A 222,826-nucleotide genomic window follows, 5' to 3' on the forward strand; every position below is an offset into this window, starting at 1 on the left:
AGATTTGTCGGCTGGACATCCATGATGTGAATCTCCGCTCCAGCACATCCCAAAAGTGCTCAATTGGATTAAGATCTGGTGACTGTGGAGACCATTTTAGTACAGTGAACTCATTGTCATGTTCAAGAAACCAGTTTGAGATGATTTGAGCTTTGTGACATGGTGCGTTATCAATCAGAAGATGGGTACACTGTGGTCATAAAGGGATGGACATGGTCATTGGTCAGCAACAATACTCAGGTAGATTGTGGCGTTTAAACGATGCTCAATTGGTACTGTGAACTGTAGCCTCAGATTCCTGTTCTGAGCGGAGTTCTTCTGCTGTTCTTCTCCTTTCAGAGACACTCTTTTGCTGACCTCTGTCGTAACGAGTGGTTATCTGAGTTACTGTTGCCTTTCTATCAGCTCGAACCAGTCTGGCCATTCTCCTCTGATCTCTGGCATCAACAAGGCATTTTCGCCAACAGAACTCCTCCTCACTGGATATTTTCTCTTTTTCTGACCATTCCCTGTAAACTCTTTAGATGGTTGTGCTTGAAAATCTCAGGAGATCAGCAGTTTCTGAAATACTCAGACCAGCCTGTCTGGCACCAACATCCATTCTACATTCAAAGTCACTTGAAGGGTTAGTTCACCCCAAAATGAAAATATTGTCATTAATTACTCACCCTCAAGTCGTTCCCCGTAAGACTTTCATTCATCTTCACAAATGAAGATCTTTTTGATGAAATCTGAGAGCTTTCTGTCCCTCCATTGACAGCTACGCTGTCCACTTTAATGTTTCAAAAAGTTCATAAAGAGATTTCAATTTTTCTGAAGAGACTCCATTGCTTTATGATGAACAGACTCCATTGCTTTATATGATGAACAGATTTAATTTAGGCTTATATTTAAACATTGTTTAGTGAACATAAAAGAAGCTCAACTGAATCTGCTTGACATGGGAAAGCAAACCTCATTGGTTCTTGCAGAAGCTCAAACGTGCTGCTTAACACGAGAATGAACCACATAGGTTCTCGCACGTCAAGAGAGCATGCGTTTACCACAACTGATGTGTGAGTTGATGAATGTTTATTTGTGAATAAAAGCCGAAATTCAATCCTTTCATCATATAAAGCGATAGTTTCTCTTCAGAAAATATGGACCAAACCGCTCAATATGGTAGCCTAGTTTTACGATCTCTATAAACTTTTTGAAACACCAAAGTGCGTAGCTGTCAATGGAGGGACAGAAATCGCTCAGATTTCATTAAAAATATCTTGTGTTCCGAAAATGAACGAAAGTGTTAAGCGTTTGGAAAATGAGGGCGAGTGACAGAATTTTTATTTTTGGGTGAACTGTCCCTTTAAATCAACCCATTCTGATTGCTTCAGCAAATCGTATTTACCATGTTGCTGCCATGCGATTGGCTGATTAGATATTTGCGTTAACAAGTAGTCCGCAGCATAAAGTGGCCGGTGAGTGTATAATTTTTCCTCCCATCTCATATTCACCATGTTACCGTTGGGGCTCGAGGGGTGATTTCTAGCCATTGAAATATATGCTTTGCATTACTAGAAAAATGTATATTATAGAAATATCCATGATGTTTGTGCTCTGTCTGATGCTGAAAACTATGTATGCATTCAATATGTGTCCATTCTCATATTCCAAGGGAAAAGTCCATGGCATGGTAAATCACCACCAGAGGGCAGTGTAAGACGCTACGCTTTCACACTTTTTGGAAATGGGCTAGAATCCTAATACGATAGCTCAAATATGAATCGGTCTGTTTTTATTATTGTTTATATTCCTGGATTATACTTTTGTCATCTTATATTTAATAATTTGCCTTTATTGGTGCGAGTATATTGAAGTTAGGCTGGCGAAACGCAGGCAGGAAAACTATTATGATGGCATCATACACTTCAGGTTTTAACAAAAAAAGGTATTGGATTCAGGTCTTCATGAATCAAAAACTCGTCTGAACACCTTCGCAGTGGCGGTGACGCCCACATCCATGTGACTGTGACAGGCTTGCAGCGCAGTAAGTTTGAGCTCTCACTCCTGCAGCGCACGAGCTGCGACTCAGTGTCGAGAGGAAGATGATGATGATGATGATGATGATGGTTATATGTGGGCTGTGATTAATTCAAGCGGATAGGATTCAGATCTACATAGTGATCGAGCACCTGCTGTGGCTGCTCAGAGTGCTTGAGCTCTGGGTGTGACTGTTGTCTTTTGTCCTCCACCTGCCTCCTCTCAGTCAGATGAATTAACTGGAATATCTTCTGTATTAAACTGGATCGTGCTGGAATTACATTTAGCCGAAAAGTTGTGTATGCTCACTAGTTCACTGGTGCATCTGATTTGTCTCTCAGTGGCACTCTCAACGTATCGGTAACTCATGTGTTTGTTTATGTGATTATCGGTGCTCATCTGATGTCACACAGTCAGTGAGCGCGCTCCAGATGCACGCGCTGTTTGATCGGAATTGGAAAGGGCTGGAAATCGATCTGTCTCCGGTCTCGTTACCCCACGGTGCCGTGAGGATGTTCAGCTGTGTCGGGTGTTTTTGGGTGCTCCTGTCCTCCTCCCTGGTCGCGATTTGCAGTTTCAGTTTCATCTCTCCCGCATGGATAGTGAAGGACCTCCTGAAAAACAAGGACTCCGTGAGTTTCGGGCTCCTGTGGCACTGCTCCGAGTCTCAGGATCATATGTACAGATGTTACACCTTCGGCGGGCTGGGGAAATTTCAAGAGATTCCTTCAAGTTCTTGGCAGGTAGGCTGGATATGGATATATGGTTAACATATGAGAAAAATACTAACCTAAAACGGTATTTGCTATAAATGTTGAGGATACTGCAACTTTTGAATCAAACGCAGCCTGATATGCAGAACTACTTCAACATCAGTTTGTATTGCTCGTGCACAAGAAGCAACAATCATGGGGAACTTTTCTGTGCTGATTTCAACGAAATTATGCTTCTATTAAGACATTTTTAGTTTTAAAGAATAGGTTAAAACATAAAAAGTTTTTTAAAAAAGCATAAAAAAACAGTGTCCTTGTTACACGTTACATGTAGTTACTATAGTAATAAATTACCGGTATGCATAATTAAATGCAACTAACCCTACAAAAAACCCTAATCCTAACCATAGTAAGTACATAGCACGTAGTTAATTAATATTAGACAGCTAATATAGTACTTAATTAATTACACTGTAACAAGGAGTCAAGGACACCTTAAAATAAAGCATAACCAAAGTTTTTATTACTTTAATGTCTTCCCTATTTTTTAAAGTGTTGAAAGGGTATACATTAATCTTTTTTCTAATTCATAAAAAGTGTTAAAAAAATGGGCGAATTTCAACTTTCCACTTTTTTTCAACCTTGATATTATGTACCCCTATATTGGTATTGTGACAGTTTAAACATCAGAAATGTCATTTTGAGCTTTTTTTGGTAACACTTTATTTTAAGGTGACGTAGTTACATGTTGCTAAATGTACTTACAATAACAGTAAATTATGCATAATTACAACTACCCTAAACCAAACCCTAACTCAGTAAGTACGTGTAGTTAATTAATATTACTCAGTACTTATTTGAGTAAGTACAATGTAACAATGTCACCTTAAATAAAGTGTAAACTTTTTTTAAATCATGTGTCATAACTATAGTGTCATTATTCCAAAAGTCCAAGTTTTTCTCCAAAAAGTGATAAAATTGTCATCACAGTATATCAAGTATCCACATCATCCCACATTACTCCAAGCTATATTATACCTATAAATTGGTTGTTCAAGTCTATGATCAGATATTGTAGGACATTTAATGAATGTTTTAAAGAGAAAAAACACGAGTGTGAAGAAGTTTCATTTTAAAAGATTTCAGAAGTGCAAGTATAGTCAAAAGTGCCTTAATTGAATAATCACCATTATATTGCTTTATTATGTTTCTTTGAAACAACATGGATTGTGAAAGGTGCTATACTAACAACATATTAAAATATATAATCACATGGCATAGATGACTTCTGGCACAATCCCTCTTCATGATGGGAAATAAAAGGGCAAATGTTGCTTATCTCAGTGCAGGACCATGGTAGTTTTCACTCATTTGACATATACAGATCTATTCTTAGCAGCAAAGTGCAGCAGTCATTTTCAATAATTCAAAGCCCATAAAGCAAGAGTAGAAATGGGACCAGCCCAGTAAATGCTGATCAGTCCTACTGGCAAGAATAAAAACATAGTTTTACACAGCCTGTTGAAATTTCCTTTTGCAGTTTACAACCTTGTAACCTTTACAAATTATCCAGTGTCTAAAATGGGGTCACTTGAAAAAAGCCATGACTTAAGCAATGGGATTGTGCCAATAGAGGCTCATGATTTCCTGAAAGGTTAGTCAGACATGAGTATGTGTTTATCAGACTTCATCGGACTGTCCTCAATAACTCATAGCTGATTTGTCCTTGGGGAACATCTGTCTTTTCACCTCACCCAGTGCTGCAGTGCACCTAATGTGACCATTATAATAGCAAACATATCATATTACTCTCTGGATTATATAAAATGCTTAAAAGTTGCATCTTTTGTTTCACACGGTTAACTTTTCTATTACCTTTGGTTCATTTTGACCCATTTTCAGTCAAAATACACTATAAATACATTGTTTTTTGATATTGGAAAAAGGCTTTGTCACACTGTCAGAATGCTGAAACGAACACATTTCATAAAACTTTTTTTTTAAAACAACTCTTCAGAAAGAAAGTGTTAAAGTCCCCCTGTGGTGAAAATCAAGCTTTTAGTGTTGTTTTTATGTCTGACGTCACAAACTACCCTGTAACCAATCATGTCAATGAGTGGATATTTGAGCTGGTGTGAGTGAGTGGAGGTGGGGCTAATTTGTATATTCATAGAAAACAAATTTTTAAAGGTGACCTATAATTCAAAATTGAATTTACCTTGGTATAGTCAAATAACAAGAGTTCAGTACATGGACATGACATAGAGTGAATCTCAAACTGGACTGTTTTCGCGTTCTCATTTAATTTACGTTTATGAAAAACACCCCTGAAAAACGGTCGGTTCTCCACACAATACCGACTGTGACGCAATAGTCGGGATCATTAATATGTACGCCTCCAAATATTTGCATAATGCCAGCCCATGTTCAATGCCAGGCGGAACTGCGCAGCCGAAGCATGGCAGTTGCTCAGTGTGGATGTACACATGAACACAAAAGTATTTTTTAGTTCCTTCATCTGAGCCTCTGAAGAAACAATGGGTTAATTTTATTTTCTCTGGAAATTTCCAAACATTTCATCGACGACTGTTTCCTCAACTTGGGCCAATACAGAGCTGGCCTCGGATCGAGCTACCAAGCAACACTTTCTGATTGTTCAAGTTCAGACAGGTAATCTTTCTCTCAAAATCGTTCAATACTGTTTATGCATCAGTAAGTCAAGCCAGTGACTAAAATATCAGCTTCACATCGTTTCTTTTAGTAGGATGAAAATAATCGTATTTAAATTGTGAACAAATTATATACAGAAAGCGATCAAAGAACAATCTTTCCACACAGCGCGAGTTTATCTGGACACTTGCCAAACTCGTTATGAAATCAATGACGCACGTTACTGCACAACGAAGCTCTTACTGTATTTACATCATCGTGTTTGCATTGGTGAAAGCAGAGAGAGTGCAGAAACTGCTTTGCAATGATAAGATCTTCATTCTCGCGATCAACACACTGTCATCTGCTCAATGCTCATCACGGCAACATTTTATGTGATGGGAATAGATCTAAATACTTTAAAAACATCTCACGATTCGTTTATCTCGATAGCTGTTATAGTAAAAACGTATAGCAGTAGGCTAGGAAAAATGCCATTTATTTCTAAATTATGATTATTTTTTATCTAAAAAACATACTAACATTATAAGGGTAACCCAGGAAACATTATAAAAAAAAAAAAAAAAACATTCTAGGGCACCTTTAAGGAAAAAAAACTTTTAAATATTTCATTTTGGTGATCAAATATAAGTTTTAAAGGGATACTCCACTTTTTTTGGAAATAGACTCATTTTACAACTCCCCCAGAGTTAAACTGTTGAGTTTTACCGTTTTTGAATCCATTCAGCCGATCTCCGGTTCTGGCGGTACCACTTTTAGCATAGCTTAGCATACATCATTGGAGTGGACAAGACCATTAGCATTTCTAAAAAAAAATGACCAAAGAGTTTCGATATTTTTCCAGCAGGCGTAATGATATGACGCAGCGCCTGAAAATAGTTCCTTTGTGTTGACGGAAGGTAGCCTATTTTCAGGCGCTGCGTCATATCATTACGCCTGCTGCTCTCATGGTACGGCAGTGAAGTTTCTTGATTATTACGCAGGAATGAGAGTATAGTTCCTAGCCATATCAGCCTAGAAAATCGCAACTTTACATTTTCCGTCGGTCTTAGTGCACGATGTAACTAAAGAAGAGTCAAGTTTTAAATAGCATAGAAATGCTAATGGTCTTGTCCACTTCAATGATGTATGCTAAGCTATGCTAAAAGTGGTACCGCCAGAACTGGAGATCGGCTGAATGGATTCAAAAACGGTAAAACTCAACAGTTTAACTCTGGGGGAGTTGTAAAATGAGCCTATTTCCAAAAAAAGTGGAGTATCCCTTTAAGGGATAAAATTATTGACTACAGGGGGACTTTAAACTTGACCCATATTTGACCTTTCACCACTGGCATTTCGGCATTTAAGCAGCGTTGAATTCTTAATGAATCAGATAGAATTCTCCTTAATTTTCTAATTGTAATTTTCTCTTTAAACACTACCTGACAACAAAAACTGCCACTCTTTCATAAACACCAGTATAGTAGAATAGTTTGTTTTGCATTAGTGGGAAATGTGGGATTTATTGTGATGGATGTGGAAAGTGGGCTCATATTGACAGCTCCTGACATAATGGAGATTTATGTGTGAAATGCATCTGAACTAAAATGGCAGCTCTGTGTGCATTTTGTTAATTGAACAGAATAATACATAAGTTGTTATGAAATGTGTCAGATATTATGAACTGCTAAAAGGGATGGCAAAAAGAGGACACCCTTTCATTGAGGTTGTGTCTTGATGTACTTCTTTTTACATTTCTTTTTACTCCAGTAAAATAATGTGTTGCTCAATATTCAATTATATGAGGGGGTCTTTAGACCTGTTGTATTCTAGTCAATAATTCATACATTTTTAATGATTTTCAGAGAGGATCAAATTTCTTAGGACATTAAAGCTATGTTCAGACTGCAGGCAAAACAGATTTTTCTCAAAAAAGCGCCCTGTCGAGTTGCGGTGCAGAACTCAGAATGGTATGTCCTTTCCTTGGACATACCATTTGAACACTGTATTAATACTTCCGGCATTTTCGTCACTAGTTTTGACGTTCTCTACACATACGACAGTTTGAAATCCGATTTGAGCAGCCAGAGCGTCCAGACTGAGACGCATCTGTAAAAATCTGATTGGAATCACATTTCAAACCACTTCCATATGTGGTTTGAATCAGATTTGAAAAAAAAATAATCTGATTTTACGTTTTTTTTTTTTTTTTTTTTTGCTGTGCGGACTTTCAAAACCCATTTCGATAAAATCTGGATATGCAAAAAATCTGATTTTTGCTGGAAGTCTGACCATGGCCTAAGACAAAAGTTGCGTTGTTTAGAAGAAAAAAATCACATATGATATCTCTATAATTTCTCAGTAGATGCTCCTGAACAGCTAAAAATACTGCAGAGCCGTAGACGTTCAACAGAGATCGCAACAAACTGTGCTCAGATTTACAGAAATCCTAAGTAAAAAGTCAGATATTTTCAAATAAACTCATCTGTTTCTTTCAAAAGCAAATTGATTTTATATCTTTATACAATATATATTTTTAAATGCATTCCATTGAATGTTTTTAAACTAAAGTTTACAGTTTTTCAACCTGCTTCGTATTGTTACAGTGTTAGTAGTCAGTATAAATGAGCAATGTTTACTCTTTCTCCGTGTTACCTGGACTGAGAAATTCACGTTTATTTGTCAGCAAAGCAGCCACAAACAGATGGTTCAACAGAACAGTTATTGTAAGAGTAGGTTTATCACTAAAATTGGTGGAACAAACAGAATGGCAGTTTTTTTCGCTCCTCTGTTTGGCCTAAAACAAACATAGTTGACTACAAACAGAGTTTTTTCAGATTTTCCGTGGCATTCTCTCTGAGTTTACGATTCTTTGTATCCTAAAAGTTTGCTAAGAGTATTTCCTACTAAAACAAGGCGGTATTTGACTGATGAAGCGTATCCTGAGTAGACTGGTGGGAGTGGCCTTGGATGGCAACATGCCCAGTGCATTATGGGTGTTGAAGTTTTCCTACCTATTTGACTATTTGGCATCCTTTTGTCTCCGTTTACTCGTCAGGTAGCACTGATTATTATTTTTTTGTCTTTCTACAATATAGGCAGCCAAGTTTTTTTGTTTTTTTTAAGCCCATTTTGCCAGCGGTGAAGTATCCCTTTAATCTAATGCACTACATCCCACCCTAGCCTTAAAAATACATTTTCAAAGTATTAAATTTTAATTAATACATGAATAAATTAATAAATTAATAATTTTATTTCAGTTTTCTCAGACAGACATATATATAGTCCATAGAAAAGTAGTTCAGGTTCTGTGTTGCTTTGTTTAGACCTTTTCCATTTCAGGTCATACAGAACACAGAAGTCTTCCTCTTGTTCCCTTAATACCCTAAAGCTCTCTCTCTCTCTCTCTCTCTCTCTCTCTCTCTCTCTCTCTCTCTCTCTCTCTCTCTCTCTCTCTCTCTCTCTCTCTCTCTCTCTCTCTCTCTCTCTCTCTCTCTCTCTCTCTCTCTCTCTCTCTCTCTCTGTTTTCTCTGGAGCACAAGCCATCTTGTGTCTTATGATTTATGTATGGATGAAACATTAGCATTTGAAAGGAGATATTAATAAATTGCATTTCTTTGATTTTTCTAGTGGAATTTGAAGGGTGGAGGATAAAGATTGTTCTGCCCATATGCAAGGTATTACAGAGGGAAAGAAAGGAATGGATTTGGGAGTATTGTTTGGCAGTGATGTGTGCGTGGCTTCTGCTAAATGCTTCAGTACATGCATAACTGAGTGTACACAACTGCTGCTGAATCATTTATTTATGAGCATTGTTAGCCTTGCCATCTTTGTTGTTTTGGAGATGAAGAGTTTGATTGTTTCTGAGTAAGCTATAAAATGCTCGTCTTTAAAGTTCATTTGCATAATAATGTTTTCAGTGTTAAAATACTTTCTCTTCTCCCAGTTTAAAGTGCTGAGACAACTGTAAATAAACCATTGGTAGACTGACTCCCCAAGAGCGTTAACTGTGGCTCTGTTCTGCTTCCAGCATTGACTTTTGAGTGTTTGATCGGCTTCTGAATCTGAAGTTTGGGGTTTGGGGAAGGGCTGTTTGTCTGACCAGTGGCAGGAGGGTGTTTTGAAAACCTTTTGTCATTATTGACACTGCACATTTAATTGTCTCTGCACATTTAATTTTTTTTTAATCAAAAAAAGCTCTGTTAATGAGGATTATGAAATACATTATTATTATATTATTGGGTCTAAGCACCAACAGCTCATGTAGGCAATAGAGTAATACAACTGCCATGTATTTGTCTAATATAATGTGAGATTTTATGGATAATATATACATTTTATTCTATGTATTAAAAGAGACAACTCGCAATATACGCCTTGAAAACTCACCATGCAGGGCCCCTAACATGGATGTACCTGCGGAGGTGATCAGCTGATGGTGTGACTTCTTTCAGTGTTGGCATGTGGTTAAGAACAACGCATTCTCATCCTTTGGCGTCATATAGGTGACGCCATATGACATTTCGTCGAAATCTTACGCACATGGCATCCTTTAGCGTCAATATAACACGCACTGTTATGGGTAGGTTTAGGTCTGGGGTAGGGTACGGTTATGACGCCTTGGGATCTGCGTCTCATATTCACGCTAAACGATGCCATGTGCGTTGGATTTAGACGAGCGTCACCTGTATGACGTCTTGGGTTCTGCGTCTCATATTGATGCTAAAGGATGCCATGTGCGTAAGATTTCAACGAAATGTCCTAAGCGTCAGATGTATGACGCCAAAGGATGAGAACGGGCTGGTAAGAACGTTGCCCTCCAATTGGCTTGAAAGAAACTTAAACTTTCTCATGAAAGCCGTCACTAAGCTGTACATTTTATGTACAAAGAGGCCCTTACCTTGCAGCTTAGTATTTAGTTCATTCATTAATGCAGTCACATCAACAGCAAAAGCCAGATCTGCCATCCAGTCTGCATCTGAGAGCTCTGGGGTGTCCCTGCATTTCATCTCACAAAACTCCTGAATTTCTGCTCTCAAGTCCCATACTCTTTTAAGCACCTTGCCCAGGCTGAGCCATCTGACAGTTGTGTGGTAGCCTATGTTCACTTTCATACTCCTCCAAACGTGCAACAACCTGTCTATGATTCAGTGCTCTTGCCCTGATGAAGTTAACTATTTTAGTTACAACATCAATAACATGGTTGACTTGCACAACACCTCCTGATGAATAATGCAATGCAAAAATATCAATTTCTGTTCTGGGTTTATTTCAGTCACTTTATCTTGCATCTGCTTCAAAAGTCTGACATTTTTCGTTGTCAGTTTTGGACAACCATCGGTTGTAACACCTGTCAGTTTGTGCCATTTTAGTCCCAGTTTGTCCATGGATAAATTAGTCCCTTTCATTGACCGCATAGCTGCCAGCTCCTCCGTCATCTCCAAGTCTTTCGTTATCCCACGTACAAAGATAAGTAACTGGGCTGTGTCGTGGTCATCACAGCTCTCGTCCAGAGCCAAGGAGAAAAAGTCAAAATTGTCCGCTTTGTTTTGCAGCTGAAGCTCCAGATTTCCCGCGATGTCCAGAATAGTTGACAAAACAGTAAAAATTCAATAGGGTTCCTGCACCTTCTGTGCTTAAGACCCCTAAAAATAAGCAATCAAGCTTGCAGATTTGCTGGTACATTGGTAGGAAATGTCCTTTATGTCAAGTTATTTTCTATACTGAGATGCTTTACTGGCTCAATCACATTCGTTTTTCATGCAATTAGCACTGGATTATCTCTCAAAGAAGAGATCTATCTCTCTTTCTCTCTCCTTCACACAGATTTGCTGACAGAGGCTGTTGTCATGCATGGGTGGCTGCCTCTCTCAGGTTTGGGTGGTCCCATGTTAAGTGTTGTGCCCACTCGGCCATCAAGACATGAATACAGTACTTTTTCATCATGTCCTGCCTCGACTCATTGGTGTGCAGATTATTCCATTTATTTTAAGACTCCCGTCACATATTTCCCATATACGGACGCACACACATGTTTCTCAGCGTGCCCAGTGTCCCCTTTCTCTGTAGATGGCTAAGGCTCATGTGGCTTGTGTTTAGGTTCACAACATGAAATTTTGATGGAGTTTTGTAACTAATGGTACTGCAGTTTTCCAAAGAGGTGATGTGAATGTTAAATGGTTAAACCAACTACTGTAACTGATAATGATTCGATTTACGTATGAACTGGTTTGTTCTCGTCATTCTTTGTTTGATAAGTGTAGTAGCTCTAGCTGTCCTAAAGCACAAAACATACTTGATGTCACAAGAACTCTGTGCTACATGAATGCTTAAAAATGTCAATGTTTCTGGTCTTAGGTCTCAGACATTCTAGCTACGCAAACTTGATTTCATGCATCATTGAAATCAATGCAAATGTCATAATGCAGTGCAAGTATGTGCTGTATTCTCAGCATTACCACAAGGGGTGTTCTTCTTCTACAGTCGTTATTCTCATTCGGGTCAGCTATCTGTCAACTTTCGGTTACACTTTATTGTAAGGTGTCCTTGTTACAGTGTAATTAAGTACTGCGTAATATTAACTGCATGTACTTACTAAAGGGTTAGGAACAGTATCATTTACTGTTATTACTACAGCAAGTATGTAATACTTGTAACAAGGACACTGTATAATAAAGTACCAAACTTTCTTACACATGTTTATAGCTAGCTAACTGAACAACTTAGTGCTACAGACATGAGTCCTAAAGCCCAGTTTTGGGCTTTAGGACTCTTGAATGCTAACATTTCTTTAGCGGTGCAAACACTTTTTTTTTTTTTTCAAAATCAATTTTTTGTAGGTGACCTGAACAATTAGTCAGCTAATTGCTCTTAAAGAATCCCTGTAGAGTTTGACTGGTTTTCGGTTCACCTTATTTAAGAGTAAGACACATTCAAGCATTTTAAAACAAATAGAAAAATTGAACTAAACTGAAAGGGGTCTTGATGTATATGTTGTATTGTTGGAATATTTTATCACATGTCATCTTAGAAATGCAACACTTATGGTGGGACACTCGAAAAAACACAATGAGACAATGAGCCTCAATTGGACTGATCGTTTATTAGCCAACGAGTTAAACACTGTGACCCATCCCTAACTGTAAAACAAGTTGGCTTGATAAGCGTTCCCCATCAAGTGTATGTCTGATTTTACATGAGGATAAAAGTAGTGTTTCTGTCACTCAAATAATAGAGCATGTTAGCAATATCAAGGTCATTGGTTCAGTTCCCAAGGAATGCATGAACTGATTAAAATTTATACCTTGAATGAAATATAGCTTTGTCTTAAAGCGTCTAGCTTTAAGCATGAAAATGTCAATGTTTATAAGTTCTAAAAAAGTCAGTGTTTTGATGTCAGATGTTAAACATGCTGTCTGTGTTCCTTGATAAATTTGACATTCAATACATTCCTCACTATTGAATCAGCAAAACCTGATCTTCTTGGTTACTGCCCGCATAGTTCTTTTGAAAATACTCTCTCATGTTTTCTGTGCTGCATTATAGAGTTCTTAGGTCCCTATCATGGTCTCTGTATTTGTCTCCCTGCTTCAGATCCTGTTGTTTTATGGTGAAACTTGTGTTATTCTCTAAAAACAGGATGTGATGTCACAAGAAAAAGGACAGAATGCTCAAGCATACTTCAATCAATCACATTTTATTTGTAAGGGTTTTATTAAACATAAGGGTCACATGTGTCATCATGACTGAAGGTGATCATGTTCTATTTTCTTTGTTCAGCTAAAATTTGCTCTTTGATTATCATGTTTTCATGGTAGGCTTTATCCATCCACACTTTTTCATCATCACTTTAGGATTCCTTGATGCCTTAAAATAAAAAAGACTCATAATCACTAATATAGCTTCTCTCTGTCCTAGTTCCCCATGGGCACGAGTGTGCTGTTGACAGGCTGAGTTATTAGTTCTTGTTGAGGAAGTCATTCTACCCTGGGCTACAGTGGTTGGACAGCGACAAATGTACTGGAAGAGCACGGTGTACAGGAAGTGATGCTCACTCAAGTTGTTAAAAGCTTAAGTGATCACAAAGAGACGTGACAGAGCGGTAATGAAGTAAAGGTTGAATGTTGGACTGATATTAAAGCTATACTGTATGCACTAGGATAGTTAGGGTTTTTCAAATCATCTAACCCTAAGTGTTCAAATTTGTTGGGTAACTCATCCTGCACTGCTTGTGCTATGGACATTTTTTATACTTTAAACTGTATAGTGGTAGCCTGGCTCCGCCCTCCTACATACTTCCGCTCAATTTTCATTTTCCTTCAGTACTACGTCTGGGATTGTGGTGTATTCTTTGGTTTTCTCTGGTCAATTTTTTACACCGGTCCAATCAGCGTACAGAGGGAGTGGCTGAGAACGATGACGTTGATGTCGTGTGCTAGTTTGAGTCGTCATACGTCACAACCAAACGTTAGTGATTGGTTATGGCAGAACCAGAGTGGCTCTGGGCAGATCCAATAGTTTTAAACTTCAACAGAGGACCCGCCTACAAGGAAGTTACCGCTTGTCAATGGAGCGAGGCCAGACTCCCTGTACAAATTAAATGTACGAGAGTCTGGTGGGACCAGGCTAGTATAGTTGTCCTTTTTAGACAATTTTCTCCTGGTAGGCAATAAAATGTGCTAAAACCCCCAAGGACGATAACTATAACCATAACTATAAAGTTCTAATCGTTCTAATTCTATGAGAATAGAGGAAGCCTACACCACAGCTATAATAATAATGACACAGGCAGTATCACATATTTCTAACTATAGGAGTTAATTAAACCATATGTGAAATAAAATAGAGACTTTATAGGCTCTTTACATGTAATCTACAAGCAATCTCACAATTATGACACAAGCTAATTGGCCACAAGCTGATTCTGCCTCCAATGAGATTGCTTGCTCAACATTTAAATAATCTGTTTCGGTGTTTGCTGTAAGCTGGTCTTGCAACGAACTCCAAATAAATATGGTCTTGAAACGACAAAAATAAATATGATTTCACACAAAAAGTGCCCAAAATGCACAGAATAACAGTAGTAGTTAAATAAAGTAGTTAAATATAATAATAGTAGGCAAATAAAAGAAAATCAAGATTCAAAAATATTTATAGAAGATTTAGGCTACCCAGTAAAAACTTGTTTTTAATTATTCAGTTTGGGTGAAAGTTATATAATTATTATATAAAATATAATATTATATAAAAAAATTATTATATATAAACGTTCTTTTAGTGTAACACACAGACAGCTACATAGGCACAACCCAAATCAAACCCGAGTGTGTGTTTTTTTTTTTTTTTTTTTTGAGTTTGCAGTCTTGTAAACATATCGAAAGTATGACTGAATCTAATAGATTGGAGACATTTTCTGGGTTGTTTTGTTGTTTAACATTTATATGCGAATGTTGTACATCTCCCCATAACAAACTATCAAGACTATCAATGTTATAAATGACCATTGTTCTAAAAACAAATGTATAGTTGTCTTTGTAAAGAATTGCTCGCTTGGAGCCGCTGCTGTGACACTGGACAAACGCTTCCAGTGTGAATACTCTCGCGCGTCTGCAGCTGCAGTGATGATGTAGTTACGCTGACGTGCTGCTCACGCTTGCGGTGTGAAACGGCCGTAAGGCTGCATCGAAAGGTAACTTCGCGTCTGCTGCCATGTTGGATTCTTAGGTATAAATAGGGTTGCAAAGGGGCGGAAAATTTCCGGTAAATTTCCATGGGAAGTTAAGCTGGGGAATGTTGGAAAGTATAATAACTTTCCATGGGAATAATGGGAATTAATGGGAATTTAGGGTAACTAACTGGGAATTCATTGTAATGTAATCGATCATTGTATCATATCCAAGCATAAATATAAACAGAAGTCATAAGAAAACATCCATGCAAAATGTTTTCAACAGATATTTCCACATAATGTTTATTTTAGGTTTCAGACATTTAAATACATATAATTTATAGCAAAACAATACATTTATAGTTTGTAAAATACACAATGGTGTCTATGGAAGCAGCAATAACAACCCATTCAAATGATATTTGACGACGTTTTTTATTCATATCAGAGACAGTGTAAATAACTATAAAGTCAACTCTATTTTCAGTTCACCGGCCACTTACTTTCATGTATTTCAGGAGAAATTCGCGATGTCGGCTAAACATCGATGATATCGTCCATCGGCCCAACCCTAGTAAGAATACTAATGCAATGACATAAATAGTAAGGCTAGCTAAACAACTGGAATGATCTTGAAAACATGTTGCAGGAGGCAGAGAAAAACAGCCACATGAGGTAGCTAGCATCTGCCTTATGTGATAAATAAAGTTATGCTAGCTTATTTAGCATCTAACTTATCAGCATTGCTACTAGATGAATACATTTGTATGTGATATTTGCAATTTAAACATTTAATAAATATATTTCCCCATAATATCATCAAAACTTACTTCACTTTGTTTAGTCCACAGGCTCAAATGTGTGCCTTCAATAGTCTTGTGCTTTGGGCTTCTGTACATGTGATGGAGGCATGCACAGTGCCAGTAGGGGGTGTGGTCTCAATAGCCATGCAGTAAGCGGTGTTCTATGTGCATGTGATTGAGGAATGGCATGGATATCCAAGAGTATTTGAATGGCATCTGTTTGTTTTAGTCAAGATTATGCTAAAATATACTTTCCTCAACTATATTTAAGTTCCCTATGAACAGCCAACCCTCAACTTTGAAAATTCCCACTTTATTCCCGTTTATTCCCATAAATTCCTGTTAATTCCCTTAAATTGCCATTAATTCCCATGGAAAGTTTCCATCTTTGAAAATTCCCAGAATTTTGCAACCCTAGGTATAAACAAAAACTGCTAGACGTCGTCATCGTCTTGCTGCTCCCTCCCCGTTCTGTGATTGGTTCCCTAGATGAGGTGAAAATCTGGACCATGGAATCCAGACTGCCTAGCAGCGTAAATAAAATTGCGCTGCGGCAAGGTAGCATGGGGAAACCCAGGCTAATATCTTACATGTTTACAGCAGAACATCTGTGCCTCTAATGGCAGTAACAAATCCACACTTGCTCTGCAACAGCAGCAGCATGCGTAGCAGATCTAGTCGATCTAAACCAAATACATTAACATTGCCATATTCATTAACGCACCCCCTAGCCCTGGACCCTAGTTTCGAAACCCTCTGGTCTAGAATGCTATATAAATGTAATGCACTAGTGGAAGGGCTCACAGTTCACAGAACAGCTCCTCGCAGCTTCCATTCGCTCTCTCACAAGCACATATGCTGCGTCTCTCTTTTTTCTTGAGTTCCTTGTAGTCTGTATCTTGAGAAGGCAGCAGTAATTTCCTGCATCTGAACCTGTTAAGGGTTCTCAGCCCTTGGAACCAAACCACCGAAGCTGCGAGTTTTATCATGGCCACCACATTGCTGTCTAATGAAATGATGGATGAGGCCTAGTTTCTCTCTCTCCCTCTTTCAATCTGCCTCTCTCTTCTCTCTCAGTACAGGAATGAGAGCGAGAGAGAGATTGCGCACAGAGCAGAGCAGAAGCATGGCGGTCCCAGCAGAGAGAACCCACATATTAAACTGACACAGGGGCCAGCGGATCAGCTGTCAGGCTGAGAGATATGCAACACCCCGGCTCCATGCATTTATACAGAGAGCAGAGCAGCATAAGGGGAGAAAGCCTTCAGATCGAAGCCAGTCACTCAGTACACACGACCCATGGTTTTTCTCATTGCAGATTTACAGGGTCATAGTTAAGATATTTCCTTCTTTCTCTGTACAGTTCTGCTCATACATTTACATATGCCTGTAATGTGTTTTCCATTAAAATAAAAAGTGATATCATAATATTTTTTCAGTTTTTGTACTAATTAAAAATATAATACAAAATCAAACTGCAATTGCAGATTCCTCAAGGCATATGTAAACTTATGAGCAGAACTGCACAGCTCTCATGTTCATGTCAAGACATCCAGTGCATCAACAAAGCCTCTGGCTAATGGAAATATCCTCCCATGTAGGTTGTAGTGATAAGGTAGAGATATATAAGGGTTGTGTTTGTGGAACAAGGCTCTGGAGAGGAGTTACTCCCTATCAGATCAGCCCCAGAGAGGATGGGGAAGCAAATTAGTGTCATTCTCATTTATTCACTTTTTTTTCCTTTAGCCCTGTTTACAACTGGTATTAACATCCATCTCGGGTGATTCATTCAACAGAGCTCAGCTAAGAGAGGTCACTGTTCTCCACTTGTGAGAAAATAAAGTGTCACATTAAAATATATATGCATAATTTTTTTTAAAGAAGGCTCTTCTGCTTACCAAATTTTTTGTGCAAATTAAACACACCCTGAACTCCTCAGAAAATGGTCTAAGTGAAAATATCTCAATGCATTTGGACTATTTACTCTTACATAAACCCTGTCCACCAATAGGTTAATACAAGGTGTAAACTGCCTTCTTTAGTAGTCTTATGAGAATGATTTTTGTAGAGAAAAGTAGAGCAGTATTGAGCTGACTTGAGTTTCACTTACACAAGTGTGACAAGTTGACAACCTTAAATAAATGTCAATAATGAGAATCAGGGCCTTTGACCAGCTTTATCAGGTCAGACAGTTTTGTCCGTGAGCGGCCTTCTCACTGACCTCACCATCTCAAGGCTTTGTTCCCTCAGGAACTTGAATGCAATAAAGAGCAACAGAACGAATGACATTGTGAGTTCAGCTTTTGATGGGATTTAATCTGGCTATGGTTTATTCACTGATAATACACGGCACATATTAAAATGGTTTTGGACTCCTTTGGGAACAGCAGAGAGAGGATTGTGGATGAGGGAGAGTTCAGTGTCAGCATCTGTGGCAGAGATATGGCGACTGTTTGGATTGGATGGCATTCTGGCATGACAGATAACAGTAAATAATAGAGAGTGTTACCACAATAGAGTTGAGGAACTGTGATCAGAGTCCTGGTTGGCGCTTAAAAACATCACAAACAGGAACTCTTTTTGAGTACAAAGCATTGGCAGTTCAATCTCACACTGCAGAAACTATCGGCCCTTAAAGGACAAGTTCGGTATTTTACACTTAAAGCCCTGTTTCAAGATCGTTTCTGGTTAAATAGAACGGTTAAGATTAAAATTTGGACACATGCTGCTGTCCCGAGAAATTTCGGTTTCTGTGGTTGAACCCCCCCCACCTCCACAATGGTTGCATAGGTGCACAGAAACAATCCTTCCTAAAATGCATTAAACTTTAGTTTACAAAGACGTTAAACTCACCGAGTGGTCAGGGGTGTTCACTGATATGCTCACATAAAAATCGCTGAAAAAGATGCCTACCAACAGGTTTTATCGTAGTTTTTGTCCAACTCCATTTGACTTGACTTGGACAAAAACTACGATAAAAGTCTTTTTACGATAAAAGAACTTGTCCTTTAAAGTCGGCATGAAATGGAAGTTGTGAGCTTTTCTTCACTGTTGTGATGCATATCCAAGTGAAACGGCTTCTCGAACAAGAAAAAATGTAGGCCAGGACTTTATTTTGTCTATCAGGAATTAGAGCTGCACGATTAATCGTTAAAAGATCGCAATCTGGAACACCCATGCAACCTATCTTTAAATGACATTGATTCGTCTTGTCTACGTCTGTGTATTACAGTTATTAATATTAATGCTGGGATTAAAACGTTATAGTTTGGAAATAAACACTGATGTCTACAGTAGTGATCAAAATAGAGCAAATCACCTTTTGAAAGTAACTTGACACTTCAAATAAAGATTGTATCAATTGCACCATTACAACAAGTGACTGTTAAAAATGTATTTGTCATTGAATCATCCATTCAAGAGATTTGTTCGAAAATGCTGATTCATCCAGTATTGAACGTCCAGTAGTGAAGTCTTTATGAGTGAGTCACTGAACTATTCATTCAAACCGATTTTAAAAAAATAATTAAAATAGTTTTTAATTGACTGCAACAATTAACATTTTGTCAGAACCTCTAGCAAATTACATGTTGTTTTGTGTAGTTGTCTATACAGAATCGTGGGATAATCATGATCATCTCAATTTTAAAGGAATAGTTCACTTAAAAAGGAGAATTCTGTCATCATTTACTCACCCTCAAGTTGTTTCAAACCTATGGGGTATGGGGTACATCAACTGTTTGGTTTCCGACATTCTTCAAAATATCTTCTTTTGTGTTCAGCAGAAGAAAGAAATTCATACAGGTTTGAAACAACTTGAGGACAACAACTTGTTTCGTGTACGTGAAACTTTTTTTTTAACAAAAAATGTTTGGATGGTTGTGTTTTGCTATGGTCGATCTCATGTGAGTGACAGGTTGTCCTGGCTTCGCGCCGAAAAACACATCATCAGAGAAGAGAAGAGATGTTGTTTCAAACTTTTACAAGCTAACATTCAAAGTCTTGACATACTTTGTTTTTGTACATAAATTTCTTTCAGTTTAAATGAAATTCAATTAATTAAAAATGTGCTCCTTATATTCAAATCAAATTGCAATTCTGAATCATTTTCAGTTAAATTCTGTTAAAAACCTTTCTATGAGGTATCATTCATGTCCAGTCCTAACCTCAAACTTTATGTGAGAAACCAGAACAGTTATAAACTGGTTTAAATTCAGACATTTTTGATCAGAGCTCGTCTGTCTGGGTCCTTCGCGGCTCAAGGCTAATCACAGTCGTGCCTGTCTTGATTTACAGTCTACCAGGCAGACCAGCCTGAAAGCAATTTGGCTTTTGCGATATACAGAAGCTTCAATATTTGTCACAGGAGCTGAATTGCCGCATTGGGTCTGGGATTTTAGATTTGTCTTTCTGTTTTTAGGCAAATGTTATAGAATAATGTTTGTTGCCAAGACTCCAATACATTGGAACAAACAGCTGCTCGGACAGTAAAGTGTGCTGTGATGGATTGAGTTGCCAGTCTGGGATTGGATTAAGGGAGATTAACAACGTTAGCAGTGCATGGACTAAGAGGGAATTGTGAGTGATGTGATGCATTCATAATGAAACAACATTCACAATCCATTGTTCTTCCATAGAAAAAGGATATTCAATGAAAAACAAAAGTTGAGCAGATCTTTTCCATACAATGGCAGTTAATAGTAGGCAGACCAGAGATTCAAATACTCCAAAAAAGTATTATAAAAAATAGTTATTATGACTTTTGGTATTGAAAACTCAAAACATGTATTTTATTGTTCCACAAAAGTCAGTGACCTTTAAATTTTAAAGCTGGTCTTTCATATTCTGGTGAGAAATCAGCTTTACAAATGAACCAGGGATCAGGACTAAAGTGTCAAAAATGTCCAAAATATTTCAATATAATTTTTTTATATACATTTTTTAACTATTTCCCTGTAATTTACATACGTTATATGTATCCTTGTGCTTGTTTAACTAATCAGGCTAACAAATATTTGACCTATTATTCGGTAGAATTTGTTATTTATTTAGAAGTCATTATTCATGCCTTTCTAAAGAAAGCATTTGGCTTTGGCCGCATCCCTAAGTTGACATGAAATGATTCATAAAACTATTTTAAACAGAATTTTGCTTGTCCTTTATATCAATTAAAATACTGTATGGTATGTAATAAATTCCTTTATTTGCACTGCGTGGGAATATGGTGTTCCCTGATGGCATTGGCCTCTTTCAGCAGGATAATGCACCCTGCTACACTGCACACATTGCTCAGGAAGTTTGAAATTTTCAAAGATCAAAGTGCACAAGTTATTGTTTGACAAAAGAAAGAACCGATTCTGAACTGCCCGAGTCATCAGTAATTCCAGTCTTACTGTCTATGTAGGTTTGTAACAAATTTGCATAATGCCAGTCTATGGTCTACCCCAGACAGCAACATAGTGTCGGGCCAGATCCGGCCCACATCTGGTACGTGTTGAATCCACATGTACCAGATGTGGCCCGGATCTGAACCGACACTGTGTTGCTGTCTGAGACATTGGCTGCCCGCAAACAATGTCTACTTTGACCCTCAAACACTGTAGTTGTAGCTGAGGCCTGGAAGAGTTTGGTTTGTCGAATTGTCGAGAAGACCAAATCCAAAACCAAATCTTCTTTACATGCATTCCCAAAAGATGAGGACTCGTGCTGGAATTGATACAGTGAAACAGACACCATCTTTACTGTTTGTATCACTGTGTATACAAGTGATGAGGAAGAGCTGAAATTCAGATATGGTAATGGCCGTTTAGTTTCTGACATGCATTGTAAGCGGTAGACCAATCACAACAGACTGAGCCATATGACCATCAAACCGTTTCAGACACAGCGAGAAAAGACGTGATGAGGTATATATTTTGAGAAAATGTAAGGGTTTTTGGCCTTGGATGCATGTAAACCTATTGTAGGAGACCTTTAAAACAAAATTAGGAACCTTTAAAATAGCATAATATGGGTATTTTAAAGGATGTCTTGGACTCCACAATACTTCTGAATGCTCTGTAAAAAATAATCCTGTAAAAAAACGGTAAACTACTGGCAGCTGTGGTTGCCAGCATCATACCGTAACTATACGGTGTGTTACTGTTTTTGTGTTAGAGCATATAGCTGTTAAATTAAAGTTTTATACTGTAGCTGACAATACGGTATTTAGATGTTAATTTCAAAAACAGTAACACACCGTATTTTTACAGCATGATGCTGGAAATCACAGCTGCCAGTAGTTTACCGTTTTTTTACAGGATTATTTTTTACAGTGTGTGTTCTGTGGGATCTGGCACCATGTCATGATGCATCAGAGCTGTTTTGGCAGCATGAAGGGGACCGGTGGTTTTAATGTTGTGAATGATCAGTCCAAATGCAATTGGGTAGCAAACTGATCAATCAAGAGTGTAACAGGCAAATTCTGTTCTCGGCCTGTCTAGTTAGGTCTATGTTGCTGTGTTAGATTACACATGGATTCTAGCAGAGCTTGATTTGCTCTGCGAATTTATTTTTTACAATTCAATTAATTGATTCAACTAAAGTAATTATAAATGGACAAATCATTGAATTTAGAGATGGTTCATAAAAAAAAAAAAAAAGTCGGTCATAAAGGTAAAAAAGGCCCCGGAAAATCAATTACAGTGAATCAAATATTTTTTATAATAATAAAAAATATTTTTATTAATATATTAATAAAAAAAGTTCATTTCTGACCGTAAGAGATGTGCATTTATCGTGTCGTGGCTCACAGTGTTGAACAGTATCTGCTCTTGATTGATTTTTCCCTGCCATTGTGACATTCAAGATCCTGTTAGCAGCGCAGCCTGCCTGTTTGCAGGGAAGATGAGTTCTGACTTATTAAAAATAGATTGTGAGGCATGGAAAAAAAGGGAAGGAGGAAAGAGAGAAAATGAAAACGGATGGACAGAACTGAGTAGTCAGAGTGAAAGTGAAGGCTAAAAATGGAACAAAGTAATGACGAATCAAATCTGAGCAAAATAGGTAGGAGATGAAATGATGAGGGCGAAAAGAGCAGGCGCTTTCTTCCTCTAGGTGGAGGACAGAACGCTGAGTCAGAGCTTTCACCTCACATGATGTCCATTACTTAAACAGCCTGTCCGCTTCAGCAGCTCCACAGGAGACCCTCTGGGTAGTTTATGTATTGATTTAACCGTGAGCCCAGGACCATTTTTTCAGCGTAAATGATTGTTCACTTGGCTTGATGCGTAGGGTACATGCTCTGCTGTGGGCTTGTTTCCATCAGCGGGTCTCGCGCAAGCCATTTGTAACATGCACGAGCAGATGGATCGCTGACCGCACAACAGCCTGCAGAGCAGATGTGTTAAATCTTTTCAAATAAAGAGCTGAGCTGTTGATGTTGGGTCAAAAACCTTTATGAAGCCAGCTTCTCATAAATGTTTGTTTTCACACAAACAATACACCAAGTTCTCATTTCCCCCCACCCTGGGGACACTTTAAAAGAGCCATATCGTGGAAAACTGGATTTTCTTGGTCATTTGAAATAAGAGTTTGTACTCTGTAGACGCACAGTCAAAACTCAAAGGTCCGTTCACAGAAACTGAGCTGGGTAAACTGATCGTTCAAAATAGTCAACAGTTGTTGGTCCACTCAGTGGTGAAGGAGGAATTAGAGAAGAAGATAATTTTTCAGTCAGCAGTCATTTTTATAAGAGTAAGATCTGCGAACGCAGCTGAAAGACCTTCAGATCGATCCTAAAAAAGCAGTCATTTACCTAGAAGTACACAACAACAATGTACTAAAAGGAGAAACATTTTTCCTTCGCGTTTTTTGTGTACAGACGACAACGGTCAAAACGATTAAAAACGCTGTATTATGCTGCCAGGCCAGTAGTTGGCGACTTCACTTTGTGAAGAAACACTACGTGCCTATAGACTGAACACGTAATACGCATGCGCATGACGTCACCGTTTTCACATTTGAAACCCGTTTTCAAAAGTTTGCAGTTTCAGGCCACCATAACTAGGGCTGTCACTTTTGTGAAAAAATCCTGATCGATTTTTGAGACATAAATGTTCATTGAATCGATTGTAAAATCGATTTTCCATGTCTAAAGACGTTTACATTTTCAGCGCCAAATATAGGCAAATCCACGGACAACTAACAGGCATTAGGACGAGCGTAAAGAGTGCGCTTGAGACGCGCACAACTCAGCAATATTTCTGATGATTTATTGGCATGAAGTTTCGTGCACAATGACAAACAGGAGTGCAAGATTCTCGAAAAACAATAAGTAGAGTGGACTGCCATAACATCAATGAAAAACATTACTGCAGGCTTCAACATGGCTGTGTTTACGATTAGAAATGTCAAACAAATTTCGCCTACGTCGGCGATTGTAGGCCGAATCTGTATCTGTATGCATGAGACTGTCTGAATACCGGCAGAATTCACATTTTTGTTGTAAAAAGAGACACATTATGCAGAAGTGAAGTATAGTATAGTTTGTAAGTGTGTTTGTCAAAGCCTGCAGTTGTTGTGTGACGCGCGTTCGCTGCGGGCGTGTCATGACGAGCTGGACGCGCTCCGAGAGAAGGCCTTTAAAATCGATTCCCTATTTTCGTTTTCGATACTTGTGTTGGTTGGTCCGATCGATTGTGCAATCGATTTTCGAACGTAAAGTGACAGCCCTACCCATAACGCAGTTGTCGTGTAAATGTACGGCAAAAACACGTAAAAAGTTTTCCGTTTTTAGTTGAAAACAGTGTCATGTAAACGGCCCCTTAAAGGTACTTTGGAAATTAGGTATGTACTGATATTAAAAATAGAAAAAAATCTGTAATAATGTAACGGTTGGTTACTGTAGAGGAGCACACAACAAGGAAGTAAACAAAATAGTCTTTTAATTGCCAATGCAAAACAGAAACACGCAGGAGATTATTAGGAGACACGGAATAGAGCAACCACAATAACATAAACATTAAACCATACAGGACAAGGAAAAGACTGAAACTGAGGGGAAACAAAGGAGTTAACGAGTTAATTAATTGAGGAACACATGGGAAAACTGGGTCAAAGAAAGTGAACACAATGAAAACCAAAACAGAACATAAACATTGACAAATAACGCCCGATAACTGATATGTCACCAATATAGTGTGCAACATAGTTTCGATGAGCCTGGGTTGAATATATGGATTCCTAGTAGATATTACTGTAAACCATGAAACTGGATTACCAAGCAGTTTTAAGTTTTGACATTCAAAATTAGCATTAATCAATAATTGAGCAAAAGCCAATCCATTCCAAAGCTTTAATTGTACTGATTTTATATTGAGTGCTGATAGCACTTTTGTTTGGGCGCTGCCTATCGTTAAATACACCCCTGTAAAAAAGTTAAATATATTTAAGAACTGTATGTTTTTTTTTCAGTTGCAGACAAACTATCGGAAAGTCCATGGGTAAAAAATTGATGCAGCCGACGCTTGGTTTCAGCACACGCCACTCTCATGCACAGTAAAAAATACTGTTGGCTGTAAAGAAGGGTCTTATACACAACTTTCATCATGCTCATCCAATGATCTTTTTATCCTATAACAAGCTCAGCCTATTATTTGCGCTTCTCGTTCGACTGTCAGAGTGAATTTCCGTCTCATAGCCCACGTGCCCACATCTCGAGTGGAACTGAGCCTTTTTAATTAACGGTTGCTCGCATTTTGACAAATGCTTTTGATGATTTGAGATGCTGAATTTGTTATTTGTGTATTGTTGCCTCACTTTAACAAACAGCTGACTGCATAGAGCTTAGCACTGGTCAGGGTGCAGGAGATGCATTTTTAAGTGAGTCCTTTTGAGGGAGTAAATTATTTTGCAATCAGGCTGATGCAACCTCTGCTTCTGGGTTTGTAATTCACTCCTTTACATCATTTGAAAACGGCTGCAGACAAACCTAAAGTTTATTTGTCTTCAAGCCTTCGAAACCAATTTCCCTTTTATTTTAGGCATGTTTTATGAAGTATATTAAGGGTTACTGTTTTTCCAAGGCCACATGAAGTTTTTTTCCATATTATGTGCAAGACAACATTTTTTTTTTTTTGGTGTTTGAGGCTGAAGACAATTATTTGGTGTTAGTGGTTGGTTAGAAATGTGTTGAATCTTGAGATGACGACATCCTCACAATCAGTCTCCATCCCGGCCTGTATAGTGAGAACTTCAGTTACTGTAGTATTTTTCAGGCAGCATAGGGGAGCGCTGACAGGCTGAAGCGCTCATGCATAAATGCAGGAGAAAGTGCACAGAGTGGCTTTATGGAGACTGGAGAGCGGGTAGGGTGTACTCAAGGACAACTTCCACACTCTAGTCTATACCTTTACAGCTCTTTTAGATGAGTGCCAAATACCCTCGCTCGCTAACAAACATGTTCTAAGAATGTTTTGCTGATGCTCCCATTAAAGGGATAGTTCACCCAAAAATGAAAATTCTGTCAGTAATTACACACCCTCATGTTGTTCCAACCCTGTAAGACTTTTGTTCATCTTCGGAACACAAATTTAGATTTTTTTTAGGGCTGTCAGTTAAACGCGTTATTAACGGCGTTCATTTTTTTATCGCGATTAAAGGTCTTTTTGGCCTAGCAAACTTTGTAGTTTTTTTCACATGCTTTTGCAACAGGATGTGGCATGCGCGGCGCTGCGCTATGAAACCCATTCATTTCAATGGCTTGCGCCGCGCGAGGACGTTTTGTTGCTTCATCGAACAAAGCGCAAGCGGATCTAGCTAGACCGGAAACAAAACAACAGGCACGCCGCACACACTTGTTTGGGCTTGCGAGCCGACCAAATAGTTGGTTAACGTTACGTTTTGAGTGGATGACGAACGCGAGACGCCGAAATGGATGCCAATAAGATTCTGAATGGAAAGTTTACTTTTAAAAAGTTGCAAATGGTTCCATTGACAAGACCAAAGTGATCTGTGTGTTTTGTCGTTGTGAACTGAGCTATCATTATCGCAGCACGACCAGTCTGAAATACCACTTGATGATGGCCAAGCACACACACACACACACACACACACACAGCTGATGCGAATTTTACGCCCCCTCGTCAATATCAGGACCTCGTCAGTATTTCTTTCACCCTTTTATTGATGGACAGTGTTACATTGTGTGTTACATTGGCACAGTATATGCCAATGTTGTTTTCAATAAAAAACATTTGCACAAAGCAAGCCGATCCACTTTTCCACGTTGATAAGAGCATTAAAATTAGAAAAAATAATGGGACAAAAAGAAATCAAGAGACATTTAGAATAGATAAAAATGTGCGATTAATGTGCGAGTTAACTATGACATTAATATGATTAATCGCGATTAAATATTTTCATCGTTTGACAGCACTAATTTTTTTAATAAATCTGAGAGCTGTCTCACTCCTCCATAGGCTTCTATGTTATTGAAACTTGCCGGCCCAGAAAGTAAATAAAAACATCGTTAAAATAGTCCAAGTGACTACAGTGGCTCAACCATAAGTTTAAGCGACGAGAATACTTTAGTGCGCAAAACCCCCCAAAAATAACGACTTTATTCAACTATTCGTTTTCTTCGATGTGGGCCTCAGAGTGAGTTCACGTAGTGTAACAGCGCATCGCTACGTCAGAACCAAGCGGTAACCTCCCTCTCTCTCTCTCTCTCTCTCTCGAAACCAAGACGGAAGTGAATTAAACTGCAGTTCATCGACTGACCACTTGAGGCTGGCAGCAGAAGTGAGTCAAATCTGCATCTCCCCCATGTTAAAATGCCCAACTTTAAAGCAGAAAAAAAACATGTTTACAGCCTGGAGCAAAAAGTGGTTTTGGTCTATATAGCTAATTTTGCCCTTCATGACAACTGTGAGGGGGGTGCATTTTTTTTACAACTCATCCGTTTAAATTATATTAAGCCTGCATAATTAAGGGCGTGGCCACTGCGGTGACAGGCGGATTGCGGCCGTTTGTCTGCTATCTGTTAACGTCACCTCAGCTAATTCCAGCAGCTGCTGTACTTGCCATCTCTGCCGTGTTTGTGCTTTTTTCGGGATTATTTCATACAATTTAATGCACGCATTAGGCATTATACCTTCGCCCACGCCGTTGGATTCCGTCGTTGTCGAGTATGGAGAGAATAACCAGCGCTGTATTTCCAGTTGTTTTCCTCGCATGCACTAATAATGGATGTCTGATAATTTCGTTGCTAAAACTGTCTATAGATATAGAGACCACACTCGTTATGCGCTACTGTTGCTCTCACAGAACAGATATGCTTATTTAACTTTTTAGTGTTAAATAAAAAGTACCGTCAGATGAAATCCTGCAAGTGACAGTGCTTTCTCTCCGTCCATGATGCACACCCTTGAATGAGCGCGGATTTCTAGTGCATTTACTTGAACTTCTGAGGTAATATCTTTGGTTTAACCCATTTGAGAAATTGAGAGGCGGCCAAAATCAAATTTTAAAATAGACTGAATAAAGCTCTTTACAAAATTAATGTGCGATGCCATGCTGACTGACATGTATGTGCATGAATCACTGTCACGCACAAGCTCAGAGCAATATTGTAAGTTACTCCATGATAATAATTAATTTTTATAGCAGAATAATAATACATCACGATACACAGTCTCACTTTTAGTTATGTCTTTTAACTATTATAATATTTCGAAGGGCAAAAACATGAACTTTAACTATTGGCTTTTATTCTTTAATCAGCTGTCACTTTAGCGCGAGGCCAGTAGCATATAGCATTAGCACCTCAGCTCCACCCACGTCCCGCCTCTTTGCCCATTTTATTTTATCCGGGAGTGATGAGAGGTGACGCGCTGCCAAGATGGCGACGGCCGGCCCCGCCCACTTTAGGCTTTAAAAACGCTCCTCAGAAACCTACGGGTGACGTCACGGACACTACGTCCATATTTTTTTACAGTCTATGGTCAGAACGTAGGCTCACTATTGGCCAGCATCACACTCATGACCAGCGTCGCCCAATAGTTAGCCTACTTTTGCAAACATTATGGTAACATTACTTTTGAATTTTCTCTGAAACAAATAACATTTAAAAAATGTTAGATGAACGTCTAACTAAAACATTTCAGAAAAAAACAAACAGTTTATGAACCATGTTTTATAATGTTTTTGTGCTAACATTTTGAGAACATTATTAACATAACTGGAAGAACTTTTGTTCATAACTTTGTTCATAACTTTGAGAGAACCTTGCAAGAACATTATCCAAAGTTCTGAGAACGGTCTGATATACAGCCATATTGCACTCCTACTCGTGTGATATTGCTTATTCTAAGAACATTAGATAACGTTCTGGCAAGGTTCTCTTAAAGTTATGAAATACTGACTTGCCTACTTTTGCACATTATTATATAGTGTATATATATACATACACATTTTTTTTTTTTTTTAGACCACTTTAATTATTGATTGCTCTCAGGATGTAAAGAGACTTTCAACCAGTATAACAAAAAAAATGTTTATGAAAAACATGCCCCACCCTAGCTTTAATTTATCCCTAAAATCTACTTGGTTAAATCACATTAAATTTGGCATGAAACGGAAGTTTGGATAGTCCTTTCTTCCCTATTGTGACGTATATCTGAGTGAAACGGCTTCTCCTGTAAAAAAAGGTAGGGTGGGACTAGATTTTGTCCATCAGGAATTGATTAAATGGTTGGATGGTTGTGCTTTGCAATTGGTCGATCACATGTGAGTGACAGGTTGTTCTGTCCTCGCGCCAGTAAACACATCATCAGAGAAGAGGGAGGCGAAGTTATTTTGATTAAAGATTACGAGGGCACATGTATTAAAAAAAATGTGCATGGATACATTTTTTATAATACATTCGGCAATATTCCATAAAAAACATGAATTGTCCATTTTGATTTCATGGGGATTTTAATCCTCAGACTATTGTCTCTACACAGAAGAGATTTGAAGCATTTCCTTCTTTCACTATCAGCCCTATCATAACCTTGCATCATTATAGATGTGCAATTGCAAGTGCTGATTCTCACACAGTGATGTGTTGTTTGTTTACTCTCACGGATGGATCTCATGATCGTTAAGCAAATTCTTTTTCGCTCATATTTATTTGTAATTTTGTTCATTCATAGTTCTCTGCCATCCCTGGCAATATATTTGGTCCAGCAGAGAAAATGAGAAAGTGGACGTGTTTATTTGTGCATCTCTATTTTAGCCAGTGCTTCTGTCTGGATTTCTGCTTGAAGGCCCATATTCTTTGTTTTTAACAAGATGAAAAGGTGAAAACCCTTTTTCTCAGCTCTGCCATACCATCATTAGTACACCTAGAAAATGCCTCCACATCCTCAAACCCTCTCATTTACGCTCAGACCATCTACCATTTTGATGTATTATTTACGGCCCTGCCGATGGGGAGGAGGGCTGCAAAAGAGGAGGACTGAAAAGAAAGAGACTGAAAGTGGTGAAAGCGTAATAAGCAGGGGATTCTGTTTTCTCTTTTCTCTTCTGTTTTTGCCCCACGCTCTGCGCAAACCCCCATGAGACATTAACGTCCATTGAGCAGACATGGCTTTTGTGTCCAGTGAGCTGAAATTGTGGACTAATGGGGTAGTTACTCAGGGGCTTTGTGTCTTCATTACAAAACACCAGATCCAGGCCCTGCGCAGCATTCCTTAACTGGGTCCCATTGATCGATAGTTAGTTTTGTTACTCATTGTAGCATCTGTTTTACAATACGCTCTGAGCTAAAGGCAACATTCTAGCACAGAGGTATTCAATTAAAGTTCCAAGAGGTCCGGTCTCTATATTTCCTTCCCAGGTCCGGACAATACTTTTTTGGAACGGGGCAGCCATAGTACTTTGTAAAAAATGTAAAAAAAAATTAAATACTAAAAACTAGGGGTGGAACGGTACACAGAAGTCACGGTTCGGTTCATACCTCGGTTCAGACATCACGGTTCGGTACGATTTCGGTACAATGGAGGGAAAAGCAAAACAAAAATGCAGAAGGCATTGTATTTTTTAAATAAGTTTTATTATTAAAGGCATAGAACCAGTTTATTTGTAGTGCACTGACAATAGTTTTATACAATTAGTTTATTAATTAAATTAATAGTAAGACAAAAAGACCTTGCGATATGTTTGGTAATTGTACCTGAATTAATTTAAAATTATTTTGCTATATTTCAGATCAATATATTTGTTTTCCTTAATTTTAATTAACATCATGAATTAACAATGTAACATTTTTCTCATCTGAATTATAAATAATTGATTCCTGTATAAAATAATACTACCATTAAAAACACATTCGATTTTCTTTTTTAATCAATGTAGAATGTGTAAGATTAGTGCTCCGAGGACAAGAAATGAAAACCAATGCAATATGATGAATGTCCAAAAGATGGGACCCACAGACTGTTTTGAAATGGAGTTGGATAAATATGCTTTGCTTTTAAAACAGTGTGTGTGTGTGTGTGTGTGTGTGTGTGATTTTGGATGGGTGACAGTTGTAGGTTACAGTTTGACAAGAGTTTACAGTGTGACAAAAGCAAAATGTTGTGTTTAAGGTTTAATGATCTGAACAAAATGACGGAGTATGTTTTTTTTATGTTTCCACTGTTCGATTGCGCCCGCGCCTCTCTCTCTCTCTCTCTCTCTCTCTCTCTCTCTCTCTCTCTCTCTCTCTCTCTCTCTCTCTCTCTCTCTCTCTCTCTCTCTCTCTCTCTCTCTCTCTCTCACACACACACACACACTCCAGCATTGCAATCTTGACATCGCAGCCTGTTCATTATGCGGTCACACCAAACGCGAATAGAGCGTCAAATTCGCGTCTATCTCGTCTAGTTCGACGCTAGTCCAAAGCGAATAGGACGCGAATAGGACTTCAACGTTTGAAGTGAACGCGCGTTAAGAGCTAGCCGATGGTACAGATTATGTGTCCCTAAAGAACCCGCGGATCTAACAGTAGTTCCGCATTACATTAATTCATTTGCACTCGAGTTTTATTTATTTTTATACCGTGTATTCTCCGTGTAAATTCGTGCACCGAATCGTGACGCCCGTACCGTTTCGGTTCAATACGAATACATGTACCGTTCCACCCCTACTAAAAACTCAAAATAGTCATCAAAGTTGAGAATCTTGGCCCCAGAAAGCCAAAGCAGTGATGTCTAAGATTTTTTTTACCAATATTTACTAAAATAAGTAAATATTTCTCCCAACTGGATATGAATAAAAAAAGGTTAGATCAGATTTTTTAACCGGCTATTTTTTTTTCTTTTAGGAAAATCATGACCACAAAACAAAGTTAACAAGTAATTACATAGTTTTTTGTCTTCCCATGGCATCTCTATATAATTTTCCAAATTATAACGTTTATTATGAAATGCTAAATGTATGGAAAAAAACAAAACGTTTAAAGGCGCCATGCGTTACCTTGTCACAAACCTGGTTTAGTTCAACGGTCAGAGTCATCTGTATGACAGATACAAATAATTAGGCCTATTTGCGGCATTCTCGTTTTCTGCAGTGTTTTAGCAAAAGTATCTATTTTTCTGCTCACCGTGTTTTTGCTACTGTTTTTAAAATAACCGCATCATCTGTAGCTTAATGTGGTGCTAAACATTAAGAGAGAAGCAAAAGGTTGTACCGTGAAAGATCATTACCATGAACGGCCCTGAGCGCCTGTGGTGTCAACCGCACCGTTGTTTTGACTTGCTGCTCACTTTAAACTGTAGAAACGGTAAAATTACCCTATTATGTCCTGCGGTCCGGAAGGAACCGAGCCGGGGTCCAGAACCGGACTGCGGTCCGTATATCACTGCTCTAGCACAATACTGGAGAGAATATCCAGTAGTGTTTAACTGCTTCGGGATTGTTTTCTTATTTTATAGGGAACAAAAGAGAACTCAGAGGCTTTTCACCAGACAGTGAGGAAATCTACCTAGATTTGTGAACAATTCAAAGAATACCTGCTGTAGAAATACATAAAGGCTACATTCAGAATGGAATACTCATTTCAAGTTTTTCAAGTTAACATATGGTGTATACATCGAAAAAAACCTTTTGTTATCTATATCTAAACAACAATCTATATTATGTGATGTTATAATGTGAGTGAATCTTCAAAAATATCAGGGGCTCAAACCCACAAAGTAGCTATACTCAACAATAGAAATTACAAGACGACAATATGTCTCTGAACTATTCTGAGATGCCTCTAAAGTTCACGGTACCTGAACATGGGCTAATTGACTCCTCCCATCAACACAATTGTTTATGACGGCACATTAAAACATATACACACTGCCGATTTCTGCTGGGGCTATAGAGCGCAGCATCAAATCTCCATTCACTTTCTCCATAAGAGATTTGGTTTTTAACGATAACTTATAAACCTTTAAAGACAGACCTCCTGTGAGTCCCGAGGTTGTTAATCAATGGTATATGATTTTGTTGAAGCCAAATGTTTTCATTATTTCAACTTATTATTTAAATGATCATTTTTAACATCTGAATTCTTTCTGAAAACTTCAGCACACACGATGCTGTACAGAGAATTCCCTCAATCAGAGAGTTGCGGCAAGCAAATCCGGCCAATGAAACGCCGCAAATGATGTGATCGAGTCGGACCCGCTATGCTGTCAAAATACTTGATATTTATCTGTTTGTATTTCTACATATATATATATATATATGCATATTTTGCAATACACTTAAAATATATTGTTTCTATAGAAATAATCAACTACTTTAAATGAAAAGTTTTGTAATTCTCCATCGTTTCTAATTCAGTTAAGTGATTCGTAATGCTTCATGGGATTGTGGTTCTTTCCCCCACTAAAGCCGTTAAGTCTTGTACCTTTGTCTTTTTTGTTTTTCAAATACTTTTTCGCTTCAAATCAAAGTCTGTGATGTTACGATACACCCTGGTTGGTTTGGTTCATGGCGTATATACTTTAACAAAGACTTTTTTTTGGTAACACTTTATTTTGATGGTCCCTTTTGAACATCCTGTTGACTATAAGTAACTTTGCAACTACATGTCAACTAACTCTCATTAGAGTATTAGTAGAATGTGTGTTTAATATCTGCCAACTCTTTATTATGATGCTCTTCCAACAGACATTCTGCTGACTAAAAGTAACTTTGCAACTACATGTCAACTTATTCTAACCCTACCAGTCTACTAATACTCTACTAACACTTTAGTGAGAGTTAGTAGAGATGTAGGTGCAACGTTACTTATAGTCCACTGAATGTGTTAAAGGGACCATCCAAATAAAGTGAAACCTTTTTTTTTTATCCTTATGGGAAAAATGAATGTTAAAAATACTTCTGAAACCAATGCCGCTGAAAATGCGGGCACAAATGCTCTCTAAACCCCTAACAAGCCCCACCACCACTGTGCCACCACTGACTGAAATAGAAAGTCAGTAATAGTGTTTAGTTTTTCATGTTAACATGTTACTTAAAATAAAAGTGCTAAGATATAATAATTATGCTTGGCTCCCTTCGTTGTGATACGTCTAATTTAAAGCAATGATGAGTCATTCAGATGACCTAATTTACTGTGATATGTTTTATTAAACTGTACATTTCCAGTTCTGGCTCATGTATTTGTCACACAGGTGTTGTGGCTGTGTTCGGGAATGTTATTCCAGCTGATTTCCTCACTGGTCACTTTCTGTAAACATGTTTATTTTCTCACAAATGCTCAGATGCCAGGAATGGCTCTTTAAAACAGTCATGCTGCTTCTGCAGGCTGCGCTGACTCTCCTCTCTTAAGAGACTTACATAACAGCTTCCTTGAGTCCACCTCCATTGGTAGAGTGGGAATAAATCCCACACACACCCACATACCCAGCATACATTGGGCCTAAAGTGCTCTACAAACCTGGCTGAAGTGTCCTGGATGAGGCCCTCGCACAGGTAAAGATTTTTCTTGTTGAAACACAATACTAAGATGAGTGCTTTTTCTATAAATAACTGCAGCCTTTTATTTTGAGTAGCTAGCAGGAAAGACAGAGTTGTGTTTGCTCACTGAAGCATTGTATTGCTCTGTGTAACACTTTCTGTGAGGAAACTGATGGGCAGAATTAATTGGAGAACAGAAGTGTTTTGATCAGTTCAATGAAGCGTTGGACACACCTTGAAACTTTATATGCTGAATCATTTTGCCAGTGTTGTGTGGCAAAGAAATAGTTCTCCCCAAAATTACAATTCTGTCATGGTTTACTCTCCCTCATGTTGTTCCAAAGCCGCATGACTTGTTTTCATCTGCGGAACACAAATACAGAGAGCTTAATGAATATCTGGTCGGGCAAATTTAATACAGTACAACGGCAGTATATTGTGACTTACTTTAACACATAGTGTAAAGCACTACAGTTTTAGCAAAAAAGCATGCGTCTCATTGATTCCTTTTCAAGCACTCCAACAGGTTGTGGTGAACAACAACCCAATACTTAAAGGTGCTCTATGTAACTTTTCTACTAAAATGAATCCTTTTTTTATTGCCTGTGTGTGAAGGGGTTGTAATCACACATTAAAATGATCCACTTGTCGAGTTTTGCTATTACCTCTGAAGGCCAGTATTCCTATTTCTATGTGAAGTCTCCGGGTCGGATTTACCGCGAAATCCAACGGATGTGACGTGCATGCGCGCTCCCGAGCCTCTCTCCTTATATACAGTCTATTGTAGACGGTCAGGGAGTTACGTCTGGTTAAAGGCGCACGTTTTTCGGCTTATATCTCAGTCAATCTTTGATCAATATTCCCAAGACTCTAATCGTTCGTAGTGCTGGACGGGGCCTTTCGAACGAGGTCCAACTCGCCCGGCTCCCCGAGTTATAGCCGTTCGAAATCGGGGGTCCCAGCGAACGGCAATCCGGTAGGGGGAATCCCCGAGGCCCGCCACTCTAGCGTTCGGGCAAGGGTTCCCCTGGGACCTCCTCCCCCGAATTTGAGCTCTCTGGGTCTTTGCGTTTCAGAGATACGAGCGATTTTCTTCTGAGATCGTGACGTCACCGGCATCCGCAATTTTGCAGCGCGCCCGATGGTTTTCTGCTAATATCTCCGCGAAAACACCACCAAAAACTATGGAACTTATATGGTTCTTTTCAGCTCGACTAGATGGTCCCAACGAGCTCGGTGCTCGCCGAATCCGTCTAGTATTCGCCGAGATATTTGCGTAATAGACGGTATTGTCTATGAGTTCGAGCACGAGCGCTCTTGTAAAATTTGGTTGCAATCTGAAACATCACCACTAGAGGCCGCTAAAAGTTACATAGAGCACCTTTAAGCAATTTTATGTGCAAGACGTCATCGTCTTCAGAGATTCACGTTTTTGTTGTTTACATGGGAGACCGTTTTCAAAAAACGAACGGCCAAAATGCATACATGTTTTTAACGTTTTTTTTTTTTAAATTGAAAACGGTGTCGTTTAAACAGCCCCTCAAAGTCTCTGTTTCTCTTGTGTTCTATACAATGAGAAGAGATTTTGTGTTAAACAAGCATTTCAGTGTTAAACAAGTTGTTTTTGAAATAAGTAGTAAGCTAATCTAACATCTTTTATTATCCTCGAAGCTCGTCAGTTATGCGATGATGTGCTAGGAAATTATTGACGGGCAAATTCATTTAGTAATAAAAGTTGCCCCCCGCAGTGCATGCCCGTCCACTTACGCCACTGTTACTGCCAAAGTCACATTATGAAAACAAAATGAGTTCTGAATGCCATTTCATGTTAACTAAAGCTCAGGGCTAGTAATAAGAAAGTACTGTAACTGGTTCGATCCCCACTAGCAGTACGTAGTGAACCATCACCATTGTGCCCTTCACTTAACCTCAGGTTTCTGCAGACAGATTGTTCCTGTAATAAGTGTATTGTAAATCACTTTGGATAAAAGCAGCTGCTAAATTAAGGATGGACTAATTAAGTACTTATTAAGGATTACTTATGGCGTCGGAGGGGGGGATACAAGCCGAGTGGAAGAGCAAAAAGGTTAAATGAGACAGCAAAAAAAGATTTAGCTCTGCGTGGCACCTCTACATGGCCAAAAATGTTCTCCTTTCAGTCAGTTCAAAGGACACATGGCGGGCTCCATGCTGCGGGAGACAGGTGGGCTGATATGCTGGTGAGTCGCCCAGACAACAATGCATTTGGGCTAGAGTTTATATGAGAGATGGGTGCACCAGAGCTTGGCTGTTAGCTTTCGGCTGGAGCTGACTCAAATCCATTTAACACCATGTCCATGGGAAGCAGGGTTTTCCTGTGGCGCTCAGATGGCTGTTTATACCCGTATGAGAAGACAGGGTGGGGAAAGTCATGGGGAAGTCATGCTCTGCACTGCCCTTGAGTTTTCTCTTTAGTTGCAAATGTACTCACAACAAGGATGTTAACGTGCACTAACAATGCGTGAACACAATACTAACCGCTTGTACATCACATTCTGACCCGGACAACCATAAAGCAAATCAGCCGAGACTTCCTCTAGCAGCGGTTCTGTTAAGTGGAGCTATTTCATGCTGAGAGGCACAACAATAGCCTCTCGACTGCTGCCATCTCTTGTCGCCATGACATTTCCTTTGTGCTGGGGTTGTGTTTTTGAACTTGACCCTTAACCCTTCCTCCTTTGTCTGTAATCTCCCAATTCCCAAAGCATCTGTACACACAGCCATGCTGGATGAGAGGCAGGGTCAAACATGGGTGAAAGCAAACTGCTGAACGAAGAGAGGGAGAATAGACCCTTACTCATTCTCTGTGCCTTGCTCATTTGTTTTGTTAAATATTTTGGCTAATTTTATTATGCTTTCAGCCATATTGGTGACATTGGCTGATTTTTAGTTTTTTTAAATGCATGACAATTTTTATCACTATTTTATGTAACACTTTATTTTACAGTGTCGTTGTTACACATTACTGTACATGCAATTACTAAAACGATTGCTATAAATCATTCATAATTACATGCAACTAATACTAAACCTAATCCTAAAAAAATTAACCCTATAGTAAGTACATGTAGTTTATTATTATTACTCAGTACATAAATGTGTAATTACACTGTAACAAAGATGCCTTAATATAAAGTGTAACCCTATTTTATCTCTACTGCAATTATGTTCTGTAGTTAAGACTTGTTTCACAAGTAAACCTTTGACTCGCCATGAATTATAATGCAAAATCCTTATTTTAACATTGGCATAAATTGATCAATTATGGCGGGTCAAATTCTTCATTGTTTTTAACTTGTGTGTTTATATATATTTATATGTATTAAAACTAAAATAACACATTAAAAAATAACACATTTAAATCCAGAATTGCAGATTTTTCTTTTAAGATTAGTGCAAAAATACAAAACTGATCGCATCTGGGCCTGGCAGTGAGATGGAGAATGAAGCTCTCTTTTTTTGTAGTTTGGATCAAATGTGTCACCTTATATTTTCACTCGCATTAAAAGTAAATGGAGTTTTCCAGCAAATCCTCTTAGCATGACAAAACACTGGGATTTTTCTTTCCCAACAAAAGGTCAGTGTAGTATTACCTTTTGACTTTCACTGAATGAGAAGAGTCTCCCTAATCTGGAATGTTATGGGAGATTTCAGGCTACTGTGCTGCCAAACAAAAACATTGAAACCCAATTCCCTGATTTGCATTCCAGTCTGAAACAGGAATCAAAGTTCAAGAGGAAAAAAAAGTAAATTATTTAGTCACACAATCGGTTATGGGAGAAAGGGATTAATTAATTATGGATCACAATTCTTTTCCACTCCCTTCCTTCAATTTTTAATTGCAAAAGCATTTGGACTTTGCCAGTAATTATGTGGTAATTATCACGGATAGATTGCAAACATTTGGTGGATCCCATCAGGCTAAATTGAATAGATGCCTTCTTTTGCTTTTTAAAACGTTTCAATTATTTAATGTCAGCACTTTGCCATAGTGCTAACTACTACTACATTGCTTACAGGCCGGTGCTGCAAGCCTCCCATTATCTCTAACTTGTTTGTGTCATACATATCGTAGTCTCTCAGTCTAAATTTCGCATGACTAGAATTTATTTTAGGAAATTTTCATTACAGAAATGAGAGATGGTTGTGTTAAAATGCTTTTGTATCATAGCCTGGGAAAACCCAGACAACTCCCGGCAAATTTAGATTTGCTCTGAAAGTTAGTCTGGCAAAGAGCTCATTCAAGCCCATTTCCAATCCGTCGAAATCGAGGCACCAATCAGAAACGTTGGGGTGGGCTTTACACGATGATGACAGCGCTGGGATTTTGAAGCAGATTTTGTAGCCTACATTACAAAGATGGATGCCGCCGTCGAACATCACTCGTTCGAATCAGCTATCGCGTCTGTTTTAAGCGATTTGAACATTTCCTTTTTGTTAAAAACCGAGCAAAGAGCAACACTCGGAGATGTTTCTCCGCCGCTCTGCATACGTCATCTCCTTCATCTCCTCTGATTGGTTTTAGGTCTATCCACGACGTCCGTTGGTGACGCCCCTCTGGAAATTATTTGTCTATGACGCTTTGCCAGACCATAACTCAGTTACAACTGAGAATGGTCTGGTTTTAACCAGGCTATGTGTATCATACAGTCCCAGTGCAAAAAAGCAGCACAGTGGAATGCAATACCGTTTCTCCTGTTTTGTTGTTGCCGGAGTATCTGAGGTATTAGCTGTAAAGGCACAGCCCTCTTCTGGAAAGGGGGCGGGGAGGAACAGGTCATTTGCATTTAAAGATACATACACAAAAACGAAAACAGCTTGTTTTTGCTTCCACCAAAAAGGGGCATTTTGGGCATGGCCTTTGGGTATTTAGAGTTGAAACTTCACTGACACATTCTGAGGACTATTAAGACTTTTATTACATCTTGTAAAAGGGGCCATAATAGGTCACATTTAAAGGTATAGTGCGTAATCTCTGCTCCACAAGCATCACCAAAGAGAGTTGCAAAAATGGTGTTCATTTGTGTGGGAAAAAAATAAGCCAAATATGGTCACATTTTTTCATAAATGTCATTAAATATGAAACATTTAAAAAGCAATTTCGTTTCACTGCATAAGCTGTATAACTGTTGAGTTGTCATCTTTTTTTGCACTTTTTATCACTCACATACACATGTACACATTGCTTTTACTGTTGCCTATATGTTTGTACATTCATGTTCTTGCTTATTAATAAAAATGTTCACCTTTTGATAATTACTGTTGCCTGTGTTGTTATTCTGTGTGATTTTAATTCCCTGGGATTTTGACCCAGTGCTGGGTTGCCAAAAATGGCTGTTTTCAAACAGGTTTCCATAACACTTCCCCTTTTGCCTGGTCGGGATCATTACACTTTTATATTTGACTCACCATATTATGGGATAAAAAAAAAACTATTCTGTTATTCAAAAAGTCACTCATTTAAAATTTTGCTCTCTTGATGTAGAAAAAAGAATGTTATTGATCAATTAATCAATGCTAATTGCATAGTTCACCCAAAAATGAATGAATGAAAGTTAAGAAAAGTACAAATCCCATGTATTGAACACAAAACATTTCTTTCAGTAAATCAGTCAGAATGCATGGATAGGATGAAAATATTTTGGAGAACAAGAAGAGGGGGGAGCGAATGTTTTGGAGCACAGTCTCACATGAGAAGTGATGTTTATGAAGGTCTGTTACGGCACTAATGGGGGCTGTCTTTGATGAGACACTACAGGGGGAGAAAGTGAGAGAGCTGTCATGCCAGGGACAGACACTTATAGTGATTGGTGTTGCCATTACCCCTCAGAACAGGAGATGAGCGAGAGGTAAAACACAGTGGAGGGCTGCTAAGAACAGATGCTCATATGTTACTCTGCATGCATGAGGTAATGACTAACCCATGCTGGTCAGGACACTTTAGTACAGCGTGAAGTAGTTTACTAATGTGATGTTTTTTAGTGGCCTACTTGAGATGCACCCTGTTACAGCTAATTTCTATCATTTGCCATGTGTTTAAAGGGGTTATATCGTTTTGAATCAAATCATCCTTGATCTGAAGAGAGGAGTTGCATAATTTTCCCCTGAACCCACAGAGCATCTGTGTTTTCTCTAGCTCCAAGATACCATTCCAAACCATTGTCATTCTTTGGAGTTTCTAAAGCAAGACACCTTAATAGGGTAAAACTTCTAACTAATAGATATAACCATAATTTCCAAGTTGATTAATCACAATACGGTAAGACAGACGGTTGTTTTCTGAAATGTTATGTCTAAATATGCAACTGAGGCATTATATATTCTAATATGCACAATTAGCATACGTCTTGTGATGAATTTGACAGAATGTGTAGTTTCTTATAATTATTTTCTCTAGTTACACAGAAATTGGTTTCCATCATAGCGTGACCTTTCTCCTTCGCAATGCACGTCATTAACATTAGCAAATCTGAACATTGGATAAAGCCATGTTTAGAATTTTTGTTTAATTTTGTTAGAGGTAGGCTAAAGGTTTTTACAAAGGGTATTTATCTCTCTATAAATACTGTCAATAGCCATCAATTTTCATGTTTTTTTTAAAGTGATACATATATGATAGATGAATAAACCCCTCAGTGAAAACCTTCCGAATATAGATAGGAATAAAACTAAAGTTTGGTGTACAGTATGTAAGTGCTACTGAAATGTATGTATGGCTCTGCGGATAAGAGAAAACTTATTTTAAAAATAAGCTTTGCAATTGAAATGTACAGAAGCAAATAGATCAAAAGTAATAAAACACATATTTAAAATGTGTTTTTTGGATGTTTTCTTTCCATTAGTCCGAAGAAGACATGTTATGGAAGCAAAATATCCCCAAATATCAAAATTGATCAGTGCATGAAAAGTAAGTTCCCCAGTAAATCTGCCTTTTTTCCTAGATGTTCTCTTCCACTAGTGTGATCATCTGAACCCCAAATAGCGCATCAGTATTTTTCTCCATTTGTACATTGGATCCTGAACTATAAAAAAATACTAAAACTCCAAACACTTTTTTTTTTTTTTACTTTGAAGATTGCTCTGTGCCTCAAGGAAGAGGTGCATGCAATAGTTGTCTGAATTCTTACAGGAAGGACAATAGGGAAAACGGGATTTATAGAGTTCCAACATGGGCAAAATCACTAAATGTTGGTTTTGATTTTTCACTCTGCCAAGACTTGGTCAATTCTTGCAAATCTTTATAAGAGGATGTTTTCTATAGTTTTAATTTAATAGATTAAACAAATAATTTGAGTGAGTTTATGTGGGTTTGAGCTTGATTGTGAGAAAATGAAAGTATATTGGAGCTTAATGTTCTTGAGGGCTGAAGGACTTTATCATTAAGTGAGAGTCTGAGCTCTAACACACCTCCCTCTTAATTGGCACTTCCCGCTTCGTCTCTTAACTTCAGCTAAGCCAGATTTGGATCTGATCCACACACACACACACACACAGTTCACATATATGAGAAAATACTTCACCATGGTAACAAGACAGCTTCAACCTTGATCTTGATTTTCAGTCTGTATGTCTAGTAAATCAAGTGCAAATTCCGTCGAATATAAAACCCTCACAGAATAATAAGCCTTATCTTTTTGTTACTGCTGCAGTCCTCATTCATTGACAAGTGAGGGTGATGTTGGTGACATTTGGGTCTTTGAAATGAATTTGATTGTTGGATGAACCATTCCAGTTATTTCACATAATTTTCCACCCCTTAAAGAAATAGCTCACCCACATGAAGTTTCTGTCATCATTTACACAGCCTTATGCCATTTCAAATTCAATGACAAAGTAAGGAGAGGTTTTCCAGGTTTTTCGACCTGTACTTTTGTAAAAATGAAAAAGGCAATGCAGTGATCAATGGCTGTCAAGCACTATAAATTTAGTATATACGGTATAACTTGTGCACAAAATTCTTCGGTACTTTCCTGTTAATCGGACCCCACGATGGCCTACCCCTAACCCCGCCCCTAAACCTACCCATCACTGGGGTTAAGACCAATCAGGGACGATGGCCTACCCCTAACCCCGCCCCTAAACCTGCCCGTCACTGGGGTTAAGACCAATCAGGGACGATGGCCTACCCCTAACCCCGCCCCTAAACCTACCCGTCACTAGGGTTCAGACCAATCAGGGATGACTATAGTTCCGAAATGGTATATGGTGGGGTCCGGATATAAAGGTGTGTTCAACCCTGGTGCGATTGCTCTGTTAGTGCGGTTCATTTGAATAAGTGTGAACACTGCCATCTGAACCCTGGTGTGCGCCAAACAACCAAACTGAACCCTGGTGAACACCTTTTCAGGGGGTCACAGTCCACTTCCAAACAAACTCTGGTGCGGTTCGACTGCAAAATGAAAGCAACATGGACCAAAGACATATAAATGAACCCAAAACATTCACAAAGGAACAACAAAACAAAACAACAAAGGACTGAATGCTCAAGCATACCTACATTGCCCAATTACACCGTCTCTTTATAGCAGATCTTCATTTGTGTTCGCAACAGAGGAATTCCTGCCGCTGTTTTGCTCAACACATTTTAGGCTTTTTGTAAGTTCTCAGCTGGTAAAAAATACCATCATATGGAGTCGGACGCACATACAACAAGCACATTTAGCACACGGCATTGCTTTGAATGTTTCGGTAAGTTATCCATTATACATCGTAAAAGATGTCCAATCAGGTTTTGACCTTATCTATATGCGTTTAATATCTTTAGGTTTGTTGTTAAAAATGACATTGTGAACGCCAAGCAAACCAGGACTAAATGTATCAATTTCTTTTTTGATCAAGACCAAACGAACTAAGAGAACCAAACAGAAGGTCTTCTGAAGACACACATTAGCATTTGCCTGCTTTAAGAACGCAGGTTTACAGCGAATAATGACATATTTTGAATATATGAATTTGTAGAATATTTGTTTTAATTTGAAAAGTAGTATATTATAATACTTATTGATAAATGTCTAAGATTGATTGATTATTAACCATGACAATTATCAATATCAGTTCATCCCCTTAAAGGTACAATATGCAGGATTTTTCGCCACCAGGGGTCGCTAACCTCTTACAATAACAAAGGTGTATATTAATGACGTATATTCCGCATTAAGCGGAATTATGGATCTTGTCGTCAAGCTGATGGATCTTTTTATGGATGAGTGAATACATTGATGTTTTAACATGACTGTGGTATGAAGCAGGGGACGATTGCTAGACGTATACCAGTGCCACACGCAACGCGAGTCCCACGGATATAAAGGAATATATAAAGAAATACCGAACAACCCGCAAGTGCTGAATTACTACTCACACAGGTCAGTTTGGTTGGTTAAAATTGCAATTTTCTCACGATTTACAAATAGTTGGAAACATTTGGGATATTGTAAGTAATAAACTTAACAAAATATATAACATTGGCCTAGTGGTTTTTGGATATTTCACTGCAAAAATCCTGCATATTGTACCTTTAACTGACAAAATCCTGGCAAAAAACTTCACTACCCATAATCTTGGAAAGAGATCTGATCTGATATGGAAATGGCAATCAAGCCACAGAAAATGAGAAGTAACCGCCCATTCCCATAAAGCATTGCAAGTTATGTTGTCAAATTGTAATCAAATGTTTCCCTGCATTCTCAAACATCTTGTATGTTTGTATATACATTAAAACATTTTACAATAAACGCCAAATATATTGTATTTTATACTGTTCTTAGTGAGATGAGTAATTCATTCACTCTTAAAAGAACGTACGCATTTTTCCTTTTGTTCATTGCTTTGAAAAAAAGGTTGTAATCTTTGGTTCAAGGCATTGAATATTATTTTATTTTTGGATGAAATTGGAATTGGAAGTTTCTGCAGTTGTGCAAGTTCAGAGTCTTGTCACGTTATTTTTTTTCTCTGTGCCCTACAGAATTCACAGAGGACAACATCCATTTTTCCTCGACTTGAATCAAATTAGCATGCAAATGAATGTTTTGTGAGGTGCATCATGTGATGAATTTGACAGAATGTGTAGTTTCTTATAATCATTTTCTCTAGTTACACAGAAATTGGTTTCCATCATAGCGTGACCTCTCTCCTTCACAATGCACTTCCTCTGCAGTGCTGTTTGCAGTGTGTAGAGGCAAATAATTAGCATTTATTTAGGGAACTGGTTGGGGTTGCACCAGCCATTCATAAATTCTTACTTAAATTGGAACATTAAGTCCACACTAGAGGGTTAGTAACTACTAGCTACTGTCCTTTATTTGTTCTCAGGGGAGAACGTAGCTAGTAGGTCGTAAGCTCTCTGTAAAGTAATGCGTAGTCGCATCATATGACGTTTACCCTCAATATTCCAATATCAGCCTTCAAATGCATTAGCAGAAGTTGTTGAAATGCTGTGAATTTCAGGTGGTTCTTCATAGTGCAACCGGCCCCTGCTCTCTGAGAAAGGTTGCGCTGTAAGGAGCCATTTTTCTTGTAAATGAACAGCAGCTGGAGTTTGGAAAGTTTTGTGTATGTATTGTGTGCATATGCTGTATATGATGAAGTTTCAGAAGTACAATGAAGGACACTTTGTAATCATGGATTTTAAATTGTAGTGTCTGAACAGAAGCATAATCTTTAATTAGTTGTGGCAAAAGCCAGAGCAGAAATGTCAAACTAATTAAGGAGAATTGAATTCTGGGCAGTGTGTTGATACAGTAAGGTCTTTGAGGAATGCATGAAATTAGTCATATTTACCAAAGCTGATTGTTCATGCGTGCACATGAAATTGTTTGCACTAAATATTGTACAAATTACATTGGCATGATTGGTGCATTACAAATGCAAAGCTGTTCCGCTAAAACAAAACGAGTAAGAATGCAAATGGTTAAGCTGTGTATTAACATTACAATAGGTGAGGCTCACTCTTTACATTATCAGCTCTTTTTTATTTTCTTCTTTTTTTGTCTATTATATCTTTGGGGGCTTTGAACTTTATTTTTATACGGTAAATGAAAATATTACAAGAAGTTATGGAGAGATACAACGAGCACATTTACATGCACATCAATAAGCTGATATCTCACTAATATAAGCTCATTGAAATAACCCATTGTCCCGGTGTACCTTCTAACCAATAACCGGTAGCGGAAGTTGTTCACAAGATTAATAAATCAGGTTATGTCGCGGATGGGTAGTGACGTCAAAACATAATCATTCGTGTATCTGACTGAGTATTCAATTTGATATGTCAGTTGTGAAGCATTAATAACAAAAGAGTGTTCCAACGTGTAAACGAGACTCATGTATTATCCATATTATCCTCTCATGCACTTAAAGATGGGGTATTTTGACTGTACCACTTTTACTGCGGCTGCACGAGATGAGAACACATTTTTATCATTTCTTGGGTCAAGAATGTGTCAGAGTTTGCGATATACTTCCTCCTCCTTTACTGCGAAACGCTCGCTTTGTCTGGAAGCGCTAAAATCTGCTGGAAGGAGGACACTTTCCTGTCACATATCACACATGCGCACTTCAAGAAGCTGACAGAACAAGTTCATGTGTTTGTATGCGAAATCAGGTTAAGGGGCAGAAATCTAGCTGTGTCGATCGGTTTATGCTTAAGCTGTTCATGACCTCACTCCGATAAAGGTTAAAACACTGTGACTACATGCATTCTCGGCTTATTAAGCATAATCGGGTTAAAGGGATAGTTCACACAAAAATTTCAATTTTGTCATCATTTAATCTCCCTCATGTTGTTCCAAACCGGTATGAGTTTCATTGTTCTGTTAAACATAAAAGAAGATCTTTTGAAGAATGTTGGTAACCAGACAGTTGACGTTAACCATTGACTTCCATAGGAAAAAAAAAATACTATGGAAGTCAGTGGCTACTGTCAACTGTTTGGTTACCCACATTTTTCACTCTTATCTTCTTTTGTGTTCAACAGAAGAAAGAAACTCACACAGGCTTGGAACAACATGAGGGAGATTATGTGAAATGAACTATCCCTTTAAGAACGTGCATGTAAACGCATATGAAGTGGGATATACCTGAATCTGCCTCTCCTACAGGATAATAATCTCCCTCCACCTGTATGACTCCCTCTCTTCTGTGGAACATAAAAGAAGATAATGTGAGTGTTTTTGTGTCCAAACAATGGAAGTCAATGGTAACCAAAACTGAACATTCTTCAAAGTAAGGCATACAGGTTTCCAATAATATGAGGGTAATTACAGTTTTTTTTTGAATTGCTAAAACACATTTCTTGAAACCATCACACACTTTCTCAAAACCTTAAACACAAAACCAACTTTTCAAACCACATTCACAGAACCTCTGACTCTTCTGGCAAAATCAAACAATTGCCTCAAAACCATTTTATCTGTGCTCAAAATCAAACATTGCTCTCAGATCACACACACAGCGAGTCAAAATTATAAACACTACAGATCATTCATTAGACACTACATCAAAAAAAGAAGAACACAGAATCCAAAGCATGTAGTTACAGAAAAAAGTTATATTGTTATATATCTGTTATATTGTAACAAAGTAAACAAATTTTGCAATTATGTACAAAAGTGTAGTAATCACAACTTACAGTAGTAAGGTGAATGAATTGTATACTGTATCCACTGATAGAATATTGAATGTCTGTAAATTCACCACTTGCATAATGTGAAAATACAGTGACCCAACTGCAAAAGCCAAAAAGGTTACAGTAAAAAAACTCTCAATGAAAAGCATGTTACGGTAAAGTACACCCAGAAGAGTAGAGCAACTGCAAAATTAAGGTCAGTGAGAGAGATTGATTCTGCTTCAGCATCACGTCTTCATGTTGGTCCGGCCGGAGGAGTTTCTCCACATCTCAGACTCTAGCTATGTTTCCATCCACACGTTTTTATCCGCATTAAGTGATATCGAATGAAAAATGCCTTATGGAAACAGTAAAATTAGATTGAATTTCATGAATATCGACTCAAAGGAAATACGATCGGTCTCATCGGATTTTATCTTGATCGATATACGGCTTATGCGATAAACGCGGATGGAAACGTTATTATGGTGCGATCCATTTTGCCTAGTAAAACTTTGTTCGCAAATGTTGGCTTGAATGTTGTGCAATTCGGTGAGAAAATGAATGGAAACACCTTAACATGTCTCAGATCAATTCAATATACCAATTTGATCGCAAAACAGCATGTGACGTCATTACGCACAGGTTTTTATCTGCTTTAAAGCCGTTTGATGGAAACACACTTTCACCAGCTTTATTCGCATGAGGTTTTTTTACCGAACTTCAGATAATTCGCTTGACAAGTGAATGCAAACATGGCTAATGTCAATCAACATTCAGTGCAATATTTAGAGTAAATTGTGGGACTCTGAACTGACTTGTATAATGTACAGTTGGTTTGGTCACATCATTAGAAATAAGTGTAAACAATTTTGAGTCGTTGTGTGCAAACGACGACAACTGTGTTGCAGTTGTATTTAACTTTCGCCTACCTGTGTTTAGCATTTTGAATCAGAAGTGCATCACAGTGCAAAATGTGTTTTAGTGAGTGAGAATGTGTTTAGAGTTTTGAAAAAAGAGTGCATGAGATTTGCAAACAGTGTTTTAACTACCGGTACCTGAACTTGTTTAATGTTTTACAGAAAGAGTGATTTATTCGACAAATCGGTTTAGACTATTGAGAATTTGGTTCAGAGAATGGGGTTTAGTGTTTTAGCAATTCAGAAAAACTGTAAATGATGATGACCCCTCTTTCAACATTAGAGAATGAAATATTTTGGCCATATTATCATCCATTAGATGAAAAATCGAAAGTTTGATCGCTTTGAAAAGTAACAGTGCACTTGGCAAGCACCACTAATTAGTATTGACCTCAGGAAGTACATTTCTGTTTCCTAGCCATACGTGCACTATATACATTAGAGATGAAATATGCATACTGCTTGTTTAACTTATGAGCATCATCAACATTCCTGTCATAGACTGCCTATTTATGATTTTCCAGGGTACCATTTAGTTCTGGATCTGATCTGTTGCAGCCCTAATATGTCTCTATTAGTTGTAATGAAACACGGTAATGTTTGACAGCACAGTGGGCAAGAGCTCATTTCATCTAAAGGCTTCAAAGATGGCAAGATCAAGAGATGGCGCTGAGAAAACTAGACGTTTCTATGAATATATGAATACCATTTAAAGGGGAATGAGTTCAGTTTGAAGGAAATATGTTTCCGCCGAGTGTCTGGCGTTTCACTTCTGCGTTATTAGATTTTTTTCCCCCTTTCTAGTGCAGGCGTTTCATTATTGTAAAGGATGTTGTAATGTTGTCATCAACACAAACCAGTCATAATTACTACAAATGTTATCATTACCATTAGAAAAACTGCGATGCTTCAGATATCACCTATGAATCTGCCATCTCGTCTCCATTTGCGTTCCGTTCTTCGCCAAGGAAAATGAAGTCGCTATAGTTGGTGCATTTGTATTAATATATACATTTTGTGTATGTATATGTGTATTGCTCTTGCAAGAGATCAGCTGATAGCTTTTTAACAGATTTTTTTGATACTGCAGTTCTGTGTGTGGAAATAATATGGGGTATTTGAAAGCCCAAGCTGATCTAATGAAGAGGCATCACACTGTCAGAATGAAAACCTCAGTTTGAAATCTTGAATGCTTCTCACTGAAAAGCATCCACCTGTGACCCACCTCTACAGAAAGACTGCTTTTGTTTTCTGCAGGAGACCGTCATGGTCATTCCTTTGAAGCCACCATAAAAAATAAAATTGACAATACACATTTTTTAATGGAATATTGCAGTATCTATTGTAAATGATTTATCCATGCACATTTTTTATTTATTTTTGTGCCCTCGTGAGTTTTAATCAAAATAACTTCCCCTCCTTCTTGTAGCAACATCTCTTCTCTTCTCTTTTCAATTCCTAATTGAAAAAATCAAGTCCTGCCCTACATTTTCTCTTGTTCAAGACGACACTTTACATAGCTTTACATTGTGTGTACAAAAGACTATGACAACTTCTGTTTCATGTCGATAAAAAAAAAAAAAAACTTTCTATGATAACCATAGTTTACGCAATGGAATTTTAAAAAATGTATTAATACTAGAATACTTTTTATTTAATGCATGACTTCGAGCCATAGGGTGGTACTACAACTACATAACCCTACAACTTTGATGAAACCATCAGAATATGAGAAAATTATTTTATGTTTTTTAAATATTTTAAAAATGAGGGAAGAACAAAACACTTAACTTGGTTAACATTTTTATCTGACAAAATGATTTGGCATTAAAAGGAAAACTACAGTTACAGTACAAAACAAAATGCATACAAAAACAAAAAGCTCACAGTAAAAAGCATACATTGACTACACAGTTATTAATATTTCGTTGGTCCTCTCTCTTTTTTTTTTTTTTTTGCATGTGCTTATAATTTCTTTGTATGACAGCCTGGCCAAAAATGATGTCCACACATGTTTCATTGCGTTATCACAAATAAACACTTGACTCCAAGCACAACTACGCAATATGCCTACAAAAATCATTAACACATTATTAATAATATTTGAATAAAGGGTGAAGATGCCAATTTTCCTTGGCCGGACATCACTTTTGGCCACTACTGTATGTGTATTATTTTTGTATATTTATATTTTATGTGCATGCGTACATTTTATATGTGTATATTATACATTCAGCCTATTTTTTTTAACGTTGTTTGCACCAGAATTTCCCCACCTCCAAAACTGCAATGATAACACTTTGTTGAATGATGTATGATCTTTTGAAATGATTTAGATTTTCAGATGTAAGGTAAATGGTAAAAGTCTGGTTCAACAGAAACATCTAAGCTTTAAGTTACAGTTATTACCCAAATCTATATGTGCACAGATCAATAATGCATGATGTCAGAGTGTGTTGCCTCATATGCTTATACGGATTACATTAGAGTTAGATCAATTGCCTGATTTTGATATGCACCCTCCATGTTTTTGTTTTAGGGATTGTGCAGCAAGCTCTTTAAGTACTGAGTCTTGTGCCATAGTCTTATAAATGCATGGCATCACCTGCTGCCTGCACTAACAAATAGTATATGCACAAATGTTAAATAAAAAACGGACTATTATACTGACTAAAAGCTTGATGCTGGTCGCTATTCACTGCCATTACTGTATATGGAGTGCCAGCTGGACATTTAAAAAAAAGAAGCTCCTTTTGTGGTCCATAAAAGAAAGGAAAAAGTTCTAATATGTACCATTTAGGCACTAATGTACACTTCTGGTACAAATACGTACAGTACCTTTAAGGTACTAATATGCGCACCTTTGGTACAAATGTGTACCTTTTGAAAGGGTACAGCGTCAGTGACATCTTTTCTACCTTTTGTATCTCTTTAAAACCGTTCTCTGCAAAAATTAACTCATTTATTGGGAACAGAATCAAATCAAGTCTGAACTCCTCTAAAAGCAGCAGTATCTGTAAGTGTTGTGCATTGTGTGTGTTCCAGACGAGTGCAGTGCTGTGTTCAGGTGGATGTGCTCTGCTGGCGGTCAGCTCCCTGCTGGCCATCATCACCATCTTCCTGCCCGGTGGAGCCTGGGAGAGGAGGATCTGCACATTGGCAGGATACATGCAGATGGCTGCAGGTTAGTGTCCAGCTTACTATCTGACCTCTGATCAGCTCTTAAACGCCAACCCTTAGAGGAACCATGCTGAGTAGCATTACATGACTGATCCTATAGTCAGTTAAACCCTAATCCGAGCTTGAGACGGGACCCCCATAGACCATCTGAGGTAGGCCTATACTGCACACAGAAACGGCAAGAGCTTACCAAAATCTATGCAAGACTTGTAAAACCCCAACATATCTCTTTCCCACACTTTGAAGAATGGCTTGACTTTTCCCTTTGGATACACACACACACAACAGCAGGGATCTTCAGAAAGGAGCAGAGACCTTCCTTCTCTCACCTCCCGCTCTAATACCATGTGATACACTCTGGAGCTCTGCTAACTGCTTTGGGCGTAACATCTGAATTCTGTTGTGTTCACATTTGAAGTGTATTGTTCATTTTTTGGCAGAGCAGGGGAGGAATGATACAATTTGATATGCCGTGATATGAAGCACTTTAAGCTGAATTTGGGTGCTGTTTCATATTAGAAATGCAAAGATTCATGTTTCACCTTCATTAAATTGCATGAAGGAGTTTATTCAAACACTATTTGCAATCCAGATCCCTTCTGGGGGAAATAACAGGTTAAGCTGGTTTCTGCAATATGGTTGCTGGTCCAAGGTGGTCTGCCAGTTCAAATCAACCTATCTAAAGGCTGTGACACATCAAGCCAAAGTTAGGCCAGTGTTCTACAGTTCTACACGGTCAGCACAATAGGCACCCTGTTGGCATGTCCAATTGAGCCTGTTGAATCGTTATTGCACTCTAAAAAATGCTGGGTTGTTTGGGTCAACTTTGGGTCAAATATGGACAAACCCAAATGTTGGTTTAAAAATGTAATTTAAAAATGTAACCCAACGGTTAGGCTAGTCCATATTTGACCCAAAGTTGGGTTGAAACAACCCAGCATTTTTTTAGAGTGTGGGCAGTAAATGAGAGAAATCTTTCTGGTGTGCGTTTTCCATACAACAACGTCACTCGCTGCTTAACTACCATAGTACGATGCATCGTTGAAGAAATCAACTAGCTAGTCATTACTGTTTCCCGAAACCTTATTGTCGCAAATTTGTCGTTCAACCACATTGGTTAATGTTGTTACGCAGGTGGTGGAGTAATAACTTCTTTTAATTAATCTGTTTGAGATCGAATTAATGCTAGATGACTTGCTGTAAATTACGGACATGGTATTTGAGGGCTAATTCTCTTTTTTTATCAGTTATTTTGCTTTACTTCCAGATTCAATCATAGGGTCGTTTTTACGTACTAGAGCATGTACGCACATGCACACTCTTCAAAAACGGTGCTTTAAATCTCTTGACTATCTAAAAGACAGAAATGACATCTGTATGTATTCGTAATAAAAGATATAGATTGTACTAAATGTTAGCTTGCTTATTTTGCTCATGATAAGGATGTATTAAGTCCATGTCATTCAAACAAGAAACTATGCTTCCTACCACCACACCTCGAGAGTTCAACATAGTGAACCAGTGCACGAGAAAAAAAAGAGAAAATGATGAAAGCAAGCAAACAATGAAGTCAAGATTGCACACAATGTTGAGCATTCCAAGATGCAAATATTTACGTAACAACATGGCCGCCTGGAATGAAGAAAGTAAAGACCAACTGACCAACATGATTTATATTTAAAATGGTATGCAAGCTTTTTGTTTAGTTCAATATCCACAATCCGAGTTTCGGTTTCCCTTTTTGAATGACTAATACAGACAGCTGAGCTGCCACCTGCTGATATAGACAGTTATCTCCTCTCATGCAGGCACACAATGTCTGTGCTAGTTGGCCATTGGCTGTTGTCTTTGTGGTGTGTTCAAGTGCAACCTTTTGACCGCTAACGCAGGCGACGTGAGACGACAACAAAGTCAACTTTCGTCTGCAATAGTTCTTTGATGTCGGTTTGGTGTGTCATGGGCTTAAAATAATCTACCTGGTTGACTTCGACCCTACCAGCTGGTAGTCCAGCCAGTCAACTAATCTGGACCAGCTTGGACCAACTATTGACTATAAATAATTCGTTTGGATCAGCTAGAAACCATCAGAAGCAAGATTTTGCAGGGTTGGCTTGCAAAAATGTGAATGTAATTAATGATTTTGGTTGCTATTTCCGAGACATTTCCTTTAAGGTCAATTCACACTGGACAGACAAATGCAAACAAACACGTTTGTTGGGTTTTGTTGGATCAGTGTGTTACCTCTGTCGGTGTCTGTTGACTTGGGTCAGGTTTTGTTTTCACCCGACATGTTCAATCAGTGTTTGTTGGTGTCTGTTGGGGCAGTGTGTATATGACAGTAATTTTTCATAAAATTCTAAATGCCGTTTGTCTGTGCGGTGTGAATTGGCCTTTATACACACACCCTCCATCATGATTATGCAGATATTTTCTGAACATGGAGAATTTTCAGACAAAACAGCCCATCCGTCTAAACGCACTTTGTTGCAGTGCACATCAGTGACAAAAGCTAAATTATTAAATAAAGAAAGAAGTGTTTGCTCTCAACGCAGGTTGCTAGGCAACAACCATCGGCTGAATGTTGTGATGGCACGATGAGGGCACTCAAAGATTTACTGGCCACAGTAAAAAGACAATTACAGCCCTTTAACACAGGTCAGCGGTTCAGGGGTGGCCACATGCCTCGTGCAGCGCTGGCCTTCATTCAACAGGCGAATACAGTGACAGTGACATGACGGGAAGGCCAAGTATGGTAACCCATACTCCTAATCTGTCCTCTGTATTTAACCCATTCAAGTTAGTACACACACACATAGGAGTAGTGAGTAGTAAACACACACACACCCAGAGCAGTGGGTAGCCATTTTGCTGTGGCGCCCGGGGAGTGATTGGGGTTTAGGTGTCTTGCTCAAGGGCACCTCAGCCATTTCCTGCAGGTATTGAGAATCGAACCCGCAACCTTCTGGTTAACAGTCTGACTTTTATAGATATACTTCTTAAAAAAACACCATACTGTATCTACTTGCAGAAAAGCAATGACAAGCACTTATGCTAAATAAATATGTTTATATGCAAGATACATGTATATTGGGAGCGCTGATTTCCAATTTGTCCTTGATATTTTTGAGGCCTTGGAAGGTTTTATTGGATGTGGGAATACTGTATATTTAAATGCTTGTTTTAATTAAGCCTTTGGGCTCTACATTGATCATTACAGAGAAACCTTAAATAATTTTAAACTAAGTAGCTCGCACTGATTTATATCCCTGTTCTAATTAGAAAGTAATGATATTTCCATAAAACTACTGTAATAATGGAGAATGTAAAAGGGCACAGGCTATAATGGACTGCATTGGTATTCTCTATGCATTGACTGAAGCATCTTTTCAAGGGGAAGACACTAGAAATCAACCTCATCTCAGATAGATGCCTTCATCCAAACAAACATGCTGTGTTCTTAAGAGGCTTTCAGCAAGTTTTCGTTCTAAACTGTTCGCCAAATAACCTTTTTGAAGAATGTTTTCTGCTGTAGTGGGAGAAAGTTTAGAAATTAATAAGCCTCTAAAGTTTGTGCATGTTTGCTTGAGGTCGAAAGACATTTAGTTGATGATTTTTAATATTTCATGTGCTGTTTTGCTCAATGAAAAGCGTTCTCTCATCATTGCTTTTAAAGTAGCAGTTATTTTCCATTAGTCAGACTGTCAAACTGAAATAAACTACAGTATAAAACAGATATAATTTGACTATAATGCTCCAGCTCAGTGATTCCCATCCAGGGGTCTGTGTACCTCAGGAGGGGGTTTTGAATTCACTGTTAGGTCTTTTTCAGGAAACGTTTCTCTACAACGGCCCCCTTAAAGGGTTTATTCACCCAAAAATGAAAATTATGTCATTAATGACTCACCCTCATGTCGTCCCAAGCCCGTAAGACCTCCGTTCATCTTCGGAACACAGTTTACGATATTTTAGATTTAGTCCGAGAGCTTTCTGTCTCTCCATTGTAAATGTATGTACGGTATACTGTCCTTGTCCAGAAAGGAAATAAAGACATCATCAAGTAGTCCATGTGACATCAGTGGGTTAGTTAGAATGTTTTGAAGCATCGAAAATACATTTTGGTCCAATAATAACAAAAACTACGACTTTATTCAGCATTGTATTCTCTTCCGGTTCTGTTGTGGATTCACGTTCACGAGTCCGCAGTGACGCCGCTGACGTAAGACGCTGCTGACGTGTGTCTGGTGCGTCCGTGTATTCGGGTTCAAATAAACATGGCTGGGCAAAAAATTGCAAGTCTTCCTCTGTGTCGAAATCCTTAGACATGTTTGCGAAGATGGTTTTGTTTACAGCGTGCGTCTCCCTCAGACTGTAAACGAAGCTCGGGCGCACCAGACACACGTCAGCAGCGTCTTACGTCAGCAGCGGCACTGAACGCGGATCCACAACAGAACCGGAAGACAATACAATGCTGAATAAAGTCGTAGTTTTTGTTATTTTTGGACCAAAATGTATTTTCGATGCTTCAAAACATTCTAACTAACCCACTGATGTCACATGGACTACTTTAATGAAGTCTCTATTTCCTTTCTGGACAAGTACAGTATACCGATACATTTTCAATGGAGGGACAGAAAACTGAATCTAAAATATCTTAAACTGTGTTCCGAAGATAAACGGAGGTCTTACGGGCTTGGGACGACATGAGGGCGAGTCATTAATGACATAATTTTAATTTTTGGGTGAACTAACCCTTTAACTGTTAAAACTTGTGAAAGACAAACAAGCTCAGCTGTCTTATTATAGGGAGCTACTTCATGAATCTTTTTTCATGGACAGTATCGGTTATTTTGTGTGAGTCATTAATGTCTGCTCTCGCATTAACATGCATACGTCATGGTACTCTCGCAAATGCAGTTTGGAGATTAATATTTTGTATATAAAGTGGTTATGTTTTTGTTTTTTTGCGCAAACAAAGCACTTGCATCGCATCATTAAAATTGAGGTTAATCCACTGGAGTCACATGGATTACTTTAATGATGTCTTCACTACCTTTCTGGGGCTTGAAAGTGGTAGTTGTGTAGCTGTTAGTGGAGGGACAGAAAGCTCTCAGATTTCATCAAAAAGATCTTCATTTGTGTTCCGAAGATGAACAAAAGTCTCACAGGTTTGGAATGACATGAGGGTGAGTAATTAATGACCTAATTTTCACTTTTGGGTGAATTAACCCTTTAATGAACCATATAGTGTTTAGAAATAATACATTTTTAAAGATAGATAATTTTTTTTTTTTACTTCAGACATGACTTGGCCTTCATAGACTTGAAACTTAACTTGGACTCTTTATAAATAACTTATAAACATGTCCTCTCTGTTGATCAAGATTTATTATTGGTTAGCTACTGATGTATCAGGTTGTCTTTCCTCTGTGCCCGTGTTTCCTGAATCCTCGTATGAAATCCTTCTTGCACTGATGCAATATAAACCATCTCATAAACATTGGAGAGTCTGCGGCTTTATCTACATTATGCCCCGCACAAGGGTAAGAAAAACATCTCAGTCTGGTTTGCAAACTCAATGTAATTTTAGAGCAGTGCACACAATAAGAAATTTTACATTCTGGTGTGTTCACTCCCCCCCCCTCTGTGTCTTTATAAACAGGTTATTTTATAGCTAAAATATGGATGCGAAGATCACAGGAGAGAGCGTTTGTTTGCTGATGTGAAATGAGGGAACTAAAGCATAATGGCCCTGTGAAAACAATGAAGGTATTATGCAGAGGAAATGATAGCAGACCTGCATTTAATTTGATGATGGCAACTTCACAGTTATTCACAACAAACAAGAGCCTCTTATGGCACTTGATGACTCATCTGTGTGTGTGTGTGTGTGTGTTAGCATTATTATGATATATGATGCACATGAAGTTTGAAAAAGTAATTTGCTTTGAAACAAACTGGAGTCCCTGATAAATTTATGCCCTTCTTCAATGCCGAACTTGTAAGACATCTGAGAGAATTTGCCTCGACTCAAAACTGAAAGGGTAAAAAGAAACAATAAATGATGTAAGATGTTTAGAGAGATGTCTTGATGGAAATATTGAGTTGCGTGATCTGCTTTCGGATGTTATTATTGGTTGAGCCATTTAATGGATGTCCGTCTGCACTCCTGTGTGAAATGAAATAGACGGTCACAAAACACAGTGTCTAGTGTGTCAAGCAGGGATGGTTGGTCTGTGTGTGTGTGTTCCTACTTAACCAAATTTTGACAAACTTTTACCCAAAAGTGAGCTAAACCCGACAAAATGTCAAAATATGTTAGGTTATAGTGTTTATACCCAGCTGTATGAAACAATAGAAGTCAATGGAATATTTGCCATTTAGCTAGCCAAGTAAATGTGTGTGTGTGTGTGTGTGTGTACTTAACTATATTTTGGGGACAAATTTGTACCCAGAAGTGACCAAAACCTGACAAAATCTCCAAAAATCTCACTTCAGGGACTTCCTCATTTGGAAATATGGTATAAAATAAAGTAATTAAAGTTTTTTTTTTTTATGTAAAAATGCAGAAAGTTTTCTGTGATGGGGTTAGTGTAAGGGCATAGAATATACAGTTTGTACAGAATAAAAACCATTATGTAATGTCCCCATTTAGATTGCTAAGTAAACGCGCGTGTGTGTGTGTGTGTGTGTGTGTGTGTGTGTGTGTCACTCTTCTGGGTGAGGGTGCGTGATCCGGTCCGGACATACAGCTTAGACCTATTTGAAGCTTCTCCAAGAGACTGAGAGAAAGAGACTAGATATAGAGATAGAGACTTCCAGCTCACTTTGAAAGATTCATTGTAATGGAAAAGTGTGGCAATCTCTCTCCCTCGTTCATTTGAAAGGGTTTTTGTTTCTGTGCTGCACTAAAGCTCCAGTCGAGTCTTGTACTCAAGCACTCAGTCATGGATGCCAATATTTCTACCTCCATCTCAAGAATTAAACATGTGAACTTTAACAATTTCACACTTAGCCTAACCCTACCGAAGTCATTTTTTTGGTCGTTACATTGTTTGTATACAGTATTTCGCCTTATTTTGTGGGTTTAATGAACTAACTATAATTCAAAATTGTGCAAAAAAAAAGTAGGGATGCACCAATATTTCAAGTTTGGACGATAATGATAATTAAGCTAATAATCATTTTAATTTTGTCTAAATAATAATAAAAAACTAAAATATATTATTTTCACATGCTCCAAGTGAATTTAGTCATCACAACACTATAAATATATATATATTTTTTTAGGATATTCTTAAGATTTAACAGTGTTGTTAAATTATTATTATTATTATTATTTAAAATCAGTTGATGGCATGCAATCTAAATGAAAAAAAAAAATAGAAATTAGTACAATTACAGTGCCTTGAGAAAGTATTCAAACTCCTTCATTTTTTTTTTACATTTTTTATTTTGCTGCCTTATGTTAAACTACTTTAAAGCTGCAGTCCGTAACTTTTTTGGGTTAAAAATGATCCAGAAAGGTTAAAACGACAATCAACAGTGACAACTGGAAATTCACCCGTTGTAAAATGCAAAAGACTTCGGACTTCGGAGTGGCTACGGAAAAAATATTGTGCCGTACCGAGGCACAACACATGTAAAGTTGATAATTCCGCGAATAACTGCAATTGCAGATTTCGAACAGAGATGGCGACAAATCCCTCAATACACCGTAATGACAAAGCAAAAAACAGATCTGTGACAATTTTGCAAATTTATTCAAAAGGAAAAAACTGGTGACATGGTTAAAGCACCTTTAAAGCCTCAAGTCTTTTAGGGCATGATGTGATTGTCATGACTTTACTAATGACAGGAAGCAAAAGCAGGTAAAGAACACTTTAATATAAGTGAAAGTCCAAACAGAAAGACACAGGCGTGGAGGGTGACACAGGGACGTCGATGGTCAGCGTGGTGAATCCCAAGTGGTACCGTGAAGACAGACGAGGAACGATCCACAAACGGTGATAATCCACAACCGACGATAATCCACGAACAAGACGAAATCCACAGGAACACACGACGAGAGACTCAGGAACACAAGACTGGAACACCGACACATCCAACAACGATCTGACAACGGAGATGAGAACACTGTGAGCATAAATAGTGAATGAGATCGGCTGCAGCTGGTGATGAGATGATGATCAGCTGGAGCGGATCAAGGAATGACACTCACTCACTCACGCCCACCACTCACGTGCTTTCATGCAACAACAATAACACGAGACGAGAAGGAAGCAAATGGATTTGTATAACGTGACAGTGATAAGCTTTTCACAGCTGCTTTTGGCGATTTTGGACATCCTCTCAAGCTCTCTCAGGTTGGATCGGGACTGTCGGTGGACAGCCATTTTCAGGTTTCTCCAGAGATGTTTGACTGAGTTCAAGCCCAGGCTCTGGCTGGGCCACTCAAGGACATTCACAGAGTTGTCCATAAGCCACTCTTGCATTGTCTTAGCTGTGTGCTTTGGGTCATTGTCCTGTTGGAAGGCGAACCTTCTGCCTAGTCCAAGGTTCTGAATGCTCTGGACTAGGTTTTCATTAAGGCTAACGCTATATTTTACTCTTACTCTGACAAGTCCCCCCGTCCCTGCCACTGGAAAACACCCCCCGGCATGAGGCTGCTACACCTACACTTTACTGTTGGGATGGTATTGTGCAGGTGATGAGCAGTGCCTGGTTTCCTCCATACATGATGCTTGGAACTGAGGTTCATCAGACCAGAGGATATTGTTTCTCACAGTCTGAGAGAGTCCTTTAGGTGCTTTTTTTGCAAATTCCAAGTGGGTTTTCATGCGTCTTCACTGAGGAGAGGCTCGAGTCTGGCCACTTTGCCGTAAATCCAAGATTGGTGGAGTGTTGCAGTGATGTTTGTCCTTCTGTAAGTGTCTCCCATCTTTATATATGATCATGGAGCTCAACCAGAGTGACCATAAGCTTCTTGGTCACAACTCTAACCTAACCTCTAAGTCCCTTCTCCATTGATTGCTCAGTTTGACTCTAGGAAGAGTCCTGGCTGTTCCAAACTTCTTCCATTAAGGACTATGGAGGCTACATGCTTCTGTGAACCTTCAATACAGCAGAATGTTTTTTTGTAGCAAAAACCTAGCTATGCGGTCAAAGGAACTGTAGCGTTCAGAGGTATTGTGTGAAGACACAGATCTGGTTAAGACTCTGATTTACATTTTCAGATTTTATTGAGAGGTGTGTGCCTTTCCAAATCATACCCATTCAATTGAATTTGCCACAGGTTAACTCCACTCAAAGTGTAAGCGAAATCTCAAGTGTTTCAGAAAAGGGTATGAATACTTATGCAATGTATTAATTTCAGTTTTTTATTTTTAATACATTTACAAAGTTATCACAAATATGTTTTTTTTTGCTTTGTCATTATACGAGTATGGAGTTTAGATTAATGCGAAAAAAATATTAATTTAAAGTAGATGAACATAAGGCAGCAACATAAGATCTGAAAAAAATGAAGGGGTTTGAATACTTTCTCAAAGCACTGTATCTGATATAGACCAATACCGATATCTGATATGGTACTGATATGGTATTGTGCTTCCCTATAAAATAGTAATAATAAAGAATGTTTTGACTGCTAGTGTAACCGTTTATTCATCTGAACTAGACATATCCTCAGACAACAGAGAAATGAAAAGGAAAACATTTAATGGACAGGTTGTTTAGCACTGTAAATGATATGTATCTATGATACTATTCGGTCACGTCCTCTCCGTCGAGTGTACAGGTGTGCTGTGATCTGTAGAGTCTCCTGGGATGTACTTAGCTGGAGATGGAAGTGCATTGATGTCAGGCAAAATGTTCAAAATCTCTTTTCAGATTGGGCTGGTTGCCCTGACAATCTGCTGGTGGCACCAAGGAAAACCTTTCCATCCGCTCCCTCTTTAGCAGCTGACAGCTGCAGTAAAGCTCATGTGTTTTCAACGTTAAAACACTTTCTCCTGCCCAAAGAAACACTTCACTCAAAAATAAAACTGTACTCATCTCATATCGTGGTACTCAACATGAAGGAGAGGCTTTTAAAAAAAACAGCTGCATTGTTTTTATTCATAATCATAAACATCACAGTGGATCATCACACCTCTTTGCTATAACTGTGGACATTAACTGTAATCCTGTTCTATTAACATGAGTGAACCACAGTTTGCACATGTCTGTTATGGGAGACGGTGGACTGATATAATTTGGCATATTAGTGGAGGATATTTCTCTCTCACAGTGTGAGTTGCTCTTCCCACTCTTTTACCCCACTTCAGTTGGCCTTTCTCTTTTGATTCATCTCTCTTGGAAAAAAGTAAAAAGAGACTGATCTTTCTGCCTCTGATCCACCCCATTGCTCTGAAAAGAGTGTGGTTATTCTGAGGAGACTGTGGCCCGCGGTGTCAGCTCTCCCAGGGCCAACAGAAACGCACAGATACATGAACATATGACCAGTTCAGACTTTCATCAACATCACTGCTGGACTGAAGTTGGTGCTTGAGGACTGGTTTGATCTTGTTCTACGTACAGAAGTTGTGTTCACGCAAACACACCAGTTAAATGCCAGTTTATATCAATCAAACCTTCCTACTGTAAGTGTCATCCAATCAGACATCAGTGACCTCACAATCGATAGACTCCAGGCTGATTGGCGGAGATGAAGCTTCTTTGAATATCTCAGACAAAGGTAATGAGGGCCATGGGATATTCGTAATGAGACGGACGCATGTGCTTTTCATGAGTCTGGGTTGAAAAATTAGCATATTGTGCATTATATTAGGCTTGTCGAGATTATTAATTAATCGTCTGATCGTGGTTATTTGATCTAATCACAATAATCATTATATTGAAATAATTCAGTACGTAAACATTATGAATTAATTGTCACAGCATTGAAGTAAATCATATGGAACTGTTTTATTATAGTTATTATATTATGTACGATTCCATGTTAAACATAAAAAATAACGTTTTAGTGTTTACTGTTAGTGGCCAATTAAATTGTTAATATTTTTGGACAGTTAATCATCAGTACAAAACTCATGATTGTGACAGGCCTACAGTATACATAGTTACATACTACATGCTGGAGTGTCTTTGAGAGGGGGAGAGAGAGAATGAGTGTGTGACATGCGTGCATGTGTGTGATAGCTGGCTTTCTCTCTTTTCTCTCTTTTTGAGAGAGCCTTGAGTTATGGTTGTCACTGGTTTCTTGTTTGCGGTTCAGGTTGTTGCAGGTTTATTTCGTCATGCATGCAGCTGGAGCCACAGTCCATACAGCATAACACACTCTGAGGAATACGACGAGCGCTGTCCTATGCGTTTGTTAAAGCGTGTGTGAATTAAGGCTGCTTGCATCCATTTGTTTGGCTAGGCTTGCTCATGTTTCATTCTATGGATGACTAATTGGCCTGTGCGAATGTGTGCAGGGAAAGACTGAGAGGCAGATGAGAGCGCTGTGTGAATTATGATATGCATTCCTCTTATTTGACTGTAATGTATTCAGTCACATCTCACTTCTGGTGCCTGGAGCTCACTGCACTGGGAGTCTAGAGACCATCTCTACCTCTCCCTGTCTATCCTTTGCTTCACCCTGTCTGAATATAATTCTTCTCGTCTCTCTTTTCAATCCTCTCTACTTTCGTCTTATTGTTTAAAAATCATATTTTTTCACAATCTGCCCAACACTTTTTTTTTCTTGTTTCTCTGGAATTATTCTTACATTTTATTTTCACTCCATCTCAAATCATCAATCATTGTTGTCTGTCTTTTGTATCGTCCTTTTCGCCTTTCATCCGTTTCAGTTCGTTTTTGTGTCTGTATGCATGACGTCTCTTTCAGTTTGAGATGTGTCCTCCTCTCCTTTCCCAAAAATCCCTGTCATCTTTGGGGAAGACAGCTGACGCTCTATAAGCGTGTGCATAAGCTGTGTGTTGTTTATTCTGTTTGTAGATGAGAATATGGCAGTGATAAAAGGATAATTCGTGATGCTTGAGAAAGCACAATGTTAATAAACCCTCCAGCCAGTTAAAACCAAAAAGTAATGAAATAGCAGCTGATTGTTCATGTTTATGTCAGTTTTCCGAGGTCTCTCTCCAGACTTTATTAGATTTAAGCTGGTGTTTGTGATGTATGAAATCACAAAAAAAGATAAATCATATCAGAACGTTTGTACCTTTAACCTATGCAATGCTACTGAAAACCAAAGTGACAGAGAAAAAATAAAAATAAAAAATGAATTGGAATGGAATGGAATAACTAACTGCATAAGTGTACACACCCCTGAATTAATACTTAATTTATTTATATCACACACACACACACACACACACACACAGCTTGCTTCTCTCTGACAGCACATGTTTGCGTGTACATGTGGGTTACTGCTGATCAAGGGATTTCCAGACATGATGAAAGAATGGTTAAAATGGTTGTGAAAACATTTCACAGACTCACAAACAGGATTTGAGCTTGCTGGAATGGGTGAGTGTAGGATGAAAATGTGTTGTCAATGTGTTGAGTATGTTTTTTTGTTAACAGCTGTGTGTGTGTGCGTGGGACGTGTTTATGAGAGCCCTGTATGAAGTGGGGCGATTCCAGGTGATATTTGGATGGCGGTGCTTAACCATTGAGCCATGATGGCTGATGACAGGAGAGGGTCGACTGAATATATACACTACCGTTCAAAAGTTTGGGGTCGGTACGATTTTAAATACTTTAAAAAGAATTCTCTTCTGCTAACCATGGCTGCGCTTATTTGATTAAAAATACAACAAAAATCAGTTATAGTATTAAATATTATTCCAGTGTAAATCAGCTGTTTTCTGTGTGAATATATAGTAAAGTGTAATTTATTCCTGTGATCAAAGCTGAATTTTCAGCATCACCAGTGTCAGTGTCTTCAGTGTCAAATGATCCTTCACAAATCAGTATAATATGAGGATTTGATGCTCAAGAAACATTTATTATTATTATAATGTTGAAACAGTTGTTGGTCTGTCAGTTGTACAGTTTTTTTTTTAGGATTCTTTGATGAATAGGAAGTTCAAAAGAACAGCATTTGTTTGAAATAGAATCTTTTGTAACATTATAAATGTCTTTACTGTCCTTGATAAATAAAAGTATTGATTTCTTTCCTCCAAAAAATAAAAATAAAATTCTCACTGACCCCAAACTTTTGAACGGTATGTATGTGAGGTGATGTACAGGTATATATGAGTAATATGTGTCGTTTGCACACAAGCTTTAAACATGCAATACTGTAGTGTGGCCATGTGACAATAATGTGGCATACACTATACTGTTGCATACTGCATACTATTTCACATACTATATTTTAAGTAGTATTTTTTGCAGCATAAGTCTACAATGGGGTCTGAATACAAATGTGTGCATATATTGTTACGGTCTGATATGATAAGGAGAGCGCACAATGAAGAAGAATGCCTTGGAACAAATATTTAATGATTTACTTGAAGAATAACAAAGAACAACACAACCAAAACCAAATCCAAACGAGAACCGACAATGACAGAGGGAGAACACAGGGTATGGTATATATACATGTATGTATGTATATATATGTATTTTACACTTATGCTGTACATAAATAATATAGGGTAAGGTAAATTGGGATACATTTGCAATTGAGATGACTGTAAAATGTACCAGCTATCCTGAGTTATTATAATAAGTTAATGTATTTGAATATTTATTTTCTACTTGAAAATAATGATTTAATTTATTACTTTGATAACAAAGCTGAATATTCTGATCTGAATGAATCAGTCTAATATGCCGAATTGGTGCTCAAGAAAATGTTGAAAACAGTTGTGCTGTTTATTTTTTAAATGGAAAGCATGACCAATCAAAAGAACAGCATTTACTTGAAATAGAAATTTCTATAACCAATGTAAAAGTCTTTGCTGTCACTTTGATCAGTTTAATACATCCTTGCTGAATAAAAGTATTCATTTATATATATATATATATATAAATATATATATAAACCTGACCCAAAACTGCAGTGTTTTTATTTTGAAAAAATGAATTCTATTAGATAAAGAAAAGTCCAAAGCAGAAGCATTTTAATTAGTGGTCTCAGGACTATTGGTAAGTGAAATAGTTAAAAAAAATTCCTTGCACTCTTAAAAAACCTCTTCTACATCTTACTGGCCTTGTTAGACCTCATATTCAGATATTTCATATTCCTTACTGCAATAATAATCCTCATAGAGTTCCACGTCTAGCTCAGTTCATGTGTATTTGTGAATATGTGAATTTGTGTCCTTACCTGAACTCTTTGAACTGTCTAAATCTGTGCACATTTTAGGGAAAGGGAAAGCATGGTAAGATGCTGTTGCCAAGGCATCACTGTCAATCACAGCAGTCCCAACAGTGGCCACACATTGACCCTTGCTGATCCTTTCTCTTGAAACTGACAGAATGTATGAGAGAAGAGGGAATGAGGCCAAAGGCAAGGATGGTGTATATAAAGTACCTTTTATTTCAATCACTTTCATTGAATAGATCTCACTCTCCCTCACTCTGTTTTTGGGTCCTTCAGCGGTGAAGTTAATAAAAACTGGCATGTAGAGGATGTGTCCTTCAAACATTTCTAACAAATCAGGTAAAAATGCATAGGGGTGTCACCCAGTATAGATGAGGGGTGTTATACTGTATGTGTGCGGTATGTAGGTCAGCTGTATTGTGGATGTATGTTCAATATTTCACAGCGAGGAGCAGTGCTCTTTGTTCACAGCCAGGCGGGTTTGATCAGATCGGTGGGGTAGATCAAACAGTGTGTGGCTCAAACACACGACTACTGACCACATATCAAAAGAAACTGGTAGAAAAAAAAATCAAATGGGTTTGGAACAACACCGTTTAGTAAATGGGTCAGCGATATATCCAGTGATGGGAATAACGGCGTTATTTATAACGCCGTTACTAACGGCATTACTTTTTCCAGTAACGAGTAATCTAATTGATTACTCTTCTCATCTTAATAACGCCGTTCCCGTTACTGCCAAAAAATGTGGCGCGTTACTATAACTGATGAAGCTGGTTTTTTTTTTTTTTTTTTAGACCAACTAGATCTCTGAGCGAGAGGCAAATACTTTTTTTTACTGTTCTTCCTTGGTTAGTGGGTAGAGCACGAGACAAGCGCATAAATGCTGACGACTGAGGTAGAGTAAAATGTCATTGTAAGCCAATCAGAGGTAGAGTTGGGCGGGGGTTCGAAAGCACGCATAGTAGTAGGCATTCGGCACTTTTGACTCAGCTCACTGAAAAGAGCCGGCTCTTTTGGCTCACAAACGGCTCTTTAAATGACTTTGACTATAATATTTAAATTTTTATTACATAATTATTTAATTTCTATAGGCTAAATTTGTAAAAATAGAGTCGGCTCTTCAGATATGCGAGCCAGCTCCCGACGTTCACCTAAAAGAGCCGGCTCTTAGAGTCGGCTCATTCGCGAATCGCGAACGACCCATCAAAAGCTCATTCGCGAACGAGTCGATCCATCATCACTAACGGCTAACGCTCATGAATTGCGAACGACCCATCATAACGCATCGTCGGACAGGACAGGACACACAATGAACAACACAAGCAAGCCAGTCAGTCAACGAGAGACAGATATGGCGACGAGCTTAACAAGCTTAATTTAATTTTGCCCAGTTGTGGCCTGTTGAGGGGCAATAAATATCAAAAGTTCCAAAACATCTATTGTGTTATTTGCATTGATCCACTATATAAACGTAATATCTACATGGCATTTGATTGGAGGCTAGTCCCACAGCAATTTTTTTTTTTTTAGATGTGTGTACAATGTTTCATGTTTCTGTTAATAATGTATTGTATTAAGTGTCCATTTCATTATAATATTCAGATTTATCATAAATAATTATGATTATTATTTATTACTAGAGGGGTAGAGGTGGGGTCACACTTGAGCAGTTAAAATTAAATTTTACTTGAAAGTAACGCAATAGTTACTTTCTTAAGTAACTAGTTACTTTTAAAATTTGTAACTGAGTAACTAATTTAGTTACTTTTTGGAAGTAGTAACTAGTAACTGTAACTAATTACTTTTTAAAAGTAACTTGCCCAACACTGGATATATCATAGGTGACCCTGGATCACAACCAGTCACAAGTCGCACGGGTATATTTGTGGCAATAGCCAACAGTATAGGTCAAAATGATTGATTTTTCTTTTATGCCAAAAATCATTAGGCTATTAAGGAAAGATCATGTTCAATGAAGATATTTTGTAAATTTCCTACCGTAAATATATAAAACATTTATTTTTGTGAGTGAATGCTGCACAATCGCGAACATAAATGGACAACTTTAAAGGCGATTTTCTCAATGTTTCGATTTTTTTGCACCCTCAGATTCCAGATTTTCAAATAGTTGTATCTCGGCCAAATATTGTCCTATCCTAACAAACCATATACCAATGGAAAGCTTATTTATTAGCTCTCATGTGATGTATAAATCTCAATTTCAAAAAATTGTCCCATGTGATTTTGTTTTGTGGTCCAGTGTCACATATACTGTATATCATTATGTGTTTCATATATATATATATATATATATATATATATATAGATATATAGTTTAGCATAAAAGTATATATGTATTATGTATTTTGGCCCACAGTCATGCAGCGGTCCTCTTTATGACATAATTTCCTGTTTAATTTTTTTTTGTCCTGAAAAACAAAAACATTTGTTCTGTGCCACATGTTTTTTTTGCCAAATTTTTTTGTCAACAGTTTTTCAAATATATATATATAAAATGTTTGACTTGGACGGAGCCCCTAAAATGACCTTTGCAAAAATAAAAATATGCATACGTTTCAGCACGTGAAAGTCTTTATATTTTTGCAACGGTCACTTTAGGGGCTCCGTAAACTTGTACTAAAAAATCTAAATGTACTTTAATTTATAATTTAAAGACATGTTCTAAGTTTGAACTACATTTTAAATGACTTTTTAGAAATTTCTGTCATTAGTGAGAAAACGCTTCCCCGCCATTGACCGAATTTTCCATCAGTGAACTTTCTGTTTTCACTGTTATAATAGATGGAGTTATCGATCTACTCCATCTGTGTTTTGATCATCTTTCTGAATCTGATCCAGACGTAGTCTTTGACAAAAACATGATTTTCTCAACGTTTTGCTTAAAATGTTGCTTTTTTTTAAAAAAACTTGCGCACATTCAATTGTTGATAATAAAATAATGCATGAAGCTAGAATACAATGGGTTTTTTTTCTTTTAAAGCAGAGGGTCTGTTCTTTTTTTGTGATATATTGCATGTTCAAATATTCATACAACAAAATATTCTGGGGGTCACAAAACTTTTGTGATAATAGTCAAAAACGCTGGCGGGGAAAGAGTTAATGTCCCTTCAGGAAATTACCGGTACCATTTTCATTAGGTTTACAGAAATTTCGTTCAACCCTAAAACACAACATACCTTTTGTTCCTGTGAAAAAACCAATACAGAAAATTCCCTCATATTACCACGGTAAATTGGGCCATATTTTTACAGACTGAGTGTAGACAAAAAAAGTAAGTAAAGTAAGATTTTTACTAAATCCCTGCATTCTGGACTCCGATTCAATTCTGACACTTTCCTTCAAGCAGCAGCAAAAAGAACTAAAAAATATCGATCTCTGCTTTTACACAATATCTCAGACTAAACAATCCCTTTATCCCAAGGCCAGACAAGATTAAATAGCAAGAAGTCCAGAAGATCCAGCCATACACACTTTTCAATTTAACCATGGGTGAAAGGAAAGTGCCATCAAAATCGGTCCACAAAGAGAGGATGTAACACGTGTCAGTCGATTAAGACTTCTCTTCCTTCCCGTGTGTGTGTGTGTGTGTGTGTGTGTGTGTGTCTGAGAGAATCTCTTCACGCCTTGTTGCACCATCTAATAAAATCATCTCTCCTGTTTACAAATCACCTGCTAGTCCATCTCACACCTGGCTCCAGACACACACACACACACTCACCCGCTTCACCTGTGTGTGTTGTGTACAGACTTTTAAATATCAGACATTAGAGATACACGGTTCAACGGTGGCTCCACGCTGTGTTAGTGCACCGAGAGCTGAAAATACAAATGAGGAGCAGTAGCAGAGCTTTTAACACCAATAATAACAAAATATAGACACACACACACAAACACAAATGCTCTTATCATCTCAGTAAGCTCCATTAGCCACCTCTCAGACTTCCCTCTGAAGCGTATACAGCCTCCAGAGAGTCTGTCTTTCCTTTCAGATGCTAAAAACTAAATTAATGTTGTTTCTCCTTCTCAGAGGAGACTCTTTTTATCTATTCCTGTTCCAAACTGTCTAAATCTACCAACTATCATGACGCACATCTTCAGACGGTTTGATCAAAGGCAACAGTAAGTTCAGCAGAAGAGCACCGAGTTTAGAAGTTCACTGTCGTCCTCCAGGTGAAGATGAGTATCTGCTGTATATTCCTGCTGAAAACTACATGCATGATTCAGGCTATTTATCGATTTAAGGGCAATCAATTGAATTACATGACATGTCAGTTAATTAATACACAATTAAAAGCCCCTTGAAAATAATACATTACAGAGACATTACATGACAAATGATTAAATAATTAAATAGTGGCTTTATACATCAATATCTTGTTTATTTCTGTAATGATGAGGTGGAAGCAAGGAGGAAGCAGGATCCAATTGCAGCACACTTTATTCAATAAACTCAAACTACATAAAGACTCAGGCTAGGGCACAAGACTCAGGAACAGAACCACCAACATCAAGGTTACAACAACAAGAACTCACAAGGACTGGACTGAAACACAGGGCTTAAATACAGAGCCAAACAAGCTAAACAAGATAACAAGGGGGCGTGGTATACATGAACACAAACGAGGAGCGGGAAAACTGAACAGGACTGAACCAAAAGCACAAAGACAGGGGGAACACAGACAGACATTACAACAATTTCCATACCTACAAGCTCATTTATTACACTAAATTAACACTTCAAACTGGGAAAAAAATATTGTTAAGGTGGTTTGCTGGTCTAACTACCGTTCTAACATACACCTTCTGGTGCTACTTGGACACGTCATCAGTGATGAACCCGGGGTCAAAAGGTGTTTCGGGTCTTTAATCAACAGACACCCTCGCCCGGGCGACCCAGCCGGGGGTGATCAGTCCCCGGCCTGTGTCCAAGTGGCGTGCTACTCCACGGATCCCCCCTCCTGATCCACAGCCATCGTGAGGCTTTTTCGGCAGCCTCAGAGATGTTCTTTATGGCTCGCCTGCACAGTTGTCCTTTAACTCCAAGGAGTTTGAGTGTTCGGGGTAACGACTGTCCTGCAAAGCCCCGGCAACCGACCTCCACTGGCTCACTGCGTGTTTTCCAGCCGCCGCTCCTGCACTCCTCCACCAGCTCTGCATATTTGGCTCTCTTGCGCTCATTTGCCTCCTCCATTCTGTCTTCCCAGGGGACAGTAAGCTCCACTATGACCACCTGCCTGGTCGACTCCGATGTAATCACCACATCTGGGCGGAGTGAAGTGGCCGTGATGTGAGTCGGGAACTTGAGCTGCCTTCCAAGGTCCACTTGAAGGTGCCAGTCTCTTGCATTGGTGAGGAGCCCGCCTGGGGAGCGTGGCTGCTGATGTGCCTTCTCAGAAGGCACATGCTGAAGGAAGATTACAGTGGGCAATGATAAAAAAAGGAACATATTTCTTTGATCGGTCTACATCTGTTTCAACCACCATCCTTAAAGTCAGCCTTGTTTTTTATGAAATATTGCAGTGGTTATTATAAGGATTTATCCATGCACATAATTATGTGAAAAAACAAACAAACATGTGCCTCCATACCGGTAATCTTTACTTCAAAAACATGCTTGAGTTTCCATTTACCAAATTTAAGTGCTCTATTTGCATTCGCTTATCAATGTTTATGTGTGAATAAAAGCCTAAATGAATTCTGTTTATCATATAAAGCAATCATGTCTCTTCAGAAGACTTGGAATAAACTGCTTGATTGATTGATTGATTAATTTTACGATCTATTTATGAACGTTTTGAACCGTCATAAATTTGGGTTAAAAGACTTTCAATGAGGGGACAGAAATCTCGTATTAAAAATATCTTCATTTGTGTTCAGAAGATGAGTGAAAGTCTTAGTGGTTTGGAGCGACATGAGGGCGAGTCATTTTTGGGTGAACTAAGTTATCTGTACTCAAATATTTAAGTTAATTCAAAGGGAAGGCCACATTATGCTATTAATTTTATGTGACTCAACTTAGGAATCCCATTGTAGTTTAGTAATAGTAAATGCTAGTAAGATGCGGGTTATGTGCTGCCTTTGCTTTGTTATAACATATCGAACATCTAACCAGAATATTATTGGCTGTGGGGTGTACCTTACGGCAGTCCTGCAAACAGTGGCACTGGAAAACCTCACTGTCACTCAAAATTCAAGGATGAGTTGTTCAGACCTCCTCTCTGGTGTATCGCATCTGTGAGCCCACACTGTCAGTCTTCATGTTTGGTACTAGTGCTGTCATCTCATCTCATCTGTGCACTGGAGACCAGATGTTATTCTGCTGTCATAATGACCAGAGCTGTCAAAGAGGAACAGAAATCTATTAGGGACACAGACAACTTATAAACATAATTTACTATTGTTACCTTAAATGGTTGTATTCATAGTTGATGAGTTAGTTAATGGGATGCAATCATAGTGATTCCTAGACACGTGTTGGGTGATAATCTTCCCTCCTCTGTCACTGGATCACTGCATCAGTGAATTGATGGGTCAGTACACAAACATTATTTTGAGTTGGTTCTTTTCAATGAACTAATAGGACTGAATGATTGGTTCACAAATCAGACTGGTTCATTCTTGAATCAAAGCTCAAGTCACTGACTCAATGAACTTGTTTTTACACACTTAATTAAATTGTAATTGCAATTAAATTAAAATGTTTTAACGCTCAGATCCACAGAAGACGAAGAAGATTATAAAAATGACATAAGATTTATCACGATCTCAGAATAACAAGCCAACATGCGAGATATGAGCTATGCACAAACAACCGACAATGAACAGCACAAAGGGAGGAACTTTAAAATACACAGTGATGATTAACTAAAAGACGAACAGCTGTGACGATTAGTGTCAGTGTCCATGGTGACTGATCAGTGGCGGGAAAACAAAGACAAAGAAACACATGTGATGGATGAAAAGTCAAGTCAAGTCAAGTCACATTTATTTATATAGTGCTTTTTACAATACAGCTTGTTTCAAAGCAGCTTTACAGAGATAACAGGAAAATAATGACTATTAAAACAAACTAGAAGTCAATGAACTGAACTAGAACATAACGGTGACAATTGTAGTTTAGATTTAAATTAAACACAATTAACTGAACTTTTTATCCACTTAAGAAGTAGCCTACATCCAGTGCTGTGTAGATTACTTACAAATTGTAGTCTGTTACTAGAAAACACAGACAACTTCTGGCAAATTTAGATTTGCTCTGAAAGTTAGTCTGGCAAAGAGCTCATTCAAGCCCATTTCCAATCCGTCGAAATCGAGGCACCAATCAGAAACGTTGGGGCGGGCTTTACACGATGCCGACAGCGCTGGGATTTTGAAGCAGATTTTGTAGCCTACATTACAAAGATGGATGCCGCCGTCGAACATCACTCGTTTGAATCAGCTATCGCGTCTGTTTTAAGCGATTTGAACGTTTCCTTTTTGTTAAAAACCGAGCAAAGAACAACACATCTCCGGAAGATATTTCTCTGCCGCTCTGCATAGGCCTACGTCATCTCCTTCATCGCTCTGATTGGGTTTAGGTCTATCCGCGACGTCCGTTGGTGACGCCCCTCTGGAAATGATTTGTCTATGACGCTTTGCCAGACCATAACTCAGTTACAACTGAGAATGGTCTGGTTTTAACCAGGCTAGTCTGTTACTGATTCCAAATTATATGACAAAAATTGTTGATAGTAATGTAATCCATTACAGAGGAATGCACTTACTTACATCTTACAACTGAAGCGTCACGCTGGTATTCGTGCTCAGCAGCTTCTACATAAAGCCCGGCTACTTTAATTTGATTGGTTATCATCTCAGACATTTTGACATTGATGAGCGGATGTTAGGCCACTGAGGCAGCTCAGATGAGAAGGTCGGTTATCTTGGCATTTTGCAGCACCAAAGTAGAGTTAATATTAGGAAATTATTTCACAACCTTTATTATATACATCTCAGATACGGCCCTGCTTTGCGATACATTGGACTAGTCAGGATATTTGGTCATTTCTGGAGCTCAATAGCTGTGTAGTTCTGAAATTTTTTTTTAGTTAAAAGAGCAACATGAAGACTCGTTAAAAAAAAAAAATATATATATTTTTTGTTGCACAGAAGAAAAAGTCACATAATTTTGTAACAACATGAGAATTACAATTCTGGACTAAACTTTTGGGGTGCGCGATTATCTTTTGACAATGGCAAAGAGAGCAGCAGAAGAGCATGACCACTGAAAATGGCTTCCCTCCAAAACCTTCCCCATCACGTGGCAGCCATAAAATAACCGGTGCAGAAACGAGAAAAAAAGACAAGGTGCATCATCCGAGGTGCAGAATTTTTTGCTGAGTCCCTCTGAGCATGAAAGATTTAGAGGCACGCAATGGTGGAGGACTGACAGTCTGTTATTTATAGAGCTTTGTACTGATACAACACGGTCAGCCCCGGTGTCCTCACATCACTCCCAGCACTGCCATCAAGAGTTAACACTGCTAACACAGCTGCTGAAGTAAAGAAACCAGTGCTGGGTCTGATGCCTGAGATCTCGGCAATCCTATAAGACAAATCACACTGTACAACATGGATCTAATAAACTTAGACATGTGTGTAGACTGTACGATGATGTCATCTATTGAATCGTAGGCTGTGACGCAAGTTAGTATAGAAGAATAAAACGTCATCAGCAAGAGCTAGTGGTCAACAAATCGAGCAAGATCAATCGCACTTTGACAATTGTGGTTTTTATGTGCGCTGAGAAAAAGAGGAGTAAGGAGAATATAGATGTGGTCATGGCTTGGGAAAAGAAGCCAACTTGGCATTTCAATTTTGCAAATGAGGCTTGAGGGAAGTAGTTTTAAGTTTTAGCCCCATGTTGCGTTGATCAATACGTCATTTCATGTTGCATTTGTATTGGCTAGTCAGTAGATGTAGGTCGTAGCAGCAAACACACTGTAGATGATCAAGCTAAATTTGTGACACTCTTTGAAAATCATCGCAGGCTGTCTTTCTTCGCAAGACCGTGACAACGGCCGTCATTGAACCTCTCTCACTGTACGACGTAGGACTAAAGTTTAGGAGCCACGACCACAGAAATCACCATTGGTCATCTTTCGTATGGGACAGCCCAAAATCATACACTTTGTACTGGGTAAATAACTGTGATAGATCTAATAATACATTGAATGTAAAATACCGTTAAATTTACAGTTTTTGAAAGTGAAAAAGAGCAACTCATTGTATAATTTACAGTGAAAAACTGTAAATTGACATTCCCACAATTCCCTGCATGACACTTCACATTTGATGTATTTTTATTAAAATAACTTTCTTCATAGTTTTCTTTTTCTAATCAGTTATGTACATTAGGGTTTCATGTTATATTTAATGTTGTTAAATTAATGTTTACTGCATTTTTAAAATTTCAACATGTTACCATGATGGTGTTTAGTGTTAGTGTGAATTACACTGTGCAGCTTCTATAATAGTATTAATTCTATTGTGGAAGAGCTGCTTGTGATGAGCTTTTATTGATCATGTGACTCATCACCGCTGAGATTGCTGGTTGTCAGTGTATTACAATGGTATAAAGCAGATATTAATACTTCAATAGGACGGTAAATTAACATTATATCAGATAATAAAATACTGTTTATTACTGTACAATTTAAGTTAAGTCTGTAAAACCAATAACGTTGCTACCGTATTTTTGACGGTAAAGTTCTGGCAACCACAGTTGCCAGTTTTTTACCGTAAGAATTACGGTTTATTTTTTACAGTGTAGCTAAATTCACTCATTTAAAAGAACCGATATAACAGCTTTGCCCTTGCATTTGTTCCTAGCGTTAATCAACTAAAAATGTGAAACGAGAACAGTCACAAACAGCTTTTCCACTCTTATGAATAGGGTTATGGGCAATATTAGCCAATACACAAATGCATGTCAAAAATCCAAAGGAGATAGTCTGCCATCTGGCCACCTTTCACATACTATTTTCAACGTACTTTGATTTGGGATGGGCTGATTCTAATTTTGTGCGCTATTTAGAACGAATAGCATGGGAATTGGGATGTAACCCATGTTACACTAAAACAACTGTAGATGAACACACTGCTGTTATTTTATTTAAAGAGCTTGAGCATTTAAAGCGGCAGTCGACAAAACTGCAGCACTTATAATAAACAGAACGATATTGTCCGTTGGTGTGGACACAAATATAGTTATTGTTATACTATATAGTTATCATTCTTAATGTGAGAAGGCATGAAGAAATAACATTTTAGTGGCTAATTAAATTATTTGAGAATAACAAAATCATCTGAAACCACTAAATTATCATCATATGACTCCCGTTTTTCTCCCACTCTCTATATATTGCGATATTTTGTCTTCTCCTGATTTCATGTGTAGCTTAATTCAGCTCTACACTTTGTGAAAACCTCTTTACTTTTTTTGATGTGCTGTGAGATGAAAGCATAACGGTACATCCATTGTGTATGTGTGATATTTTTAAACTCCTCTCTTGTCTACTCTATCTGGTTGCCTGTGGCTGTTCTCACTGGTGTGCTTTGATGATGAAATCAATCCTCCCACTCAGCCAACGGACAGCAAGAAGGTCCAAAGCGGAATATGTCACAACAGACTTATTGGAGGAAACACATCTGTAGGCACTCTTAAGCTGTACACACACACACACACACACACACACACACACACACACACTGTGTCATTGTGTACTCTCACACCCTTAAAATCCACATGACACAGTACGGAAAATGTTAATTAGCAGAATGAATGGATTTTGGCCTCTAAGTACTTGGGATATAAATGAATATCTGACCCTGCAATCTCTGTAAAGTGTTTTAATTGTGTAATAATTGATACATTTTGCAACAACAACACTACTGAACTGAACTGAATCCACATGAATAATAACTCAGAGTTGCTTATTGATGTAAACATCCTCACATTCCCATTAGTTTCCATTGTAAAATTATGTCTAAACTGGTGCTTATAGCTGAACTGGACTCATTTCATAACCGATTAACTTACTTTATTGAACTAAACTGAATCGAAATCTAAACTGAATTGATATGAATAATGCCACTATTGCCTGTAGATCTGCTTTACAGATTGGTCTTATACTTGATGAAATTTGGATCATTGATTATTTTCCTTTAGAGAAAACATCTGAATGACTCACTAATCAAATGAACTAATTCAAATAATAGCTAAAATATATTTGACCCTTTTGTTGTGCATCTAACTACATTTTTAAAAGGGTGCTTTAGCTACTGACTAGCTTGACAAGCCACAGTTTCAGAAAAAGCTTCCTTAATACAGTAGTTGAATACTGCACAATATCACACACGTGTTCAAGTAACACTAAACTCCTCGTATGTTAGTCTTCACTATTACTAACCAACGAGGGGATTTAATTCTTCTGGCTCTGGCAGAACAACTGAAATCTGCTGTGCTAATCTTGACAAATCCTTGTTAGCCTGATCTGTGTTTGTAGCGGCAGGATGCTGGGTAATCCTCGGCTGTACTGAGACTCATTTAACTTCTGTCACTCACCACTTAAACTTGTCTGCCAATTAGTGGAAGGTTAAAAGTAAGACATTCTCCAGTGAGACATTGTTAGCTCTAAATTAGGAATTTATGATGACACTTTACAATAAGGTCCCATTTATTAATCCATTCACTATTACTAACAATGAGCAATACATTTGTTACAGTATTTATTTTAACGAATTAAACCTTATTGTAAAGTGTTACAGATTTTTCTTCCTGATATTAAAATGCCAATGTTGTTGTATTATAGCTGAAAACTTATATGATGACCAATATTAAAAATCTAAACTTGTCTTTTGACAATATTCCATTTATATATCTCAATATTTATGTTAATGCTCTGAAATGGCTTATAAATAGGGATTTTTAAAAACATTTTTCTTAAATATCAGAGGAACTGGTTACTGTAGTCAAGCAGATTAAAAAACAGTAAATAAAGAAACTAGTTAAAATGAAATGTATCCATGTTAATCAGAGTTCCCTTTCGAGGGAACTAGCGATGTGTCATCGATGCTTTGGGAACGGCCCCAGCGTGAATGCGTCTGAGCATCAATAGCCGCGTTTCCACTGTCACTTCCGGGGCTTGATCGGGGCTTACTCGGGGCCAACGGCCAGGATTTCTGGCCTGTCGAATACCTTGGGCCAAAGCGAGCCAGCTCGGGCTAGAGGCGTGCTCAAGGTAAAAGGCGGAGTTTATCAGTGTTATGGAACATTATGATCTGAAGCAAGATGCACATTTCACTTTTTTTATATCGCGCAAAATAATCGCTGCTCGAAAGGGAGAATCGCCTGTAAGTTACTGGTCAAAGGGTACAACGTCAGTTTGACGGCGTGTGAAGAAACGAGGACGTTATAAAATACATCGATGCTAAATTTTCTAAGCTAAGCATTCAGCGAGCAACGCTTCAAGTTCAGGAAAGAATAAAAAAAAGTTGCGGGCGCAGTTTGTACAAGGCGATTAAAACGCACAATGAACAAAGCGGAGCTCAGAGAAGGGATTTTCCATGGATCGACTTGATGGACGGTGTGCTGCGTCCCTCTGTTAGTGGCGACTCGCGAGACAATCGGGACACTATTGCAGCCACGGTCGGTGAGTTAATATACATGCTATCTTCCTAACTTAAAAAATAAATAAATTCATAATACCCGCTGAAATGGGTTGGGTAGTATGACGTTTGATCCAGAAAGGCGTGTTAGGGGCGGGGTTTAGGGCAGCGCTGTGCTACTGGCCCGACAGTGGAAACGCAAGCCCGGTGCTTGAGGCCCGAGGCCACTGGCTCGGCTCGGCTCGCTGTTAGCCCTGGCCCAGCCCTGGCCCGGCCCTAGCCCGGCAGTGGAAACGCGGCTAATGTCAACTAGTCCAATGGAAAGAATGAGCGTCACGGGCGGGTGACGTCATGACCAGGAAGGGATAAAGCACATCCGGTGCAAACCGGCATTAGCTTCTGTGTCTCAGCAAGCGATCTGTGTTACTCTGTCTCTGTCTATTTATTGTTGTCTGTTCGATATTATTGGGAAGAGTTATGGCGAAACAACTTTACAAACTCTGTGCTTCTCCCTGCCCGCGTTATTTAACGGGTGGGGACACACACGAGCTTTGTGTAGTTTGTTTGGGTGTGGAGCATGCGGTGTCAGCCTTCGAGGGGGCTGATTGCGGCATTGCGAGATGCTTCCGCTCCGCATGCTCCGCTCTCGCCTGGCGCTTTTCGAGGAAAGTGGCCAGGCTCGCGATCCTCAGGGTGCAGGACCCGCGTCTGCCGAGGCAGCGCGGAGAATGCATTCCTGTGGATCGCGAATAGGATCTCTTACGGGGTTGGAGACGGGTCCGCAGATCTTATCTCCTCCCTTTCCACGAGGGATCCAGTGCTCTCTCGCCGGTCTCGGAAGCCCGCGCTGCGGTCTCTTCTGCCCGGGGAGAGAAATCAATGCTTCAGTGCTCTACCTCCGAGGAGGTAGATGTGCTGGGCATTGAAAGTGACACAATCATGGGGGAAGTGGATTTAACATCTCTTCCCCAGCGTATGAGAAATATATATAGCCTATATATATATATATATATGATAGTTTATATATTATATATAAAATAAAGTGTATATATATAAAGAATGTATATATAAAATAATAAGCTGGTGGAGGTGTTTACTAAGGCTGTAGATAAATTAAATATTTAATGGCCAGCAGAAATAAGGGGGCACTCGTCCTTAAAATAAATTGAACGAGTTTCCTTCCTCTATTTTTCCACCTCCATCACGGGGCCTTCCATGTTTCCCGATCTGCACAGCGAGCTGTCTAGATCATGGAAAAAGCCTTACTAATTTTTTAGCCCCACATTCATTAATATTCAGATATTTGGGGGTTAAGAGAGTATGGCTATGGGGCAATACCCTGGGTAGAACAGACACTTGCGAGCTATCTGTCTCCCGGTTCAGTATCGTCCCTGAAGGCTTCGGCTTCTCTCACTAAACCATTAAAGAAAACTATTTTTTAATCTAGTGGGAAAAGCATATATGGCAGTGGGTCTAGCATGAGCCTGCTTGCACACTATAGCAGTGCTGCAAGCATATCAGGCTGACCTGCTGTGGTATTGGACAGAAGTGAGGGAGTTTGGCCCGATGGGGTTTGAGAACTCCGTCAGGCCTCAGATTTATCTCTCAGGGATGGCAGCCCTTGTGGTCACTGAGAGACACCTCTGGCTCAATTTGATGGGAATCATGGAGAAAGATACAAGATAATCTCTCCCTCGCTATGTCCAACCCCCTGGGGCTGCTGGGCGTGAGCAGCTCCAGCCGGCTAGTTTCTCATACACAACACAGCAGCCAAAGCCTTCAAAGCAGAAGCCGGATCCGAGGACCGTTCTTCATGCTGAGAAGGCTGCGGCTCAAAAGAAAAGGTCTGGCGCCACCGGCGTCAGACCGGTGAGGGCAGCCCCAACCGGGGTGGAATGGTGTACACCTCATTATACGGTGCCCTTTCCATCTCGGTGCCCTCAGGGGACCGTTCTGCCAACCCCGCCACCCTTGGTACTTCCGGGCGCAGCGTTCTCCAGCGAGCTTCTGGCGCAGCGTCAACTCGACATTGCGTCGGACTCGCGCCCTCTTAGGGGGGTTCGAAAACAGTCAGTTCGGGTGGTTTCTTGCCAGTATGCTTCAGGTCCCCGAACTGGCTGTCTTTATTACACCAGAGGCCAGCCTCGAGGGGCTGGTTCCCTTGGTAGATTTTCTGGCAGCGCGGAAGCTACTGCCAAATATATCTCTATGGGTAATGGTAATCTCTCTGGTAATGGAGCAAGAGGTAAAGGCCCTGTTAGCAAAGAAATCTATAGAGCAGGTGTACTCACCCGACATTGCGTCGGGTCTTTACAGTCGTTATCTCATTGTTCCAAAAAAGGATGGAGAGCTGCGTCACATACTAGATCTTCATCTGTTGGAGTGTTTGGTGCTGGAACTCAAGTCCAAGATGCTGACACTCAAACAGATCGTGACTCAAATCAGATCCGAGGACTGGTTTGTCACAATAGATCTGAAAGACGTATACTTCCATATCTCCATCCTCCCTCAGCACAGGAGGTTCCTGAGGTTTTCTTTGGGGCAAAGAACACCAGTATCAGGCACTTCCTTTCGGTCTAGCTCTATCACCCCGCACATTCACGAAGTGTGTAGACGCAGCTCTGGCCCCGCCAGGCTGCAGTGTATACGCATTCTGAATTGCATAGATGACTAGCTGATTCTAGCGGAATCAGAACAGTTAGCGGTTCGGCACCGAGGTGTCGTTCTCGCTCATATGCAGATGTTGGGGTTGAGGCTCAATGCCAAGAAGAGTGTGCTTTCTCCAGTACAGAGAACCACTTTCCTTGGTGTGGTATGGGATTCAGTGACGATGCGGGCCACTCTGTCGCCCGTTCGTGTAGCTGCTATCCTAACAGCCACAAAAGAGCTGAGGCTAGGCCAGTCACGCACTGTAAAACAGTTCGAGAGACTGTTGGGTCTTGTGGCAGCAGCGTCCAACGGGATACCTTTTGGCCTGCTGTACATGAGACCTTTACAGTGGTGGCTCAGGACCAGAGGGTTCTCCCCGAGGGGAAACCCACTTCGTATGATCAAGATCACGCGGCGGTGTCTCCGCGCCTTGGTTATATGGAGGAAACACTGGTTCTTAGCCCAGGGTCCGGTGTTGGGAGCTCTTTGCCATCGAGTTGTGATCTCGACAGATGCTTCCCTCACCGGCTGGGGAGCGGTATTGGAAGGCCGCTCAGCTCAGGGCTTGGGAGGAGTCATCATCTCGCTTGGCACATGAATTGCCTAGAGATGATGGTCGTCTTCAATGCGTTGAGACATCTCCTCCCAGACCTGAGGGGCCATCATGTGTTGTTCTGAAACAGTGACTGTTAGGCCTCAGGGCAGCAGCGTTCAATGTGATACCCTTTGACCTGCTGTACGTGAGACCTTTACAGTGGTGGCTCAGGACCAGAGGGTTCTCCCTGAGGGGAAACCCACTCCGTACGATCAAGATCACGCGGCAGTATCCCCGCGCCTTGGTTATATTGAGGAAACTCTGGTTCTTGACCCACAGACAACACGTTGGTGGCCTATTATTTTGGTCCCTCAGGAAATTACGCTGTCTGAGGGCAGTGTATATTCCAGGGGGGCCAGAATATTGGAGCAGACACCCTGTCGAGGCAGGGGCTGAGGCCAGGGGACTCCACCCCGAGGCGGTGGAGCAAATATGGGAGTTTTATGGCCAGGCAGAAGTGGATTTGTTCTCGTCTCAGCATACGACGCACTGTTCACTCTGGTTATCCCTCACTCAACCAGTCCCCTCGGGGCTGGTTGCTATGGTGCAGACGTGGCTGAGGCTACGTCTGTACGCATTTCCCCCTGTTGCTCTGCTCCCAGGAGTTCTGGAGTGATTCCGCCAGGATGGAATAAGCCTATTTAGTAGCACCACCCTGGCCGAGCTGAATTTGGTTTGCGGACCTAATTTTTCTCCTCGACGGACCTCCCTTGGAGGTCCCGATCAGGAGAGACCTTCTGTCTCAGGCAGGGGATGCAATATTGCACCCCCGGCAGGGGATTTGGAAACTGTGGGTTTGGCCTCTGAGGGGGCCCAACTCATAGAGAGTGGTCTCTCAACCGGGGTTGTTGAGACCATTCTAAGCTCCAGAGCTCCCGCTACGAGGAAACTATGTTCACTATTTCGAGAGTTTTTCAGTTCTTGGTGTTACCAGCGTCAGTGGGATCCGGTTAACTGTTCAGTAAACACAGTATTCGAGTTTCTGCAAGAACGCTTTGTATCAGGTCTATGTCCTTCCACGCTTAAGGTATACGTGGCGGCCATTGCGGCTTTCCACACCCTGGTGGGTAGTACATTTTTGGGTCGAGACCCCCTGAACACTCGTTTCCTTCGTGGCACTTTGAGGCTGAGGCCTGCAACTTGCACTAGGGTGCTGGCTGGGGACCTTGCAATAGTTCTAAAAGGCCTTTCTTGGGCTCCCTTTGAGCCCTTAGATTTGGTCTCAGAGAAGTTCCTTTCTTTTAAGACTATTTTCTGCTAGCTATTTCGTCCCTATTAGAGTCAGACCTTCAGGCCCTTTCGGTCCCCACCTGCCTTGAGTGCACCGGGGATGGCCAAGGCAATCTTACCCGAAACATGGATATGTTCCAAAGGTGCCTACCATTATTCCGAGGCCTATTGTGCTGCAGGTTTCTGTCCTCCTCCTTTTACATCTGCGGACCAGGAAAGGCTGAACCTCTTGTGTCCAGTGCGAGCACTGGATACTTATGTTCATCGGACATCTTCAATGAGGAAGTCCGACCAGTTATTTATTTGCTTTGGATCACCTAAGAAGGGTCTTCCTGCTTTTAAACAGACGGTTAGTAAGTGGATAGTTGAGGCTATTTCACTTGCATACGAGTACTCTGACCAGCCGTGTCCTTTGGCGGTCAGAGCTCACTCTACTAGGGGTATGGCGGCCTCTAAAGCCTTACTATTTGGAGTTTCTCTTCAAGACGTTTGTGATGCGGCAGGCTGGTCCTCACCGCTCACATTCGTTAGGTTTTACAGCTTGGACCTGGATGCTGTCCCAGGTTCTCAGGTGCTTAGTGCTTAGTTTCAACAGACTGACACTCAGGTACTTGGAATTCTGGCGTTTTGGGTATTCTCGTTCCCAAAGCGTCGATGACGCATCGCGAGTTCCCTCGAAAGGGAACGTCTCAGGTAACGACTGTAACCATAGTTCCCTGAGAAAGGGAACGAGACGATGCATCACCCTGCCATACTTCCTGCATCCCTGTGATCGGCTTGCTTCGACATTTTTGAAGCTAATGCCGGTTTGCACCGGATGTGCTTTATCCCTTCCTGGTCATGACGTCACCCGCCCGTGACGCTCATTCTTTCCATTGGACTAGTTGACATTGATGCTCAGACGCATTCACACTGGGGGCGTTCCCAAAGCGTCGATGACGCATCGTCTCGTTCCCTTTCTCAGGGAACTATGGTTACAGTCGTAACCTGAGACGTTTTTGTCCAAACCGGCTACACAACATACACAACGAGTGACAGGAAAAAAAATTGTGACGTTGCTGCTGGAAAAAAAGGTATGACAATGACAATCTCAGGTACTCATTTTGGGATTTATTATAATTGAATGCAAGTTTGAATATCATTTTGCATGACCTTCATACTCAAAAAGACAATGGAAAATTCACCTCAGATCTTGAAAATAAATGAAAGGAAACAAGAACATTCAAACTGTGAATTCATTGTAAACAAACTTGTATTATATGACATTGTTATATTGTATGTATTTGTTATAATGTTAAAATGTTGGTTGGGATTCTTGATTGATTTTGTTGCGTCTCGTTGTCGCTGGAATCTTGTAGCATTGTCTCTGGTTAGGACATCGTGTTAGAAGGATATTTAATAACTGCCATTTATATGCACTCATATTACATTAAATACATTTATTATGAACATTCCATACATTTTATAGTAATTCAGATATGGTTATAGGTAAATTGTGAATTCCTAAACTTAAAGGGATACTCCACTTTTTTTGGAAATAGGCTCATTTTACAACTCCCCCAGAGTTAAACTGTTGAGGTACGGCAGTAAAGTTTCTTGATTATTACGCAGGAATGAGAGTATAGTTCCTAGCCATATCAGCCTAGAAAATCGCAACTTTACATTTTCCGTTGGTCTTAGTGTACGATGTAACTACAGAAGAGTCAAGTTTTAAATAGGAAAAATATCGAAACTCTTTGGTCATTTTTTTTTTTTAGAAATGCTAATGGTCTTGTCCACTTCAATGATGTATGCTAAGCTATGCTAAAAGTGTTACCGCCAGAACCGGAGATCGGCTGAATGGATTCAAAAACGGTAAAACTCAACAGTTTAACTCTGGGGGAGTTGTAAAATAAGCCTATTTTCAAAAAAAGTGGAGTATCCCTTTAAAGCTGCTGTCCGTAGCTTTTTTTGGGTTAAAAATTATCCAAAATACATATTTGATAAAATACATAACCAGCCAGTGTTCAAAACTATCTGCTTGCCTTAGCTCGATGCAAAACGGTAAGCTTGTAATAATGTTTTTAATTTTAGTGGTACTGGTGGATTTCCGCGGGAGATTCGAGCATGTCTTTGCGTCATTACGTCACACCCGTACACATAAAGGAGGAGTCTCGGCTAGTATAAGCTATATTGCGTGTGAGGATGTTGGAGGTAGAGATTTATAGCCTTTTCTCACAGCACTTGATATAATTAAACTTATCAATTTGATGGCGGATCCAGAAAGGTTCAAACGACGATCATCATCAGTGACAACTAGAGACTCACCCGCTGTAACATGCAAAAGACTTCGTTCGGACTTCGGAGTGGCTACAGAAAAAAAGAGACTGCAACCGGACCCATGCGAAAAACAAGGATAATATCGGAAGGACATTACATGATGTAGTCACGCAATGCTTGCTGACGTTGTTAACATTAACAATTTGAGAACATAGTATAGCTACTTTGCACGGTTTTGCGTGAAATGATAATTTATAAGCAATTGTTAGATTTAATCAGCGCGATTTACTGCAATGTCAGATCCAGAACAAAAGTGAATGTTTCTTACTAGTTCAGATGACATTTCCCGGTGAAAATTGTTATGTTGGTCATACTTCCAAAAAGAATAATCTGTGATTCTGAATGACAATATCAACATCGGCGCGGTGACTGACAGCTGCACACTCTCCTCAAACATTGTGTTCATCCGCGCTGTGCCGTGTCGAGGGTGTTGAACTACAACCCACGTAAAGTTGATAATTCCGCGAATGACTGCAATTGCAGATTTTGAACAGAGATGGCGACAAAGAGGAAAAATGCCGGATTGCAGCTTTAAAAAGAGACCATTTAATTTAGTACCATTATATTTGGCTAAATATTGAATAATCCATATTTCAAGTGGATGGAATCTGCAAAGGCTATATCAGAGATTTTAGTTGCCTAAAGCTGTCAAAGATTTCAAGTTGGACTGTAAACAGCCTAGAAGTTGCATTTTTATTTTTCAAGAGTTGCCTGAGCAACAGAAACTAAAGTCTCAGTGAAGATTGTGCTGTTGGCGGGATGTGTTTACAACATGTCGCTTCCTTGTATGTGAGTGACAAGCTCTCATTTACTAGATGTAGCCAGTGCTGGATGAAGTAAATAAAAAGTCTTACAGAATAATGACCTGACAAGGACAAAAATATGCCAGTCTGTGTAATGAAAAAAGTCATTTTGAAGGGAAAATGATGAATCATAATGCAAGGAAACATTCAGATCATCAGATCATAAAGATTTTTCTCGGTAGCATGCTGATCACTCATCTTTTCAAGACTCCTGGTAGATTTAACCGGAAAATCACGTGTTTCACGCCAGTGAATCGATGTAACCCAACTGGGCAAGTCCTTTTCCTGAAGTATTTCACCTGTTTCAGTTTTGCCACACGCACCGCCACTTTTAGAGTTGTCAGCACTGTGGGAGATTCTCTCACAATGGTGGTTTCAAGAGCAAGAGCTGTCACACCGGCCGTGTGTGTGTAAGTGGGAGGCCAGGAGGAGACGTTCTGTCTGAAAGCTCTATAGCAGGCGTTCCTCTTCCTGCACTGTCATGTCTGAGGAGAAACTGCAATTACCAACACAATCACATGTGTACGGCTGCCGAGGAGAGAGGTCAGTGGGGAAATTGCCACAAAGAGTTTCATTTTTGTCCGTCAGACTACTCTAATTCCCCCTTTATTTTCTGTCTGTCTGGATTCTACACGCCAAACCCACCAAGTGTTAGTAGCAGCATTCAGAGGCCTTCTTGGAGGAAAAAAAATATGAAACGTGATCTGCAGCGTTCCCCAACATGACATTTTTTTATTCCTCTTTTTAGTCAACTTTAGCATGGGTGTGTTCACTTATTTTAAGCACTGTACTCTTGCCTGAATGTGAAACTCGAAAAATTTGAATATTGTGCAAAAGTTAATTTATTGTTAATTTATTTCAGTAATTCAACTTAAAAGGTGAAACTAATATATATTATATAGACTCATTACATGCAAAGTGAGAAATTTCAAGCCTTTATTTGTTATAATTTTGATGATTATGTCTTACAGACATAAAACCTTTTCACAATAGTCTAATTTTGAATTTGGGGTTTTCATAAGCTGTAAGACATAATCATCAACATTATAACAAATAAAGGCTTGAAATTTCTCACTTTACATGTAAGTCTATATAATATATTAGTTTCACCTTTTAAGTTGAATTGCTGAAATAAACAAACTTTTGCACGATATTCTAATTTTTCGAGTTTCACCTAGTTTTATTGTTCTCACTTGTTTAACCAACAGCTAGAGCTAGAGCAAATTAGGACATTCGATTCTGGTTTGTGAATTTTGTCCTCCAAACTAAGATTCCCAATGTTTGAAACCAACATACACTTTTCAACATACACCCACATATGCCACGTGCAAATTTCTTTTTTACATTGTTGATAAGCTCAAAATTTGATTGGCTGAAGACTACAATGGATCCACATGTGAATTTAAACCCAACACAAATCCAAGGTGATTCAAACACGTGACGATTTACAAAAGCACCTTTAATGAGCAATTTATACATTTAAAACATTAAAAACTTTGTGAATAGAGTTTTAGTGTCTTTTTTATGCATGTGAATTACTTTTTGTGAATGTAAAATTTCGGTTAGGCCTGTACATCCTATTTTGTGCAATTTTCATAGTATTCTGACTGCATAACCATGATATTTTAGTATTATTTGCATAGTATTTTTCTGTTTTCTTTTTAATTTTAGTATTTGTTTTGTAATTTTTAGTAGCTTTTCTGTTTAGATTTTTTTTTATTTCAGTTTTAGTGCAATTTTTTAATACTTGAGCTTAAACTTGTTTTATATCAGTTAGTTGCCACGGTCTAATTTCAATTTTTTTTTTGTTTTTTAAGTTGAAGTTTTTCATGTAATATTTCGATTTTTCTAAATGCCTCAACAATCCCTGTCTAGACCAGGCACGGCGCCAGGATTCCAGGTTTGGATGGGCCAGACCAATTGTGGGTGGGCCTTAAATTAAAAACGTTATCCAATCACTGTTTAACCTAATAAAAATTACTGACTAATATATCTGTACGTAGGCTAGATTTTAATAGCTTGATGCTCTTTAAATATTTTGTTGCATTGTTACAAAGTTTCGGTGCATATGGAGTCAGGACGGACCTATCTGCGATCGCTCTCCTTGGTCCTGACCAAAGAAGAGCGCTTTGGAATCTCCATTACGCATCATACCTGGGCTGCGTTTCCCGATAAAAGAAAAAGCGGTGTTCTTTATAAAAGAAGCACTTCAGAAATAGTTGGAATTGCATTTATTAGGACTCATGGTATAGGCAGAGGCGCTGGCGCCCTCCTAGCAACGGCGCTGGTCGCTCTAGCAGCGATAGTCGTACTATAGCGGGTGGCAGAGACGAAGATGTGCTAGGTGATGTGGATCTCAGCTTTCCTTCATCTCCTGGTTTCAGCGATGACTCAGAGACTGTAAGTGCGCGTTTAAGGTACCTAAACAACGACTGTTGCAACATTGTCCTTTACTGGAAATTATTTTCACACTTTCACAAGCTAATGATAAGCGCTGACGCTGCTATATTTCTGGAGACATGGAGTGGGTAAACATTTTTTTGACCACTTGAGTTTTGTTTTGTAGAAAGACTCTTTTTTTTAAAGATTTTCGTTTCGGATAAATTGTATCTTAATTTTAATCAAAGTTTTATCAACCAATTGCCCGTATTTAATAAATAAGAAGCAATATATAGCAGACAATGTAATAAGGCGCCGGCACGATCACTTGCATTGCACGACAACTGGAGCATGTTTCCGCCACAGAGTAAAAAATAAAAAATGTAATTGCGATTTTTTAATCTCACAATTCTGACTTTTTATCTCAGAATTACATGATAAAGTGGCAATTGCAGGTTAGCTATAAAGTCAGAATTGCGTAATATAGGCCTAAAATCGCAACTGTATGTTATTAAGTCAAAATTGCGTGATATAAAGTGCGAGAAATATAGCTTGAAATTCAGACTTTTTTTTCACAGTTGCATGTTTATATCTCGCCATTCTGACTTTATAATACGCAATTGAGAGATATAAAGGCAGAATTGCATGATATAAAGTCGCAATTGCGTGTTACAAAGTCAGAATTGAATTGTGAGATATAAACTATTCTGGGGTAAAAAAAGCAAAAAAAAAAAAAGCAATTGCGACTTTATTTCACGCAATTCTGACTTTATAACACGCAATCGCGGCTTTATTTCACGCAATTCTGAGTAATAAAGTCAGAATTGTGAGATGTAAACTCGCAATTGTGAGATAAAAAGTCGCAATTATCTTTTAAAATGTTTTATTCTATGGCGGAAACAAGCTTCCATAGTATACTATAGCCTATCCTGTCCTATTTAAGTAGCCTAATTAAATTAATATAAAGGGGCGATTTGCCCACTAATGGCTTAAATGAACAACTAGGGGAAAAAAATAGTCGGAGGCCTTATTCCACATATCTTGGAAGTTCGAGCCAGCAGGCCATTCTGGGTTGAGCGCGCGACCCTGCGGAAAGAGTGAGCAGAGCGGAATATTCAGAAATGCGCTCTCTGCTCACATGCTCTGATCGGAACAAACCCGAACACTGTCTGCTGAACTTGCGCAGAAACATCAAAATAGACATAACCAGCTTTTTAAAATTGTTTTTAAAACTAAACATTTAGACTATTTTAGCACAAATGATGTGCTTATTGGCGATTTTGTTTTATAATTATTGACAAAACATTTTTGAAGAAAAGTTTTGGGTGGGCCTGTTGAAAAGTGGGTGGGCCTAGGCCCGTCAGGCCCACCCATAACGCCGTGCCTGGTCTAGACTCTGTTCTGAGTAGTATGTAGCTCATTAACGGTTAAATCCCCCTGAGAGAGAATCCTCATGTTATTTGCACTGTTAACATCTAATTGTGCCAATTCATATCCCACTTTATCTCTCGTTATTTATCTCTTTGATATGGTGCTGTTTTACAATAATGAGCTTTGTAAAACCTCACAGATGTGTGGAACTGTCTTTAATTAGAGCACTAGAGCATCAGGGACCGAGAGCGCCTGTGCAAAATAACCATTTAGACCTTCATTTCCTAACAAGTGACTATATCCTAGCTAATGCCGCAGCACTTCTTCTAATGAGGAAATTAAAAAAAGTGTTAATTGAGTCCAGAAAGTAAAGCCAATCCTGTTAGTGAAACAATTGTTTTAATAAGACATCTGATATTATCAGGTTTTACAGTACTGTATGAGGATGGTTTAGAAATCAAGGAATGCTTATGACATAACTGATGTTAATTATCATAATTAAGTCATAATTACAGACATAATTGTCACTATCCTCAGTCTCTGCCTTTCTCTCTGTGATGAATTGGCTTTTATATCAGATATCCCACGTTGCTGCTGGGCAGACGGTGTACTGACGGCTCCATAGAGGCCGGTCTCTCAAGGTCTCTCTCTCTCTCTCTGTGTGTGTGTGTGTGTGTGTGTGTGTCTCCACAAAAGCATATATCATTACCTCTCCATCGTCATCTGCTACAGTAAACCCACTGATATCATCATATTTCTGAAACTTAGACTGAGCCCAGGAGGGACAGAGACGGGCACTGCCACCCCCTCCACAGAGACAGAAAGGGACATTGTGTACGAGATACTTTATATATATTTACATTAAGTTTGGGGTTGGTAAGATTGTTTTGAGTTTGTGAGCAAAGTCTCTTGTGCTCACCAAGAATTTATTTTGATTAAAAAAAATACAGTAAAAACTGTAACTATAATGTTTCCATTTAAAATAACTCTTTTCTATTTTAATATATTTGAAATTGTAATTTATTCCTGTGATGCAAAGCTGAGTGTTCAGCATCATTACTAGTCTTAAGTGTCACATGATCTTTCCCAAAGCATTCTAATATTCTGATTGTTATCTTTTGAAAACAGTTGTGCTGTTTAATATTTTTGTGAAAACTGTGATACATTTCTAAATCAGAATTTATTAAATATATATTTTTTTAACATTTTAAATGTCTTCACTGTCACTTTTGCTCTATTTAATGTATCCTTACTGAATAAGTTTTCATTTCTTTAATTTTTTTTTACTAACTCCAAACTTGTGAAAGGTAATACTGTATATACACTCACCGGCCACTTTATTAGGTACCCCATGCTAGTAACGGGTTGGACCCCCTTTTGCCTTCAGAACTGCCTCAATTCTTCGTGGCATAGATTCAACAAGGTGCTGGAAGCATTCCTCAGGGAGTTTGGTCCATATTGACATGATGGCATCACACAGTTGCCGCAGATTTGTCGGCTGCACATCCATGATGCGAATCTCCCGTTCCACCACATCCCAAAGATGCTCTATTGGATTGAGATCTGGTGACTGTGGAGGCCATTTTAATACAGTGAACTCATTGTCATGTTCAAGAAAACCAATTTGAAATGATTCGAGCTTTGTGCCATGGTGCATTATCCTGCTGGAAGTAGCCATCAGAGGATGGGTACATGGTGGCCATAAAGGGATGGACATGGTCAGAAACAATGCTCAGGTAGGCCGTGGCATTTAAACGATGCCCAATTGGCACTAAGGGGCCTAAAGTGTGCCAAGAAAACATCCCCCACACCATTACACCACCACCACCAGCCTGCTCAGTGGTAACAAGGCATGATGGATCCATGTTCTCATTCTGTTTACGCCAAATTCTGACTCTACCATCTGAATGTCTCAACAGAAATCGAGACTCATCAGACCAGGCAACATTTTTCCAGTCTTCAACTGTCCAATTTTGGTGAGCTCTTGCAAATTGTAGCCTCTTTTTCCTATTTGTAGTGGAGATGAGTGGTACCCGGTGGGGTCTTCTGCTGTTGTAGCCCATCCGCCTCAAGGTTGTGCGTGTTGTGGCTTCACAAATGCTTTGCTGCATACCTCGGTTGTAACGAGTGGTTATTTCAGTCACTGTTGCCCTTCTATCAGCTCGAACCAGGCTGGCCATTCTCCTCTGACCTCTGGCATCAACAAGGCATTTCCGCCCACAGAACTGCCGCTCACTGGATGTTTTTTCTTTTTCGGACCATTCTCTGTAAACCCTAGAGATGGTTGTGCGTGAAAATCCCAGTAGATTAGCAGTTTCTGAAATACTCAGACCAGCCCTTCTGGCACCAACAATCATGCCACGTTCAAAGTCACTCAAATCAACTTTCTTCCCCATACTGATGCTCGGTTTGAACTGCAGGAGATTGTCTTGACCATGTCTACATGCCTAAATGCACTGAGTTGCCGCCATGTGATTGGCTGCTTAGAAATTAAGTGTTAACGAGCAGTTGGACAGGTGTACCTAATAAAGTGGCCGGTGAGTGTATATATCTTAATTTTTACCTTTAATTTTTATTTAAATAGCTTAGACTGCTTGAAAGTTCTGTAATTGCGTGTGTTTGTGTTTGTGTCATTACATGGGCTTGAATAGAAATACATAGATTTTGGAGGTGGAACAACAGTGTAATATTTACCTATTTGTTTACATTCAGAGTATACATTTTACCAACCAAATATGTTGATTTCCTGGGAAATAAACCAATGAATAGTCAATCTGTAAAGAGTTAGACATTCCTTTTTTCTTGTACATAATTAGATTTAACATGCCCAGTGTTGCTTGGCAAATATTGATTTTTGTGCTTAATTTCAGATGTTTATTCATCGTGACAATGGCTACGTTCACACTGTCAGCTTTTGAGACTGACAACTACATTTACTTACAGGTGTGAGGCAATAGCGTCTTGAATACTGTCTGTATAAACGTGAAACCGGAGTCAGTTTCCAGTGGAGAACAGTGACTTAATCTAGAACCTTCAGATGACACAGCTCATATCTCAGAGTTACCGAAAGCGAAACCACAAACAAAACCCCTTAGCAGAGCGACTCTCTCTCGTACTGTATGACCCCCAGACAGCAACATAGTGTCGGCCCAGATCCGGGCCACATCTGGTACACGTGGATTCCACACGTACCAGATGTGGGCCGGATCTGGGACGACACTATGTTGCAGTCAGACAAGTTGTCCATGTAGTTCCGTTTAAGGTAACCGTATCAAGGACTCAAATACAGGACTGACAACTGTATTCTATTGCTGTGTGAATGTGGCCTTTATATCAAATTTAACTGATAAGCTTATTAAAGTGGTTAAGATTTACATAAAAATTGATGCAGTTTTTCCTTTCGCTGGATTTTCTTGCATCTCATGTCCTATTTTCTGAACAACAATATATATTTTCTTTTCACAATTCATGTGATTTTAGCATTGTCTGACAAGACCTGGAAGTTTAGACGGCCTCGATGGACCTCCTCTGTCTTTCTGCGGTTGTTTACAGTCGTTGTAAAGTCCTCCACGTCTCCTTTCTCTCTCGCTGTCCATTAGGACTGTATCTGAGGCTCTCATTGATCTCCACACATCCTCTGAGCTTACAGTGATGGCGAGTGTAGTGTAAGAAACGCTCTTAACAGCCCCTTCAGTCTGGCAGTAGAGTGTGTATCAGTCTGAACTCGAGTAAACAAACCTATCTCATCCCCTCTCACTACATAGAAAAAGAGCAAGATTGTTATTCTTTTGTGGATATACTACTCCTCTCCATCATTGTCTTTCTAATGACACTCCATCTATTTGTATCGCCCTCTGCATGGCGCGTCCTAACTTCAGAGTTCATTCTGAAATGACAAAGATGAGAGGGACTCAGGTGTGATATCGAGTAGAAGGGAGCCCGGGGCAAACGAATAGGTAAGAAAAGAGTAAAGCGATTGGGGAAAGGTGAGAAAGATGAGAACAAAGGCAGGAAGAACTTTTAAGAAAACAAGACCGAAACTAACAATGTCGCCATGCATTGAGTGCTGACGTGCAATAAATCAATTCAAATGCATCCTTTCCCCCGCACACATGCACAACTAACCCTGCAGTAAATCACACCATCCACTGCTGCTTCACCAATTATAATGTGTGTTGCCTTGTGGGTTCGGTTTTGTGATATCAATAATTCATCAAGGAGAAGCCTTTCAGAATGACTCAAACGGAAAAGCATGTGCACTCGACATGCGCATACAAACACACACGCACTGTCAAATACATTGCATTTCACACGTGTCTTTATGTCTCACACCGTTGCTCTGTAATTGTGCATCTGATTACAGAGGGACAGAACTAAAACACATAGAGCATAAAACACACAGGGCCTTTGTTTAGACGAGCAGTTCTCTGTGGATTTCCTCGGAGACATGGGATCAACTGGCATTTGCACTCCTTTTGTTCCATTGAATGATTCTTCGTTTTGTTTGGATAGAGATTCAAATGGAAATTCATAACACTCTTACAATGAAATATCCCAATACCAATATTTTGTTTGTGCATCATCAAAGCGTTTTTTTTTTTTTTTTTACTCTATGGATTATATGTCCTTGGTAGTTGGGATTTCTCAGGTTGTTTTGTGATGAATTATGTTGCTATTTGTTTTAGGGTTTTTTTGTGTTGTGTTTTATTACTCTAAAATAAAAAAAAACATGCAAAAGTTCAGTCACATTTTAGTTTGGGGTATCACTATTTACTAACTATTACCTAACTTTTGCCTAAATAAACTCCTAATTACTGCGTATTAATAGGTAGTAAGTTAGTTGTTAAGTTTAGGTATTGGGTAAGATCAATTGAGGGATGTAGAATATGGTCATGCAGAATAAACAGCCAAAATCCTTGTAATATGCATGCTAATAAGCAACTAACTAAGTTTTTTTTTAAATAGCACATTTCATGCACAAAGGTAATTAAAAGTGCTTTACATATAGACATAATACAAATATAATCAACTGGCAGGTTATACCTTTGACACTATTTTGATTTTTCTTAATAATGAAAGTTAAATTAATTGTAAAAGTATTCAATTAAATTTAAAGTCTTTCTACATACTTTAGTTTAGGGTCCAATTTTCACTATTAACTAATTGCTTATTAGCATGCGTATTACTAGGATATTGGCTGTTTATTAGTACTTATAAAGCACATATTAATGCCTTATTCTGCGTGACCATATTCTACATCCATTAATCCTAATAACTAAACTTAACAACTACCTTACTAACTATTAATAAACAGTAATTAGGAGTTTATTGAGGCAATAGTCGTAGTTAATAGTGAGAATTGGACCCTAAACTAAAGTGTGACCATATAATCCACCAATGCACTCTTCTTTTCTCAGAGTTCATTTGTACCCGTTGAAAACTTGTTATAACCAGTTAACCGGGTGCTCTTTTTCCTCTGTAAACATATGATTGCTGATCTACCTGATAACTACACAGCCTGGGCCTTTTTCAGCACAATTACCCCAAACAAGGGTGAAATAACCCTTCCAAAGAAAAATGGCTTTAGTGTTAGTGTGTCTGTCCAGGAATGGTTTTAATACAGCAGTGTGTACAAGATATTTGATCACAGTTACAGTAAGTAATGGGTTGATGTGGTACTGGGAGGCACTGGTGTCCCATTCTGACTGATCTAATAATTCACACTGGCTAACTACTGTGCTGCAGGCTTTATGGGATACTAAATCTATGTCTGTACCCCCTGACCCTCCTTTTCTTCCTGCTTGACCATAAAATGGACACATGTGATTAGAGTATTCTGAACCATGCATCCACTGTACTCTTACTCCATTTTCTCTATGGTTAGTGATCGCAAGAGAGCATTTACTGTAGAAATATAGAAGGAATGAGTGGTATTTTAAAGGGATCCAAAGGTTAGAATGATCTGATTATAAAGGAACAGATGCAGAAAGGCTTATTGGCTATGGCTCTTTGGGAAACCAGAGAAAGGCAAATTGTGCAATATAAATATAATAATATAAAAAGACATTCTTGGAAGTCCCTTTGTGACATTTTATGTAAATCATTTTTTGTTTCTTCTAATTTTTGTACTTTAGTTTTGTTACATTTTATGTGATTTAGTTGATGTTTATTGCATTATTTACATACTGCTTACAGCTACACATATTTTAAATAGCACATTTAATTCACAATGGTAATTCAATATGACGTAATGAATAAGAAATAAATACATGTAAAAAGGCCTCTCGTGCATGAAATACGATTCATCATGTGACTCTGTTTAACAACCTGCATTATCATGGTTTTCGGTACATTTGAAGGTAAAAGTAGATTTTGGTAGTGCAATATTTCAGGTATATATACGTTATGTCACTTATATGAAATATTTGGTTATAAGTTATAATAACACAGTCTCATCCCAAGAAGTCATATAACTGACGTCTTGGGACGTCTTTTGACCATACGTCAATATCCGCCTTTTTAGGGTACCCTTAAACGTCGGTTTATGACGATCCTGGGACGTCATACAACTGACGCTTTACCTTTAACGTCAGTTAGGTGACGGGGTAGGTTTAGGTCTGGGGTAGAGTTAGGATCCGATAACGTCATCTAACCGACGTTTAAGGGTACCCTAAAAAGGTGGATATTGATGTATGGTCAAAAGACGTCCCAAGACGTCAGTTATATGACGTCTTGGGATGAGACTGCGCTGGTTATAAGGTTATAAATATACAGGCACAAATATGCCAACCCGTATACCTGAAACAATAGCTTTGTTTCCATTGAAAGTTGTGAATTTTACTTAAGCGCAAAATTGGAATATTGAATAAAACATTTGTGAACAGTGGCGGTTCTAGAGGGGGGGCCAGGGGGGCCAGTGCCCCTGTGACAAAAAGCTTGGCCCCCCTTGTGGCCCCCCTAAATGTGGAGTTTGAAATAATTTTTACAAAACTGTTTTTTTGTTATCGTTGTATGCGTATTATTTTTTTTATTTTTCTATCTTTGTGGATTTGCATTTTCACGTGACAATTCGCATCACATTCGCGGGAATCGCGGCAGAATAACGCCTGTCTCCTGCACGCGAGAGAGGAGAGAAGAAGAAAGTTGGTAAATTAGTGATGTGCGATACTGCAAATTTCTGTATCGATCCGATACCAAGTAAATACAGGGCCAGTATCGCCGATATCGATACCGATACCGATACTTTTTAAAAGCATGCATTTGAACTTGTATGCACTTTCCTGTGCTAGAGCAGTGTGTCATGATTTATGAGGTGAATGCATCATTAATATGCTAAATCTGAACACTTTTTCATGACTACTAGGCCTAAATATTTTGTGATTTGTGCTCTCAACTCCCCTTTAATTAGTCAGTGACTTTTATAAAACTACCCTAATTATAGTACAAGCCTACTAGTACTAGCCTACTGTTCAAAAGTTTGGGGTCTGTAAGATTTTTATTTCTCTTAGTAAAAACTGTAATATTACAATTTAACAATTTAACATAGGCTATCTGTTTTCTATGCCATAGTAAACTGTAATTTATTCATGTGATCAAAGCTGAATTTTCGGCATCATTACTCATGATGATAATTCATTTTAATATGCTGATTTGCTGCTCAGGAAACATTTCTTATTATTATCAATGTTGAAAACAGTTTCATATTTTGTTGGAAACCATGATACATTTTATGCAGAATTATTTGATGAACAAAGTTGAAAGAACAGCATTTATATGAAGTAGATTTTTTTTTAACAGTGTAAAACCCTTGACTGTCACTTTTGATCAATTTAATGCATCGATCCTTGTTGAATAAAAATATTAATTTCATAAAAAAGATCTTACTGACGTCAACATTTTAAACCGTTATGTACAGTTTTGGTTTGTTTATTGCGAAATAACTCCCGATTGTTTCTCTGTCATCTAAGCAAGGCTTCGTTTCCCAACCGCACTGGGCCTGTGAGCTCAGCGAAGCACCAGCATCGAACGCTCTCTGTGATTGATTGGTTTCGTCTTGTATACAGATGACTAGGAGAAAAGGTTCTATCCTACACAATTACCCGCTAACATTCGCTTATTTTTCCACTTAGAAGCTTATTTTACGCACTGAATTGCGTGCTAAATTATTTAAAAAATACTGGAAAAAAAAAAAACACATTTGGATCGATATTTTTATGTGAGGATCGATCCTTTTCGATACCACGTCAGTATCGAAATATCGATACTTCAGGATCGATCCGCCCATCACTATGGTAAATGTCAGTTCAGTTGTAAGTTCATTCTTTATGTGCGTAATCTGCGTATGGGGTGTGCGATGTGTATTGTCTATTATGATATTGTAATCATTGTTTTAACTATGTACGAGGCACTGTGAGCTAACATAGCATTTGTCTATCGTCCTTTCACTGCTGTGTGCAGTTCATAGGTAGGCTCAGGCTATGTCCCCAAATTAGTTTTTGTCTTATATTTATATCATATTATGTTCTTATATTAGAATATCACATCAGCAAGAGTGCCGTTTTCCCGTGCACAATTGCAACTGTGATATTTATGTTATACAACAGTTAAATTAACAATAAGTTAACATTGGGAGTTAGTTTTTAGACACAATATTGTCAATATTGTTTGTTTTCCCCTTATTTCGCCGACTAGAATTTCATAATGAAACCGTAGTGAGTCTCAATGCAACACAGCGATGATTTCTTGACTGAAATCCGCGTTTTGAACGAATCACTTGCTTCTTTCCCGAATAAATCCGCCGTTTGAACAAATCGGTTGAATGAATGAATCCCTCTTACAGGGACTTGCCGCCGCCTACTGGCGGTTTTAGTTTCATATTTAAAGTATCCTTTAATTAAAACGTTAAAATTAGAAATAATTTCATTTTTAAATATTGATTTAAAAAAAATCTCATAGCTTTATTTATGCAATTGTAAATGGAGTGTAAATATATTAATGCCACTTCTGTGTCACCTCTGCACTGCAAAGATGGATTTTGATTGAATTAATTAATTTGACTGGTAACAGTGGTACTGTATAATTATTGCATAATTAAGTATTATTGTATAAATAAGTATAATTACTGTATAATTTGAATGTTAGTATTTGACATAAAAGGTGATGCATAACTCTAAATAAGTTTAGAAAAAATGTCCATATATAGGTGAAAATGCCCCTGGAAATCAATTTAAGGTGGCAAATATTGCGTCTTAATTAAAAAATGTATTTCTGTCACTGCTGTGAACTGACCACTGCATAGAATATGAAAAATATTAATATCTTCGTGAGTCAGCTGTCAACAACAGGCCTAAACCAGCCATGGCACCAGCACAAAAACACAATCAGTAAAATATTATCTAATTATTAACAAAATGTTGAAAATAATGAAATATATTTTTGTCAATATTGCACACCCCTAATGTACGGTATTAATTTTGATTTCTTTAGGTCTTAAAAAGCCTTAAATTTGACTTTAAAAAGTGTGCAGGAACCCTGTAAACGGTTAGACATATCAAGTCAGTTATTTTCAGTAAATTAATTAATAAGCTTCTTGGTCCCCATTGCTTTTGCTCTATAGTTCTCAAAATCAAGAGAAAGAAGGACATCATGTCTATTACAGTTACTGTGACTAATACTGAATATGTAATGCAAATGTAAAAATATAATGGAAATGCAAATACATTGTTGAATGATTATAAACACGGTATTTTGCCTGTTAATGCCTGCAGCAGTGCAGAAAATGATATGACAACAATAAGGTCTAAATGTAACTGGCCCCTCTAACAGTACAACTGGCCCCAGCTTGGCCCCCCCAGTTGAAATGGGCTAGAACCGCCACTGTTTGTGAATAAAGCACTTTTTCCATCCCATGTGTTCAAGAGAACAAAATCACCACTTCCTGGGAAATTGGTGCAGAATATCTGTAATTAAAATGGAAGTTGCTGGAATAGGGGAAGCCACTGTGGCTCTATTATTGTACCTCATAAATGACTTGTGCCTCAGAGCGCGCAGACAGCCTCATGTTATCTTGTGTTCGGAGGCGGATGCCTGGTGTTTGGGAAAGCAATCGTGTGAGACACTTCTGGGAGGTCATTATACCCAAACATTTTGATGACAGACTTTGGCTCAGGTATTTCAGAATGACCAAACCAGCGTTTGAGATTCCGTGCAGTAAAATCGGTCCGCTGGTTAGTTCAGTTATCCAATCACATCCACTGCTGAGGCAATGCCATGTGAGTTTTTTTGTTGAGCATCAAGGGATTTATTTGGTAAATGTTATTTTCGGATAAAATCAAATTTTCGGTAAAAAAAAAATCTTATCAATTGAGCACTTGAAAATGCCTTGTTGATGCTAGAGATCAGAGGAGAATGGGCCGACTGATTCAAGCTGATAGAAGAGCAACTTTGACTGAAATAACCACTCGTTACAACCGAGGTATGCAGCAAAGCATTTGTGAAGCCACAACACGCACAACCTTGAGGCGGATGGGCTACAACAGCAGAAGACCCCACCGGGTACCACTCATCTCCACTACAAATAGGAAAAAAAGGCTACAATTGGCAAGAGCTCACCAAAATTGGACAGTTGAAGACTGGAAAAATGTTGCCTGGTCTGATGAGTCTCGATTTCTGTTGAGACATTCAGATGTTAGAGTCAGAATTTGGCGTAAACAGAATGAGAACATGGATCCATCATGCCTTGTTACCACTGTGCAGGCTGGTGGTGGTGGTGTAATGGTGTGGGGAATGTTTTCTTGGCACACTTTAGGCCCCTTAGTGCCAATTGGGCATCGTTTAAATGCCACGGCCTACCTGAGCATCTTTGGGATGTGGTGGAACGGGAGCTTCGTGCCCTGGATGTGCATCCCACAAATCTCCATCAACTGCAAGATGCTATCCTATCAATATGGGCCAACATTTCTAAAGAATGCTTTCAGCACCTTGTTGAATCAATGCCACGTAGAATTAAGGCAGTTCTGAAGGCGAAAGGGGGTCAAACACAGTATTAGTATGGTGTTCCTAATAATCCTTTAGGTGAGTGTACGTTTTTAATGCATTTCCCAAAACTTGCATAAAAATAGATGGAAACATATCAATTGTCACCATATTTTTGTCGATTAAATACTGGCAATTCATTTTAATTCATTAGATTCTATGATGCTTTGGATGGTAGTTTTCTTTATTGTGACCTATTTTAGTTGTCTTTTATGTGTATGTAATGTTTATGAATGTTTTGGCATGGCAAAACGTGTTTATCATGCCAGTAAAGCTGCTTTGAACACTGAATATTGAAAAAAAAAGAGATGTAATTGATTTCAGTGTAACCACACCAACACCTAGTGATCTGTTAGTATCACACCCGTGTGTGTGTGTGTGCGTGTGTGTGTGTGTGTGTGTGTGTGCGTGTGGGTGTGTAGCTTTCCTCTGATGTTCACCTCACTGACTCTGATGTTATCTTTGTGTCTGGGATTGGTACATCAGCTTTCTTTATATCACAGCGATAGTCTCAGAGAGGAGAGTGCAAGAAAAAGATAAAGGGTTGAAAAACAGCATCCTTTAATTTTTAATAACGGCATCATTCCGTGAATTGATGGAAGCAGGTGTTGTTGTATGTATGTCGTATGTGTGCGACGGGCAAAACAAAGGTTCTGTGGAACATCTGGACTGCAGTGATAGCCCCGCTCACACATGTTTCAAGCTGAATTAATCAAGCACAGGTTGTCTGTGTGTGTCTGTGAGATAGAGACTGTTAGAATAATACTGCACAGAAGATTGAGAAATGCAACATGTATTTCCTCTTATAAGCAGCCAACCCAGAGAGAGAGAGAGAGAGAGAGGAGAGAAATGAGGGGGAGTACATCAATGTCTCATATGTCGATATTAATACTTTTCTGTCAGGTCCATTAAGTCAAGAACACACAGACAAAATAATTAAGAATTATTTGAATAGATTGCAAACAGGTTGATGTTCCTGAATTGAAATTTGGCGGTATGGCTCTGTTCAGGGAGTCCTCTGACCTTTCATGAGCACCATGAAATAGCAGAGAGTCAGAGGACAGCAGCAGCAGCATTAGGGAACGCTCACACAGTTTTAGACTGTGAGAGCTAGAATATCCCCCTGTGAACAGAGCAGCAACATGACATAGCAAATGCCACGTTATGCATAAGGAGGAGCTGGGGAGGTGGCGGGCAGCAGAAGCGAGCAGCGAGCCAGCAGAGCGAGCAGCGAGCCAGCAGAAGCGAGCAGCGAGCCAGCAGAGCATGTATGAGCAAGGTGAATGAGCTTTAAATAGGGCGCCTTGTTTGAGCTTGGCCATTGAGCAGCGAGGGGAGTTAACCAGCTAATGCAGCTCAGCTGGAGCAGATCAGCTGACGGGACAGTGTTGATAGCAAATAGCATAAGCAGCTGCTTGACTACCTGGCCTGCCAGAACTGACGCTGACGCTCAATTTCTGTCAGGTCCATTAAGTCAAGAACACACAGACAAAATAATTAAGAATTATTTGAATAGATTGCAAACAGGTTGATGTTCCTGAATTGAAATTTGGCGGTATGGCTCTGTTCAGGGAGTCCTCTGACCTTTCATGAGCACCATGAAATAGCAGAGAGTCAGAGGACAGCAGCAGCAGCATTAGGGAACGCTCACACAGTTTTAGACTGTGAGAGCTAGAATATCCCCCCAAACAAAACCACACCTGGCAATCCTCTGTGATACAGAGGATGATTTATTTGACCACACGAGCTATTCCCCCCAAAACAAAATTGAGTGTCTCGAACGGTGTCGACTGAGCCGCCCTAATTTAGCGATTTATAATAGTAAAATATTAATTAATTACTGAAATGACTAATCAAGACCGCAATAGCTAAAACATGCTGTTACCTAGATTATCTGTATTTACTGTTTGACAGTCTACAGTGTAAGCTCTATGGATAGATGACTAATCCACCTCTGAGAACGAGCTAGATGAATAAATTAACAGCTGATAGCGCATTCAGGGGCGTTAACTGAGCAGAGCGCGAGCAAAATAATGATCAAATGTGTTTTATTAACGAAACAAATCAGAGACTTGAGCTCATGGCTTCTGGTCGTCAAGAATATCCCGAACATCGAGACGGAGGTATCGTTCGTAAGCAGCAGAAACCACCGCCCCATAGCTTAAAGGGTTAAACCGGAGCGAGTACGTGTCGCCGCCGTAGTTGTTGCACAATGCGTAAGAATGAGCTGTATACGGTCCGAAAAGGCAGTCCGCAGAAGTGAATTCCTATCACAGCAAGCTGTTTGAATCTGCGCTGCATAGTGGTAAAAGCCAGCGTGAGCAACGCGATCAGTTGCCAATGACAACAGATAGCCCAACGCACGTAGCCAATATGATTGCATAAGCATTTTTATGAAAACGACTAGTTAGATAAGCCCAAATGCCACACGGATAGCATTAACAAGAAGGATGTTGCCAACACACTGATAGCTTTTAGCAATGAATATTAAAAAGGAACTTAGCTTCGTGAAGATTTTCAGAGATGAATGGAGAATGAATCACGTCGAGTCCTGTGTCAATATTGCAGCAGAAGCGAGCAGCGAGCCAGCAGAGCGAGCAGCGAGCCAGCAGAAGCGAGCAGCGAGCCAGCAGAGCATGTATGAGCAAGGTGAATGAGCTTTAAATAGGGCGCCTTGTTTGAGCTTGGCCATTGAGCAGCGAGGGGAGTTAACCAGCTAATGCAGCTCAGCTGGAGCAGATCAGCTGACGGGACAGTGTTGATAGCAAATAGCATAAGCAGCTGCTTGACTACCTGGCCTGCCAGAACTGACGCTGACGCTCAATTTGTGGCCATAAGAGAGATGAGAATGAAGCCATCAGTCATAAAGACCAGCATCGTAATAGTATGTATATTTTGACTCATAATTGATCTGTATTATTTTTGTTACGATTTTTTTTACATGAAAGTAAAAAAAAAATACTGCTTACATCTGACATAGGCCTATTATTTTTCTTTTAAATAACAGGACATTTTTGGAATAATGGCAAGTTTTTTTAAATAGCACATTTCATGCACAATGGTAATTCAAAGTGCTTTAGATTGACATAATAAAAAAATGATAACAAATATTTTTTATTTTACTACTCTAGGCCCCACCTCCTTTGATTTGATTGGCCTATGGCAAGTTTTAAAAGTTATAGTTTGTTAAAGGGTTAGTTCACCCAAAAATGAAAATTATGTCATTAATGACTCGCCCTCATGACGTTCCAAGCCCGTAAGACCTCCGTTCATCTTCGTAACACAGTTTAAGATATTTTAGATTTAGTCCAAGAGTTTTCTTAGCCTGGTAATACCAGACTCTGCTACTTCACTTTGCTTCGTAGACAGAGTCTGGAATGGCATAATAGAGAAGTGTTTTCTCTCTCGCTAGGGGGCGCTTGTCTGAAGTTTAAAATCATTGGTTACCCGTAAGCCAATCAGATAAGTTTATATATGACGTATGTTATGTGCCAACACAGCCGCATCGAACCACAGACTTCATGCATCGAACTCAAATGATCGAACTTCCACTGTAAACCTGCTGTAAACACTTGATGATGCGAGCGAAATACCGGAGTGAACATGGCTGTAAACGACTTTTGCAGATTATGTGAAGTTAATCTACGCATCCACGGTACAATCAGGGCCTCTAAACTGATATTTGACAGTAGAGAGAAACAAAAAAATATTTGCAGCCAACTGTCAAAGTTAGGATTAGTTCTGTTAAACACAGCTCTTTGTTCATCTCGAGTCTGTCGGAAATGCTGCAACTTAATTGCAAGATTACAGCATGTCATGGCAATATTTAAGACCTGGAAAGAAAGGAGACACTGACCTGTCAACCCCAGTTTCTCGCTGACGATCGGTAATAGTTGATAAATTAAACTTTTCCTAAAGGGAGTAGTACCACAACAGCACCTCCATTCAAAATGTTTAATACACACTCTTCTTGTTCGGGCTTCAGTTTGCTAATGCCGGTAATATTCTCCGCAACAGAGTGAATTGCATCCGCGTCTCCATATCCGCGGTCGTTTTCGATTTCCCTGACCTTATCTTAAACTCGGCGCTTAGTGACTACGTCACGGCTTTCAGCCCGCCCTCTGTTCGTTGATTGGCCCGGCTGTTTTCAGGCCGGAGGAAAACGGATAGATAGGCCGCTGTCTCAGACTGAGTACAGAAGCGAAATGAAATTGAGCGGAAGTACGAAGTCTGACGTAGTCAGGCTAGAGTTTTCTGTCCCTCCATTGAAAATGTATGTACGGTAGGGTTGCCACCTGTCCCGGTTTTACCGGGATTGTCCTTCTTTTTAATAACCTGTCCCGGGAAATTTACGCACTCTCCCGGGACACTGAATGTCCCGATTTTCGAAAGGCTACGTGAATATGTATGTTCAAACTGTGTAGCGCGCGCAACGGCAGAGAGCGAGAGACCTTGCGTGTGTGTGCTAGTGTGAGTCGAGTCTGCCTCAAGAAGCGCATAAGAAGCGCATGTAATCTGAGTGTGGAGCGCGCTTGCTGCACGAGGCGCGGGCGCGAGCACTTCCGTTTTTCTATCAACAGTGGAAACAACTTAAAATAGGCCTGCCTACTACTCTATCATTTCTGGTCATAGAAAATAAACATCATTCGCAACAATACATCATTCGCAACTACTTTTATTTGTGTAAACTCACAATAACAAGAAAACGTTGTGCTTTTGTAAAATAAAATAAAACAATCAGTCGCGCTCTTTTATGGTCTCCGTGAACTGGATCGCGTCTCAAAATAAACAAGCCCATAGGCTAAAGCTTGAAATGTCCACTTTTAAACGAACAAATTCGAATCAAAAGAAAATACAGTCTGATTATGTAATCCATATGAATTTCTTCTCTAAAGGCGCATCTGCTTTACAGCGGAGATGGAGATATGTTGCAGCCGATTTAGAAAATACTAGTTTATTAATAAACAATTAAAATGCCTCGTTACTTTTTCAGAAACATTTATAATAGCCTATAAATCATCTATAGCCTTAGAAATATAGTGTTTGGCCTTAGAAAACCATTTTATCCATATAATTTGTGAATATTTTAAATGCTTATTAAAGGGGCAAAAAAAAAATCATGAACAAAAATCTGAAAATACGCGAATATAGGATATATTTTTGCGCAGCATTTGGTGTATAGGCGGGCCTACAGTTAAAATTTAAATTTTGGTGTTCAACCGTTCATTTTTGGTCTTCAAACACCCCTCTCTCCCCCCCCCCCCCCCCCCCCCCCAGTTGGGCGGGTAATATGTCCCGGTTTTTTATCAGACATAGGTGGCAACCCTAATGTACGGTATACTGTCCTTGTCCAGAAAGGAAATAGAGACATCATTAAAGTAGTCCATGTGATATCAGTGGGTTAGTTACAATGTTTTGAAGCATCGAAAATACATTTTGGTCCAAAAATAACAAAAACTATTACTTTATTCAGCATTGTATTGTCTTCCGGTTCTGTTGTGGATCCGCGTTCAGTGCCGCTGCTGACGTAAGACGCTGCTGACGTGTGTCTGGTGCGCCCGAGCTTCGTTCACGGTCTGAGGGAGACGCACGCTGTAAACAAAACAATCTTCACAAAACATGTCTAAGGATTTCGACACAGAGGAAGACTTGCATTTTTTTGCCCAGCCATATTTATTTGAACCCGAATACACAGACGCACCAGATACACATCAGCAGCGTCACTGCGGACTCATGAACGTGAATCCACAACACAACCGGAAGAGAATACAATGCTGAATAAAGTCGTAGTTTTTGTTATTTTTGGACCAAAATGTATTTTCGATGCTTCAAAACATTCTAACTAACCCACTGATGTCACATGGACTACTTTGATGATGTCTGTATTTCCTTTCTGGACAAGGACAGTATACCGTACATACATTTTCAATGGAGGGACAGAAAACTCTCGGACTAAATCTAAATGGAGGGGGATGTCTTCTGGTGTGTAACAATAAACATTTCAAACAGTAGTATGTTGACATGCCTCATCACATTGCAGCACTTTTGCATGTTAAATGCATTGTTGTGCTAAACGTGTCTGAACTTGCCAGTACAACTAAAGACGCAGGAAAAACATTGTGGTTGAAATTGCTTTCGTCACATTTATCACACTGGAATGTTGAATGCATTGCATTGAGGTAGTAGTATCCACACTCTCTGGTAGTACACTGCACATTTGCAGTAGGCCATCTGCATATTCAATGGATACAGAAAGTTATCATACCGTAGACAGTATCCATACTGCAACAGTGTGAGAATGATAGTATGCCATTCTAGTTTCTTTGGCACAAGACTGCAGTAGTGCTTTGGAATGATGAATAATGAGTTAAAATAAAACTACCATTAGTAAATGAACTATACTTCAGCACACACACACTGTCATACACATGCACATTCATTCATGTTATATCTGGGTATTGAGTATTGATTTCACGCATCCTGTGAGACAGACAGAGATGATTTAAAACATTATGTAAAGTGTTGAGGCGAGACCGCTCATTGATTCCTGAGGAGGCCAAGGCAGAGGTCGCAGTCATTGTCTTGAGTAGAGGTCTGCTCATATCCATCTCTCCGCAGCACTGACATTAATGAATCATTTCATTTGATCAATTTAGAGGCTGAACGCTTTAATGCAGATGTTCTGTCATGTATGATGACAGGTATTATCAAGCTTGAAAAGAAGAGCAGCCACACACACACACACACTATTGATAGTAGATGTGGAAGGTTATTATGTGAAGGCAGCTAGCACAGCAGAATTTGATCGTTTAGTACAAGGAGCTTTCATAACTTAGTCAGGAGACATAAAGTGATAGTTCATCTAACACAAAATATGGTATTTTGAACATTTCTAAGTGTTATGTTTTGCTTTGTTTTTGTTCGTGAGTGTGTTCAGATTTTTTTTCCGTCAAAACAGCAAAAAATTTTAAGTAAAATCAGTTCATCTAGAAAAAGAACCATGTGAGATCACTAGAGTTTCTTTCTCTGGATACAATTCAGAGAAAAGCAAATGTGTTGTTTCTTCTTTTAATCTCATTGCTGTCTTAAGGAAACTTATGATTTTTCTGTTGGATATGTTTTTTTTCCCGCTTTCTTAACTCTACACTATTTCTGACTTTTGTCAACTAGATTATTTTGTGTGTGAATAGTGTGCTTGTTTTGGTCTCTTTATGATTGTCTCCCCCTCAAAGATGATAAATTATAGTATATCCATTCAGTAATAATGAGACAAAATTACCTCCCCTCCCATGGCCATGAACTTGGCAGCCATCCAGATGGAGAGAGTGCATAATAAAGAAGAATACATGGATGGATAGAGCTTCATTCATCTACCGGAGGAAAGGATTGGTAGCATGAGAAGATGAAGGAGAGAGATGTTTAACTCCTTCATCAGCTGTCATTCCCTCTCTTTGCCTGCAGGGTGTAAAATGCTTTAGGTGACAAAGCATCCAAGCAAAAGTGTAATTTAATTGACTCTCAAATTGGTGGACATTGTACAGTCCTGCCCTTGAGACATGAAGATTGACTGCCATTAGCTTGCTGTTAACCGTCAAGCTAATGGAGATCCTTCAGTGCACTTACAGATGCATCCAAATATTCTTCAGAGGTTCTGCAGAGGTTCTATCAGTCAGGGAAGTTGCAGTGATTGGACATAATTGGGATGGCCACATTGCTCAGAGTGTGATTATGTTAATGAAGACCTTGTTAGAGCTGACAGGGCTATTATGGATGAGCAACTATGAGGAACATTGATCACTGAACATCTTGTTGTCCAACAAAGACCTATTTTCTCAGACCGTTTGAGACACTTTGCATTAAAAACAAATTATCTCATTGGCAAATCAATGTTTCTATAAGGAAATATTTTCACACAGAGCTATAGTATGTGTAAATTGGTGCTGAAGTCAATGTGGATTGTCGTTTGCATCCCATTTTACTTCCCTAATGTGACATATTTTCGAGTGAAACAGAAATCTAAGCCCTGAGGGACATCAGTAGAAAAGGAAAGTTGTTACAGAGGAAGAGCAAGTTGCTACATGATTAAAGTGTGATTGGGAAATGTCAAGCCCCTTACCATAAACATGAGATTCAATACACTACTAACACTACTCAATCAGGCCTCACAATCGAGGCATTTCAGGGAGTTCAGAAACAGTGCTTACTGATATAGTGAATATATACAGTATCTCTATAAATTTCCAAAATCATGCAGATCAGTTTTATTCCATAAAACTGATGAAACATAAAGAGCAGTGACATGCCCTCTCCAAAAAAACTCAAATCAACTCCTGCAAGTCCCAATAAGCAGTTAACTAAGCCAATTGAACAGCTGGTTTCTCCATAGCGTGCCGCTCTCCATCAGGCTTTTCAGTCTGGGTTCGTGTCCCAATCTCAGACACAGCTCATAACTCATCCACATAGGAATTTTAAAGTGTTTTCTGTCAGATTGTGTGACATTTGCAAATTGCTGCTTCAATCACTGCAAAGCAAATCATGTAACGTTTTTTTGTACTGAGTGCTGTACATGAATTGATTGCTTGCTAATGCACTTGCTCATACTTTGTGTTAATAATTTAAACAATCCTGCAGTATGTTTATTGATCATCTGATGAATATTGCCTACTAAACAGGAAAGTAATTAAACTAAACAAGACAAGATCGTGACATTACATACCTCCTTCCCTAGTCTTTCCTCACTCCTCCTCACTCCTACCACGTATCCAGAGCCAGTGCCTTTGCCCGCCAAGGACCCAAAGCCAGAGCCCACTGCAGACCCAGAGCCAAAGCAAGCCAAGTCTGACCAGGTGTGTGAGCTGGCCCTAATGTCTGTCCAGGGTTCGTCCCTGAGCCCGAACCTACATTCTCTACATTCATGGACAATGAACCAGATTCCACTGCAGACCCAGAGACAGAGCCTGCCAAGTCTGACCAGGTGAATCTATAGGCATCCCTGAGAAAGTGCTGATGGAGTTGGACATCATAGAGCGGAGTTCCACTCATCCTCATGCCCTTAAAGTCTGTTGCTCTGCCGTGATCTTCTTGATTCCCTGATTCCCTCCTACTTTCAAGCCTTGTCTCCACCGCTGGTCTTATCCAGTCACAAGTCGTCTTCATCACTGCTGGTTCAGCCTAGTCCCAAATTGTCTTCATCATCGCTGGTTCAACCTAGCTCCAAGTTGCCTTCATCGCCATTGAATCAGCCCAATCCCAAGTCATCTTTGTTGCTGCTGGTTCTGCCCAGCGGTGTGGATGGTCCCGCCCAGCCTACCTCTCTCTCCTCCTCTGCCAAGGCCATTCAGTTTCTCATCTCCGCCCAGCTGTTCGGATCCGTCTTGTGCCTTCAGGTCTCCAGCTCCGCCTTGGTGAGTCGATCCCCTAGCTCCACCACGGCCTGTTGACCCATCGGCTTTACCTTGGCTCCATGCTCTCTCGGCTCCACCGTGGTTTGTCATCCCTCAGGCTCTGCCAGGCTCCCTTGTCCCTTGCCAGGCTCTCCTTTCCTCCACCCCTTGGGCTTCATCATTGTTCCCACTCCCACCGGATTCGCCCTGGTCTGCCGAGCACCCGTCCTGCAAGCCTGTGGTTCCGCCTCTGCCATCCAGTCCATCAGTGTCACCCTGGGTCTTCGTCTCCAGGGCTCTGCCTGAGTCTCTACCTCTTCCAACTCCACCACAGTTGATCAGGCTCCTGGCTCCACCCTGGCTCCTCCTATCTATTCTACCAACATAGATACAATTATTAATATTCATCATTAATTTCTAGATCTATCCATTCAACTTACCACTCACCTACCTACATGTTTCTGTTCCTGCTGCCTCAACAATTAAACCTGTGTTGATTTTTACATCTGTCTTCATCATTGAGTCTGTGCCATATCGTGACAAAACACTAAGTTAAAATTATAATCAAGTACTTAACATGTGCTTTAGTATACATTTTTTTTTTAAATAAACGTTGACATTATTACAAAGTGCACTTTTTAAAAGTGCACTGAAGTGTGTTAAGAAACATAGTCATGGATATGTAATTTCTTTAAGTACACTTAAGTGGCCTTTAATTTAATCAACATTATATTATTTCATCAATATTAACCCGTTTAATCCCAAATTTTTTCTTGCAACTTGAGTACATGCATTTTACTCCTTAGACCTCCCTAACACTCAAACATTATGCCTTTTTTGATTTTATGTTGGTTAAGTTAGTGAAATATTAGGTTTTATACTCGGTCACAATAGTGACCGGTGGGAAACAACATAGACAGAATTCATTCAAATTCTTCAATTAGACCTATTGACACAATTCATTCCAAGACATCCAATATCTCGTTTTGTCATTTCGTGAAGAAGGCTTAGTGAGGTGAAAAGGTTGTCATGTACAAAGTTACACCCTGGAGGAACTTCTGCTTGTTCGGCTAGACCCGTATGGGCTAGACCATGACTACACTTGGGCCCTGTCCTAGGCCAGTTTCAGGGAGATGTGTGTTCACTCATTCAGTGCACTGAAGATGGGCCGTGCGTTGTAGAAAGGGTTGATTGTGGTCATGTGTGGGGCACACCAATTGGTTCTCATGAACATCTGCCCAATCCTCCAGATAATTCACCTCTGCATCGCCATTCAATAGTCTACTTGGCAAATGGTACCCATGGTACTCCCTATCTGAGCCATCACTATCACAGTCACTTTCAATTTGGGGTGGGGGTGGGGGGGAAGGGGGTCACGTACGTCAAGAAGGTCCAACACATTGACCGTTTCTGGGACACTCATCACTACACTGAACAAAATTATAAATGCAATACTTTTGTTTTTGCCCCCATTTTTCATGAGCTGAACTCAAAGATCGAAGACCTTTTCTATGTACACAAAATTCTCTCAAATATTCTTCACAAATCTGTCTAAATCTGTGTTAGTGAGCACTTCTCTTTTGCCAAGATCATCCATCCCCCTCACAGGTGTGGCATGTTCAGTGTAGGATTGCCAAAACCTGCCAATACCAGCCAATACCTCTGTTTTCTATTGAAGCACTGTGTTATACTACCGGTCACAATTGTGACCGTAAACAAATTTACAAGTCTTACGAGCAAAATATATATGCAGGAGTATAATTCTCAAAATATATCAGTAGTAGACCCTTTAAAGAATATATGTACAAAATATGATAGTTCTATATGTAAATTAAGATATTTTATATACTACTTTTTGTAGTAGTCTGAGGAAGACATCTTCTTCTAGATGTGCAAGCAGGAAGTGAACTGATCTGGTCATGTGACCTTTCACACTAGTCACATGACATTAATTGATTTTAATCAAGACAATCTATTTTGTCATTTAAAAGTTGAATTTCTTGCCCAAAGTCAATAAAAACATTTTTAGAGCTTCCAGAAATAAGAAAAAAGCTGCGGTCACAATTGTGACCGGTGGGATTAAACGGGTTAAGATTTGAAGTACACTACAAGTGCGCATTCAACACAATTAAGCAGACTTCTGTCAGGAACACTATCGTGAAATACGATTGACAATTAGCATACAGTTTGGATTGGCGGTATGGTTCTGTTCTGGGCAATAACTCCCTGCAGGGAGCAGGGAGAGCAGCAATAACCCCCATTGGGGTAAACAGAACCAATATGAATGTATTGCAGATATCATTAATTAATAAAGATTTTAATGTACAACATAATTGAGAATTTAGTCTGATTCAAAGGGGAATCAGAATGCCAAATCGAGAGGAGGAGCTGGGGATGGAGGAGGGTAAAAAGCTCCTGAGAAACACGATAGCTGTTGATAATACTGAAGGAGATTATATTTGTATACAGTGATAGGCGTCGTATTCCTATAGGTAGACGTGGATCAGCTGAGAGTCAGCTGATGCGAGCTTGTCTAACGTGACCTGCCAGAACTGACGCTACGTTTGATTTCTTTTTCAAAAGGGCTTAGTGGCAAGTAAACTACATATCCAACTAAAAAAGAATATTCTGTATTTTGAATTTATGTGAAATAATCAGTACTTTTTACTCTGGATGGACCCAAATTCTGATGATCTATATACCTTTTACTCATTCTCGAGTTTTGTCTGTACAACCGTTCACATAATTGTTTTTCACGTCGGCCTACTATTGTAATATATTTCAGGTATGCCGGACAATGAACACCACACACAATAACAAAACAATCTGTGATTGGTAGCTTTACATGTCATTCAGATGGTCTGTTCCTGTCTAAGTGGGGATTTTCATGTAAAATTAAAGAGTTTTGCATGGGCAAGTACCATTTATGTTTTCTTCAGAAAATGAAAAAATGTAGTGTATTATGCTCTCTCTCTCTGCAGTTGGCCTATCCTCTTTATGAAAGGTTTTTGAGTGCTGTTGCTGTGTTTATTGTTAGGATCTGTCAACATGAGGGTCCTGCAGCTGAAGAAATGAAGCCCCATGATATATCTGTGGGGGAGCAGCCGATCAAGAGTTCACACAGTTCATCCTCTTTAGAGAGAGAGAGAAACTGAGAGAGAGACTGCTTCCTGCATTCATCTTTCATTGAGGATGGAAACTGTAGTTCGATATTTTCTGTTCTCTTTCTCTCTGGAGCGAATTCACTAAATGGAATTCCCAAAATGGAATTCACGCGAATTCCATTTTGTGAAAAGGATATCGTGCTTTACCTGCAGTCCACTTAAAGAAGGAGACATTGTTGTTCCAGAAAACATTTGACTGGACAAAGTTGCTGACATCATGATTTTTCCTGGGTCTGTTTAGCTAGAAGTGTGAGACTGTAGATTTTAAATTCATATGTAATAAATACATTAAGAATTATTATAAGATAGAAATATTTGACTATTGTAATAAAACTGCACTGAAAAACTAATTCATTTATTTGATATAAACTCTTAAGCATTTATTTTGATGAAAAACTGCAGGAAGGCTTTAATTTTCTATGACAACAGGTTTACAGACACTTCTAATCTGGTTTAAATGCTGTAATCATCTGTCCACAAAACATGTTGGAGATTATGCAAATGTGATTTTTTTTTTTTTACTGCCAAATGTTGTCACTCTCTAACAGACTCATACGTATGTGTCAACTCTATATATATTTATGACAACACTACTGTCCTAGTAAAATACATCAGATTATTGTAGTCTGCTGCATCTTTCACAACTGAGCACTCAGAACCGATGTGAAATGTTCAGTGAAAATAACTTTTGACACAATGTTTGCACCTATATCTGATTTGCACAGTTCCTTCAGTGAAACAGAAAAGTAAGCATATGCAAATAAACAGCCACATGCAGTTTTATCACTGGCCACATGCCGTCTTAGTGAATTCTCCTTCCTTTTTGTATTATTTGCTCTCTTTCCATCTCTATGGTGTCCCTTTCTTTGTCCTTTTAGATATGCAACATTAATTCCACAGCTGCTCCTCAATTTATGTTCACCGTCACAGTGTGTACACACACTTTCTCTGACAGCCACGGGCGCGTGTTCATGTGCATATGGAGATGAGTTTGGTGGTTTCTATACCTCTTGTTCATTGCATGTGTAATACACACGTGTTCTTGTTGTTTAAGCATCTGTCTGTGGGTGAAAACATGTCTTGTGTCTTTGCACACACTGACAGTCCAGATGTTCTTCCAGTGCTAAAGGTGATGAGCTGTCAGGGCTCTCTCATACCTGATGTTGTCATCAGTATTGTTTGATAGGATCTTATTTTTTTCATTCTTCTATCATTCCTCTGTTAACTTGTCACACAACATAAACCTAAAACCACTGTCATATTCACATCACATATTTAAAAAACATATACTGTATTTGATTAATTTGTCCATTGCAATGACATTTGTGCATTTTTAATTAAATCCAAATATTTTAGGGGCCACTGTGATGAAGTTTAAAAAATAATAATATGCAGTATAGGCTATACATTGTACACTTAGTAGTATGCAGTGTACAGTACATTAGTGAACAATTGTAGAGTGCACATATAAACACTAATAGTGTGTCTCTTTGTGTTGGTCCAAGAAAAACATCATCAACTTTCATCTGCACTGTCATACACACACTTTCATTTTTAAAGTGTATTTTTCAGTTGCTATTCCAGTGTGAAGTGAAGTGTAAAGAATTATGTTTTTTTAATCCGTGGTGGCAGTTTATCTTGAAAAAGATTTTCTCTTTGCTAACAGCAGTGCATGATTTTACTGATATTTTTTAAACAAACATTTAAGTGAAATTGTATTAATAACCATGATTGTATATGGGAATCTTAACAAAGTCTCATGCATAAATAGGCTTCATTATTTATCACTTTAGTTCCGCTGCTTGTATTGACACAGTTCCATTTAATATATCTGACCATGTAAATGATATTTATGCACTTCTCATTAACAAGCTGTTGAATATTTATATCCACTTTCCATAATGCCATTTGTGATTTGGGTGGGAGCGGTATATCATTGTAAAAGCTCTCTCTCTTCCTCTCTTTGGTTTCTCTGATGAAGTGTGTGTGAAGGTCGTACTTCTGCGCTCAATGCTTAACTTAATGAAAACTGAGAAACAATCTGGCACAGGAGGTAAACTGCCTCACATGTGACTGTGTGTGTGTGTGTTCGTTTGATGAACTGAATTACCGCTGGCACTGCTTTCTGGGATGTTGTACAGGCCTGCTGGTGTATTAAGATGAATGAGGGAAAAGCGCCACATTGTAGCCCATATCAATGGCATGCATGTTTCAATAATTAATTTCTCTATTAGAGAGATTAAGTCTCATCCCAAGACGTCATATGACTGACGCTTTTGACCATACGTCAACATCCAACGTTTTAGGGTACCCTTTAACGTCAGTTAGATGACGCTATCTAATCCTAACCCTACCCTAGACCTCAACCTACCCGCGTCATCTAACTGACGCTAAAGGTAAAGCATCAGTTAGATGACGCCCTTGGATCGTCATCTAACTGACGTTAAAGGGTACCCTAAAACGTTGGATGTTGACGTATGGTCAAAAGCGTCAGTCATATGACGTCTTGGGATGAGACTGTGTTACTATTCCGTATCAATTAGAGTAATCTAATTGTAATCAGCGTCTATGGCGTCGTGTGAGCTGTTTGCTTTTATTGTGGCCAGCCTAAGGCACACCTGTGCAATAATCATACTGTCTAATCAGCATCTTGATATTCCACACCTGTGAGGTGGATGGATTATCTCGGCAAAGGAGAAGTGCTCACTAACACAGATTTGTGAACAATATTTAAGAGAAATAGGCCTTTTGTGTACATAGAAAAAGTCTTAGATCTTTGAGTTCAGCTCATGAACAATGGGGGCAAAAACAAAAGTGTTGCGTTTATAATTTTGTACAAGAAAAAAATGAGATGAGATGACTTTTACAGCCATTTGAATAAGGAAATTTGCTTGTAAACGGGAGTGAAACGGTTTGTTCGTTTCATGTAAACATCTTACAGTGATTAAGTATGATTATTGGAAATAATCGCATTAATGGTGCACATGTAAATGTAGTCAATGTTCTCACGCAGTGAAAAATACATCACAGAGGACACTGACAATGTGCCGACAGACAAGACAGAGCACGTTACTTTTGGTATGAAAAAGTCTCAGCTTTTCAAATTTTCCATTCAAACAATAAAAACCATTTCGTTGCTCTTTAATGTGCCATGACAGGTCGCTGTAGTTCAAGCAACATGTGAACTGATCATCTCTTCCTCTTATCCTCTTATACAATATAGCATGAAATAAACATGAATGACCATGAGGAGGTATGTTGTTTCAACCGCGGAAAGACGTCAATACACACTATTTATCAAGTTCAAGTCCACCAACATTAATCTAATAACTTTACTGTCTGGTTTGTTTGTCTGACAAAATGGCAGATAGCAATGGAGGCACCGCAAGCACATAAAATCTGCGTTATGATTAGACAGATTGCCTGTCAATCAAACTCCAGGCGAAGGGTGAATTATCCAGTTGTCAATATGAGTATTATATGTTTATATCTATATATATTCAAGGAGGGAATAACACAAAGAAGAAGAGTGCATGTTTAGTAACAAGTCAAGGCAAAATGTCAAATAACAAGCCATCCCTGCATAAAACATGTAGTTAAAGGTCAAATAATGGTGGTTGAAATTTTGTATTGACACACAAATATGAGTCACTGCATCAACCAACAGTGATGGTTCTATAATGCACCTCATATAAGTGTTCCTGTGTGTGTGTGTGTGTGTGTGTGGTCATGCTTCTTTGTCTAACAGTTTAATAGCTCACTTCTCTTTGTGTCTCTGGTTTTACCTCCATCAGCCACCCACCGTGACCTTTTGCGCACTCACACCCTCGTGACCTCTGACTCTATGGCAACACGTTGGTGTTTACCAGCCAAGGTTATGAGTATTTGCCTTTTCCCTTTGCAGCTTGTTCCCGAACCCATATTACAGGTATATTTACATGCACTATTTTTTAGGGTATTTACATGACAATGATGTACTAAAAATCGGCACCCCAGTAAAGTCACGTCACGTTTATATTATAGCACTTTATACAATAGATTGCTTAAAATCAAGCAGATTTACCATATTAAACATGAAAAACAGTGTCTGTGTCTCATTTCTCTTTGTGTGTCTGGTTTTACCTCCATCAGCCACCATTTACATCTCACGTCTGATCTGGTAGACAAATATTTGCTAAAATAAGACACCGTTTTCAACTAAAAATGTAAAACTTTTTATGCGCTTTGGTTTCATCAGAAGTACAACTTTGTTTTCTACTATAAAGCAGCTCTCCAATGTTCATGTTTTCACTCGCGGACGTCTGACTTCCACAAACTTGTGAGGATAAATGAACTGGAAAAGATTTTCCACGTGAAAGAAGGCAGAGCCTCAGTGCACACCTACCATTACGTAACCACCACGGACCAATGGTAGGACGAAGGTTTTTACCAGCCGAAGTGAACTTTTCCGAAAAAGTTCGCTTTGGCAAGCTGTTTTGAACTCCCACAACGAACCAAACGACAAAAAAAAATGTATATATGGATTTGATTGAGCCATCAATCTGATTATAAATGGGTAATTTTAGGTGCATGTAGCTAAACATAGCTATTTAATGGCCTTCTGTTCACTGTAATAGTTTAAAATGAACCTTATTTTCCCCCCAACAACAGCAAAATAATGAAAGCAACAACTCTTTCTTTAACTCTTTCCCCGCCATTGACGGAAATTTCCGGCTTTCCGTGTTTTCACTGTTATAAAGTAGGGGGCGCTATTACACATCTTCTGAAAGAGTTCTGAATCTCCTGATCAAAACATATGCAAAGAAGAAGCAAATGCATATCCAGATCCATGTGTAAGCAGATGCATATGTAAAATAACTCAATCATCAACATTAAACAGCATATAAATCAAAACTGCCTAACGTTACTGAATGAAATGTGGACCCAGGACGAGCTATAGGACTGTGAAGCTTTGAGGGTGTTGATGAACTCGATCTACTCCATCTGTGTTTTGATCATCTTTCTGAATCTGATCCGGACGTAGTCTTTGACAAAAACGTGATTTTCTCAGCTTTTTGCTCAAAAGGTAGCTTTTTTTTATGAAGCCCACATTAAAGTGTTGATAAAAAATCATGAAGCTAGAATACGTTTTTTGTTGTTGTTGTTGTTGTTGTTTAAAAGCAGAGCATCTGTTCTTTCGTTTGATAGATTGCATATTCAGATATTCAAACGACAGAAGATTCTGGGGGCCATGAAACTTTTGTGAAAATGATGCAAAAATGTTGGCGGTGGCTGGCAACTTTTTTCCAAAAACGCTGGCGGGGAAAAAGTTGATTATGTGCTCTTTTAAACACTCATCTCAGAGACATTTTTGTCTACTCTTTTTGACTCTTTGTGCGTGGATTGTCAAGACTTGTAAATCTGCCCAGATACCAAGCGTAGCGTCAGTTCTGGCAGGTCACGTTAGTCAAGCTCGCATCAGCTGACTCTCAGCTGATCCACGTCTACCTATAGGAATACGACGCCTATCACTGTATACATATACAATCTCCTTCAGTATTATCAACAGCTATCGCGTTTCTCAGGAGCTAATTACCCTCCTCCATCCCCAGCTCCTCCTCTCGTCCAGTCAGGATGGCATTCTGATTCCCCTTGAATCAGAATAAATTCTCGAATGATGTTGTACTTTAAAATCTTGAATTAATGATATCTGCAATACATTCATGTTGGTTCTGTTCTGTTTACCCTAAGGGGGGTTATCGCTGTTCTCCATGCAGGGCTGCATGGATGCGCAGGGAGTTATTGCCCAGAACAGAACCATACCGCCAATCCTAACTGTATGCTAATTGTCAATTGTATTTGACGATAGTGTTCCTGACAGAAGTCTGGTTTAATTCTTCTTCCACCTGCATCTGTTGAACTCTCATTGTCTGCTCTATTCTTTCTCCACCCTTTGTTCTCATCCCACATTTGATTGGAGAGTCACTGTCTCATTCTCTCCCTGCTGTTATTGTCATCTGCTCTCCTATTTTATAACAGTGCTAAATATTTATTTATTCACCAGTTCTATATCAGATGTGTCTGCAAGAAGCATTGTAATTGGTGCTGAAGTAAACCCACACACACACTTGCATGCACATATATTGGCAAGGCAAGTTTCTATTTTACTGCGTCTCATTTACCAATGCAGCCTCCCATGGGAGCCCTCAGTGCTTTGTTATAGTGAGGTGTAGATGCTTCGGCTCCATGTAGTCAATGTTAATCATATAACTGTCAGCTCCTCTTTGTGTCCCACTGTATTTTATATATCTTTCTGCCTCTCGTTTTTATTGATCTGTGCCCTTCTGAACTATTTTGAGACCAGGTTTGTGTCTTATGGGTATTTGATTTGTAATACATTTGGGAGGTTGACATGTCCTGGGGTGTGACATGCTATACTCGATCTAAAACTATTTTAAACAGCATCTTGCTTGTTGTTGTTGTTGTAATTATTACTGTATACATGCTGTTTTTTCCTAACCTCTTTCTCTAATTAAAGGGCTACTTCTCCTGAAAATGAGAATCCTGTTATCGTTTACTCATCCTGTATGACTTTCTTTAAAGGAGTTAAAGAATTAAAGTTCTCCTCACTTCAGAATGAAAATTTCCTGATAATTTTCTCACCCCCATGTCATCCAAGATGTTCGTGTCTTTCCTTCTTGAGTCGAAAAGAAATTAAGGTTTTTGAGGAAAACATTCCAGGATTTTTCTCCATAATGGACTTCAACAGGAACCAACGGGTTGAAGGTCCAAATTGCAGTTTCAATGCAGCTCCAAAGGCTCTACACGATCCCAGCCGAGGAACTTTTGTTTAAAAGCAGAGGCCCTGTTCTTTCTTTTGACATTGATTGTTTAAATTAATTATACAACAAAATATTCTGGGGGCCATGAAAGTTTTAGGTTACAAGCTGTTGGTTTCGTCGCATGTTCTGCTGGTTGATTTTTGAGGCAGATGCAGATCTCAACCTCGAAACCTGTATTTTATTTCAACGGTCAATTCTTTACTCTTTTACGCCTTTCCTTGTGCACCTCATAAAGATTCCACCAGCTTTCCCACCATCATATGGACCATTCAGAAATTCCCAAAGAATTCTAAATCTGGCCTGCACAAAATATACACATTATTTGCCTTCACACAATGATGGTGTGGTTAAAGGCTGCGGTACACTGTTTCTTCCCCCCTCCGGATTTGGCAATGGAGGCAGTTTGCGAGAGGCATCTCCTGTTTTGCATTGCAATAGCAACTAGCGGTAACCAGGCTGGATGAAGTCATAGGTCTGGCGACCCATCAAACACAGTCTAAATGTAGGGAGGACAGACTCAAGCCCTCCATAGCTAATTGTGTTTGAAGGAGAATGCAGAAGCTGGGCTATTCTCTGCTATTCAAATCCAAAGACTGAACTCACAAGCCATTCACTGCTGGGTAGAGCGCTGTCTGAATGGAGGATTCAAAGACCCGGAGCGAGATGAAGAAAGAATGAAAGGAGGAGGGCCTTTTCCCCCTTTTTCCTTCTTAGAAGGGTGCTTTGCATTGCCAAACATTTGGCGAAAACACTTCCATTGAGTCTTTTGTTTTGTGACCCTGTACAAATTAGGGTTCCCACAACGCTTCTTTATGCGCCATCAGCCTCGCCAACAGGGGATGTTTGTAAACGTGGCAGTGTTGTTGTAAAAGTGTTAATAGACAATTATTTAGTTAATTAATACTCTCAGAATCACTTTCTCTGTTATTTACGTATACAGTAGCACACTCAATCACACTGTCAGAACAAAATACACTATCAAACTAAAGTTTGGGGACGGTAAGATTTTTCAAATAAGTCTCTTCTACTCACCAAGGCTGCATTTATTTGATCAAAATACAGTAAAAACAACAATATTGTGAAATAGCCTTACAAATCAAAATATAAGTTTTCTGTTTATTTTTATTTATTTATTTCTGTGATCAAAGCTGAATTTTCAGCATCATTACTCCATGCAGTCGTCAGTGTCACATGATCCTTCAGAAATCATTCTAATATGCTGATTTGCTGCTTACGAAACATTTCTTCTTATTATTTATCAATGATGAAAACAGTTGTGCTGGATTTTTGTGGAAACTGTGATACATCAGGATTCTTTGACAAATAAAAAGTTCAAAATATCTGCATTTATTTTAAATATATATTTTTTTGGTAACATTTTAAATGGCTTTACTGTCAATTTTGATCAATTTAATGTGTCCGTGCTGCTGAATACAAGTATTCATTTCTTAAACAACAACAACAACACCAAAAAACTTACAAACTCTTGGAATGATGAAGTTTTATAGCTTAATGTCTTTTTAACCTCTAAATACTGAAAATGCATATACAGCAAGTCACACTACCTTCAGGAAAGGTCTAAATTAAATGAAAATGTCACCTGGTTTAACCATCAAGTAAAAGGGGGAAAAAAATCCCTTTTTAAATATTTTTTCCCAGGTAAATTCTTTTGATAATTAATTAATACATATTTCAAATATAATGCAGTGAAGGATATTTGTTTCCAAGAAATAATACAAATTTACAACCTACTTCATAAGTTTTCTTTCCAAGCATTTCATCCTTTTAACTATTTCAACATGAAATCAGGACAGTTGTATCACCCTGACAGGGCTCTATGCCCTCAAAAATATCAAAATGAATTTTAATTCAGAAATTTAAAGCATGCCCTTCAAAAGGCATATTCAAATCATTGTATGTATCAATTTAAATTTCTTTTAATAAATTAATAGATCTGGAAAAAAATGTCATGCATCCACATGATTTACAAATAAGATTTGAATGCTACAGAATTTTCACTGAATCATAATTTGTTTCATTATAAAAGAACTACTTTTATAACTTTGTTAGAAACTGTTGCAGAATGAATGATAGAATGCTTTGGGTGTATATATGTTTCGTTCTCAACACTGATGCTTGACTGATCTGAGGGATCATAGGTTAGAGAGATTATGAGACTCTTGGTTTGACTCTTGCAAAATTCCCTGCATGCATTTCTCACTCTCTCATCTCTGACTTCGTGACCTTTGGTGTCAGTGTTCTTTATGTTCGGACTGCTTTTAAACACGTTTTGTTCTCGACTAGAGTCTACTGCTGCCATCCATCTCTGCCGCTCCCAGAATGCAGCAATAAAGGAATAATTGTATTTCAGAGGTATTAAACAGCCAAAAGCCCCCATCATTGAGTAACAAGGTGAAGAATGCAGCCACACATTTATCAGCTGTCAGACAGGACACTGGATATGTATCTGGGGATGAGGTGGATCTCGCTCTTCCGTATATCAGAGAGGTGGACAGAATAATGTAGGTGATTTAGTTCTTTATGGATTCCTTTGATTGTTTTGTTTTTTTCAGGTGAAATTCGCTGATACAGAACAACCTCACAAGAGAAACGATGCTCCAGCAGCCTTTATCTACGCACCACCAAAACTTGGCTCTGGGAACTTTGTTTCGGAGGAATCTGTAAATCCTTGATTATATTAAGTCCCTGGGGGTCGCCAGGGCTGAGAACCACTGGCTTAGTCTTAGCTGCTTTTGCTTCTGGTTTTACACTGATTTTTATACGACGTGGGGATGCAACACAGTATCAAAATTGGTCATACAAAAGTTCATTCAAATGTCCTTTAAAATCAAAATCAGGAGTACTTAATTATCCATGTTGGCTCCCACATGATTTGATTGGTTTCTACCAAGTATGAATTTGCCTCTGTAATACTCTACTGTTTGATTAGACAATAGGTATAAGCATTAAGCAGCATTTTTTCCTCTCCTTTAATAGTTAAAACCCCTTTGTTTGGCCTTCCAAAAATGGATGAAATTAGGAATCACTGGTTAAGATTTATTTATAACTCTGTTCCTGAGCAGTACAACCCAAAAGTTAGCTTGTGTACAGCTCATTTTTGGGAGGACAGCTTCCTGAACCTGAGAGAGTACAATGCCTGCTATACACACCTAATTTAATAAGAAATATACACTTCAGTATGTTTTTTAAACTATATTTTATGTATGCATTTTCAGAATTTGAATGTTGTGTTTTCATATTTTATGGGGACTTTCCATAGACAAAATGATTTTTATACTGTACAAACTGTATATGTTATGTCCTAACCTAAACCTACCCATCACAGAAAACTTTCTGCATTTTTATATTTTCAAAAAACATCACTTAGTATGATTTATAAGCTGTTTTCCTCATGGGTACTAAAATTGTCCCCACAAGGTAAAATTGACTGACAATTTTTGACCTTGTGTACTTTTGGTCCCCATTAGGGGTTTACCAGGTACACACACACACACACACACACATAAAAACTCATATTCCTTTCAGATTGGATGCATTTTTTTTTTTGTCCTCAGAACTGGAAGTCAAGACATGTATCACATAGCAGATGTGAGTGCATTCATCACTGTCATTATCAGGCAAAAGCGCCTCTCAGCTGAAGACAGATAAATCGGCCCCTACCATTGTCCCCCTCTGATTGTACCATCAGAACGCATGTCTTGTTCATCCCCCAGATAAAAGCTCAGCTCTGTAAATGAGTGCCCTCCACTTGAGACACAAGTATCTGATGTTGAAGTGATGACAATATTCCAAAATGTACCCCCCCCCCCTCCCTTCCTTTCCGTGCCTGTAGTTTTGACACCAAATTCAGTCAGGCAAATTGGAGACCCAGAGAGTGGAGAGGTGCTAGCCTCAGATTGTGATCGGTAATCACTTCATACGGGAAAATGAGTCTCCTCATCAATCAAACATTGTTCGCCAAAGGTTACGTCTCTCCCCGAACACCAGGCGTGCATTTTTGTCCGAGCGAGAGAATAAAAAAGTAATTATCCTATATCATCAGGCAAAGGAGATGTGCCATAATTACTTTTCTATTTCAAGATGATTGTCAGCTTCCTGTCCCGAAGGATTAAAAGTACAGAGAAATCGCTAAAGATGTCAGCGGAAAAAATACCCCCCATTTCATTTATAAACATCTTAGGACAAAGACAAATGGGCAGGGGAGAGAAAAACAGAGTGAGAGAGACCACCGTAAGCCTCCATACATTTATAAATGTGTTGAACATGGACACATCTACCCAAGCTGTGTTAAAAAACGTTGTTTTGATAGCAGACTGCTCATGAATTGAAATGGCGGGTCTGTACTTCATCAGTATTCAGCAGTGCGTTTGAGTGCCATCACGATCAAATACTCCAAACCTCCGTTAGACTGCTAAATACATCAAGCCTCACTCCATTTAACTCCAAACACAATAAACCTCTGTCATACTACCAAACACATCAAGTGTAATTCACTCAGATGACTGAACACGCCGAGCCTTGCTCTATCAGACTTCTAGATCCACTAAAATCTTCCTCTGTTTGACTACCAAGAAGGAATATGCATCAATAAACCAGCGTCAATAAGCATATATAAGCGTTACTGGTCAACAGTTTTGATGCAAACACTTAGCGAATACACACAGCCCAATACATAACCTTTTTAAATCATACTCCATTTAATAGCGTGTGTGAGCACAGGCAATCGACACATGCACTCTAGAAAGTTTCATCTTTATCAAGTTTCTGCACTATTTCTCTCCAGAAGTTATGATAAAAATGTCTGTGTACTCCCAAATGCGGGTTTAACACAAATGCGGGCATCTGTTGTTATGTATCCAGTAGTTTTGTTGTTGTTCCATCTCTTCTTTTTCTTTTTCAACTGTGAAACAATGGGCAAGTTTTACCAACTTAGAAAAACTAGTTAGCACATGTGCGAGCTGATCATGCAGAATGCACACGGTTACCTGCTGTACCTATACATACAATTCACTGCAGTTTCTGGCTGAAATTAACACTAGTGGCTGTAAAACAACAACAACTTTTATTCCTTTTCACATTGATTAATAGACATTTATTTTCACGTGGTTCTTTGCACAATATATGACCTCAAAAACTTTAACCAAAGTGCATGGTTTGTAAACTATACATTTTGACGTTTAAATGACATAACCAGCCAACGCTATCTCACGACCAATTCGTCCGAATTTGACGAGTGATTAAAAGATGGCTAATTCGTACGAATTTGTACGATTTGTCTAAACCCACGTGATGGGTAGGTTTAGGGGCGGGGTCAGGGGTAGGTCATTCGTACGAATTCATACGAATTGGGAAACTCGTCAAATATGTACGATTTAGCAAAAATCGTACTAATTCGTACGAGTGAGGTCGTACGAATTGTTACGAATTAGCCATCTTTTAACAAACATTAGTCAAATTCGGACGAATTGGTCGTGAGATCGGGTTGAACCAGCTCCATATGTAGGCTATGGATTGTGTGATGTAGTAAAATTGCTCGGGAACCCACCTCGTACAACATTGCAAGTCACGATAAAAGAGAAAGACTTTTAGAAACAAGATAAAATAGTATGGTTTCAAATGGGTTAAATTTGCATGTTTGCCTTAACACTATTGGTTAGGTTTACAGTAGGGTTTAGCATAGTTGATACGTTATTTTTCAGCTTGATAGAGCATTAACATTTTAGCAGCACTCACTAGACACTATTCTACACAAGACGCAACATTGTTATCTTGCAGCAGTGTCGCCACAAGCACATTTTCCCTGTGAGACTCGGTTGTTATACTGTAATATCAAATACGTCATTTAAAGGTAACAGTATTAAGGCCTTTTAGTCCTATTATACAGAGTTTTCCCTCACTCTGAGGCCATGTCCACACGGACACGGGTATTTTTATAACCGGAGTTTTTCCTACAGCGTTTTTAAAAAAAAATCCCATCCACACATGCTCGGTCTCCGTCTACATAAAAACGCAAAAACACGCTATCAAGCGCGGTCAAGAGCATGCCACGCCAGCAGGCGGCGATATAAACCTTGACCGCAAAGCCACGTTGGCCAATCAGAAGCGCAAATCTGACGTCAAACACAGCGGATAACGGCGCACACTCTGACGTCGCAAGGCAAAAACCCCGGTTTCACTGTCTATACGACAACACTGTAACCGGCGTTTCTGAAAATCCTCACCCTGGCAGGGGTTTTCAAAAATGTTCGGTTTCAGTGCGTTTTCGTGTGGACGAACGGCCGAACCACGTAAAAAAAGTCACGGTTATAAAAATACCCGTGTCCATGTGGACAGGGCCTAAAATAGCTGTACCTAATCTTTTGTCACAGGTTAACTTTTTTTTTGTATGTACAACCTTAAAGTTCTTTATAAAATGGTTAGTTACCGTCCTTGATTCTGATTACAATAGCTGTGTTTTATTCGGAATAAAACACGGCTATGGCCGCTTCACCCAACAATTCTATGTAGCCCATGTGTCAGTCCTATATTCGTAATAAAAAAATCTGTTTGAATGTCCGCTGCCATATCTTGTCCTTTTAAGAGTTTGGGGTTTCCCGTGCCCTGACACGCTAGTCATTTGTCAGTTGTGTCTTGATTTGTGTTAACAACAAGTGTCAGTCCTTTCAATATAAAAAGACTCGGAATGACTCACTCATAAATACAGTCTTTGCCGCCACCTAATGGCGAAATAAGGTATGTAACTTCTGTTGTTGTTCACAGTCAGGGACTAGAGATGCGCGGTTTGCGGTTATAGCCGCGGACTCCGCGGAGAAACCGCGGATCGGGCGGATGACGTGACGAAAAAAAATATTTGAATTAAATTCGGGCGGTTGGCGGGCGGTTTCTAGTCTCGCGGCTGTCATCAGCAGCACCTTGTATCAGCGGATGGCGGGCGGGTGCGGTTTTGAAAATTGGTCAAAAACGTTGGTGCGGATGGACGGCGGACGGATGATGAGTTTTGTGATGCGGTTGCGGATGAAATAATAGCCCATCCGCGCATCTCTATCAGGGACTATTTTTTCCAGCGGAAGGAAGGCTTTTAGTGATTTTACTTCATGAAAGATGCATTGATACATTTTTTTTGGGGCTTTAATATTTGTTTTGTGTGGTAACCGCTTTATAAAACAATAAGGTACTCGAGGCTAGTGCTTTATCGTGAATAAGTCACGGCTGAAGGGTGTTTTTACATAATTCTCACCCCTTTTCCGTTCAGACATGTTACAACATGTGTTTCTATGTGTGCATGCATAAAAGAGCGCACAATCATTCTACATGATATTAGCATCTACATGTACAGCTTGACAGATTTATTCTTATTTACGACAACTGTAACTATGAAGAGCTCAGTGCTGAGCTGAATTTCTTAGCTTGCTGAATGATGAACAGCAATTGTGATTGTGTGTGCGTGTGTGTGTGTGTGTGTGTGTTGAGGTTGGAGAGTCAGTGCATTCAAATGTATTCTTCAAATGAAGTACAAGGCCACGTCTTTATCACCACAGCATTTGGCTCAGACGTGTGGTGTGTGTGTGTGTGTGTGTGTGTTTCTCTCTCGGGTAGAAAACCAGAGAATATATCAAGCAGAATGTCCATCCTGCTCTTTTCCATACAATGATTGTCCCTCTGTGTCACCCATCGACCCTCATGCATATTTTTGTGATTTTTTTAATAGATATTATAGGACTGGTTTTGAAAAGTATGCTTAGTGAAACTTTTTTGGAGCATTCCAAGGGGACAAATCTGTGGAGAAAGGAAAAAAGCTGATTGGATTAAGGCTTCTGGGGTGAACTCACATGGGAGAAGAAGGTCAACCGGTGACCGGGTCACAGAAGCCCTAGAGCTCAGAGCTGAAGATGCGTGTCAGATTGAAGCACAGCGCTCAAGTCTGAATTTAACCTTCAGGAGTTTAAGCTTAATCTGAGAGACTTCTGAAAGTGTTGGCGGATTTCTGGCGTCATATAACCTGGAGTATGTTATCTCCACTTCTCTGTAATTACTTTCAGGCTGTTATAGTATGACTTATAAGCGCTGTCTCTCTCTCTCTCTTATTCTCTCAGTATAATAGAGTCTGTTCTAGTATCTCTTGCCCTTTTTCTTCAACAATCTTTCTTGGCTTCAGAATGTCTATTTTCTTTATCTTGAGATTTTCTTTAGTAGTTTTTTCTCTTTTAATTCACCTTTTTTTATGCTCAGTCTTTTGGGTTTGAGTTTTTCTCTAAGCTCTGGAGCCGGAGTGTGAATCTCATGAAAACCTGCCAAGAACATGTTCCAGTCATATTTCACCCCACAATCAGAAGCGAGAAATGAGAAATGATATTTTACTTCAAGAAAGTGAATCCTGTTTTAGGACCATTAAAATTGGTTGCATTGAGGCATTACTTTGAATGCTAGTTCTTATTAATGCTAAATAAATTAATATTATTATCTTTACTGTTATGTGAAAAAAGGGATATGTCATTTAAATTGTACTTAAAAATTAGTTTGAGTCCTAGTTTAAGATCCTTTCCCAATCCTGTTCCCCTCTCATCTCTCCACTGTACTATCCAATAAAGGCAAAAAATAAATAATTTAATTTAATAATTTTAAGATATTTACAGATCATGGTTGTATCTGTAGTTGTTGTGCAACCATTAATTTATGCTGATTTAAAAAAAAAAAAACTATTGCATACATTACAGTAAAAAATATTATGTAAAAAAAAAAATACTTTAATGCATTAAATTGATCAAAAGTGACCAAAAATATTTGCCCGAAGGAATTCTGCTGTTATTTTAAACTTTCTATTTTCAAAGAATCACTCAAAAATATTAAGCCGCACTACTGTTTCCAATACTGATAATAATAAAAAATGTTTCTTGAGCACCAAATCATTATATTCGAATGATTTCTGAAGGATCATGTGACACTGAAGAGTAATGATCACAGGAATAAATTACATTTTAAAATATATTACTATAGAAAACAGTTAATAACAATTTGCAATAATATTTCACAATATGACTGTTTTACTGTATTTTTGATAAAATAAATAGTGAGTATTAGAGACTTCTTTCAAAAACATAAAAAAATCTTACTTCCCCCAAACCTTGTGATGTTCACCCTAGGCTGTGAATTATGTGAGTGTTTGTTTAGATGACATCGAAATAATGAGTGGAAAACAACCTCTGCTCGTTCCTCTGTGCTAAACAGCCAAATGATGTCTTTTCAGCTGTGTCTCAGTGAGATGTTAACCAGTACCAGTGTGATTATCTCTGACCTTTAGCAGGAGTGATGACGATGAGCCGGTGGGGCTTTTACATCTGATTTATGGATGTCAGACCTCGTATGACAAAAAAATGCTGATTGAATCTATTGCGTGATGCTCTATTATACAATGAATACAAATGATCTATGCTTATTACACTGCTCTGTAAATCTGACTGGTCAGTTGCAGAATTCCTCCTGGCAAATATATTTGCATAAAGACTGAGAAAGGTTGACATGAAGCATGTTAAATCTCGAACATCCGGAGAATCACGCAGAACGAGAGAGTCTGCTGGCAAAAAGAGCTCGTAATAAAACAAGAATCAACATTGGCTTGGCTTTTCGGAGATGATGAGAATTGCGAGATTTGAAATGTTGTAAAAGCGTTTTTAGTACTCAAGAGGAGAGCAAGGTCTTTTATTGAACAGATAAATTCTCTAACAGAGTTCATTGTAAAGCATGATCTATAGTGAATGTTTTATGAGCAATAGGATAATCTCTCTCTTTTTTTAGTTACAGTATGAGTAAGAACCATATTCATCCGCCAAAGCACAACCAAAACAATGTTCTCCTGCAAAATGCATGCAGTTTTGTTTCGTGTACCCTTAAGTGCACTTAAAGAGACTAAACATTCATGACTGTTTCTTAACCCACTTAAAGGATTAGTTCACTTTTAAAAAAACTTTTGCTGATAATTTACTCACCCCCATGTCATCCAAGATGTCCATGTCTTTCTTTCTTCAGTCGAAAAGAAATTAAGGTTTTTGATGAAAACATTCCAGGATTTTTCTCCATAATGCACTTTGCTGGGCACCAAACGGTTCAAGGTCCAAAAGACAGTTTCAGTGCAAACTGCAAACTGTTCAAATGGCTTTAAACGACACCAGACGATGAATAAGGGTCTTATCAAGCGAAACGATCGCTCATTTAAAAAAGAAATAACAAAGTTTAAGTTTTATAAGCTCAAATACTCGCCTTGCTCTGTTCTGTGTGACTCTCCTGTTCGAACTCGTTCATCAAAATGAACGAATCTTTTTCCGAGTCAATTCGTTCATTTCGTTCATTAAATGAACCAAATGACTCGAAAAAAGATTTGTTCATTTTGATGAACGAGTTCGAACAGGAGAGTCACGAACGTGCATCACAGAACAGAGCAAGGCGGGCATTTGACATTATTAAACTTAAACTTTGTTATTTATTTTTGAAATGACCGATCGTTTCGCTTGATAAGACCATTATTCATCGTCTGGAATCGTTTAAAGCCCTTTGAACAGTTTGCAGTTTGCACTGAAACTGTCTTTTGGACCTTGAACCGTTTGGTGCCCAGCAAAGTGCATTATGGAGAAAAATCCTGGAATGTTTTCATCAAAAACCTTAATTTCTTTTCGACTGAAGAAAGAAAGACATGGACATCTTGGATGACATGGGGGTGAGTAAATTATCAGCAAAAGTTTTTTTAAAAGTGAACTAATCCTTTAAGTATACTTTTAAAAAGTCCACTTTGTAATTGTCAAATTAAATTTTACTTTAAAATACGTTTTGTTTTAATAATACTTTGTTGTGCTTTAAAGACACATAGTTTGCTGTGTTGACTTACATCCTAAAGCACATGTAAAGTACATGATTATAATTTTATCTGTAGTATCTTATATGATAGAACATTGAAAGTTAATATATTTTAAATATGCTAAATTGCAACTGCATCATTACACATTAACACAAGTATATCTAAACACGACATTCAAGTTCCAATAGAAATGATATTAAAATATGTTTTAGTTTAACATAAATGCTTGTCAGTACATCTGGCAGTACAGTTTAACCATATTTTAAAGACACATGACGTTATGAAATTAAGATGTACTTGAGTGTAAAATAAGTCCTACTTCAGTTGGTCAAAAAAGCACTTTTAAGTTCAACTAATTGCATTTACAGTTTTTTACAATCGCTATGACAATTTTTTCAATACTTTTAACAAATTTCCAAAACTCTTAACGCACAAACACACCTACAACACTCAATTGGCAAAACAGTTAATTTCGTGCTCAAAATCACACATTGTAAACTAACCTCCAACACTAATTTTCAAAATACAATAATACACTATGTCTACCAAAACACTGCAAGCATGTCTCAAAATCAAATATTTGTTCAAAACAGTAACATATGTTTTCGTCCAACAGAAACATGTAGTCAATCATAACACAATGTCATAGAAACACTAACATCAGATGGAATTACAGAAACTGCATTATTTTATGTGTCAGGTATGCCCTTATACAACTGACAGTATATTGTATTGATCATAGATTGTGTTTTGCACTGCAGATTATTTTGAAGCCTCTCTACATTTTTGTTTTGTTGGGTTTAGGTCTTTTGCTGCAGAAATTCAATAAAAAAAAAGACCCATCTCAGAGTGCTTTATAGAATGTACGGTTACTGTAATGAACAAACGAAGACAGAGATAGAATTGCTTCAATAAAGACTTTATTTGCAAAAGGACATTACAAGATAACAAAAATATGCAATATAGCTGCCATTTATTATGTGAAAATACAAAATATACGAACAGAAAAAGCACCAGAAGAAGAAGAAAAAGAAGAAAATAAAAAAGTCATCTTCTAATCTGCTCGGTCTTCTGCATTTGGCCACATGTTCTCATCCACATCACACCTGATATCTTCTCTGGCAAGGCATCGTGGGAAGAATCGTTTGGCATGCCTTATCCACCCCTGGCAGTGTTCAGCTGTTATGTCTTGGCATGCAGCATCCATTGCATCCAGGAGGGACATTTGGTCCTGTGGATGATGGTCAAAAACCTTCCATCTCCAGGATGAGAAAAACTTCTCAATGGGGTTGAGGAAAGGGGAGTAAGGAGCAAGGAAAAGGGACATCATCCTAGGATGGGCGTCAAACCATGCTGTGACTGCACGGGAATGGTGGAATGCCACATTGTCCCATGTGATCACGTATATTGGCAAGTGGTCTCTCACCTGTCCCCTTTCTACCTCTGGCACAAGTCTTTCGTGCCGGTCTTCTAAAAACAGGAGAAGGTGGTTGGTGTTGTAGGGGCCAATCTCACATTTATGCAGGAGTGCACCATCGTTGGAGATTGCGGCGCACATGGTGATGTTGGCTCCTCTCTGGCCCGGCACAGTAACTGTGGCCCTTTTGCCAATTATGTTTCTTCCGCGCCAACGCCTTTTCGCCAAGTTAAAGCCAGCCTCATCAACGTAGATCATTACATGTGGATTGACCTCCAACTCCATTACTCTCTTAAAGTAATCAGACACAGTGTATGTAAATGCTTTGCTGTATATCTACTGTATGTCCTAATGTACACTGTAAAAAAAATCCCGTTGTTTTTACGGAAAAAAACTGCCAGCTGTGGTTACCAGAACTTTACCGTCAAAAATACGGTATCAACGTCTTTGATTTTACAGACTTAACTTCAAATTTACAGTAATAAACCGTAATTCATTATCTGATATAATGATAATTCAGCAACCTATTGAAGTAATAATATCTGTTTTGTACCATTGTAATACACTGACAATCAACAACCATCACAGCAGTGATGAGTCACATGATCAATCAAAGCTCATCACAAGCAATCTTACTCAAGAAAGTTAATACTATTATATTGAAGCTGCACAGTGTTATTCGCACAAACATTAAACACCATCATGGTAACACACATGAAATTTTAAAAATGCAATAAACATTAATTTAACAACATTAAATGTAACATAAAACCCTAATGTACATAACTGATTAGAAAAGAACTAAGAAAACTGAGAAGAAACATAGTTATTTCAACAAAAATAAATCAAATGTGAAGTGTCATGCAGGGAATTGTGGGAATGTCAATTTACGGTTTTTCACTGTAAATTATACAATGAGTTGTTCTTTTCACTTTCAAAAACTGTAAATTTAACGGTATTTTACAATAAAATTACATTAAATGTACCGTTAGATCTATCACAGTTATTTACCGTATATAGTAAGGAAACTTTCTGTTAACCAATTAACAGTTTTGCACTGTAGCATTTTTACAGTCTTTTACCGTTCAAATCACGATAATTTTTTACAGTGTACTCCAAGTTTATAGAGTAGTTTACTGCAAAACACACAATGTATAGTACAGTAATGACTGTATTGCATAACCTTACCTGGACGTATGGGTGACGGAGTTCTTTGATGCGCTCACCGTTCCTTTCAAGAGGAACTTTGTATAATTGTTTCATTCGGACTCTGTGTTTAGCTGGAGTCCGAGAAATGGATGTTGTGCTGATTGCTGCAATGTTCCTAAAGACAAGGTTGTCCTCTACAACTCTGGACTGAATGTCCTTCAGTTTTATTTCATTGTCAGCAATCACCATGTTGACAATAGCAAGTTCCTGTTCTTCATTCAGGAGCTTTCCTCTGCCCCCTGATGGAGGCAGACGTTGAATCCTTAGAGGGACAAAATACAGTTACATATTAGAGATCGGAGGCACACAGTCACTGTAATACATGGTACAATTATTCACACTTTGCAGTAGGAGAAGCAATATCCTACCTGTTGGTTTCTCATAAAATCCGAACAATTGATGCCACCGTGTCCCGGCTGAGATTTGGCTGTACTCGTTCACCAGCCTCTCTGTATGATAGCCCGTGGTTTATGACGTGTTTCCTAGATGGGAATCAGCTGTGATTTATATATTTGCATAATTCAATCAGCTGTTTCTCAGTAACAATAGCATAAAATACAGGGTATATATTTGTGTTTAAATTCACATTATAAACAGCTGTTTACCTTGACTTTAGCCTGCTAGGTTAGGTTTAGAACATGGTGTTATCTGTTCTGACATACAGTGTTATAGCATTGGTCAGTTTGGCAGTAAAAATCCATTGTTTTGGTCTTGTTTGAGCTTGTGTGTAAAAGAACGTTAAGCATTTTAAATTTGTGTTAATTGTATGCATTTTGTGTTAAAGCAACAGGAAATGTGTTAATAGTATAGCTTACACAGACGGATGTAGTGCTAACTGTGTTAAGAGTTTTATGGATTTAAACTATAATACATTTTCATTTAGTTGTAAATAACATTCAATTAAAGTGACTGAAAACATTACATTCAGTTGACCAATGTTTCTTTATTCAGCATTTTTCATGTGGTAAATGTTGTGCTTTTTAGAGAAGGTGTCAAGCTAAAAATAGCCCAACTTTGAAAGTCTTGAGTCATTCAGGGTCAACCCTGTCCAGCTGTGTCTGAATGCAAGAACGCGACTTGTGTGAACGTCTCATTAACATCAAGAGCTCTTGGGTTTCTCGAGTGTGTTGTGGTTCTGTTGTTAGACTCAGACTGACAGGGATGTTCATTTCTTCAGCTCAGTGTCTTCAACCTCCAGGGCTCTGGCTCCTCCAGACATAATGGACTCATTACATGCACAAATTACACCAAGATATTGTGCTGGTTTTGCCAATTACTTCTTAATTGTGCAGATCTAGCAAGATGCAGCAGGATCCTCTGATACACTCAAGTGTGTGTGTCTGTCTGACTGACCTGATGCTGTTTGAGGCTAGTGTTGCTTTCCAGTGTGGTAAACTCTGTTCGGGCAGGTCTTATTACCACATCATACATTCAAGTCGGAAATAAAATAAAGAATGGACAACCTGGCAACTTCTTGTGTCTGCAGTATCAATGAATACCTCCATTATTTTGTATTTATGTATATATATATATATATATATAGTATCTAACAAAGAATTAAGACATTTCCATAACTCAATTTATATATGCAATGACTTGAATAGACCTCTTCTATAATGAGCATTTTTTAATTTTCTGAATAAAAATGTTTTTGGTCAAAAATGTCAGGTTGATACACCTGTACTGATATCATAATGAAGAAAAATGCCTTATTAAAAATAATGACATTCATGAAAAGAAAGAATTTTTAAGTAGTTTGCTATAATCTTTTATTTAAAAAAAATGATTTGGACAAAAGTTCACTGCTTGTTAATATTAATAAAGTTATTTTTCAGGTTGTAAAATGTCAACGTATTTGTTTTCGGGGAGTAGCACTCTGATATGATATGACTGATATTATATGATATGGATCTCGTGCCATATATGATATTGTAATAAAAAGTTTAATAAAAATATTAATAATTAACACGAATAAATAAACATATTCTTTCTTTCTTTCTTTCTTTCTTTCTTTCTTTCTTTCTTTCTTTCTTTCTTTCTTTCTTTCTTTCTTTCTTTCTTTCTTTCTTTCTTTCTTTCTTTCTTTCTTTCTTTCTTTCTTTCTTTCTTTCTTTCTTTCTTTCTTTCAAGACTCTTATTTGCACCCTAATATGCCATTGACCCTAATGTGAAATTGCCATTCATGTGCACATCATTCAAAATACAGTAGCAATATTTATGAGTCCACTTCCAGGCTGATTTATGAATCATAAGCAAATCGTTGATAGGAAGCAGTTAGCTCAAGTCCTGGCTGATTTAGAGGCATATTGCATATTGTGTAACTGCGCTTACAGTATGCAGGAATATTCAGGTGACAAAAGATTTGCTGCATTGGCACTTTTTAGCATTGCATTTCCATGTTTTATGTAAAGCATTTATCATGTGCTTTTTATGCCTATTTTGCATTAAAAACAATAGATGTTTGTGTTGAGACTCCTAAATAATCCTATGAAGTCAAGATGTGTTTAGTCCAATCAGATCTGCGGTTTAAACGGATTGTAATATTGCTGTGCACACTGAGGACCACATCAGAAAAGATAACAGAAAAATCTGTTTAGACTAAGGCCATTAGGCAAATTGAGCTGTGTGTGTGTGTGTGTGTGTGTGTGTGTGTGTGTGTGTGTGTGTGTGTGTGTGTGTGTGTGTGTGTGTGTGTGTGTGTGTGTGTGTGTGTGTGTGTGTGTGTGTGTGTGTGTGTGTTCACATGGGGATGTGGACAGATGTGAAGGTTGAAATAATTCATGGCTTGTTAATGGGATTTGTGCTGAGGTTTTGAGCTGTTGAGAAGCGGTTACTGAATTATTAAAAAGCCTTCACCTAAAACCCTTATTGAAATTAAGGGGTACGAGGCAGACAAAAGAAAGAGAGTCACAAAGACACACTTTCTCTTTCATTCCAGATAAGAGAGAGATACTCTGAAAAACTTTAAACTCACACTGCACATCGTTTCAGTTTATCAGCGACGTCAAATGCAAGTGTTACAAATCACTTTTTAAAATGATCACCGACCACTGACACTGTATCTTCATATTCATGTGCAACAGAGCATTACATGAAGCATTGAGCGATCAGTTTATTTTATTTCATCCTGTTCTATATTTATTTTATATTTTTAATTTATATTATTATTATTTTTTAGCACATCCTTTTGTTATAATTTAATGCCAAGGTCATGGGTTCTGTGCCCAGAAAATGCATGAGCTGATAAAATGTAGTTGCTTTGGATAAAATAATCTGCATTTTATTATTATTATTATTATTTTATTTATTTTCCCCGCTGCTTTTATGCATTGATGCTTTGGCAAGACTGTATGTATAATAAATATAATGGCAATAAAGTACTTTTAAAATGAAAATGGTCAAAGAGACATCAGTGACATCAGTGCTGCATGAATAGAGATGTAGAAATGCTGCGAAAACAATAAAAGAATAAGAAAAGTAGAACTAATTGAAAGTGTATACAAAGAGTGAGAGAAAAGAATAGAGTAAGAGCAATGGAAAAGAAAACTTACCCCAATATTGTATGCTAATCTTTCTTTTTTTCTGAAATTACTGCTTTTTAAAGGGAAAAAATTTATTTGATTCTCACTGTTTTTGACACAATAATAAAACAAATCATTATACTACAGCAAAACCATACAATAGTATTATTAGTATTATTACTATTGTTATTTTTATTATTTTGTGCTATACCTTACTTTAACTGTCCTCGGTGCAATGCATTTTCTCACATAAAATGCATAAAAGTAATTCATCCAATGAAGTCCTTGAATAATTTAAGATTTATGTCAAGAATACTGTTGTTTCCTGTTGAACACAGTAGTCCAGTAGTAGAAATTTCTTTTATTGGTTGTTATTCTTTAGAGACATGATGTTGAAAAGTTTGAATATCTGTAAAAAAATAAAATAAAATAAAAAATCATTCAACCAGATTATTGGTCCATCGCCACCCCAACCATCCCTCTCCGAAACCCTTCCTGTCTGCTGAAATCTCAGCTGGTTTTCATTTAATCCCCGCTGTTACAAGATTAGAAAAAGACCTATTTGCATCTTTAGTCTTATTACGTTACCTGCTATTATTCATAGACCACCCTGGGATAGAACAGTGTCTAGAATGAGAGAGGAAGACAAATGGAGAGAAGACGCATAGAGAGAGAAAATCAATTCTGTGTATTTCTTCGACAGCTGTAATGTCTGGTATCATGTAGGGCGAGTAGATGCGGAGGCAATGTGTGTGTGTGTGTGTGTTTGAAGCGTGGTGTTAGTGGCACACTGTCAGGTCTCTCCTCGCTCTCTGCGATTGGCTGTATTGGTAAAAATCAATGGGTCCTGCCCTTGGAAGTGGAATCTGTTGAATCTATTAGGAAAGCTACACAACGGCAATCAATCAAATACAAATAGTCGCCATCCATCAGGTCAGTCCATCCTGCAGTTTACATGAGTGATATGCCACCACAGTTGAGGAATAGAGACATTAAAACTTCATTATCTGAGCATCACAGATAAACCCAGATCTCGACAGGTTGGTGCGCGAGCAGGGTCACGAGGTTTGGAAATGCATGTTGACAGGTGTTGTATTATTGCATTTCGGACCGAATGCAATGATTGGACGAACATTTTTTGGTCCTGAAGCGTCCACAGAGGATATATGTACATGTTTGAATATTTAGACCACTTATTGATTGCTATCAGAATGTGAAGAGAGTTTCAACCAGTATAACAAAAAGTGTTTATTAAAAAATTGCCTACCCTTCCTTTAAGAGAATATATTTTGACATAAAAAAATTCCCTTTAATGCCACCCTGAATGTTTTGAGGTGGGCAAGCTACCAATAATTCATTGTCAAGTCATCTTAAATTGATTTCTTCATTTGTCTGTTGGCTGTTTAATGTTTGCATTGCAAGAACTGGATCAAATACATAAACAATATCACAGCGTATCTAGATCTTTAACCTCTTTATCTGTGAGTGGGATGTTATCACAGTCTGTTTATTCAAGACATGTTTGTTGGAGGTCAGTGACAGGAAATGTTTCTATGTTTGAGGTGACAGCCTAATGGATCAGTGTGATGTTTACTGATCATCTCTATGCTAAAGGCAAACACAAGTGTACAAACACATGCACACATCTGTCGGTGATGTGTTGACCTTACACGCACCTCACTCATGTACATGCATGCAAATCCCATGATGCATTGAGAGTTGTGCATTCAAGCCGTTCACTAAATGTCCTCCGTTCAGAGGGGAAATTGAGCCGTGAGCTCGGAGCGCTGGAGGTAATCTATAGCACAGATGTGCTGTGTCACACACACACACTTGTGCACGGCTGCTACGTTTTAATTACTAATGCATTAGAGATGAGAGAGGCAGTGTAGAACAAGACACGTGTCTTTCTCTCCTCTAGGTCATTTAATGAGGGTGTTTTGTGATGCCCAGGGTGTGTGTGTGTGTGTGTGTGTGTGTGTATGAAGGCCTATCAATATGCTTAATGGGTTGATTTCATTTTAATGATGCCGAGTGACAGTTCAAACAGTGTAATCTAATCCTTTACTGCAGACATAGATTATCATTATAGTCCACAGTGCTGTGGAAGTCTCTTTAGAGGGACCGTGGCGCTTAATAACACTCTCAGCACACACACACACACACACACACACACAAACATGCACACAAACCAGAGATCTGACCTCACTTCTTTGTTCATCGTCACATTGTTCTGTTAGCCGCATTTCTGCCCACAAAGAAAGTCATTAAAAGCTACTTTCAAAACCCACCACATTACAGGTCCATTAAAGGAATAATTCATTTTGCACAGTGTATTTTTATAGACAAAAGTAATCTGTTTGACTTTTGCGCTACATAAGTAAAAAAAATTCTAAAACACATTAAGATGCAGTTGAACTTGAAAACCTATTTTCTGTGATGAACATGTTTTTATTTGATTTTATGGGGCATAAAGTAAAAAATGTCAGGGTGGTACAACCAGGGTTATTATCGTTAAAGGGTTAGTTCACCCAAAAATGAAAATTATGTCATTAATGACTCACCCTCATGTCGCGTTAAGCCCGTAAGACCTCCGTTCATCTTCGGAACTCGTGGACACAGAACCGGAAGAGAATACAATGTTTAATAAAGTCGTAGTTTTTGTTATTTTTGGACCAAAATGTATTTTCGATGCTTCAAAACATTCTAACTAACCCACTGATGTCACATGGACTACTTTGATGATGTCTGTATTATACCGTACATACATTTTCAATGGAGAGACAGAAAACTCTCGGACTAAATCTAAAATATCTTAAACAGTGCTTTCCGAAGATGAACGGGTACGGGCTTGGAACGACGTGTGGGTGAGTCATTAATGACATAATTTTACTAACCCTTTAAAGTCTCCCTGTAGTCAATAATTTTTTCCCTTAAAAATCATCTTTGATCACCAAAATGGCATATTTAAACGTTTATTCCTTGAAGTAGTTTTTTTTTTTTGCCTGAATGTAACTCTACACCCTTGCCTGATTTAGTATACTCGGTTGTATGAATATGCAAATTAGCCCCGCCTCCACTCACTCACTCACCAGCTCAGAGACTGTCTTTGGTTCACTGCAGTTTTAAACAAAAATACTCAGCAATGGTGTACACATGTTGTTTTTTTAAAGCACATTAAAAACACCACAGACATACAAACAGCACTAAAAGCTTGATTTTCACCACAGGGGACCTTTAACTGAAACTAAAACAATTAAAACATTTTTGCTACTTGAAATAAAATAATTCTTAACTGAAATAAAATAAAATATAATAAAGCAAACTTATTTTATTTCAGCTAGTTGCCAAGGCATCATTTCTCATTTTATTTTATTTTAACGTGAAGCACTTAAATAAATAAAACTAAAACTTAAACAAAAACGAATAAAATTGACAAAAACAAAATTTAAATGAAGCAAAATTTATTTTTGTAATATTTCTTTACGAATATTGTAACAAAACTGATTCATTGCATATTAATAATTTTAAATGATATCAAAGTCATGTGGTGCAACCAACAAAGACATGCAGAAAAATGCAGATAAAAATAAAAATAAAAACTCAAAACAGGAGAGGATCATAGAGAGGAAGACCCTCTTAATATATTGGATAATTTGACCGTTTTTGACGGGGCAAGGATGGTTCAGATTGCAAAATGTCAGGTGGTGTGACTCCCTCAAAACATGCAATCATATTTATGAATGAATAATGAATTCATGGTATCTGTAAAACATATTAACTTGAAACAGAAGAAAGTAGAGGGTGAATAAATAATGTCAGAATTTCCAGTATTTTCAAATGCTTCAAAAGTTCTTGCGTATTGTAAATTCATCAGGAACATTTTGTGAATGCACTAGGAGAACTTGGGGTGAACATTTATTTTATAAATATGTGCTTGTGAAAGAATGCTCAGAGATCATCCTTTGATAGCCCAGGCACTGGAGATAAACTAGTTGCACAGGTAAATAAAACGTGTGCTGTTATCTCACACTGACTCAAAATAGACAGCTGCTCTTAGGTTAGGATCACAGATATAGAGTGAACTGTGAGTCTTGCTGAAGACAGCGGTGGTTGTGCTGTGTATTCTTCCTCAGTGTGTTGGGTATTATAAAGCGATTGTTCAGATGTTCACTGTTCGCTGCGCTGTCTGACAGGGTCACGCTTTAGTTTGACTGCACACTTCATAAATCTGTTCAGAAGCACTGCGAGGACCTCTACGAGACCTGTGTATGTGTGTAGGTTGAAGAAACCTTCTGTCTCTGACTGACTGTGTATGTACATATCAGTGGTTATATAAGTCAGTGTTTTTTTCTGTCATACCCCTTTTCAAACTTACTATCCCAAACCATCAGTAATGTTCCCAGTGGCACTATATATATATATATATATATACAGTATATGTGTGTGTGTGTGTGTGTGTGAGAGAAAAACATCCAAAAAAACGTATCGACCTCAAACTTTTGAACAGTAATGACAATATTTTATATATATATATAAAAACATTTTCATTACTGTTCAAAAGTTTGAGATCGGTAAGTTTTTTTGGATGCTTTTCTCATGCTCACCAAGACTGCATTTATTTAATAAAAACTACAGTAAAAACAGTAATATTGTGTAATATTACTGTTAAATATTCCTGAAATCAATTTTTACAATTATCTATTTGATTATATTTTAAAATGTAATTTTTTCCTGTGATGGTAAAGCTGGATTTTCAGCATCATTACTCCAGTCTTCAGTGTCACATGATCCTTCAGAAAGCAGTAAAATCAGCATTTATTTGAAATATAACTCTAACATTATAAGTCTTTACAGTGACTTTTGATCAATTTAATGTGTCTTTGCTGAATATCTTTCAAAACTTTTGAATGGTACCATAGATTGTATGGTATTACACTTTATTTCAATGGTCCACTTTAGACATTCTACTGTAAGTAATTTGGCAACTACATGTCAACTAGCAATCATTAAAGGGGTGGTATAATGCCCTTTTCAAAAGATGTAAAATAAATCTCTGATGTCCCCAGAGTGTGTATGTGAAGTTTTAGCTCAAAACACCCCACAGATATTTTTACATGTTAAAATTGGCACTTTTTGGGTGTAAGTAAAAACGCTCCGTTTCTGTGTCTGTCCCTTTAAATGCAAATGAGCTGCTGCTCTCAGCACAGGGGGCGGAGCTTCAAGAGCTTGTGTCCTTTTACCTCACACACACATGCACTGAAAATTTCAAAAACTTTTAGCCTTTTATGTTCAAACCGGAATCAGATAAAGATGGAGACTCAAGAGACTCGTATTCTGTCTTGATCATCTATAAATTTTGTTCAGGGGGCGGGGTTTATGTAAATTCTAGGGTTAGTGATGTCACTAACCCTGGAGGAATGTGGTGTAGTCCCTACCAGCCGTTTGTTGTAGTCCTTAAAAAGCAATTTCTTTAAAAGCAAATATCTTCCTTTGCTTTAAACTTTGAGCGTCGTAACTTTGCAGATGTTGTTTATGCTCAAACAGCAACATTACACTAACTAAAGTTAGAAAAGTGAAATCATAATCAACCACCCCTTTAAAGTATTAGTAGACTGTTTGTTTAATCTAACAGTTTTAAAACTTTATCTGCTAACACTTTATTTTGATGCTCCTCCAACAGACGTTCTACTGACTATAAGTAACTTTGCAACTAGTTCAAGTTTGCTTATTTATATAACTAGTATATTATAAATCCACTGTATATACTAAATATAAATGTCAACTTATTCTACTAACCCGGACCCTAACACCTAACAATAACCTAACAGTCTACTAATACTCTAAATGAGTGTTAGGTGATGTGAAATTGCAAAGTTACTTATTAGAATGTCTAAAGAGGACCATTGAAATGAGTAGTGTTTTTATGTAGCAGATGCTAAATGAAGAAAGTCAGTTTTTATTGTTTTATTGAATAATGGTTTAACAGTTATGTTTTTTAAACTTTTTTGTAACTATGGTGTTTAAGCACCATACAAGTGTTCCATAGACATGTTGTGTGCTATTTTTCAAGTCATCAACATCCTGAGCACTGACTTTGCAGTGTTGCTTTTTTCGTGTTTATCATCAATGTGGCAGCGACGTGAATGTGAGATTTGCGATCTAGAGCAGTCTGCCATGTGCCCCTACCTCCATACTTTGAGAAGTCATTCTGTATGTGTTTTGTAATATTCATCAATAAGCGCTTACATTTCTTCACCAGTGTCTCTCCCAAGAGCCCACTTTACACACACACACACCTGGCTGACAGATTACAGCTCCATTAGGTTTGCCCTGCCGCTCTGTGCTGATAGCTTCTAATGGCACCCGGCCGCAGAGAGCGTGACTTCAATACAGGCCAGCAGGCACACAGCTGTCGGTTACTCACACACACACACACACACACACATACATACATACTAAATAAAGTCCTAATGACGGTGGGAAAGATCATTTTAATGTAATCCTGCTAATTTAAATGCTACAAGTATGATGCTTCCCTAACAGTATTTGGTACAGAAAATTTCCTTTTTTTTTCTTTTTTTTTTTCACTGAATGAGGGTTTCCATTTTGGCATTGCCCATATTCACCCATCAAATCCTGTCTGCGCCCGAAAGCTTATAGGCAGCTGATTTTTTGCCTCGCTGCTTTATCAGACAATGACTTTTCAGGCAGCGTTTACGCTCGACGGTACCTCCCGAAACTGATATCGGACAGACTTCTGAGGCAGCATAAATTATTAATGATCTGCAAAAAAATTGAGAGAGCTTTGGTGATTATTTAATTACTACAATAGTAATTTCTCACTAGACAAATGTTGGTCAAATATGTACTTTTACACACAAACTGAAGACCAACTGCAACGCTTAGATGCTATCTTTATTTTTATTGCTCAACTGTCACAGAATGGAAAGCACAGGATTGTGGGATATCAAAGGCAGTGAAGAATACATCTATGTTGCCTTCAAAACTCAATCAGAGGAAGGTACCTCAGTGAAACTAACATTGGCTCCAGGCGTGCCTTGATGCGTTCCTACCTTGGAATGCATCCTCCGAAGGCAAGTTTTCGGACGCAGCTTTTATCCCCTTCCTAGCTTGTCTTGCAACCTTTCCAATCCACCCACCAAGCTTCTTGACTAGTTTAAATAAGCAAGACTTTCTTTATTAACGTGTAGGGTTGGACCCCACATCAGTTCTGTTGGCTGCAAAAACTTAAACATCTGTGTCTTTAAGTTTTACAACTACGTTACATTTAGCATGCTAACGATTAGCCTGCTGAGACAGCCTATGCAAGGTACTTCATGTAATCCTATAGAAACTTTGGATTTTGCTTGAGAATTTTATTGTTAGAGATGGTAATATTTATTTTCTGTTTAAACAACAATTTTTTAACAGTAAAAGTGTATGTTTATTATTATGTAAGCAATATGGCTGAGTATATATTTCATACTATTAGAGTAAAGAGTACTTATTATGGAAATAATATACTTTACATTCACACTTAAGTATATTCTTTTAATGTTTTTGGACACTTGCATGTTAATTGCAGTTAAATTAAAAATGTTAGTTACAAATATGGTAAATGCATTTAGCTGAACTTTAGAGTGATTTTTTAAAGTACATCTTTATATGTAATTTCATAATTACTTATATTGTCTTTGATATATGGTTAAAGTGTACTGCTTAATGTACTGACAAGCATTTATGGTTTTAACTAAAATATTCTTTAATGTCATTTCTATTCAAACTTATATGTCATATTTATAAAGCCTTGTAATTCCACATTTGTAATGATTTTGTAATTTAGTACATTTAAAATATATTAACTTTAAATGTAACATCAAATAACACTATACAGTTGAACTCTAATCAAGTTCTTTAATGTGCATTAGTATGTTATGCAACACATCAAAATAAATGTACTTTTTAAAAACATAGCAAAAGTGTATTAAACCATGGGTTAAAAGATTATTAAAACAGTGATTTTAAAAGTAATATGTCATTTGTAATTGTTACAGTGCACTTTTTAAAGGTTTACTTAAGTCTGTTAAGAAGCAGTCAAAAAGTGTTCTTTAGATAAACTTAAGTTGCCTTTTATTTCATTATTATAATATGAAAGAATCATTTCTTGAAAAATATACGGTTACACTTTATATCAATGGTCCACTTTAGACATTCTATTAACTATAAGTAATTTTGCAACTCCATGTCAACTAACTCTCATTAAAGTATTAGTAGACTGTAGTAAACTGTTAGGTTAGTGTTAGTTGTTAGGGTTCAGGTTTAGTAGAGTAAGTTGACGTAGTTGCAAAGTTACTTATAGTCAGTAGAATGTCTAAAGTGAACCATCGAAGTGTTACCTAATACGCAACCACCGGGATACGATTTGTCCAGGAAAAAACGGATTTTGGACAACACCAGCGTCCCAACCTTTTCAACATTTTTTTTGTCTGGATCAAACCCTTACATTGTGGCTTATGGCCAAACCACAGTGACTCAGTGATAAAAGAGTGTGGCGTACATGTGTTACACCGTCACCTCTCCTCTGCCTCTGATAAACACCTCCATGACCCCTGTCTGCACACCCATCATTTCATGTCTTGTGTTTCTTCATGGGTGAAAATACCTCATCTTAACATCATAGCCGTGGAATGACAAGAAATTACACCCTGTCGCCCTCTGATAAACACAGAATATCAGACACGATGTGAATTTGAAAAATGATTGCGTAAACAGACTGCATTAAGAAAGATTTATACCAAAGAGTTAAGTCATTTGAACATTATTTTACTTTATAACATATCATATGTGACATTAATAGAGAAGAAACAAGAAAATAAAGAGAGGGGGGAAAAAACAAGGAAAGTTATTCTTGTTTCAGTTTGTCACTGTGCTATAATTACATTTTTAAAGAAAGAAAGATGTTTTTGATCTATACAAGCTGATCATCTCATGTCTTTTTATTTCACTAGGGATGAATGCATGAGATCCAATAATAGGCAGAATTCTCAGGCTGTTCTCATCGGTTGTGTGTGTTTCTGTGGAGGGTTGATGCCCTACTTACAAGTTTGTTAGTATGCACACAAAGAGTGTCACTAGAGGCTATAAAGTGATATAAAGTGAATATATAAGAATGGTCACAAGGCAGTCTGTCAGTAAACTGTGTGACATTGAAGCTCATTAAAGTCTGCATGTTATAGTCTTTTCTCCACTATTGTGGCATATATCCGAGTGAAACAGCTTCTCGAACAATGAAAAATGTAGAGCGTGACTTGATTTTGTCCATCAGGAATTGATTGGATTGTTGGGTGGTTTGCTATTGGTGGATCTCATGTGAGTGACAGGTTGTCCCGCCCTCTCGCCAGTAAACACATCATCAGAGAAGAGAAGAGATGAAGCTGCGGGCCAGGGTTATTTTGATTGAAGATTACGAGGACTCATGAAGACCTGCTAGAACCAGTGGCATTTCATTTTCATTGGCTTCAAGCCTGGTGCAACACTCTTTGACATGAAATTTGAATATGCACATGTGTCAATGAGATTGTATTGTCAGTGATTAATGTTGTAAATTTCAGTCTGTTCCTTACACAGCCATGGCTTTAAAACATTTGGAATTTAGCAGGGCCAAATTAGGGCTTTTCACACTGCGCTTAACCCCGGGTTATCGTCTTTCTTAACCCTGCTTTTAACCCCGGGTAAAGGACCGTTTCACGTAATTTAAAAGGGTGGGTTAGCACCAGGGTTACCCAGGGTTATGAAACCCTGCTCTGGAGCTTTTACAGTGTTAACTCTGAATTGCGGTGCCAAACTTGTACAGTGTGAAACGATGCGGTGTTAGAATGTTACAATTAGATCCTTAGCAACCGACAACCAATCGCGTGCCTTATATTTACATGCTTTGGGCAGTCACGGAAACACAGCGCGATGTATATAAACAGTCGTTTCTGCGTTTGATTCGAAAAATGTCAAAGGGCGATGGAAACCACGACAATTGGAGTGAAGAGACTGTTTCAACCTTTCGTTCGAAAAGTTCATTCAGAAAAAACTTGATGGGAACCGTCAGCAATGTGTAATGAGGACGCGCAATGCTAGAGCCTTTATGTGAACAGGTCATATGCTGCGTTTGTCCAGTCAGGGACACTGGCACTGCGAATATGCAAATAAGGACGTTAGCCCAGGGTATAGGAATGTGTGAAACGTCACTCTATGAATACCTCATGTTACGTTGCATTCGGAGATCGACTACTTTTGACTGACAAAATTCCATCCACCGGAAACACTAACTGATAAAGTGAGTCGTAAAAAACCTTTCTTTTCAGTGAACTTTGCGTACACAAACTATGAATTCAATCCTCAAGTTCATGTGTAGAGGCCCTGGTGATACTTCGAGCACAGTTTTATGTTGTTGTGTCGAGCCTTCATAGCGTTTTAAAAACAGCGATTTTGATGCTATCATAGAAGTGCCCCATGCACTCCCATTCAAATGGCATTTTTACCTAAAACGAAAATACGGTCCATCTTAAAACTGGCGTTTCCATTCTAATTATGCTTTTACACGAAAGTTTGACTCGGGTAGATAAACAAAAAGAGCCTAGGTTCAATTTTGGCAAGAGTTACCCTTGAAGAATGACCCAGGGTTAACTGTTTCATGTGTGAAAAGCCCTTTAGTCTGTCTGAAGTCCATTAGCAGCAGAGGTTAACTGAGGAACAGACCACAGACAGGAGCAGCCCATGGGACTGGTGAATAATGAGATAGCATAAAGCATAAAGACAACCAGCTAATGCTAATATTTGAATAATCTAAATTTGCAGCTGTGCATCAGTTAATGTACAGTGTGTCAGCAGATGAGACATATTTGTTTGCGTTTTTAAATGTTTGATTTCAGTAGAGCGGATACAGAGACGTGTGTGCATATGTGCTTATTGCTACTGTCTCTTTTCACGACTGATAAACATATTAGCCACACATTAAAATTGACCAATTCCAGAGCTGGATCGCTTTTCATAGGGATGAAATAACAACTGGAGGTGCGTCCTCTGTATTTCTAGAGTCTTAAAAAGGAAGACATAATTGTATGTAACACCACTGATAATTCAAAATTAACTTTAAATAAATTTAATAGACCAAAAAATTTAAAAACTGTAGAGTGTAACTGTGGTAGACTTCCGATTTATAGTGTCCAAAAACAAAACCTTTCTTGCTAAACCAGTCTACTAGTCAAACTAGCATTAGCAGCCTGAACCATCATGGAAATTCACACTGGATTATCGCAGATCCTATCAGAAGTATGTTCAAAATCAGAGCATGCACTGTAAATAAGTTCTCTCTTTGTTTCTTTGACATGGGGTTGTCACTACAGCATGTGTGTGTGTGTGTGTTCTGTTCAGTGAGCTGTGTTGATTAGATACCACAGTGTCTGAACAGTTAAACTGCTCAAGCTGAGGATCAGCACTGAACTGAATCAGTGTGTTCTGGTTGGGTTTAGAAGGATGTGTTTGGTGTGCTGCGATGGCTGAGTGAGTCTGTGGCTTTGTGAACATGTTCTCTCGTCACACAGCGGGGTCTAGACACCTGAGACCACAAGTGTATTTTTTTAAAAAATTTTATGACAGATTTTTTTTAACATATATTTTATTAAATTATTTATAATTTAATTATATAATTCTTTTTTTTAAGATATTATATTGTATGCCCCTAATATATATAAAAATATTATAACATTAAATGATTAATTAATTAATTATATAGTAAATAATAATATAGCTTGCAATTCACATAAACAACTTTTCATTAAATTTGAAAAAAATATTGAAATTTATAATACATACATGTGTGTGTGTGTGTGTAACCATCATGTAAAAAGAATGAATGTAATAAATATAAAATATAAATATAGTAATATTTTATTAGACCTTGAATACATGTGAGTGTACATGTTAATCATAAGTTTCAAAACTATTTTTATATATTAATATTATTTACAACTATCATGAATCAATAATCACATAATGTGATACTTTACAACCTGACGACACTGAAGACCCTCATCATCACTGTGTTAAGGTGGTCAATATGTTTCTTAAAATATCAGATTATTTACCTTTTAATGACATGCTTTGTTAGTTAAGATTGTAAAATATCATGGGGTTTAACTCTGCAAAATGTTACATTTATCAACTAATAATTCATATCAATAATTCAAATTCATGTTTTTGTAAAAAAAATAATAATCAAATTGTAATATTAAAAATAGTTTGTAAAAAATGATAAAGATGTGTACACTCATGCATTCGAGGTATAAGGAAAATATGTTATTACTGTATTACTTGGTTACTTTTTACTAATGACATTTGTAAATCATTCAATTTAAGATGTTCTTGTAAATTGTAAAATATTTTTAAAATATAGCATGGTTAGAAAGACTAAATTTCAGAACATCACAGAAAATTGCATTTTTAGATTACATCATTGTGTATGATTTATAAGCTGTTTTTCTCATGGAGACCAAACAATGTCCACACAAAGATCATGGCTATATCCAAAATCCTTGTTCTTGTGGGGACATTTTGTTCCCCCATAATGTAGGGTTTATCAGGCCACACACACACACACACACACACACACACACACACACACACACACACACACACACACACACACACACACACACACACACACACACACACACACACACACACACACACACACACACACACACACACACTCACTCACTCTTGCGCTCAGATCTATCAGATATGACTTCTCATCCTCCTGTCTGGCTCTCCTTCACCTCCCGCGTGTGTGTCTCGTTCGGGCAGTGTCACCTCTGTTGGCCCCCTGCTGGTCTTCAAGCGGGAGATGGGAATGCTTTTTATCTCATCTTAATTCCAGCGGGGCCACAGACACGACAGACCCCAGCTTTATCACCGCAGCCCCGCACGAACTCTGTCTGCTCCTGAAGGAATTCATTACCATTCAAGCCATGTGTGTGTGTGTGTGTGTGTATAACAGACATGCCCATGAGATTGAGTCTTGACTGAGATTGAGAAATATCAATGCAGGTACACCTCTGCAAGCGTCAGGACAGCATACCATACATTCATAGATATGCATTAAAAACTATGTATATCAACAGACACATATGCGCGCGCGCACACATACACACACACACAATCCCAGACAGATTAATGGTATCTCAGTGCTCAGGTGTGTGTCCTTTGTCTTTCTTGGCATTATATTCTCTTGAGATGAACCAAACACACAGACACACACACACACACACACACACACACACACTGAATGGCGTTCAGACACTAGGTGAAACAGGGCTTCACTGAGAGACTTGCTTCAGTTGAGTTAGTTAGTCATCTTAAAACATGTGTTCATTCTCAGACAGACAGGTCTGGCTGTAGCTCTAATTCAATCATCACACCTGAGTGAATCCTCTTGTATTTACTGTAGTGTGTCCACCTGCATGAGCAACAGAGCATGACACACACACACACACACACACACACAGTCTGCCTCATTGTTTGGAAATCGATGTTCTGTTTGCAGGTGAAGTCGGAGGAGTGAAACGTCTTTTCAAAAGCTTTTGGAATTAAGTTGAGATTTAAGACTTTGTAGAGTTATGTTTAAACTGGAGGACCTTATAAATACATGCAGGTCACATTTCACTCCGTAATCAAAGTAAATTAATTATTTTGCTTACTTATTGAATAAATTCATATTAAGATAACTGACATTAACAAATGGATTATTTTATTTTATTGTACTACTTATTGAAAAAAAAAATATATATTAAAATAACTTTTTAATTAATTTTTTTTTTATTAAATAAGACCCGGGCATGTTCTTGACATTATTCATAAAAGCCAACTTTCAACCCTAAGACTTTTTGCTCCTACAGAGTATATATTTAAAGATGAGCACTTTTTTAAATTGTAAATTGGCTGTGTATGCGTTACGATGTGAATACCTGGTAAAGAAAGCAATTAAGAAGATAGATGGCCTATGACATGGAGACAAATGCCTAGTACCCGAGTAGATCTTAAACTGAATTATCAATGCATAGAGTCCTCAGTCTTATTCAGATGACCCGCTTACATTGATGCATATGGCCAGTTTAGACATGCTCCACAAATCACACATGAAACATGCATGAAAAGATACAGTACCTCATGAATGCACTTGATCAATTTTTAATGACAGTGTACACGCACTAGGATTGTGTGTTTAATCATTTTGTGACATGTATTTTGTGAGCATATACTGTATGTACTGGAGAATATAGCAAGTAAGGTAGTCTGCTTGCCAACAGTTCAGTTATATTACTATATGTAAACAATGTAAAATGGGGACCATTTTAGAGTGCGAGAAGAGTGCGGATGAGCGTTTGGAAGCGTGTGTTGGAGTCACACGCTTATGGGACTTAACATCTGTGTTTTGTTTATTTATTTTTCAACAATAAATATCCTTGAGCGGCATTTAACTTGAGCATCTCATTCTTACGAGTCAAGACAGGATCAGCATCACAAAGGTACAAGAGCATCGTCAACATAAAAACAACAAAGGATGTTTTACCAGTACACTTTAGTCTATTACTGTTGCGCTGGGATCAGCAGCCCCTGCTGGACTGGCATTAAAGCCTTTATAAGGAATTTCTCCCATTGTCATTTCAAACCTGTATGACTTTCTTTCTTATATGGAACATAAAAGAAGATAATTTGAGAAATCAAATGAAATGGTATAACCAAAACAGAAAAGTTGCACCCAAACACACATTTGCTTATACCATTAAACTAGCATGCATTAACTTTAGATTCAACATGTATTGAGCATTTTCAAGAGACATTCTCCCGCAGATAGCCTTTAATGTCAAGTGTTTGCTTGATTCCCTTATTATTCCTGTTATCATTTGTCCTTAGGACTCAGACGCTGTTTTTTTCAATCAGGGTATTTCACTTCCACTCTTCTTTCTCTCTCCCTCAGTTCTTTCATTGAGCTTTTCATATGTTGTGTAGTTGTTCCCTGTTGCTGTCTCTCAGAGCTGACCCTGACTCTGATAACGAATGACTCTGACAGACAGTAAACACTTCAGATGTAATTATGATTGAAGTGAGCGCAGAAAATCAGAATCCACTCGGCAAAACTTGACAAATGCAGTCATTACAAACGGTCTCTCACATCCAGCTCTCTGCTTTATACAAAATAATGCATGTGCCATGATTAGATTAGCTGTACTTCAGTGTCTGTTTAGATAGAAACCGCCAATATTTTATTTTCTCAGCATTTATGCTGTTTTTTTAATCATATTCAGTCATACACACAGAGAGAGCTCTGAATATCAGCCGAGTCTGTATAGTGTAATGTAATATTGGACATTTGAAGGTCTCTTCCTCAGACTGATGGAGAGACAGGTGGAGAGAGTGAAGGGTCAGCTGGCCGCCTGCACAGGGAAATGGAAATAGCTCCCGGTCCACCGCCAATGAATAGCAATTTCCAAGAGATGTGTGCTTTCCCTCTGTCACTTCTCCTCCTCATATTATTGAGACTTACTCTTGGAAATGACTTACAGGATGATGAAAGTTGTGTAGTAGTACAGTGGGATTCAACAAGTCTGGAACCATTGGTGAAATTTTGCATGCGTTTTAAAATTGTTCATCTTAATCTGCAGGAACAACTACAAGTAATTAGCAATTGACCTATCGGTAAGCCCCTCCCCTCGAACGCAGATGAGCCAATGGCAGTTGAGTATCAGTTGCACGGGACCGGGCAAACTTTAGATTTCAGCGCCTTAGAGAAACATTGGAGGATCCGTAGCTCTCATGGGTTTTATGGTGTTTATTATGCTACACAAATGGTAAAATGATGTGCCTGGGGTATTTGTAACACTGTTCCATGTATCCTGAGAGGATGGGCATGGGTATTCATGTATTGAATCACCGTACTGTGCGTTCACCAGCGCGTTTCAAAAGTGTGATAAGATTTGTGCGGACCAATTTTCTGCGCATTACGACTGAAGCCCGGTTAATTTATCACTGATGTGGGCGCAGTAACCTGGTTCCCTAAGGGTTCGATCCCAATCCCAATGAAGACGAAAACTAAAATGTTCTGGTTGTCATACTCTCATTAAGTTACAATTAAAGTTAGTGAGTCCATGCTAACGTACAAACATAAATAGCTAACTGTAGGTCAAAAACACATAAACGAAGTTCTACATTTAAGTGCCTCTCCATTTTCAACCGTTTAAATGTAAATTATTTGAATCTTACACTGCGGTATATGAACAGTGTTGATCCTGGATGTTGTCATCTGCGATCGTGACTACCGTAACATGAGGCTTGCATTGTGATCTGTAAACCCTGGCTTCCAAATTAATCTTGTTACCCATCATATTTATTGTCAAATCTTTTATATATCCCTCCATGGGATATTTAAGTCCCACATGAATGCTCCTCAACAACAGAAAGGTCCTTCTGTGTCCAAAATGTATCAAAAACATCTTGGGACAAGGTTTTCACACTGACGGCTGTCATTGTAAGTCAGTTAGCTACTCCGTTTGGTTGTCCGAGTTAGCAACAGTAACTTACCGATTGGTCAATTATGCAGATTACACTGAAAATGTGGCTCAATGCCGCTATAACAAAATAGCTCTGTTCGTAATAGCATCCGATCCACTCGACAACAGCAACAAAATCTCAACCAATGACATGAGAGTGGGGTGGGACTTTTCTTACCAATGGCAGACTTGGTGTTCAGGGAATCTCCTTGAAAACAATGGCTGAATCCGAAATCGCCCCCTAAACCCTCATTCACTATTCCCTACATTAGTCCACTAGTACAGTTCACTGGAAGGAGTGAATGAAAACGAGTGAGCGAATTCGGACAGCAGTTGAGCATGCATCGGCTGTACACTCATTATTGCGGTGCACTGTGGGATAGAATAAGGGCACTCGATAATGTCCACTATGGTTTCGGACACCACTACAAATGGCTGTACCCTCAAATAATGCCCTATTTGAGGGTATAAGGGGCGATTTCGGATTCAGCCAATCAGTTGCTCTGTATCATTTCGAAGGCTGCGCCCTCCGGAGTTTGTCTGTGGCATTCATCATTGAGGATGTCTCCTTTAAGAAAAGTAACAGCTATAAAATTGACTGTCCTCGACTCCTCGTGAGGCATAATGTACAGTAATGTATTCCTTACTTTGCAATGTAATGGTTCATTTTCTTAAATGAGGCATTCTCATTGACATATGCAGCGGATAAATGTGAGACGCAGTTAGTACTAAATCTGTTTTAGTGATGCTGTTTCCTCCTAATTCAACTTAAAAACTTAGTAACTGGCTACATTTTTAAAGGTACAGTATGTAACCTTTGGCCCTCTAGCGTTTAAAAAACAAAACTGCATAAATTTTGCGGAAGAACATTGTTTTGGATGTGCTTTGGCTCTGCGTGACTGTACGGGTGAATATGGTTCTTTCTCATAACTGAAAAAAGAGAGAGATTATCCTACTGCTCAAAACACCTTCACTACTTGGTGTAAGAGATATAACCAGTTCAGATGGAAAGGATCTCAAGCTGAATAGATGAAGACGTTACTGTAGCTTTACATTAGTAGACGGCATTTCCTTTAAAATATATAACAATAAACATAATAAATTACATCATAAAATTTCCTTTTGTTTCTTGCTTTTTTTTTAAGTCGGCATGAAATGGAAATTCACTTTGTCCGTTTTTTAAATGCATGTTATTGATCTTATTGTGAATTCATCCATGCATACTTATAATTTTTTATCAAAATGTCAACTTGAACTTCAAGTGACACCAGACTCCTCTCTGGTGATGTATGCAGGATTCTCCAATCATGTTGTATGCTTAAACTCCTAGTTCTTAAATTTGAATTTAAGCTTTCATTATTATCTGCCTCCATCCAGTCAACAACCAATGGATAGAACCAAGTTCCTTCCTTACATTTTCCCCCTTTTTCATTAATCTCACTTGGATGTACTGTACATAACAATATCGAAGAAAATATCTTTAGTTACTTCTGTTGCTTCACTACTTTAAAATTGAAAATATATATATTTTTTTTAAATCCCAGATTTTCAATATAGTCACATTATTGTGGATCCCATGGAGGTTTAGGGAGACAGAGGCACTAAAAAGCATACTTTCATATATTTGGCAAATTGAACGATAATGGGGGCAAGTTTGCAAATTTAAAAGTAATTATTGATGTGCTCTGAGATTAATTCTGATTATTAGCAGCAAAAAGTTTCTGATGAAAAATAAGAGATCAAAAGAAGCATTAAAAATGTTGCGGCAGTGGTGGAGCACCTGTCCTTTTGTGCTCTTTCTTGCATTTTGCATCAATAAAAGAAAGAAAAAAGGGATACAACAAAGAGTTTAAGCGAAAAGGCGAAAACAAAAGCAAGAACAGCTTCAGAAAAAGTGGTTTTGATCTACTGCAGCGTCGTGGAGGCGTAATTAAACAATATTTCTGGGCTTTGGTGGAGCCGCTCAGCATATGCCGTATGTCACCTCGCTTCATCATTGACAAGCACACCAGCCTCAGCAAATAAACCAGCGCAGGGCCGGCAAATAAAGATTTATAAGACTTTTATATATTTATACCTTTTCTCGTGGTTTTATTCCACCCCTTTAAATATATTTACATGGAAAACAGGCATTATATATAAGGCTACATCTTCTGCATTCATGACAGTTTTGCATGAGCTATAGCTCTTTTCTTACTGTTGTAACTACAGAGCAAACACTGGCCATTAATTGTTTATTGGTTGTGTATTATATTGACTTATTATAGCACAGCCATATAAGTTTTGGGCTAATAACCTGGAATATTTACTCAATTTGAAGGATAAAAGCTTGCACACACCACCAGGAAGAAGAGAACAAAAGACAGCTGATGACTACAGTATGAGGGCGAATGCTCTCATAGACACACACAGTCACATTAGACCCATTTCCTTCTTGTCTATTTAGTTTATGTAAATGTGTGTGTGTGTGTGTGGCTCTGGTGTGTGTGGGTGCCTGTTGGCTTCAAAGCAAGTTCATAGTGCAGAACAGATAAGCACAGCAACATTTGTCCTTGTATTTAGACGGTCTTTTCCTCTTTTCTTCCCTTCTCCTGCTCCACTGTATTGTCTCTCTCTCTATCTCTCTCTCTCTGTGTGTGTGTGTGCCACCAATATTGCCACCAAATTTGATTTACAATCTGACCAAAACAGATTTACGGGGGGGATTTAAGGGTTACATTTTACTTCTTATATAAATTATACACAATGATGTTTTTTGAAAATGTAGAAAGTTTTGTGATGGGGACGTTTAGGGCTTGGGTTAGTGTAAGGTGATAGAATATACAGTTTGTACAGTATAAAAATCATTATGTTTATGGAAAATCCCCATAAAACATGAAAACCCAATGTGTGTGTGTGTGTGTGTGCTGTTTGGAGAATAGTGGTGCCAGTAATCAGAGATAGTGATCTCAAGCTGATTAAGCCTGTTACGACTGTCACGATCCACACTCAAGGAGACAGAGAAGATCCAAGCGCAGTATATTTATTAAGGGCCAATCCGTTACATCATAATCCAGTCCATGCAGAGGTCAAAATCCAAAGAAGCAATCCAACACAAGAACAAAACAAGACACAGTCAACAACCGACCTAAGAAGTGGTGTGATACAAACAAGGACTCCGTGACACATACTGAAACAGACAGGGTTATATACACAGGGAAATGACAATGCTAATGGGGAACAGGCTGAGTGCAATAATCAGTGATAAGAGACAGCTGAGTGCAATGAAAAGACAAGGATCATGGGGGATGTAGTTCAAGAGTGTGATGGACACCGTGGGGAAGGAGGACATCTAGTGGTGACCCAAGGAACATAAACCAGACACTGTGACATAACCCCCCCTCTACGGAGCGGCTACCAGACGCTCCAAGACGTGACAGACAAACAAGTGTCCAGGCGGGAGGTGGACTGGTGGAGGATCAGGGGGAGGGATGGGGGGCCAGGTCCATGGAGAGAAACGGGGACAGGGAGTGACAGTTCATCTGGCGGCCAGGGCGGAGACGACAGTCCCTCGGGCGGCCAGGACAGAGACTTTCCCTCGGGCGGCCAGGGCGGAGACTTTCCCTCGGGCGGCCAGGGCGGAGAATTTCCCTCGGGCGGCCAGGGCGGAGACTTTCCCTCGGGCGGCCAGGGCGGAGACTTTTCCTCGGGCGGCCAGGGCGGAGACTTTCCCTCGGGCGGCCAGGGCGGAGACTTTCCCTCGGGCGGCCAGGGCGGATCAGGCAGTGCAGGCGGCCGGGACGGGACAGGTCCTTTGGACGACCAGGGCGAAGACGACCACTCTGGCGGCCACGGCGGAGACGACCACTCTGGCGGCCACGGCGGTGAAGACGACCCATCGGGCGGCCAGGGCGGTGAAGACGACCCATCGGGCGGCCAGGGCGGTGAAGACGACCCATCGGGCGGCCAGGGCGGTGAAGACGACCCATCGGGCGGCCAGGGCGGAGAAGACCCCTCGGGCGGCCAGGGCAGTGATACCGGCTCAGGATCAGACACCGACACCGGCTCAGGATCAGACACCGACACCGGCTCAGGATCAGACACCGGCTCAGGATCAGACACAAAAACTATAACAGCCACAAGAACAGAAACAAACACAGAAACAAACACCGGCTCTGGCGCTGGAACAGGCTCTGGAACGGGCACTGGCTCTGCCTCCGGCCTTGGAACAGACACTGGCTCCGGCCCTGGAACAGACACTGGCTCCGGCCCTGGAACAGACACTGGCTCCGGCCCTGGAACAGACACTGGCTCCGGCCCTGGAACAGACACTGGCTCCGGCCCTGGAACAGACACTGGCTCCGGCCCTGGAACAGACACTGGCTCCGGCCCTGGAACAGACACTGGCTCCGGCCCTGGAACAGACACTGGCTCCGGCCCTGGAACGGCAGACACAGGCATGTCCAGGATCCGAGCCAGACGCTCCAGATAGTCCAAGTCCAGGTCCATGAAGGCAGACAGCACTGGCTCTGCCTCCGGCTCTGGAACAGGCAATGGCTCTGCCTCTGGCTCTGGAACAGGCACTGGCTCTGCCTCTGGCTCCGGCTCCTGAGCGGGTACTGGCTCTGCCTCCAGCTCTGGAACGGACATTGGCTCTGCCTCCGGCTCTGGAACAGCAGACACTGGCTCCGGCTCTGGAACAGGAGACACTGGCTCCGGCTCTGGAACAGCAGACACGGGCATGTCCAGGATCCGAGCCAGACGCTCCAGATAATCCAGGTCCATGAAGGCAGACGGAACGTGAACAGTCTCTGACTGGGCAGACGGAACGTGAACAGTCTCTGACTGGGCAGACGGGACGTGAACAGTCTCTGACTGGGCAGACGGGACGTGAACAGTCTCTGACTGGGCAGACGGGACGTGAACAGTCTCTGACTGGGCAGACGGGACGTGAACAGTCTCTGGCTGGGCAGACGGGATATGAACAGTCTCTGGCTGGGCAGACGGGACGTGAACAGTCTCTCGACCACCTCCTCCACTGCGACCTCCACGGGTCCCGCGAAACTTGACCAATCGGGTCCCCTTAAAAAACTCCCTTCTCTCCCACTCGGTGGCTGGGGAAGAGATGTTACAAAACATACCGCTGGATTAGGTGTGACGGAGTCCTTCTGTCACGATCCACACTCAAGGAGACAGAGAAGATCCAAGCGCAGTATATTTATTAAGGGCCAATCCGTTACATCATAATCCAGTCCATGCAGAGGTCAAAATCCAAAGAAGCAATCCAACACAAGAACAAAACAAGACACAGTCAACAACCGACCTAAGAAGTGGTGTGATACAAACAAGGACTCCGTGACACATACTGAAACAGACAGGGTTATATACACAGGGAAATGACAATGCTAATGGGGAACAGGCTGAGTGCAATAATCAGTGATAAGAGACAGCTGAGTGCAATGAAAAGACAAGGATCATGGGGGATGTAGTTCAAGAGTGTGATGGACACCGTGGGGAAGGAGGACATCTAGTGGTGACCCAAGGAACATAAACCAGACACTGTGACAACGACAAGCTAGACAGACATTGTGATTATGAGCATCTATCTGTCTCTCTCCCTTCAAAATGTAACTCAATCCAGTCCTGTGCTCCTCCCAACACTAACCAAATCACAACATCCCACTCTTTGTGTTAATTCATTTAGGAAGGAGCAGAGATGAGCAGAGATGCAGAGCAGCTGTAATGAAGCCATGATGCAGGGTCTGAGAGGACTCCAGGATAGCCCGACTCAATCTGGGTGGCGTTCACTGCTGTCTAATTAACTATAAATGCATTAGGGAGCAGTTAGACTGCCTGCCAACAGCTCAGAGACAGGCCCCTAAATCAGCCCGTTGTTGGATATAGTGCTGAGTCACCAAGAGAATTATGGGTAATACAATTTTGCTAACCATTTATTTGTCTGGTCATAAGTTGTAGTGGCTCATGACTTGATAAGATGACAGTGGAGATTCGTTTGGAAAGGCCTGTTACTAATCGACACACCTGTTCGAGAGGTGCAGTGCAGAGAATACTAACACAATTACATATTTCAGCAAACAAACTCAAACAACAGAGGCCCGTACTGTACTCACAACACTTTATGTGTGTGTGCGTGTGGTTCCACAGGTATAGCTTTATTAACAGTTCAAGTAAACTTTACTGAAATATATAGCCTATACCTTGAAGTTTAAAAACAGGTAATGGGCGATTTGAGAGTTACATTTTAAAAAAAGAAATCATGTGAAATATAAAGTCACACTGTGACATAAAGTGAACTGTGAGATTTTATAGTGAATTATAAAGTCAGAGTTATGTTAAATAAATGTATAGTCTATATAAATTATATATAGTAAAAATTCTGAGATTGCGGTAAATACAGGATATGGTTTCATCAATAATGAATAACTACAGGAAAAAAATGAGTAACGCAATATTATCATTCTAGTAACTACTATTATCTAACAAGAAACTCTGATTAATGAATTAGTAAGTAATAGCAGTAATAGCAGGTAGTTCACTATTACACTCAAAACAATTAAGATTTTTTAAGATTTACGAATTTATAGTAAAATTCAATTAAATTGAACTGAATAATCCTTTCATATTATGAATTAAGAATTTTAAATGAGTAAAAAAATTGAGCTTAATAAAACATTTTGTACAAATCTTAATGGAACAAGCGAATGGACCATTTCAGTTTATGTGATTCATATTCATAAAAAAAAGAAAATAAAATATGTTTAAATTTATGAATACGAATCACATAAAGGGAAATGGTCCATATTCAAAATGTTTTATTAAGCTCTATTTTTAAAACTAATTTTAAATTCTTCATTCAAAATATGAATAATATGTAAGGATTATTCAATTCAATTTGATGGAATTTTACAATAAAATTGAAATTCATAAATCTTTTTAAAAAAAAAGGTGTACATTTTTTTTAGTGTAGCCAATCAATAAATATTATTATTTTCAAACCTCCCAGAGGACCGATATGAACTACTATATACAGGTTCATAATTAATGCAAATAATGCATAATATAGAATTCATTCTAAAGTGAAGATCGAGGACCGGGTAACCCACTAGTAATGACTCAAGTATTACCAAATCCCTCAGAACTAATGATTTGGAACAGTATTCTAAAGTGAAAAGCATGATAACTCTAGTAATGACTGAAGTCATCGTAAGCTTTTGAGGTTTTGATAGTAATTGCTTTTGACAGATTTGATAACACATGAGTCATTACTAGTTGGTTACCATGACCTTCACTTTAGAATAGTTGTTCAGGGGGTGAATTGAAACGAGAAATATCATGATTTTGAATTGCTGTTGTTTTCTCTTAACCCGTATATGAAAGGTGATGCAATGCACAGTGAAAGAAGAGACACGAAACGAGAAAGAGGAGGGAATGGGATCAGGAAATGTCATGAGTCTGATTCAAACGTGGATCTCAACAGAGTGCTGCATATCCTTCAGACATATAGTCTCTGATGTACACTGCATAACTGAACTGAACTTGCTCTTCATCTGAAGGCTTAACAGTTTGGATTCAGAGGTTCAGATAGAGTTGCCTGATAATTAAGTATCATTAGTCTCAGTCACTATTCTAGAGCTGCATTTACAGAGACAGGGCTGTGGGCTTCTGCTCATCTGTTTACTCTCTATGAGTGTGCATGTGTGTGTGTGTGTGTGTGTGTGTGTGTGTGTGTGTGTGTGTGTTTGAGAGCGTGAGCTTCAGAAGGAGTTTTCACTGTTTGCCTCATTACTCACGAGGCTTTCAGATCATACGTGGTCCGAGAGTAAAGAGAGAGAGACGTCTGTAATTATTATAATCTCAAGTGTAACTTTAAACTTAGAGCAAGTTTGAGTTGTTGTTTAATGTTTAGTGCAGGGGTTTCCAATCTTTTCTATCAGCTAAACTCCTGTGACTAGACCCACACAAAACCTATGACTACAGTCAGAACTGAAAGCCTGTCGTTCGTACAGTATCTATATGCCCCATGTCATTTGTGTTTGTTTATTCAATATTCGCGGGGCAGTCGTGGCCTAATGGTTAGAGTCAGACTGGTAACCTGAGGGTTGCGGGTTCGATTCTCAATACCGGCAACCAAACCGCATTCGCTCACTGGGTGCCACAGCAAAAACAGCTGCCCACTGGTGTGTGTGTGTGCAGAGAAATGCAGAGTTACAAAAGCAACAAAAACAACAAAACAAGAATTTGATAATGTTTTCACTACAAAAAAAGAAAAGAAAAAGTTTGGTAATACAATTTGGTGACATGTCAACTAACTTGGTCCACCAACAGACATTCTACTGACTGTAAGTAACTTCGCAACTACATCTCAACTTATTCTACTAACCTGAACCCTAACCTAACAGTCTACTATAGCCTTATAATACTCTAATGACAGGTAGTTGACATGTAGTTGCAAAGTTACTTATAGTTAGTAGAATGTCTAAAGTGGACCATCGAAATAAAGTGACGATTGACGAAGTTTAAATCCATTTCACTGAATTCCATGGATTTCCCCCTCAAAATATAGTTTTGGTCCTATGACCAAATTATTTTCTTAGAATTTTGGATGAAAAATTATAAACAGTACAAAAATAAAACTTAAATATTACTTAAAGTATTAGGACTGTCTATGGATAAAATTTTTAAAAAACATAATCACACAGATTTCTGCAATTAATCACACCTAACATTAATATATTCACATTGAATCTCTAAATTAATGTAGAAACAACATAAAGAGAGAATTTAATTATTTGTTTAATGGCATTTTGACTATGAATGTACTATGAATGAAGGCCACTATCACTGATAATTTTTTTATTATTTTTTTATTCTGGTTATAAGGAAATATTCATTGCAGTAATGAATGGCTTATTAGTTAGTCCCTGCCCTAACAAATATTTTGCTTTCCAGCAGTGAAGTGCTTTCACGTCGCTGTGATTGGCTGATCATGCTGTCAATCAGTAGCCTGGTTAAAACCAGACCATTCTCAGTTGTAACTGAGTTATGGTCTGGCAAAGCGTCATAGACAAATCATTTCCAGAGGGGCGTCACCAACGGACGTCGCGGATAGACCTAAACCCAATCAGAGCGATGAAGGAGATGACGTATGCAGAGCGGCGGAGAAACATCTCCGAGTGTTGCTCTTTGTTCGAATTTTTAACAAAAAGGAAACGTTTAAATCGCTTAAAACAGACGCGATAGCTGATTCGAACGTGTGATGTTCGACGTCGGCATCCATCTTTGTAATGTAGGCTAAAATCTGCTTCAAAATCCCAGCGCTGTCGTCATCGTGTAAAGCCCGCCCCAACGTTTCTGATTGGTGCCTCGATTTCGACGGATTGGAAATGAGCTTGAATGAGCTCTTTGCCAGACTAACTTTCAGAGCAAATCTAAATTTGCCGGAAGTTGTCTGGGTTTTCCCAGGCTAGTCAATCAGATAATTCCCACCTATAATGTTGTAACAGGACAAACTGGTCAAATTAGTGTCAGGATGAGGGTTTGAATTTTTTTTAGGTTTTTAAATACTGTTGACGGCGGCAACTAGGCGGCAACGCCAGGCATCGTAAACCTCTGTATTTACTATTTATTTATTATTTACTTAGTATTATTATCTATTTATCTACTTGAACGTCTGTCTCTGCTTAGTTTATGTATTGTGGCCTGTGTATTTGCTTTGTTCTGGTGCCCAAATGCAATATGATGTCATTGACAGTGTTTCTGAATGCTTGACTAAGTGTTGTCGTCTTGTCTTGTTGATACGAGTGGTAGGCTAAAACTGAATTGCCCTACGGGGATAAATAAAGTTGTTTGAATTGAATTGAATCGAATTGAATAAAACCAGCAGGAAAAAATGCTATTTTAATCAAATAGATAGAATGAATTTGACATCTTCAAATGTATATTTATTTAATTTCATTCACAATTAACATTTATCATTTCAGTTGCAGTTCCACAAGAGGTCCACAGCACACACTTTTGGCCACATGCAGTTCACACTCGGTTGTCACGTGTCTACCATCATCCCTAAAGCAGATCCGTACAGCACTATCATTCAAAGTGATGGTGACACTGACCTCATCACGTCCAATGAACATGTCATAATGAATAGCAGCAGTGGAAACAGTGGAAAGTCTCCGCTCTGGTTCAGAATCAAACCCTGTGAGACGCATGCTATGAGAAGGGCAGGTTCGAATGTTATTACACTATTCACTGAATCTCATCATCAAATCATTTGTCACCAAAGCACATATTGCCAGTGGATTACAGCAGCGGCCACAGGTCGCATGTGTGTGTGGTTAGTCAACCCTGCCAAGCAAGAAATGAGGTTCTGCGGCTCAGTATTGCTTTAAGATGGAGAATGGGAATAGGACAGATAACATATGCCATGTAACCTCTAACCTCTCCATACCAAACAGAGCGCTTATATCAGACACTAAAGCATAGTTTAAATTAGAGAGAAAATAGAATATGGTTGCATGATATATCATGACTTAAAGGTCAGAGGAATATAGATGTGTCTTGTTGTGGCTACAACACTCACACTTGCGAAAATCGATCACTGATCAAAGATTGAATGGCGAGTTGATCCAAAAATGAAACTTCTGTCGTGATTTACTGACGCTCTGTGTGCTGGTTTCACATTTTTTCATGTCCTTCCATTCTTCCACATTCAGTTACAACACATGTAAGAGCCAATGCCGTTTGTGGTCAAAGACATCAGTGTGCAAAACTTCAGTGGGACATTTTTTTGAATCTGAATGTGGGGACAAATGAGATTTCAGAGCTTTGGTGGAGGAGAACATTATTAGTCCTAACACCATTTTTTATCAGCTTGGCACTCTGCAACATGACATCATGACTTTGCGTAAACATACACGCCACTTTCAAGTCAAGTGGCGTGTTATCTATACGCATTTTGAGCTATCCGCGTGTATGTCCACGCCGAAATGAACAGTCATCTTTTGCATGTATGTCTACGCCGTTAAACGTCCGAGTGATTCCGCGTGTATGTGTACGCCGTTAAATGTCTGAGCGAAACGAAGCAAAATTCATATCTACATCTGTGGAGCGATATTTTTTTTCCTAGGATGGTAGGGGAAGACTCATAAATAGTATTAACCCCAGTGACGGGTAGGTTTAGGGACGGGGTTGGGGTCATATTTTTATATATATACACACAGTAATGTAATGTTAAGTCAAAGGCGTTGATAAACACGCTGAAAAGCGATTATGCGTGTTGATAGGACGCCAAAAATGGAAATACGAATTGGCGTGTCATACATACGCCATTTCATGAGATCAGTCTGCACATTCAGGGGATTTATGCTGTTACGACATGATAGAGGGGAATTATCTGGTTGACAACATGATCAGCCAATCATAGGTGTCACCATTGGTGTCGCTGTTCAAATTTCTGTGTTCCTCAACATATGACATCAGAAACCTCAGCAAATAATCATTCCAACTGAATTGCCCGTTATTGGCTGATTGAAGTAATTAATTACTGTAATTGAAGATAGTTTGTGCTATTTCATATGATTTATTTGAAAGAATTAAAAGAGCAGTTTCACGTCTATCCTTGTATTGCTCAACTGGTTGATATGGGATTTACAATGGGTTCGTACAGATACTGTAAAATCAAATTCCAGGACTTTTCAAGCAGTACTTTTTTGCTTTTCAAGGACTACAATCAGAGATCTCATTTATCAAACAATATCTAAATTCTAAAAAAAAGTTAAATAGATAAACAAAAATAAAACCTAATAAAACAAAATGGTGCACCACAAGCAATGACTGTGGCAACTTTGAAAGGATAATATGACAAAGATATCACTTTCCTTATTCAAACTGATTTATTTCTCCCATGAATATATGATTGACCTGAAGAATAAAAGCTGTAACTGTCGCGATTTCAATGTGTTTTAGTTCTGTCTTGAGATCTTGTTTCCCCCGTCTTTTGTGACTTTTGGTTCAGTCCTGTTAGTTTTCCCGCCATGTCTGATTAGAAATTCCCTGCACCTGTTTTCTGTTAATCATCCCATTAGTCCCTGTTCATTTAAGCCCTGTGTTTTCCCTCAGTGTTTGTTGGTCGTCGTCCGCGTATGGTTGTATGTTTTGAAGTCCTGGAGTTCCTTTCCCTTTGTTTTTGTATGTTTATAGAAGTCAAGTTTGTTAATAAATATCTATATCGCTTATTCCGTGTCCTCGTCTTCAGCAGCCTGCTACAACCTGACAGAACGACCAACCCTTACAAAAAGGAAACAGATACCTGACGGTATGGATCCAGCAGTTCTGTTTCTCCTGAACCTACGTCAGGGAGACCTCACCATAGAGGATTATGTCGGAGAGTTTTGTGAACGCTCTCAGCTGGTGGACTTCAATGAGGTGGCTCTTAAGGACTTTTTTAGGATAGGGTTAAATGAACCTATCCGGTCTTGTTTGCCAGGTGGGAAGATTCACTTTTCCCTGGCTCAATACCTAGACCATGCCCTTTGGTTGAGCGGCTCAACTTTGACCGTGGGAGACATCGAGCCTGAGCTTCCCTGCGTAGTTAAGTTTAATTACGAGGTTGATGACTTCACCGATCTTCCTCCTCTCATCGGTCCAGAAGTGCCAGAGTTTCCTTCGCCGCTGGTTCCGTCTAGCCCAGCCAAGCCCTTACCGCTGGTTCCGTCCAGCCCAGCCAAGCCCTTACCGCTGGTTCCGTCCAGCCCAGCCAAGCCCTTACCGCTGGTTCCGTCCAGCCCAGTCAAGCCCGCACCGCTGGTTCCGTCCAGCCCAGTCAAGCCCTCACCGCTGGTTCCGTCCAGCCCAGCCAAGCCCGCACCGCTGGTTCCGTCCAGTCCAGTCAAGCCCTCACCGCTGGTTCCGTCCAGCCCAGCCAAGCCTGCACCGCTGGTTCCGTCCAGCCAATCCGAGCCCGTCGCCTGCTCGCCAGAGCCTGAGCCCGTCGCCTGCCCGCCAGAGCCTGAGCCCGTCGCCTGCCCGCCAGAGCCTGAGCCCGTCGCCTGCCCGCCAGAGCCTGAGCCCGTCGCCTGCCCGCCAGAGCCTGAGCCCGTCGCCTGCCCGCCAGAGCCTGAGCCCGTCGCCTGCCCGCCAGAGCCTGAGCCCGTCGCCTGCCCGCCAGAGCCTGAGCCCGTCGCCTGCCCGCCAGAGCCTGAGCCCGTCGCCTGCCCGCCAGAGCCTGAGCCCGTCGCCTGCCCGCCAGAGCCTGAGCCCGTCGCCTGCCCGCCAGAGCCTGAGCCCGTCGCCTGCCCGCCAGAGCCTGAGCCCGTCGCCTGCCCGCCAGAGCCTGAGCCCGTCGCCTGCCCGCCAGAGCCTGAGCCCGTCGCCTGCCCGCCAGAGCCTGAGCCCGTCGCCTGCGCCAGAGCCCGCTGATCCTGCGCCAGAGCCCGCTGATCCTGCGCCAGAGCCCGCTGATCCTGCGCCAGAGCCCGCTGATCCTGCGCCAGAGCCCGCTGATCCTGCGCCAGAGCCCGCTGATCCTGCGCCAGAGCCCGCTGATCCTGCGCCAGTCCTGTCTAGCCCAGAGTTTCCTTTGCCACTGGTCCTGCTTAGTTCAAAGTCCTCGTCACTGCTGGTCCTGCCCAGCCCAAGACTCTCGTTGCTGCCGGTTCCCCCCTGTCCTGTCAAGTTTCCCATTAAAATTTTGGGGGGGCGCCCACCCGAAGGGTCTTCACCGCCCTGGCCGCCTGAAGGGCCTTCACCACCGTGGCCGCCTGAAGGGTCTTCACCACCGTGGCCGCCTGAAGGGTCTTCACCACCGTGGCCGCCTGAAGGGTCTTCACCACCGTGGCCGCCTGAAGGGTCTTCACCACCGTGGCCGCCTGAAGGGCCTTCACCACCGTGGCCGCCTGAAGGGTCTTCACCACCGTGGCCGCCTGAAGGGTCTTCACCACCGTGGCCGCCTGAAGGGTCTTCACCACCGTGGCCGCCTGAAGGGTCTTCACCACCGTGGCCGCCCGAAGGGTCTTCACCACCGTGGCCGTCCGAAGGGTCGTCACCGCCCTGGACGTCCGAGGGTCCGACAGCTCCGCCCTGGACGCCCGAGGGTCCGACAGCTCCGCCCTGGACGCCCGAGGGTCCGACAGCTCCGCCCTGGACGCCCGAGGGTCCGACAGCTCCGCCCTGGACGCCCGAGGGTCCGACAGCTCCGCCCTGGACGCCCGAGGGTCCGACAGCTCCGCCCTGGACGCCCGAGGGTCCGACAGCTCCGCCCTGGACGCCCGAGGGTCCGACAGCTCCGCCCTGGACGCCCGAGGGTCCGACAGCTCCGCCCTGGACGCCCGAGGGTCCGACAGCTCCGCCCTGGACGCCCGAGGGTCCGACAGCTCCGCCCTGGACGCCCGAGGGTCCGACAGCTCCGCCCTGGACGCCCAAGGGTTCGTCTGCTCAGCCCTGGCCACGCCCACGTCCAGCTCCACCGTGGCCACGCCCACGTCCAGCTCCGCCGTGGCCACGCCCACATCCAGCTCCGCCATGGCCACGTCCACAGCCGGTTCCACCCCGGTTCCCCAAGCTACCAGCTCCGCCCTGGAGGCTTCCTGTCAATGCATCACCATGCCCTCGTCAGCCTCCAGGGCGCCCACCCTCCCACCCCTTTGGATGTTGTACGGCGCGAGGTCGCGCCTTCGGAGAGGGGGGGGTACTGTCACGATTTCAATGTGTTTTAGTTCTGTCTTGAGATCTTGTTTCCCCCGTCTTTTGTGACTTTTGGTTCAGTCCTGTTAGTTTTCCCGCCATGTCTGATTAGAAATTCCCTGCACCTGTTTTCTGTTAATCATCCCATTAGTCCCTGTTCATTTAAGCCCTGTGTTTTCCCTCAGTGTTTGTTGGTCGTCGTCCGCGTATGGTTGTATGTTTTGAAGTCCTGGAGTTCCTTTCCCTTTGTTTTTGTATGTTTATAGAAGTCAAGTTTGTTAATAAATATCTATATCGCTTATTCCGTGTCCTCGTCTTCAGCAGCCTGCTACAACCTGACAGTAACATATACTTGGATATTTACATGAGCAATATCCCACTCATAGCCATGCGAAATGGCTCTATATCTGTATTAGACGACGGGTTCCAGCGTTGATTTTGTGTGAAAAGATTGTTTTATCAATAAATTTTAACACTAATTTCACATAGTCTTTCAATAATTCAAGCACTTTTCAAGTGCTTCATAAATATGGCTGTTTTCAAGGGTTTTCCACGACTTGCATTTCAAAACGTCAAATTCAAGCACTTTAAGCACCTTGTATTAGTAGTAAGTAATGCAATACTTTTTAGAGAGAGTAATTAGTACAGTAATCTATTTACACTGTTGAGGATCTAATTAGTAGCTAGTAATTAATTACCATAATTTTAGAGTAACTTACTCAACACTGCACCTGAGTTTAAATCACACGGGGGCAAAATTGTGTTGTTGAGGAAAAAAAACTGGGAAAACTCGCATCGATAGGTGTATAAGTTGCTTTTTATTATTTTATTCACGAATAATGTAAAATACCGAACCCATAACATAATTTATAGTGGTGTAAGTCTATATAAACAACATTTATTATAAATGCCAAGCCTAAACGAATTGATGAAATGAAAGTGAAAGTGTGCACGGAGGCGATTATCTCCTTCATTTCATTAAATGTGAAGTAACCCATGTAGTTTCTGCAACACTAGTGGCACCTGTGCTAGGACTGATTTGTTTTTCACGTGTATTTGTGTGTGCATTTATTTATACTCTATTTTGCGTGCTTTACGTTATTAGCATTATATAAGTCGCTCTAGAATAGAAGTCGAAGCATGTTTCAGATGATATAACACAACTTATAGTCTGGAAAATACAGTGTAAATGCTTGGACCTATTTAAATGTAATATTTTTTATTTCATTGTTATTACCACAAAGTCAGTTTGAAATGGAAGTCTATCGTGCAGCTGTAACACTTGCCCCATACACTTCCATTGTAAGTGCTGTTCTGTCAATATATTGTTTTGTATCATTATACAAACTGATATACTGTATTATTTCATTTATGAGTTAATTATTTCCTATCGCAGTCGACAGTATGCTGTCAATAGAGCTCAACTAGTATTTAAACTGTGTTATTCCTTTGAGCCATGTCTTTGGTATTGAAGTGTGTTCTTTGCCTCTTTTAGCTTTATGTACTCGTTGACCCTGAATCTAAATTTGGCCACTATTAAGTGGCTACCTTATACGTCATCTGTGAATCAAAGCCACATGTACCAAAACACCAAGTACACTTTGTAACACTGTGCAATCTGAGAATCAAGACGATGTGGACTTTAAAGCTAAAGACAGACCGCAGTTCAGTGTCTGATAAGGTGTATTTTTGTAGTCACACAGCTGTCCCATTCTCCCACACACATATTGTGTTTTATGGGGATTTTCCATAGGCATATTTTTATACTGCACAAACTGTATCTTCTATCCCCTTACACTAACCCTAACCCTCCCCATCACAAAACTTTCTACATTTAACATTTTCAAAAAACATCACTTAGTATGATTTATAAGCTGTTTTCCACCTGGGGACCAAAAAATGCCCCCACAAGGACAAGGATTTCAGATATTGCCATCTTTGTGGGGACATTTTCTCCCCATAATGTAGAGTATACCAGGCCACACACACACACACACACACACACACGCGGGCTCAAGCTTTTATCTGATCTAGACTGCAATTGGCCCTGAGATTTGCAAGCCTCTGCAGTGAAGCTCTTGTTGGTTTGACCCGCTTTAATTAAACTCCATACAGTTGCACTATCTGTATGTGTCTTTCATTGAAGATTGCCTTTAAAATTAAATTCTATTGAATAGCTTGTTGAGACTCATTGAATGCCCTGTCATGTGAGTGTAAACATCCACTGATAGCAGTGATTTTGCTCTGCCGGAGAGGCCGTTTGTGTGGATACAGTCAAAGCTAGAGAAGGACATGATGATGTCATTAGCAGAGCAGCTTCGAGATGCCAGGCTCCCGCTGATAAACACAAGCACAGCTGGATCTGAGGCCATTCAACAGAAGGAAAGCACTGTTCTTAGTGTGGGTGTTTTTGTGTGGAGGGCCTGAAGAGGGATAATAGATAGATGAATTAAGATGTTCTGCACCCCTGGGCGAAAATAGCCATTAAGTCATTTACCGGTTATGCAGTATGTTGAGGATAAGCCGGGGTTTCATGCGATATTTGCGATGATTAAACTGATGCTGAGTGGTCGATAAGGTCGTGCTAAAATACTTAAATATAGAAACACCTCTTCATCACATCACTGCAGCAACAATTGAATAACATTCTGTTATTGTTTACATGTCAGGGGAAATATTTTACAGTATTAATAGTTTTTCATAATTAAAATGCACCGTCATTCAAAAGTTTGGTAAGATTTTTTTTATATTTTAAGAAAAAAAGTATCTTGTGCTGACCAAGGCAGCATTTATTTGATCAAAATACAGTCATGGATGAATATTGTGAAATATTTTTACAATTTAAAATAACTTTTTTATATTTGAAAATGTGATTTATTTCTTTGATCAAAGCTGAATTTTCAGCATCATTACTCCAGTCTTCAGTCACATGATCCTTCAGAAATCATTCTAATATGCTGATTTGATACTCAAGAAAACTTTTTTACATTATTATCCACGTTGAAAACAGTTGTGCTGTTAAATATTTTTGTGGAAACCATGATGCATTTATTTTTTCAGGATTATAACAATGTAAAAGTTTATACTGTCACTTTTGATCAAATAAATGCATCAATGCTAAATAAAAGTATTAAATTCTTACTGACCCCAAAATATTTTCTCAATATGTTTATGTAATTAAATACTATTTATCAATACTATTTAAATATATTTATATTGTCATCCAGCTTTAAACATTTTATAATGGTTGTTGTGACTTTAATTGAATCAAATTAAATACGCAGGTACTCAGCCAACATAGAAATGGATCGCATGATTCAATAGATATTTGACAGCAAATGATTTTAACACTGGAAATGTCTGAGAAAATGGATCACCTAGAAACTCTTCTAATGGCTTTTCCTCAGTCACCATACACCACTCACACTCATGGACTGTCACTCATCATCCAATGAATTTTGATTTCAGACATATAAGGGCTGATGATTTTGTGTATGTTTGATATTTCCATGTCAAAACTGCAGAGTATTGCGGGCCTTTCTTTCATTAATGATCCGTTCATTGGACAGAGACGCAGCACTACTGCCACCCTGAGCAATGTTGTTGATACTACAATATTTAAAATTTAAGTTTTCTGACCAGTCAGAAGTATTTTAAAGAGGTATTGAGGGCAAAAATGATAAATTTACAGCAGTAAAAAAAAAATAGCCAACAGAATTTATAAACATTAAATGTAGATGTCAAACAATATCTCATGTTTAATAAAAGGTAGGCCTACTTCTCATTTCAGTAAGTGCTTCATGAATTATTTAGATTTTTATTAATTATTTTCTTCATGTTAAATGTTTTATTTTACTATTTATTTAATTTATTAATATTTTAAAATAAACTTTTGATAAAAGTGTCAAAAAAGACAATAAATTAACCAACCACTTTAAAAAAAAAGAATTTTCTTTGGGTTTTAAAATATCACTTTTTTTATTGTTCGTCTAACCAGTTTAATAAAGCTTAGGATGCTTTTAATGTCATGGAACATGTTTTATTGTCTGACCTAGACTGAATCTCATTTTCAGTTACATTTTCTTTTTCATGCAGACTGTGCACTTTCATTGTTTTGTTAAGCCACACATTTATTTACTTATTATTTATTTGTTTGTATGGTTAAGTAGATTTGATCTTGTTTTGCTTTGTTTTTCTTCATTGTAATATTGTCCTGAAACTCAAAGTTTTTTTTTTTTTTGCATTCAAATTGAACACCATGTTTTATAATTGTCTTGAGGTATAATTTACACCTAACTTCCATTGTACTGCTTTCCCACTGTGTACATAATCCACCAATAATTGCTTTGCTTCCTCTCTGTGTCTCTGTTCTAGTGGTCATTATGGCATCTGGTTTACTGGTTTACCCCTTCGGTCTGAACTCCAGCCTGGTCAAGTCTTTCTGCGGAGACTCGGACATCTACTACGCCGGGGAGTGTCAGATAGGATGGGGCTACATGCTGGCTATCGTAGGTGTCATGCTCACACTCTTCCTGCCCTTCTTCGCCAAGTACGCCCCCAAGGAGCATCTGTCACCCACCCCCTTGCCCACCCTGTTATAGAGCTTTAAAGATCAGCACCTTCAACATTCAACCTGCTCAGCCATCACTGCTATAATTTACACAACAATCTGAGGATGGACAGACTGCTGAGTCTCTGCATCATTTGCCATGGTTGGTAATAATGATGCCATCAAGATGAGCAGAACTCGAGAGCCCTCATCCCCTCTATTCGTCTTGTTTTATTGTGCTGGCGTCTTCCCATATTCGATAAGGTCCTTTCCCCCCAACACAATCAACCTCCCAAGTGAAAAACTCATTTGAAAAGGATTATATGGATTTTGGTCTGTCTTTCCCTTCTTGCTAATTTGTTTTAAAGCTTTGTCTGTTTTTGAAGACCTCTATGGACTAGCTACTGAAAATAACGGATAATGGACCATGGTGAAAATTTCGAGATTTTGTTTGCAAGGATCAAAACCAAAAATAGCGAATTAAATGAAAATTGAGCAAGATTTTCCAATGACTTTTTACTGAGACTTGTCAGCATGCAATGAAAGGGGAAAAAATGACAGCCCCTTTTAAAATGGGCTTATTTAGAGCTTCTGCTAATGGATCAACAGATTCAGTAGAAACAGTTTGAGAGAAACTGAACTCAAACTCAGTCAATCTGACTTTTGCATTATACAGTTTCTAACACATGATAGTACCTATTCAAGGACCAACACTGTGGCTTAAGTGAACTCAAACCTTTTTTTATTCTCCGTACGAGTCTTAAATTCACACTGTATTTTTCTTCACTTTGTTTCTCATAACCCTGTGAGAGCCATCAAGGAACTGTATATATAGTACGGACAAGGCCGTTGCTTCAAGCTGCCATGGATGGATCAGAAGCATGGACTTTTCTCAACAACTGTATGTGAAAGTTAAATGATCCCACAAGTAAAACCTTGCATTTTTCCAAACTGGGTGAACAGGAAATGTTGTGAAAGCCTCCTTTTGCTGTAACACATACTAGTACTGAATTATTCAGGATTACACAAATCAGGAGCAAGGCTGTTCTTAACTTAAAGTTGGGCTTAGTTAACACTGAAACACTATGTTCTGGAAAACACCAACTTCTAACCAACTTGTGCCTTTTGACCATTGCTAATTCTAAGACTTAAGTACCTTTCATCAGGTAATCTACTTCTAAAACATTTTGTAAATGCTTTCTTGTTGGATTAACATTGTGCGATTCTTTCTGTATGTCTCCATCTTTCAATGATGATTCGTTTTAGTCGAAAGTCTTTAATGATGGAGCTCCTTGCCAAGATGATGGTGTTTTGAGAGGGTTTCAAACAAAGAACAAAATGATGAAAGCTAAATTAGCAAGTCATTAAACAAAAAACATTTCAGTCCTGATTTGTCATGACAGATTCATGCATCACTTTAAGAAATTTAAACGATCAAATTAATCTAATGTGCTAATGCATTTACTCTTGGCACAGCAATACAGTGAAGCTAAAGCTTCTACTAGGATCATTCCATATTGCACTCGGTTCACTTTTGCTGTTGTGTTGATTCATTTGTGTGTTATGTGTTCAGACTGGCTGATAACATTGGCACTCAACTGCCCTCTTAGTAGATTTAACTCTGACTTCTATTATGATATATATGAGCATACAGCCAAGAAAAAAACAACAACCCCCCATAATATGTGTGTACCTTTAACTGTTAACGATAAGCTGTAGCTCAGAGGACAGAGCACAACTTTAAACTGGCATCAGATGTCAAACATAGCAGGCCCTTTCAATGTGTTTTTGCAGGTGTACACTGGCGTCCTCTGACTGCTGGTGTCGGCGACTTGCATTCTTGAGTTCTGTTTATGATCATGTATGTATGTGAAGTCTGATCACTGGTAGCTCTTAGAACTCGTAGATTAGTGCTGTGGGTTTCCCACTGTGATGTTTTGGTTGTAAATAATTCTGTAACATGACATCCTGATGGTTGGTTCCCTTTTGAAAGATATATTTTGAGATGTTACCTCATCAATGTGTTTGTTTAACCTTTGAAATCCTTAACGAATTGCTGTTATGTGTTTCTTCTTTGTAATAAATCATTTCATAAACTTAGCAAATTCTTCAAAGTCTTTTGAACGAAGACAAAGTCCTTTTAGGCAAGTCATGCCACTCGGCCGCCATCTTGGCAACGCCTCCGGGCAGCTATTTCGGACTAACAAGACCAGGCTCCTATCTAAATGAATGGGCAGAGAGTCAGAACTGCACTTTCACTGGTCACCAGGACATAAAAACTGCTTGTATAGAAACAGCAGTAAAATATGATAAAAATCGCTGAAAAAGTTTGATGACTTTGCCCCAAAATAAGGTTTAAAAGGTCTTTTTCCCCACAGGTTCTACGTTTACTACGCATGCGCAAGGGTTCTCGTCTCCGCTGTCGCAAACCTCAACTGTGCGCATGCGTCAGTGGAACCAGACGATAGGCTTACATGTTTCCCGGCTTGACTGTTAAAAGCAGACGATTGGCTTTCCAGCGGGAGGGGAGGGGCATGTGCATACAACCGCCATATTTGGCGTTACGGGTTTTCCCTATATAGTTGTATTGAGGATTGAGGAAGTGGCATGTCTCTATATAAATTGTCTCTGACGAAGACGACAATAAATCTTTAAAAATATATTGTCCAAGTTTTGGATTTGAATACAAATTGGTTTTTAATGCACCAATTAACAATATAAATGCATATACATTCTAACTCAAATATTATGCATATAAATTAGAATTATTATGACAACTTACAATAAATTAAAATGACTTAAATACTATAGTATATGCATATAAATTACAATACCTTCCGATTAGATATGCATATAAATTAGAACTAAAATATTCGAAATGCTTCTCAATTATAATAATTCGAGATTATATAAACACAAATTAGAACAAAATGTTTTAAATGCATCTCAATTATAATAACTCAAATATTATAAATGCATCTAAATTATATCTCAGAACAATGCAAAGTAACATTCATTCATCGCGTACAGAATCAAAATCTTCCGATACAGATCACAGATTTACTGTGATACTGTTTTACCTTCACAGACAATTGAAGATCATCTCTTATTGAACTAATTCACAAAACAGAACCAACCCTAACTTCAGTAAAAGTCTGTGCTCGTGTTACTCACTCGATCCACATCAGATTTCACTGAGAGCCAGCACCACACCCCTCATCTCTGCATCTGATGCTCTCACAGCCTCCTGCGCATTCCTTTGCTCTGACAGTGAAGCAGCTCGGACTGACACACAAGTCATTGTGTCCCTTTGCCTGTCGTAGTTTCCGATGCAGCGATGCACCTGACCTCTGATCAGTCTGGGCAGAATCTGATCCTACAGAAAAGACATACAATGACTTTATAACTCTGAACATACATGTTTACGGTGTCCCTACCACTGCCAACATCACATAACAGTGTGCAGTCCTAATGGTTTCTCATATTTGAAAAAATAGAAAATGCACAATGGAAAAAAGTGGGCGCAAGTCATAACCCAGAGAGAGCATCTTTTTTCTTTTAATTGTTTCTTGTTTCTTCAGATCTGTATCTGTAATTTCATCTCTGGTGTTCTAAACCCACAAATTTAACATTAAAAAACATTTTGGAGAATTACGGCCATCTACAGCAATATTGTGGTATGAGCTCAATTTTTACAGACCACGTTTATGCTACATTTACGATTCTTTTTTGTCATATTTGGAGCTTGACAGCCACAGTATCTATTATTTTTTATTGTATGGAAGAGAAGTGTGAACATTCTTTAAAACATCTGTGTTCTGTGAGGCAGAGAAAGTCATACAGGTTTGGAACAACATGAGGGTGAATAAACAATGACAGAATTTTAATATCTGGGAGAATTATTCCTTTAAATCATCTTAAAGGATTAGTTCACCTCAAAATGAAAGTTTCCTAATAATTTAATCACCCCAATGCCATCCAAGATATCCATGTCTTTCTTTCCTCAGTGGAAGAGAAAATACGTTTTTTGAGGAAAAAGTTTCTGGATTTTTCTTCGAATAATGGACTTCAATTGCAAGCAACGTTTTGAAGTCCAAATCAATGCAGTTTCAAAGGTCTTTGAAGTGCTTTAACCGGCTGTGCACGATCGCAGCTGAGGAAGAGGGTCTTATCTAGCGAAACGATAGGTCATTTTCAAAAAAAAAAAATATATATATATATACTTTTTAACTACAATTGTTCGGATTTAGCTAATCTGCAATGCGCCGGGACCTACGTCATCACGTTGAAAGGTCAAAAATACAGTAAAACAGTAATATTATATTGTGAAACATTCCTGCGCTTTCAAATAACTGTTTGTTTATAGCTAATAAAAAAACCCTGCAAGGTCTAGAGATCAGATGTGTTTTGAAAATAAGTTAAAACCATGTTTTTAGAACTGCACAAGACGCGAAAGCAAAGGTCAAACACGTCAGTCTAGCATGTGCTTACAGTGAAAAACATTAAAGAAAAGTAGTGCAGTGGAATGGAAAAAATGTGTTCTGTGTGAACGGCCCATAGGATGTAGCTCAGGAAGAGGACCAATATTCCTAGACTCACAATTTCATAGTAAAGACACTGGACGACCTCTTTACCATCCCTCATGAGGAATTTCTTGGCTCCATATTCTCCAACTGTAACTGCAGAGTCCAGTGTGGCTGTAAAGAGAGACAGGACTGTTAGACAACGATTCATATCGAGGGGATCACATGTGTGTGATAGTCTCCTCACCAAAGATCTCAAACAGCATTGGTACTCTGTTCTTATACTGGCTCCAGTGCTTCATTCCTTCAATAACAGTAGAAATAAGACGCAGCGATACCTCACGAGGGGGCTTCTATCCAGCAGGAGGGAAAATAAATGTTAGCTGAACAATCAAAACAACATTTTATACTGAGAAGCAGAAAATCTTTGAGACAAAAAAAATGAGTAGAGGAAACTTATGATATGAAAAACTTATTGTAATAACTTTTTTCCACACACAAAAAGAAGATAATTCAATTGAATGTAAGTAGATAGTGACAAGGGTTGTAAAGTTCCAAAAAGGCAAACAAATAAAGATCAAAATATGGGAGACTCGGTTCAATTGCAACTGTTCTTTGATTTAGAACAGGGTTCCTCAAACTCGGTCCTGGAGGGCCACTGTCCTGCAGAGTTTAGCGCCAACCCTGATCAAACACACCTGAGCAAGCTAATCAAGGTCTTCAGGATCACTAGAAACTCACAGGTAGGTGTGTTTGATCAGGGTTGGAGCTAAACTCTGCAGGACAGTGCAGAGTCTATTATGCCAGTCTATTAAACGACTGTTGATCCAGGACCGAGTTTGAGAAACCCTGATTTAGAATTTTGATTGAACTATGCCTTTAACTTTGGCTATTATCAAAAGTGAATAAAACTTGATTATAAAAGTACCGTAGATCTATTAAAGGGTTAGTTCACCCAAAGATGACAATTCTGTCATTAACTACTCACCCTCATGTCATTCCAAACCCGTAAGACTTTTTTTTACTTTTAGATAGAAGATAGAAGATTGATATGTCACAGTGTGATCTCTAAGCTGAATTAAAAGCTGCAGAAACAAAAACTTTAAAGCTGGAGGTTTGCAGCATTGCATGATAGTGGAGTAGACTGTGTATTTTTACTTTTAGGATTTATTATTTTTTGTTATCCGTTTAATTTACGTTTTTTTAAATCGCAAAGTGCAACGTCATTCCAGAATCCAAAGAAATTTTGCGTGCTCAAAGTCTAAAATGACCGCCTCTTTAGACTTGTAAAGTAACACACACCTGCTTCTGAGGGGTGGTTTGGACACTTGAGGTGTCCATCTTTTCTTTTGCCCACATTTCACTGGTTGATTGTCCAACAGGTCTGAACTTCCACTTTCCGCTCTGACTCTGAGCTCCAGGGCTCTGGGTGCTTCCTGCTGTGGGTGTACACTGTTGGGGACGGTACGGCATTCTGGGAGAATTTGCCAGTCTATTAAACGACTGTTGATTCTGAACGCCGCTGGACCATGTGGGCTGGCCCAACGACGCTGAGCTGCTGCTTGGAAAGCCACCATGAAGCTGGGATCCAAACGCTGGCAATGAATCCTGTCTCACTGGAGGCCTTTGTTGCTCTGTCTGTGACCTGGAGGTAAAACGGTGACAAATACAAAATATACTGTCAAAAATCTTTTGCAGGATAACAAATAAAATGTGCTTGATGCAGTAAGATGAGAACGAAATGGTTTTATTCACCTTAAAAATATTATTTAATGCAAGTGAATCAACTTGACTACGTACTGTAGGGTTAGGTGACACTTTACAATCAGGACCTATTAGTTAACATAAGTTAATGCATTACTAACATGAGCAATACATTTGATACTGTACAGTACTACATAATTTAGTTTAAGTTAGTTAAATAAAAATACAACCGTTCATTGTTAGTTCATGTTAGCTCAGGTATATCAAATAATATTAATAGATACAACTTTTGATTTTAATGTATAAATAAATGCTGATATTAACATAAACTAGGATTAATAAATATTTTTTAAGAATTGTTCATTGTTAGTTCATGTTTACAAATGTAGTTTAAGTGTTTGCTAAGGTTACTTAAATGAAAGTATTTCTTAAGGCTCGGTTCAGAAAGAAATAGCTCCTTTACAGTTTTTATTTATTTTTTATAAAATGCCAATCTTATTTTGGTATTTTAATGCATGTTGGTTTTACTGTTTCAAATTATGGAAGGCAACTGATCTAGCAATCTTGCGTTTCTGAAGAAATAATGCACATATTCGGACCCAGCAGCTTCAAGACCTTTCTGGGTGTGTAGTCATTATTTGATTTATGAGTATCAGTTGAGTACCGGGTATAGACAGGTTTTTTTGGGTGAGGTAAAGGTGCATATCCTCGTCCTGCCACACCAGGTGAAGCAGCAGATCTCATGCTGGCTTGCTGAGGTGAAAGATAGGCTTGCTGGTTCCATCGACCACTCTGGCCTAAAGCTAAAAAACAACAACAAAAAACTCTAGGGTTATATTTTATAAGACATTGTAATGAAAGACATGACATCATAAGCTTTGTCTGCAAACAAGTGTACTATAATTAGGCTTGTCACTAATTTATAACACCAAATTGTTATAAATTGAACAAAACCTTGCAGAGCTCATAATTTTCAGTGTGAAACCTTACAGATTTCCATATCACCCAATAATGAATGAATTACTCCAATTTGCAACTACTATAAATCAGGGTTTCTGCAGGTTTCTGAAGGCCAATTTAAGACTTTTTAAAGATATTTTTAAGACCAAGTAAAGAAAAATTAAGGAATAAATGGAAGGGAACTCAATATGTCAATATGTTCTCTAAGTGTAAATGTCTAGGTTGAATCACAGTTGAGTTGTATTATCAACACTTCCAACAGATATCCATTTTTTTTTTTTACACACAAAGCTTGAATCGCTCTGCTCTCAGCCACTAGAATATGGAAATCATTTTTACTGTACCTTCTGCAAAAAAGTGATGTTCTTCCTCAGGAGTTTTGTCTTGTTTTCCAGTGCAAATATCTGAAGATTCTTAAATCAAAATGAATTTACTGGAGATACAAAATTGCATAAAATATGAAGTCTTGTTCTCTGTGAAATTTATCAAAATGAAGTGAGTTTATGATTAAAACAAGAACAAATATTTGCCTGTGGGCTCAGAAAAACTTACTTTAATTCAAAGGTAAGTTTTCACAAGTCAATGACAGATATTTGTTTTTGTTTTAAGCATGAACTCGCTTCATTTTGTTCAGTTTTTCAAGACTTTATTGTACATTTGCATCTCAAGTAAATGCATCTTCATTTAAATATATTTGTATTAGAAAACAGGACAAAAATACTGAGGAAGCACATTTTTTGCAATGCATGCAACATTTAATGCCACGACTTTATGAATTTAAGACTTTCAGCTCTGATTTAAGACCTTTTTAAAGGCTTAATTTGAGCAAGAGCAAATTATGACTTTTTAATACCCACAGAAACCCTGATAAATATATCTGGCTTTATCCGCATTCATACAGTACACTCACAAAAAGCAATATATATTATATAGAAAATCTCAATGCTTGATTGTTTATATTGTTGCCGTATGAAACACTTTCCTATCGCCCAGCTCTTAACTGCAAAATGAGCAAATTTAAATGTGCAAAATTAACATCATGACTTTCTGTAAAGATGCTTTGAAACAGAGTGAACGGCGCTATAATAAAATTGACTTGACATGATCTGTAAATATAATCTATGATCTGTCTATTGATTGTTTTCTTTACACTTTATAACTTATTTAACTTGAAACCACTTTATAATGCTGCACAAATTAAAGTTATATGACAAAGATTATTCAGTGTATTATAGTGTAACATAATGACAGAATATATTGAGTTGGAAAATGAATAGGAAGAACATCTGATGCATAGTGTGCTGCATCAGAACTTGGTACATGTTTATTCAGCATTAGATACAAGACTGACGCAGTGGAAACACATACTGGGAAGAGCAGAGGAGGAGGAGGAGGATTGTCTCTCATTGTAGTGGTTGGCAGTGAAGAGCTCACTCTCAGAGGGATTAGATGTCAAAGGCAGTCTGCTCCTCTTCCTTTGATTAAACAGAGGCACGGAGAGACAGCCTGCAGAAACACAGAGAGACAAAACTCTGCTTTGATTTCAGGCTCCAGCAACCTGAATAACACTAACTGCAGCAAAGTGTTGTATTAGCAGATAAACAGTTTTTCAATTATTAGCCAGATTTACCAGGAGCTCTCTGGAAATAATAAATGGCAAGTAATTGGATTATCTAGATAGTAGATGGAAGACATAGACTGACCCAACTCTTATTTTTAGGTATTTCCAACCAAGTAACATAGGAATTCATAATGTGACAGTAAATCCTAACGTTACCTGCGTTTGGTTTCTGGGTTTGATTCCTCCACATCTTCACACTCACTCCTCACACTGTCTGAGAGATGTAGCAATATTATTGTGTAAAAATGAAAAATATTACTATTAATTAATCTTTACTATGTATATCAGATGTATTGGCAGGTCTAGTTTCTCATAAAGATTTAACGTTAGTAAAACGTTACGTTACTATTCAGTGTTTATTGCGTCGACTCGATGACAATTTGTTTGTTCTCACTCATTCAACTCAGCTCAAAAATATAAGTATGGTAGAAATATGAACTAAAATGTTTCTATAATGAGTTTATATGTAATGGTCAAGCTGTTTTTTTAAGATTTGCCGGCTAAATTAACTTCACTAATTGTACAAGGTCATTCATGTAACTTACGTATCAAATTGTGCTTACCAGTACAAAATTGCGTCAATGAAGAGAAAATATGTTTATTAGAAGCGCTCATTCGGTAGTTTAAGATGTATCTGCGATTTTATCCAGTATTAACTCTTTGGCATTGTACAAATATTTGTTTATTGCGACGATATCATTTTGGCGCGAGGCCTGCTCGTGCTCTTGTGAAGTCCTACTCATCCGCGAATCGGTTCTTTCGAACGGTTCATTTCAAAGAGCCGGAATTAGTAGCCAACTTATTCAGCGGTTCTTCACGTATCATTTCAAGCATTATCTAGTCTACTGATATTGTCGTCTCGTCTCAATATAAAACAAGTAGGCCTACTATAAAAAAATATATAAAAAAAAATACGAGGGGCAAAATAGTTGGTTGGTTGGTGACAAATTATGCCACTGACAGTAACTTGTGTAAAAATCATTTAGGCTACATAGCCTACATTAAATCGTTGTAGGCCTATCAATATTATTTTTAAACACAAAACATTTTACGACCTTTTCAGATGTTGATAGTGCAAAGAAAGGCAAAAAGAATATCTTAAATTGGCGCTGTGGGCTGTCCGTTTGCCCACAGTTTTGTTCCAAAGAACAAACCTATTCTGTAAAGTAGCCTATATGATTTCTGAAACGTAGGTGTCAGGAGCCAATCAGAACCCTCACAAACCACCACGCAACGATCACGTTCCCCAGAGTACTAATCACCTGCACCTGTTTCCATTCAGCACGCCCTTCACAACCAGCACAAAAGCACCCAATTCACAGTCACTCATTGTCAAGCCTCCAACAGGAAAGGACCACAACCAGTTTCACTTGTCTACCTCCAAGTTATCTCGAGTCTGGAACGTAAAGTATACTTACCTGTATTACTAACCTCTGTGCTCTTGCTCTGATGTTCCCAGGACCCGCTCCGTGGTTCCGTTCTCTGTGCCCTGGATCCTGTATTGAGTCTCGTTCCTTTCTGGATGATCTGAAAAGGAGAAAATAAGCAAGTATCACTGAACTGGGTAATTCGCCATTGCATGCACTGCAAGGAATCTACTCACATCGAGTTTCTCCTTGGATCTGGTCTGCCCACGAGCGATCTGGAAAAGGGAAAAAGGAAACGTCATTGACTTGCCCTTCTATTCACACTATGCTTTATGAAGAGGATTTACTCACCTGGAATTCCTGCCACGAATCCTCTGCACGAGCACCATAGAACACCTGCAAACCTAAGTTCTTCACTCACTTTTAAATAAATAAAAGTCAATGTTCATCACTTACCTTCTTGTCCGCGTCTGAATCCTGACAGAAGGCTTGACCCACAACAGTAAGAGGTGAAGATCATCATGGACTCAAATCAACCAGCGGTTGCTGTCAGTCCCTCACCAGCCCCCGCTCCTTCAGTACAGTCTGTGTTTTCCTCTGCGAGTTCTTCCGGGAACATCACTTCTTCGATCACCTGCTTTGCAAATCCACCGTCGCGTCCAGCGCCATTCTCTGGCCGGGCGGAGGATTGCAATGGGTTCCTGTTACAGTGTTCGCTCGCTCTGGAACAGCAGGCGCAGCTCTATCCCACTGAACGATCAAAGGTAGCATTTATCATCCAACAACTATCTGGAGCGGCTTTGAGGTGGGCTGAGTTTTTGTGGACAAAGGAATCACCTGTGGTTGCAAACAGTCAAGAGTTCGAGCAACATTTCAGAGAAGTTTTCGGTAAACCTGTGGAGGATTCCTCGTTTGGAGAACGACTGTTACAGTTACGGCAAGGGAAAAAGTCATTATCAGAATATTCTGTGGAATTCCGCACTCTAGCATCCAACAGTGGTTGGAATGAACGAGCTCTTATTTCTGTTTTTCGTCGGGGATTGAATCCAGCTCTACGTCTCCAATTGGCCATCTATGACGACACTTTAGGACTCGAGAAATTCTTGCAACAGGCCATGAGAGTGAGTCAAAGATCTCAGAGTTGCTACACCGATCAGTCTTACTATCCTCCTGTTCCTCATCAAAATGCTACGAGCTTCGCGGCCGAGAGTCAAGATGAAGAAATGCAAATCGATACCTTCAAAATCTCCCAGAGTGAACGTTTCCGGAGGAGGGAATTAAAATTATGTATGTACTGCGGTGGCAAGGGACACTTTCGACTTCACTGCCCCGTCAGACCTGGGAATATGATGGTAAGCTCCGTTTTAGATCACCAGACAGTCTCAGCACCCCTCACGATCCCTGTGAATCTAAAAATTGAAGAAACCTGTATATCTGTCACAGCTATCATCGACTCGGGGTCCGCGGGAAACTTCATCTCGGGAAAACTCTGCAAGAGACTCAAACTGCGAGAAATCAGCACTCCCAAGGCCTACTCCATCTACGCAGTGACCGGTGAGCAGATTAACATGCACAATGTTACTACCCAGATTAATCCCATTAAACTATGTGTGGAAGACACGCACCAAGAATGGTTCGAACCGTTTGTACTCTCGAACAGTCAGGCAGATCTCATACTAGGTCGCCCGTGGCTGATCAATCATCAACCCACAATTGATTGGAAGTCTGGAAAAATCTTGAAATGGGGTTGTCGATGCTCATCTCACAAAATTCACTCACCTTGTCTAGCCAGCAAGTCAAGAAACCACAGTGTCACAGTAAATTCCACGTCCATTGAGAGTCCTGCTGAAAGGATGTCCACGAATATTCCTGCCTGTTACTCCACATTTTCTGATGTATTTGACCCTGTCACTGCATCCCAATTACCACCTCATCGACCATGGGATTGTGCCATAGATCTGGTTCCTGACGCACGACTCCCCAAAGGCCGAATTTACTCTCTCTCCATTCCTGAACAAGAGTCAATGAAGAAATATAGCTGCGAGCAGCGATTACGGGCCCAAGCCGGTGGCACCGCAACCCCGGTGCCTTTAGTTACCTAAAGGCACCAGGGTGGCGGTGCCGCCGGCTTGGGCCCTTCATCGCTGCTCGCAGCTATATTTATATATATATATATATATATATATATATATATAAGCCGGTGGCACCGCCACCCTGGTGCCTTTAGGGTTATTGTGCACGACGTGACACAAAATATCTGCTTGCTATCTGCCGAACGGCTCTGGTAGTTTCGCTTCAGCACTGATGATGTTGTAGAAATAGTGCGCTCTGGTTGGTCTGGATTATTCGGGATTTTTTATTTTATACAGAAATAAATTCTTTATAATTCAGATGAGAATAAAGTTAGTGTTGATTAAAATGAAGGAAAACAAATATATTGATCTGAAATATAGCACATTAATTTAAAATTTATTTAGGTTCAATTACCAAACATACAATCTTAATTTAAGTTAAAGCAAACAATACATTTAAAATATATGGGTTGTATGCACATTTTTTTTAATAAAAAAAATATATATCCAAAAAGACAAGGCCTTAAAGGGTTAAACTCTTGTCACTGTAACAGACACATCTCTCTCTCACACACACACACACACACACACACACACACACACACACACACGTCAAGTCAATTACATTTTTAGATGCAATATTGAATAAGCAGAAAAATCGGATTTTCTGCTCTGAAAATATAAATAAGCAAAAAAATTTAATAAGCACTTTGAATATTCTAAACAGAATAAGCACTAGTCACTAATGAATAAGTACTAGTACTTAATGGAATAGATACTAGTATCTAAAAAATAAGTACTAGTAGCATGAAAATAGAGACTAGTAGGTTAAAATGATTAAATGTTAAAACGGCTTGCCATATTGGCTCAGAGAGAGAGAAAGAGAAAATGACCTTTTAGATACTAGTACCTATTAATAGATACTAGTATTTATTCAATAAATACTAGTACTAAGTCATTAGATACTAGTACCTATTAAATAGATACCAGTACTTATTCATTAGCTACTAATACGTATTCAAAAGAATATCTAAAGAATAAGCACTAGTATCTAAAGAATAGGCACTAGTACTAAAGAATAAGCACTAGTCGCTAATGAATAAGTACCAGTACTTAATGGAATAGATACTAGTATCTAAAAATAAGTACTAGTAGCATGAAAATAGAGACTAGTAGGTTAAAATGATTAAATGTTAAAGCGGCTTGCCATATTGGCTCAGAGAGAGAGAGAGAGAGAAAATGACCCTATTCAAACCACAATATCTGACTTTCTGAGGGTCGGAGCTAATTACTTTAAATTAGAAAGTTGTTTGGCTTGAGGAGAAGAATATACACGCTGAGTTTTGTAACTGTAGATAAAACTAACCCCCCCCACTTTTGTCAAAAGCATTTAGAAAGTGACACACTTCCTGCTGCCAGTTGGTGGCGCTATAACTTTGACTCACAATAGTCACATCCATGTGATCGGCCTCTTACAGCGAACATACTGTTGAAGTTTCATCAAGATCAGTTAATGTATGCAGAAGTTATAACACACTTCCTGTTTCCATTATTCGCCATAAATTCGTTTCCTCGCCACGGCCAAACCGTTCGAGATATGAAAAATCCCCTGGCAATTTTTCATCCTCAATGTCTTGACATCATGCTGACCGAGTTTCCTTGCGATTGGTTGAATTCTCTAGGAGGAGTATATCGAATTCCAGGGGCATACGCTTCCAAACAAACCATAATAGCCGACTTCCTGTTGGGCTGGGGTAAAAAGTAAAAGTACAAAGGATATATGAACCGATGAGATCTATATGTGTACCGAGTTTCATATTATTACATGGAAGCGTGTTTGATTTATGGACCAAGTTTTCGGACCCCGTTCCAGGGGGCGCTGTCGAGCCCCCCTGCCACGCCCGGGTACCAGCTTCAGCCCGGCCCTGATGGCCGCGGGTTCTGACCAGTGTGCAAAGTTTCAAGAGTTTTCGTGCACGTTAAGAGCCCCAAAAGTGCCCGAATAGTCGATAAAATAATAATAATAATAATAAATATAGCTGCGAGCAGCGATTACGGGCCCAAGCCGGTGGCACCGCAACCCCGGTGCCTTTAGTTACCTAAAGGCACCAGGGTGGCGGTGCCGCCGGCTTGGGCCCTTCATCGCTGCTCGCAGCTATATTTATATATATATATATTTATATATATATATATATATATATATATATATATATATATTTATATTTATATATATATATATATATATATATATATATATATATATTAAGCCGGTGGCACCGCCACCCTGGTGCCTTTAGGGTTATTGTGCACGACGTGACACAAAATATCTGCTTGCTATCTGCCGAACGGCTCTGGTAGTTTCGCTTCAGCACTGATGATGTTGTAGAAATAGTGCGCTCTGGTTGGTCTGGATTATTCGGGATTTTTTATTTTATACAGAAATAAATTCTTTATAATTCAGATGAGAATAAAGTTAGTGTTGATTAAAATGAAGGAAAACAAATATATTGATCTGAAATATAGCACATTAATTTAAAATTTATTTAGGTTCAATTACCAAACATACAATCTTAATTTAATTTAAAGCAAACAATACATTTAAAATATATGGGTTGTATGCACATTTTTTTTTATAAAAAATATATATATCCAAAAAGACAAGGCCTTAAAGGGTTAAACTCTTGTCACTGTAACAGACACATCTCTCTCTCACACACACACACACACACACACACACACGTCAAGTCACTTACATTTTTAGATGCAATATTGAATAAGCAGAAAAATCGGATTTTATGCTCTGAAAATATAAATAAGCAAAAAAATTGAATAAGCACTTTGAATATTCTAAACAGAATAAGCACTAGTCGCTAATGAATAAGTACTAGTACTTAATGGAATAGATACTAGTATCTAAAAAATAAGTACTAGTAGCATGAAAATAGAGACTAGTAGGTTAAAATGATTAAATGTTAAAACGGCTTGCCATATTGGCTCAGAGAGAGAGAAAGAGAAAATGACCTTTTAGATACTAGTACCTATTAATAGATACTAGTATTTATTCAATAAATACTAGTACTAAGTCATTAGATACTAGTACCTATTAAATAGATACCAGTACTTATTCATTAGCTACTAATACGTATTCAAAAGAATATCTAAAGAATAAGCACTAGTATCTAAAGAATAGGCACTAGTACTAAAGAATAAGCACTAGTCGCTAATGAATAAGTACCAGTACTTAATGGAATAGATACTAGTATCTAAAAATAAGTACTAGTAGCATGAAAATAGAGACTAGTAGGTTAAAATGATTAAATGTTAAAGCGGCTTGCCATATTGGCTCAGAGAGAGAGAGAGAGAAAATGACCCTATTCAAACCACAATATCTGACTTTCTGAGGGTCGGAGCTAATTACTTTAAATTAGAAAGTTGTTTGGCTTGAGGAGAAGAATATACACGCTGAGTTTTGTAACTGTAGATAAAACTAACCCCCCCACTTTTGTCAAAAGCATTTAGAAAGTGACACACTTCCTGCTGCCAGTTGGTGGCGCTATAACTTTGACTCACAATAGTCACATCCATGTGATCGGCCTCTTACAGCGAACATACTGTTGAAGTTTCATCAAGATCAGTTAATGTATGCAGAAGTTATAACACACTTCCTGTTTCCATTATTCGCCATAAATTTGTTTCCTCGCCACGGCCAAACCGTTCGAGATATGAAAAATCCCCTGGCAATTTTTCATCCTCAATGTCTTGACATCATGCTGACCGGGTTTCCTTGCGATTGGTTGAATTCTCTAGGAGGAGTATATCGAATTCCAGGGGCATACGCTTCCAAACAAACCATAATAGCCGACTTCCTGTTGGGCTGGGGTAAAAAGTAAAAGTACAAAGGATATATGAACCGATGAGATCTATATGTGTACCGAGTTTCATATTATTACATGGAAGCGTGTTTGATTTATGGACCAAGTTTTCGGACCCCGTTCCAGGGGGCGCTGTCGAGCCCCCCTGCCACGCCCGGGTACCAGCTTCAGCCCGGCCCTGATGGCCGCGGGTTCTGACCAGTGTGCAAAGTTTCAAGAGTTTTCGTGCACGTTAAGAGCCCCAAAAGTGCCCGAATAGTCGATAAAATAATAATAATAATAATAATAATAATAATAATAATAATAATAATCCTAAGGAAAACAATAGGGCCTTCGCCTTTTCAAGGCTTGGGCCCTAATAATAATAATAATAATCCTAAGGAAAACAATAGGGCCTTCGCCTTTTCAAGGCTTGGGCCCTAAATATATCAAGGAGGCTCTAAATCATGGTTACATCCGGCCTTCTACATCTCCTGCAGCAGCCAGTTTCTTCTTTGTGGCAAAAAAGGATGGTGGTTTAAGACCCTGCATCGATTATAGAGCTCTAAATCAAGTCACAGTGAAGTTTCGTTACCCACTTCCTCTCATTCCAGCTGCTCTCGAACAGCTCAGAGAAGCAAAGATGTTCTCCAAGCTTGATTTGCGTAGTGCATACAATCTCATCCGAATTCGAGATGGAGATGAATGGAAGACGGCCTTCATAACACCTGCAGGGCACTACGAATACTTGGTAATGCCGTATGGTTTGGTAAACGCTCCCTCCGTGTTCCAGAGTTTCATGGATGAGATATTCAGAGACTTTCTAGGGAAGTTCGTCCTAGTATATATCGATGATATCTTGATCTACTCCAACGATCCAACGGAGCATCAGCGGCATGTGTCATTAGTCCTCCAAAGACTCAGAGAATACACCTTGTTCGTCAAAGCGGAAAAATGTACTTTTCATCAGACCACTGTCGACTTCCTGGGGTACATCCTTAGTGATCGAGGGGTAGAGATGGATCAACGAAAGACAGAAGCTATCATGTCATGGCCAACTCCAAAATCAGTAAAGGAGCTTCAGAGGTTCCTCGGTTTTGCAAATTTCTACAGGCGGTTTATCAACCAGTATAGTCAGCACACCTCACCGTTAACCTCCTTGCTGAAAGGAAAACCCAAGACCTTGAAATGGACCTCAGAAGCAGAGTGTGCCTTTAATTCCCTGAAGTCTGCTTTCACCAATGCACCGCTGCTTCACCATCCAGATCCTGAAAGACCATTTGTGGTTGAAGTGGATGCATCCACCACCGGGGTCGGAGGGATTCTATCCCAATGTGCTGAGTCCTCCTCTAAACCTTTACCCTGTGCATTCTTCTCAAAAAAGTTCTCTCCAGCTGAAGCCAACTACGACATTGGGAATCGTGAGCTTCTGGCAGTAAAACTTGCCTTAGAAGAATGGCGACATTGGCTAGAGGGAGCGAAACATCCGTTTCTAGTGCTCACCGACCACAAGAATCTTCAGTACTTGAGAGATGCGAAGCGTTTAAATCCTCGCCAAGCCCGATGGGCGTTATTCTTCACACGATTCCACTTCAAGATTGCCTATCGCCCAGGCTCAAAGAATACCCGAGCAGATGCACTGTCTCGTCTCCATGTCTCTGAAATCCCTGTTGAAGAACCCGAAACTATCCTGCCAGAGAGTCTCTTCGTGAACCCCATCCAATGGGAGATAAACGAACAACTCCAGGAACTGTCCCATCAGCAACCCAGAGTTCCTGGATGTCCCGCGGGGAAGATATACGTTCCTGAAGAATTCCGCACCTCCTTGATTTCATCAGCTCATTCCTCGGTAGCCACTGGGCATCCAGGAGTGAACAAGACTCTAGCTACGCTTCAGGTCAAATATTGGTGGTCCAGCATGAGAGCAGATATCACACAGTTCATTCAAGGCTGTATCCCGTGTGCCATCTCGAAGGTCCCCAGAAGTCTGCCTGTGGGTAAACTGGTACCCCTTCCTGTCCCGAATAGACCTTGGTCTCACATCGGTGTAGACTTTGTCACTGATCTTCCAAGCTCAGAGGGGAATACCTGCATCTTAGTGGCCATCGATCGCTTCTCTAAGGCCTGCAAGCTAATTCCATTGAAAGGGCTCCCAACAGCTTTTAACACCGCTGAGTTACTCATGGAGCACGTCTTTCGGAATTTCGGTCTTCCTGAGGACATCGTTTCCGATAGGGGGCCCCAGTTCATATCTAGAGTCTGGCGATCATTCTTCACGTTAATGAATGTGACAGTAAGTCTGTCTTCAGGGTACCACCCACAAACCAACGGCCAGACGGAACGAAAGATCCAAGATATCGGGCGGTTCTTGCGGACATTCTGCCACTCCAATCAAAACATCTGGAGTAGATATCTCATTTGGGCCGAATACGCACAAAATTCTCTTAGACAAGCATCCACTCAGTTGACTCCATTCCAATGCATCCTGGGTTATCAGCCTCCGTTATTCCCATGGTCCGGTGAACCCTCAGAGGTCCCCGCAGTTAACAAATGGTTTGAAGAAAGCGAACAGGTCTGGGATCAGACACACCACCACATTCAGCAAGCTGTCAATCGGCAACAACAATTCGCTGATGAACACCGCCGACCCAACCCAGAGTTTCAGCCTGAACAGCTCGTTTGGCTTTCCACTCGAGATATCAGATTTCGCCGGTCATGTAAGAAACTAAACCCCAAGTATATTGGACCATTTCCAGTTGTCAGCCAAATAAATCCAGTTACTTACCAGCTCCGACTTCCTCCAGAATACCGTATCCATCCCACGTTTCACGTTTCCCTCCTGAAGCCTTACCATCCACCAGTATCCCAGTCAGTCACAGAGGTTGAACCAGAGGACAATCCTCCTATACCACCCATAGAACCAGAGCCCATCTATCTAATTAAAGAGATTTTGGACTCTCGACGTCGAGGGAATCAACTCGAGTACCTCATTGACTGGGAGGGATATGGGCCAGAGGAAAGAAGTTGGGTGCATCGGAATGATGTCCTTGATCCCAATATGCTCCTGGAATTCCATGCCCAACATCCCGAGAAACCTGCACCACGACCCAGAGGCAGACCCCCACGACGTCGAGGTCCAGGGTCCGCTGGCGCGGACTCTGGAGGGGGGGGTAATGTCAGGAGCCAATCAGAACCCTCACAAACCACCACGCAACGATCACGTTCCCCAGAGTACTAATCACCTGCACCTGTTTCCATTCAGCACGCCCTTCACAACCAGCACAAAAGCACCCAATTCACAGTCACTCATTGTCAAGCCTCCAACAGGAAAGGACCACAACCAGTTTCACTTGTCTACCTCCAAGTTATCTCGAGTCTGGAACGTAAAGTATACTTACCTGTATTACTAACCTCTGTGCTCTTGCTCTGATGTTCCCAGGACCCGCTCCGTGGTTCCGTTCTCTGTGCCCTGGATCCTGTATTGAGTCTCGTTCCTTTCTGGATGATCTGAAAAGGAGAAAATAAGCAAGTATCACTGAACTGGGTAATTCGCCATTGCATGCACTGCAAGGAATCTACTCACATCGAGTTTCTCCTTGGATCTGGTCTGCCCACGAGCGATCTGGAAAAGGGAAAAAGGAAACGTCATTGACTTGCCCTTCTATTCACACTATGCTTTATGAAGAGGATTTACTCACCTGGAATTCCTGCCACGAATCCTCTGCACGAGCACCATAGAACACCTGCAAACCTAAGTTCTTCACTCACTTTTAAATAAATAAAAGTCAATGTTCATCACTTACCTTCTTGTCCGCGTCTGAATCCTGACAGTAGGCTGTATTAAGACGCACACTGATTTTCACGATGGAAGCGATGCACCAGCCACTTCAGGTATATGATAGGCTAATCATCTAAAGACCATGTGACTAAAGTTTCAATGAGTGAAAAAAGGAAAGAGAATGAGCAATAGGGAAATTCAAACCTGAAATATGATCACATGAAGATTAGAAACATTAAATCTGAATTAGCCTATATAGTCCAATGAGTCTTGTATTCATATTTGTGAAGTTGTCACATTTTTTCTAAACTCTGCCCTTTTAACTAAAATCCCAAATATCATATTTTTGTAATAGGCTGTTGGATAAATACATTCTGGAATAATAAGATATGACTTGTCCTGTGGCGTCAAAAAGTTTGGACAATTCACCCACACTTAAAATGTATGTCATTTCACTGGATAAATTATTCAACAAGTGGCATCTGCAAACAAATGACGCTAGAGCTCTGAATGTATAAAGTCAAGAAGATCAAACAGATGTGCTACAGTGTTTGCATTTGTCGTAGATCACAAAAATGAAACATGTCTTTATGCTTCTTACTGAAAAGAAATATAATTAACAGTTAAATGTATATATATATATATATATATATATATAACAGGTGAAAAAAATATGATATTTTAAAAAGTGATGTCCAGAGGGGATCTTTAATGACCCTACATTTTCTAGGCCTCACATATTGACCTATGTTTTAATGTGATATATACCTAAATATTTACAAACCCATACACATATCTCAATGGAATCACTAGAGATTACTTTAATGTTCGCGAGAATCTGCTGCTCTCAGCCTGTATGAGCCCTTATAACATCATAGAGGAAAATAGAACGTTGATGGCGGGACAATATAAAGGGTGAAACTCACTTTCTCACTTTGTAGCGAGTAAGGAGTTCAGATATCAACAGTGTTTTTGCAGTTTTTGCGGTGTGTTTGCAGTTGTTGATAGCGTTTTATCGAGTTGATTATGGGACAACGACAATTCCGTAGAGTGGGAGTTGAGGGAGGAGGTGAGTGTGTGCACGGGATAAATCCCCGAACAACACTGACACCCACCGACCACAAGGCGGAGCTCCATCCTCGGCCTGACGAGACGCCTGTGGGCATCGGTGAGAGAGGCGGGCAGGAGAGAAAGCAGAGAGGGAAAGAGAAAACAAAGAATAAGAGGCAGAAAAAGAGGACATTTCGGAGGTTTGCCTCTTTTTTTGTTTGTTCCTCTCGCCCCAAATCCACCAAAGCTCAGGATGAGCAGGTGGAGCAGTGTGAGGTGGACCAGGACACTGATGAAGCCCCATCCAGGAGGTGTACTGATGGTAAATGATGAGCTCTGAACAACACAAACTCTCTTAATCATTTACTCACAATATAAAAAAAACCCACATCACACATTATGAAAAGGCAGATAAATGACTTTATTTCACGATGCGATGAATGTTTGAATAGATGAAATATAGTTTGAAGATGTGACGGATGATATGATTTAAAACAAGCTTGTGGTTGATATTCCTCTCTTTAGATCAGACTTCTTTACAGGACATCACCTTTACTGTAGAGGATAATGATCATCAGGAACCTCCTTCCAGTAGTCCTGAAGTCCCCCCCACTGCCGAAAACCAGCAAGTGGAGGACGTCAAGCCTCAAGATCAGGACAGTCCAGCCAGTTCATCATCAGGTGACACTGGATCACATCTGCTGAGACAGCTGGACTGTGACAAGATCGTGAGGGTCGAGGGTGAGTTTACTGTCTGACATAAAATATGGTCACACACACACACACCCACACACACACACCCACACACACAAACACACAAACACACACACACACACACACACACACACACACACACACACACACACACACACACACACACACACACACACACACACACACACACACACACACACACACACACACACACACACACTCCCTCTCTCTCTCTCTCTCTCTCTCTCTCTCTCTCTCTCTCTCTCTCTCTCTCTCTGAAAGAAAGTGAATATGAATATGTGTAAGGAAAGCATATGTTTTCAATAATGCAGCTGTTTCTGCAGTAAGGTTTCTTTTAGTTTTTTTTTTCCTCCATAATTTTAAATCACCATTTGGCTTTTTTTGCAGTTCACTTAAATAGTCATGCGACAAATGAATTTTTAAAAGTACAAATATTACAAATATATTTCCCAATTAACATTTCATCAGAAAGTATGACCACTGCTATAACACTGCTTTATTAAACAGTAAACAAATAAAAATAATTCTGTTTTAATAGATCACATTTGCTGGAAATACGCCATTGGCAAGAAATTGGGGGAAGGAGCATTTGGCTCTGTCTTTGAAGGGACCCGTTGCAAGGACGGCCTCATGGTAGCTGTGAAATTCACAGCGAAGACAAAGAACGAGCCATACATCAACCTTGTACGTAGACTGTGCTCTCTATGTTTGCAATTTATAACATTTTAATGTAAATCATATATATATTTCAATAGATAGACAGACTGGGCTAAATCCTTATTTGAGAAACCAAACCTTTATCTAAAAATAATAAAAACTGTCATTCTTCTAGCCTGACCATCCCAGACCAGTTCCACTTGAGGTGGCCCTGACAGTAATGGCCAATCAAGGCCCACGCTGTCGCCACATTATAAAGGTGTTGGACTGGCAGGACCATCTCGACCAGTACATCATGGTCTTAGAACGGCCCTCACCCTGCATGGACATGCACAGCTTTTGGCAGCATTCCAGAGGCCGCTTTAGCGAGAAATTGGCCCGTCACTTCATGTGGCAGGTGATTGAGGCTGCTGCCCTGTGCTGTTCCAGGGGTGTTCTACATCGAGACATCAAAATGCCGAACCTCCTGGTCAACACAGAGACCCTGGAGGTCAAATTGATCGATTTCGGCTGCGGGGACCTCATGAAAAGGTCATCCTACAAAAACTACTCTGGTATGTGTTATCTTTAAAACATATATTTTAGGATTTAAACTCTAGTGACCAGTTACGCCATGTCTTAATCAGACATCACACAGTGAGATATTAACAATACACTAGCAAAACTCTCAAAGATTAGTCAATATTAATATTATTTTTGCTGACAAAAAGTAAATGCCATTTCAGTTAAAGTGATAAAAAGCTAGCTTACACATGTGACAAACTCCTATCTCCAGGCACAGCAAGGTATTGCCCTCCTGAGTACTTTGAGAAGGGCAAGTACTATGGGAAGCAGGCAACGGTGTGGTCGCTGGGGGTGCTGCTGTTTGCCATGATCGGCTGCCGTTTCCCAGACAGCAGAGATATCGCTTTGATGGACCCTGATGTCTGGTTCCAGCCGAACTTCTCAGATGGTTAGAACAAAAAAGATGTTCTTATGGATAATGCAGGAATCTTTCCCATTTTTACAGCTTAGAGAGCAAGTGTAAAGTTGAAGGAAATAATTAGACAACTCTCAATCTTTCTGCACAGATTGCTGCCGCTTTATTCGAGGTTGCCTGAAGAGCGACCCAAAGCGGAGACTCCATCTGGATGAGATGCTCTCCCATGACTGGTTCAAGGTACAGAGTCTAAGACAAGCTAAAATGATTTTGAAGATATAATTATATTGGCCTATTTTGGGTCTTTTTGTTAATTTGGCTTGATTATCTGAATATGGGCATCAAGCTTCTTTACATTACAATCCTTATACATGGCACAGATGTATTTTTTATACCTTATGAAAAATGCTTTCTAATTGTGTTTCAGGTCATGGAGAGGGTTTAGCCTTGCGTCTGGCGGGCTGACACAGAAGACCCCTCCATCTCTCCAGCCTCAGCGTCTTGCGGGGCTGGCAGGCCTCGGTTGCGTCTGGCGCCTTGGCTTGAGGCAGTAGTTTTAGCGTCTTGCGGAACTACTTGCCTAGGGATGTGTGCATATTGTAAATAGTTAGTTTAGTTTTACTTAGTTAAGTTAGCCCCTCCATCTCTCCAGCCTTAGCATCTTGCGGGGCTGGCAGGCCTCGGTTGCGTCTGGCGCCTTGGCTTGAGGTGGTAGTTTTAGCGTCTTGCGGAACTACTTGCCTAGGGATGTATATTGTAAATAGTTCATTTAGTTTTAGTTAAGTCCTGCACCATCCAATCATATTTTTAACAATGGAGTCACCCAGAGCTCTCTGTTCAGCCTTGTCCCACAAGTTCCTCGCACTGACGCCCTAGAGGTTTCTGCCACTGGCATCTGGGTCCCAGAGAGGGGGTTTCACATAGCTCTCTTTCTCAGCTGCCTTGGGTCCAGAGTTCCTGTCAGGGCTTCTCCAGAATTCCCAGTGAAGACAGCCATAAAGTTTCCTGTCACTGCTGCTCCAAAACCTGCTGAGGCTCCACAGAAATCACTGTGAAGGTTCATTCTGCTGCAACTCCAGTCCCTGCTACGGTTCTAGAGCTCCGTGTCAAAGATGCTCAGGTTGCTAAGCTTCCCAGAGGTCCCTGACATGACTACAAAGTTTCCTCCTCATGGTGCAGAGGTTCATGCCACAGTTGCCAAAGAAGTTCCAGCCAATTTATATATACACCTGTGTGCCATATTAAAAACAAAATGTTTCTGAAAATAAACACAATGTGTTGTTTTATTAGGGAAACGTGATAATTTGGAATCATTAACCACTATTATGCTTCAGTTCTAGACATTAAGCCTCTCATTTTGCCAGTTTCACCAGGTAAGTAATACCAGGTAAGTGACTTCTCAAAGTAGAGTTACACTATAAGGCCCTCCATTTTATATTTGAAGCCCAAAGTATCAGCATGTGATTCACCTGCAGACAAGGTCCAAACGCCAAATCTGACTTTGGGGAGGAAATAAAGCTGGGTTACCTGATAGTGGCAGATACCTTTATAGGAAACTATATGTATATACTGTATATAAATATTGATATACATGAAATTCTATGAATAACAAATTCAAATGGAAGACATACAACCCTAAACAAAATGTTTCAACTTGCATATGGTACAACTTACCTCAATGGGAAATTACCATTAGAAGAAGTGGTATTCCATTTTTTAACCCTCCAGGAGATCGCAGACAGTCATAATGTAAAAATAAATTATTTTAACTCTGTTGCCTTTATGTAAAATTTGCCATTGTGAAAATGAAGAATGAATTAAGTTAGAACAAAGTCAGTCTTGTTAACGTCTCTATCAGTCTTTCAACCATGTTTTAAATGAGCTAATTATTCCAGTTTTACAAAACTCATTTGGGTAAATATTTTGCTGTAATTTTAAATAAACTTTATTTTTACATAATCTGAGTCTGAATTTATTACACATACAATAGAAAAATCTCTAAATGACAGAAATTGCCTGTCTCCAACCTTCAAGCTATTATCTTTACACAACTTATTTACAACAAATACTCGCTGTATAATATAGTATAACAATATGCCTTCAGAATACAGTGGTTGCTTGTTTCTTTATATTTCATTTCCTTGAGGAATCTTTTGATTAAGAGGAAGAATAAAACGGGCATGTTGAAGTAGATGGACCTTCGTGAGGAAGTATAAAGGTCTGGAGAGTCAAAACTGCTGTGTCATAAGGGCGTCCGATACACATAAAACTCATTCCGGTATGTACAATGTTGATGGGTCAGAGTCAGTGACTGTCTAGATATAGTAATTGGCATGTCTACATTCATGGGTGTCTACGCCTGCGTGCCTCGAGTGAGGACAGTAGGGCGCCTGCTAGTGTAAGGTAGCAGGAGGTGCAGAGAGATGCATATATGGGTGGAGCAGTAAATTAGGCAGCACTTGGGTACGGTGCACATTAGCTGTCAAACTGAGCACATCTTTGTGATCCGTGATCATATTATTAACAATAAGTGCTTTAGTAGAAAGGGATCTAATATTCAGCAAGCCAAACTTAATCAATTGTTCATTTGAGTCATCTCTAGAGTCCTTGCAATAGAGTGCAACAGTCAGGATCTGGAAGTAAAAACTCTCCATGGGGAAATTGATTTTTGGTGATAACGTATAAAACCTTTAAAAACAGCCCCACTGTGAGATAGAGATGAATCGATGGAAATTGCTTCTGTTGAAGCTATCATCCTGCAATATTGCAACTGGTATCTAAAATAATTATTTCTAAAATAATCGTGTTTAACAGCTGATTTTGTGGTGGAAAAACTACATTACCCATAATTTCAGGGTGATTTCTGTACAGAAAATTTCACCAATCAGAGAGCCGCGACAAGCAAAACACGCTAAAAGAGCTCTTTAGCTCTGCTCACTCCCATGAAGCACTATGAATGATGTAATCTAGTTAGTCTCCCTGATCTCAAAATACTTAAAGGTGGGGTAACTTAAGCGATATTTCAAAAAACGCTGTTGGACATTGTTGATATTTGAAATCAACCCAAACAATACACCCCTCTCTTCATTGCTCCGCCTCCAAAACTCACCCTCCAATCCTAACTGCCCTGCTCTGAGTTATTCTCGAACCTCGATCGCCTATTAGCCTGGTAATACCAAGGGGGTAATCCATCGACCGGAAGTTGAAGCCGGCTGGGTGCCGCCATCTTGTAGCAGAACTTCACTTGCGTTAGCATTTCCATTGACTCCCATTGATTTTGGCGTCACTTTGACAGCGAATAACTTTACATCTGAGGCGTTTAAAGACTACATTTGTCCATTATTTATTTCTAAAGAAACACGACAATGTATAAAGGGCTCCATTACCTTCTATGTTACATTATGGCCCCGTAGAAACAGATTTAGTAAAAATAGGCTAACGATTACGTCATAACCACTCGACTCTCTGTCGCGCTGTACAGAAATTACCGTACAGACAGGAGGAGAAGCTCGCAGGCAATCGGGGGGACGTCCCGTCAAGGGAGAAGCACATTTTAAAATAAATACTATACAAATGAATAATTAATCAGAACACTTACTCCTGCTCACTCACGCCAAAGAACTCTTTGCTCAAGTTCCCCGTCTCTGCAAGATTAACGTTGGCAATTTTCACGCACAGCTAATAGAAGATTAACGTCTGTCAGAGAGGTTCCTCACGTCATCAAGCTTAGTTTGAGTCGGTTTGAGTCTGCGCGTCAGGAACGGAAGTGCTCAAAAATCGCTAAAAATGGGCTTCAACTTTCTCAACTGAGTTCCAATGAGATGGCTCTGTCCACTTCTTATACTGTCTATGGGTAATACCAGACTCTGCTACTTCACTTTGCTTCGTAGACAGAAGGTGTTTCTCAATGTCAAGGATACTTCCTTGCCAGGACTCGTCCTTCCAAGTCATTTCCTTCAGAGGCTAGGCGAGGCTCCTCTTTAGCATTCGGAGAACACGTAAATGGAACAGGCTAGCAAGTGCACGTCATTACGTCATTACGTCAGTGAAAAGGTCCGTTGGTCCCTGCTAAAAAAGACGAGAAAGCTATGAATAACGCTCTGAATGGTATAATATTAACGTTACATTACTTTGTACAACTTAAGTAGTTATTTATAAAAGAAATGCCGGTGACGGCAAACAAGCTAACAATTGTTAAAATGACAGGTCCGGTTCAGTTAGCCATCAATAACGTATTAAATTAGTATATATTTGTATAATTTGTAATATCAATACGGTAGTAATTTGTACTGACATTTAAATGTTAAACTTTACTTATATGACGGTTTAACAAATGTATGGTAACGTAAATATTTACATTTGAAAGCATATTGCCCCGTTATTGCTCCGACTCCTCTAACGTCCGACATTGTGTATTTTTTAACAAGATAGCAAAGCTACGCGCATAGGATTGTGGGCGATTTGAGAGCGCGAAGAGCGCGAAGTCTACACATATGCATCCTTTCCTGTGTATGGGATATTTTCCGAACGAAGGACTCAGTCCTTGGTTGAAATTCTGAGGATCCTCGACATTGGAACAGTCCTTCGACGGATCATCCTCGAAATTCCGCCTTCCGAGGATCCTTCCTTGACATTGAGAAACGGCTAGTCTGGAATGGCATAATAGAGAAGTGTTTTCTCTCTCGCTAGGGGGCGCTTGTCTGAAGTTTAAAATCATTGGTTACCCGTAAGCCAATCAGATAAGTTTATATATGACGTATGTTATGTGCCAACACAGCCGCATCGAACCACAGACATCATGCATCGAACTCAAATGATCGAACTTCCACTGTAAACCTGCTGTAAACACTTGATGATGCGAGCGAAATACCGGAGTGAACATGGCTGTAAACGACTTTTGCAGATTATGCGAAGTTAATCTACGCATCCACGGTACAATCAGGGCCTCTAAACTGATATTTGACAGTAGAGAGAAACAAAAAAATATTTGCAGCCAACTGTCAAAGTTAGGATTAGTTCTGTTAAACACAGCTCTTTGTTCATCTCGAGTCTGTCGGAAATGCTGCAACTTAATTGCAAGATTACAGCATGTCATGGCAATATTTAAGACCTGGAAAGAAAGGAGACACTGACCTGTCAACCCCAGTTTCTCGCTGACGATCGGTAATAGTTGATAAATTAAACTTTTCCTAAAGGGAGTAGGACCACAACATCACCTCCATTCAAAATGTTTAATACACACTCTTCTTGTTCGGGCTTCAGTTTGCTAATGCCGGGAATATTCTCCACAACAGAGTGAATTGCATCCGCGTCTCCATATCCGCGGTCGTTTTCGATTTCCCTGACCTAATCTTAAACTCGGCGCTTAGCGACTACGTCACGGCTTTCAGCCCGCCCTCTGTTCAATGATTGGCCCGGCTGTTTTCAGGCGGGAGGAAAACGGATAGATAGGCCGCTGTCTCAGACTGAGTACAGAAGCGAAATGAAATTGAGCGGAAGTACGAAGTCTGACGTAGTCAGGCTACGCCGGCATGCGAGAACACTAACAATGACGCTAAACACTGAATTTTCTAGCAATTGACAGCGCGACTCTCACTAGCTGGCCTCCATTACGCACGCAATCCAAGAGTGGATGTCTGTTTATCATAGCAGAAGCGCAACAAAATAATGCTTCACGAAAATAAAGCGCAGATGATGAACGAATGACAAGAAAGCACAAAAAATGAACAACAGTAAACAATAATATTTACAAACAAGAGTTCGTTGTTAGTTGCCAACAGCACAGCAGCTTCAGACAAACAATGACACTCAAACCCAGTGTTACTCACGTGTGGAGCCGAATCAAAGCAACCTCCGTGTCTGTTTTCAGGCCTTCTCGCTTCGCTCTCTCCAGCGCTGGAAAGCTTTTCTAATATTAACGCGGGTCCTAAAGCTCTTGCCCAGTCATAACCCTTCATTTTCTGAGCTTTTCTCTTTTATATTGTGTCTCATCTCTATTTCTGCCGGCTTTCTTCAGATCAAGTAGGCTACTATAAAAAAATTAAATAAAATAAAAACTTACCTTACTCCTAAAAAACAAAACTAGGTGCAAAATTGTTGGTTGGTGACAAATTATGCCTCTGATGGACAGTAACTTGTGTACAAATAATTTACATATAATAATAATTAAAAAAATGTCACAAGAAATATTTGTAGGCCTATCAATAATCATTTTAAACAGAACATTTCAGATGCTGATAGTGCAAAGAAAGGCAAAAAGAATACCTTAAATTGGCGCTGTGGGCTGTCCGGCGCCCGGGCGGTGCAAACACACCAGTTGCACAGCACTCATGATGGCCCTGATTGTTTCCAGTTTTGGTCCAAAGAACAAATCTATTCTGTAAAGTAGCCTATATGATTTCTGAAACGTTTAGGCTGTATTAGGACGCACACTGATTCTCATGATGAAAGCGATGTCTGCCACCCTCATGTGAGTTTGAGAAAAAACACAACTACTTCCCACTTCAGGTGAATGAAAAAATAATCTAATGACCAGTGAGCAAAGTTTCAATGAGTCAAAAAAGGAAGAGAATGAGCAATAGGGAAATTCAAACCTGAAATATGATCACATCTGAAGATTAGAAACATTAAATCTGAATGAACCTATATAGTCCAAATGAGTATAGTTGTATTCATATTTGTGCAGTTGTCAAAATATCAAATTGAAAACTAAAATTCCAAACATCATATTTTTGTAATAGGACTAGCTGTTGGATAAATACATTCTGGAATGCATTCATACAAGAGACGACTTGTCCTGTGTGGCCCTTAAAAAGTATTTGGACAGTTCACCCACACTTAAAATGCATGTCATTTCAATGGATAAATTATTCAACCAAGTGGCATCTGCAAACAAATGACGCTAGAGCTCTTTCAGAACTACTTTCTCTGAGCCATTCTTGCAATTACTTTTAACCAGTGAATGTATAAAGTCAAGATCAAACAGATGTGCTAGTGTTTGCATTTGTATTAGATCACAAAAATCAAACATGCTTTCTTACTGAAAAAAGTATGATTAACAGTTACATTTTTGGTATATATATAGTCAAACATAAAACAGGTGAAAAAAAAAATGAAAAAAAAATTATAATTTAAAAAGTGATGCCCAGAGGGGATCTTTGTTTTTAACAACCCTACATTTTATTGGGCCTGACATCAGTTGACCACTGCTGTATGTTTTATATAGGATGTATATGTACATGTAAGTTTTAATGCGATATTAATACCTAACTACTTTACAAACCCATACACATATATCAATGGAATCACTAGAGATTACTTTAATGTTCGCGAGAATCTGCTGCTCTCAGCCTGTATGAGCCCTTATAACATCATAGAGGAAAATAGAACGTTGATGGCGGGACAATATAAAGGGCGAAACTCACTTTCTCACTTTGTAGCGAGTAAGGAGTTCAGATATCAACAGTGTTTTTGCAGTTTTTGCGGTGTGTTTGCAGTTGTTGATAGCATTTTATCGAGTTGATAATGGGACAGCGACAATTCCGTAGAGTGGGAGTTGAGGGAGGAGGTGAGTGTGTGCACGGGATAAATCCCCGAACAACACTGACACCCACCGACCACAAGGCGGAGCTCCATCCTCGGCCTGACGAGACGCCTGTGGGCATCGGTGAGAGAGGCTTGCAGGAGAGAAAGCAGAGAGGGAAAGAGAAAACAAAGAATAAGAGGCAGAAAAAGAGGACATTTCGGAGGTTTGCCTCTTTTTTCGTTTGTTCCTCTCGCCCCAAATCCACCAAAGCTCAGGATGAGCAGGTGGAGCAGTGTGAGGTGGACCAGGACACTGATGAAGCCCCATCCAGGAGGTGTACTGATGGTAAATGATGAGCTCTGAACAACACAAACTCTCTTAATCATTTACTCACAATATAAAAAAACCCCACATCACACATTATGAAAAGGCAGATAAATGACTTTATTTCACGATGCGATGAATGTTTGAATAGATGACATATAGTTTGAAGATGTGACGGATGATATGATTTAAAACAAGCTTGTGGTTGATATTCCTCTCTTTAGATCAGACTTCTTTACAGGACATCACCTTTACTGTAGAGGATAATGATCATCAGGAACCTCCTTCCAGTAGTCCTGAAGTCCCCCCCACTGCCGAAAACCAGCAAGTGGAGGACGTCAAGCCTCAAGATCAGGACAGTCCAGCCAGTTCATCATCAGGTGACACTGGATCACATCTGCTGAGACAGCTGGACTGTGACAAGATCGTGAGGGTCGAGGGTGAGTTTACTGTCTGACATAAAATATGACACACACACACACACACACACACACACACACACACACACACACACACACACACTATCTCTCTCTCTCTCTCTCTCTCGATCTCTGAAAGAAAGTGAATATGAATATGTGTAAGGAAAGCATATGTTTTAAATAATGCAGCTGTTTCTGCAGTAAGGTTTCTTTTAGTTTTTTTTCCTCCATAATTTTAAATCACCATTTGGCTTTTTTTTTGCAGTTCACTTAAATAGTCATGCGACAAATGAATTTTTAAAAGTACAAATATTACAAATATATTTCCAGATTAACATTTCATCGGAAAGTATGGCCTCAGACACTGCTTTATTAAACAGTAAACAAATAAAAATAATTCTGTTTTAATAGATCACATTTGCTGGAAATACGCCATTGGCAAGAAATTGGGGGAAGGAGCATTTGGCTCTGTCTTTGAAGGGACCCGTTGCAAGGACGGCCTCATGGTAGCTGTGAAATTCACAGCGAAGACAAAGAACGAGCCATACATCAACCTTGTACGTAGACTGTGCTCTCTATGTTTGCAATTTATAACATTTTAATGTAAATCATATATATATTTCAATAGATAGACAGACTGGGCTAAATCCTTATTTGAGAAACCAATCCTTTATCTAAAAATAATAAAAACTGTCATTCTTCTAGCCTGACCATCCCAGACCAGTTCCACTTGAGGTGGCCCTGACAGTAATGGCCAATCAAGGCCCACGCTGTCGCCACATTATAAAGGTGCTGGACTGGCAGGACCATCTCGACCAGTACATCATGGTCTTAGAACGGCCCTCACCCTGCATGGACATGCACAGCTTTTGGCAGCATTCCAGAGGCCGCTTTAGCGAGAAATTGGCCCGTCACTTCATGTGGCAGGTGATTGAGGCTGCTGCCCTGTGCTGTTCCAGGGGTGTTCTACATCGAGACATCAAAATGCCGAACCTCCTGGTCAACACAGAGACCCTGGAGGTCAAATTGATCGATTTCGGCTGCGGGGACCTCATGAAAAGGTCATCCTACAAAAACTACTCTGGTATGTGTTATCTTTAAAACATATATTTTAGGATTTAAACTCTAGTGACCAGTTACGCCATGTCTTAATCAGACATCACACAGTGAGATATTAACAATACACTAGCAAAACTCTCAAAGATTAGTCAATATTAATATTATTTTTGCTGACAAAAAGTAAATGCCATTTCAGTTAAAGTGATAAAAAGCTAGCTTACACATGTGACAAACTCCTATCTCCAGGCACAGCAAGGTATTGCCCTCCTGAGTACTTTGAGAAGGGCAAGTACTATGGGAAGCAGGCAACGGTGTGGTCGCTGGGGGTGCTGCTGTTTGCCATGATCGGCTGCCGTTTCCCAGACAGCAGAGATATCGCTTTGATGGACCCTGATGTCTGGTTCCAGCCGAACTTCTCAGATGGTTAGAACAAAAAAGATGTTCTTATGGATAATGCAGGAATCTTTCCCATTTTTACAGCTTAGAGAGCAAGTGTAAAGTTGAAGGAAATAATTAGACAACTCTCAATCTTTCTGCACAGATTGCTGCCGCTTTATTCGAGGTTGCCTGAAGAGCGACCCAAAGCGGAGACTCCATCTGGATGAGATGCTCTCCCATGACTGGTTCAAGGTACAGAGTCTAAGACAAGCTAAAATGATTTTGAAGATATAATTATATTGGCCTATTTTGGGGCTTTTTGTTAATTTGGCTTGATTATCTGAATATGGGCATCAAGCTTCTTTACATTACAATCCTTATACATGGCACAGATGTATTTTTTATACCTTATGAAAAATGCTTTCTAATTGTGTTTCAGGTCATGGAGAGGGTTTAGCCTTGCGTCTGGCGGGCTGACACAGAAGACCCCTCCATCTCTCCAGCCTCAGCGTCTTGCGGGGCTGGCAGGCCTCGGTTGCGTCTGGCGCCTTGGCTTGAGGCAGTAGTTTTAGCGTCTTGCGGAACTACTTGCCTAGGGATGTGTGCATATTGTAAATAGTTAGTTTAGTTTTACTTAGTTAAGTTAGCCCCTCCATCTCTCCAGCCTTAGCGTCTTGCGGGGCTGGCAGGCCTCGGTTGCGTCTGGCGCCTTGGCTTGAGGTGGTAGTTTTAGCGTCTTGCGGAACTACTTGCCTAGGGATGTATATTGTAAATAGTTAATTTAGTTTTAGTTAAGTCCTGCACCATCCAATCATATTTTTAACAATGGAGTCACCCAGAGCTCTCTGTTCAGCCTTGTCCCACAAGTTCCTCGCACTGACGCCCTAGAGGTTTCTGCCACTGGCATCTGGGTCCCAGAGAGGGGGTTTCACATAGCTCTCTTTCTCAGCTGCCTTGGGTCCAGAGTTCCTGTCAGGGCTTCTCCAGAATTCCCAGTGAAGACAGCCATAAAGTTTCCTGTCACTGCTGCTCCAAAACCTGCTGAGGCTCCACAGAAATCACTGTGAAGGTTCATTCTGCTGCAACTCCAGTCCCTGCTACGGTTCTAGAGCTCCGTGTCAAAGATGCTCAGGTTGCTAAGCTTCCCAGAGGTCCCTGACATGACTACAAAGTTTCCTCCTCATGGTGCAGAGGTTCATGCCACAGTTGCCAAAGAAGTTCCAGCCAATTTATATATACACCTGTGTGCCATATTAAAAACAAAATGTTTCTGAAAATAAACACAATGTGTTGTTTTATTAGGGAAACGTGATAATTTGGAATCATTAACCACTATTATGCTTCAGTTCTAGACATTAAGCCTCTCATTTTGCCAGTTTCACCAGGTAAGTAATACCAGGTAAGTGACTTCTCAAAGTAGAGTTACACTATAAGGCCCTCCATTTTATATTTGAAGCCCAAAGTATCAGCATGTGATTCACCTGCAGACAAGGTCCAAACGCCAAATCTGACTTTGGGGAGGAAATAAAGCTGGGTTACCTGATAGTGGCAGATACCTTTATAGGAAACTATATGTATATACTGTATATAAATATTGATATACATGAAATTCTATGAATAACAAATTCAAATGGAAGACATACAACCCTAAACAAAATGTTTCAACTTGCATATGGTACAACTTACCTCAATGGGAAATTACCATTAGAAGAAGTGGTATTCCATTTTTTAACCCTCCAGGAGATCGCAGACAGTCATAATGTAAAAATAAATTATTTTAACTCTGTTGCCTTTATGTAAAATTTGCCATTGTGAAAATGAAGAATGAATTAAGTTAGAACAAAGTCAGTCTTGTTAACGTCTCTATCAGTCTTTCAACCATGTTTTAAATGAGCTAATTATTCCAGTTTTACAAAACTCATTTGGGTAAATATTTTGCTGTAATTTTAAATAAACTTTATTTTTACATAATCTGAGTCTGAATTTATTACACATACAATAGAAAAATCTCTAAATGACAGAAGTTGCCTGTCTCCAACCTTCAAGCTACCATCTTTACACAACTTATTTACAACAAATACTCGCTGTATAATATAGTATAACAATATGCCTTCAGAAAACAGTGGTTGCTTGTTTCTTTATATTTCATTTCCTTGAGGAATCTTTTGATTAAGAGGAAGAATAAAACGGGCATGTTGAAGTAGATGGACCTTCGTGAGGAAGTATAAAGGTCTGGAGAGTCAAAACTGCTGTGTCATAAGGGCGTCCGATACACATAAAACTCATTCCGGTATGTACAATGTTGATGGGTCAGAGTCAGTGACTGTCTAGATATAGTAATTGGCATGTCTACATTCATGGGTGTCTACGCCTGCGTGCCTCGAGTGAGGACAGTAGGGCGCCTGCTAGTGTAAGGTAGCAGGAGGTGCAGAGAGATGCATATATGGGTGGAGCAGTAAATTAGGCAGCACTTGGGTACGGTGCACATTAGCTGTCAAACTGAGCACATCTTTGTGATCCGTGATCATATTATTAACAATAAGTGCTTTAGTAGAAAGGGATCTAATATTCAGCAAGCCAAACTTAATCAATTGTTCATTTGAGTCATCTCTAGAGTCCTTGCAATAGAGTGCAACAGTCAGGATCTGGAAGTAAAAACTCTCCATGGGGAAATTGATTTTTGGTGATAACGTATAAAACCTTTAAAAACAGCCCCACTGTGAGATAGAGATGAATCGATGGCAATTGCTTCTGTTGAAGCTATCATCCTGCAATATTGCAACTGGTATCTAAAATAATTATTTCTAAAATAATCGTGTTTAACAGCTGATTTTGTGGTGGAAAAACTACATTACCCATAATTTCAGGGTGATTTCTGTACAGAAAATTTCACCAATCAGAGAGCCGCGACAAGCAAAACACGCTAAAAGAGCTCTTTAGCTCTGCTCACTCCCATGAAGCACTATGAATGATGTAATCTAGTTAGTCTCCCTGATCTCAAAATACTTAAAGGTGGGGTAACTTAAGCGATATTTCAAAAAACGCTGTTGGACATTGTTGATATTTGAAATCAACCCAAACAATACACCCCTCTCTTCATTGCTCCGCCTCCAAAACTCACCCTCCAATCCTAACTGCCCTGCTCTGAGTTATTCTCGAACCTCGATCGCCTATTAGCCTGGTAATACCAAGGGGGTAATCCATCGACCGGAAGTTGAAGCCGGCTGGGTGCCGCCATCTTGTAGCAGAACTTCACTTGCGTTAGCATTTCCATTGACTCCCATTGATTTTGGCGTCACTTTGACAGCGAATAACTTTACATCTGAGGCGTTTAAAGACTACATTTGTCCATTATTTATTTCTAAAGAAACACGACAATGTATAAAGGGCTCCATTACCTTCTATGTTACATTATGGCCCCGTAGAAACAGATTTAGTAAAAATAGGCTAACGATTACGTCATAACCACTCGACTCTCTGTCGCGCTGTACAGAAATTACCGTACAGACAGGAGGAGAAGCTCGCAGGCAATCGGGGGGACGTCCCGTCAAGGGAGAAGCACATTTTAAAATAAATACTATACAAATGAATAATTAATCAGAACACTTACTCCTGCTCACTCACGCCAAAGAACTCTTTGCTCAAGTTCCCCGTCTCTGCAAGATTAACGTTGGCAATTTTCACGCACAGCTAATAGAAGATTAACGTCTGTCAGAGAGGTTCCTCACGTCATCAAGCTTAGTTTGAGTCGGTTTGAGTCTGCGCGTCAGGAACGGAAGTGCTCAAAAATCGCTAAAAATGGGCTTCAACTTTCTCAACTGAGTTCCAATGAGATGGCTCTGTCCACTTCTTATACTGTCTATGGGTAATACCAGACTCTGCTACTTCACTTTGCTTCGTAGACAGAAGGTGTTTCTCAATGTCAAGGATACTTCCTTGCCAGGACTCGTCCTTCCAAGTCATTTCCTTCAGAGGCTAGGCGAGGCTCCTCTTTAGCATTCGGAGAACACGTAAATGGAACAGGCTAGCAAGTGCACGTCATTACGTCATTACGTCAGTGAAAAGGTCCGTTGGTCCCTGCTAAAAAAGACGAGAAAGCTATGAATAACGCTCTGAATGGTATAATATTAACGTTACATTACTTTGTACAACTTAAGTAGTTATTTATAAAAGAAATGCCGGTGACGGCAAACAAGCTAACAATTGTTAAAATGACAGGTCCGGTTCAGTTAGCCATCAATAACGTATTAAATTAGTATATATTTGTATAATTTGTAATATCAATACGGTAGTAATTTGTACTGACATTTAAATGTTAAACTTTACTTATATGACGGTTTAACAAATGTATGGTAACGTAAATATTTACATTTGAAAGCATATTGCCCCGTTATTGCTCCGACTCCTCTAACGTCCGACATTGTGTATTTTTTAACAAGATAGCAAAGCTACGCGCATAGGATTGTGGGCGATTTGAGAGCGCGAAGAGCGCGAAGTCTACACATATGCATCCTTTCCTGTGTATGGGATATTTTCCGAACGAAGGACTCAGTCCTTGGTTGAAATTCTGAGGATCCTCGACATTGGAACAGTCCTTCGACGGATCATCCTCGAAATTCCGCCTTCCGAGGATCCTTCCTTGACATTGAGAAACGGCTAGTCTGGAATGGCATAATAGAGAAGTGTTTTCTCTCTCGCTAGGGGGCGCTTGTCTGAAGTTTAAAATCATTGGTTACCCGTAAGCCAATCAGATAAGTTTATATATGACGTATGTTATGTGCCAACACAGCCGCATCGAACCACAGACATCATGCATCGAACTCAAATGATCGAACTTCCACTGTAAACCTGCTGTAAACACTTGATGATGCGAGCGAAATACCGGAGTGAACATGGCTGTAAACGACTTTTGCAGATTATGCGAAGTTAATCTACGCATCCACGGTACAATCAGGGCCTCTAAACTGATATTTGACAGTAGAGAGAAACAAAAAAATATTTGCAGCCAACTGTCAAAGTTAGGATTAGTTCTGTTAAACACAGCTCTTTGTTCATCTCGAGTCTGTCGGAAATGCTGCAACTTAATTGCAAGATTACAGCATGTCATGGCAATATTTAAGACCTGGAAAGAAAGGAGACACTGACCTGTCAACCCCAGTTTCTCGCTGACGATCGGTAATAGTTGATAAATTAAACTTTTCCTAAAGGGAGTAGGACCACAACATCACCTCCATTCAAAATGTTTAATACACACTCTTCTTGTTCGGGCTTCAGTTTGCTAATGCCGGGAATATTCTCCACAACAGAGTGAATTGCATCCGCGTCTCCATATCCGCGGTCGTTTTCGATTTCCCTGACCTAATCTTAAACTCGGCGCTTAGCGACTACGTCACGGCTTTCAGCCCGCCCTCTGTTCAATGATTGGCCCGGCTGTTTTCAGGCCGGAGGAAAACGGATAGATAGGCCGCTGTCTCAGACTGAGTACAGAAGCGAAATGAAATTGAGCGGAAGTACGAAGTCTGACGTAGTCAGGCTACGCCGGCATGCGAGAACACTAACAATGACGCTAAACACTGAATTTTCTAGCAATTGACAGCGCGACTCTCACTAGCTGGCCTCCATTACGCACGCAATCCAAGAGTGGATGTCTGTTTATCATAGCAGAAGCGCAACAAAATAATGCTTCACGAAAATAAAGCGCAGATGATGAACGAATGACAAGAAAGCACAAAAAATGAACAACAGTAAACAATAATATTTACAAACAAGAGTTCGTTGTTAGTTGCCAACAGCACAGCAGCTTCAGACAAACAATGACACTCAAACCCAGTGTTACTCATGTGTGGAGCCGAATCAAAGCAACCTCCGTGTCTGTTTTCAGGCCTTCTCGCTTCGCTCTCTCCAGCGCTGGAAAGCTTTTCTAATATTAACGCGGGTCCTAAAGCTCTTGCCCAGTCATAACCCTTCATTTTCTGAGCTTTTCTCTTTTATATTGTGTCTCATCTCTATTTCTGCCGGCTTTCTTCAGATCAAGTAGGCTACTATAAAAAAATTAAATAAAATAAAAACTTACCTTACTCCTAAAAAACAATACTAGGTGCAAAATTGTTGGTTGGTGACAAATTATGCCTCTGATGGACAGTAACTTGTGTACAAATAATTTACATATAATAATAATTAAAAAAATGTCACAAGAAATATTTGTAGGCCTATCAATAATCATTTTAAACAGAACATTTCAGATGCTGATAGTGCAAAGAAAGGCAAAAAGAATACCTTAAATTGGCGCTGTGGGCTGTCCGGCGCCCGGGCGGTGCAAACACACCAGTTGCACAGCACTCATTATGGCCCTGATTGTTTCCAGTTTTGGTCCAAAGAACAAATCTATTCTGTAAAGTAGCCTATATGATTTCTGAAACGTTTAGGCTGTATTAGGACGCACACTGATTCTCATGATGAAAGCGATGTCTGCCACCCTCATGTGAGTTTGAGAAAAAACACAACTACTTCCCACTTCAGGTGAATGAAAAAATAATCTAATGACCAGTGAGCAAAGTTTCAATGAGTCAAAAAAGGAAGAGAATGAGCAATAGGGAAATTCAAACCTGAAATATGATCACATCTGAAGATTAGAAACATTAAATCTGAATGAACCTATATAGTCCAAATGAGTATAGTTGTATTCATATTTGTGCAGTTGTCAAAATATCAAATTGAAAACTAAAATTCCAAACATCATATTTTTGTAATAGGACTAGCTGTTGGATAAATACATTCTGGAATGCATTCATACAAGAGACGACTTGTCCTGTGTGGCCCTTAAAAAGTATTTGGACAGTTCACCCACACTTAAAATGCATGTCATTTCAATGGATAAATTATTCAACCAAGTGGCATCTGCAAACAAATGACGCTAGAGCTCTTTCAGAACTACTTTCTCTGAGCCATTCTTGCAATTACTTTTAACCAGTGAATGTATAAAGTCAAGATCAAACAGATGTGCTAGTGTTTGCATTTGTATTAGATCACAAAAATCAAACATGCTTTCTTACTGAAAAAATATGATTAACAGTTACATTTTTGGTATATATATAGTCAAACATAAAACAGGTGAAAAAAAAAATGAAACAAAAATTATAATTTAAAAAGTGATGCCCAGAGGGGATCTTTGTTTTTAACAACCCTACATTTTATTGGGCCTGACATCAGTTGACCACTGCTGTATGTTTTATATAGGATGTATATGTACATGTAAGTTTTAATGCGATATTAATACCTAACTACTTTACAAACCCATACACATATATCAATGGAATCACTAGAGATTACTTTAATGTTCGCGAGAATCTGCTGTTCTCAGCCTGTATGAGCCCTTATAACATCATAGAGGAAAATAGAACGTTGATGGCGGGACAATATAAAGGGTGAAACTCACTTTCTCACTTTGTAGCGAGTAAGGAGTTCAGATATCAACAGTGTTTTTGCAGTTTTTGCGGTGTGTTTGCAGTTGTTGATAGCGTTTTATCGAGTTGATTATGGGACAACGACAATTCCGTAGAGTGGGAGTTGAGGGAGGAGGTGAGTGTGTGCACGGGATAAATCCCCGAACAACACTGACACCCACCGACCACAAGGCGGAGCTCCATCCTCGGCCTGACGAGACGCCTGTGGGCATCGGTGAGAGAGGCGGGCAGGAGAGAAAGCAGAGAGGGAAAGAGAAAACAAAGAATAAGAGGCAGAAAAAGAGGACATTTCGGAGGTTTGCCTCTTTTTTTGTTTGTTCCTCTCGCCCCAAATCCACCAAAGCTCAGGATGAGCAGGTGGAGCAGTGTGAGGTGGACCAGGACACTGATGAAGCCCCATCCAGGAGGTGTCCTGATGGTAAATGATGAGCTCTGAACAACACAAACTCTCTTAATCATTTACTCACAATATAAAAAAAACCCACATCACACATTATGAAAAGGCAGATAAATGACTTTATTTCACGATGCGATGAATGTTTGAATAGATGAAATATAGTTTGAAGATGTGACGGATGATATGATTTAAAACAAGCTTGTGGTTGATATTCCTCTCTTTAGATCAGACTTCTTTACAGGACATCACCTTTACTGTAGAGGATAATGATCATCAGGAACCTCCTTCCAGTAGTCCTGAAGTCCCCCCCACTGCCGAAAACCAGCAAGTGGAGGACGTCAAGCCTCAAGATCAGGACAGTCCAGCCAGTTCATCATCAGGTGACACTGGATCACATCTGCTGAGACAGCTGGACTGTGACAAGATCGTGAGGGTCGAGGGTGAGTTTACTGTCTGACATAAAATATGGTCACACACACACACACCCACACACACACACCCACACACACACACACACACACAAACACACACACACACACACACACACACACACACACACACACACACACACACACACACACACACACACACACACACACACACACACACACACACACACACACACACACACACACACACACACACACACACACACTCACACTCCCTCTCTCTCTCTCTCTCTCTCTCTGAAAGAAAGTGAATATGAATATGTGTAAGGAAAGCATATGTTTTAAATAATGCAGCTGTTTCTGCAGTAAGGTTTCTTTTAGTTTTTTTTTTCCTCCATAATTTTAAATCACCATTTGGCTTTTTTTGCAGTTCACTTAAATAGTCATGCGACAAATGAATTTTTAAAAGTACAAATATTACAAATATATTTCCCAATTAACATTTCATCAGAAAGTATGACCACTGCTATAACACTGCTTTATTAAACAGTAAACAAATAAAAATAATTCTGTTTTAATAGATCACATTTGCTGGAAATACGCCATTGGCAAGAAATTGGGGGAAGGAGCATTTGGCTCTGTCTTTGAAGGGACCCGTTGCAAGGACGGCCTCATGGTAGCTGTGAAATTCACAGCGAAGACAAAGAACGAGCCATACATCAACCTTGTACGTAGACTGTGCTCTCTATGTTTGCAATTTATAACATTTTAATGTAAATCATATATATATTTCAATAGATAGACAGACTGGGCTAAATCCTTATTTGAGAAACCAAACCTTTATCTAAAAATAATAAAAACTGTCATTCTTCTAGCCTGACCATCCCAGACCAGTTCCACTTGAGGTGGCCCTGACAGTAATGGCCAATCAAGGCCCACGCTGTCGCCACATTATAAAGGTGCTGGACTGGCAGGACCATCTCGACCAGTACATCATGGTCTTAGAACGGCCCTCACCCTGCATGGACATGCACAGCTTTTGGCAGCATTCCAGAGGCCGCTTTAGCGAGAAATTGGCCCGTCACTTCATGTGGCAGGTGATTGAGGCTGCTACCCTGTGCTGTTCCAGGGGTGTTCTACATCGAGACATCAAAATGCCGAACCTCCTGGTCAACACAGAGACCCTGGAGGTCAAATTGATCGATTTCGGCTGCGGGGACCTCATGAAAAGGTCATCCTACAAAAACTACTCTGGTATGTGTTATCTTTAAAACATATATTTTAGGATTTAAACTCTAGTGACCAGTTACGCCATGTCTTAATCAGACATCACACAGTGAGATATTAACAATACACTAGCAAAACTCTCAAAGATTAGTCAATATTAATATTATTTTTGCTGACAAAAAGTAAATGCCATTTCAGTTAAAGTGATAAAAAGCTAGCTTACACATGTGACAAACTCCTATCTCCAGGCACAGCAAGGTATTGCCCTCCTGAGTACTTTGAGAAGGGCAAGTACTATGGGAAGCAGGCAACGGTGTGGTCGCTGGGGGTGCTGCTGTTTGCCATGATCGGCTGCCGTTTCCCAGACAGCAGAGATATCGCTTTGATGGACCCTGATGTCTGGTTCCAGCCGAACTTCTCAGATGGTTAGAACAAAAAAGATGTTCTTATGGATAATGCAGGAATCTTTCCCATTTTTACAGCTTAGAGAGCAAGTGTAAAGTTGAAGGAAATAATTAGACAACTCTCAATCTTTCTGCACAGATTGCTGCCGCTTTATTCGAGGTTGCCTGAAGAGCGACCCAAAGCGGAGACTCCATCTGGATGAGATGCTCTCCCATGACTGGTTCAAGGTACAGAGTCTAAGACAAGCTAAAATGATTTTGAAGATATAATTATATTGGCCTATTTTGGGGCTTTTTGTTAATTTGGCTTGATTATCTGAATATGGGCATCAAGCTTCTTTACATTACAATCCTTATACATGGCACAGATGTATTTTTTATACCTTATGAAAAATGCTTTCTAATTGTGTTTCAGGTCATGGAGAGGGTTTAGCCTTGCGTCTGGCGGGCTGACACAGAAGACCCCTCCATCTCTCCAGCCTCAGCGTCTTGCGGGGCTGGCAGGCCTCGGTTGCGTCTGGCGCCTTGGCTTGAGGCAGTAGTTTTAGCGTCTTGCGGAACTACTTGCCTAGGGATGTGTGCATATTGTAAATAGTTAGTTTAGTTTTACTTAGTTAAGTTAGCCCCTCCATCTCTCCAGCCTTAGCGTCTTGCGGGGCTGGCAGGCCTCGGTTGCGTCTGGCGCCTTGGCTTGAGGTGGTAGTTTTAGCGTCTTGCGGAACTACTTGCCTAGGGATGTATATTGTAAATAGTTCATTTAGTTTTAGTTAAGTCCTGCACCATCCAATCATATTTTTAACAATGGAGTCACCCAGAGCTCTCTGTTCAGCCTTGTCCCACAAGTTCCTCGCACTGACGCCCTAGAGGTTTCTGCCACTGGCATCTGGGTCCCAGAGAGGGGGTTTCACATAGCTCTCTTTCTCAGCTGCCTTGGGTCCAGAGTTCCTGTCAGGGCTTCTCCAGAATTCCCAGTGAAGACAGCCATAAAGTTTCCTGTCACTGCTGCTCCAAAACCTGCTGAGGCTCCACAGAAATCACTGTGAAGGTTCATTCTGCTGCAACTCCAGTCCCTGCTACGGTTCTAGAGCTCCGTGTCAAAGATGCTCAGGTTGCTAAGCTTCCCAGAGGTCCCTGACATGACTACAAAGTTTCCTCCTCATGGTGCAGAGGTTCATGCCACAGTTGCCAAAGAAGTTCCAGCCAATTTATATATACACCTGTGTGCCATATTAAAAAGAAGATGTTTCTGAAAATAAACACAATGTGTTGTTTTATTAGGGAAACGTGATAATTTGGAATCATTAACCACTATTATGCTTCAGTTCTAGACATTAAGCCTCTCATTTTGCCAGTTTCACCAGGTAAGTAATACCAGGTAAGTGACTTCTCAAAGTAGAGTTACACTATAAGGCCCTCCATTTTATATTTGAAGCCCAAAGTATCAGCATGTGATTCACCTGCAGACAAGGTCCAAACGCCAAATCTGACTTTGGGGAGGAAATAAAGCTGGGATACCTGATAGTGGCAGATACCTTTATAGGAAACTATATGTATATACCGTATATAAATATTGATATACATGAAATTCTATGAATAACAAATTCAAATGGAAGACATACAACCCTAAACAAAATGTTTCAACTTGCATATGGTACAACTTACCTCAATGGGAAATTACCATTAGAAGAAGTGGTATTCCATTTTTTAACCCTCCAGGAGATCGCAGACAGTCATAATGTAAAAATAAATTATTTTAACTCTGTTGCCTTTATGTAAAATTTGCCATTGTGAAAATGAAGAATGAATTAAGTTAGAACAAAGTCAGTCTTGTTAACGTCTCTATCAGTCTTTCAACCATGTTTTAAATGAGCTAATTATTCCAGTTTTACAAAACTCATTTGGGTAAATATTTGCTGTAATTTTAAATAAACTTTATTTTTACATAATCTGAGTCTGAATTTATTACACATACAATAGAAAAATCTCTAAATGACAGAAATTGCCTGTCTCCAACCTTCAAGCTACCATCTTTACACAACTTATTTACAACAAATACTCGCTGTATAATATAGTATAACAATATGCCTTCAGAATACAGTGGTTGCTTGTTTCTTTATATTTCATTTCCTTGAGGAATCTTTTGATTAAGAGGAAGAATAAAACGGGCATGTTGAAGTAGATGGACCTTCGTGAGGAAGTATAAAGGTCTGGAGAGTCAAAACTGCTGTGTCATAAGGGCGTCCGATACACATAAAACTCATTCCGGTATGTACAATGTTGATGGGTCAGAGTCAGTGACTGTCTAGATATAGTAATTGGCATGTCTACATTCATGGGTGTCTACGCCTGCGTGCCTCGAGTGAGGACAGTAGGGCGCCTGCTAGTGTAAGGTAGCAGGAGGTGCAGAGAGATGCATATATGGGTGGAGCAGTAAATTAGGCAGCACTTGGGGACAGTGCACATTAGCTGTCAAACTGAGCACATCTTTGTGATCCGTGATCATATTATTAACAATAAGTGCTTTAGTAGAAAGGGATCTAATATTCAGCAAGCCAAACTTAATCAATTGTTCATTTGAGTCATCTCTAGAGTCCTTGCAATAGAGTGCAACAGTCAGGATCTGGAAGTAAAAACTCTCCATGAGGAAATTGATTTTTGGTGATAACGTATAAAACCTTTAAAAACAGCCCCACTGTGAGATAGAGATGAATCGATGGAAATTGCTTCTGTTGAAGCTATCATCCTGCAATATTGCAACTGGTATCTAAAATAATTATTTCTAAAATAATCGTGTTTAACAGCTGATTTTGTGGTGGAAAAACTACATTACCCATAGTTTCAGGGTGATTTCTGTACAGAAAATTTCACCAATCAGAGAGCCGCGACAAGCAAAACACGCTAAAAGAGCTCTTTAGCTCTGCTCACTCCCATGAAGCACTATGAATGATGTAATCTAGTTAGTCTCCCTGATCTCAAAATACTTAAAGGTGGGGTAACTTAAGCGATATTTCAAAAAACGCTGTTGGACATTGTTGATATTTGAAATCAACCCAAACAATACACCCCTCTCTTCATTGCTCCGCCTCCAAAACTCACCCTCCAATCCTAACTGCCCTTCTCTGAGTTATTCTCGAACCTCGATCGCCTATTAGCCTGGTAATACCAAGGGGGTAATCCATCGACCGGAAGTTGAAGCCGGCTGGGTGCCGCCATCTTGTAGCAGAACTTCACTTGCGTTAGCATTTCCATTGACTCCCATTGATTTTGGCGTCACTTTGACAGCGAATAACTTTACATCTGAGGCGTTTAAAGACTACATTTGTCCATTATTTATTTCTAAAGAAACACGACAATGTATAAAGGGCTCCATTACCTTCTATGTTACATTATGGCCCCGTAGAAACAGATTTAGTAAAAATAGGCTAACGATTACGTCATAACCACTCGACTCTCTGTCGCGCTGTACAGAAATTACCGTACAGACAGGAGGAGAAGCTCGCAGGCAATCGGGGGGACGTCCCGTCAAGGGAGAAGCACATTTTAAAATAAATACTATACAAATGAATAATTAATCAGAACACTTACTCCTGCTCACTCACGCCAAAGAACTCTTTGCTCAAGTTCCCCGTCTCTGCAAGATTAACGTTGGCAATTTTCACGCACAGCTAATAGAAGATTAACGTCTGTCAGAGAGGTTCTTCACGTCATCAAGCTTAGTTTGAGTCGGTTTGAGTCTGCGCGTCAGGAACGGAAGTGCTCAAAAATCGCTAAAAATGGGCTTCAACTTTCTCAACTGAGTTCCAATGAGATGGCTCTGTCCACTTCTTATACTGTCTATGGGTAATACCAGACTCTGCTACTTCACTTTGCTTCGTAGACAGAAGGTGTTTCTCAATGTCAAGGATACTTCCTTGCCAGGTCATTTCCTTCAGAGGCTAGGCGAGGCTCCTCTTTAGCATTCAGAAAACACGTAAATGGAACAGGCTAGCAAGTGCACGTCATTACGTCAGTGAAAAGGTCCGTTGGTCCCTGCTAAAAAAGACGAGAAAGCTATGAATAACGCTCTGAATGGTATAATATTAACGTTACATTACTTTGTACAACTTAAGTAGTTATTTATAAAAGAAATGCCGGTGACGGCAAACAAGCTAACAATTGATAAAATGACAGGTCCGGTTCAGTTAGCCATCAATAACGTATTAAATTAGTATATATTTGTATAATTTGTAATATCAATACGGTAGTAATTTGTACTGACATTTAAATGTTAAACTTTACTTATATGACGGTTTAACAAATGTATGGTAACGTAAATATTTACATTTGAAAGCATATTGCCCCGTTATTGCTCCGACTCCTCTAACGTCCGACATTGTGTATTTTTTAACAAGATAGCAAAGCTACGCGCATAGGATTGTGGGCGATTTGAGAGCGCGAAGAGCGCGAAGTCTACACATATGCATCCTTTCCTGTGTATGGGATATTTTCCGAACGAAGGACTCAGTCCTTGGTTGAAATTCTGAGGATCCTCGACATTGGAACAGTCCTTCGACGGATCATCCTCGAAATTCCGCCTTCCGAGGATCCTTCCTTGACATTGAGAAACGGCTAGTCTGGAATGGCATAATAGAGAAGTGTTTTCTCTCTCGCTAGGGGGCGCTTGTCTGAAGTTTAAAATCATTGGTTACCCGTAAGCCAATCAGATAAGTTTATATATGACGTATGTTATGTGCCAACACAGCCGCATCGAACCACAGACATCATGCATCGAACTCAAATGATCGAACTTCCACTGTAAACCTGCTGTAAACACTTGATGATGCGAGCGAAATACCGGAGTGAACATGGCTGTAAACGACTTTTGCAGATTATGCGAAGTTAATCTACGCATCCACGGTACAATCAGGGCCTCTAAACTGATATTTGACAGTAGAGAGAAACAAAAAAATATTTGCAGCCAACTGTCAAAGTTAGGATTAGTTCTGTTAAACACAGCTCTTTGTTCATCTCGAGTCTGTCGGAAATGCTGCAACTTAATTGCAAGATTACAGCATGTCATGGCAATATTTAAGACCTGGAAAGAAAGGAGACACTGACCTGTCAACCCCAGTTTCTCGCTGACGATCGGTAATAGTTGATAAATTAAACTTTTCCTAAAGGGAGTAGGACCACAACATCACCTCCATTCAAAATGTTTAATACACACTCTTCTTGTTCGGGCTTCAGTTTGCTAATGCCGGGAATATTCTCCACAACAGAGTGAATTGCATCCGCGTCTCCATATCCGCGGTCGTTTTCGATTTCCCTGACCTAATCTTAAACTCGGCGCTTAGCGACTACGTCACGGCTTTCAGCCCGCCCTCTGTTCAATGATTGGCCCGGCTGTTTTCAGGCGGGAGGAAAACGGATAGATAGGCCGCTGTCTCAGACTGAGTACAGAAGCGAAATGAAATTGAGCGGAAGTACGAAGTCTGACGTAGTCAGGCTACGCCGGCATGCGAGAACACTAACAATGACGCTAAACACTGAATTTTCTAGCAATTGACACCGCGACTCTCACTAGCTGGCCTCCATTACGCACGCAATCCAAGAGTGGATGTCTGTTTATCATAGCAGAAGCGCAACAAAATAATGCTTCACGAAAATAAAGCGCAGATGATGAACGAATGACAAGAAAGCACAAAAAATGAACAACAGTAAACAATAATATTTACAAACAAGAGTTCGTTGTTAGTTGCCAACAGCACAGCAGCTTCAGACAAACAATGACACTCAAACCCAGTGTTACTCATGTGTGGAGCCGAATCAAAGCAACCTCCGTGTCTGTTTTCAGGCCTTCTCGCTTCGCTCTCTCCAGCGCTGGAAAGCTTTTCTAATATTAACGCGGGTCCTAAAGCTCTTGCCCAGTCATAACCCTTCATTTTCTGAGCTTTTCTCTTTTATATTGTGTCTCATCTCTATTTCTGCCAGCTTTCTTCAGATCAAGTAGGCTACTATAAAAAAATTAAATAAAATAAAAACTTACCTTACTCCTAAAAAACAATACTAGGTGCAAAATTGTTGGTTGGTGACAAATTATGCCTCTGATGGACAGTAACTTGTGTACAAATAATTTACATATAATAATAATTAAAAAAATGTCACAAGAAATATTTGTAGGCCTATCAATAATCATTTTAAACAGAACATTTCAGATGTTGATAGTGCAAAGAAAGGCAAAAAGAATACCTTAAATTGGCGCTGTGGGCTGTCCGGCGCCCGGGCGGTGCAAACACACCAGTTGCACAGCACTCATGATGGCCCTGATTGTTTCCAGTTTTGGTCCAAAGAACAAATCTATTCTGTAAAGTAGCCTATATGATTTCTGAAACGTTTAGGCTGTATTAGGACGCACACTGATTCTCATGATGAAAGCGATGTCTGCCACCCTCATGTGAGTTTGAGAAAAAACACAACTACTTCCCACTTCAGGTGAATGAAAAAATAATCTAATGACCAGTGAGCAAAGTTTCAATGAGTCAAAAAAGGAAGAGAATGAGCAATAGGGAAATTCAAACCTGAAATATGATCACATCTGAAGATTAGAAACATTAAATCTGAATGAACCTATATAGTCCAAATGAGTATAGTTGTATTCATATTTGTGCAGTTGTCAAAATCCCAAACTGAAAACTGAAATCCCAAATATCATATTTTTGTAATAGGACTAGCTGTTGGATAAATACATTCTGGAATGCATTCATACAAGAGGCGACTTGTCCTGTGTGGCCCTTAAAAAGTATTTGGACAGTTCACCCACACTTAAAATGCATGTCATTTCAATGGATAAATTATTCAACCAAGTGGCAT

The 222,826-nt window shown here is 39.3% G+C and overlaps 5 protein-coding genes across 5 annotated transcripts; 4 read left to right on the plus strand and 1 right to left on the minus strand.

Annotated features, from left to right (window-relative positions):
- The first annotated feature begins 2,033 nt into the window (after positions 1-2,033).
- LOC130082479 (LHFPL tetraspan subfamily member 7 protein) lies at positions 2,034-173,221 on the plus strand. Its single transcript, XM_056247330.1, has 3 exons — positions 2,034-2,762; positions 51,420-51,558; positions 172,981-173,221. The coding sequence occupies exons 1-3, from the start codon at positions 2,451-2,453 to the stop codon at positions 173,205-173,207; spliced, it is 678 nt and encodes a 225-aa protein (XP_056103305.1). The 5' UTR covers positions 2,034-2,450; the 3' UTR covers positions 173,208-173,221.
- Positions 173,222-176,120: 2,899 nt separating this feature from the next.
- LOC130082426 (spermatogenesis-associated protein 22) lies at positions 176,121-183,850 on the minus strand. The gene is given in 10 exon segments (XM_056247279.1): positions 176,121-176,531; positions 177,755-177,852; positions 177,926-178,031; positions 178,981-179,302; positions 180,047-180,185; positions 181,711-181,855; positions 181,858-181,900; positions 182,120-182,177; positions 183,395-183,490; positions 183,787-183,850. Coding segments are annotated over 10 exon segments (1,263 nt in total). The 3' UTR covers positions 176,121-176,339.
- A 10,207-nt stretch (positions 183,851-194,057) lies between these two features.
- LOC130082427 (serine/threonine-protein kinase pim-2-like) lies at positions 194,058-196,674 on the plus strand. The gene is made up of 6 exons (XM_056247280.1): positions 194,058-194,403; positions 194,607-194,822; positions 195,355-195,500; positions 195,649-196,027; positions 196,249-196,425; positions 196,544-196,674. The coding sequence occupies exons 1-6, from the start codon at positions 194,058-194,060 to the stop codon at positions 196,672-196,674; spliced, it is 1,395 nt and encodes a 464-aa protein (XP_056103255.1).
- A 7,242-nt stretch (positions 196,675-203,916) lies between these two features.
- Positions 203,917-206,412, plus strand: LOC130082439 (serine/threonine-protein kinase pim-2-like). Its single transcript, XM_056247287.1, has 6 exons — positions 203,917-204,262; positions 204,466-204,681; positions 205,072-205,217; positions 205,366-205,744; positions 205,966-206,142; positions 206,261-206,412. The coding sequence occupies exons 1-6, from the start codon at positions 203,917-203,919 to the stop codon at positions 206,389-206,391; spliced, it is 1,395 nt and encodes a 464-aa protein (XP_056103262.1). The 3' UTR covers positions 206,392-206,412.
- Positions 206,413-213,632: 7,220 nt separating this feature from the next.
- Positions 213,633-216,268, plus strand: LOC130082440 (serine/threonine-protein kinase pim-2-like). Its single transcript, XM_056247288.1, has 6 exons — positions 213,633-213,978; positions 214,182-214,397; positions 214,928-215,073; positions 215,222-215,600; positions 215,822-215,998; positions 216,117-216,268. The coding sequence occupies exons 1-6, from the start codon at positions 213,633-213,635 to the stop codon at positions 216,245-216,247; spliced, it is 1,395 nt and encodes a 464-aa protein (XP_056103263.1). The 3' UTR covers positions 216,248-216,268.
- Positions 216,269-222,826: the final 6,558 nt, after the last annotated feature.

Source organism: Rhinichthys klamathensis, unplaced genomic scaffold (genome assembly GCF_029890125.1).
Source record: "Rhinichthys klamathensis goyatoka isolate OS25496 unplaced genomic scaffold, OSU_Roscu_1.1 h1tg000046l_1, whole genome shotgun sequence".
NCBI classification, from domain to species: Eukaryota; Metazoa; Chordata; class Actinopteri; order Cypriniformes; family Leuciscidae; genus Rhinichthys; species Rhinichthys klamathensis.

Excerpts from the sequence above, each read along its gene's own strand:
- LOC130082479 (XM_056247330.1), top strand. The coding sequence starts at position 2,451 with ATGCACGCGCTGTTTGATCGGAATTGGAAAGGGCTGGAAATCGATCTG. Across the intron at positions 2,763-51,419 it reads TTCCTTCAAGTTCTTGGCAG|ACGAGTGCAGTGCTGTGTTC; the intron begins GTAGGCTGGATA and ends TGTGTGTTCCAG. Across the intron at positions 51,559-172,980 it reads ATACATGCAGATGGCTGCAG|TGGTCATTATGGCATCTGGT; the intron begins GTTAGTGTCCAG and ends TCTCTGTTCTAG.
- LOC130082439 (XM_056247287.1), top strand. The coding sequence starts at position 203,917 with ATGGGACAGCGACAATTCCGTAGAGTGGGAGTTGAGGGAGGAGGTGAG. Across the intron at positions 204,263-204,465 it reads ATCCAGGAGGTGTACTGATG|ATCAGACTTCTTTACAGGAC; the intron begins GTAAATGATGAG and ends TCCTCTCTTTAG. Across the intron at positions 206,143-206,260 it reads CCAGCCGAACTTCTCAGATG|ATTGCTGCCGCTTTATTCGA; the intron begins GTTAGAACAAAA and ends CTTTCTGCACAG.
- LOC130082427 (XM_056247280.1), top strand. The coding sequence starts at position 194,058 with ATGGGACAACGACAATTCCGTAGAGTGGGAGTTGAGGGAGGAGGTGAG. Across the intron at positions 195,501-195,648 it reads ACGAGCCATACATCAACCTT|CCTGACCATCCCAGACCAGT; the intron begins GTACGTAGACTG and ends TCATTCTTCTAG. Across the intron at positions 196,426-196,543 it reads CCAGCCGAACTTCTCAGATG|ATTGCTGCCGCTTTATTCGA; the intron begins GTTAGAACAAAA and ends CTTTCTGCACAG.
- LOC130082440 (XM_056247288.1), top strand. The coding sequence starts at position 213,633 with ATGGGACAACGACAATTCCGTAGAGTGGGAGTTGAGGGAGGAGGTGAG. Across the intron at positions 213,979-214,181 it reads ATCCAGGAGGTGTCCTGATG|ATCAGACTTCTTTACAGGAC; the intron begins GTAAATGATGAG and ends TCCTCTCTTTAG. Across the intron at positions 215,074-215,221 it reads ACGAGCCATACATCAACCTT|CCTGACCATCCCAGACCAGT; the intron begins GTACGTAGACTG and ends TCATTCTTCTAG.